Consider the following 288,358-nt stretch of genomic DNA (forward strand, 5'->3'; position numbering starts at 1 on the left):
TTGGCGTCACTTAGACCTGTTCTTCTTGCATAGCTTGATTTCTCTGAAGGAAAACCCAAACTGCTTTCATGGAGCTCCGATATTGTCAAGCTAGTTATTTCTAACCACCACCATCTGTCACTGGGGACTTACCACATCCTCATTGCCGCAGAACACACACAGTGGTGTCGTGTGAAGCTAAAGCTTCTGCTCTCTCCCAGGAGATGACACTGCCTCTGCGACAGGCACTAGGTCTTTCATTGAAGTTTTTCTTCCCATCCTTCATCCTTTTGCTGTTTATCTTCCTCCTTCCTTTCCTTTCTTCCTCGCCTCCTGCTTCCTGTCCCTTCTAACACTTGTTGTCTCCCTTCGTAAAACCATGGGACTCCATCTGCATGTTGGTATGTCCTTATCTTTTAGAAATTTGAGTACATGTATTTCATAGGATTATTACACAATATTTTACTTCTAAGTGGTTCAGTAGAAAGAAACGGATCATCTATCAGAGCTGGTTTCCTCCCAATGACCCTAGATCAAGTTACAATAGCTACTCCTAATATAAACATGCCTATTTATCCATTTACTTCCCCTTTTATCTTAAAACGAGCTCTGAAGTTACAAGACAAAGGCAAGAAAATAAATTGAAGTGACCAAAACTAGTTTCTCAATTTGGGAATAAAAACTAATGTTTTCTTTAAAAAGTTGTCTGTATCTCTTAAGAGAAAGTATCAATAGTTTTTTGTTTGTTTGTTTTTAAAATCTGGGTAAACTACCCTGATCAGAGGTATTTCTTATTTTTCAATCTTAACTGTGCTGTTTTTCTACAATGTGTAGTAATCAACTGATAAACTACAATTTTATTTCTAATGACAATACTATAGCAACTAAAGTATGTGGTGATATCTTGTTTATATAAATAAAGCCTGCCTAGGGGTCAGAGAATGGAGCTTGCCACTATCTAACCATAGAGGTCTGGAGGTCTGTACAGACAGACAGGAAGTGATGTAGGTGGGCAGTAACAGGATGTAAGCAGGGGCAAACAGGAAACCGCTCTCTTCTCCATGGAGGCACTTAGGCAGTAAGTTATGCTGTGGCTTGCTCCTTCTCTCTGGTCTCTCAGCATTTCCCTCCATATCTGACTCTGTCTTTTTATTATCTAGACCAATTAAAAGCTCCATTTACAAAAGTAAGGGTATATTGCCCCAGCTTTGAATCCTGCAACCTATGGTATATCAAAGTATGTCAAACCTACTCCTTTGTTCAATAGTGGCACTATTGTTATGAGGGTTACCGGCTGCTCTGTGGTTAGATTGGAGCTCTTCTCCAAAGGGAAGAAATCCATGCCTGATATTGTAAGCCCAATCCAAAACTCGTATGGGGAGAGAGGTCATAGAAGGAACTATATAAAGTTATTTAAGTAAATTGACAAAATGTCAAACTGCTGTCTCAATAGCTATGTTTACATCAATGGGCAAACAATATTACAAGCCTTAGCCAGAGAAGCCTGTCTTTCCAGTGAACAATGGGGAACACAGAGACTCATGGTTCTGAGCATCTCAACTTGAAATAAGGTATTTATTTATATAAGCCCCTCTGAGTCCCAGAGCACATTGTTGAAGAAGGCACGGAAAAGATATAGATGTCAGAAGACAGGGGAGAAGAGCTGAGAAACGCCATGTTCCAAGTAAGACGGCCATCACAGCCATAGAGTCACAGCAGCTGCAGATGTTGGTGTTGGCTCTATCATTAATCATCAGATCATCAGGCATTGATGGAGGAGGGACTGAGGGGGTTCTATGCCTTTATTTCTTAACTACATGCTAATGATAGATTCAGAGACAGAGGGTATCATCATCTTCAGTTGTGTACCTACCAGACTCCAATGGTTTATTCCAGTCTAATTTAGGTCCTTCTTAGACTAAGTGGATTATAAAAATAAACCCCACAAAATCATAAAGCTGAGATAGGGACTACAAAGGATCAGAAGGAGAATTAATAGGAATGGGATGAAAGTAATAAATGGTGTGACTGATACAACAATCTGAATATATTATCATACACATCTATGAAATTGTCAAAGAGGGCTGGAGAGACGACTCGAGTGATTGCTGCTCCAGAGGGTTAGAGTTCAGTTCCCAGCACTGACATTTGTTGGCTCCAACCCCATGGGAGCCAATGCCCTCTTCAGGCCTCCACAGGTACTTACACATATGGGCACACATTCACACAAATATGCAGACATAAATAAAATAAAAACAAATCTGGTTCAAGAGCAAAACCAATTACTAAAGAAGGGACTGAAAACCATGAAATCATTTTTTCTTATTCCAAGCATGCTCTCCATCTTCTGCATTCTGCAATGTTTCTTGAGAGGAGGAGGAGGAGTTGCAGATTTTATGTTTAGAATGCCAGGAGTTGTGGAGCAGATGTGACTTTCAATTTTTAAATGTGTGACGGCTGAAGTGTTGAAAACCATAAATGAGAGCTTACCCTTTGAAAGAGAAGCATGGACGTAACTGAAACATGCATGGGAGAGAGCCTGAATGAGGCAACTCTGGAAGAAGAGAAAACGTTAGGGTGGATGTCCAAACAAAGAACAAAAGCAAAAAGCAGTACTGCAAGATTGTCTAGACACCCCAAGGAAGACATTAATAATGTTAATTAAAACAGGACTTCCCATTTGTTTTAAAGGTGATGTCTGACTATTGCTTGTGTTTCTTCAAATACATCTTGAGCTAGTAATATTTCCTATCTTTAGATCAATGTTGCTCCTTTATTCATAAGAAGCTCTTTTTGTAGATTCAGTACGTGGGTAGTTGACATAGCGGGAGAGCATATGTATGGCAGATAAGGAGTGTCATTGGCATCCTTGCAGAAGTGCGGCACAGCATGTCTGGAGGGTTTTGGAGTAAGGTAACACCTTTTCTAATATAGGAAGCAGAATCTATTCAGTATTCAAAAGGTAGTTCTCTACCCAGCAAGGCTCCAACGGAGAATGCACTGGATTGTGGGATCTCAAGCCATCATGCAAGTTTCACTTTTTCACAGGTGATAGAAGAATAGTAGGAGTGAAGGTTTGAATAGGAATGGCTCCCACGATGAATGCTTGGTCATTAGGGAGTGGTGCTACTCAGAGGGATTAGGAGATGTGGCCTTCTTAGAGTAGGCGTAGCCTTACTGGAGGAAGTGTATAACTGGAGTTGGGCTTGGGGTTTCAAAAGCTTGAGCCAAGTCCATTGTTACTCTTTTCCTGCTGTCTGTGGATCCAGGTGTAGAACTTTCAGCTACTTCTCTAGCACTGTGTGTGTCTGCACGCCACTATGCTCCCTGCCATGATACCAATGGACTAACCCTCTGAAACTGTAAGCAAGCCCCAGTTTAATGTTTTCCTTTCTAAGAGTTGCAGTGATCGTGGTGTCTCTTCAGAGCAACAGAACATTAAAACAGTAGGGATCCAATACACTATATAAGGGATGTGTTTTGGATTAGACTGGTAGCTAAGACCTTCACATCACCTATATCGCTACAATGAATCGTCCTCAGACCAATTGCCAATTACCCTAATAGGACTATCATAATAAGATAGAAACTGTAATTATTGGCAGATGTATCAAATGCCTTTTTGACCTGAAGGAAAATGACTAGTTTTTACTTCTGACTATTATTTTTAAAAAAGATGCTAATAGAATTCTTAAAATTAAACCCTTTGTTCCTAAAATGAGTTCTCCTCCACAATTCTGTACTGTTCCTAGGATAGGCAGGTGAGCTGTGTTTGCTAATGTGTTACTCATTTGAGTGATACCATGTTTGACCTGTAGTTCTTTTTGTTGTTGTTGTTACAAAGATTTGTTTTTCTTTGTCTGTCATCTGAGCTATTTTAAATAATAATGTAACCTCTGGATTTCTCAAGGCTTCAACAGAATTTTCTAAGCATGAGTTGAAATATTTGCATTTTTACTATTTATAAGTTTTAATGCATTAAGCACATCGCTTCAACTTAGCAAATACTTTTATTAAGAACACAATTATGTTCTTTATAATTTAAAATACGGAGATGGAAGCAATCTTCATTTCCAAAAAGAATGCATTAAAAACATTTTTAATGCCCAGGATTAAGTAAAGTGCATCATTCTATTTTAAAAAACAAAATCTAAAAATCAGAATTCCAATTTATTAATGATTCTGAAATTTTCTATTTACCTGCCTCTTAATTATTTCTTTCTCAGCATAGCAGATACTCTGATTTGAATTAAAGCGAGATTACCTGTGGTCATTTAAATTTAAATTTTTATGATTTGATATTAAGATTTAATTACAGCCTTTCTTCCTTTGAATCCCTTCTATTTCCTGACCCTTGCCCCCTCTCAAATTTATGGTCTCTTTTCTTTGTCTCATAGGTGTTTATATATATAAATATGTAATATATAAATATGACATGCTCAGTCTGTTTAGTATTACTTGTACAAATACCAGTTAGAGTTCTCATCATTGGGACTGATTATTTCTTCCAGTCTCAGGAGCTTTTAGTTGCCTGTACTTTATTTTCTAGGGGTGGTGGTCATGAGATTTGTCTATTCAACAATAACTTACCTATTGATGTTCTACTAGTTTAGGAAGCCATATCGTTGAGGTATCATGACTGAATCTCCTTTGTTATTTCTCAGAGACATGATCCCACAGAATATTTCTAGGTCCCCTATCTCTTATTTTTCTCCTTTCTCCTGTGATATTCCCTAATCCTTAGATGCAGAAGTTGTGTGATAAACATATCAACAGGGGTTGGAAACCCCTTGACCAGTTGTTTCCTGCATTCTGACAAGTTATCATTCAATGATGGTCTCTATTTATTGTTAAACGAAGTTTCTTTGATGATGAATGAAAGCTACCCTTATCTGTGGATATAAGGGACTATAGCGCAGTTAGGATTTATGCTGGTTTAATTAAGGTGGTGGCAGAATTTCTCCAAGATCTATAACCTCACTAATTCTGAGAAGTTGGATAAGTATGGTATTAGGTATGATTTCCTCCTATTGAGCAGACCTTAAAGTCCAGTTGGACAGCTGTTGGTTGCCACCACAATGAATACCACTATTTTACCTTTAGGGACATCTTGCAATGCTGGTCATTATTGTGAATCATAGATGTCATAAAGATCAGGATGTCTATTGGTTTCTCCCCTCTCTTGGAAGCTTGCATTTCATCTTCTGGTACTATGAAAGAAAGCCCTCAGGATGAGGTATTCAGGTTATACATGGCTCCAACATCCTGAATACTGTGTCAAACGTACATGGTGTCTTCAACAGAAGGGACTTATCTTCATTCTCTGGGAGGCAACCAGAGGCAACATCAATAATCTATATTGTTTTGGGGGGGGGGTCTCTTAGTCTTCCCTGACCAACAACTCAAAGTTTCTCACAGCTAGACTTGGGTCTTTTGTTAGATAGTCTGTTGCTCTTGGGTGAGTGGGGCATTGTCAGTCCAGGTAGCACAATTTCATTTAAACTGTGTATGGATATGGATACACAGATACCTATCTGTATTATATGTAGTTTTAGGTAAATGAAAAATTATTTCTTATGGCTTCTTAAAACTTCTGAAACTATCTTCCCTTTTATAGTGACCTTAATAACTAAAGCCCTTGCTCCGTTTTACCCACTTATTTTCACCATCATATCACATGTTGATAACCATTTCCAAATGTTCAGAAGGAGCAAAACTTGAAGAATGCAAAATTTTGTTCTTTTCCATGACATAATGGGAGTTTTGACCAAGTAAGACTTTCTGCAGATTTATCTGTTGCTCTATTTTGCTGCTAAATTTGAGAATCATCTTTGAAATAAGAATATATGATAACTGAAGTGAGCACTGACTGGCATCAAAACTCAAAGCTCGTGTATATCTCTTGTTTCTTCATAAAAAGTAAGAAGGTACTTGTTCAACATATTTCATGCTTTCTGTGAGGGCTTGTGTGAGCGAAATATGAGAAAAGAAAACCAAAACAAAACAAAACAAACAAACAAACAAAAAACAAGCTCTCTTCTCCAGTGGTTTGGCAAGAGTAACAAGAATATTTAGAAAACGTAAACAATGTTTAAAAGTATTAAAATAGTAAATATAACAACAAACCTCCCACAAGAATGTAGAATGATTTCGCCAGCTATAACCAGAGGAGAAAAAATGGGACAAAATAAAAGTGCTGAAAAAACAAAATACAGTCTCCGTGTCTTCCCATCCTCACAGGTGGATAAGGCTCAAGTGGGTGGGAAGGGATCATATGTACTTTTATTTTTCCAAGTACACTCTTCAGCTAACTAGATGTTTAATAATTGCTTATTGAGTACGTATGCCTTACAGTTTGACAAAACCCTTTGTTATTTGTGTGATGAGGAGGTAGGGAAGAATAAGGATTTTTAAAGTGACTGTACTATTTGAGTAGAAAATCGACATACACATAAAATTCCTCCATATGGGCTGGTGAGATGGATCAATAATTACAAGCATTTGATGCTCTTAAAGAGAAACTGGGTTCAGTTCCCAGCACCCATATGAAAAAAACTCACAACTGCCTGTAACATAAGCATAAGGGGCTCTGATGGCTTTTTTCTGGACTCTGTGGGTTCCTGGATATGTGTGGTGGACATAAACTCAGGTACACACACACACATACACACACACACACTCATGCATGCACATGCACACACAGAGAGAGACACACACTCACACACACGCATGCACGCACATGCACACACACGCGTGTGCACACACACACACACACACTCATGCATGCACATGCACACACAGAGAGACACACACACTCACACACACGCATGCACACACATGCACACACACGCGTGTGCACACACACACACTCACACTCACCCCCTGCATCAAAATTTGTCTTCATGTTGTCCCTCACGTACTACCCACCTTCCCTCCCTGTTCCTACCTCCCTTCCTCCATCCCTCCCTTTCTTCCATCCTCCTTTCCTTCTGTTCTGTGTTCTTTTATTTAAATATAGGAACATCTACTGACCTTGAGTTCACCAGGTAGGCTACCCCGGAACTGGGGTTATGCACCAGCATGTCCAGTTTTTCTTTCTTTCCTCTAAAAAAAAAAAAAAGTGGTTTCAGAGGATTGCACTCAGGCCCCAGGCTTGCATGATTTTTATACTCATTCCACTATCATAACTGTTACCACTTTCAATGTCAAAATGCAGTTTTGAATGCTTTGCAGTTATCTGAAGCTTTTCTAGAGTTTACACACTGCTCTTGTGTCTTTCAGGGTGACTAAACTGTCTTCTCAATTTGGGAATTTTTTGGTACATTCTTTGAACATGTTATAATTGAAAAAATCATCATTTGCTAATATGACAATTTTACTTTTAGGTTATGTGTTATTTTCATGTATTTTCTCTCTAATAATATAGAATTCCATCACTTTTTAACCTGAATTGGACATCTTCAGCATCCCAATTAGTAATATTGTCAGATTCTGAGCTCACTGTTCTAGGCCATATTCTTAGAGATGCTGTTTACTTGTTATAGTCTTTGCAGTAAAACACACAGGAATTTATCAGGGATTTTCACTTTTAAAATATGTTCCACACTGTAATAACCTAATCACTGATGCATTATTATCCTAATGAATCAAGAATTTTAATAGAAAGGCAATGCCACCAACAAGCTTTTAGTCACTTGTCAGCTAGTCAGCTATCCACCACATTCCCACTGCACCCAAAGACTTCACTGATCCTAGACCTTTTTTTTTTTTTTAACATTTTCTTCTTCAAGAAGGCAAGTAGATGCTATAAATATGGATTCACAGAGACTTCTCAGAAAAATTTTTACTCATCCCTAGAGTCCAACTAGAAATAAGTTTGTTAGAAATAGCCAGACGTTCTTGCCCCTATCCTGAAATAGCTGGTCAATTTTATAAGTCATTTCTTCGCTTTTACCCCTCTACTGAGCAGAGATTCTCCTAATACTTTGTTCCTTGTGAAGTATAAAAATAGTAGTTCCTAGACAATTTCTCTTGTGTATAAGGTTTGCTGAGAAAATCTTATAAAATAAAAAATGAATAAAAAACCAATTAAGACATGAAATGACATTTCATGATCAGAAATAAACCAGGCACAAATTCAAGATATGACCACATGAGATCCCATGTGTCATATAGACTGGACAAAAACAAAAGTTTACTGCGTGCTTTGTGGGCTACTATGAAGAGGAGGAGACAGTACTTACAGTGCTGGTTGCACTGTCCAAGGTTATAACTTCGATAGAAACTAGTCTGGTCACAGCTCACACCAAAAAATAAAAATTCACTCTGTGGTGGAAAAGCTCCCACTTGTAAGAAATAATACATAGGCATTATTACAAATGTAAACGATTATGCAATTATATGCAGTAAGAGGTATCTGTCAATGAACAATTGCTTTCTACACATAGCAACTCTGATGAGAAGCAAGTATGTACGTAGATATATATACAGGATACAATGTCTTTTGAAACAAGTATGATAAGTTAGTATATAGAAGGTCTGCCTTTTTGTGTATAAAAAAAAGAACAAATTTATGTTGACTTGTGCTATTTGTATGTTTGCCTTGAAACATATTTCATACACATATGCACATATGTATGCATGCACATACACAGATACATACACAGAGAGAGAGGGAGGGAAGGAGAGGGAGAAAGAGAGAGAGGGAGGGAGAGGGAAAGAGAGAGAAATAGAGACAGACAGACAGAAGGGGAACTGTTGGACCTGGATTAATGTAGAATAAGATGAAACAATTCCTTAACAACCATTTATAAAGCTTTTTTTATCTGTTAAATCAGGTCAAAGATTTCTCTGAGTTACTCAGAAGTTTATCACATTAGCTATAAAGTTCCTCATGCTTTCTGATAACTAGATTTCCTTTCCCCAATTCCCACCTTCAAACTGAACTATGTACTTAGAACTTAGTTATTTAAAAAATATCCATAAATTATCTTGGGTGTATAGTGTGTGTGTGGGGGGGGTGAAGATTGATTGGTCTTCCAAATTGCCATAGTTTCAGGATATTTGTAGATTCTGACAACTAAAGGAATTTCTCAAAGTCAAACACTAGAAGAATTTTAACTCTGCAAAATCACACATGCAAAAGCAAACTTTATAAAGTTGACTTATGTGGGTGTGTTCACCAGTAGTCTTGGTGACATCATACATTCTTGAAGAAGGAAAAACTTTAAGCCACTATTTCTTTGAGCATATTAGGAATTTTCTGAAGAATGAGATTATGAACATTTCCCCTTGTTTGTGTAGAAATGAAAGTAGATGCAAATGTGTAGGACTTGTAATGACTGGACTGAGGATGCAGAGTCAGGAAGATCAGAGGTTTAAAGTCATCTTCAGCTGTATAGCAAATAGGAGGAGGAACTATATGAGGTCCTCTCAAAACCAAAACAGAAGAAATAAAACTTTGGATTTTCACATATTGAGTATGCTTAAATATGCCCTACATTATAAACTATACTTTCTTTTTAACAGCTTTTGGCTGTAAAATATTTTAATATTTGATTATCATTGACTACAATCATCATAACATGTATAAAGTAACTAAGCCAAGAGTAATCAGTTCTTCTGCTGTCAGAAGTGAGTCCTCTGGTGCTCTGACCAGGAGCAGGGAGGCTAACTGCCAATCTTCACCCATTCCTCGATTCCTTCTAATCCAATCTCCTAGTCTCATCCTTAGCTCTACAACACAACATCTGCTGAGATATCCCTTCCCTCCCTATCCCCATCTCCACTAAATCACACAGAACTTCCCCTCCTAACCAACCTCCCTTCACAATTGAAGGAAATCAAAGGGATGCAAATGGAAAGGAAGAAGTAAAAATATTTTTATTTGCAGATGAGTCTATACATGTGTTACCTTAAAACCTCCACCAGGAAACTCCTACAACTCATAAACACTTTCAGCAAATTAGAAGGATACAAAATTAAATCATAACAATCAGTAGCTTTCTTATATACAAATGTCCACCAGACTGATACAGTAAGGAAGAAATCAGGGAAAACTACTTTCATAATACCCTCAAGTAATATAAAGTATCTTGGGGTAACTTGAACCAAGCAAGTAAGAAACTTATGTGATAAAAACCGTGGGACACTGAAGAAATTGATTGAAGAAGATAATATAAGATGTAAAGATCTTCCATGATATAAATAGGTGGGATTATTACAATAAAATTGGTCATCCTACCAAAAGCAATCGGCAGATTCAACGCATTCCCTGTCAAAATTTCAACATAAAATTTCACAGATCTTGAAAGGACAATTATCAGCTCCATATGGAAACACAAAGACCCCAGAGAGCTAAAACAATCCTGAATAATAAAAGAACTGCTGGAGGCATCATCATCTTTATCTGAGTTTGTACTACACGATTATAGTAATAAAAAACAATGTAGTATTGGCACAAAACATGCACACTGATCAATGGAATGTAATCCCTAGCTGTAAGTCCACACACCTATGCGCATCTGATTTTTTTTTTATAAAGAAACTACAAATACACAATGGGCAAAAGATAGCACCTTCAACAAATAGTAGTGTTCAAAGCAGATGGCTGTATGTGGAAAAAAAAAATGCCAGCAGATCCATACTTACCACTCTGCACAAAACTCAACTCCAAACGGAGCAAAAATCTCAATGTAAGACTGAATACAGTGAAATTGACAGAAATGAATGTGGGGAACTCATTGACAAAGGAAAAGACCTTCTGAATATAACACCTATTGCACAGGCCCTAGAACAATATGCAAGACCTCAGGAGACTGAATAACTGTGGCAAAGGACACCATCATTTGAATAAAGTTACAGGCTAAAGATTTTTACAACTGCACACCTGATAGAGAGCTGATACCTAAAATATATAAAGAACTAAAAAATAAAAATAAAAAAGCTGGACACCAAGAAAACAAGCAAACCAATTAAAAAATTAGGTACAAATCTAAACAGATGAAAACAACTAAGGAAATGTTCAATATCTTTAGTCATCAGGGAAATGCAAATCAGAACTACTTTGAGATTTCATCTTACACCTATCAGAATGACCAAGACCAATAAAATAAATGACAACTCATGCTGGGAATGATGTGGAGTAAGGGGAGCATCCATTCTTGCTGGTGGGATTGCTAACTTGTACATCTACTATGGAAATCATTGTGGTGGTTCCTCGGAAACCTGGGGGCAGATCTACTCAATACCCAACTATACCATTGTTGGGTATAAATCCAAAGGATGCTTTGTCCTACCAGAGAGACACTTGATCAACCATGTTCAGAGCTTCTCTATTCACAAAAACTGGAAATTGGAAACAGGATAGATGTCCATAAACAGATGAATGAATAAAGAAATTGTTAGGGGTTATGCCATTTATTAGCAAGCTACTATCCATATTAACCACAGAGGTTAGGTGCAGAGGGACAGCCAAAACTAAGGGCTATTTTAAATGTTGCATGAAAACCTAATTAAGTAGAACATTTCTAAAATAAAAGTATACATGAAGGCAATCTAAATGAAATTTCCAACTAGTGGAGACAGAGCCCCAACTGAATATCGCTCACCAAATAAAGCTTCCAATAGCTAGAATGGGTTGCATCTAATTGAGCTGTTGGCCATAGGAGCTTCATGGACTTCCCAAACAACCCAGAGGTTGCCAAGGCTATTGGTTGCTCTTCACAAACTGATGGTAAGACTCTATTGCTGAATATAAAACCTACAAACTTCGTTGGACATGGAGATGTCAGGCTGGTACCTACCTAGAGCCTTTGCTCCTACCGACCTTGGTACTGGAATATGCTACCAAAGGAGAAAGGTAAACACCAAACCTACTACAAACTCCTCAATCTGCAATGATGACCTGCTTGCAAGATGTGCTCATGCAATAGTTGCACAAAGCTTGTATGAGTAAGTAACCAATATCTTATTGGATTTGAGGACCATTCGATGAGATGGAACCCATTCCTGACACTGCTCGGGTAGCCAAGAACCTGAGACCAGGTAAGTCGGGGACTTGGGAAAAACTAAATACTACTGTTCTGCTAAAAGTAACAGCAATAAAATGACTCCTAAGGACATTCTGTTATATTAATAGATCCATGCCTTGCTCAACCATCATTGCAGAAGCTTCCTCTTATAATATATGGAAACAAATACACACATGGAGCAAGAGACCTTGAAACACAGCCCTAAATGGGATGTTTCCATTAAATCCTTCTCCTCATGGCTAGGGAAACTGTGAGGAACAGGGGGTGGAAAGGTTCTAAGAGCCTGAGGGGACAGAGAACACCAAGAAAACATGGTCCTCTAAACACAGAAGGGCCACATGAACTCACATGATCGCACACATATGAACTCCCAGAGTCGGAAGCAGCATGCACAGAGCCTGCACTGATCTGTGCCTGATGTGGTCCTGATGCTAAGAAGACAAGAGGTTAAAAAGCTCATAACCCAGAAGCTATTCCTAATCGATAAGCACTTGCAAATGAAAACTTAGTGTTCTCCAATGGAGTTTCACTGGGGATACAACCACTCACAAGGGAAGGACCCATGCCCAGGAGTAGAATACCAACCCCAAATGAACTCAGTAGAATCTTTGGAGGCTCTTTGCCACATAAAGTTCAGGTATGGTATATTTTAGACCTTACAGGAACTTTGTGTATATATTATGGCTTCCGTTATTTTTTGTTTGTGACTTTTAGGATTTCTGTGTGTATGAAAGTATATGTCTTTATATGTTTATTTTTCTTTTCTTCTTTTTCTTGTTCTCCTCCTCATTTTTTTTTTTTTTTTTTTTTGAGTCTGAGTATTTGGATTAAAGGCATGTACCACACTGACCTATATTTGTTTGTTGTTCTTTTTCTTTTATTCTTTTTCTTCTGTTTCTCTCTCTCTCCCTCTCTCTCCCTCTCTCTTTCTCTCTCCATTATTCGTTAGTTGCCTGTTTGTTTTCTAAGGAGAAAGAGACAGAAAGGGTGTGGATTCAGAAAGAAAGAGAGGTAGGGAGGGCCTCGGAGGATTTAGGTGATGGAAAGCAATAGTTAGAATATCTTCTATGAGAAAAAGACTGTTTTTAATGCAAAGTGAGGGAAGGATTATTATTTATCAGAAAATTCCTGGCACTATCTGGGAGGAAAATGTTTTCTCTGGTCCTTCAAGTTCCCCAGTATGGCAGCCAAGCCCTATGGCACTAACAAACACCCATCACTGAGACCATCAGTAACACATAAGGAATATGCAATGCAACTAAAATATTAAAACAAAACAAAATCAGAATGCTGAGAAAAAATAAGCCAGAAAGAACCCATGAAAGATTACATTGTAGGAGCAAGACTGTTAATACAGCTGCTGCTGTGATCCCTACACAATCCCTTAGGACTCATCCAGTGAAATAAGCTATTTGTTTTAAAATGGAGTATATAAACATTGTCTCTCTCGATGGTGTTTCATTAGAGAGAATACACTGAAGATGAACTCTCTACTACTTGGGAATGTGCCTGAACTTTGGAGGCATCGGTTTGCAGGAGTAATCATAATGGCCATAGGGGAGACTATAGGTGGAATTTTCTGTCCCACCAAACTCCCAAATAACTATGTGGAGACTTGTTATTAACTATATATAAGTATATTAACTATAATGCCCAGCATTTAGGCTTACTGCTAACTAGCTCTTACAGCTCAAATTAACCCATATTTCTCATCTACAATCCACTATGTGGCTCAGTGCCTTTCCTCAGCACAGAATTCTCATCTTGCTTCTCCCTACATCTCTGGTGACTCCGCCCTTCTTCAACCCAGTGATTTCTCCTCGTCTGCAAGTCCTGCCTAATTCTTGCTGCCTAACTATTGACCATTTAGCTCTTTATTAAACCAACACATCTTCACAGTGCACAAACAGATTATTCCACAACAGGAAATAGAGTCCCTGCAAAGATACAGGCGATGATTGTAACAGCAGGGGTTCGGCAGAACTGAGGACAGTCTGTTAGAACACTTGAAACAGCATAGGTTTGCCACACTTGAATTTTAATACCATACTTTTCGTATCCAGCACTTGAGGAGAATGGGTATCTATCTGTTGTTGTGAAGCCACTTGTTTTGTGTTAACTTGTTTCAGCCCTAGGAATTTGGGAGAAAAAATTCAGATCAACAATTGATGAGAGATCTCCCTCTCACCCACATGTAAGAAGCTGGGAGATTAAAACAGAAGTGGGGTGTGGCTCTACACTCTCAAATCCCTCCCTCAGTGATGAACTTCCTCCAATCAGATTCCACTTCCTAAAGGTTTCATAACATCCCAAACAGTACCAACAGGGAGTGTCCAAATGCCACACCTATTTCTCTTTTATGCCACATCTGTTAAGCCATCCCAGATTAGGGTCTCTTTTCACTATTTCTCCAGGGAAAATACTCAAGTAGGAGGAGCCAATGAGTGATGTCTATCAGCATGCTCTCAATTTGACTTCCTTGTGAAGCTTACTTGAATGAGAAAGACAAAAGTTCAACCTGGTCCGTTATCATCCATCTCTTAAAATTAGGAATGAACAAAGGCAGTCCTGTATAATTCGCTTGCCTGCATGTATGTGTGTCCTGGTAACAGTGGGGCAGGGAGAGGAAGAGGTGGTACAGCCTCACCCACTCCAGGCCTTACTAACCAGAGATGCTTTACTTTTCCAGCTCTGAGCCCTTACGATGGGAAGTCAGGACTCTGATTTATCCAGCTGGCTTAAATCTGTGTCTATTTATACCAACCCTCTGTTTACTTCTTCACTGGACCCTATCCTTCTCCCCTGACCCCCTCCTTGTTCCATTTTCAGACATAATTCCTGGAATTATTCCTCTCCTCAGCTTACTTTATTCCCATACATTCTGTCTGGACCATAAATAGCCCATGTCTACTCAAGTGTCTTTGTGCTCATTGTGCCTCTGTTCCATCACAACTTCAGTTCATGTGTTACCTCCATGATAATCATACTTGACCCCTATTCTTCTCAGGCTTTATGACCGACACAACGCAGTGATCTGTCCTGCTACTCCCACTTATCCTTGGTAGCTTTTATAATTTGGATTTGCAGAGAATAATGATGGTTCTATAAACTTAATTTCCCTTAAATTGCATCTACCCAGAAGCCTCTGTTTTCCGAAAATTGTTAATAATACATTCCAGCTATCAAAACAAGTTATTTCCAAATAGTGGATTATTATATAATAAGCAGGAAATGACAGCTCAACTATTTTAATTTTTAAACAGTTTATGGCGCATTACGAGAGAGCAGAAGGATTTTCTCAAAACTACTGTGATTATTTGCTTTACCATCTTTTGCAAAGGCAAAATAAACATCTGAAAATACTGCCTTTAGTGTAGATAATTTATTATCCATAACTATATTTCCTGAAAGTTTGCCTTTTAAAAATGCATGGATCATGAACATCTGGGTGGCATTCATCTTGTTGCAGTGAAAAGCTAGTAACTAAGAAGACACCTACATCTGAAGCTGAAAGTTTAGCTTGCATGCAAACTATATGACAATGTGCGAAATGTTTTTTTACTCTTTTGGCATTTTGAGGTCTTTTGAGGGGTCCACTACCCAGCTCCCACATAAATCACACATGGAGTCTTATTCTTAGTTATGAGTTCCTAGCCTTAGTTTGGCTTGTTTCTAGCCAGCTGTTTTTTTTTTTTTTTTTTTTTTTAATCTTAAATTAAGCCATCTACCTTTTCCCTCTGGGCTTTTATCTTTCTTCTGTATATCTTACATTGCTTCTTACTTCGTGGCTGGCTGGGTGGCTGGTCCCTGATATCCTCCTGTCCTTGTTCTCTTATTTGGTCCTTCTTCCTTTCTATCCTCTCTGCCTGCCAGCCCTACCTAGCATTGTTCACTATTGGCTATTCACTATTTTTATTGGGACAATCAGGCATTTTAGTTTTAGACAGGCAAAAATTCAGTTTCACAGAGCTAAACAAATGCAGCATAAAAGACACACACCTGAAAATAATAATCTACCATGGTAGACATTGACCATTCCGGTGAAATCTTTCAGATTTCTTCTTGTCTAATCTACAGTAATGTGATTGAATACTAACCCTGTCTCAAGGACTTGAACAGGGCAAGACAGATGAGGGTACCTGCAAAATGCTGCTCAGGGTAGGGGTCCAGATTGCATTATTTACCTTTCCAACTTTTTTCAAAAGTAAAGTACACCAAGTTGAGGTAGGACCAACACCCCCTCCCCTATATCAAGGATGAGCAAGGTATCTCACTATAGGCAATGGGCTCCAAAAAGCCCACTCCTATGCCCAGGATAAGTCCTGATCCCATTGCCAGCTCCCCACAACAGATCAAGCCACGTAACTGTTATCCACATTCAGAGGGCTTAGTTTGGTTCAGTCCAGAGTTCATGAGCACCCACTAGCTCAGGTCAGTGATTTTCCCAGTCATGTTCTTAACCTGCCTTGTTCATATGATCCATCTTCCCTCTCTTCAGCTGAACCCCCAGGAGCTCAGCTTAGCACTTGGCTGTGGATCACTGCATCTGCTTTCATTAGATGTAGGTTCTACATCTGGATGTAGGTTCTATGATGACAATTAGGGTGGCCACTAATCTGATCAGAGGTGAAAGCCAGTGCAGGCACCCTCTCCACTATTCCTAGGAGTCTTAGCTGGGCTCATCCTTGTAGATTCCTGGGAATTTCCCTAGCACCCGGTTTCTCCCTAACCTCATAATGACTCCCCATCTCTTCCCCCCCTTCCATCCTTCCTGAAACTGGGGCATCCTGGGCCCTCACATTCCCATCCCCCATCCCTTGCCTTCTACTCTATCTCAAAAACAAAAACAAAAAACAAACAAACAAAAAACCAAAACAACAGAAAAGGAGGATGTAACGTGTACTGTTTTTCCGCCTGCTGCCCGGTCTTGTCCTGCTACCACGCCACCAGCCCCAAATAACACACAGAGACTCTGTATTTGAAACAATACTGTTAGCCCGGTTACTTGTTACTTATCGGCTAGCTCTGCCTTTAATTATTAACCCATTTCTATGTATCTTCACATGGCCTTCTCTTACCGGGGAGGCGGCTGGCGTCCAGCTCTCTCCAGACTTCTCCTTACTACTTCCTATTTCCTCCTTGTCTCCTAGTCCCTCCTATCTTCCTTTCCTATTGGCCAACAGTGCTTTATTATTAACCAGTATGAGAAACATATATACATAATGGCATCTCCCATCATCTCCTCTTTTCTGTTTAAATAAAAAGAAGGGTTTTAACCTTAACATAGCAAAATATATCACATAACAGTTATCAAATAAGAATCACAGTTAACAATATTTAGTCCATTAACATTTAGCAAGATTTGAAGAAAATATTCCATCATCTATCCTATCTTTTTGTGTCTAAAGTAACTTATCTTTAATACTAAGGAAAACTATAACTATAACTATCTGTCTTCAACTCCTTCAAAGACCACAGAAGGATAATATATAAGCTCTAGAAATGACAGAGACATCTTGCCTTTTCAGTCACCCGAAGTTCTTCTGTAATCTTCCATCTTCAGCCCATAGGCCATAGTATGTCTGACAGACTCTCCAGTAAAGCAGAAAACTTTAAACTGTCTTCTTTATTGGCAGTTTGTCAGTCACTTTTCTCCGTGTCCTGCATACTGTCTCGAAGACTCTTCCATGAAGCAGGATCTCTGTAGCAATGTCCATCTTGAATCAGGAGTCACTTTCCTGTGGGTCCTGCATGTCCAGTTTATACATCACAAAGTCAAACAGTCCAGACAAGAGCAGTATCTTGTCCAAATGGCTAGTCTTGCCATATTGGAAGTAAACTCCATAATGAGTTTCTTCAATGTCCATCTTCCTTTTTGACGCAGGTGTTGTTACCAGGAGCATTTATGTCTCATTGTCAAGTAAAACCCTAAATCATTTTAAATGCCATATTCTGTAGGTCTTTGAAAGGTTTGAAGAATGCCTATTCATCTCAAATACATCTCTGTATATCTAGAAAACTTAACTAACTTAACTATAATATCTGACTATCATAGGTACTTATCTATAATCTGTACTACATTATACATTACATTTCTAAATAAGCTATACAAACAAGAGGAGAAATATACATATGACAAAATTGACCTTAAATTGTATCAATAAATGAAAATCCATTCCAAAACAGGAGGAGAAGAGAAGGGGGAGAAAGACGAGAGGGGAGGAGGAAGAGGGGCAGAGGAGAAGACATAGGCTAATAATAAAGAAAAAAATTTCATCTAGACTTCTCATTTAGATAGCAATTGTTTGATTATCTCCAGTGACTTTTACCTTACTTCCAACTAAAATATTCATGAAGACAATGAGATAAAACATTGCAAAACAGTATTAAAAATTAAGGTCTACAGAACAGGTGAAGTCAGACATTGTCAAAAGTCTTTGTTAAATGTGAGTTTACATGATTAGAAAGAAATGTGTGCTGGAGATAATGTCGGGTCTCATTGTATAAGCAAACATTATTCTACATACCTGTCATACTCTGGGTTCAATGACTGAATATTTAACCTTGGTAGCTAATAGAATATTAAACAACTGTCTGATCATTTACGGATTTCATTTGGAATAACCAGAATGATATCATTTCAGTTTATTTCTTGTCTGATGGCCACATATTTTGTAATTCTATAATCAAAAGGAAAAAAAAAATCCCAGAAATTCACCTAGACTTTTAGAAATGAAATTACTCAAGAGAGTAACTTCAGCAAGTAGAACACTACAGCAAGAATTAAAGATGGAAGAAATTCCTGTGAGAATTTGTAAGAGGAATAGAATTAATTTATATAGCTTATTTTTATAATGGAGTAGAAAATTGTTATGTGGCAGAAGAATAGAAAACACAAATTGTATGAATTTTTTTTCTCTTTTGTCTCTCTAAACTCTTTTTGAGGGGCCCACTACCCAGCTCCCAAATAAATCACATATGGAATATTAATATTACTTATGAATGCCCGGACCTAATTTTGTCTTGTTTCTAAACATCTTTTGTTAATTTTCAATTATCCCATGGACCTTTTCTCTCTGGGCTTTTCCTGTTCTCTTCTGTAAATATTACTGTGTGGATTGCTGTGTAGCTGGATGGTTGGGTGGCTGGTCCTCCTCTCCTTGTTCTCTCCTTGCTACTCCTTCTTGTTTCTCTTTCTATTTACCCTCTCTGCCTACAAGCCCCGCCTATCCTTGCTCCTGCCTTGCTACTGGCTGTTCAGCTCTTTATTATGACCATTAGGCAAAGCATCACAGCTTCACAGAGTTAAACAAATGCAGCACAAACAAAAGCCACACATCTTAATATTCTACCACAACAAATGATAGATTAGCTAAAGACAAAAACACTGCAGCAAAATCCAAATGAGCAATAATAAAACATGTAAGTAAAAATCAATTTACTGAATAAAAGAGAATTCTGCATATTTTCATAGTTCACTACGTTAAAGAGGAAAAAAACAATAAGAAGAGACACAAACACACTTAGAATGATTTTCAAGTTTCTACTAGAAATCAAAACTCCTCTTCTTTTCAAAGGATAGAAAACCCAACAGACAAACAACCCATAAAGTATCACTCTTAAGACTAGAAATACTACTAGAGCTCATTAAGTGCACAATCATAAAATATAATAAGAATAGCACTTCACTTTAATTGAATTAGTGGTGCACACAACATGTTCACTGGTTTTATTTCCTCATTTAGAACAACAGTTCTGTGAAGCAGTGGACCTTGGCTCATTTGGAGAAACTGAAATCAGGATATGCTGCATGACCCAGAGGCACGAAATTGAAATGTAGCACAAGTATTATCTGATATCCAAGCATGTGCTCTTTTTACTGAAAACATACTTCACCACTTAGAGGAGATGCCTTTGACCTAAAATATGGTATGAAGCTGTTATTTTAGCAAAAAAGTGAAACAAAACCATCATCCTAGGTGCAACCACCCCAAGTGCAAATTCACACTTTCTACAGAAAAATAAATACTAGTGTAGGATTGTTTCAAGCTATGTGAAAGAATATTAAAAACTAATAAAAGTCCATATTAATTGGTAGAGACTTTTACTAATGAAAATGGTTATGATGAATCAAGTCAGATCCATAGCATCATGGATGAAAATTAGAAGCCTGATTGTGAGTTGCGGAGAGGAGGGGGTGGTGAAGTGACAGGCTAGGACAAGTCAGACGTATTGACTTCAGTAGGTAGATGAATGTGCAGAAGAATGGGAGGCAAAAAGAAGAGCAGAATTTCACAAGAGTATTTCATTTTGAGCATCAAGTGTTCATCTCCTCATGGACTTATAGACATTGAGTTAAACAAGAATGACCGGTACTTATGAAAAAGATTTGACACAGGAGGCAGTATTAAAAGATACAGGAGGCAGGAGCTAACCTCAAAGGAATGTGTTGCATATGACGAGGACAGTGGGAAATGGAGTTCAAGAACTGAGAAATAGGAAACATATGGCGAAGAGTCAGTGGCAGACACTGTTCAGAAGACAGCATCATAACACCAGCGGCTGTGCAGCATTACTTGCCGGATAAGAAAGGGAACACATCCATTGGTGAGGCATTTGAGAGACTCGGAAGACTCACTTTCAAGCAAGCTGTCAACCGAATGAGTGGAAGGAGTGGGGGGTGGGGGGGTAAAAGCAACAGGAAGACGAAGAGAATGAAGGAAAAACAGTTGAATGGGCAGGTCTGAATTTGAAGAATTAGAGACGCACTGTCATAGTTTGAATAGACCTATGAGTGAGAGAGAGAATGAGAGAGAGGGGGGAGGGAGAGGGGGGAAGGGAGAGAGAGAGAGAAAGAGAGAGAGAGAGAGAGAGAGAGAGAGAGAGAGAGAGAGAGAGCATAAGAGCCCCATCCCATGTGAACAAGAGCAAGACATTAAGACGTTAGGGACCAGTTTCGACTGATATACCAAAAACAGGCATCTAAAGAACTGTTTTACAGAGGGAGAATGGGTACCAAATTTGGATATAGATCTTTATCATCTTGTGAAGAGAAGCTGAGCTATTTCTGATACCCATTTACAAATATAATTGATTAGAGGAAAGTGATTTGAAGAGACATGAAGTTTCCAGAATAGCTCTGTCTTTTAAATATTTTGTCTCACTGATAATCATTTAATTGACTAGTACATTAAAAGAGTAATAAAGTCAAAAATGTTACATATTAAGCACTGAGAAATAAAATATAAGAGAGAACAATTGGGAAAAAATATCCTAAAGTATGATTCAAATTTTTGTTCATTTCCTAATAGATTCTGTTGACATATTTGCCTTTTGTTATCATCTTATATTTAATATAAAGGCAATACAAATATTAAAGTAGAAATGGCTCAGTTGTGTAAATTGAGTATTTTAAACAAAAGTAGCTGATTTTAATTAATTAATTGAGTGCTGTCACCATGGGAACAACTATAAGAAAAATACTAATGAAATAGTTAAATTATTGTATTTGCTACATTGGGCAGCACAGTACATATAGTGAGAGAAGAAGCTGGTGGAATGGATTAGGTGAATATGGTTTTCTTTTCTTTAGCAAGACTGTGCATTCAAGTGAAGAACATGAATAACATATTTGGTGAGAATCTACTTCACAATTTGAAAAAGACTCACAATTACACTCTGAATTGCAAAACTCATGACGATCAACCATCTGTTCACAAGATTATCTTAATAAAATAAACGACTGAAGATCAAAGAGAACAGAATTTCTCCATCAGGTTTTGTCACGGATATTCAAGTGGTTATTAATGTTTTCTATTGTGAAGTCCTTCAATACTTCGTAACACATGTGTCTATGGAACATTCTCACGTACATTTGTGCCCATCCCTGGAATCATAAGAATTTTTATTGACTATGTGATGAGCCTACAGAGGCAACTTGTGTTGAAACATCCTACATCATTTACATTAAGTTATGGTCCTAACTATGCACATGATTGGGCAAAAGTATAATGGCATGTATGTACCTTTATATTATCACTCAGGGTAATTTTCAATGGCTTAAAAATCCTCTCTGTTCCCACTTTTTCATCTTTTATTTTCTCCTAAGTCCTTGAAGATACCAGTATGTTTACTATTTCTTTTTGCCATTTTTAGAATGCCATGTAACTAAAATAAACACCTTGTAAAACTTTAAAGGCTTACTTCTTTAAGTAGTAATATTTTTTTTCCATTACTTCGATATACCACAATGTGTTTACCTAGTTGCTGAATGACAAGCTGGGAACCTCTAAAATTCTGGCAATTATGAATAAAGCACCTAAGCTTTACTCCAATTTCTCAAACCTTCCTGTGGAGAACAAACATAGGCCACATTGTTTTTCATCTCCTTTCAAGAGGCTGTCTGTTTCCTCTGTCTCTTTAATCTGAGCTGACATAGTGACTTATTTTGACCAACAATGTGTGGCAGAAATTATGTCATCCACCATCCACCAGGAAGTGTTAAGATGCTCTGATAGTTAACACTTACACTCTAAGGAGAGGTCTTGTAAGAAAACCAGTCAAAGCTATTGGAAAATGAGAGGACAAGCTGAGGAGTGCCTGAGGCCAATACCCAGCTCTAGCGCCTTCATCTGAAGGAGGCCATGTTATACTTCAGGAAACACAGTCCGTTGTCTTTTTTTGGTTCTTGTTTGCATTTGTGCTGCTCCAGCAGAACTCAGGAATTTTAACAAACAGTGTGTGACTCACAGAGCCTATTATCTATTGTTACACTCTTGTTTTTGTTTTGTTTTGAGCAGATTGTGGCCGATAAGTGCTTTAATCCATTAGATTCACTTATTTTCTTGCAGCAATATGCAACCCGTGTATCTGCAGATTTCCAGGCTTAAGTCTGTTTCTTTTGTGTTTTCCAGCTTTGGCAATGTTATTTCTATTTGCTCATTTGACTAGGTAGAAATATTAGAATGTAACAATTTCTTTATTGTCTTCCATACCTACTTTTGTCACCAAATCTTATTAAACATGTGATTTGCCTATCATGTATAGCTTTAAACAATACTCATCTTCAATATTCCATAAATTCCATCTTTCCAAGATATAACTGTCTCCTGTCTTCATCATTATTAGATAGTAGAGAGTAATAGACTAACCTAAATCATGGTAATCACTAATATAATAGTATAATGAAAGAAGATGATTGCTGATAAAGTTAATACATAAAAAATTAAAATCTCTCCTCGAAGGAACAAACCATTTCCTACAACTTAAATATATCCCAGAAAGAAACCTCCAGAAGACCAAATGCCATTGACTCAGAACTAGTACAGTAGATATGTATGATGATATTAGGATAACAAACAAAGTCAGAATTGTCTAGAGAAAGTAGAACTGAGTTGTTTAGGCCGTTAGCTTATCTGTTAGCTTTGACAACTGATTTTTATGGGGTGTGGGGTTCACTTTTCCTTTATTTTTATTACATTTGAGACAGGATCTTATGCATCCCAGGGTAGTTTATATAGCCCAAAATGCCCTTGAACTTCTGTGCCTCCTGCCTCTTACCCCCCCGCCCCGGGTTACCATGCCTCATTTAATTCAGTGCTGGGGACTGAACCCAGGGAGCTTCCTCAATACTAGGCAGACATTCTACCAACCTGGCCACCATGTTGACCATTTTCCAATGAACTAAATCGGTACTTGTCCTTTTTTTCTTTTTTTAAAACCTTGTTCTGTTTTTTAAATAGAATTATAAAATGTAATATAATAAAATATGAAGTATTGTCAAATAACAATTATGTTTCTATTTCTCTTGCTTTTTTGCTTTTGAGGGAATGGATTAGTTTAAGTACATGTCTTAATGAATGTACAATAAGTATATATATTTATGTGTGTGTGTCATTTTAATTTTTTGGTAATTTTTTAGGGGTAGACTTTCACAAAATTATCAAATTGAATGACTTCCAGGGCTCTCTTTTATTCACGCCTCCCCCACCCTACTCTATACCCAAACTTTGTACATTATTTTCCAGGGTCTAACCTGGTGCGTGCCCTCTACAACCCAGTACTTGTTTTTCTGTAAACTACCAGATGTAGCCCAGGTTCCCCAGCCAGTGCTCCAGCCTAGTACAGCAATCAGATCCTCTCAAGAGCCAACCTCTTGTCCCTTAGCCAGTATCTAGGCTTCCATGAAGACCTGCCCTCCCTTCATCTACCTACAGAAACTTTTGCACTGTTTCCAGAAACCACCATGACCATGCACAGACATCCCGCATCCTCCTTCCGGGTGAGGTACCACCTGGTGAGTACCTAAGAACTCTTCATCTGTTCCTTTTCCACAACCTACAAGATTTAGCCTGGGTCCCACAACCAATGCCCTATACTAGCCTGGCCACCTCTGTTTTCAGTGCAAGGGAGCTCTAGGCTTGGACATATAGATTCCACATACCGTGGGAATCTCTCTTCCTCACCATATAAAACCTTTCCACTCAGAACTATCTACCTCTACACTCCTATCTTGGAACAGGAAGAAGCATCTTCTGTCCATCTGCCCAGCCCCTCCGCCCACCTGTTTTCATTACATCCAACCGTCTCCAATCTTTAGCCCAAATCTGCCCCCACATCTTCTCTTCTTTCCTAACCTGCTTTATCCACAACAAACTCAAACTTAACAAAGGAAGATCACATACCTGCACGAGAAAGGTATGAGCCAGCCCTGACCCCAGTGTCCAGGCCAGCCTGCATGCGCATGCCCAGCAGGCACTTCCTCAGTGAGCCAAGCCTTGATGCCTGTGTCAATGCCCGCTGACTAAGACACATCTGACCAGAGACACCAATGAGAAATACAACACAGGAGTCAGCCGCCTGAGCCAATAGGACCCTGGGAGGGGATATAAAGGCGGGACTAACTTCCTTAGTAAACCAGTCTGCAGCACGCTCTGCTATACTGACTGCAGTGTGTGAGTCCTTGATGCCGCATCTCACCCCCTCCCTCAAGGGGTATGAGAGCAGGGTAACCTGTAACATCTGGCGCCTAGACGTGGGGCTCCTGGATCCCGTGCTGGCATGGGTCTCAGCCCGCTTGAATTAGGGTGTACTTTTTTCTTTTTTCCACCACTACGACCGGTTTATGTTTGGGCCCTGATGGTTGCCTTTTGTTACTGGTGGTGCATCGTGGGATCCTACATTGGTGCACTTTTACTTTTTCTGTCTGCACCCTTTCCGACTCCCCTCAGTCTAGCGATGCTTTTCCGCACCCCCTCTCCGGTGATGTGTTTGGTGAGTTGGCCCCTGAGAGTTTCATGTTTTGGTCTTCACGAAGGTGAGCGTGGGGACCCTCATCCTTTTCTGTTTTTTCCTTTGTATCAGTCTCGTACCCTGGTGCATTGGGTAGAAACATCTACTACACTTAGGTGTGACACACTTCCTGTGTTTGTTCTAGTCCGACTGTCTGTTTTAGACTTTGTTCTTGTCCACTTCTCCTGTCACAAAGAGAACAGGGAACTCACCCTCCCATTGTAAGGAGCCTCAGGTGAGGGCATTGAAATCAATATTAGTTACCAGCGGCCTTAAGGTCAAGACTGGCAATCTGGGGGAATTTGGGGGATGAGGCTGTGATTCTTGCCCCCTGGATTTCTCCTGAAAACATGTGGGAGCCTGATCTCTGATGTAGGTACCCTTTCTTGCCTGACAGCATGCGGGCAGCTCAGGAGTGACCCCCTTTTACCTATGCTTTGATTGGGGGCATTGTCTTATTACTAACCATGCCAAGTGTTTTCTACAGTGTATTTCCACACCCTAGGTTCTCATAGCACTTCAATACCCAGAACACGGCCCTCTTTGCGAGGCCTCTTTGACCTGGCTCACAGAACCAGGGCATGCTTCATAGAGATGCCATCCTTTGAGAGCCGGTAGTCAATGATAGGTAAGGACCTGAGAGGCAAGCCAACCTAAGACAGGCATGGTCTATCATGCTGGATGCTCTCTGAGGCAGGGACAATGAGGCTGAAGCTAGAACTTCAATTCCCACTAAGCCCCTTTAGGAAAAAACAAAACAAAAATGGTGGATGTGTAGGAGAAACTGCAGCCAACCTACTGAAGCAGTTGCCCTGTCCTCAGTGCCCAGGCCAGCCCGCATGTGCAGCAGGTACTGCCTCCATGAGTCAAGTTGCCAAGCCTTCCTCAATGCCCAGAGTTAATGATGGAGAGACTGTTGACCCAGAGATATCAATGAGGAAAGGACATACAGCAGAGTCAGCTGCCTGAGCCAATGGGACCTTGGGAAGGGGTATAAAGGCAGGCCTCACTTCCTGAATAAACCAGCCTGCAGCATGCTCTGGTTCGCTGACTCCTGGAGTCTGAGTTGTTGGTCCTGCATCTTCTCACCCCCTCCCCCAAGGGGTGTTCAAACAGGGTAACCTGCAACACATACCTAGATGGCATTACAGGGATATCAGCAATATGAAGTTCAAGCTAGTACCTTCTCCCTAAAACCTAGCAGTCCAGTAGAAATGCTTGCCAATGTGAATCACCTAGATGAACTCAAGGATACAGAAGGTAAAGAACTATTATAAACTTCCTCAAATAATTCAAGGATTTTTAAAGAAGACATAAAGAAACAATCCAATAAAAATCAAGGAGAGAAAATTTAAGAAGAATACTACTTGAGTGATGCCCAAGAAAACAAAAATGTGAGGCTGATGGAAATGATAAAGTCGATCCTGGACTTGGGAATAAAATTCAATAAAGAAATAAAACACCAAAGAGTAATGAAGATGGAATTGAAAAACCCAATAGCTGACCTAGAAACCCCAAAGAAAAGCCTTATAAGTAGACTACATCAATCTGAAGACAGAATATAAAGATAAAATTGAGGATCTGGGCTAAATGAGCAAGGAACAAAAACAAAATATAAAGCCAACGGGAAAGGAACAGATAGGCAATGTGGGGCACCATGACAAAAACCAAATTTTCAAATGATGTGATCTGTCCCAACATCAATCCGAGAGGATTTTTTTTTTTTATGGAAACTGACAAGCTAATTTTAAACTATGTAGAAAAATGTAAGAATCTAAAATATCCACCATAGTCCTATGAAAGAAAATTATTACAGTTGGAAGGCTTGTCCCATCTGACTTCTAAATTACTCTAAAACTATAAGTAATCAATGTGAACCTGGTGTGTGGATGATAAAAAGGAATTAATGGTATTATGTTCCTATGACACCAGCTATTCAGGAGAACTCTGACTCCAAGGCTAGACTCGATAATATAATGAGACCTAAATTAATCTAATTTATTTGAGGTTTGTTTTTATTTTCTTTGTGTGTTCACGTATCTGAGCTTGAGCATATGTGTTAATGTGAGTGTGGGTGCATGAGAGTGTGAGGGTACATGAGTGTGTGTGTGTGTGTGTGTGTGTGTGTGTGTGTGTGTGTGTAAGTTCAGGGCCAGTGTCATTCCTCAAGAGCCACCCACCTCGTTTTCTGAGACAGAATCACTTTATTAACCCTAGAGTCACTGAATAAGCTAAGCTGATTGACTAGCAAACCCCTTGACCCTCCTGTCTCCTCTTCCATCCCCAGTATTGAGATTGTAACTCATGTTCTTTTTACTGGGCTCTATGAGCTATCTCTGGAATAAAGATTATGTGTCTTTATAAAATAAAACAAACTAACCAATTAGTAAAGACAAAACAATTGCTGAAATATTTTATGAGCTCTTGATTTTGAATAGCTTTACAGAAACAGGTGAAAGTACAGAGAAATGCAAATCAAAACAACTTTGAGATACCATCTTACCCCTGCCAGAATGGCTAAAATTAGAAACACCAGTGATGACTTATGTTGAAGAGGATGTGGAGAAAGGGGAACACTCCTCCACTGCTGGTGGGAGTGCAAACTCATACAGCCATTTTGGAGATCAATATGGTGGTTCCTCAGAAAAATGGGAATTAGTTTACCACAGGACCCGGCAATCCCCCTCTTAGGCATATACCCAAAGGATTCACATCCATGCAACAAAGACATCTGTTCAACTATGTTCATAGCAACTATTTGTAATAGCAAGAACCTGGAAGCAACCTAGATGGCCCTCAATGGAAGAATGGTTAATGAAGATGTGGCACATCTACACAATGGAATACTACTCTGCAGAAAAAAATAATGGTATCTTGAAATTCGCAGGCAAGTGGATGGCACTTGAAGAAACCATCCTGAATGAGGTAACCCAGTCACAAAAAGAGGAACACAGTATGTACTCACTCATATATGGATTTTAGACCTAGATCAAATGATCACCAGCCTATAATTCACACCACCAGAGGAACTAGGATACAAGGTGTATTCTAAGAGAGTCATATAAAGTCCCTCACAGAACTAGACAGGGACAAGTCCCCCAGAGCTCAGGTGAAGTTGGGGGGCAGCGAATGGAGAGAGAAGTAGGAGAAAATGAGGGGGAGGAAAAGAAAACATGTGCGACCAAGAAGATTGAGCCTGGTTAGGAATAGAAGATAGGAAAGAGAGAGAGACAGAGACAGAGACAGAGAGAGAAAACATAAAAGAGGGAGCCAATATTGGTTTGAAGATAAAATTGAACACAAAGAAAGGTCTAGAGAACTACAAGACTGCTCCCAACTAACAATCTCAGCTTCCGTGGAAAGGCTATCATAAATCCCCTTCCAGGAGAGTGAGATCAACAACTAACTTCTCCATGGAGCCCTCAACTAATGCCTGTTGAAAACAGGATCAAACACCCATACATAAACACTGAGTCAAACTAGAACCCAGATGCAGATGGAGAGGACAAGACCATGCGGCAGAAACACATAGAGACAGCTTACCTGAATAAGGAGGAGCTAACGGCCACTAGACTGATAGCTGGGAAGCCAGCATGGGACTGACTCAGGCCCCCCTGAATATGGGTCTCAGCCAGAAGGACTGAGTAGTCTAAGAGACCTCAGACAGTGGAGCTAGGATGTATCCCTGGTGCACAAAAGGACTTTGCGAACATACCACCCTTGGAGGGATAACTGCCTTAATCTAGAGACAGGAGAGAAGCCCTAGTCCCTACTTCAAAGGACCTGTCAGATCTACATGACCCCAACTGGATGGCATTCCCCTACATATGGAATTGGGGTGGGGGGATGGGAGGGGAGGGTGTTTAGAGTGCATGTGAGAGGGCAGAGAGGGTAAAAGGGAGGGAAGGAGGGAGGGAGGGATGGGAGGAGGGAGGGAGGGACAGGGAACTGGGATCGACATGTAAAATAATAAATTAAATTAAAAAAATGCTTTGACTCCAAAATTTAAGTTGAAGGACAAGTTACTGGGGAAAAGGATTTCTATTTTTGTTTCCACAGAAAATGAAAAGATGTAGATTCCTTCCAGACTAATGTGGTTTGATCACGCCAGACCGCCTGAAACATAGTACAAGCTGATCCTACATTCCAAACAGCTGGACAAAACAGCCCTACAGACTACAGCCAGGATATCTGAATCTTCTTCGAATCCCCCAAGACAGCGCCCCTTACCAGCAGGAAGTAGTTTGGAAAGAACGACGCCCAAATTCCCAAATATTGTGTATAAATGTTTGTTTTCATTTAATTGGACTTTGTTATATAAAATTAAATAAAATAATAATAATAATAAAAAGGAAAGTACAGAGAATATCATAACAAATTGTATTCAAGACATCATCTAAACTTTTGAAGTGAACTATTTTAAAGAACAAACAGGTTATTTGTTGCCAGAAGTTTCTGTTCCACCCTGTCTTGTAACTGTTCAGTTTCAAATAAGCACATAGAGGCTTTTATTAATTATAAGCCTTTTGGCCGATGGCTTGGATTTCCTTTTGGCTAGCTCTTGATTAATTATTAACCAGTTTCTATTAATATATGTATCTCCACATGTTCTTGACTAACTGGAGAATGCCCTGGTGTCCAACCTTCCCAGTAGAATCATGGCATCTCCTTGACTTCACCTACTACCTTTCTCTATCCCTGTTTGGATTTCCTGCCTGGCTCAATCCTGTCTGTCCATTGGCCAAAACAACGTAATTCATCAACCAATAAGAGAAACACATATCCGAAGCATACAGGAGGACATCTCCCATCAGTTATTTGAATGTCTCTCTTTCTAAATTCATCCTCAGATTAAGAAATGCTGGTGATTTTATTATTATAATTGTAATAATTTGGGTTATGATTGTTATGACATTGGACTCAGGACATAAGATAACTCCTAGAGAAATAAACTGTCATTTGTATTTATTTTAGTTAAGGTTTCTATTGCTGTGAAGAGACACCATGACCATAGCAACTCTTATAAAGGAAAAATACTTAATTAGGGTGGCATACATTCTCAGAGGTTCAGTCTATTACCATCGTGGTGGGATATGACAGCATGCAGGCAGACAGGGTTCTGGCTACATCTTGAACAGAAGGCAACAGGAAATGGCCTGAGACACTGGGGAGTATCTTGAGCATACATGTGATCTTACAGCCCACAATGACAGATATACTTCCCCAACCACGCCACACCTACTCCAGCAAAACCACACCTGCCAATAGTTCCACTACCATTGGGGACCATTTTCTTTTCAGCCACCACAGTGTTCAAATAAACTCATCGACTCATGCTTCAATATCCTTGTGGGGAATGGTTTGGAGGTTTGAATGCATAAAAACTATTTTTTGGTGTAACTGGAAGAGTTAAGTTTCTTAGCCAATTACTTTCATGTTTTTAGGTGAAGAATGAAAAACAGAATACTCCACAAGATGGAACCCATACCTGACACCTCATGGGTGTCCAAGAACCAGAGGCTAGATAGGCCAGAGACCTGGGTAAAACTTATTACTACTGGTCTTTTAAAAATATAGTGTTAAATGACTCCTAATAATATTATGCTATACTCATAGAGCAGTGCCTTATTCAGTTAACATCAGAGAAGCTTCCTTCTGCAGTGGCTGTAGAGACCCACAACAAGACATTCACACACACACACGCACGCACGCACACGCACGCACGTACACTCATGTACATGTGTGAGAGAGAGACAGATATGAGAACACTCCATTACAAAAGGGATATATCCATCAAATCCTCTCTCTTCAGGTTTCAAGGAATTTTGTGGAAGAGGAGAGGAAAAGAATGTAAGAGGTGACTGAGGACATTTGGAGAACAAGGTCCTCTAAATCAACCGAGCCAGGATCGTAAGAACTCAGACTGGAGTAGCATGCACAGGGCCTGCAGGGGTCTGCACCAGGTTCTCTTGAGCATGTGGAGAGTGGGGGGGGCAGCAGTGAGTGCAGAGGGAACTAGGAGAAAGAGAAGGGGAGAAGAAGAAAGCACTTGGGACTAGGAAGATTGAGTCAGGGGAGGAATAGATGAGAGAAGGGGGGCATAAAAGAGGGAGCCATTATAGGTTTGAAGAGAAAACTGGCTCGAGAGAAATGCCCAGAGACCTACAATACTGACCCCCAACTAACAATTTGAGCAACAGTGGAGAGGCTACCATAAATGTCCTTCCCTGATGATGAGATTGATGACTAACTTATCCACCATCATGGAGCCCTCATCGAGTAGCTGATGGAAACAGAAGCAGGCACCACAGGTAAACACTGAGACAAACTGGAATCCAGATGCTGACCTGAACAAGGCTCCCAGACTGATAGCTGGGAATCCAGCATGGAACTGACTCAGATCCCCTGAACATGGGTCTCAGCCAGAAGGCCTAGGCAGTCTAAGGACCTCTGACAGTGGAAACAGGATGCATCCATGCTGCACAAAAGGACTTTGGGAGCACATCCCCCATGGAGGGACACTCCCTTAACCTAGAGACAGGAGGGAGGGCCTAGACCCTATTCCAAATGACTTGACAGGTTTAGATGATCCCTCCTGGAAGGCATTACCCTACATGTGGAATGAGGGGGCGTGGAAGGGGAGGGTGGCCAGGAGCATGAGAGGGTGAGAGAGAGGGAAAGAGGGAGGGAGAGGGAACTGAGATCGATATGTTAAAAAAAAAAAAAAAAAGATAACTGGAGCTGGATTCATTCAATCCACAAGTTGATGCAAAGGAGGATGAGAACAGTATAAATGCTGAGAGGCACTCACCTCAGATGCACAGGTCAAAGCACCTGGCATCTCCAGAAAGATTTTCGGGTGATACAGAGCTCTGTGTGTTTTGTAGAATAACTTCTCCCTTGGTGCACAGGGCCCTAACTTGGTTGCAGATGAGCAGTCTTAACTTTGAATGAAATGGTTGCTATCTCTTTTTGCCCTTTATCTGTAAGTTTGCTATCTTTCTGGTGACTTTCAGTGTCTCCTAGCCCTCTGCCTTTGTCCTTGATAGCTAGGGGTCAGAGGAGGCAGAGAGATACCCACAATATTTCAGTGGATCCGTCATCAACGACAGATACAAACCCCTTCACAATTTTCTTCTCCTGCGAGGGTCCCCACTCTCTTATCTTGTAGCTGATTTCAGGTCCCTTTTCAGGTGACACTTGTTTACTGCTCTAGGTGGTGGTGGGACATGGAAGAGTGGAGCTGGTAAATGAGACAGACTATAGTCTCATGCAATAGTCAGTTTTATTCTGAGCATCAATTTATACTGTAAGGGCTAAGGGGAGTCACATGAGTAGAGTACATAATCACAAGGGCACATTGTACATGTTGGGCAAGCTGTATCATATGGAAGACACAAGTTTTTCCATAGAAGCATGTAAACAAATAACAACAGCCAGTTGTCATGAATAATCTGAGGTAAATGCACTCCAATCCACTCCACCTGGGAGAAGCACAAAATCACATTCCAACAATTCCATGTTTTGAAATAAATGAGATCACAAGACGCTTGTTTTGTTTCTTGGAGTCTCCTCATAAGCACTCAGAATTCCCCACATAGCAGCATTCCTGGACCATGTTCCAATAATCAGTGTGCACATTTATGTGCATATATTTTTATATGGGTGTGGGGGAGAGCTCTGTGGACATAGCATACTGGAGTTCGGGAGTCAGAGGACAGCTCTATGTCAGCTCTCTCCCTTCACCTTAATATGAATTGCAGGCATTCAACTAAGCTTGCCAGGCATGTAAAAATGCAGTATTCCTAAACTGGCTGTTCATTTGATTTCTAAACATCCTTTTGCTGTGTGATAGGTTGTTAAGTTTTACAATTATTTAATTAATGGCTGGAGGATGATTCAGTGGGTAACAGTGCTTGCTACACAAAGCTAAGGAACTAAGCTTGAATCCCTAGTAAACGCATGCACACCGGCATACACAGACATAGACACGCGGACACACACACACACAGGCACACTGATACACACAGGCACATAGACATACTGATACACCAGACACACACACAGACACACACAGACACACCCCATACACACACACACACACACACACACACACACACACACACACACAGAGCTGGGTGTGACTCTACTAGCTACTATATCCCCAACAATAAGGGAAGTAGAGGTAAGGGGGATCACCTGGCCTTGCTGGCTGCCAGACTAGCTCCAGGCTCCTTGACCTTGATAAGGTCAAGACTGATAGAACAGGATACCTGAGCACTCAGCCTCATAAAACACACACACACACACGCACACACACACACACACACACACACACACACACACAGAGAAAGAGAGATTAAAACATCCTATTAGTTTCAGTGGGAAAATTATGTTAAATTCTTTCTCAGCCAAATGTGCTAATGATTTTAACAAATATAAAACTATGTGTATATGCAAATGAGGTATTTTATATAGGAAACCTAACAACATCAAAGTAAAGACATCATATAAAATGTAAAGTAAGTAATATTATTTACTTTATCAAGAGATGAAGAATTAATTTCACATTGCATAACAATATATTAAGGAAAGTGCCAAGAAGCAATTTGTCAAGAGACAAGGGAGAATAAATTGATCTTATTTCACTCAGGCTGTCTCTCTTAGAATTTTGCAGCATTACTGCAAGGTTTTCTTATCTACCCATGAAAAAAATAATCAGATTTGCTTATTGGTAGCAACATGGAGTGAATGGGAGAATATTATGTTAAGCGCAATATGTCTAGCAAAGAAAGACAAGTGCTACATGTTCTCAAATATTTGTATGAGTCAAAATATTCATCTCGTACCAATAGAGACTAGATCATGATTAAAGGATGCATCAAGGCTACAGCATTTGCTTCTAATATTTTATAGCAAAGTGCAGAACCATGATTGACAGAAATTATTAGCTCATGGAGACAATTTTGAATGTTTCCAATACAAAGAAATTATGAATGTCTTAGGCGATAGCTATGGTAATGACTTTGATCTTATTGTTATGTAATATACATGTACTCAAACATCACACTATACTCTCCATATATTATATACACATAATTACTGTGTCAAGTAAAATTAAATATATTTAAAATGAAGTTATAATTCTTATTCCTTAAGTGCAAATTTTTTATTGCTATTCTTTCAAATGTTTAATCTACTATTTCACGTGAACATGATATTCTATCACGTGGTGGTAACAATAATAATTAATAATACAATGTACCATTTGTAATAGTTTATATTCCTGAAGAGTTCTTAAGATACCATTGCTCATGCTGTCTTTGTACAGGATGTATATATAGCTGTAGTGTGTGTGTATATATATGTGCTGTGTAACATGAATAATACTGTTTAGTATGTGGTATAAAAGCAGTCTGAAAAGCCTCAGCAGACAAGGGATAGTGCCAGGGACAGAAAGGAAGATTCTAAGGTTCCTTTTTGAGAGCGGCCCACTCTTGGCCTATTTTATCTTTCTTCCATATTCAAAGACATCTCTCCTAGTGCTGCACTCACTTAGCCACAGGCTCTCCTGTATATGTTGAAAGATTTGATGTGTGTCAGGGGAAAGAAAAGAGTAAAAGTTACACCACATTAGCCTTTGCTTTGTTCTGAGACAAGTCTCATTCTTTGCCTCAGTGTAACACCATCCCTTATGTAGTTCAAAAGGCCCCGAGCTTGCAGCAATTCTCCTGCCTCGTCTACCTGGGTGTTAGGATTTCAGTTGAGAACCACCACACTTGACAGACGTGGCAACCTTTTCAATGCCACAGAAGGACGGAGTTATTATAAATCGTTACTTTCTATAGCATCAATATTGACTTCCAGTCCCCTGCCCCCCCCCCCACACACTGTGTTTTACACTTTCTCTTAGCCAGCAGGAGTATGTGTGAGACTGCCTTCAGAACTCCAGGCACGCTTCCACCAAAAAGTCCTTGACTAGAGCTAAAATGTGAAGCAGTTTGTTTTGCTATCTGCTTGAGTCCCTAAGGACCTCAAGCCCTGCAAAGAAACCTTGGAATAATGACCACACTGTCATTTGTTCAAAGAAAACATGCTTAAGTTCTAAATCAGCGGCAAAGAGAAAATTACAAAGATGAAAAACATTTTCAAGACTTGTTAAACTATTGCTAACTCCAACTTGACAGTGTAAGACTGTGCCTACGCATGTGTGTCTAGACATATAAATAAGTAAACATATAATAATGGGTGATACAGGTGATAGGTAATAGATGATAGATAGGTGATAGTTTTTTGTCATGGAGTTACAAATACATTTATTTTACTACCTTTTTTGCGTTGTTTGAGTGAAGAGACAGGATGAATAAATTTTCAAGCAAGCACTACTAGAAATTTCAGTGGAAGGAAAACAGTAGAGTACACATGGAAACCCAGCAAAAATAGATAATATTGCATGCCTTAAAGGTAAACACAGGCTGCACAGCTTGGTTGACAACTTCTAAGATTCTACTTCTTCCTGTGACGGCATGAGACAACCACCTCCACTGATAGCCTGAATATTTCCTCAGTGCACAGACATTCTTTATTTTAAGTCAGATTTTATTTTCCTTGGTTTTATTGAAGGTTAATTGGCAAATAAAAACTATAAATATGTGGGTCTTATAATGTGATGATATAAAGTATGCATATATTGTGAAATGATTACCACAGTTAACCTAATTGACACCTTCATTACCTCATTTAGTTACTTCTTTATGGTAAGGACAGTTTAGATTTACGCTCTTAGCAAGTTTCAATTATACATTAAATTATTATTCACTACACTCACCATGTATACATTGGATCTCTAGAATTTACTCATCTTATAACACAGTTATCATACTTTGGCCAACACCAACATCTCCCCATTTCTTTTAGCTCTCAGATCCCAAAACCTATCATTCTACTTACTCCATATTTCAACATTTTTAGATATCACATGCATATGAGATCATATGTTAATTTGTCTTTTTGTGTCAGGAATAATTCTGTTAGCAGAATGTTCTCTAGCATAATTCATGTTTTTGCCAATGGTAATATTTCCCTCATTGTAAAGGCTAAATAACATTTGTATACTTACCATGCATTCTCTAACCATTTATCTGATGTCAGACCTTAGGTTGATTCCATACTTTCATTGTTATGAATTATGCTTCAGTGAGCACTGACATGGAGATATTTCTTTGCTCATAATGATTTCAATTCTTTTGGGTATATACTCAAAAGCAGAGTTTCTGGATTGTATGACAAATCTATTTGCAATTTTTTGAATAACCCCCATATTGATTTTCATAACTACTGCAGTAATTTACATTGCCATAAACAATGTACAAGGGGCCCCTTTTCACCAGCACTTGGTTTGTTTTTTTTTAAAAAGGCCATCTTACAAGATGTTTTAGTTTTTATTGATCTGCTCCTTTGATTAATGATGCTGAACACTCATAAATCTCTTGTCCATTTCTATCCTGTCTTTTAAAACAGGTCTCTTTAGTTTCTTTGCCTGTTCTTGAATTGGATTTTTTGTATTTTGCTACTGAATTATAGGAGATCACTTGCAATGGTCACAGTTATTTATTCTTGCTTTTGCACCTTTTGCCAAGGTGCAAGGATCCAAGGATCTTCTCCCCCCCGCCAATTCTTTCTTGTAGAATATATAGGCTTTATTGCTAATACTTTAATCTATTTCAGGTTATTGCTGCATATAGTATAAGTTATAGACAAATTTCTTTTATTTTCTTCTCAGTGTTGGATGTTGAATACATGCTAGGTGATTACTCTTCCATTAAGCTACACTTCTAGCGTTAATTTCATTCTCTTGTTGGTGTATTTCCAGCTTTCCCAGGACCATTTATCGAAGACATTTTCATTCCTAATTATGTATTCTCAGTATCCTTGTCAGAGTAGTTTGACTGTGTGTGTGTGTGTGTGTGTGTGTGTGTGCGCGCGCGCGCGCGTGCGCGTGTGTGTATTTGTAAGCTCTCTATTCTGTTCCATTGGTCTGTGCATCTGGTTTTATACTGTCATCTTACTATTTTGGTTACTATGGATTTATTTTTATTATAATTTGGAGAAAGTTTGGTTTGCTCTTTCTCAAGATTGCTTTAGCTATTCAAAATCTTTTACTCACAAAATTTCCTTCTATTGAGAATAGACTTTTCCTTGTATAATATATCCTGGTTATCATTTCCCCTTCCTCTGGTCCTCCCAATTCCTTCCCATACTCTCTCTCATCTGGATCTACCCCATTTCTATGTCTCATTAGAAAAAAAAACAGGCTTCTAAAGGATAATAATAAAATAAAATATAATACAATAAAACAAAAGCTAACTCATCAGAATAGGACAATACAAATAAACAGAAAGGAAAAAAAAAAAAAGCCCAAGAGTCTGTAAGGTTAAAAAAAGAGAGAAAAAATATTAATAAAATAAGAAAGATAAAATTGAAAAAAAAATCAGTGACACAACATTATAATACAAGGAACTTTCAAAGATGATGAGTTTATTTTCAATTTCTGGCTGTTATGGATACAGCAGCAATGAACATGGATAAGCAAGTATATCTGTGGTAGGATGAAGTGTCCTTTGGGCATATGTTCAAGAGTAATATAACTGAATCTTAAAAGTAGATTGATTTCCCATCTTCCTGGAACACCACCATACTGATTGCTATAGTGAACGCAGAAGTTTGCAGTCTTACCAGCAATGGATGAGTATTCCCCTTACTCTACATCCAGGCCAGCATGAACTGTCATTTCTTTTATTGATTTCTGATATTCTAACAGGTATAAGATGAAATCTCAAAGTAGTTTTCATTTGTATTTCCCTCATGATTAAGGATATTGAGCATTTCTTTAAGTACAAGGAACATTCTTTCATCTTTTCTACAACTGGAAAAAGCAGATTTTTCTACATCATTATATTTTATAGTATATTTTCCTTGTAAGTTATTTGTTGTGATAAAATTATCAAAGGCAGTTGAAGAAAAATAACATTTTTTACATCGAATTCAGGCAAAAAAGAAAAAGATCAAATTTACGACTAAGCAATCTCTTCTCCACCCCTGAAATGAAGTGAAGGCTGATGCTCTGTAGAACATTGCATCATACTTTTAAATAGTTATATGTGGTGACATGAAAGATGGCTCAGTAGTTAAGAGAGATCTCTGCTCTTCCAGAGGACCAGAGTTCAGCTCTTATCACCCAGCACACACACACACACACACACACACACACACACACACACACACACACACACACCATTAAACAATTTATATGCAGAAATTATACCATTAAGAACAAAAGACTACAGATTTAGTGTTGCACTCAATCTAATTTTACATGTCATTCAAAAGAAAGAGTTTTGCCTACCTGTGGTCAGAAAGATGTAGGAATGGTGACAAAAGATGCTTCGAGGTGAAACACGATAAAGACCTGACCCATCATGACTAGTTTTAGTGATGGAGGAAGAAAGGAAGAGTCAAACAATGCAGGAGGCCTCTAAATGTAGGAAAGGTGAGGAAGTAAGTCCTGTCTGAGACCCTCAGAAAGGGCTGGATTACCACTAATGTCTTGAATTGTATTTCAGTACAATATTGTTTGAACGTCTGACTAATGAAATGGAAAAAAATTAATATATTTCTGCTATTTTGTATCTCCGTAGCCACTTCCAGGATTAATAAAAAACTAACACACATTTAATAAATCCTATGATCAATTCCTTAGTGCCCCGCTTGGTAAAAATCAAAGTTGTGCTGAAAATTTTTTCACAATAGAAAGGGTAAGTAAGATTTCTCCATGTTTCATGGAAGTTTATAATTCTATATGCAATAAATGGTCACTCAAAAGAAGCCAAACAATTATCTTCATAAAAAGTACTAAAATTCAACAGAAAGTTATTTTATAATATCAAAGAATAACTCTCCATGTAAAAGTCTACTAATACCATAAGGTTTTCAAAAATTATGCAAGCCTTCATGCCAAAAAAGAACTATTATTTTTATTTTTGTTCAGGTCGCAAGAGTCTTAGCCAAATTCCAAATGGTAAAATATTTTTAATAGGCTTTAAGATGTCATTTAAATAATGCTTTGATATCTGCTAAATGTATTCAGTTCCAAGACTTTGCTATATGCAAAACCTCAAGTATTAGATTCACTGACGGATGTTCAAGGAAATACATCAACATCTGGAAGGTCACATCATGGAGAGACAGCGGAAACAAAGTTTAAAAAAAATAGTCTTCTGGGAATGTTTGCTTCCTGGAAACCAAACTCCTATAAAGTGAGAAATGTAAATTAAATCTAAAACCATTACACACCAAAAGAACCCCATAGAGTCGGAAGAAAACCCACAGGACTGAGGATAAATAGAATATCTTCTATGATAATGGGACGATATTTGGTATATTCAATTGGAATTCAGAAATAAGATGCCAAAGTATGTTTATATGTTTCCTGTGCAAAGCCAACTTTAAGAAAATTTAAAAGAAAATTTAAAATTCAACAGAAAGTTATTTTATAATATCAAAGAATAACTCTCCATGTAAAAGTCTACTAATACCATAAGGTTTTCAAAAATTATGCAAGCCTTCATGCCAAAAAAGAACTATTATTTTTATTTTTGTTCAGGTCGCAAGAGTCTTAGCTTAGGAGCTTAAGAACTTAGCAGCAGCAAAGGGAAGCGAGTGAGCTGGGAGAGGTGGGCACTGCATTGCATGTTCAAGACAGACTGACTGCTACCTTAAAATAGTGTAGCAGAAAGGGAGCTATGGTACGATTAACCATGGAGCAGGAGCTGTTGGAAGGAATACCCAGAAATACCCCAGGTGGCCAGCTATATGATGCAAATGGAGACACAGTAAGAAAACCACTCCAGGAAACAGATAAATCCTTCACTACTTCTCAAAGTTGACTTACGTGTTGACCATTAACCCAACTCAACAGCTAATCACTTAACAGGAAATTATTTGCTAAATATCTCACCATTAATTTCACTAAATTACAGAAGCCTTTGTAGGTGGGAGGGTACTGGGGGGGCAGAAGAAAGGGATGAGGAAACAGGATGTGATTCTATTTAAATTAATAACACATTGAAAATAAGACACTTAAGGAAGTCTTTGACCAAAACAAAACAAAACAAAATAAAAAACAAACAAACAAAAAACAATAAAAAAACAAAACAAAACCTTTTAGGTGGTTTTCAATTATTTGTTTAATACAAGTCACAACAGTTAAAATCAACAGTTAAAATGAAAAATAAAATTTAAAGCAGCATTGGGACAAAGAGAGTAGGGGGTTCGTGAAATGACTGGAGTTTGATCATGGTGACCAACTGTCCCAGTTTTCCTTCTATTTATTTTTTTTTAAAAGATCATGACCAAAGGAGGCAGGAAAAAAAGTAGAGACCGTGGGGGAAATTCTGCTACCAGCTTGTTCTCTGGGGTCCAAATCTGTGGGCTTGCCTGTGGGGTGGCACTGTACATTGTTGCTAGATCCTACACTAACCATTGATCAAGAAAATGCTCCCACAGACTGCCTAAAGGCCAATCTGATGGGGATGCTTTCTCAGTTGATGCTTGCTCTCCCCAGATGACCCTAGTTTTTGTCAAGTTGACAAAAATCTAACAAGCAGATTAATTCTAAAAGTTCAAATGAGAGCTGGTTATAATAGAAAAGGAAGCAACTAGAATATATTTCTTTTGAAACATGACCTTGTCTGGGAAGAAAGATAAAGATCCCATGTTTGGCATGGAAGATAAAAACTCAGTATTTGCTTTGAAAATGACTGAAGCAGGACAGACAACTGGACAGTTTGGAACTCAAGGCAGACATTTAGTGACCTGCTCATACAAAGTGGATATATTCACACAGGAATGGAAATGCTTTTCCAAAGTCATGTTAAAGAGAAAAACAAAGGATCAGAAATTCGGTCCAAGGGATTCCTGAAGATTGTTAGAAAGCAGAGAAAATATTAAATGGAGAAAGCTTTTAAAACTCTTGTGTTTCTTGTGTAGCCAAGAGTTTAGGTGCAGGATGATGTAACTCAAAGTGGCCTGCCACATTCTCTTGACTCACTTGAGGATCAGGTGGGATTTGATATTAAGCAGGATGAAGGCTTCCAATTTTTCTTTTCTGGGAACTAAATAAACCAGAGCTGCCATTTTAGTGTTTATAAAAGAGGAAAATGAGCTGTCAAGACAGAGTTAATAATATGGTATACGTTTGAATTTACCACAAAGGAACTTTTAGCAAGCCCCCATGTGATGTCTTGTTTTTGCCAACACCTAGCCAAATAACGTCCCTAATTTCTGATTTTGAAAGTGGCTCGTAAGTATAGGCTTGTAGCCAGTCTGAAGCATTGGCCAAGGACATACAACTTATCTAGCTACTAGAAAAAAAAAAAATTAGTTGCTTTTTGCCTGTTCTCGAAAACAAAGAGCAATAATATAATTTTTTTTATTTAGTTGAAGTAGCTGAAGGTATTTTAATTTATCAACATGAATTTATATAGAACTTGACTACAAAGAAAAACATCACTTTGAGATGTAATCCAACAGCACAGACCCTGCATTGAAGGGACAGGAGTCAAAGGTTGAAAGAGCAAAAGAAGCATGCTTGTACAGACTTGAACCTCTTCATTCTCTTTATCTAAGTGTTATGCCCAGGGAGAACATTCACTGACACTCTTATCCCCTGCCCACTGCCAATTGTTCCCCGTCCTCCTTCCTGAATAAGGATCTGTCAAACACAGACTCTAAGTAGCTATTAGCAATTGATCATAGTTAGAATGGCAAATTAAGGGGGAAGGTTGAGTCTAGCTCACAGCTCTACCCAGTCTATCAGGGTGGAGGAGTTAAGACAGTGGCAACTTGAAGCTACTTGGATATCATATCTAAAATCAAGGATTGGTGAAGGAAGAATGCCCGTTGTTTCTCAGTTCCCTCTCTCCATTAAGGCAGTCCAACAGTCTCCCAATCAAGGAATAGTGTAACACACAGTGGACATGCCAATGGGCATATCCAGAAACCCATCTCTCAGGTGAATCTGGATTCTCAGAAGTTGGCAGTCAACACTAGCAATCATAATTAAATGAATTGCCACTTCTAATGCATTCAAAATTTTCCAGAAGAACAGTTTTGAAGGAAACTATTATACTGTGCATTCAGAATCACAGATGATCATAGTTCCACAAATGTAAAATTGGGACTATGATACATTACCTACCATCAATATTTCTCAATCTATCCACACACACACATCCATTTTTGTTTTACTTTCCCTGATCCTGAGTTTTTATGAGGTTTAAACTTAAAATGTCTTTAAATTTGTCATTGTGGATTTCCATCACACCAATAATTATAATTTGTAACTCTATGTGCAAAGAATACCTAATTATGCTTGTCATGCTTGCACACTGGCTCTCTTGTGATGCTTCACAAATCTGTCTGTATCCCCCTTGCCCTCAGCTTCTTCTATAGCCGAGTCCTTTGAGTGCCCAAACAGGGAAAGTAGAGCTCCTTCTAATGAACGCTTGCCCAGAGTAATGAAAACACATGGCTGGCTGCAGCAGGAGGTAAGAAGCAACCAGTACCCAACTGTGAGCAAAACTTAGAGAGCAGCAGCTTTCTTAGCTGAATTGATATCCTTCATGGGTGAGGTGATGGTTTCCAGAAAGTTCTTCGGCAGAGGAAAGGAAGTCTGGAATTTCCTCACAGTATCCCATGGGATGTAGAGATAATGAAGTCAACGCAGTACTTAAGACCAGATGTGAACTGACTTTAGAGTTCAAGATAAGACTTTTATATTTTTATACACAAGTAAAAATGAAACAGTGGAATTTTCTTAGGTTGAGCATTTGAGATTTGGAGTGGGGAGCAAGTATAATTTTATTCTTTGGTGAATTGTGTTTTTTTTCTTCTATTTCTTCTTCTGACTATCAGGAAGTAACATTCATATTTCAAACAATAAAATATTGAGATGTGAAGTAAAAAATGAAAATCATCTGTAATTTAATTGGTTGATATCAGCACTGGGAAACATTGGTGGCTAGTATAAAATACTATTTCCATGAATTGTAATAAATACAAATATACACATGATATACATAGACCTAATGATTATGTGGTAAAGAACCATATTTTGTGTGCATACACTTGAAAAAAAAAATCTGCCATTTCTCCCAGCAACATCCTTGCAGTATAGTAAATTCGTATCATTTTCAATTTTCAGTATTATGAATGCTGCTGAGCTGATGGTGTTCTATATTTCACTCTGTAGCTCTTTCTCTGGGTTGGATGTGACCATTCCTGCCTTGAATCATGCGTGTTCACCCATGAGCACCTAATGAAACTACAAACAGTCCTTGGCAGGACCTGAGCATTCTAGAGATCTCCTGGGAATTACACTGATCACCAGGCTCATAAGCTTTCACAGGTTCCTGCCTCTCGCGCTCACCAAGCTCCACTGCTTCTCAGGATTCACAATAGGAAAACAGTTACTGTGGGATGCACTCTTCAGTTGTCTAGCTGCCTGTCAATTACCTAAGGGACAGAGCTTTTAGGAGTCATCACCTATGATGTGATGGGATAGTTTGATGATATAACTGTTTTGGGGTCACCTATCAGCCTATAAGTTACTCCCTAAAACTCTTGGTTCCTCCCCCCCAATTGTGGCAAAACACATATACATATGTATTTACTTATAAAAATCTATGTGTAGCATAGCATATGGTGGTGCACACCTTTATTCCTGGCACTTGGGATAAGCAGCTGGTGGATGTCTGTGAGTTTGAGGCCAGCCAGCACTACTTTGTGGTTCTAGGCCAGTCAGAGCTACAGATAGAACATGTTTCAAAACGAACAAAATATGTTTATTTGCTGGCTTAGCCTGAAGCTGTCAGTTAGATGATCTATTTATTCTCCTCAATCTCTGTCCTGCATATAAATTTAGGATACTTCAGAATTCTTCCACGTAGGCATGAACAACAAATCTAGGAAGGTTTATGCAGTCTGTGCCATCAGAAAGACAGCATCTTCTCTATCCGCTGGGAAGTAGCTCTCTCATCATCATTCCCTGTGCTGCCTGCCTTGAAATGTTCTTGTGGTCCAGCTACAACATACTATCAGTTAAACATGTAGGCATGTTTAAGAGTGCCTCCTCATTTGAGCTTCATCAGCTCTGTATTCTGGATGAGACCAGCTTGGATCTTTTTATTTATATATTTTTTTTCTCACTCTGTAGTTGTCCAGTGTGGGTCTCTGTATTAGTTCCCATCTACCATAGGGAGAAGCTTGTCCGATGGCTGAGTGAAACACTGCTCTAAGGGTATAGCAGAATGTTGTTAGGAGACATTTTATTGCTATGTACTTTTAGCAGAAGGTATTTATTTTTCAGCTATGCCCATGGCCTATCTGGTCTCAGGTTCTTGGCCATGATCAGTGTCAGGCAAGGGTTCCTTCTCATGGAGTGCCTTAAATCCAATCAGCTATTGGTTGGTTACTCCCATGTTTGTGCCATTACTACTCCAGCAGTAACACGGACAGGTTGCCCTTGTAGATGGGTTGGTTTTTACCTTCCTTTTCTAGTAGTGTGCAAAATATCTTCCAGTACCATGAACATTAGTCATCACATTTCCATTATTCATTCATCTGTTGATAGACATCTAGGCTGTTTCCAACTTCAGGCTTTTTATGAATAGAGCAGCAACAGATATGGATGAGCAAGTGTCTCTAGGGCAGCAACAGATATGGATGAGCAAGTGTCTCTAGGATGTAGAGTTCTTTGGGTATATGCCCAAGAGTGGTATAGCTGGTCCTTGAGGTAAATCTATTTCCAGCTTCCTAGGGGAACTGCCATACTCTTTTCCATTTTATACTCCCACCAGCAACGGATGAGTGCTCCCCTTACTCCTCATCAACAGTAGCATGAGCTGTCATTTTTTGACTTGGCCATTCTGACAGGTGTAAAATGAACTGTCAAAAGAGTTTTGATTTGCACTTCCATGATGACTAGGGAAGCTGAATATTATTAAACTGTTTTTCAGCCATTTGTGTTTCATCTTTTGAGAACTGTTTAGCTCTGTACACCATTTTAATTGTTTTTGATAACATTTTTTACTACCTTAATACCTTTCTGATGTGTACTTGGTAAATACTTTTTCCCATTCTGCATCCTGTCAGTTTTCCAAATGCTGTCCTTTGCCATACAGAACTTTTTAGTTTTATGAGTCCCAGTTACTGTTCTTGTGCCTGTACTATCAGTGTTTTGTTCAGAAAGTCTTTTCTGATCCTGAAGAAGCAAACTTTTGTAGGTGTTTGATTTTGATTTGACTGTGCACTCTCCATTAGATTTTAGTCCTCCCATGGAATTCTGACTGCCCCGGCTTTTCTTTAAGAGTACTGGGCCAACCTAGGCTCTCTGTATGTATATGTGATAGCTGTGTAGCTTGGACTATTTGTGGGACTACTGGCAATGGGTACAGGGCTGTCCTTGGTGCCTTGGCTGGCTTTTGGGAACCCATTCCTTTTGCTGGATTGCCTTGCCCAGCCTGAATACAGGGGGAGGTGCTTGTTCTTATGGCAGCTTGATATGGCATGCTTTGCTGAAGCCCATGGGAGGCCTATCCTTTTCTGAGAATATGGAGGGGTGTATTGGGGGGGGGGGATGCAGAGGAAAGGTGTGTGGAGAGGATGTGGTTTACCTGTAAAATAAGTAAGTTATTAAGAAACAAGCATGCAAAATAAACAATTAAGCTATCAATTTTACTGCCTCTCTTGGTTTATATCTCATACCTTTGGTTGCTTTAAAGATGACTTTTATTATATTTGGTTGAAAACACATGACCTATGGTATGCTAAACATTTGCATTAATAGATTAATGGAGTTTTGGGAAATACTTGGCAATTACCTCTTCAAATATTGTTTTTGACTATTCTCTTCTTCTAGAACTCCAATTAAATGAATGTAACTTCATTTGTCTCTCTACATTCTATTCCCATCTTTCCATTTTTTTTTTCAGTCCACAATGCCAGCTGGTAAGTTTGTGCAAGTAGTCTCTGTTTACTAATTTTATCTTCTGCTCTGTCCAGTCTAAAATTAAAAGTTTCTGTCTTGCTTTTCAGTTCTAGAAGGTACATTTGATTTGTTTTTATAGTGTCCAAATTTTAGATTTTCTCTTAAACCTTTTTCTAACTCCAGTAGGAAAGAATTGTGTAGATTTTTTTATTCTATTGGTTATCTCTCCCCCTCCCCCAATGTCTTTGGATGTCTAGCTCAGAAATCAGGTAAAGGTATGTGGAAGAGATTACACTAGGCTTACGTATTTTGATGACAGCTCTCTCCCTCTCTTTAGGGCCTTATCACCAAAGCAACACTAAAACATGGGATATTTCAGTCTACTTTTCCAGCCAACTTCAATAATCCGGGGTAGTGCAGAGCTCAGACTGTATCTAATGGGAAGAATCAATCGAATTTAATCAATAATACACTAGTGACTTTGTCACTAACAGCAGATGCTCTCTGCACAGAATAAGTCAAATATGTAGCCTATATAAAACTCAAAAATGCTCCAAAGGAAAAAAAAATGTACCCCAAATTAGCTTTTGTAGGAAGCCCCCGCCACCACATTCTAATCTTTATGATTCTTACTACATGCACAGGTTTTCAATATATTTTTGAAAATTCTTCAATGTACTCAATGTACCCCTTTTATTCTGTGATAGTGAATATTATGCCTTTGTACCAAATCCACATTTTGGATATTGATTACTAATGGCATGTTATGAATGTTCAAAGAACTTATCAGCTTATAATTTAGCAGTTTCCCTTAAGATATATTATGGGTTGACATTCGCACATTCTTCATGGATATCTTTGGTTACTCAACCAATATACATGGTTTCCTTTTTCCTCATTCACTGTGGCCTTGAAATTTACTGTCATGAAAATTGTAGCTTGCTTTTTGTTCATATTTCCTGGTCATATTGATGCCTTACGTCTTATTTCCTCCAAAGTATTTTATAGGCAGATCAATGGATCATGGATCTTTATGTTTTTAATTAAATAAGTAATTATTTGAAGAGTAAATATTGTTAGAATGGAAATTAAAGCTTAATCAATTTATATATTTTGTAACTTTGTTATATTCTTTTTGTGAGCTCTTCTCTTCATTACTCATTTTTTTTTTCTGACAGATAAAAATACTTTTTTTTTTTTTTTTTTTTTTTGCAATACTTGCCTTTAACATGAGATTCCTAATGTTTATTTCAGCAGATTAACATCTTAAACTTTGTCAATGTCTTGAGTAAACCATCAGGAAGCTTTCATATCACTTTGGACTTTCACTAACCCCTGCTGATGGCTAATCTTACCTACCTGATTGAGAAGTTAGATTAGGAAAGTGTGTACATTTCCAAGAGGACATTTTAAGGAAATGATTATGAGATCACTTGAATGTCTATACTGTCTATACTGGACTGACAAAATGGGGGAAAGAAAGAGCCTATATAAAGTCGAAGCAGGCTCTCCCACTGCTCCAGGCCACCATGTGAGCCTGAGCCTTGCCATGGTGGTCTGAAACTTCTGAAATCCTAAACTAAGATCAACCCATTCTCTCGTTTTTCCTCTGGCATTTGTCCTAGTAGCAAAAAAGGGACTAGCACCCTCCTTTTCCGCTTCTCATCAATACTATATAGACTCCTTATTCTTGTATTTAGCATTCTTAAATTTACCCATTGGCCACTGGTTTGGAAGAGGGTCTGTATGTGATTACCTGTGTAAGTGATGTTCAGTAGACAACTGGATTCATGGATTGGAGACTTGAAACTCTGATTCTCTCTTAAGGTCAGCCATCTGGCCGGTCACAAGGCATCAGTATCTGCACGATGGTCAGAAATGGGTTTGTTGTAGCCAAAAATCTCTCTGAGGCATTTCTAATTTCTTAGAGAATAACAAAAGAAACTCCTGATCATCGAAATAGTTCTTTGTTGTCTGTAATGTATAAGGTAATCAGCTCTTTTGATTTTTGAGATTGCTAGCAGAGTCTACCACATCATTCATAGTTAAAGTTTTGCTGAATCACTTTTTTTGGTAACCTAAACCAAAGACATGGAAGAGATAAAGGTAAAACTCACTGAATTCTGATCGCTTTAAGTCTTTAAGAAAAGATAAAGTACAATTATTTTTGAGATCTAATTTATTCAAAGCAGAAATAGAAAGGCACCAAATCCTTATGAAACATAAATTCCATTGATGGGAAATACCTACTTCATTATAAAGACAGATATGTTTTTAATGAAGTCTGTTTTAAAGAATTTGTTTCTGATACAGTCTTGAGACATTTTCAAATATCTTTTGCTATATCCCTGGTACCAGTAAAAGAGCAAGGTAGTACAGTAGTGCAATTTTAATCTTAGTTTTCATTTTAACTTATCCCAGAATGTCATTTTCTTTAGGTTATCTCTGCATAATAAACATTAGTGTTAAATCTATTTGTTTACTGTTAGGACATCATTGATATTTATGCTGGCACGTATATAAGTTGCATTTACACAACTGAGCTGAAGTCTTTCATTTATTCTAATAACTAAATCTATTTACTAAGCACTTGAAATTTTTCTGCGCACTATAAGCATATCAATTCTTTTAAAAAAGAATTATTTTCTTAAGAAAATAATTTGCATATAAGGAGACTGAGGAAACAAGGTAAACAACTTGACCTATGAACCTAGATAGATGCATATGCAAACTTGTCTTTTGTCACCAATAGTTCAAATTTATCATTGTCAGGAATTTATAATGCATAATTTTCAAAGGTTACTTCTAACAAATTACATGTCAGCTCATTCATTCCATCTGTAAGCAGACCCGTTATATATAAAACTTTGCATTTCATTTTAACATCAAAAGGCAATCAGGTTCAAAGTTTTAAAAATTAACAATTTAATAATGAATATTTAGAAATGTGGTACACACAAACAGCATAGTAATATAAAATCATACAATATTAAACTACTTTTAAATGAACCCTTAATATGGATGGGTGACAAGTTTTGATAGTTACCAGATATTTTGAGGGCTCATTTTAAATATCATTTGGTCATGCAAATAAAAAAATAAATATGACAAATATATGGATTTTTGAAGTATAAATTGACATACAAATCTATACATTCTTAATAGTTTCCATTAAAGCATCTTTGAAGCATTCTATAACATGAAGTTGAGAACTCAAATATAAAGAAAAGACATGAGGTTTTATTAGAATTGTGTAATTCACATACCAAATACTTACATAAAATTGATAAGCAAAGTGATATTTAGTTATTTTATTGTCTAAGTCGACTTCAGAAAGTCAAACCCTAGGACTGGGCAAGGGTATGCATGCCAGTGGTGCCAGTCACATGGGGAGTTGGGGCAGCATCCCTTGAGCCTTTGAGTTCAAGACCTGACCTGTTTGGGCAATACTATAAGGCCCGGCCTCAAAGAGGAGGGCTTGGTAGTTGGGGTTACTTACTAGAAAAATTAGAAAATCCCAATTTCAAATATAACAAGGAAACAAAAAGTATAGGAGCAATTCAGAATTGAACTCTACTCTCTGAGAAGTAGTGAAGGAGTGATAGATAGGTCACTGGCCCTTGAAGATTGTCAAAGCTTTGTAGAAATTCTGCACAGTAGATTTGTAAAATATTGAAAATTAAAACTACCGTTTTCCCAGCACACAAACCTGTGGTAACTCTTGTTTTCTTGATTCAGATGTCCAAAGTGCTAAACCATAGGATAGTAAATTGGGCTTAAAAATGTTCACATTCCCACTTCTTCAAAAGACCCCTCTGAGGCAGCTGGGGAAGGGAAGGGGCAAACATTATCTTTTCCCATCTGAATAATTTAAATAAAATTCCATGCATATGAGAAATATTAATTTACCCATAAGCAAGAATAATAGACTTTACTATTTAAATTTTCATGGAAAAAAATACTACTTAGGACATATTCTTTACTGAGATTTAAGCCATTAAAACTTAATTGGGCTGCATTGCAAATTTAAATTTTCCTAACCTGATTTAGACCAGTAGCACTTAACTCAAAGTACAAATCAGAATCACCTAAAGATGTTTAGGACAAACAGAAGTCAGGTTCAGTTTCATGGAAATAATAATTGTTATGTGATGGGTGGCAAAGTTCCCATATGGTTCTGCTGTTAAATGAGGTTTGAGCATCACTTATTGATGATAATTAATTAATAATTGCTACTCAAGATAGATTTGATTAAAATAAATTAAAATTCAAGAGTACTTTTTGTGACAGACATTATTATGAGTGCTAATAAAAGAATTTTTCTGTAAAAATTATTGGATAATATTATATTTATCCTCATTACTTGGCTAGCTATATAAATTTACTAAAATAGTCCTCAAACTTCTATTATGTTTGCTATCATAAAGGTTTCCTTTTACTTTACTTAGTAAACTGTCCACTTGGAATTTTATCTGTAGTGATTAAAAGCAAAACTTTTTACTAGCAATATATAGAGCATAACAACTTCATTTTCAAGTCATAGCATATGAGGTATTCTCCACTTCATATCTGAAGTCACAAAGCTATACTTTAAGAACTGAAATGAGATATTGCTTTGATGTTTAACAAAATCTCCTGGGTCAAGAATTAACCCACGGGCATCAGTGCTGGCATTAAATTATCTTAAAAAAAAAAAAAAAAAAAAATAAAACTATGTCAGATCCTCTGGGAAACTAAAAGGAATGGGTCCTTAATGCAGAACATGTTTCTTGTGACCTATTTATAAAAGATTTCTTAGAAAACATCACAGAAGCCTGGTTTCTAAGTCATCTATAATTAGAGATTAGTTAACTCAAGGGAACTAACAACTTAAACTAAAAGCTTAAAATTTTTATGAAAGATCAGTAGTTAAAATAAATACTTAATAAAATATATACTGCAACATAATTAAGAATTTAGTGTTTAAAAACAAAAGTCACATTGTGTTCAGTTAAACAAACTGACGGTAGTGGTTTAAGATATGTAAGAGTGATTAAGGTGTGACTTGAGAAACAAAACTGATTAAGGCCAGAAGAAATGAAGATGAAAGAGATTACTATCATTACTCTAAAGCTTAGAGTTAGAATGAATGACTGGGACTTTTCAGTATGACAATATGTCACCAAGGGGAACCCTGTAGGGAGCAAAAGTCAATGAGTAGTCATGATTATGTAGCTCATGTTAGAACACTCTGTGTGAAAGAGAAAATGAGATAGAGCACTACTGAGCACCACTAGGAATATGTACAAAACTGAAGTGAAGAGCAAGTATGAAGTTATAGGAATGTATTCCTAAGCTAATTTGTCATAATGAGCGATGTATGATTATTTTAAAATGGTTTAGCCACCGTTTCTTCTAAACCTCAATTAAAGAACACATAAGCAAGTATGGATTTGAGTTACGTTGTCCCAGGGTTTAAGAAAAGAATTCCTGAAGGAAAAACAATGTCTTCAATGAATGTCAGTCCACTGCTGGATCCAAGAGGTAAAGAAAAAAATGAGAAGAGAGCTCCTAAATGGGAATTCACAAAACCCAGGACATACCGGATTAATCTCCAAAGGTTCATCCTTGACAATTCAGGTTAGTAGATAGACCTGCCCGCTCCCCCCAACTTCCACACCTCAAAAAAAAAAAAAAAAAAAAAAAAAAACCCACACCCTTTCTTTCTATCATAAATGTTTCAAATTTGTCACCTAGAATTTAAGATTTTGCTTACAGTCACCAAATTTGTGCCATCTATTATAAAACAATATATCCTGGATCAGAGAGGTCTTCAATAAAAATCTTGTTTTGATCCTATACAGAAGCTCTTACACAGTTTCTGAAAAAACCATATACATACATACATATATATATACATATAGATATCACACATATCTATATGTATATATATATACATATATATATATTTTTCTTGATATTTTTAGTTTCCAGTACAAGCAAACACATGATATAGACTGAAGTTCTTTGATACCATTGTTACATGATAAAGAATGGTATTATTCTCCATTTAAAATACGTTCAATCTCTTCTAGTCTTTTCAAAGCAGCAACTCTTTTCTTCTCAATTTCCTTGATGTCTTTTGCTGTTTTATGGGGGGCCTCTCTGTCTGCATTTTCTGTTGATTGCTTGTTGGATTTCGAGTTTTTACGATCATTTGTTTTTATGATTTGTGCTGGACTGGATTCACTTCTGATTTCTTTTACATGCTCAGAAGGGATTTCATCTCTTTCTTCTGTTATACCCGATGTCTTATCAACTTGGGACACTGGCTGCTCTAAGATACCAGAAGAGGAAATTTTATCCCTGACTATACTCAGATGGCGTTGAATATATTCCTCGTGAGGTGCTAATGCCAATGTTTCCACCAGGCATCTTTCGGCTTTTAATAAGTCCCTCTCTTCAAAGTACACCACACAAAGATTGTGCTTTCCTTGCACATTGCTTGGATCCATTTCCAGTATCTTCTCAAAACACTTTTTGGCTCCAGGTATATCCTTCTTCTGGTTCATCAGAATATCACCTTTTAAAATGAGACCCTTGGTATGGTCAGGGTAGTATCTGAGCAGCTCTTCTAAGATTGGCAATGCCTTTAACTCCTTAGCCGTCTGTGAATACAGGAGAGCCAGGTTAAACAAAGCACTTCTAAAGTCAGCTTGTAATTTGATGGCTTTCTTCATCCAAGCTTCAGCTTCAGAATCCTTCTTGTCATCCATAGCAAGCATTCCCAAATTGAAATAGCCGTTAGCATCTTGTGGCTCTTCATTTATGTAGCTCAGAAGCCGTTTTCTAGCTTCAGGTCTAAGTTTAACTTCACCTAAAAGTAATTTTTTTAAAAGGATATAAATTATCAATAAATGGGCCATTTTCAGGTGTTTTGTTATATTACAAAATACAGCAACAAAGCTACTTATTTCTGTATCTAAGTAAATAAGTATAAATCAAGCACATCTTTCCTTATAGGAAAGACAATGAGCTTGAGGTACTAAAATGATTAGCTTGTTTCCTTGTCAATCAACACACTGGAAGCCAAGAGGAGAAATTTCTTTAGTTTGGAACCTAACAGGACATTACAGAGGAAGAATAGATAAGAGTTTAAGACATGGGATTTCCAAAGATGTGCACTCAAGCACAGTTCTGTTCGTATTTTGCGTTCGCACACCAAATAAGTTCTTTAATTTCTCTTGGCTAATTTACGGAATTTCCTAAAAAGTATGTACAATTGCATGTACAAGTACATATATACTATATTTTAAAACTTAGCAGGTATTATAATAACTATAAATACAAACAAATACTGACAATAATTTTAATTAGAATGGTCTTAAAGTTATTTTCATACATTTAGATGAAAACTTGTGCTGGAAAATGAGCAATTTCACAATTATTAAGATTCTGAAATTACTAGTTTTTAAATTTGTACTTTTAAATATCAAACATAAAAACCTTTGTATTACTTTGAGTGTAATATTAATAAAGAAAATCTAAAAATAAGTCAATAGGCTCAGACGAGTTACCACTTATTAGTATCTAATGTATTTGAGGTATACATTAGGTCCTTTTGGCATCATTCTCTAGCCTATCATATGGAAGACTTGGGAAAGCAAGGTCTACTTAAGCTACAAAATATTTCTAATTTTATATTTCTTTCACTTCTGCAAAAGTTTAAAGAAATATTTTCAACATATAATAGAAAAGAAAACATTTTCAACATAAAAATTAATATTATAAATCATTTATGCTGACTTATGAAGGAAAATATTTCTAGATAAAACATAGTTCAAAGAAACAGATTTATTGTGATTGATGTTAGTTTATTTAAATGATAGGAAATGGAATTAATTATAATACTATTCAAAAAACAAACTAAATATATAGAGAGATTGTGGTTTGAAAGAAAATGGCCCCCAAAAGAAGTGGCACTATTAGGAAATATGACCTTGTTGGGCAAGTTGGGGTGGGCTTTCAGGTCTCCCATGCTCAAGCTATGCCCACTATCACAGTTTACTTCTTGTTCCCATGGATCAAGACACAGAACTCTCAGCTCCTTCTCCAGCACCATGTCTGCCTGCATGCCACCATGTTTCCTGCCATGATGACAACGGACTGAAACTTCTGAAACTGTAAGTTACCCAAATTGAGTGTTTTGCTTTAAGAAGTTACTGTGGTCACAGTGTCTCTTCACAGCAACTGAAACCCTGACTAAGCTAAAGATACACAAAGAATCAAAACTTTTATAATGCCCTGGGATCCTCAAACATGGTTACAAAATTTCCCCCACAATTGCTGCACTATTTGGACTTTATACTTACTATGTTTATATGAACAAAATGATACTGTATACTAGGTAGGTACTGGTTGCTAGAGTATATAAAAAGTTTTAACACTCTAGAAAAATGAGCATGTGATACTGTCACATACAGTCTGTTTGTGGCACTTGCAAAGACTTAATGTTAAATATTTTGATATTCTTTATTGTAAGTTGTCTTATGTACACAATTTTGTTACAAGCAGCCTTTCTAAAAAATGTCTGCTATGGGTTTGCAATATTCTAACTGACTAAATATAGACGTGTTTTTAGGAAACTTACCTGACTCCTGCATTAAAATAGCAGAATTGAATAATGCTAGCTTATGTTTGGGATTTAATTCCAAAGCCCGATTGAAGTTTTTCAGAGCTTCATTGGGTTCTTTGAGCTCGATATAAACAATTGCCAAGTTGTACCACAGGTCTGCGTTGTTTCTGTCCAGCTCTAGGGCTTTAAGATATGCTTCTTTCGCCTTGAGAGGTTTATTCATTTTTAAAAGCAACTCTCCCCTGTGGGAAGGAAGTAGACAGACAAGACTTACAGTCTTACTATGTCACTGCATGAAACCACTTTGGACTACATTTATGCCTTGCTATACAATGGCTTTCTTTTCTTCTTTTACCTGACAATTTTTAAAAGGTCTCTTTCAAAAAATCATTTGGTGAAAATAGCCTCAAATCTGAACTCTTATATATTTTCAACTAATGCATTAAAAAGTGCGTATCTGACTTTGGATGATAACCGTAGAGAAGTAATCGAGATAGGGTGACAGAAAATGTGTTCATGGATGAATGTTAGGAGACAACTGACTTCCCGGCAGCACAGCAGCTGATTAAAGGGGCAGATCAGTGCATCAAATGACGAGACAGAGTCACCTGAAAACAGTAGGGCTGTTACTGGGGATTGGGGTCTTTGAATCTGATAGAAGTCTCTGTACAAATTAGCAGACTTCAGAAATGTAACATCTCTCTTCGTGCATTAACTTGGTCTCCTCCAAAGTGTTATAAGGAAATGACTATTATAAGAAAGGGACTTAGATGGTTAGTTAGAGAGCACTTGTGCCACCTGCAGGTAGTGTTCGGGAACACACCGGAACTGACAAGCTTAAAAACCTAGCAGTCTTTCTAGCATGGTTCCATTTTGAGTTTGAGAACTTAAAAAAAGTCATGTTTGCTTAAAATTTGTGAAGTGTTTTTTGTTTGTTTGGTTGGTTTTTTTAAACTAAGATAAACACAGCAAATTCTAGGCATGAGATCAAGGTTATTATTTCAATGCAGAGATTACTGAGAGTCTTTATGGAATAATATGACACATTGAGAGCTAGATATGGACAAAACAAAAACAAAACAGTATCCAGCTTAGGAATAGATTTTAATCTTTAGACCTCAAAAAGTTAAATTCAGAATATACTTTCCTCAGAGGAACAATGCTTCATGTTTAGTATATAAAACAAAGCTTAACATGCAATGTCTCTTAAGTATACAAGTGATAACATTTATATGAGAATATACAAAAGCATTAACATGGTGTCAGACTTATTTTTCTTTACTGTCAACCAATAAGTCTGCTCTGTGGCCAAGGGGACAGCAACAGAGAGACTGGTTGAGATCGACTAATACTGTTTACAAGACACAAATGGAGCTGATATGCAGCTGCTTCTGGGAATCTCTTAGCTACCGTAATGATTCCCTTGTCAATTTCAAACTCCTCGGATTGGGCATTTTGTTGAAACACACAAGCAGTTACAGCTTCAATCCTACAGTGGTAATTCTAAGGTAGACCGTGGTACCTGCTAATGTAGGCCTGCTTGAAGTCCGGCCTCATGCTTATTGCCTGCCGGTACAGCTGATCCGCCTCCTCCAGGCGGGACTCGTTTGCTCGGATGAGGTTGGCTAGATTGATATAGACATTTAAATGATTTGGGGCAATTCTGGTTGCATATTTTTTACCAGGAATAATCTGTTTAGGAGAAAAACATGTTTGAATGTTTAACAGTACAGCAGCAAATAAAAATAACAAGAAAGTTTTCCCAGTGGCTCAATTCAAATAACACAGAACCTAGGGGTTGTTTTTTTTTTTTTTTTTTTTTTTTTTTTTTTGCTGATAGTTTTACTAATATAGCAAAATAAATCATGAAAATATGAAAATGTAAGAAGGGCATGGTTGTGCATGCGTCTAATACCAGCACTAGAGAGGGACATGGAGTTCTGTGAGTTAGAGGCCAGCTTGTCTACAGAGTCCACCCAAAATAACAAAACAACCTCCCTTGGAGGGTGGGGGGAGGGAAAAGCAAACACACTTAGAAGGCCCTGAAGACTAGATACTTTTTTTTTTTTGTTTTTTGACACTGAAAGACTTATATTGTTTTCATTCAGGCCAGCTCTGCATTTTTCTGGCTTTCTGTTTATACTTCTCTTTGTATTAAGTCAGATAAACCAAAACTTTTACAGTTCAAGGTCTCACAGTCTCCAACACAAGATAAACCTGCTTCAGCCCAGCTCTGTTGTCAAGAAAGCCATTTCTTGGCTGCAACAAAAGCAGCTAGTTTTGTTTCAGAGTAATGTTAAAACCTCACTTGTTTTGTAAAGTTGAAAAATAAAATTCAAGTATTATATGCAATACAAATATGGATCTTTTGTACTATATATCCAGTGACCTTATACCTGTGTCACTGCAACAATGGATGAGCACAGAAAAGCATCAGGGGCAGGTGTAGCTGCTGTTTTACCGCCTGCTTTAATTTCTTCAATAGGAGTAGTTCTGAACTTACTACTTAAAGTAAACAAATAAACTTCTCTTCATTTGGTCATTTATGGCAATTTAATTTATAATCAGCATCAGTATCTATGTTCTAAGACTCAGCATTTACATGTGAACTGTACAAGGCGTTTTTTAAACAATCAATTGAGCAAGAAGTTATCTCTAGTGAGGAACAGAAGACTGGGGGGGGTTTACTGTAATTTACCATCACTGAATTAAGTGACATTTGTCTACTGGGGTAATCTTACTCGTATGGACATGACACGGTAAGCAAGGCAGCTTACTTGAGGCATCAGTGATTTAGCCAACATGTACGACTCTTCTGCTTCTCTTGTTCTGTTTAAATTTTTGTAAGTTCTTCCTACATTCATGTGGGCACCGATATCATCTAAAACAAAGCAAGACATGTAATGGCAAATGTGCTAGGCAATTGTCATTGTAACTATTGAGAAGGCAGGTTCTCAAAAAAAAAGCAAAGAACGTGCGGGCGGACCGGCTCTGCTCTTTATCTCAAGTTCTCCAACAACTCACTGTAACTTACAACTGACACAACTAAAGGGACACTACAAAGCGCCTCAGAGCACCTGAGGACACAAAGTGCAGGACACAGGGGAGCCTCTTGAATGCACCACTGAAAGCTAAGGGAATAGAGTTACAGGCAAAGAACTACTAACTTCACTACACTCTGCTACAATTTGTTTCTATATCCTTAATCTCGCAATCTTGAAATTCACTAAAAACTACAGCTCAACTCTACAAGTGAAAATGATTACAGCAATTCCTATAATTAGGTCACGGGTTTAACTAACAAATATGCACCATGGTAGAATTACAGCTAAGAAAAGGAGAAACTTGTGGTTAAGAGAAAATTCTGTGAATGTGATCAGAGTGGAATGTCAGGTTGGTAGATTGACACAGGATGTCGTGGTCATTCTTTTTAAAATGATGATACATTCTATGCTACTGACAATTTAAAGTTATGTTAATACCAGAATGTCAAGAATTTCTATCTCATTTCCTGATATGGAAAATAAAATGAACAATAAATTTATTCAGGGGGTGAATAAATATGCATCTTTAAGAAAGTTGGGGGCTAATTACACAATAGTTTAAAAAAGGCATTTCTAATAATTATTTCAAAGATTTTGAATAAAGATAGAAGAAAGGGAGATCAGACACTTTTCACGCAACATCAATATCTAACAGACAAGACAGGGTTTCAATTATGATTGCTACTTGCCTGCAACACCGATGATTTTGCAATTGTGGAACAGTAGTTCTTTGAGTGCAACTCCCAGGACACATAGGGGCCAAGCATATGTATCTTGGGCATTCCCCTAGGAGGAGAGCAACAGTCCTAAGATCTTGCTGTGTGATGTTCATTGTGTTTCAACTGAGTGCACTGCATATGAACTGGCAGAGGAATACGTTTTGAGAACGGGATGTTCCTAACAGTTGTGCTGCTAATAGCCCTGAAGTGCAACTGATCCAACAGTCTGTGGATACGGAGATGGATGGACGGAGCGGCATATCTACATGGAGAAAGGCTGCTCGGCCAAACAAAAGTATTTTTATAAAATTCATGGACAACATTGGCGAGGATCAAAATAATTATACACAGCAAGAAATAGAGGAAAAAATGAGTCCTTAGAGGGTGATTTTGTCCATATACAATTTCAGAAAAAGCAAAGAAATATATAGTAATTGAAAGCAATTCTATTCTACTTCGTGGAAAAGATTCTAAAAGGATAGAAAAAATTGGGAGACTGATGGTCTTATGGGTACAAATACATGAAACTTTTAGATTTCTAAATAGTCTTTTTTTTTTTTTTTAAATAACTATTCTTTGTACAGCCAGTACTCTTCAAAATTACCTTCAGTGATTTATACTTATAAGGAATTTTAATTGCTCAAGAGCCATTGTCTCCTATTAATTCTAATTTCTATGCTTTTTATTTTTATATTTTAACTATAAATTTCAAGTATTTAAAATCTCATCAATATGCACGCATGCGCGCGTACACACACACACACACACACACACACACACACACACACACACACGTTTTGGTTGTGTATATGTATTTTTTTTTTTAACATATCTTCTATACCTTACAGCAAATATATAAATTTTTTTGGTATATTTTGAGTTGGCTAATAAAAGCACTAAGAACCCTAGTAAATCAAGAACCCTAGTAAGTCAAGAATTTTCTGGTATCTTCCTACTTGCCTAGGGATATTCTTTACAAACAGGAAGAAACTAGGAGTATGAGAGACATATGGCACAGACCAAAAAAAAAAAAAAAAAAAAAAAAAACCTCAAATAGTTGTTATTCAGGAAACTTCATTAGTAGGTAGCTGTACACATTACACATGGCTCCCTCGTCTACAACCCCTACTCTGTAGTTACACCTATACAAGATTTACTCATTGTTGAAGCTCATGTTGTACTATGACTTCCATCCTTAGGCATGTAATAAAACTTCCATTTTTCCTGTTATTTGTTGTCAGTTTACATGACTAACTGAAATTATCAAATGTTGGAAAGAATAGAACAAATTCTAAACTACATTTCCTATGGGATCCTCAAGGCAACAGTAAAAATGCTCTACTCACTGCTGGTTTCCAGCAATTAAAATAGCACCTGACACATGGTTAGACTTTCAATCTATAGGTGATGAACAAACTCTTGGCACCACCTATTATTCTCCTTTAGCCTTCCTCCCCGGTGTAAACTGCTTCTGGACTGTCAGCCAAAGATCAGGCTTTATGCTCCTGTGAAGCGTTGGGACATTTAAGAGTGAAAGAAGTTAGGTCAGTGCAGGTACGCCATGAAGGGGATATTTGAACTCAAGCCATTTCCTTTTCCTCTCATTGCCATGAGGTGAGCAACTTCTGCTGTATACTGTCATGAGTTCAAAGCAATTGATCAAGACACCTAGAACTTGCCTTGTCTTCCTCTACGTTATTACCTCAAGTATTTAACACAGTAATGGAAGTATGGATATTCACTATTTTCCACACTTGTTAAAATCTCCTTGTTTCCTAGTGGCATTGAAATAATGTATTTGTTTATGAAGCTGACATTTACCTACAATTATTATCAAGGGTCAGACACTGGCTTAATGTTTTTTATAACAAGTATTTAATCTATACAAAAAGAGACTTGAATACTTTTCAAAATGTAATATATAGAAAATTTGTGTTTGAAACTCATTTTAACATAAAACCTATCTGATACCAGATTGCAAGCATTTTTGTTTTAATGTAGCTCATTTCTAAGAAAAAAAACCAAAAAACCAAAAAAACAAAAAACCCAAAAGTTTAACACACAAGTGCCTTAATCTGCTGAGGCTTTCTGGCCCAGTCTCTTAAGTGCTAACATGAGAGGCCCATGGCATCATAAATGGTTTCAGAGTACAAGCTTTTAACCAGCAAACACTTGCTTCCTTTAGCTTACCTTGGTTATTCTGTTACTTTTGGCATTATCTAGTAATGTCATAAAACAACATGCTATTTATTCTGTCTGCCAAGAGAATATGAATATAGCCACATAGTAAGATGTCAAAGAGCATATCATAAATGTTGTATTCAGAGTGTCCAAGTCTACGTGCTTATCAAAAAGAAACTATAAAGATGTTGATCACCTATCTTCCTAGCCTATGGCTTATTAAAACTTACTTTTGAACATGTTGATGGGGAAGTCATACTTGTATGCAGTGAAAACTGAGCAGGGAGTGACTGAAGGCTGAGTGCTTACAGCTGCAACATTCTGTGATACACTACACCATTCACGTAAGAAAACTCATTACTCACAAGTACACTTCACAATGCACTAGATTTGTTACAAAAAAAGTGGAAACAAAAAAATCACTATTCCAATACAGAAGTAAGAAAGACAAAAGTGAGGAGTCTTGACTGTCTGTAATAACCTGAGCTGGCAAGGGGACTCATCTATTTTTTGTTTTGTTTTTTATTTTTAATTTTATCTTTTCCCTTCGAGACAGGGCTTCTCTGTGTAACAGCCCTGGTTGTGCTAGAACTCACTTTACAGACCAGGTTGGCCTTGAACTCACAGAGATCCATCTGTCTTTGACTCCAGAGTGCTGGGATTAAAGGCGTGCACCACCACATCCCAGCATAATGGCTCATTTGTAAAGGCACCAAGCCTGGCAATCTGAGTTCCTTCTCTTGGACAAGACTGAAGGAAAAAACTGACTCTTCTAGTTGTCTTGTGAGCACCACAAGCACGTGCGTGCGCGCGTGCGCGCACACACACACACACACACACACACACACACACACACACACTGCAATACAAGTTTTCAAAAATATAATTCTAGAATGAAAATCTAAGACGTTAAAACAAATGGATTAGAATTACTACACTTAATGAATCTTGCTTGTGTATAGGACCAGTAAGATGATGCCAGTGCAAAACATGAACCAGGTGTTTATGCTGCTATAATGCAGCTCCCCATTTTCACTCAAGTATTTCAAACAAAGTAAGAACTAAATCAGTAAATATAACACAAGAACTAAGTATGTGTACGCATCTTGCAGGAAAGATACGAAAAGAAACTTAAGGGGTCTACAAATAGGAAAAGAAGCCATACAAAACTGGTTATAAAAGACATGTAGTGTACCTAACAGAAGTATGATATGGTAGAACAGAAGGGAAGAGAAAGGGAATTCATTCTATGCTCAGAAGATACACACATCAAAGAGGAGATAGAGAACATACACCCCATACCCCAAGGAAAATAGCCTGCATTAAAAGTTAAGGAAGACAGATTAGCAAGTTACATTTCTATAACCTTTTCACCTTTTTAATTGAAATTTGTCTCTGTCTTAATGACAGTTTTTTGTACCTTTCACTGTGGTGACTATGATCTTTTCTTATCCTTTCCAACACTGGGCCTGGAGAAGAGGAGGTATTAGCATTAATCCCAGTTTTTAATGGCAGACAATTGTGAGTCCTTTTAAAAATACCTCTCAATTCTGATGATTATTGAAGTGTTTATCTACATCTGTAATTACAGCTACCAATATGACTCAGATACTGGAACTTTTGGGCTCTGTCCAATATTACAACTGTCAAAATTTTTTAATTTCAACAATCTACATACATATAACCTCTTTTTTCCCTTTGTGTGTGTTTGTGTGTGTGTGTGTGTGTGTGAGAGAGAGAGAGAGAGAGAGAGAGCGCAGGGTCTATGAAGCTCTGGTCATCCTGTAACTTACCATGTAGACCAGGCTGGCTTCAGACTCAAGAGATCTACTTGCCTTTGCCTCTCAAGTGCTGGTCTAAAGTAGTGACACACCACACCTGGCACATACCCGACATTTGCTAACACTGTGGCCTTGGTGAGCTTTCTTTCAATAAGTTTCACCTCTCTCTTATCATAACACTTAGTTCAAAGGACACAATTTTACAGAGCAGGGAAAAATAGGCAGTGCCCACCACTGCACCATTCATGGGATAGTTAGTACACAGGGATCATTCCACCTGTCTCTGAATAGAATGAAATGATGGCACCTAGTAGTATTGGTAGTTGGATACAACTTTTGGTAAAATAATTCTGCACACTTGAAATGTAAGTAGCGTTCTTTTGAAAAACACTGCTGTTCTAGTTGCATCCTACTCAGATACCAACATTTCTTCAGATACATCTGACCTTGTCACTTTTCTCCCATCCCTTTAGAATCAGTTTAGATTATAAATATCGACTCCTTAGGCGTTTCTTCTTTAGCAAAAGAAAACAATTCTAATCCTTATTAACAGAGTAATTCATGCCTACAAGTTCATCACCTTAGCTGGAAAGTAAGAGGAGAAAAAAACATTTAACTAGTTCAACTCATTTAATTTTCAGTTATTACTAACCTCAAGCAGGGTACTAATGCTGTTTGGCAACTGAAATGTTTTCCTACCTGCCTAGCTCTGCTTCTTGTTGATAAATCATATGAGAGCTTATAAGAAATGTATAACTTCAGGCTATATCTAACCCTGCAGCAGAACATCACCAGAACAAGAGCTCTAGGAGTCTGGTATGCACACTCAAGTTGTGAAGCACTGTCTTCATGACCATTTGCATTCTCTCCTGTTCATACATCTCAACAGTCCTCTCCTTTGCTGTCTACTGGTGATTTTACTTTTTCACTGAGGAAACAGAAGCAAACAGAAGGCAACTTCAGGTTACTTCGTATTATTTACTCACCTCCTATCCACTACCCACACTGTGCCTTCTTTGTCCCAGAAGTAATGTAGCCTGTACACCAGGCCCTGTCTATCTTCCCACAGCTGCATTCTTACTCTTCTCAATTACACTGGATAGACCTGACGTCTGCCTTCTTTCTCCCACGTAAACGAAGCTCTTTCATTCTGTCTTCTTTATTCTTCGGACCACAGCTCTTAGTTCGCAACACCCTTTGATTTTTTTCCCCATATGGTGTCTTCAATATTTCTCCTACTATCTTGAACTTAGCTTAATCAACTGTGTGCCCCTCGCTCCACCTAATATACACATTAGTGCCATCTAATGACTCCAATTTCAGTAAAGCCCTAGAAAATAAACTATTCATCACTTTACTAATGAACACTGCTTACCTGGCTGAACGTAGGTAGCCTGCAGGAAGTATTTCAACGCTCTCTCAAAGTTCTTCTCATTTTCCAGAGCATGACCCACATTATTCCATAATTTGGCATTGTTTTTATTCACCTTAAACACAAGTGAAAATAGAATGAGCTATACTCAGAAAACAATATGAAAAATTAAAAAAAAAAAAAACAAAAAAAAAAAACTCCAGTTCCAGTTCATAGACATTCGCTTGGTTAACTATTGGGAAAGGAATGCTTTCTGGAAATACTCCTAGAAATAAGTCAGAAATCTATACAAACTTCCTTTCCTTAACATACTGTAAAACCACAGCAGTTTGATTTCATTTATGTATCAGAAATATTCCCAGAGTTTTACTTGGCTAGAGCATAATCCTGTTTGAAAACTACTGCACTTGTATTTGTATTTTGTTTAGGAGAGAAGATACTAGAATACAAGAATGTACTTTTGGTTAGACATATTTTTAGATTGGACATATTTAAAGCTATTTACATAGGTTACTATGGAAATAGAAATGCTGAGATTAAAGTTGTGAAATCCATGTGTGTGTTTAGAGTTCACAGATGGCTATAGCATGATACATAAACAAAGGAGGAGCTGCAGTGACTGGAATCATAGGCTTTATTCGGTGTTCTGAGAATAAAGGCAAGCAAAATTCCTAATAATCATGAGATACCATTTATATACAAAAATTACGGATTAAGGACATGGTAATCATGCTTCAATTACCTACACAGCTAAGAGGGAAATAAAACTGCATGGTACAAGAATCATCATCCAGTCTTAAGTGCATTTATATAAAGATATCTCATAGGCTACCAAAAGGAAGCAAGCAATTCAGTGAAGCTAAGTATGGAGAATAAAGAAGGTATAACCAGCAGGGGCTGGAGGAGGGGCTGAGCAGTTTGCAGCATGGGCGGCACTCACAGAGGACTTGAGCTTGGTTCCTGCCACTCAGATCAGGCCGCTAGCTATTCAGCTGTGGGGGAATCAATGCCTATGGCCTCAGTGTGCACCTGAACTCACATGCACACAGCACCCCCCCCCCCAAACAGGCATCTGCACACATACACAATTTAAAAAAAAAAGAAAGTCAAAAGGAATTATGAGTTTAGAGATTTAAACAGGATAAGAGAGGAGCTTGGGAGGAAATTCCATTTTTAAATAAAATTCTGACTACCAGCCCTCTTCCCAATAGTGCTGCACCAGTGGTGACATTCCTTGGCTGACACTTCGGTTATGCACTTCATCTCACTGCATCAATGATATGTGGATTATAGAACTCATTACTTTATATACCATTAACAAATACAAAGCCACCAATTAACTGTGAGATGTCTTATTAAAACACTAGTTCATGTATCCAAAAACAAAGAAGACATGGATAAGAAAAAATTTACCATGTGACTTTCACATGAATTTAGTATATCATTCACAAAACTACTTATATATTCTTCAGACATATAATTAAGTAGTACTTAGGGAGTTGGTTATGGTGCATACTATATAGAAACAATGTATTGCTTCTTGGCTAAAATGGGATTAAATGTCTGCCTAGAAGTATAGTAAAGACAGTTTCACAAAGACACATTGTCCAGTCCTCTGAATGCAATACTTTACCTTTAATGCCGACATAAATAATGTATATTCAGACTCCCAGTCCCAATTCCTATGGAGTGTTTTCAAGGCATGGGTTAAAATCACCATGGACAGACAAATCCAAGAGAGTTTTTTCAATACACTATTCAAAAGATATAAGAAAAAACACTGTCTTTACCACCAAAAGCATTTTACATCTTAGAGGTAACAAATAATGTTAGATATTTCCAAATTATCATTTTGAATTCATTCTAATGATTTCCACATTCAGAGAGCACAACACCCCCAAGTTAAAGGCCATTATGTATATGGCCTTCCAATTGAGACATCACTTATATTTTATTCACTTTTTGGGTTTTGTAGATCTATTAGAAAATTCCCATAGGACATCAAAGGCTGAGGATGCTCAAAGCCCTCCTCTAAGGTAATAAACATTTGTATAGATCCTACATAACTTTCCCATATATTTTAATCAATAATTAACATGCAACAGTTAATATCTTATAAGGAAGAATGTAAATAAAGTCTATACAAATTTGGTACAAATGCAAATTTTTTTTCTAATAAATTGCTCTTCTAGTCTCTGAATATTTTTATTCATACTTTTAGGTCATAACTATCTATTTAAAAAAAAAAAAGAGAACAGGAAAACCTATAAAAACAGATGCAAATCCCAAAATTTTAGGCTACTTGTCAACACCTAATTCTTCATTTACACAGACAATCACTTCAACCTCTATGGTTTCCCTCAGTTAATATTCTGAGTCTGTCTGGGTCTCTAACATGTTTCAGTATTTTGCATTTCGACAGACCCCTTACGAAGAACAAGATAGTATGGATGAGATCCCATCAGTTGAAGAATTACGGTGTAAACTGTAATCAGCACTGTGTGATCTCGGGCAAGTTAGGTAACTTGTATGAGCTTTTATTTTCACATTTGTAAAGAAGGACAAGTGTGTTAAGATTAAATGAGAAAATAATTTTAAAGGTCTACCATAGATAATCCTTGGCACACTGTAGGCCCTAAAAATTAGGGGCGATTAACAAACAACTGGATACACTGGTGGAAATGACAGGAAATGTTTGGTAGACGTGGATGAAAACAGTAAGACTAAATAAGATAAAGTGTCTACTCAGTACATGTTTGTCAAAGGAGCTAGATGCAAAATGCAGAAAAAAAATGGAAACAACTCAAAAATTCTGAGACAGAACTTATGAGATAACTAGGTGGGATAAGTTTATAAAAACCATGGAAATAATTTTTAAATAAAAGTCTTGGGCAATACATAAGATATGGTAATAGTGATGTAGAGAGTCAGGTGTAAATCAAAATTTAGTGTCACCTTAATATTACTTGATTATTAGAAATTTTCTTGATTTGACAATTTTATTGATATAGTAAATGTACATAATCCCTATGATTACATCATTTCTAAGCACAGTGTTCCTTAACTGTTAAAGTCACATGGAAACCCACATTATTTCATAATGAAAATATATTGCACTATAGCTCAATATGACTGTAATAGGATGCAGTGTCTCAGTCACTGCACATGAAGGTGGAAATGGTCGTTTGTGCTTGAGTTTCAGTAACAGTGCCATTGTTCTCACCTGAGCCTGATGAGTTTGTGGCCTGGGCTGTAATATAAATTATATAGGGAACACACAGCTATCAAGATGAACAGCCTAAAAGTATAGATTATAAAAGTGACCTGCACAGACTAAAATACTAACACATTAAATTTAATCATCATCGGACAAACTAGCATTTAATTCACCTTTTATTTGAAATTTTTTGCCATCCATGAGCTACTAAAATACAGAAGCCCATGCTAGGGACATACAGCACTCGCTCAGCAACAACGAATCCAACAGGAAAGAAAAGATTTGATGCAGGAATAAACGGTAATGCCATTAAACAAAGTGCCTAAAACGAAAAAAGAAGAGAGCACATGAAATTAAAAAAAATATATATAGATGACAAACAATAAAAGCTTTTCTAATTTGAGTAAATGAGTTTGTAGAACTCTTCAGATAATACTATCATGAATAATGAACATAAAAGCAACACGGGATAGTAATAACAAACATCAGTGTGTGCATAAGCAAGATAAGAAGGAAGGTTTTTGAATTCTAGAACTTTGTGAGACTGGCTACAGACTTTATGAGTCATCATTTGAAATGAAACACTACCTTTCATAGCACTGGAGATATGAAAAACATAATTAGCCACACTCCACCTGTTCTCTGGGGAATACAACTTTTAGCAAAAGTTTACTACCAAGGGTCTCTTAGTTAAATTAAAAACTAGTTTTAAGAGGATATTTTGGAAAATAGCAAAAAAAATCCAATAAAAAAATGGACAGAGAAGACATACAGACAACCAAAAGCGATATGAAATATGTTCCACATTACTAATCATCAGAGAAATACATGTGCGTTAGAATGCTATTTTCAGAAAAGCAACAGAAAGCGAGTGCTGTGAAGAGTGTAGAGAAATGTCAGCCAATGCATACTTAATGGTGGGAACTGCATTAGTAACATCATTATGTGCAACAGCATGGGAATGCCCCAGCATACTAAAAACAAAAGTACAAACCCAGCGACCCCACTAGTATGTATCTAAAAGAAAGGAAACCCACACACTGTAGCATATCTGCATTCCCATTACTGCATCCTGATTCCAGTACCAGCAAGTGGTATTAGAGATGGGCGGATGGGTGAACACATAAAGTAGGGCATATATGGACAAGAAAATTCTTTTTAGCCTTAAAAGGAGGAAGAAACCCCTGCCATTTGCAACATGGATAAACTGATGAGCATTATGTAGTATGCCATACACCTGATACTTTCATTTGTTTACAGACTATGAAAATAGTGATAACAGAAACTGAGAACAGAATGGTGTTTACCAGAGCGAGGCAGGAAAGTTTGCGGAGATGTTGGTAAAGGGTAAAGGGATATATAAACTTTGTTACATAGGAAGAATAAAATAAAAATAAAAATAAAAAAGCCCTTACACATCTAACTTTTATTCATGTGGCAACATTAAATTGAGAAAATGTCAATAGATTTTTCAGCAAAACAAAATCTCAAAGGTTGGTAACAGACAAAGATGTTGGTTCCCAGAACATTACTTTAAGAAACCACATGATACTAGAATCTGAAAGAATGAAGTAAGGTATGTTTTAGATTAGACACCAAACTTCTGGTTCTGCAGCTTATTTAATACTATTTTGAAAAAAAAAAGTTTTTCTAAATGATGTTTTTTCTTATTTTTATCTTGCATGTGTGTATATGTCTGCTGTGCCCACAGAAGTCAGAAGAAGGCATCAGATGCCCTGAGAATGGTTTGTGAACTGCAACATGGATGCTGGGAACTGAATCTGGGTCCTCTTGAAGAGCAGCTACTGCTTTGAACTGCTGAGCCATCTCTCCAGCCCCTCCTTGTAATTCTAATGAGTCACATATTTAAGAAGAAGTTCATACTATGTATATAAAAATAAAACTATCTCTTTAAATCAGCTTATTCTTTAGAAGAATCACTAAAACATTAGCAATGCATACTGAGAAAAATGTAAGGATATTCAGGGTTCCTGTGCTTCAGAAGAAAATGGGATGAGATGCAGCTTTTTGACTATAAAGCCACCCATGGCTGAGCATATATATATATACCCTGGGCAGATTTAAGTTTGATAGCTGTGAACATTTGCTCTATATTTTGTTTCCCTTATCTTGTTTGTTTAGCTTTTTGTTTTGTTTTTGAGATAGGATCTCTTGAAGTTTAGGCTTCCCTTGGAACTGCTGTGTTGTCAAGGATGACCTTGAACTTCGATCTTCCTGCCTGCCCCTAGGGCCTCATGCTCAGGTGAGCAACATATGTAGTCAGCAACATCCCTAGGCCCCTTTGTTTTATATCACTTAGATGAATAGGCAATTCAATGTTTCAGTCTCAGAAATCTGAAACTTCCAAAAGGACTTGGGGGAAAGACTGTCTCTTAAGATGCTTCATTAATGAGATGGAGATGAAGATGTGTCACATTAATCTTGTCTGAAATGTCAGTATTTTTTTTAATGAAAGCATGAACCATTAAGTATTTTCTTTTACTTCTCATTTCTTAGATATACATGATTAAAAAAAAAAAAGAATAGCTATTTAGATACAGATAGTCCTAAATCTGTAGCTTACTGAAAAAAAAAAAAATAATCTGCATGTCCACAGGCAACTTTATTTGAAAGAATTAATAGTATCCATTCAGATACACCATAGGTTAATGACTAAATTACATAAACAAGGAAAATGACCACCCAGTTAAAGTCTACCCACTCTGTTTTTAATGATTAATTACTTAGAAATCCTAATTACTGAAGTACTAATTAATGTATACCAATCTCATTAACTATGATTAGCCTATACTTTTCTTCTACTAGTAATAGAAAGTTCTTTTAAAGGTGGGTTAAAAAAACAAACAAACAAAAACAAAACAAAACACACACACACACAAAAAAAAACCAAAGTCCTTTAAAGGGGGATGTTATAGGCTAAAGAGATAGCTCAGCAGTTAAAAGCACTTGTTCTTCAAGGAGATCTGGGTTTAGTCCTAGTACCCACAATGGCTGCTCAAATCTGTCTTTACGTAACTCCCGCCCTAGAGGATTCAATGCTCTCTTCTGCCCCTACAAGCACCAGGCACATGCACGGTGCACAGACATAGATAGACAGAAACCACTCATATGCAAAACAGAAAAGAAAAAAATCCAGGGGTGCTAGTAGCAAGAGCCAAGAGTTTAAAAATAAATGCTAAACTTAATTCTTTCATAATATAAATTATTCAATCACCTTGAGAACCCGTCCTTATAAACAAAAACGGGGATTGATAACTGTTTGCACTATGTTGTTGACGTATATTTAGTGACTATAGGTGATATAGAATCTGTCCTTGGGTACTACTTTCTTGCCCTGCTTCTCCAGACAACTTCAGAAAAGTCAACATTTAAGAAAATTAGCATGACTCAGAGTATATACAAACAGTTGTGTTCAGGTCATAATTTTTCTTTGACATATATGGAATAACGTAACATGTAAATCCACATTTATTTCATTGCTTTTATTGTGTTAGTTTATCTGCCTATCATTTTTTATTTGCCAAACTTGGATTCTCCTATATTCCCATATTCAACTGTCCTTTCAGCACAAGTCCAAAGGTAAATATATCATTTATCTATTTTGTGTGTGTCACAAGTTTCTCAGACTGCAAACTGTCTGGAAAGGACCTTAAAACTCCTCATCACAGAGCCTCAAATGTTACCAGGTAAATAGATTGCAACTGTAGGTTTATGCTGAATAAATGTGTTAATCTAGTGGTGCTAGCCAGAAATGATGTACTTGGGAAGCATTAAAATGTTTTCCACCATACAGTAAATGCTGAAGAAAATGCTAACTTCATCAATTAAAAAGGAATGAGGAAAAATAATTCTTGCAGTCAAGGCCAAAGGAGGAAATTAATAAAAATTAATAAAAACTAATGTAACTGACTGAATGCCACATTATTTGAAAAGTTAAGATTTCTTACCATTAGGACAGTCTTCGAGGAATCACCAGGATATCGGAGACTGAATATTCCCAAAGCCCCCAGAAAGCTAAAGAAAGCAAAAGTGGCAAGATTTCGAATATCTAGAAATGATTCTATAAGTGGTATTGTCCCCATTGTCCAATCACAGCACAGCTCTGAAGGATTCAATAAAAGCCAAGCATTCACAGGAAGGAGGTAGTTAAAAGTCAGCTGTCGTGTAGGGGTTGGGCTTACAGCAGCTGGATTATCAAACCTGCATAAACAACAACAATAACAAAAAAAAAACATTAAAAATGCTTTCTTCTACTGCTGAAGACTGACTGAGTAACAGGCTAGCACTCTGTACTGAGCTGCATCTCAGCTGTTAGTTTTTTGAGACAGTTATTGCTTATAGAACTCATGTTAACCTTGAACTCAGAATCCTTAGTTTTTCAAGTATGGCAATTACATATGCATGTACTAAATAAGTAGTAAGTAACAGCTCTAATTCTAAATGCTATGGGCTTTATTTATTTCAAATTAGCAGAGAGGAAGGAGGAGGAGAGTGAACATGAATGAGGGCATGAAACACATGGGGAAGTCAGAGGACAGCTCATGACTCGGTTCTCTTTCCATCATGTGGGTTCCGGGGAATTGAACTATGACTCTAAGTTCTGCTGGAAAGGGCCTTTACCCATTGAGAAAGCTCAGCAGCCCTAAGCCCCACTTTTAAAACAAATTTTACTTATTAAATATAGAGCTAACATACACAATTACTTCATATGCAATACTCAAACAAAAGAATAAATGCATTGGGGCTCTGCTGTTGGGAGTTGTTCCTGCTCTTGTAGAGACCTAAGTTCGGTTCCCAGCACCCACACTGTCAGCTTACAACCCTATCTCCAGGGTATCTAACACGTTCTTAATTTGCTCAACCACACTGCCTAACCTAAGTTAAATGTCTAGATGACAGAAATGGCATTTATGGAGAACCACTTGAAATCAGGTCAGTTCTTCTCAGTTAACATTCTGACAGCCTATAAAAGTACTTTCGTTAAAGAGTGACCTTCAGATTGAAGGTCATAAACACGTTGTATGTGATTCAGACTTAGTTGTTGTATAGAAGCCTCTAGAATATCTAGCAACGTTATCCTGTATGAATCAAAATTTAGGGCTAAATACTAATAAAAGTTATGATTCCCAGGGAAATGTATCTTTGTCCTTTCACTACAGACAAGGCTCTACTTAAAGCTATCTTCCTGTTTTGACAGAACCTTGAAAGTCATATTTCTAATACAAAGTATTTAGTATTAGCCCACTCAGAATTTTGTATTCTAATTGTAAATACTAACATCTTCATATTTAGTTTTCTCAGATTCATGATGTACTGACTATGAATTTAAATTCTACAGTCTACATTTTGTAAATTAAGTAAAATTTTTTTAAAAAAATAAGTGTATGACAAAGGAATATGTTTACATATTTGGTTTCTAGTCCAAATACTAAATTTAAATGACTATATTTATAGTTATTTGTTTAAAATGAATTAAGCATCAACCTCTTTCCTTTTTGAGTTGACTTATTTTGAAATGTATCAAAAGGTTGAGAAAAATATCAATACTGCTTGAACAGACAGTACATTTACAGCTTTTACAGTTAACTCTATGAAAAGTAACATATCTTTAGAGTCAGAGCCTGAACTGCAGGTAAACAAGCAGACTGAACTTGAAGCTTTCTCCTCTTTGAGGAAACACTATTCATTTTTAAAAATGAACAGATTAGAATACTTGATTGATGGGAGATGTCATTCTGTAAATATGTTTTTCTAATTGGTTAATGAATAAAGTACTGTTAGCAAATAGGAAGGCAAGATAGGCGGGACTAGGAGATGAGGAGGATTCTGGGAGATGTAGGAGGGAGAGTCAAGATGTAGATACTTGAGGGAAGAGGTCCGGACCCTCTTAAGATAAGATCATGTGGAACCACTTAGATTAATAGAAACGGGTTAATATTTAAGACAGAGCTAGCCAATAAGAAACGCTAGTAACAGGCCAACAGAATTATATCTAATACAGCATCTCTGTGTGTTATTTGGGGCTGGCAGGGCTGTGAGACCAGGCTGGTGGGAAAACTGCTCTAACACTTGATTTAAAGAATTCATGTTTAAACAAACCAAACCATAAATTTCTCAGGGTAATATAATTTATAAGCATATTTAAAAAGCTTTTATTTTAAAAATTGTATTTACATGTAATACATATCAAAGCACTCATATAGCACAAGCACAAATAATTCTCTAGAATGACTAATTACTGGAAAATACTACAAATGTTTTGGCCTAGATAATAATCTGAATTTTTTTTCTAATCCATGCTTATAATGCAGTATGAATCTTAATTTAAAAAAAAAAAAAAATTCCCAGCCAGAACCTACAATGCACTATTATGGGCAAAAATTTACGTGGTTGTCCCTTCCCACTCCCATCGTTCCCTTCCCAACCCAATTATTTCATGTAATACCAGTTACTTAAAATTTATGGGGGCACTAGTATAAATTACATTTTGAATTTTAAGTGTGGTTGTTAAGTAGGGGAAAAAAAATGTTACAGCAGGCAACCATGGAATGCAGATTTTCATTTAAGATAGTCACACTAGAGTAGGCATTATATCCAATGACTTAGGGCCCTTAACAAGGTGAAAACAAACAGAAGGCTATATAAAAAAGTGGAGAAAACTTGTATGAGGAAGCTACAAGATAAGGAACAAATGCCCACAAGCTGCCAGTAATACCAGCTAGGCAGTGGGTATGTTGTTTCTAGGTTGTGTTATTTGCAGTTATGTGCTATAGGTGTAACAGCAACGCTAATATTCAGGAAAGAATGTCTTGAAGAAAATCAGAGATAAAATCTATTAATAAAAACTTAGTGGTTGGGTATTTTTATAGCTTAGTTCCACAGTAGAGTAACCAGAAAGCTCTATCCTAAGGCTTACTACGGTTCCACAAATAAAATTTAAAAGCAAAACTTAAAAGATAACACAACTTTAAAGAATTGAAATATACCCCAAAACAAACCTCAAGAATATTTATGAGAATATATCAATGGAGTCTTAGTGCTTTTCATACATTCAAAAATTACCCGATAATATGACCAATAAATACAATTCATATTGACAAGAAAATGTACACAACACAAATAGACCAACAAGAATCATGCATGATAGAATATACAATTAGAGATAACAAAAGAAAGGAACATGTAGAACTATGGGAGACATAAGAGAGGCATGTCTAAGTGAACATCTGTGCAGAGGGAGCATATCTAAAAATAAAATGAAACAAAATATATTATTACTTCAAATTTTGAGACAGTCTATGAAAGCAATGCATGCCAGATGATAGTAAAGCCAACTTTGGAGCAGCTCATGGGAATAGCTGAGATAATGTTTTCTATTGAGTAAAAGTATATTTCAGAAACACAAGTGAAATAAAGGTATTTCTAGAAATAAAAGTTCAAGGAATTTGTTACTGGTAGACCAAGACATGTCAAATAATATCCTTCATGAAAAGTAATAATGACATAATAGGACAATGTTGATATAACAATGGAATAAAAAGCACTATAAATAATAGTATAATTTAATATAAAAGATTTATTTTTAAATTCTTCCAAAGATAAACATTTTAAGCAAGAATGTATGCTGTATGCAAACTGGAGAGGCTGAATCTTTGGAAGATAGACACAGAGAAGAGATGAGACAAAGAGAAAATCCTAACACTGTATGTAGATTTACATTACACATACCAACAACTATATTAAAAGCAAATGGAGAAAACACCCCAGCTACAAGATCTGAAAAGACAAAAATCACAATTTTATATATATATATATATCTTCTATAAGATACCTCCATTATGGCAGAGAGACAATAGTAATGTGCTGAAAAATATATATATTATGTCACAACAAAAAGATAGCTGGACAGTCGACATTAACAAAAAACCGTTAACGTTTGAACAGACCATTACTAGGGATTAAAAAAAAAAAAAACCCACTTCATAGTGATAAAGGGATTAATTCATCAAGATGGCAGAATTTTAAATGTTTCAGAGCTTTAAAAATACATGAATTAAAAATGACCAGAATTGCAAGAAGAAACAGACAAATTTATAGGTCTATCAGAGGCTTGAACATTTTTCTTTCAATGTTACTTGATAAAACAGACAAAAGCCACTCGGATATGAAGTCAACAACAGTGTGATCTTTGCTGTGGAGGTTTCACACCTGACTGAAATTATATATGCCAGAAATAATGTGTTGTTTACATAGTATATGTAACTTTATGAGTATATTGATATTTTAGTAAAGCTTTTGAAAAATTAAGAATAAACTAAAGACCTTCTGGAGCATTTATGATGACCCAAAATCTTAAGTAAAAAAACCAGACCAGAAAAAAGCTAAGATGAAGAACTTCATACCTTGTAAATACTGGAAGTTGAGACTGAATAACTTGGACTCTAATCACGACAAGTAACAACGTACTGAACATCAAGACAATGAGTTTTATTAGTGTCTGCAGCATGGAAAAGGGAATGCTACCCTTTCCACGGAGAAACTGGCCAGCAGCTGTACATAATAACGGCAAAGTATACTGAAAAGAAAAACACAGTTTCAGTAATAAATAATACCAGTGCATGCTTTCAATAGTGCAGTAACTGTAAATGTACAGTCAGAGCCAAGTGAGAGAAATGGTAAAGTAATGTGACGGTTTCTGGAACTGATACGGAATGGACCAATCTTGGTAACCCTGGCAAACACTGTCACAAGGTTACTGGAACTGCCACAAATTCACAAAGGTTCTAAGTCCTCAAAAAGTGAAGGTGTCCTAATATTACAATAACTTTTTGGTGGGTAAGAGGGCAAAATACACTGTTTGTTATATATTATGCCATTATTATAGTAAGCAGACTGTTTTATATGTAATGATACACATAGAGAATAAGGTTATCAAAATCTGACTTAGCTAGGACGAAAAAAGAAAATAAAAAATTTTATTTTTCCTTACCCCTTGGGCAACAAATACTTCATATACACAACAAATTCCAACAACTGTGATTCCTTGTTCTTTACACAATGTTGCAACAGCCACTAAAAGCACTGTCAATGCAATCGGGGTCCATGCTACAATTTAAAAATAGAAAATATAATCTATACAAAAGTTTCTTATTGACTGATACCTTATATTTTATGGTACATTTAAACTGTGCACTTTTTACACTGTACTGTCAAAGCAAAATATCAAGATGCAAAACATAAGTTTTGTGGAGATGAAAGTTATCTAGGGTAATACTAACTTCTAAGATAAAGGTAAATTTGGATAAATTAATAGGGCAGAACACGGTAATGAGTGCACAATCTACCAGAAAGGAAGACAAATTATCTGGAATTATGCAGGTACTAGCAAGGGTATGGAGGAAATGGAACACTTTCAGTGCTGGTGATGGAATGTAAAGAAAATGGAATTCAAATTCCTTAAAAATTAGTAAGCGGGGCGACCTGCCCCAGGCAGTGAGGGGAAAGCATGGCCCTGCCCAGTGCCATGACTGAGCTCTTCCACTCATGACCTAGGGGTCAGCTCTCCCGCTTGACACAGGTGGCGAGGGGGCAGCATCTTCCCCTCACCCACACCACCACATGGCAAATGAGGGGTATAGTGAGATATTCACTTTGTCTGCACCTGGGGCACTGACCACGCCCACTGGGGGCAGGGACAGGGGCAGAGGTTACTTGGGGGAACTAGGTCTGAGGAAGGGGCTCTAAGAGCTCGCTTGCTTGCAGCATGGGGAAAGAAGAGCATCCGGAGGCATCCTTGGGACCAGGAACCTGCTGGTGTTCATCTGTCTATGTTGTGAGTTGTTTCTCCCTGAATAAACATCTATTCAGCCTATTTGTTTCTCCTGATCCTTATTAAACATCAATGGAGGGGGCCAGGCCCAGCTCTCCCTCTCATGCCTTCAGGGCCATCTTGGCTCTACTGAGCTGCCTGGCGAGGTGTAGGGCCCACTTTTCCGAGTGCTGTGCCTGGTAAGGGGCAGGGCCGTTTCTCTCTAGCACTGCATCCAGTGAGGGGCCAAGCCCTATCCTCTCAGCCCTTGGTGCTAACAGGAGCCATGGGCATCAACACATGGGCCTTGGCAGCAGCCCAGGCCTGGACAACACCATGGCTCAGGGTGATAAGCAAGTCACCCACCCCAGCCTGCTCCTCAAACCTTCACTTCTTCATGTCGGCCTCTCTCCATAGGACATGACCCACCCTGTCTTTCTCTCTTCCATATCCTACCATATATCTGCTCACCATCACTGCCTTGCGGCTCTGGGCTGAGGAGCGTAGCTACCTGGGGCAATGCTGGAGAGCTCACCATGGTAGTGAAGAGAGGAGAGCTGGTGGGCTGACCAACCCTGCAATCACCCAGGCCCAGAACCAGGGCTGTGAGCTGGCCCACTGCAGCATCCACCCCACCTATGATCTGCTGGAGCACATGAAGGGGCCTGTCCTGCAGATCCAAAGCTACAGGATCTCCATAACAGAGGACGTCAGGATATCCAAGTCCCAGTGAAGGCCCAGTATTGATAGTGTGGCAGAAATACAGGTCCCATTAAGTTCAATTAGAGAACAAAATGTTCACATTCATAGTACCTTGGTATTCTACATTGAGATGCTACAGCCAAAAGAAAGCAGGGAAAAACTTGGGAGTTTAACATTAACCAAATATAGGTTAGGATTAATTAGGGAGCTTTTTTCTGTCCACTATGCCCATACTCTTGGGGGAAAAAAGGGAAGGTAATGTTTCAATTATATTCTACAGTAAGCTACATAGTAGAGATATATTTAACTATGATGACACATAACAAAAATAAATTCTAATAGGCTTTGAACTTGCCTAAACAGCATCATGGACCAACTACATGGTTGGGGCAATGGTTGAGTGGGTAATGCACTTGTTGTACAAGCAAGGCAACCTCAGTTCAAATCCTTGGAACCCATACATGCCAGGCACAGCTGCATGTATGTGATCCAGGCACAGCTGCATGTATGTGATTGCTTTGCTACTACAGCAAAATGCAGAGACAAGAAAATTCCCAGACGCTTGTGGCCTAGTACACAGCAGTGAACAAGTTTCAGGTGGAAAGTGAGGAACAGTATCAGAGATTGTCCCCCGATAGTCACAAGTGTATGCCTGTACTCCAACACAGCATGCAAGCACACACACACACACACACACACACACACACACACACACACACACGTGAAGAATTACTACTTGCATTTTTTTTTAATAGGAAAAAACAGATGAAATTCAGACTGACTCTGAAACTGACATTTTAGGACTATTTGATCACAGAGAGGAATCTGCTGGGTAATGATAAAATATAAATTACATGTATTTTTAAAATATAGACAATGTTACCTGTCTTATATTTTTATTCATGCTAAAGGAGAACAATAAAGGCAAACCCCAAATGTCATCGTAATTATGAAGCACTTAACTACAATAAAAAAGTTAGGTGGGTATTTACCTATGGAATTATCTGGTCCTTTTGATTTAGTATATGACAAAAATGCAGCCAGAAAAAAGACAGATGATAAAAGCTCAGCTCTTCCTACAACACCTGTTACCTAGAAAAAGAAAAACAGGACACCCATGTTAATGCAGGGTTCTGAAATTTGTTATGTATAATAGTAACAGCTTAAAACCTAAAACCTCAGCTTTTCAAGGGCATGGTTTTGTTTTGTTTTAATATGTGAGCGCCCTCATGTGGTAGATTTAGGTATCATTCATTCATGAAAACCTATCTTGTGAATAGGTCTTTATTTTAACTTGGCAAATATATTAGTTTTGTGTATTCTTTACTACCTTTCACATAATTATAACATCTTTTGCAATCACAATACAATATATAGACGATACACACACACACACACAATGTATATATAGAACTCTACATATAGAGTTCTTTAAAAATCTGTCTTCCTACATTATTTTCTTAACATGAGTATTTTCTTAGTATGAAACTATAAGTTTGCTAATTTGCAACTAAAGAAATTTCAAAATCTTTTTTAACTAAAAACACAAAATTCCCAAATCTTGCCTTTTAAAGAAATGAAACCTAATGTACAACTTAAAGCAATTTATCTCTTTTGTACATGCATGGAAAAACTCAGATGCCACATGGTTCCAGAGTGGGGAGAGGGGAGGAGGGAAAGAGAGAGAGAATCATTCTTCAAAAACAAAACAATAACAACAACAACAACAAAAAAAAAAAAAACATTTTTTTCTTAGAAGAAAAGCTTATAAAAATGCACCTAGAGTATTCTTAGTTCTTCCCTGGAAGGCATTTTTAGAGTGTCAATGTAAATAAGAACAATTATTTTGGATATATCTTCCTAAGAAGTATGTTCATTTGTATTTTTCACTAATAAAATTAAATGACTATACATGTAATATATAATAATCTGTTATATATTAATATACACATAATATTATCAATGTTGGGTGTCTTCTTCCATTGCTCTCTAGTTTTCTTCTTTGAGGATTTATTTTATCTTGTATGTACAATGCTCACATGTTAAGTGCACCGTGCATGCGTAAATGCTTGAAGAGGCCAGAGGAGGATGCTACATCTTCTGCAACTGGATTTACTGAAGGTTAAAGCTGCTATGTGGCTGCCTAGAACCAAACCTGGGTCTTCTGCACTTGCAGCCATGGCTCTTAAGCCCTGAGCCATCTTTCCAGCCCCTGTATGCTGCTTCCTGGAGAAAGGTTCTCTCAAGAAGCCCAAAACTCAGGGATCAGCTACATCGAGCCCCAGGGATCCGGTTGACTCTACCTCCACACTATGGGATCCCAGGCATCTGCTGCCACATTTGGCTTCTCACATGGGTGCTGATGATACAAACTCAAGTACACATGCTTGTGATAGATCACTCTACCTAGGTGTACATTCTAGAACGAATACTGTTTCCAAACTATTTCATTTAAAACTTTTATATAACTGGTAGGAAGGACCGTGAGAGGGGCAGAGTAAGGCTGCACTAGACCAGGGATAGCTAAGTGCTTTCACAGTTTCACTTACTGCTTCTGTGTGGATCGGGTGCACCGCAAAGAGCAGGGCAGCAATCACACTGCTCCTCTTGTCCAGAAAAAGTTTGCAGACTTTAAGAAATATCACACTAACAATGGCATGAAAAACCGTGTTTAGGAGATGGTAAGACATTGGTTTTAGTTCACTAAGTAGATAATTTAAGCGAAATGTCAACACTGTTAAGGGTCTGTATGACTTGTGGCTTCTCTCCTAAAAGGAAAAACAACCATTGATTATTAAAAGCCTTGGAACTTCAGGCTACAAAAAGCAATCATTGTTTTGCTTATTAAGATAATGATCAAACAAATGTTACACAAACAAAAAATCATGCTATCTCTGGAAGGACGGAAGCACGAAGAGGTTCCTGATTGGGGGAATGGGTACCGGTCATAAGAGACTGAGAAATAGATGCCTGGAGTATTACAAAACAAGTTTCAAAACAGTTTACTCAAAAGTGACTGACAGGCACTGTAGACAAATGCACTCATTTATTTATCCTCAAGGTATCATTTGTTTTTATAGAACAGGAAAACGCTTTACTATCTAAAAGCTGCAGTGTATTTCACACACCTAAAATGAATGAAAAATCTAAAGTAGAATCCAGTCTATAGGATCCAAAGATGAAAAGGTTTAATCCTAAATAAGTTAACACCGACTTTCAAAGTGATTTTAAGTAAACCTTTTCTTACTGCAGAGAAATAGGCAGTATGTACTTATCTTTAGAATCTAATCTATTAAATTGAATTTATCACATGTAAATGGTTAAAATTATCAATCACTTCTGTAGTAACACCCGTTGCCCTATGTATACATATTATTCTCACATCTAAATATTATTTTTAGAAAAGTGATTTAAGATGCACTGCCAATCAAACAAATCCAGTTTTTAAGATAGGGAGCCATAGGACACAGATACATTCATAGCTTTTAGGGGGAAGTATTTTTTTCAAACACTGAAAAACATCTGGAAACTGATCTTCTTAAAGCTCTTCATATTGGCATTCCCTTTTAGTGAATTTTCAAGAATTCTCAAAGATATTGAGGCTTGAGTTGGATATCATTGGTATACTGGCTAGTTAGCAATTAAATATCTATCTAAACATATTAACTTAAATGAGTATTAAACTATATTTGTTCTTTAGAGGTAAGTGAATTACACCTGTAATATGTTTAATTTTTTATTAAAAAGCTAAGTTTTATATACAAACATAATTATTTACCTCAGACATAGGTGTCCCCCAGAAATCATTCTGAAATAAAGTTTTTAAAGGCGTAGATGGATGCAGATCTTTGTTATCTAGAATTGCTGAAACATCATCGAAAACAAACCCACAGAACAGACTGTTCCAGTAGCAGGCAGCAACCACACCAACTATGATAGTCACTTCTTTGAAATTAATGTCAGCCATCTTTCCTTCAGGCATTGATAAGCAAAACTGGAAAACAAGCAAGATGGGAATGAAATAAACAAAAATTTCCTCCAAATAATTGCAATTTTAGTGTCCAATATATTTAGAATAAATAGTGCACATCAATGCTTCCAGAGATCAGCTTAAATACCATCTACTTATAAAGAAGCACTCACGCTTAACTCCATAATTTTAAGGAAGACTTCTTTCTTTCTCATATCTTAACCTTTTTAGACTTCTGTCTCTAGCTAGGTAGACACTGAAGTCCCATCTACTGTCATTGGCCAGCTCGCTGGGAAGCAGACACACAGTGCATCTTGTGGAAAACCTACACAATGAGCATCAGATTTCCATAACTAATGGAGCTTCTATTTCAAAGTGTATGTGTTTAAAAATTAATCTAAATCAGAGCTTCTGTAGCTTTGTTGAGACTACAGCCTGTAAAAGTATTTGAGTCCTTTCATTCTGGTGTATACTAGCAATTACACAATCTTATCTTATTTATGGGACTTTGTCTTTTGGATATATGAATTTATGACCTGTATGTAAATCATTTTTCTTTGCCCACTGCACTGAAGGCTTTCAGCTTAGAATTTAAGAGCCACTGCTTTGGGAAATACTGAGTTAGGGGAATGGTGCAGAGAAGAAAGGGCTCTAATAACTGGAAAATACAGAAAATCAGTCAAAGTGAAAAATGATTTAAAACTAAACGAAACTGGCCATTTTCTGAGTAGTGTCACTAGACAACTGAGTATTACATTATCACTGGTAAAAATGCAGGATTACTAGTTCCTAAAAAATGTTTTTTTTTTTTTTAAAAAAAAAAAAAAACTGTTGCTACCCAAATACCAAATCTGTGAGTAAGGTACTTAGACAGCAATTGCCTTTAAACGTATGAAGATCTTACCAGAGGAATCACCTAGATAGGCCCCATACAACCACAAAAGCTCCGAAAGAGAAGGGACACCTGAAGGGTGTGATCTCTGCTGGGAACCGTAAGCCAATAACTGGTAGCAGTCCCCACTAAGTCGCAAAGGGGGGGGGGGGGAGAAGGATTCCTTTTTAGAGCTTTAAAAACAACCATTGACACTTTGGTTTTTTATCTGGCTAGAATAATTTTGTACTTTTGATTTTCGAATTGTTAGCAAAATAAATATGAACTATATTTGTAGCACACTGTAGTAATGATGGACATTAATGTACTATTCACAGAGTCAGAAGGTTTGAGATCTGAGATTATCTGCAGGAGTTCTGACCATATCAGAAACGGAATGAGAAATAAAGTACATACACAGAAAAGGAGAACGGAGAAGTTTCAATTTCTCACTCTCAGCTACAGAATATTCCTTTACCCTGCGTGAATATATGTCACTGTGATTGGTTTAATAAAGGAGCTGACTGGCCAAAAGCCGAACAGGGTAAGGTTAGGCGAGAAAGCCAAACTGAGAATTCTGGGAAGAAGGGCAAACTCTGAGGAATCTTGCAGAGAGAAGCAGGATGGGCATGAGAAAAGGTGCCAAGCCAGTGGCAAAGCACAGGGGAGACAATTTAAATGTAATTGTTAGCTAGTTACAAGCCTGAGCTACTGGCTGAGCATTTATAATTAAGACACCTTGTTGGTTACTTGGGAGCAGCTTGCAGGACAGAAGCTTCCACCTACATCAGCCAATTGGGACAACACTAACTAAATAGTGTAACTAGTAAACAACAGATAGGGAAAGTGGAGAACAGAACCCAGTTGTGGCAGTCAAACATCCAATGGAACAATTTCAAGGAGAAGGATGCATTTTAGCTCATGGCTAAATGAATGGACACCTGGTTCACTGCTCTGGCCCTGTGGCATGGGAGAACAGCATGGAAGGAAGGTGTCAGGGAAGTAAGCTGCTAAGCCAAAGGCAGGAAAGAACAGGGAAGAGAGACACAGAATGGACGAAGGGGCAAGTCAAATCCCTTAAGTGAATGCAGACCCACATCCTCTACCAGGCTCCACCCACCAATTTTACTACTCACCCCCACTCCAACCCCCCTACCCTCCCACCCCCGCCACCCACTCTGTTGAGACAGGGCTTCTCTGTGTAACAGAGTGCACTCAGTTATGAACAGATTGCTTGTATTACAGAACTCATGATGCTCCTCTGTAAGCTGTACTTGGGGCCAAGTACTCAACCCACATCTGGAGACATTTCCTATGTTGGTTAACGATTTTCTATATGAATGAACTATAACATTGTGGAAGTTGCCAGTTTTGAGTTTAATTTACTAGCTTTATCAAAGTTAGTGGAGTTGTCATGCGATACACAGCACTATGATCAACAAAACACATGCTGAATGGTAGGCTGCTGGGATGAAACTGCCCAGTGAGTAAGATTTTTATAGCTTGTGTAAGTACACTCCAGAATGATCACACAATGACACCGGTTTAATGATACACACTTAAGAATACTTTCCCACCATTTAATGACATCTAATTACACTGTCAAAGTTTGGCTTAAATCAGGCATCTCATTTAAGTCCTAATTAAAGATGAATAGATTCAAATTATAAATTTGGTTTTGAATTAAAACTATTTAACCCGGTCTTTCCTTTTATGGGTGCTTTTTTAATTTTGTCGTCTTCCAATCGCATGTATATAATATTACTCTGACCTCCATCTCCCTTTGTCCTACCCCTTCCCTACAGATCCAATTCCCATATTCATGTCTTTTTCTTTTAAAGGATAGCAAATAGAGATTTATTCAGGCAAAGGGTGAAGCAAATACTAAGAGCAAGGAAGGCTCCAAGGAAAACTATCCCTACCTGTTAATGTTGTCAATTAAAAAAAAAAAAGAGTTCAGTCTTTTTGAGTCTTAAATGACCTTTTATCATAAACAAAGTAAGATTTTAGGTTCTAAAGATTAAAAAAAAACAAAGCAAAACAAAAAAAGATTAAAGAATACAGAGTATAAAGTGTCAGTTTAAGAAAGTGGGATAGATCCATGGCATCTATATAGTTAGGTATGATTATGGCACTTTGCCAGGCGGTGATGGCCTATGCTTGTAATTCCAGCACTCTGGAAGCAGAGACAGGTGGATCTCTGTGAGTTAGAGGCCAGCCTGATCTACAACGCAAGTTTCTAGGACAGCCAGAGCTGTTACACAGAGAAACCCAATCTTGGATGTGTGTTAGGGGGGAATATGGCACTTTTAAGCTACAGAAGTTCCATTTAGTAATCATAATGTTCAGTTCTAATGTAAGCACCAAAACTCTGAACTTAACTCTGAGAACTGTCCTCTCACCCTCCAAGCTTAGGCTCACTGCAAATGAGATATAATCTGTATGTTGATATGGTACTTCATATATTTGTTACACACACACTCGGAATATGATCTGCACTCCTTCATGTAGATATGGTAATTCATATTCTTGTTACACACACACTAATTTTAAGGTAGAATAAAGAGACAAGGAGAACAAAAAGCTGCTTACTTGACCTCTATATTCAGACTCTCATGGGTGTCTGAGGGTTTTCTGAAGACCAAAACCCCATATAAGGGCAGGGAATGTAGTTCAGTAGTAGAGTGCTTTGTTAGCATATACTATGTTTTGTTTGTGTGCGCATGTCTGTGTAGCTTGAAAGCTCTTATTATGTAACCCAGTCTATTCAACTCTTCTGCTTCAGCTTCTTGTCTGGGATTACCATTATGTCTATCTTTGTTGCTACTTAAAAGAAAAATTATTTTTTTCATCAAGTGAGATCTCGAATAAATTCAGGGTAATTACAAAGGGACTAGAACATGGGTTTTAAAGACTTCCCAGAGGTGTGTGCCATGAAAGGGAAAATTAGTCCTAGTATAGGTCCTGAGTGCAGCTGTGGCTTTGTTCAAGGTTTTCTGCAGGATAGAGCTGATGAGGAAGTGCTTACATAGTACTCCTTACTAGACAAGATTCATTGTGGCTATTAGCATATATACACATGCATGCAGCATAAGCACCCAACTTGTGTGCTTACAAAAAAATTATCAGCATACCTGCATGTAAAATCCAACTGTAATTAAAGGTCACTCATGAGCTATATTTAAATTCAATTCCTTCAACAAAATTACAAAGTTCTTCTTGGGGTAATAATCTAATGATATACTTGGGGAAAAGACAACGCTATAGGGCACACCTAATTCCTTCCAGTTGTTTCTTGGGAAATCAACAAAACCATTCAGACCTTCTCTATGGCCTCCTCTATTACCATCTTGAAGTCTACGAAGTGTGTATGCAAAGTGTGTGTTCACACTGAATCATACTTATCCTTCTGGCTACCGTTTGCTGAAGAGAGACAAGTGTCTGCTTGTTATAATACATTCCTTTACCTGAACATGAAGTTCCTTCTGGAAAATAAAAATCCTGAAAAACACCTTCACCATAAAAGGCATTAGTTAATAAATTCTGTATGGTCATGTATTATTTTACAAACTAAAGTAGTAAGTGAGCAATAGAAAGGACACAAATTTAAGTCCACTGGTACAGAAGACAGAGGTAACAATTACAGAGGGCAAGGCTTTCTCACAAAGTGATTTTGCTTAGATAAAACTGTTGATACAAGCCCAGGTTAGACAGAACACAGGTCGAGGCAAGCCCTCCTGCAACAAGGCTATTTACAAAACTCTCCCACAAAACTAGCTCTTGGAAAAATAAAGAAATACTGATGGGAAAAGTATGTTAGCTATTTAAAACTTACCTGTCAAGCTGCAAGCTCAGACCTTCAGTAAACGACCTGACTCACAGTTATGTACAATATATAAAGACCTAGATCACAAACTAATTTGTTTCCTGCTATACTCTTAAGTCAAGCACAGTGTATTAGCTCAAAATACTGTTGAGATAAATAGACAATGGAATTTAAGAAAACATACTTCAGTTATGATTGTCACTGAGATCAACAATCTTAGCTTCGTGCCAGTTACTAATTAACTACTTCTATGACCTTATTCTCACTTCTGAAGAGAATAAAATTTATCAATCGACTATGAACCTTTGAAGATATGACAAATATGAACAAGAAAGAGAGGGAAACAGGGGCAGAAAGACCAATACAAACAACCCAAAACTAGTAATGGAAAATAAAGTATGTATTAAAAATCAAGAGAAAATATCAAGGTGTTGTGATCAAAAACAAATTATTAATATATTAGTTTATGTGCTCAATAAATACTGTTTGCATCTCAATATTTTTGACAAAAAAAAACTGAACATGAAAAATACTCCATACTCTTTGAGTAAACAAAGCTATAAAATTAAAGTGTGCAAAACACAATTCAAATTTAACATTAAAGTTTAAAACAGTAAGACTGCAGTGCAACTATTTCACCTATTTCACAAACACCAGCTTCTACAGTGGCTGAGTGACGTGTCTACATTAAATGAGGAAACTTTTCCAAGTGCCAATCTCTTAGATGGAGAAGGAGGACAAGGTGTGCACTCATTCTGCTGTGCCTCTATCAAGAATAAGCCAGAAATCGAACAGTATTTGGGGGAAAAAGCAGACATGGTAATCAGTCCTACAAATCCGACGTGTTTAATATTTATTCCAAATAACAACCCCCCCCCAGCTTTTCCTTGTTTTTCTCAACCGCACAGAATTTTTTTTTCCCCCAAAAGTAAAATGTATTTGTCTACAGTTTTTCTTCTAATTACTCTGTGTGTGCGCCCGTGTAAATGAGACACACTGTTTCAAATAGCCTGGAGCTTCCTAAGTTACCTGCTGGAGTGTAGCAGCTATGAAGTGGGCAAAAGATGCCCGGGTAAGATGGCACACACCCAAGAAGGCGCCTTCACCTACGACTCCACCCCCCCCCCCCCAGTGGTACCCAGCAAAGGACAGCGGAATGCCTGAAGTTGGCGCGGGCCCCCCACTCTCCGCTCCGCAGGGCTCCCGTTCTCCGGCCTTCACTCCCACACTTTTCACAACCGAATACGCTAAATCCTGCAATGCTGCAGGGGGCAGGCGGGCGGGCCGATCACCCCACCCAGTGAACTCGGGGTGGGGTGGGGAAGCAAGCGGGGGCAGCTCCACTTCCCCAAAGCTCAGGTGAGATCCCAGGGAAGCAGGAAACTTTTCTGTTTCCACTTCCTCCCCTCGGAAGCCAGTGAGAGGGAGGGAGGCACCTGGGCAGCAGCGGGAGCCCTGCCCTCCTCTGCAGCCCCCGGCGGCCCCGCCTGCAGCCCCCGGCGGCCCCGCCTGCAGCCCCCGGCCGGGGCGTCCCGGAGCGCTGACCCCGACCTCACCTGAAGGCGGGTCCGCCGGGCGGTGGTTCAGGGACGCCTCGGGGACTCCGCGGAAAGCACTGTCATAGTGGGCCGCGCCAGCGCCCCGGGGTGGCCGCACCTCCTCCTCCTCCGCCGCCGCCGCCGCTCCTTCCCCAGCCCCGCCGCCGCGGCCGCAGCTGCCCGCACGGCACGCCGGGAACTCGCCGCTCTCCTCTCTCCCCCGCCCCACCAAAACTTCTAGTCCCAGAATGCACAGCCCCACGGCCGAACTGCACTCCGGGATGTAGAGTCCTCCGCCCTGACTCCTCCCCCTCCTGATCCCGTCATCCGCAAGAAGGCCCCGGCGGGCGGGGAAGTGCAGCCGTAAAGCGCTTCCCGTCGTCGTGAAATGTAGTCGCCCGCGGTATCCGGGGACCCTACTTCCGGCCTCGGCTGGGCGGGGCAGCGGCGTCGCCTAGCAGCGGCCGCCGCTTCGGCGTGGGGCCCGGGAGGCAGAAGCGGGTGGCGGGAGCGGGAGAGCGCGAGGACATCTCTGGGAAGGGGCGTCCCAGCGACGGCCCGAGCCGGGGCGGTGCTGCCCGCTGATGAGCGGCTGCCGCGGGTGTCAAGGCTCGGGTTAGGTCGGGTTAGGTGGGTGCACTCCCGGCGAGCCTGGAGCCGGCCAGCCTGGAGCAGCTTAGTGGCTTCCATTCCACAGCACAGGTGCCTAATCCCGTGTGTGTGCGTGTGTGTGCGTGTGTGTGTGCGTGTGCGTGTGTGTGTAGTTTGCTGTGTGCGTGCGTGTGTGTGCAGTCTGCTGTGTGTGTGCGTGTGTGTGTGCGTGTGTGTGTGTAGTTTGCTGTGTGCGTGCGTGTGTGTGCAGTCTGCCGTGTGTGTGCGTGGGTGTACAGTCAGCTGTGAGTGCGCGCGTGTGTGTGCAGTCTGCTGTGTGTGTGTGTGTGTGTGTGTGTGTGTGTGGACTCGGGATCTTGGGACTTCGTTTTAGCATAGAAGTAATAATGCAGTGTGTACATTATCGGATAATCTGCTGCCGGGTGGATTAAGTCTCAACGAGGCTTCATTGCCCGAGCAGCTGTTTTGCTGTCCAGGAGCACATAGCTCTTTGCCAGCACAGAGAGTTAGAATGATAATGTAAACACTGTAATGCCATTTTCCTTGAAAATGCTAAAAAAAATAAAATAAAATCCATCTGTCTCGTTATATTATTATAGGAGCTGAAAAACCAGTGAAAGAATTCAAGATGCCACCTAGCATAAACTGGAAAGAATTAATCAAAATTGATCCAGATGACCTACCACGCCAAGAAGAGCTGGCAGATAATTTATTGGTTTCCTTATCCAAGGTGCTTTAATAAGTAATTTGTACACAGACACAATATAACAAAGTGAAATTGCTTCCTAATGTCACAAGTGGAAGAGTGCTTGTATTTAAGCACAGGGTGTGAACTAGTCCATTTTGTGTCTCCTTAGGTAGAAGTCAATGAACTAAAAGATGAACATCAGGAAAATGTGATACATCTGTTCAGAATTACTCAGTCACTAATGAAGGTTTGTATGCAGGAGATATTTAGCAGTACAGGAAATGTAAGAATGTATCCCTGTGTAAACTAACCTTTATGGAAATGTTTGGCATGCCGGTATCACCCCTTAAAAATGTGTTAAGTGTAGATTTAAAAGCTGGGGGTTGTAGTATGCATAGCAAATATAGTTCCTATTCTAAAAGTTCTTAAAGAGTGTATGGGGGGAAGGGTGCCTTTTTAAAACATAACATAGATGTAACCCGACATTCAAGCAAAAAATGCACATAGAAGCTAATGGTGAAATGGAAAGAGGATTCTAGAGTCTTCATAAATGAATACTGAGGAAGGATATGTACTTTTTACATTAGGATGAATTCATGTAGCAAATATTTTGCATGCTGTAGATATTCCAATATTGGGTTAGTAGATATACTACTATCTGGGGCTTTGAGGCTGAATTTTTGGTTATTAGCAGTTTAGGATCAAATAAAGGTTTTTGAATCATAATTGAAGTTCCAATTATAACAAGGACTTAATAAATAAAATTATGTACCAGAAAAATAACAATTGTAATGGGAAAACAATAATGAAAAATATTTAAAATATTGGATATAAAATTTAAAGGAAAAAATCAGGGATGATTTTCAAAGTCTTGTTATTCCAGAATTTATAGGTTAAGTATTCAGCAAATATTTACTGAGTGTCTCTGCGTGCGAACTGTTGCACACACGAGAGACTGAAATAGCAAATGAAGTAGAATTTGCATTTTCACTGTTTGTATTATAAGGTAAGCAACACAGATTTTTCTCACTCATCTTCATATTTAGATGAAAGCCCAGGAAGTAGAGCTGGCGTTGGAAGAAGTAGAAAAGGCTGGAGAAGAACAAGCAAAATTTGGTATGTGTCCTAGAAAAAAAAAAAAAAACTGTCCTGATTCTATTATTTATTAATTGGTACAAAATTAATTTCATATGCTATGAAATACATATTCAATTCAGATTTAAAGATGCTGCATCCTCGCACAGTTTCAGGGGCTGACCTGACTGATGTGACAAGAGGGTGAGGAAAAAAACAGCACAAAGACAAGTTGGGTTGGGGTGGACGAGACTCTCCGATGGAGAATCTGCAGCACCCAGAGGCTGTGTCTTTGTTATATACACTTGAAGAGAGGCAGGGTTGTTGCGTGTAGCCACACGTGAAGTCAGATAAAAAGGGAGGCAGGGTTCTGGTACACAGTTGAACAAGGAGGCAGATTGAGCTAATCTCCATAGGAGTAGACTCTGCTGGGGAGTCATGAGTGTCGGGAAGAAAGCTATGGTGGACGTTTTCTGCGCACTCTCAACAACCACACTCAGGCGTGGGAAGGCTCTGTCATCTCCCATAGTTCTGAGGCTTGGGAGTTCCTGCCCACTGACTCAAGACTTCACTCACTCAGGTCAAGACATTTCTAGAATGCCTGTTTCCTGGATTTGATATATTGTACTATTTTATTGATGTTCACTTAGAATCTGATTACTGGAAATTTAACCAATTGAAACATTTTTTTTTTTTTTTAAATAGAAAATCAATTAAAGACCAAAGTAATGAAACTGGAAAATGAACTGGAGGTATGTCCTTCTGTATTTCCTTGCGTGTGACTGTTATTACTTGCATCATCTTATATTATTTTCAGATGTTTCTATTACAGGATTGGAAAAGACAGGGAAAATTTTGTGCTCGAGAGTTTGCCCATTGTACACCATGTGTTTTTATAAAAAATGACCAATGAGGTTATTATGCCCACCGCCCAGCTCCCAAGCAAATCACAATTTAGTAATGAATGCCAGGCCTTCACTTGGCTTGTTTCTAGCCGGCTTTTCCTAACTTATTCCATCTAGCTTTTCCCGCTGGGCTGTTATCTTTAGTTTTTCTGTGTATCTTACTTCCCTTCCCTAACTAACCCATGGCTGGCTGGGTGGCTGACGCCTGAAGGTCTCCTCTTCTTGTTCTCTCCTTCCTTCTCCTTCATCTCCCCTTTCTTGTTTCTATTTATCCTCTCCACCTGCCAGCCCCGCCTAGCCTTGCTCCTGCCTGGCAGTTGACCGTTCAGCTCTTTATTAGGACCACCGGGTGTTTTAGAGGGAAAGAATCACAGCATCACAGAGTTAAACATGTGCAGCATAAACAGAAGTCACACGCCTGAAAATAATATTCTACCACACACAGAGTCTATCTTGGTTTTCTTATGATGTACTAACTAGTCACAGTTCTTTACATTTGAATGTGTTAAAGTTCAGTTCTTTAGTTGCACTTGGCACAATCCAATTGTACTCTTAGGTTCTGAACTAGGCAGGGATGGACACTACAGAGAGTATTTCTGCTATGCTACAAAGTACCATCGGTTCTAAGTAGTTTGTGGTACCAGGGCAAGGGAAAATAAGAGCACCAAGGTGGTTTCTAAGACTCAGGTGCAGTCTTAATAATTCACAGCCCTTAGTCTCTAAGCCTTTAGTCTGTACCTCTGCCTGCATGACTGTAACAGAGCCTGCAGCCAGTTTTTCATGATTCTTTTGGTGGCTTAGGAAAGCGCAAGGATGTTTGACTTATAATTTTAAAGCCCAAATAAATTCAGGTTTGTTTGTTTTGTATTATATTTTTTATTATGTAAAACTTTCAAATTTAAATGTATTTTTATTTTATTCTTCCCCTCCCCCAAGGCCTTCCAAATCATTTTTACCTTGTAAAAAAGGAGGTTTCTCTTCCACCTTCCAGTTTCCAAGTAAACATTCAGAGGCTTAATATTAGCTATAATTTGTTTGGCCAATCAATGGCTCGGGCATATTACTGAGTAACTCGCACAATTAAATTAACCCATTTTTACTAATCTATGTATCACCACATGGCCATGGGTTACCTGTAATGTTCTGGCATCGAACTCCTTCAGTGGCTACCTGCTCTCTCCCCGACTCTGCCTTCTCTCCATATCTTGTTTTGGCTTCCCGCCTGGCTCTATTCTGCCTGGCCATCGACCAAAACAGCTGTATTCATTAAATGATAAAAGCAACACATACAGAAGGACATCCCACTTCACCACCGCCTCCACCCACCCAACTTTAAGTTCTTTCTAAATGGTGTTTACATGTTTATGATTTTAAATACCCTGACATTGAAGCTCAATAAAAATTTAAAGTCGAGTTCTTGTTTGTTGATTCATTTGAACCTTCATCTAAAAAAAAGGAATTGCTTATGTTTGGAAGAATTAATCCTTGGCTTATGACTTTCAGATGGCTCAACAGTCTGCAGGCGGCCGTGATACTCGGTTTTTACGTGATGAGATTCGCCAGCTTGAAAAGCAATTGGAACAAAAAGATAGAGAATTAGAGGATATGGAAAAAGAGTTGGATAAAGAAAAGAAAGTTAATGAGCAAGTAAGACATATTTATCTCAGTGAATCGTAATTGCTTAAGATAATCCTACATGGCTAATCTTTTTATAACTACCTTTGATATCGATTCTTGATTTTATGTTATAGTTGAGAAATAATGTACACTTAGCTAATTGTTGTAGCAGTGTTCATTTTGTCATCACATTTTAAAAATATAATGGAATGGTTCAACTTGGAAAGTAATTCTTTAATTTTGTGGCATGATTTTCTGAGGATATTAGAATAATAACAAAGTTACCTTTGGTCTTGAACTTTGGTGTGCAGCAGTGTATTTCATGTTCTTAAATAAGCAAGTGGTTTTTCTTACTGTCAGTTTCTTTTGATGAGCTTTATACAAATTAATGAATTTGATGTGGTAAAATTGGAAACCATGAATGCATGGTCTCTATACTTCTTCAGCTGCTAGGGTATAAATTCCTTTTTCACCTTTAACCTATGGTAATTACAGTACAACCAAAAATTTGCTGTATAGTATGAATTTCTGATTCTAAGATACTCACAATTTATAATAGGAATAACGTAGGGAAATTATCATACTTTATGGGTGCATCAGGATGGAAGATTATTTTGAGATATGCTGTGGAGGGCTATTTAAACCATTCTGGGTGTTCAGCATTTGATACATAAACTGAGTCTGGAAGTAGAGCTGAGTATGGCAACAGAAACTAAAATGAATATAGTGTCAGAGAAGAGAGCACTCTGGATAGAAGGCACATCATTTCCTAAGACCAGAAGTAAGAAATATTCAAGAACTGCAATTGCTCATTCGACTGAAATGTACAATAAGATGAGTCTTTGTCATTTGTCAGGTACTTTGTATGTATTGACTCATCATTTCTTATTTGATACTTATCGTATGTGAGATAGGAATCATTTCTGATACATGAAGAAATGAAGGGATACAGAAAGAATAAACAAGTGCCCATGCTCGAGCTATTGAATGATGAGTGAGGATTTGAGTGCCAGTCCCAGTTGAGAATGTGTTGATGACCATCCTCCCATGCCACAGTCTCAGCTCTAATACCTCTGGGAAAGGCCAGGTCCCACGCTCTTCTAAAATGTTAGAAGAGAATGTTTGAACACAGGGTAGGTCAGACCAATGCTTGTGAAGCTTACTCTGCTCTATGGAGAGTGGATTGAAGACGACATTTGTATTAATTCTGACGGGTTCTAATGGTGGCCTCATTGAGGGAATAACTGATGGGATTAAGAGGCAAAGGGTTACTTAAGAGAAAGAGATGTAATTGGATGTGGAGAATGATCAGTGATAGAGAGGAATGGATAGTCTGCCTATTTATTTTTGTTGTTGTTTTGTTTTATTTATTTATTTATTTTTGGTATGGGCATGGATAAATATCATGGTACTGTTTGCGATACAAAGTAGTTTAGGGTCTGAGACTATTATTTCTGTTTTATACACTTGAATTTAAGGTTCTTGCAGACATAGTCAAAGAAGAAATATTTGAATCTCATATTCAAAGTAGACACTGAACAGATGTGAGAATGTATTGGGTTTTAGTACAGATATTAGTGAAGCCAGAACAGTGATTGTAAGATGTATCTCTGGCAAATATTTAATAAAATGATGAAGTAGGTACTCCGAAACTCTGAAAAAAAGCCTTCAAAAGTGTGGAGTTTGAGAAGCCAAAGGAAAACAATAGAGTAACACTGAATGTTGAGCATTAAATTCCTAACTTTCTAATTCAGATTAGAAAATTAGTCTAGATAGTATTATTAGTCATCATTTAATTGGCATCAAACTTTTAAAATTTGCATCATGCCTTGCATGTTACTATAAGCTTTCTTTAAATATTTTATTTTGGAAAATATATTTTCATAAAAGTTGTTAGAAAAACAATAAATATTTATATTTTCATGTATATGCATGAGTTCAGATTTCTGTCATATCTTTGTATACATCTTCATCTCTCACGCACTCATTTTTCTTTTATTGAGCTATTTGAAACTTAATTTTAGACCTAAAATTTAAGTGTAGACCTCTACACTTAAATATGTGTCCAAAGTGAGTATTGTCTTACACAACCCAATATATAGTCTTGATGCTGAGGAAATGTAATACTGATTCAGTAGTCTTACCTAATCCATAATTAGAGTCCCTGCTAACCGAATGGAATATTTTGTTTCCTACCTGCTGCCCCCTAGCGTCATCATGTGCCTCCTTATGGTTTTCTTTTGCCTCTGGATAGTATTTTAATGGGCAAACTGGTTGCATGCTATTGTGAATGGATCTTTTTGCTTGAGGAAGGCAGAAAACAGAAAAGTAAAAGGCCATCAAAAGAATATTTTATGGAGACTAGGTATTAGAAAGCCATCATATTGGATATATATATATATATATATATATATATATATATATATATATATTTATATTTTCTGTCCAGAATAAAAAAGAAACTGCCACAAATAAACAGTCTTGGGTGAAGAAAAGATTTGACATTTTCTGCTGTTCTGTTCACTGAATATGGTGTTAAGGACTTCACGTACATCATATTTCTCGTGTCAACAGAGGGATGAAATGAATTTAAGAGATAGCAAATGGCCTGTCAAACTTAAGTAGGATTGATAATCAAAGGCTGTAAACCCAGACCAGTATGATTTCAGATTGCTTCCATTAACAAGTATTCTGCACTGTCATTTTCTAGGTATTTGAGAGTTTCTAAAGAGCAAAGAGTGTTTTTTCTTTGGCATAAAGAAAAAGGAGAATGATCTTAAACATGTAAAAGAATGGGCTGTATAACTTTAAGATGTTTCTCTTTTTTAGTCTTTCATTTGGTTTTGGTACTTACAGTTTTTATTGCTATCATAATTAATCTTTAAAATTGAGCCATTCTGTGTACCTTTTAAAATCCTTAGTTTAAAATTCTGTCTTATTTGTGTCCTAGTGTGATACGAAGTCCATAGTAGTCCTTAGTAGTTCAATGTTCTCTTCTTTATTAGAAAGGGTTTAGAATTTAAATCAGCAAGCAATTATGGGATGCAGATTGAATTAGTTTGGAGTTTTATCTTATTTTTCTTTTTTACTGTTTTAGTTGGCTCTTCGAAATGAGGAGGCAGAAAACGAAAACAGCAAACTAAGAAGAGAGGTTAGTAGAAAATTTCAGTCTATGTGGTGGGTCAAAAAAGACTTAGACCTGTTTAAAATGTTCACTTAAAATTTGTGTTTTAACCTGAATGTAATCTGTGTAACCGATAATGATACTAGCTGATTTTAGGATGCCTTTGTCTCAGGGAAGTACAAGGTCAACCAAAATAGGAGGCCGTTAGGTAGTTTATCCCTTTCTTGGGTCTCTGTGGGTCCGTCTTGTTTTCTGGTACATAGCATGCTTCCTAATCAACTAATTGAACATTTGACTCAATTTCTCTTCTTATGACTCTTTGCCTAGCACTCTCATAATTTTGTTTTTCATGAAATCTTGTAAGTAGTATTGTTATTTTTGTATATGTGCTAAATAATTTTCTGTCTTGTAACAAATATTTTAATTAAAGTGTGACCACATCATTTTACGCATCTCTCTTCTTCCTCCAACCCCCATCTACCATGCCCTCTTCTTTTAATTGCTTTATCTAAAATTTCCTTTTAACCTAGTCCAAATGTTCTTTCTTTTGACTCATACTTAATATTTTAATTTCTTTGGCTATTTAAAATAATTTATTCTATTGTCCAAAAAAGCCCTTTATTCCTGTTTTCATTTTAATTATGTGTTGCCTTTCTCATTTCTGATTCTCCTCTTCCTGTCCTCCTACTGAAGAACAAACGTCTAAAGAAAAAGGTGAGGCTGCAGGGTAGTGACACCTTGGGAACTTAGAGATGTGCTCCGGGAGCATTAGTTAAAAGAGATTTTTGTCATTGCCAGTAGTATTGTCCTGTGGTTTTCTTTTGCCTCTGGATCGTATTTTAATGGGCAATCGCTGTGTTTGCTCTAACGTCAGAACGAACAGCTTCGTCAGGACATTGTTGACTACCAGAAGCAAATAGACTCACAAAAAGAATCACTTCTGTCAAGGAGAGGAGAAGACAGCGACTACCGATCACAGTTGTCTAAAAAGAACTATGAACTTGTTCAATATCTGGATGAAATTCAGGTAAAATGAGTCAGTCAGTTCAGAGCAATGGTTTTACAAACTTGAGTGTCAGGGTGGTGAAAATCTAGTACCTACTTCTCTTGGTGACTTTTGATAGAGTGCTTCCTGCTGAAATGCTTTGGTGTGTGTGTGCACAGTGCTGTCTGTCCGTCCGTCTGTGTGTGAGTGGGTGCCTTCACATTGTGGAGCTCAGGGGATAGCCTCGGCTATCTGTTCTAGCATCCGCCCCGTTTGGGTAGGGTCTCTTTGTTCACTACCCAGTATTCCAGGCTGTCTCCGTCAGCAAATTCAGGACTCAGTTGTTTTCCCCCTCCCACCTCACAGTAGGAACTCTGGGAATAAAAACAAATAGTATTGCATTTCGCTTTATGTGCATTCCAGTGACTCAAGCTGAGTTTCGCATGTTTACACGCAAGTCTTTTACCCCGGCGCATCTCTGCCTATACTATGTACTTTTAAAGCAGGAGGTAAATTGTGTCTCTGAATTTGCAGTTACTTATTTACTCCTTACATTAGTCTGTATTAGACACCAAGAACAATCCTCTAGACATTTAATCTGACTTAATTGGCTGGTGCCACAGTAATCCCAATAGTCTATGAAGAAACATTTTTTTTTTTTTTTTTTCTCTAGAGGGCCCTATGGCTCTATTTAATTTATCTTACAATCAATTTCAGTTTCTTATAAAACTGTTTTAAAGTAATAGTATAGTTAACATTTTTAGACTTTCAGTTTCTTGTAAAAACTCTTTTAAAGTAATAGTATATTTAACATTTTTAGACCTTAACAGAAGCTAATGAGAAAATTGAAGTTCAGAACCAAGAAATGAGAAAAAATCTAGAAGAGTCTGTACAGGAAATGGAGAAGATGACTGATGAATATAACAGGATGAAGGCTGTTGTGCATCAGACAGATACTGTTATGGACCAGATAAAAAAAGAGAATGAGCATTATCGACTTCAAGTAAGAGTTCCTGTTTGAACCCAGGCTTATTCGCATATGCGTCATATGGAGTCATTGCTGATTATTTGAAACTAGAAATACTTTAATTTTCTAACGTGGGTTTTGTTTTGTTTTGTTTTGTTTTAAATATAGTAACATGTTGTCATCCTGATAATTTTGTCCCAAAGGGTTCTATAGTCCTCTTATGCCCTGTAATTCTTGACATTTAAGGAATGTAGACGATGCCTGCATGAGCTAGAAATAATTGTGGGGAATGAAGACTAGCTGCTAAAGACTTAAAAATCCAGTAGCTGTAACATTTAATTTTATGTCTTAAAACCAGTGAAAATACATTAAAGATCAATACATTGTTTATTATTTATATGGGATAAACTTATTTAAAAAGTTAAAGAATGTTTAAAAATATGATTCTCTAGTATTGAAATAAGTACTCAACAGTATGCTGAGTATAATTTATCCGAAATGCTGGGATCAGAAATTTTCCTGATTGTGAATTTATGTACATGAGCTATCTTAAGGTTTAAACACTAAATTCATGTGTGCTTCATATGTATACCATGAATACAGCGTTCATATACTTTTCTTCTGACTAAAACGGAGCACATGAAATGTGATATGTATTTTCCAGTTGTACCATAAAGAGTATCCAATTTGGGGGGCATTTCAGATGTGAGTTTTTTTCAGTATTCTACAGCCATTAAATGTCACCTTTAACTATAGGACTATGCCACTAATAAACAGCATGTGAAATATAAGGCATCTGCACGCACATGCTTGCGCATTATAAGTATGCAAGTATGATAACATTGAATTGCACTGATTTGCACATTTCTTGACCTGACCACTACTCTTAGGTACGAGAGCTCACAGATCTTCTGAAAGCAAAAGATGAAGAGGATGACCCAGTCATGATGGCTGTCAGTGCAAAAGTGGAAGAATGGAAGGTGCTTCTCGATCGATAACAACTTTTCCTCGTTTTACTTGAAATCTGATTTTTAAGGACTCAGACCAGAGAATGGCATTTATGTTGCTTTTTAAAAAGCTTATTCTGTGTTCTGGCTAGAAAAGCTTCTATATGAAGTGCTTGGACTCATTTATGTATCAGATAAGTGCTTTAAGGGCAAGATTAATCAGGAAGGGGAATAGGGAAAGGATTTATCAGAATCATTCAGGAAGCCTTTTCAGAGTACCCCTTGTGTGCCTGATTTCTACTTTCCAGTCACACCTAATCCCAGAGCTCTACCCCTATCAAGAAGCTAGGACTATGATGCTTGCTATTTGTGAGCAATCTGAGATGACTGAATTTGTAACTCTTATTGTAAAAGCTGCCACACTTCCATTGCCTCTGTTTCCAGCCATGCTTACATAAACAGTATTGGCAATTAGGAATTGTTGGTTATCTGGGTAGCTGAGATAATCTATAGTCTAATAAACAAATGCAGTTGCAGTGGGGGTGAAGTTGAATGAATTGCAGAGCGCTCAGTTAATTTGGGAAGCACTAGAAAGTAAATGTCTTAGCTATTCAGTTCTGTTGTAACCCCTCAGCTGCCCTTTGAACACGAACACAGCAACGGCCCGATGATCCTTAAGTGAATAAGCATGGCTGTTTTCCAGAGTTTTTCAACTGTTGAATCTAATTTTCCAACCTTTGGAAAGAAACAGTTGTTTGAATCACATTTAGTCATTTAATTTTTGTGTATGTAATGAATTAGTCCCCTAGTATGACATCTAGGAGGCTTCCAGTTCTTCTTTTGAAAGTATTGTTTTAATGAGAGGTAGGTAGGTAGGTAGGTAGGTAGATAGATAGATAGATAGATAGATAGATAGATAGATAGATAGATAAAAGCAGTTGCTGTAAATGTGATTGTTACTTAAATTGCAACCATGTCTACTTATCTCTGGCTCTCATGATTTTTGATGTGAAGTACTTGTTTTTTAATATTATATAATTAAATTTAGCATATGTTAATGCTTTTTGACCACTCATTATAATTAAATACTCTTAATATTGCTGGGCCAGAGGGTATATGTCTAACTCAGAAGGTTGAGGGTTCTGGATTGAAGACTGGCCTGGACTCCTGAATAATGAGACTTTACCACCATATAAATAGATAAATGAATGAATGTTTATATTGGCTAATATGCTTTACAAAAGGAAAAAAAAATTCTCCTCTTATTCCTAGTATCTTCTGGTCTTATACTTTATAAAGCATGTATATTTATTTTTTTAAAGTGTAATGGTGCCCCTGAATGACTTCTATTGAAGTAATATTTCTTGAATAGTTCATAAATCACATACTGAAATATCATCCTCTGTTTATTACATAAAAAGTTGTGTTGAATTTGAGTATTTTGTACCCCCTTTTACTCATTTGAGCCATTTTCTAGCCCCATACACTTTTCTTCTACATACACTTTTAATTGTTGCATGTCTGAAAACTTGTTCTTATTTTGGTTTTGATTTTTAGACTCTTATGAATAATTTTTTGATTTTCATGAACATCTTTATGATGATTTTGTTCCCTGTAACTAAGAACACAAAATACTCTTCTATCCATTCAAGGTATTTTGTCCTTTCTTTTCTGTGACATTTTAATGTTTACTTAATGTACAAAACATTTTGCGGTTATATAACTTTTCTTTTAGAAGTGAGGTCTGAGACCCAGAGAGTTTTCTTTAAGGGTTGAATTGCAAGTTTCAAACTGTATGTATAGTAGTTGTAGTTACTGACATTGTTCTTATTAAATGAATTTTACCCTGGGTTGGGGAGATGACAAAATTAATACAGTTTCTGCTGTGGTGGTCTCAGAACAGAAGTTTGGATCCCTGGTCCCTTGTGGGAACACGCTGGGGAGGCAGAGACAGGCAGATTCATCTGCCAGTGAGTTTCGTTAACCTGCAAGGTCTGAGCTTAGTGGAAGACTCCTTTTCAAGAGAGTGGTACCCCATGTCAACCCCTGATCAGACAGACAGACACATTATACGCCACACCTGAAAAAATTTTAAAAAGAATTTCATTTTTTGTATTGTTTTAAATGTACTAAATGTACTTAAGTTTTCTTGTTTTGTTTATAGTTAATTTTGTCTTCTAAAGATGATGAAATCATTGAATATCAGCAAATGTTACATGATCTGAGAGAGAAACTTAAAAATGTGCAACTTGATGCTGATAAAAGTAACATTATGGCTCTGAAACAGGTAAAACCATCTCAGATTCTCAGTATCAGCAAGTTATGTTAATGTCGAACCTATCCTGTCTGTTGATCACTGTGCCTAATTGGTGGCTTCCATTACTGTGTGTGTAACAAACTGAAATTTCTCGTACAATCCTGAATAGGGGGTGGTGAAGCTAGAATTAAGTTTAGAGTGAGAGCTATACTTCAGAATAGAATTATTTTGCTTTCTTATATTACTGTATATTATCAGTCAGGAATTACTTACTAAGAATCTACTAAAAACCTACAGATTTTAAAATACCTTACCATGTTCTTACTAGCATTTATTATCATATATTTCATGTCTGTACCGAGTAAAGTAAGTGTGGTTATATTGTTAGTGTGCTACCCAAAGGTTTTGTTTTTAGCAAAACAAACTCATTCAGAAAAACAACCAAAACAAGAAACAACAAAAACAAACAAACAAAATATATCCTTTCCCTCCTCTTATGCATGTTCTTTCCAGTTAAAGTCTAAAGGCAGACTAGAATTTAAGATGTATTTGATGACTGAGGATAATGATGAGGAAGTTGTTTCTAAATGGAGTGCAAAAGGCATGAAAGCTAAATTGGATGAAAATCACAGAGTACACAAACATATGAAGTGGTAAAGATAAGTAAGAGTCAATGGATGATGAGGAAAATATGTAAGAAGTTATAAAAGTCACAAATATTAGGGAGTTCTGAAATACATTTTTCCTTCCTTATAGCATGACAACAGTTGGGTAGAATTATACGTTGGGTGGAATAGATAAGAAACATACTTTTCTGGGCCTGGTGCTACTTACCAAGGTGGCACAGAGGGTAAAGACAGTTGGTGTATTGCCTGACAACCTCAGTTTAGTTCCTGGCATGGATGTCAAGAGAAAAAGAGAAATGACTCTTAAAAGTTGTCACCTGACCTCCACACTCCTGCCTACGTCCTTACACACGCAAAATAAATAAATGTAATTAAAAAAAATAATTGTTTAAATGAAACATAGTTTGGCCACAAGCAAATATATTTTCTCATTTCTTGAAAAAAAATGTGTGTTCATAACAATGAAGGTTTATTTGATACTTCAAAATATTTCCTAGGGCATCCAGGAACGAGATAGTCAAATTAAGATGCTTACTGAACAAGTAGAACAGTACACGAAAGAAATGGAAAAAAACACTTTTATTATTGAAGATTTGAAAAATGAGCTCAAGAAAGACAAAGGTAATTTAATATTTTATACGTATATGACTTTCATATGTCATTGTATCTCAAAAGTCTGCTTTTATCAAAATAGAATTGTGTTATTCCACTAAAGGATTTTAAAAATAAAATTATGAATATTATGAAAAATATTAATTATAGCACATATTCCTAGTGTTTAAACTCAAAATTCATGCTTTTCTCCCATCTTTCTCGTGAGGAAAATTATTTAGCCATTAAAATTAGATTGCATAAGAAGTTAAAATGGTAATGTAAATTGTCTTTATTTTATATCTTTTATAATTAATGAAGATGCTTTGGTGGATGTGTTACCTGTAGTCAGTTATTTTCAGAAGTAATTTTGTATGTTGACAGTTGAAATAATTCTACAGAAAATCTCTCATCTCATTCTTTGACTGTTATACTGTTTTGCCTATCACATCAAATTATATGAATTTAAACCCTTGAAATAGCAGTATTTCTATAAAACTACATCTTGTAAATATACTGAAGTATGGTACTTCCAATGGATTCACAGTTCATTCACAGGCATACTTATAATTGCTGAAGGTAAAAAACAGGGATGATGTATACATTGTAATTAAGGCAGTGAAGCAAAAGTCTCTCTGGACATGATAGAAAAAAGTCTTAAAGGCGGTGAAGGAGTAAGCAGACTGTGTGACTGAAACACTAAGAAACAACGAGTCAATGGTTTGTAAATGTTGGTAGTTGAGAGTGAACAATGAAAAATAGCAGAAAAATAAAAGTCAAAGATGATCCTAAAGGCCCTGTTATTAAATCTTTAGTTTATTGTAAAGGCTTTGATTTTTATTTTTGGTAAAAGTGATGGGAATGATTTAACCTCACCTAGACTGTGTCTGCAGTAGACTGTAGCTATTGTAAGGCAGGGCACAGGGAGAGGGAAAGGTGTGACCAGGGGATAACATCATAGACTGAGAGGGGCAGGTTTAGAGATGATGAGGTACTGATTTGAGCATGTTAAATTTGAGGTGTTTATTAGGCATCCAGCTGAAGGTGTTAAGTAGATATTTGTATATGGCTTCTAAAGTTCTTAAGCACAGTTTAGGCTGAAGATAAAAGTTTGGCATCCATCTCCATAAAGACTCAGTTTGAAGTTAAGAGAGTAGGTCATTAGGGCAAGAAGTATAGGTTATGGAAAAAAAAAAATCTCAAAATGAATCTCTGGGAACACTTCTAATTTGGAGGCTAATGAGATGAAATGAAATAACCAACAAAGACTAAAAAAGCAGTGTGTAGAGAGATGGAACACCATAAGATCCCTTCAAGATAAGCACTGAAAAGGATCATGCTTGAATACAAGAAAAACAGAAAAGAAGAGAAAAAATGTAGGAAATCTTTTCAGGCTATGTATTTATTTATTTGGTAAAAGGATAAGAAAGAAGGTATAGCCTGAGGAGAAAGGAACATTGAAAAAGTTTTTAAGTTTAGAAGAAATAACTAATTTTGTAGATTAATGGAAAGACTTTATTGATGAAGAGGAAGAGAAAGAGGAATTCTAGAGCTTGAGGTTGGCCATTTGTCCAGCTCACAAACCTATTCTGCTGTTAACGGTGGTCAAAAGAATCTTGATTACCATTTAACATCTTTTGTCATAGTAATACAATTTTTACAACCGTTCTTATAATCCACATCGTTCTACTTCGAGCAATTGTGCTCAATTCTACTTTTTACTTGGTCTCATTAATAAAATCCAAACAGTACCTGGGTCCTTGGTTATACAAATATAAATTGGAACATGTAAGAAGCTTTTGTGCTGTACAGCTTCTGCCCCTGTTTGGGAACACCTGATTCGTAGGAAGGAATCCTCAGCTGAGTTCATTTCATGATTTCTGTTTTCGCATGGTAGGTTCTACAGACTTTCATCACCAGACTCATTATATGAAAATTCACTCCAAAGTACAACTTTTAGAAGAGAAAACAAAAGAGGCCGAGAGGACAGCTGAACTGGCCGAGGCCGATGCCAGGGAGAAGGATAAAGAGCTGGTAGAGGCCCTGAAGAGATTAAAAGATTATGAGTCTGTAAGTACTTTTATCTTGTCAGCCCAAGAGCTTGAGATTGCTCTCCACACCAAGGCTGCTCTGTGGCTTGTATTGTGTTCCAAATGGAAAGCATGCTACATCTCCATTGGTTTTAAACTTCAAACTTTAGGACATTTGCTTTATGTCGAGAGAATTGTTTCCAAACATTTTCTTTTTTAAAGTGTATTTTTATTATTCTTTTCTTTTATGTTTGAGATTATAGTTAGATCATTTCTCCTCATTCCTCCCTCCAAAACCCCTCCACATATCCCTCCTTATTCTCACTGCTTCTTCTTTCATTAATTGTTGTTACACATGCACACACACACACACACACACACACATGCACATGCACACACACCTGTGTACATATACATAAATATATATGAATGTATAAATTCCTAAATATAACTTGATCAGCCTGTATAATTAATGGTATGTGTGTATTTGGTATTAGATAACCAAGTGTTGTGCTTTTCGCTGGAGAAGACTATTTTTCCTGCTCAGCACTTGTTTAATTGCTGGTAGTTCTTTGTGTAGGGTTGAGGCCTGGTGGACCTCCCTCATCTACTCTGGCATATCTCTTGTCTGTTTGGGCAGGTATGTTGATGAGACTTCATGGCTCAGCTTCTAACATTTATTAGGGTATACTATCTCATAGCAATCCTTAAAATCATGATTATGTCACTCTTAATATTATGCCCTCTTTTCTGCAATGAGCCCTGAGCCTGACTGGCCTTCCCTCCTCTGCATTTTGATTGGCTGTGGTTTTCGGTAATGGTCTCCTTCTGCAAAGAGATTGTTGTTTTGTAAAGTGGTGGTTCTGGGTTCTCCACAGAACACATGATGTTATTAGCACTGAGTAGTTCCCGTTAGGGTTACTGTGCCTTGCTGGTCGTTGTGGCTCATAAGCAGCAGAGCTGGGTAGGTCTGTTAGTTGCTTCCCACTTTTTCAAGCTCGCATGGTGCCCTTTGGTATCGTGAAAGCTAGTCCTTAGGGAAGAGGCTAAAAAAATGAGTTCCAGGTAGGGGTCTCTAGCCTGTTCCTGAAATGCATGGTGTCTTCAGTAATTGGGACATAACTTCTACCTCTGGGGGACAACCAAGGGCAATAGCAACAGGCTGTACATTTTGAGAGTCTCTTAGACAACCTTGACCAACAACTCAAAAGAAGGTATCTATCTCCTGTCTGTTGTCAGGGTTTTTGTTAGGTCATCTTTGGCTCTTCGAGAGAGTGCTATCAGCACTGATGAGAAAAACTCATTTAAACATATATGTATATTTATATACAGAATTACATTTGTTGTAGAGTTGTCTGTTTTTGTTTTTAGATAAACAGTTGATAGTATGATTCCGTGTGTGTGTGTGTGTGTGTGTGTGTGTGTGTGTGTGTGTGTGTGTGTGTGTGTTTCCAGACATCCTTATTGGTATTTTGCCCTCCCTCATCCTCCTGTATTTACCTTCCTTCCAGATTTTTTGATGAAGTGCTGTGTTTAGATAAGCAGCTCTGGTGAGGTAGCAGGATTAGATCCCTTGTTACCTGTGTCCCTTGTCCATCTTGGAGGCATGGCACTGACTAGCTTGATGAACTTGGAATGGGATGGCTTTGGTGGCTTCTGTATCAACTGAATACTTGCACTGTTCATGTTTTTAAACTTGATTTGTTATATAATTAATTATATACTCTGATTGGCATGCCTAATTTTATCTTTATGTTATTATCTGTACCTTTATATGTATTTCTATTACTCAGGGTTTCATATGTAATATTCTGAGGCAAATTGCCTAAGTGTGAGATGTTCATATTCTGCCCTCACTACCAGATTTGGTTTATAGAAGCATGGTAAAAGACCTCATTAATGTGTACTATTTTTACTTTCATGTATCAATTATAAAATATCTGCTATATAAAATACAGGTATAGGTAAGTTTACCTATCCACTTAATAGAAAAAGTAAATTCATACATTTGATTTATTTGCTCAAATAAATTAATGCTATTTTTAAGTTAGATGGGGTATTTTTCAGGGTGTGTATGGCTTAGAAGATGCCGTTATTGAAATAAAGAATTGTAAAGCCCAAATTAAAATAAGAGACGGAGAGATTGAAGTATTGACCAAAGAAATCAATAAACTTGAGATGAAGATCAATGATGTTCTTGATGAAAATGAAGCCCTTAGAGAGCGTGCTGGTAAGCTAATTTGTAAGACATTCCTTTCTCCTATACCCTACTTTTCACCTATTCCTTGTTTATCTTTGCCTTCTTGACATTTTTGTAGGAGAAATGGCCCTGTTCACCAAACCAAAGCCCTCACATTCCACACATGTTCCCCCCCCTCCCCCCGCCCTGTGCTTTGCCTCTAGCCTTTACTTTAGGTTTGTTTGCTTATTTCTCAGTAGTTGAAGGGATATTTACCCAAATAAATATTTCTGTAGAAACACTTAAACAAAAGTGGATTTGGAGGTAGCCTCACTGTGTTGGGATGGTTGACAAGGGACAAGGCTTTCGTTGGTCTGGTATGTCTTCAGTAATAACTGCTTATGGAAAGGGTTAGCGCATATATTACACTGCATACAAGAAGTCAACTGTGGCTTTGCAAATAAGAAACATCTGTGTGAAATGTTAGCTTACGAACTGATTTTATTTCAGATGAGGCCATTTAAAAGTACTTTGTAAATCTTTTAAGGATGCAGAAATAGAATTTAAATTGCTTATATTTTACTTGAGTATTTTAAAAGTCCCATTTAGTCTGTGATGTAATTTTCAAGTAGAACTTGGGAATTTATATACTTTTTAAAATAAGTGGTGAATTAGTTAGTATTGCTGATTTATATTGTAAGTTATAAATAAAGTGCACAATCTAAGTTGCTTTTTTAAAATTAATAAATATGATTTAAGTATGATTTCATTATACTTGCTGAACATCAATTGGTGCTTTCTTAGTGTTAAACTGACATTCTACAAAACATTTGTATAGAAGAAAAATTAATACTTTATATGGATTACTTATTTGTCGTGCATATCTAACTAGAATTTAGGACTGTATTAGATATGCAAGTTAGATTTCCAACTAACTTGACCAGTCAGGTCATAGCTAGGAATCTAGAAGGATGTGTGACTAACTTGTGGCCTATCTAGAGCACTGTCACAGAAGCCATGTTGTCTGTCTTTAGGACTTTAGCTTTTTCTTTTCTCCCAAAGACAGGGTTTCTCTGTGTAACCCTGGCTGTCCTGGAACTTGTGCTGCAGACCAGGCTAGCCTTGAACTCACAGATCTACCTGCTTCTGCCATCTTAGTACTGGATTTAAAGGTGTGTGCCCGCATTGCCCAGCCAGGGGTTTAGCAAGTCTGGTTTACAGTTATTTCATACTGTCACTGGATGTTAGGGGCACATGTCTTTAATCCCAGTTCTTGGGAGGCAGAGGCAGGAGGATCTCCGTGAGTTTGAGGTCAGGCTCGTCTACAGGATGAGTTCCAGGATAGCCATGGCAGTTACACAGAAAAACCCTGCCTTGCAAAAATTTTTTTTAAAAAATGGGCGGGGGGAATTATTTTACACTGTCTTGATACCTGATTTTCACGTTAGTAATGGAGGCAAATTAAGAGAGGTTAGCAGAAAAGAATAAACCAATAATGACATCATAAATATTAATAATGACTGCTACCTTCCAAGCACTGCTCTAAGCATTATGTTTAGCCTAATCATATTATACTCTGGGCAGATTAAAATAATAAGTAATGTCATCTCTGTATCTAAGCTATGAATTTAAAGTGGGAATTGAACCAAATTTACCTGTGGACGGGTCCCTTCATTAATGAATTGTAGCACCTTTGCAACCACCCCCATATGTGTTTGTCAGCATTTGCACAACGAGTTAATATTTAACATTCTTTGTGCAAGAAATTTCCCTGTTTCAGATGATGCTGGCTGGCGAATAATCCTAGCTACTTGATGTTCTATGAAGAATTTGTCATTCATTTGCAGGGTTTTAAGTTGTAATTATATTGCTGTCTGTTTCAGGCCTTGAACCAAAGACAATGATTGATTTAAGTGAATTTAGAAGCAGTAAACGCTTAAAACAGCAGCAGTACAGAGCTGAAAACCAGATTCTTCTGAAAGAGGCAAGTGAAGCTCAATTGATGGTTTTCATGTCTGAACCAAGGACAACCACTAATAATTCATACTTTGCAGATCGAAACCCTGGAGGAAGAACGACTTGATTTGAAAAGAAAAATTCGTCAAATGGCTCAAGAAAGAGGAAAAAGAAATGCGGCTTCAGGTATTCCCCATCGTCATCGTGTACCTGTAAAAGCAGCACCATTCAGGACGGACTTACTTGCATCTGGGGTGTTCTTTGTTAAACAGATGATTTTACTCTATTGCGCTCTGTTGCCCTGCATCTGGTCCAAGTAATAGGATAAAATTACTAGGTGTAATTGGTGTGATCTACCCTGAAATAGTTAAATGAAGAAACAACCAAGTTTGGGAATGGTACACCGCACACTTTTGAAAACTTCAGGTCAGGGTACAGTCTGTTGGCTTTTAGACAGCTCCACTTTGTTGTGTTAAGCTTAAAACTAATTTTTATACTACTGCATGTCACTCTTAGAATGGTACTTTGTCTTAAAAGCTGTACATTGGAAGGGTTTATTATTATTATTTACTTAATGTTTTCATTAAACTTAATTTAACATGTATTTGCTTGTTTACCTTACTTTTAGAAACCTTACTTTGTAACAGCCATTGCATTTCATTTTTTTTAAGACCATATAAACAGTGTTTCTTTGGTGCCTTGGGTTAAAGGAGAGTTATTTTTTGTTCATTTGTTTCTTACTTGTTAATTCCTTCACATTGTAGGATTAACGGTTGAGGACTTGAACCTAACTGAAAACTTTTCTCAGGAAAATAAAATGGGAGAAAGATACCTAAATTTTATGAGCCTCAAAAGTATGAATGAAACACAATCAAAGGTAAACAGTAACGCTTTGACAAAAAGAATAAAGGAAAATGCTAGCAGTACATTTTTTTCCTCACTTAATCTCATTTAGCATCTCTGCTCTTTTAGGTTATTAAATAAATACTAATTCTTGCTTGCTTAAATAACTTGGTGATCTCAAGGTGGATTAATGAGATATTATGTACTTTGAATACAGATTAAGAGTCCAGCTAAAATAGAGCTGCTTCATAGGAAACCATCATTCAGTATTCTGCAATCAGATCAGAATGAGACAGAGGAAAATATGAGTGTACGATCATTATCAAGAACGCTGTCTGGAATTCATCATAGTGTAGAAACTGCAGTGGATCCTGTTTTCTCTCTAACTAGATGGTCCTCATTTATGCAAGTAAAAGATGATGAAACAACTCCAGGAACCATTACAATAAGGGAGATTTTTAAAGCACCATGTCTACAATCTTTGAAAGATCAAGAATCGTTAGTCAGTACCTTCCGTAAGGGGAGCAATGAAGAAATGAGTGATATGCTATGCTCTCTTTCTGATGAGTGTGTGAAGAAAGTGTCAGGGAGCCATCAAGCTCTAGAGAAAACCAGATTCTTACAGAAAAGCAGTTCATCAGTTCAAGCATCACCAACAGCTTCAGAACTAATGCAGATCTTATCACGTAGGCAAAAGTCTGCAGTATTTTGTCAACAACCGTATGACCACGATATTGATAAAGTAACATCAGCAGATGAACAGGTCCATTCTCAAATAAAGTGTGCTGATAAAAGACAGAGTGAGTCACCCTCACAAACTGAGATGTTGAGAAGTGTGATCGAAGCCAATCTTCCAGATCCTGTGCCTGTAACTGCACAGTCCAAATTATCTCAGATAGATCCCCTTGAAAATCTTACAGAACAGCTACAGAGAGAGATAGTATTCCTTAGATCGCAGGTGAGCTTTCTTCAAACATACTCGTGCAATCTGTCTTATTTTTATGTACTCATTAAAACTTATAACAAATCTGTACTTAAAAAAAAAATCTAAAATTGCAATATATTTCAAAAACGTGTTTACTTGCCTAATATATTAAATGTTTCTTTAGCACGAAAACATAGCACAGGATTTATCGATCCAAGAAGAGCAGAGTAGACATGCAGAAATAAAGCTTGACCGTCAGAGAAGCCAGGCAGAACAGGTAGTGTAAAGACAGACCACCGAGTCTGCTGAGCGTCTCTGCCTCCCTGCCTGCCGTAGGGAGTAGTAGGCAGATGCTCAGCTGGGTTTTGTTCTCGGGACGTTGTTGTATAACGTCTCTGTCTCTATAACCTCTTTTCTGTTGTGCCAAGCTTGAATGTATAAAGCATTGTTTTAACTTGAAACCTATTTTTTTACGGTGATATTTTACGAAACATTTTTATTCTCTTTACTCAGAATGAATTTCTTTCAAGAGAACTAATTGAAAAGGAAAGAGATTTAGAAAGAAGCAGGGCAGTGATTGCTAAATTTCAGAGTAAATGTAAGTCACCATCATCTCTTCCTTTTTTATATACCCATTTTCCCTAACTAAAATTTAAACCTATAGGATTATAGTACATTAGTTATTTTTCATCTTTATAGTCAGTAGCTCAGTCCCCCGATATATATTTGTGGTTTACATTGCTATTTTTATTGTTACAGAACATTAAGTCCAGTTTTTCATGAAAATTCATCACATATTTCATATGCTTAAGTGAAAATAAAGTTATAAAAATTTAAAGATTTTAGTATGACAGAGCTATGCCGTGTGTGTGTGTGTGTGTGTGTGTGTGTGTGTGTGTGTGTGTGCGCGCGCGCGCGCATGACTAAAACAGGTGTGTTTAATTCAGCTGTTCTTGTTTCATCTATAGTTGAATTTTTTATTTACATTTTTATTCTCCAATTTTTTTCTATGTGAAATATCTGTCACGTATATAGAAAATGTAAGTTGATCTGTTTATTCACTGTGAAACAAACTATAATTACAGTAAAAGAATTAGTTGAAGAAAATAAGCAACTTGAAGAAGGTATGAAGGAAATTTTGCAAGCTATTAAGGACATGCAGACAGATCCTGATGTGAAAGGAAATGAAACATCTCTCATTATCCCGAGTCTTGAAAGACTGGTTAACGTAAGTTACGCTTGTGTGTTAATGTCTGCCTGCAGCCTGCCCTTCCTGCTTTAGGGTTTCTTTTTTTTGATGCTTGATAAAATGTTCCGATAAAAAAAAACAACTTAAGAAATAGGATGAATTACACGTCTCAGGCAGGAAGGTGTAAAGCATGAGGCAGCAGCAACAGCTCATCACACTGCATCCACAGCCTGGCAGAAGTAACACTTCTCCTGTGTAGATGCTGACGTGAGCGAGGATGTAAGGAACCTAAGTTACTTGCCCAGCTAACAAGAAACTGGCTCATATATGAATGCTGATTATCTTTTTACTGTTTCCTAGTTTACTAATTTCTTAATATTTACTCAATGTTATTTATCTTAGTGAAGTAGTCATCATGTATAGTAATGTAAGCCAACCTTAAATTTTATAAATATTTATAAATTTATAAAAATTTATAAAAATTGTTTCATAAATAAAAAATTTAAATAGCATCTTTATTAGCCATGCCAGTGAGTACAGAAAGATGATTAAATTACTTAAAGGCACTTTTTTTCTTGTCTATGATTTTACTGTTTTCCATTGTATTTGTAATATCTAATATAAATATACTAGGCGATAGAATCGAAGAATGCAGAAGGAATCTTTGATGCCAGTTTGCATTTGAAAGCCCAAGTTGACCAACTTACGGGAAGGAATGAAGAATTAAGGCAAGAACTCAGGGAATCTCGGAAAGAGGCTATAAATTATTCACAGCAGTTGGTAAAAGCAAACTTAAAGGTGAGAATTTTATTAAATACAAGAAAATATTAAGCCTATGACTGTATGTTCATTGGGAAACTTTAGTTTTTCTTTGTTTGCCTGAGACAGTTTCTTTATATAACAGCTCTGGCTCTGGCTGTCCTGGAACTCGCTCTGTAGACCAGGCTGGCCTTGAACTCACAGAGATAAGCCTGCTTCTGAGATATGCACCATCACCACCTGGCTAGGAAACTTTTTAAAAGACTGCTTTATTAGAAGGAAATGTCCTTTGAGTTATTTCAATGCTAAAATCAGTTTGGAGACGTGAAAAACACTTTCATTTATTCTTTCGTAATTTCTTACATTTTGATCATATCCTACCCTCACACGCTCTGTTTAGATCCTCCCTAGCAACCATACTTTGTCTTCTTTCTCCCTCTTAAACGAAAAAGAAACAAAACCATGGAGTCTGATCTGTGATAGTCAGCTAGCGACTCCTGAGCACGGAGATTCCGCTGAAGTACACTTGACACACTGTAGCTCTATGAGGAAATGGATTTCTGCCTCCCTGGGCAGTTATTACAAATGGCTTCGTGGCTAGGGGGAGGATTCTGTGAGCACTTCCTTTCCTCTGTGCTGGGATTTTGTCAGGCTCGATCTTGTGCAGGTACAGTGGGTGTTCTCCCAACAGTCTCCCTATGGGCATTTGCCCTGCTGGGGCTGAAGAATGAAATTTCCTCAGAGTGATCCCCAAGCTCCGATCTTGACCATCTATCTGCCCATCTTCCACAAATACCCTGGAACCCGATTTAGGCTGAACAATCCAAAGCCTCCAGTCCTGTGCACATTGTTGTTTTATAGATTCTTTACGAAGTTATGTAGAAAATAAGTTCCTATAAAAGAGAAGAGCCCTAAATCTTGTATAAGGCATTTCTAAGTAAAAAGTAAAGTTCAGTTTAACTAATTCTTGTCAAGTTGTTCCATCCATTTAAAAAGATAGAAAGCATGAAGTATAACTTGATGCTTTGTGGTTTTCCTAAATGTGCATATCTTTCCTGGGTTGTTTCCAGATTGATCATCTTGAGAAAGAAACTCATCTCCTACGTCAGTCTGCAGGGTCCAGTGTAGTTTACAAAGGTGTAGACTTGCCTGACGGAATAGCGCCATCTAGTGCCCACATCATCAATTCCCAGAATGAATATTTAATACATCTTTTGCAGGTACCGGTAATTTATATGTTAATGACAGACATTTTTGATAGTATGCTTCTTAATTTAGTCTATGAATTCCTTTGAGTTCTCAGAATAAACAAGTGTGCTATTAGTAGATTGTGAGTCAGCTGAGGTAATATAACTACAGGAAATTTATTCCATTTACCTACATGTAAAGCATGTTCAAGCGTGTTCATCTGTGTTCCTCATTTGAAATTTATAAGGACATTAAGAATTATAAGCAGATACTATCAAGTAGCATTGTATTGTGTCTATTGTTGGTTATAAAAGTAAGCGGATGGGATGCCAAAGCTTCTCAATGCCATTATTAGAATTAGCTCTTTTTATGCTAATCACAGAAAGCTTGCAAACACACCCGACTCACCTATTCTTTCCAATGCAAATGGTTGATCTACTGCAAACTCGGAAGGGCACTCTATTATATTATTTGCCCGTAATTCCTTTTCTGTTTGCTGTCTACATAATAGGATTAAATATAGCCTGATTAAAAATAATTTTTCAAAATTTCACTTGAAGTTTAATATCTATACCTTCACATATGCTATAATTTACATATAAAAAATCTAGTAAAAAATGGATTTCGGATTGTAGGCACCATTGCTTCCCACTGCTGGATTGCCCATTGGTGTGATATTTGAGTTATAATCATCCAATCTTGGTTTTGTATTTGAACATAACTGTACTCTTGCCTTGCTGGGCGCTGGTGGCGCACGCCTTTAATCCCAGCACTCAGGAGGCAGAGGCAAGTGGATCTCTGTGAGTTTGAGGCCAGCCTGGTCTACAGAGCGAGTTCCAGGCTCCAAAGCAATACAAGAGAAACCCTGTCTTGAAAAACCAATAAATAAATAAATAAATAAATAAATAAATAAATAAAACATTACTCTTTATTTGAATTTGTATGCTAACCAAGTCAAGTAAGGGTAACTTGACAACATATCAAAACATTTCTTTAAAATTCATCCTATATCACTACTTTTAAATTCGTGGCATTATTAGTGATTTATTTTTGTGCATTAGAGGGACCCCATCAATCAATAATGGCGACATGATTTGCTTTATCTAAGATTTGTGACTTTTTTGTTTTAATGGGGGCCCATCAAGCTGACTCAGTGGGTAAAGGCACTCGGTGCTGGCCCTGATGACCAGTGTTTGTGTTCAGTCACTGGACCCCACAGGGGAAGGAGAGAACAGACTCGCCAAGTTTTCCTCCAGCCTCCACACATGCATCGTGCACTCGCATGCATGCAAATAAATGCTTTCGTTAATTAACTGACTAGTGTAAAACTCAGTTTTCCCATATTTAAAAAGAAGTAGGCTAATTTTAGTCAAGGCACAAAATTGTATACTGGCAAGAGAATATGTGGCTAAGTAATTGGAGTTTTTAACTGCTCTGATTGGTGAACATTTACGCTTGAGGTGACTACTCGATCTGATAGTCCGTGTGCTTGCCGAAGCTACCGTATTTGAAAAGGGTAATTGTGCTTGCTATGTAGGACTTTTTATGTGTACTGCCCTCATTCTTTGTACTACATATTAAAATGCTGAGAACATGAAGTTTTAGTAATCTTTTTGGAATGTGAATCTGTACCGTTGGATTCAAAATACAGTCTACTGCTATTTAAATTCTAATTTATAAACCAAATTTCAGGAACTAGACAATAAAGAAAAGAAGTTAAAGCATGTAGAAGAGTCTCTTGAAGATTATAACAGAAAGTTTGCAGTAATTCGTCATCAACAAAGTTTATTATATAAGGAATATCTAAGGTATTTATGTTTTGAAAACTTTATAAATGTAGTTGGATATAGTGCTGTTCTGACTGTCACAAAGGGAAGTATTGATCCCCTTCACGTAATTGCTGTCAAAACCATGTTTAAATGTGTTTCTGAACTAGTTTAGTGATCTCAGCCCTCATCATGTCTGGGATTGGTAGGGTTAACGAATTTCTGTGATAGTTTTTTTTTTTTTTTTTTTTGTAAACCCCAGTAGGGTTGTAATGCAATCTAAGTGAATTTTTTCATGAAAACGTTCAAGTTAGTGCATAGAACAGTTTGGTACACTATAGGTATTTGCTGTTGTTAGCAGTATTCATAATTGTCATCACTATACAAACATGTTCACATGGAACTAACATGCCTCCCCTTATCTCTCTCGTCTCATTAATCCAATCATTTTCTTAATGGAAACTATGCTTCATAATCAAAGGTAATTTTACACATTTATGATAGCAGCTGATTGACAGGAAACCCATAGGTAGTTCGAGGATAAATCAATTTGTATGGATTTTTGTTACCTACTATTGTTATAAAATAATCCTAGAAGTTCATACATCAGAGATTGAAGAAGAATAACATGATATTCATATTTTGACACGTCACAAAATTGTCACGTGTTAATCAAAACCATTTAATGGCAAAAAAAAGTAATGATGCCACTAAAATTGGTGTATGCCAAGCATAAATTAACAGTTGTATGTCTTTCCAATTGGCAACAATGACTTATCTACCTGTAGAAATTATTAATTGGATTTCTTTCAGTCGATAAGTAAATCTATTATTTGTTTATGCGTATAAAATGTTTTTATTTGTGTAAGTCAACCTGTGTAATGGGCTCATTACTCACTCATTGTCTTGTGGTGAGAACATAATAATCTACCATTCAACAAATGTTCAAGCATAATATATATCCTGGGATCCCAATAGGTACAGTAGATCTCTTGAACCTACTTTTGCTTGAGTCCTTTACATACCTTCTTTTAAATCTAAAAGATTTTTTTTATTTAAAAATTCTTCTCATAAAATGTATTTTGACTTTGTTTCCCCTCTTCCAACTCCTCCAAGACACATTCTTTCTTAACTACCCAAGTTTGTGTCTGTGTTTGTTCTCTTTCTCTCTTTATAAACAACCCCAAAAATGAAGTGGGCACAGGGTTCCTGCATTTGACACCCAGTGGTAAAGGGAAAACCCATTTTTTCCAAAGCCGGTGATTTCCAATATTTGCATTCTAAATATTTGAGCATATCCATTGCTCATATTTGAGAGTTGGGCCAGAATTTTGAGATTTGATTTTTTTCAGAATTTGTTTAGTATATTAATTATATTTATATTCCTAATCCTTTTCTCTTTACAATATTTTTATAAATTCTATATTCTAATTGTGTAGTTACTCAATTGAAGTTATATATACATATGTATATATGCATATATAATAAAATACAAATATATGTTTTAAACAAAACTTAATCCATTGGGTGCTCTGTAAAGGTAGCTTTTATGCTATTTTAGTGCTAAAATGATGTTTCAAAGAATCCTTCTCAAATGAAAATTTAAAGCTTGGAGTTTTCTTTTTTTACTGACACAAAATATTGCAGACTTGACTTATGTGTTTCATGTCTAGATGATAATTGGGGTATTAAGTTGCAAATATTTTAGAGAAATAGGGCAAATAAAAACGGAAATAACCTGATATAATTGTGATACTACCTTTAATTTATTCAAAAAAAATTGAGTTAAAATTTAACTCTTTCACGGTACATGTTAGGTACAGTGTCTTTTTTTCTGAGAAAACTTAAAGCTTATATAATCAAAATCCATCCCTTTTGTTAAGTTAAAGTTAAGTTAAAAACTCTGTTTACTTTATTATCCTTTTAATGGTTATTGCATGATGTTATAGTGAAAAGGAGACTTGGAAAACAGAATCTGAGACAATAAAAGAGGAGAAGAGAAAACTTGAGGATCAAGCCCAGCAGGATGCTGTGAAAGTAAAAGAGTATAATGTAAGCACAACTTTAAATGTCACTCTGCCAGGCACAAATGAGGACTGCTAGAGTCACTTGGTAACGTCAGTGGTTTGTTTGTCCAGAATTTGCTCAGTGCTCTTCAGATGGATTCAAATGAAATGAAGAAAATGCTTTCAGAAGCCAGCAGGAAAATCACTGTTTTGCAAGTGAATGAAAAGTCCCTCATACGGCAGTATACCACCTTAGTGGAAATGGAGAGGCAGCTCAGAAAAGAAAATGGGAAGCACAAGAATGAGTTAATATCAATGGAAGCCGAAGTTACTGAAAAAATCGGAAGTTTGCAAAGATTTAAGGTATTTCTGCCCTTTGGGGGTGGAGGGGGGCTCAGGAACCTTTTGGGTCTAAAGACAGTAAGACTCATGCACATCCATCCCCAGGATTTATGGTTAATGCTTATTGACATTTGCTGTATTACTCCATCCATTTTTGAAGGAAGACTTAAATTGCAGACATTTTTTTCCATAAATATTTTTAACATACATCTCTACAGTAGAAAGCTGTTGTTTATATAATTTTAATAATATTATTTCCCTAATTTTCCCACTGTGCATGCTATATTAAGTCTTCTTTAGTTGCTGTAGGCTTTGATCATGAATAATGCACTTACTGGATTTGACAGTTATGTGTCCGAATTTCTGAAGGCAGCAACCTGTTTTGCTTTGATTGATTTGATTTTATCAAGTTTAGCTCTGAGGCCTTGATTTGACTCAACTTAAACAATTTTAGCCAGAATACATCTATGTTATTTTATTCCAAAAGAAAGCATATCTGTTTAGATGTTGTTTGGTGGGGAATTACATCATTTTTAATTGATGTCTACATTTTTAAGTGGTAACTGGTAAGATTTTTACCATGATATAAATAAAGGATCCTTTGCTATTTTTCCCAGTTAACTTTAGCATTTATGATGATTACCTGCTATGTGTTTTCGTGTCTGTCTCATATTATTAGTGCTGCTACATTCTTTTGAAAGTAGAGAAATTTTTGTCATTGGCCAGGGTACCAAGTTCTCCTGAAGTGTATTTCCCCCCGTAAAGACAGTAGGAGTGCTTTGATCTTTCCTTCTCATCACGAATTTGTGTGACTTCAGGAAAATAAATAGAGCTAAGATGTACGGTTCCCTTAGTTCATGGTGATTTTGTCACAGTGTCAAATGTTTAATTGATTTTAATCTTCTAAAATTTAAAATAGGCAAGCATCCAAAGATGACTTCTGAATGATTGCAGTCTATTAATACTTTCTGAAATTAATTGTATTTCATTTACTGTGACAGTTTGTAAAAGAACTCATTTAAATTGATAATTAAAATTTTTCAAATATAATTTCCTATGTGAAAGAATAACATGAGAAATATGTTTTTCAAATGGCTTTAAAATACGTCTGCTTTCAGCGAAATTATCTTTCTTAAAAGATGCTTTACCAGAAAAGAAAAATGCACAAATTTAACTCTGTGTATCTTTTGTTTCAGGAAATGGCTACCTTCAAAATTGCAGCTCTCCAGAAAGTTGTAGATAATAGTGTTTCTTTGTCTGAACTAGAACTAGCCAATAGACAATACAATGAACTAACTACTAAGTACAGGGACATATTACAGAAAGATAACATGCTTGTTCAAAGAACAAGTAACTTAGAACACCTAGAGGTGAGTGTGGATGATCTTTGAACCTTGTTAACTACCCACTGTACACTGAAGGTACCCTGGGGTCCATAGGAATTTTACTGATATCAAGTGATTAAAGTTGGCTCCTATGTTTTTAATTGTAATGGAGATATGGTAATAGGTATAATCTAATTGTGGTTTGTCCAGCATATGAATGCATATACCTGTATGTAACTTACTATCTATTTATAATTGCAAATAACTTCAAAGGTAACTTTATCTAGGTCATCCTTTTATGTATCTTTTATGATTTAGCTGAGCCAAACTTTGTTCGTGGAACACGTGTAATTAAAGGGAGAAATGCTCTTCAGCACCCATTCCTTTCTTTTCTTACCCTGATCTCAGAGCCCTAGATTTGGTGTCTTATGATGGGTTTATTTGACTGTGGATGCATTATTAATGACATTTCCTAGACATGAGCTCTCCAAATCCCCGTTCTTTTATGGTTTAGAAATACTGACAATTAGAGTGGCGATGAAGGAGGTGGTTCTGTATGTAGAATCACTTTACCTGCAAGTGATTTGGATCAGTGGGACGCATATATTTTAGTTTCTTTTCTGTTTGTGTAATAAATCACCCAACAAAAGCAAGTTTAGAAAGAAGGGTTTATCTGACTCACAGTTCATGGTAGAGTATCACGGGAGGAAAATCAGCATAGCAGGAGTGTGAGGCAATTGGTCACATGTCTACAGTCAAGGCACAGGTGAATGAATGCTTCCTGTGTCTCAGCTTGCTTTCTCCATTTTATATAGTCATCTCCCCCAGTAAGGGAAGTAATCCTGTCCACAGTCAAGATGGGCTTTCCTACATTAGTTAATACAATACCGATAGCCCCCACAGGGACCATCCCCCCTAGCTGATTATAGATTCTGTCAAGTTGATAACTGCAACATTATGGAGGGAAAAAAAGCCTCTATGAACCCATAACACCATCTCTCTTATAGCCAGGAGGGAGATAGAGAGATGAAAATTGTCTTGCCGGGAAGCTGGTGTCCAGGTAGTCTGAAATACACAGCGCAGAGACAGAAACAATAAGAAAATGTCTTGCCTGTTGCAAAGGAAATGGCAGTGACAGACTTCCAGAAATTGTTCTTGGTTCACTACATGTGTCATCACACGTGTGCCTACACTCACACACATCACACAGAGACTAGAGTGGTGGGAGGTCATAAGCGCCTTTAGACTATTCGTGTACATAGTCCAGATCTTTCATTCTTCTGTCTCCTGCTCCTTCCTTTGATTTCCTTGGTGGTGGTGGTGTGTGTGTGTGTGTGTGTGTGTGTTGGGGTGTATGTGTATGTGTTTGCATGTAAATGGAATACTGGCTTGATGTTGGAGTTCTCACTTTTTATTTAGTAAAATGGGGCCTGAAGTTTTCCAGTTCTAGCTAGTTTCCCTAGCCTGCTTGCCCTGGGGCTCCTGTCTCTGCCTCCTGAGTGCTGAGACTGTTAGGTGCTGCCGTGCTTGCCAGGCCTTTACACGGATGTTTGGAATCCCAGGTCTAGTCCTCACCCTGCACAGCTGTTACAGCCACAGAGCTGTTTCCCTGGCTCAAGAGAGTTTTAAAATTTTATGTGTATGGGTGTTTTTCTTGAATGTATATCGATGCCTGCAGAGACCAGGAAGCTTATTGGATCCTTTGGAGCTGGAGTTACTGACAATTACAGACAGTGCTCTTTACAGCCTAGCTCTCTACATTTTTTTGTTTTGTTTTGTTTTTAAATAAGCAATTTCCAGTTTTTGACATTCTCAGAAATTGGGGTATATGTCTGCAGCCTTCTCAGTAGAAACTGAGGTATATGTCTTCAGGCTTCTCAGAAATTGATATGTCTACAGGCTTCTCAGTAGAAGTTAAGTCTTTAGGCTTAATCTCCTTTAAGATCCCTTCCCACAGCATGGAATAGGAAATATTTGGTTAGTTTACAAGCTCTTACTTGCTTAGGGGAAAACACTGAGTAAATTAGATATTGCATTTCATTATGTATTAATACTGTCTAGAAATATTCATGATCCATTTACTTTTTACTGCTTTTGCTGAAAACCAAAGATGCTTATGTTACTATTTAAAGATAATTCTGCCTGTGTAGATGTAGTAATAATTTCCTTTTTCCATTCTCCATGTCCTTGTTCTATTTCTCTAGTATTAACAAAGCTCTCAATGACAAATCTGCAGTTAGCTACCAGTGAGCTGTTTTTTTCCTTATTTCATATTGCTAAAAATCAAACACAGGCAAGAACTGAATCTCTGAACTCCATCTTCAATCTTCAATACTAACTAGTTATCTAAATTTTATTTACTATTACTATTATTATTTGTGTGTGTGTGTGTGTGTGTGTGTGTGTGTGTGTGTGTGTGTATCTATGTGTGTTTGGTGTTAGTTTGCATGTGTATTTATATCAAGTAATTTGCTCTAGTCAGTTTATGGTAGGTTCTGGGATAGAACACAGATTGTCAAGCTTGCATAGCAACAACTTTTACTTGCTGAGGATATTGTTTGCCTTCAATGAATAATGTTTAGTTTAATTCTTCTGTTTTCCCAAAGAACTTTTTTTTAACCATTCCTCAAAATTAGTAAATGTATATGAGATGTGGATATACGTAGGCTAGAGTTTCAGGTGCCCTTGAGAACTTGAGTGCAGATCCCAGCATTCATGGTCAGGTATCTCACAGCTGCCTATAACTCAAGCTCCAGGGGCTACTGCTACCTCTGTCCTCGGTAGGCACCTGCACTCACATGTGTACACCACAGAATACGTGTGTGTCTGTACATTTTATTTTTAATTATATATATATATATATATATATATATATATATAAAGAAAATAACATTTTCTTTAAAAGTTCATATACCTTGTAATTTAATATCCGTGTTTTAACTTAAATAGTATAATGGATTCATCTCAAAATGCTTGTTAAATGCCCATGCTCCCAAATTGCAGTGTAACAAAGCTGCCTGCAAAATTTAGCGAATAAAATAATCATTTTATTCTTGCCATAGCTTCTGGATATCAGAACTCAAAGTCACCCTGCTACAGATGGTTCTGAGAGACTAAGAACGACAGCTGGGGGAGGGGAGACTGTGATCTAAATGTATTGTATGAAAACATGATTTTTAACAAGAGTCCATTGTGGGGAAGGAAGACTGACTGAACAGGAGGGTAGTGGGACAGAGGTTAATTTCCAAATCCTTTCACTCACATAACTGGCACCTAACAGGGATGGCCTAAGACCGTTGGAAAACACAGGCGCTTGTGTTATGATTCATAACAGTAGCAAAACTGCAGTTATAAAGTAGCAACAAAAATAATGTTATGGTTGGGAGTCACCACAACATGAGGAACTGTATTAAAGGGTCGCAGCATTATGGAGGTCAAGAACACTGCTTTAAAGCAAGACAAGAGTTTAAAGGTTCGGAGAAGGAAAATGGGGCTGAATTGGGAAAAGATTGGGTGTAGGAAGACCTCAGCAACAATAAGCAAAATTAAAAGCCTAGCACTGTAGATTTTGGAATTTAGGGACTGTAAGTCTCAGTGAAGGATTATCAACGGTGAGCTGGCCTATGGGCATGTCTGTGGGGGAATTGTTTTAACTATCTTTATTAATATGGGCATATACTGCTTACTGTGGTGTAACCGCTACCTGTGAGGTGGGTTCTACCTATGCAAGAGCAGAGACATCAAGCTGAGATGAGCAAGCAAGGATGCATGCACTTAACTTGTGTTCTTGACTGGAGGTTGTGACTTCCTGCCTTGCATTCTCCTTAATGATAGAAGGTACCCTGTAATTACATGACTTCAGTAAGCTCACCCCTAATTGTTTTTATGATGGGCCATTTTACCACAGCAAAAAGAAGTTAGCACAGGAGATTCTACCACACTTGCATTCACACGGACCATAAATGGAGAAGCCTGTGAAGTGTGGGATTTGTGCTTATTGCTTTTTACTGTTGACATCTAGCACCTGTTGCAGATGTGTAGGGATGTGCACTTTAGTGCTTGTATGAATGAGGCAAATGAGCAATAATTTGTGAAAGTATTCCTTATTAGTTAAAATGAGCAGGTGTATCTTTAGTGGCAAAGGTTAATACTTTGAAGTCTAGAGCCAGATGTATTATATACACGAGTTTGAATATTATTTGTGTGTGTTATGTGAGAAATTATAATTTCTAAGAAAATATTTTTGGATCTAGTTAATTTCAGTGTGTGATTTTTGATTTGCCTCTTATAATAAAGCTTAAAATTTTAAATTAAAAAAGTAGGTTGTGACTTTTAAGAATTAATACATAAAGTCATCCTCATTGCCATGTAGTTCATCTATAATGTCTATATTTTATTAAGTGTGAAAATGCATCTTTAAAAGAACAAATGGATGTTATAAGTAAAGAACTAGAGATTACAAAGGAAAAACTCCATACCATTGAACAAGCCTGGGAACAAGAAACTAAATTAGGTAAGTCTTAAGACTCAGATAATTTCAAGTGATTAGTGTCTAACAGTGATTCTTTTACTGAAAATTCCTTTTCTATTGTATAATTTGGTATAGCTTGATTTAAAAAGATGAACTGTATCCTGGAGTTTAATATACTGATGATGATTAATATCCTGGGTGCTTGGTTTATAGTTCTCACATGAGATTTTTTTTTTCCCTAGTAAAATTATATATTATAAATTTGTGGTTAGACACTAGTTATTTTGAAGTATTTTAACGACAAAACCAAGTGATAATTTTGAAATATGTGTTTTCCTGAGTGCAAAATTTATGTTATAATTTGATACCTGTAAATGAAAAGATCAGCATAAATTATCAAAGAAAATTTGAGAATTTTTATTGCCTACATTTGCAGTAATATATTGTCACATTTTTCTTATGTGTGTTTTATATTTTAATACTTTAAATAATAAATACTTTGTTATATACTATATCAATTTAATAAATTTTCAAAGTATTTCTGCATCTTAATCATTTATCTTATAAAAACTCATATAGTATCCTATTATTTGAATGATTATGAGTAAAGTGTTTTGATGGTATCTTGTTTATACTCTAACAAATAAAGCTTGCCTGATGATCAAATGGCAGAGTTAGCCACTAGCTAAACATTGCACTCAGGAGATCTGTACAGATAGACAGGAAGTGAGATGGCTTGAAGGAGATAGGAATTTAGGCAGATCGAGACAGGAACTCAGTCTCTTCGGTGGGAGGATTTTGTAGAGGTAGTGGCCGGATGCTTCTCTGATCTTTCAGCTTTCATCCCCTATTATCTGACTCTGGGCTTTTTTTATTAAGACCAATTGGAACTTGTGTTACAAAGTATTAGGGGTGTTTTGTTTTGTTTTTGCCATTATTTAGAATGCTACAAAGATTACCTTCATTTATATCTGACTTGCCATATTATTATATATAAAATTATTGTATAAAAATTACAGTTTGATAGTGTTTGATATTACATGTATATAAGGTCCAAAATAATGCTCCTGGTTTGAGATTATACTTGTAAAATCTATGAGTCATATAACTTCAGACTTTACTTTTGAACTTGGTGCTTGGTAACATTAAAAATCAAGTCATTGACCCTACATGTCCAAAGTGGCACTGCTATCTATCCTGTATTGCCCCCATGTAGTTAACATCCTTTCCATAACAGGCGGTTCGATCACCACTTGTTACACCCCTCCAACCAATGACAGCTCTGCTCTGCACTGACCTTCACATTGGTGTTTCAGTAATCTCATAGTTGACGTTGGACTTCCTTTTGGCTGCCAGCTCCCACATATTGACATGGATACTTCTGATTAAGTATGGAAGCTTAGCCTTAGCTTAGGCTTGTTCTACTAGCTCTTAAAACTGAATCTGTTTATATTCATCTGTGTTCTGCCATGTGTCTTGTTACCTCTCCTCAGTACCTTACACCCGACTTCCTCCGTGTTGGCTGGCAAACCTCTGGCACCTTAGATTCCTTCTCTCTCTCTCTCTCTGGAAGTCCTACCTAGCCTCTCCTGACTTTCTGTTGGCCATTCAGCTCTTCTTAAACCAATCAGGAGGTGCCTTAACAGAGACACATTTTCACAGTACATAAAAAGATTATCTGACAACATAGAGTTTCTGTTGTCATTTGTTTATTCTAGGAAGATAAATGGGTAGGCATCAGACATGTAGGAATAAATAATGAGAAGAATGCAGACATGTCTTAATACAAAAAGTTCATTCCTTGCTATAGAACTATGCTACTTTTTTTTTTAATACCTTTTCTGAATTCTCTTCTGTGTAATGTATTATCACATACAGGAAACGAATCAAACATGGATAAGGCAAGGAAATCAATGACAAATAGTGACATTGTTTCTATTTCAAAAAAAATCACTGTGTTGGAGATGAAGGAATTAAATGAAAGGCAGAGGGCTGAACACTGTCAGAAAATGTATGAACACGTAAGGACTTCATTAAAACACATGGAAGAACGTAATTTTGAATTGGAAACCAAATTCACTGAGGTTTGATATAATTTTTATCATATAACTAGACAGAATTGGTGATAGTAGATATTGGAGTATTAAGAACTTTGTCTCTGAGGTAGCATATGCATAAAGCATTTGTATTTCATGTAATGGATATACAGACAAATGTTTTAAAATCTGAATTGCTTTAGATTAAACCATTTGTTTCTATAAACAAATTCTTTCTTGCCAGTGTCATGGTATTAATTTTAATGAACAGAAGGATGTTGTTTATTAAAAAGCAAATTGTCTTCCAATCCCATCTCTTTGTTTAAAAATACTCACTGTCTTTTACACTCTAGAACTTGTTTAGGAGCAAGACTATAGTATGCGGTAAAATAGTAAAAACAAAAATCTCTGCTTTCAAAAACATTCCACGTGAGGGATACTCTCTCAGCCTAGACACATGGGGGAGGGCCTGGGCCCTGCTCTAGATGATGTGACAGACTTTGAAGACTCCTCATGGAATGCCTCACCCTCCCTGGGCAGCAGAAAGGAGATGGGATGGGGTTTGGAGGGGGGGAGGGCGGGAGGAGAGGAGGGTGAGGGAACTGGGACTGACATGTAAAACAAGCTTGTTTCAAGTGTCCTGAGGAATATTTTGTTGTTGCTTTTCCATAGCTTACCAAAATCAACCTGGATGCCCAGAAGGTGGAGCAGATGTTGAGGGATGAGTTAGCTGACAGTGTGAACAAGGCAGTGAGTGATGCTGACAGACAGCGGATTCTAGAGTTAGAGAAGAGTGAAGTGGAGCTCAGAGTCGAAGTGTCTAAGTAAGTGCACACAAACATTTCCAACATTTGATTGTTGTTAAAAGATCAATTATGGACGTATGTAGCTATATCTATACTGGTTTTTGATAAGAGGATTAATGTCAGGGCTGGTGTTTAACCAGGTGATATAATATTGACAATGTCTCCCCTACCCCCGAATGTAGGGATGCAACTGTAGAAGACATTAAAGCTGGAACAAAAACCATAGGGCCCACATCTTATTCGTTGCCTAGTTTTACTATCTTTAAAAAAGAAAGGAATTTTGCCTTTTTATAAGGTTGATGTAAACATATAATTAATTCATATTTTGATTTAATTTTCATGTCTTAGAAACTAGCTCTGTGGTAGGTTTTGTGCAAGACATTAGACATTAATTCAGGAACTCTTGCCTACTGACACTGAGGTCAAAGTTTTTTTATTTGGCCATAGGAAATATGCCCAGCCCCTTTAAATCACTAAGTGTCTACTGAGCACTCTCTATTGGAGCACTAAGTGCCTGCTGAGCACTCACTCTCTATTAGAGCACTGTGTCTGCTGAGCACTCACTCTCTATTAGAGCACTAAGCCCACGTTTTCATTGGGCTTCGCTATGGAAATCATAAGGTAAATTAACTAATTACACCTTCCATATGTAACATAACTTTCTAGTATAAAATTCTGTGTGTGAAGCACATAATGGGAAAGTTAAAATGGGAATTTTACATTGAGTTTTAAATGTGCAGTAGCAACAGGTTAGCCTAGCTAGATTGACCAACCATTCCCTAAATATAATAAAAAGTGTCTTAGGACACTAGGAGCAAGTGTTTGCTGACCACCTGCATTTGGAAAACGACATAAGCCATCTTCTCAATTTGACTTAACAGATGGCATATCTTTCAAGTGACAGACTTCCCGAGTAGGGGATGTTGTTATAGTATAGATCACTTTCTGGTCTCTTACAGAATTAGGTTTCATGAAATAGTTGAAGAGACCCTTGAACTCTTCGAACTTGATGCAAAGAAGAGACGCTATAAACCGATTGCTTTTCTAGAATGATGTCTCAAAATTAGGGCTTTTGGTGTTTGCTGAGTTGTTCCTTAAGTATTTTATCACTCTCTAGACTGAGAGAGATTTCTGATATTGCCAAAAGACAAGTCGATTTTTTGAACTCGCAACAACAGTCCAGGGAAAAGGAAGTGGAGTCCCTCAGAAAGCAGCTGCTGGACTACCAGGTATGCACTGGGCTGCCTTCTCCCTTTGCTCTGCTGTTGGCTAAGCTCACCCCAGACACTGAAGGAAGCACGCAAGGCTAAGCAGAAGTAGTTGCAGCAATAGAAACCTGTTTCTGTTAGAAAACCTCCTCATTTATTTATTTTTGCTTTTTTGAGACAGGGTTTCCTCTGTGCAACTGTCCTGGCTGTCCTGGAACTCGCATTGTAGACCAGGCTGGCTTTGAACTCATAAAGATCTTCCTGTCGCTACCTCCCGAGTGCTGGCATTAAAGGCGTTCTCCACCACCACCAGGCACTCGAAAACCTCTTTTATTTGAAATACAGATTAATTTGGCAGCTGCCAGTCACATTTAATGTACTAAGGAGAAATAACTAATGAGCCTTTAACACAGTAAGGAGGGATAATTATGAATATTTACTGACTGTATTTTCTCTTGTACATACTTGTAACTTTTTACATAATCCCATGTTGTTTTTAGAGAATTAAAAACCAGAATTGTAATGTTAACGTTGTCTGTGAACTAAAAAGCAAAACACTACCATTCCAACTATCATTTAATTCGAATTCTAAGAATGTATCATTCTGGATATATAGTTGGTGGCTATTATGTTAAAGAAAAATTGTTTGTTTAAAAAAAAAAAACTCCTTTGCAACAGTGTTTTAAATTTTTCTTTAGTAAACTTTGAGTTTGAACCCATGATGTATTTATTGAAAAACCTGAACTTAATAAATAAATGTGTATTTTTTTTACTGTTAGGCACAATCTGATGAAAAGGCACTAATTGCCAAGCTGCACCAACATGTTGTCTCTCTTCAAATTAGTGAGGCCACTGCTCTTGGTAAGTTGGAGTCAGTTACATCTAAACTGCAGAAGATGGAGGCCTACAGTTTGCGCCTAGAGCAGAAACTGGACGAAAAAGAGCAGACTCTGTACTATGCCCGCCTGGAAGGCCGAAACAGAGCAAAGCACCTACGCCAAACTATTCAGGCTCTGCGAAGACAGTTCAGTGGCGCCTTACCCTTGGCCCAGCAGGAAAAGTTCTCCAAAACAATGATTCAGCTGCAAAACGACAAACTTAAGATTATGCAAGAAATGAAAAACTCTCAACAAGAGCACAGAAATATGGAAAACAAAACACTGGAGATGGAATTAAAATTAAAAGGCTTAGAAGAGTTGATAAGCACCTTAAAGGACGCTAGGGGGGCCCAAAAGGTAAAACTTGATCTGAAACTCATCATTCCTGTGCTACGTAGTAATATCGTTCTTCACACATAGCTGTGTGAGAAATGTTCAATGTGCATTTAAAATACTAGTTGTAATTAGCTTAGATTTAATAAATCGGGAATTTGGACTTTTCCTAAGTAAGAATCTTCAGCAAAAAATACGTTTTTTTGTGTGTAATAGCACAGAATAGCAGGAAAGGTCAAATAAATATTAAGTACAATAATTTAAATGACTTAATAGTCATCAGTTGATTTCTATTCTGCACAAATATTTTCTCTTTGAATTATTTGTTTTTTTTTTGTGTGTGTGTGTTTTTATTTGTCAATCTTCCTTGTATATACTTAGGGTTTTCATAGATGTTTACATTTATTTTTTAAAGATTCATTATTACCATCATTTGGGAAGAATTAAACAGTACCTAATATCTTGACGTTAAATCCTTTTCTCTATGCTAGACTTAGATTTTCTTTTTTTTTTTTTTTTTAATTTTTATTTACTGGACAGATTTCTCAAAATGTTATTCTTTGACGGTTTTATGTGCATACCACAATAGATTCTGGTCACACTTATCTTCCCACTTTATTGTACCCTCCTCTTCCTCACCCCCACCACCTCATCCCATCTAATCCTTGTCCCGTGTTTCACGTGGTTTTGTCTTCATTTTGTTGCTGACTGAGCATGCACAGCACCGCTCCTGTGGGCATGAGTGTGAAACTGTACACAACACAGGAACATGATTGTGCCACCAGTATCTACATCGTTGTAGACAAGGGAAAGAATTCTATTTTTCAGAGCAGTACCGATGTATCAATAATAAACAAGTGACACAGCATGAAAAGCTGAAAGGAAATGTTACTGATGTCTGTGTATTTGTAAATAATTTGAAGCAGGCAGTGGTGGCTCACGCCTTATTCCAGCACTCAGGAAGCAGAGGCAGGCGGATCTCTGAGTTTGAGGCCAGGCCTGATCTTCAAGAGCTAGTTCCAGGACAGCTTCCAAAGCCACAGAGAAACCCTGTCTCAAAAAACCAAAAAAAATTAATAAATAAAATAATAATTTGAAGACTTATTTTAATATTGTACAGATTTTAGAATAATCTTTGGGAATTCTAAATAACTTTGCCATATATCTTGGCTAGGGGCCAATTTCAGTAAAACCATGATATAGCATTTATGTGTATATGTCATTTAGGTAATCAACTGGCATGTGAAAATAGAAGAACTCCGCCTTCAGGAACTTAAGCTAAATCGAGAACTAGTGAAGGGTAAAGAAGAAATCAAGTACTTGAATAATATCATCTCTGAATATGAGCAAACAATCAGCAGTCTCGAGGAAGAAATTGTTCAGCAGAACAAGGTTTCCTTTTCTGTTTACTCCTGTTCTTGTGTTAAGGCTATAAACATCAGGTCATTACCCTTTAATTGTATTATTATGATGAAATGTAGCTCCCATCATATTAAGAAACAAAATAGCCTGTTTCTTGCTTCTTAAACTCCAGTTGACTCATGTGTAACATAAGTCTTAAACTTAAAAAACAATATGTCAGCAAACGTACTAAGTGAATTTTTATTTTGATAAGTTATTTGACTTCAGGCAAGTTTCTGCTTGTTGTCATTGTTGATGTAGAACGCAGCATGGGGTAGGAAAAGCATGTGCTTGAGAGCCAGATGCCACTCAGAAAACACACACTTGCCATGGAGATTGTTCCCTGTGCTTAGGTCTTCCTTCTGTATCGTAGCTATTCATGCTCACGATTTCACTCCTGATGATCTTCACTCGCATACCTTTTCATGCCTATGCAACTGCAAAGGCTCCTTGGTATTGAATGGTCTATTGTGTCAGCAAGTCCCTACATGGGGAATCCTGCTTTCATTTTTCTAAATAGTGTTGGCCATCCCCTAGTGTCTTACGTAATTGTTATTGCCTGTTCCTTACTTCCTGGGATGTAAGCTCCTTGGGGACAGAGACTAGGTTTTGTTTATTGTTATGCTTGCATTGCCCCAAATAGTGCTTGAAAAAAAACATGTTATTAGACGGGTTTGGAATGGATGGATGGATGAGTAGATTCATGACTAGGGTGAAATTCTGACTTCACACCTGCCTGCCTCTGTGGTCTTAGGCAAATTGGCTTGACCTCCTAAGTTTGTATATCTTCCCATGTAATAAGAGTGATAGTAGTAACAGTAAAAGCTGAGGGTTAAATAAGGAAATGTGTAGATGCCTGTTATATGTTCAGTATTACTGTGCATGTGCCTAACATAAATGTCTTTTTTAGTTTCACGAAGAAAGACAAATGGCTTGGGATCAAAGAGAAGTTGAGCTAGAACGCCAACTAGACATTTTTGACCGTCAGCAAAATGAAATACTCAGTGCAGCGCAAAAGGTATAAAAAACTCACTAATTGTGTTTGCTACTTCCAGAATTAGGTATATTTTTAACTGTAAGGTGTATGCTTTGGGTGAATTGTCAGGAGTTTCTTTATTTAAAGAGAAGTGAATTTTGGCTCATGATTTTTTTCATGCATTTAAAAGATATAATATTGTTTTCTCAGTACTACACTGCTGTTTTTAAAGCATGTTATTTTTCAATAGTTTGAAGAGGCTACAGGATCAATGCCAGACCCCAGCTTGCCTCTTCCAAACCAACTTGAAATTGCTCTACAAAAAATTAAGGAGAATATTCGAACAATTCTTAAAACACAAGCCACTTGCAAGTCACTAGAAGAGGTAATTGGAAGGATTTGTATTTTGATTGGTATATTATTGGGTATGTTTATGGAATTTTCTAAATAATATGTTCAAATGGCAGTAAAGTATAAAATGGTAGATTTGTTCCTAGTTCCTCTCTTTTTCTATTCTTATATACTATTTCTAATAGCTGATAATGAATAGTCCATACAGTTAATTTGAACTTACCATTCATTTGTTTACTGTATTTTGCTTTTGGGAACACTAAACATAAAAGTAAGCATCAAGGGTAAATAAAAATTTTCTGAATTACCTTCCCTTAACTGCTGTTTTCATTATTATTTTTTACTTATTTTCTAGTTTATGTTATATACCCTTTAAGTAGTTTCTTTGTTCATTTTATTTCTGAGTAGGTAAAGTTGTAGCAAAATAAGTTATTTAATCTAGGTACAGAATTTGATTAATAGGTATCAAATCATCTCATTAAATCATTTATAAAATAATATGAACTGATTATTATTTAAATTTTAGTTTATATCCAAACATTAGTAAGTGCACTTAAGAAAATTTTATTGTGTAAAATCCTGCCTATATAATCAGTTTAGGAAAGAACTTAACATTTTTGGTTTATGGGAAGTTATTACTAACTTAATAGTTTTACAATATCTGCTATGATCTTACTGAAGATTAAAAGCTCTTCTCTGCTTTGGTGTGGCCAACAGAAGTGATTCACTTGCATGTTGAGGGAAACCCCAGCCTTGTGCTCGAGTAACTCCTCTGCATTAGTTTGCTATTGCCCTGTCGTTTCTCACATCAAACCAGTGGCTTCATTGCATTTTCCTTGTCCTAGTACTGTCACTCATTTCTAGTTCTCAATCGCAAGGTATAGGTACAGTTAATTAATTATACTTTGTGTTGAACCTAACAGTTTCTAACAAGTGATATCTTATAAGCAAATTAAAATATACATGTGAATAAATATACTGTCACATAAAAATGTAATAAATAGAATTTCATTGATGAGTGACTATTACAGGTATGTGAAGAATAAAGTGAAACTGCTTGCTTGCTTGTAATTCTAACTAAAATTCATGTGAAGCATTTTAAAGGGCAAGCTGTATGGTAATAATTTATTGTGACTTTGCTATAGAAACTAAAAGAAAAAGAATCTGCATTGCGGTCGGCAGAGCAAAACGTCCTGTCAAGAGACAAAGTAATCAATGAACTGAGGCTTCGATTGCCTGCCACAGCGGATCGAGAGAAACTTCTAGCTGAGCTAGACAGAAAAGAGCTGGAACCCAAATCTCACCACACAATGAAAATCGCCCATCAAACCATTGCTAACATGCAGGCCAGGTTAAATCAAAAGGAAGAAGTACTAAAGAAATACCAGCATCTTCTGGAAAAGGCCAGAGAGGTATTTTGTCGTTCTGTTTTTTTTTTTTGTTTGTTTGTTTGTTTTGTTTTGTTTTTCTCTTAAAGTGGTAGTTTGTTTTTGCTTTCAGATGATTCTATTTAGGAATTGTTGTTTTCACATGATTGGGTTACAGATGTGTTAGTAGAACTGACAGTTTGTATACATGTATCTCCCTCCTATGGGCTGAGGTAAACAAGATTACTGTTACACTAAATGAAGCTGGATGGTTTAAGGAACTATCAGGTGCATTCATGACTAAAAATTGAAACAAGAAGGTAAATCATGTTGCCAGAGGGGTGATCTGTGGAGACCTAATTTTCTAGAACAGTAGGAGAGAGACTTAGTATTTTAAAATGTTTCCAGAAACAAATTAAGGCTGGTGGATGCCTGTTATTTTAATGTTAAGAATAAATTGTAATGTAAGACTTGGGTAGTCAACATGAGCACATGCTAGCAGACATGTAATAATGACCTAATATACATACATATGCATGAAGAGATTGTATCTTTTTTACTTGGAGGCTTTAGAAGATTAAAGAATAACTGAAATATTTTAGAATATGAATCTACTTCAGTTGTAATTTATAGTACAGCTCCCACTTCTTATGAACAGGAGCAAAGAGAAATTGTTAAGAAGCATGAGGAAGACCTCCAGGCTCTTCATCACAAACTAGAACTACAGGCTGATAGCTCACTCAATAAATTCAAGCAGACAGCCCAGGTAAGGTTCTGAGAACTTTGCTCTATTCTCCATTGAGATTTGAGATAGCTTAATTTAAAATTTACCTCTTCATATCTCACAGTAGAACATAGCCCACCTGAGTGCTGACAAAATAATCTCATGACAACATCTCTGATCATAAAAACATGATCATTTTTCTTAAACTCAAATCTAGTCCTCAGTAATTGTCACTGCTTGTAGAATCATATTTATATCCCTTTACCACGAATTCAAAGCCTCTGTTATGAGTCCACTCTCTGTTTTCAGATTCCATCCATAAATGTATTTGTATTTATTGTTCAACTTTTGGATTAACCTACTTGCCCCCTTTTGGTCATTCTGTCCTTTATGTGTGAAAAGTGGCCCTTCTCTTAACCCGTAAGATAACATGCGGCTCCTCAAGGCTCCCCTCATCACTTCATCATCACAGCCCTCCCTCTGTACTTCCATACTGGCTAAATTTTGGTATACAGAATACAGCCTACGTCCTTTCTTCCCCTACCCTTCTTTTCCTCTTAAAGTCATGGTCTCAGATTACAGCTATTCTCTACTACTAATTCATTCATATTTCGTAGGACTTAATAAAACAGTCTCCTGTCCCAGTGCCTACCAACAAGCATTTCATTCGTCTGGCCGAGATGGAGCAGGCAGTGGCAGAACAAGATGACTCTCTGGCCTCACTTCTGACCACACTGAAGAAAGTATCCAGAGATTTGGAAAGACAAAAAGAAATCACTGAGTTAAAAGTCAGAGAATTTGAAAGTATCAAGTTACGGTAAATCTTAGAAATCATTTATAGCAGAGCAAATGGTAATTAAGCCCTGAAGAAGCCTGTGTGAACACTGTCAAAAGACCATGGTATCTATCGTCCCATTCTGTCCGCCTGCGATCCATTGCTTCCCATTAGGAATAAGGCCCCAGGAAAACTCAGTAACGAGACTGATGTGGGAAAAAGCAGTTTGTAAATAGTCGGCCTTACTCAAAAGCCGACTTTTCTTCTCTAGAATCTTATTTGTAATCACTCCCACTGAGCACTTCATCCTCTGTAAGTGAAAACGGCAGTGTTTACCTTGTCTTCTTCAGAGTGGGTAGATGAAGTCCCTATCATACCATGTTCAAAAGTAACCTGAAAGTGATAAATTCACATGTAAGCTGCTTTTGTTTAAATGCCTAAGGGTATGTGATAAAACAGAGGCTCAAGAAATGTTTGTTAAAGAAAACTACAAAAAAACTACAATGTTAGTGTCCATAACATTCTGTATATTAAATATTGTAATTTAGCTGTGCAGTGGTTGCACATGCCTTTAATCCCAGCACTCGGGAAGCAGGGGTAGGTGGATCTCTGTGAGTTCAAGGCCAGCCTGGTCTACAGAGTGAGTTCCAGGATAATTAGCTAGGGCTGTTACATGGAGAAAACCTGACTCAAAAGACAAACAACAACAAAAACTATTGTAATCATTAATGAGCCAGTTTTTAGAAATAGACCTTTAAACCTAAAATTGGCATAAGGTTGTTCCGTTTCTAATCATAGAACTGGACCTCAGTTTATCTGATGAAAGTGAGAATGTTGGCCCACTAGGATTCTGTTCCTTTTCTGATGGCCTGTTAGAACTTTGACTGTTTACTCTTAGACCCAAGATACCTCTCAAAGCTACCACGTTTGTGAATATATGAGTAGTAGCCACTTGAAAGTTTTTCTCTGGAAAATAATATATTTTGTGTTGCCTTTGTCTCGGTTTGTCTCATTCTATTGAATATACAGGAGGATTTTTTTTTGTATATTAATTAATCTCATGCCATGTACTAGATTATAAAGTTGCATTTTTTATGATCTTCTTTCATTTCTCTGTTGAGACATGTCTCAGTCTAACCCAGTCTGGCCTCGAACTCACCGGATAGTGTAAGCTACCCTCAAGTTTGTCATAGTCTTCTGTTTCAGCTGCCTCGGTGCAGAGATCATAGGCATAAACCACCATGTTGTACTGAAATTACTTAGACTTTTGCATCTAATTCCTGAATACAAAAAAAAAAATGTAATTTCTGAAAAACCTTGCATGTAGTCTTTTACTATATAAAGTACTTGTAGTCATTGGACTTATACCTTTATAAGTTGCTTTGTTTTTTGTTTTTTGTTTTTCTTTAAATCAAAATAAAATGCCCAGTCTGGCAAATACATGTGCTTGTCTCTCTCAGGCTCCAGGAAAACCATTCAGGGGAGGTAAAGAAAGTAAAGGCAGAAGTGGAGGACTTAAGGCATGCTCTCGTCCACGCACAGAAGGAGTCTCAGAGTTTGAAGTCTGAGCTCCAGGCTCAGAAAGAAGCCAACTCAAGAGCTCCGACGACCACAATGAGGAATCTGGTGGACAGGCTAAAGAGCCAACTGGCCCTGAAAGAGAAGCAGCAAAAGGTGAGTGGCAGACGGCCACTCAAGAGAAAAGACGGCCTAGAGAAGGCCTGGCATCTGCCCAGGACAGGCCAGCTCTGTCTGACACCCGTTGTAAAGGACAGTTCTTTCCCGGCAGGGCTCTGCAGTGGGAGTGCTATTTTAAAATGCAGATGAAGAACCGTTTTTTGTTTTTGTGTTTTTTTTTTTTTTTTTTTTTTTTAATGTATGGTGATTTGTTGAGCATCTGTAAGGAAGGAAATCTTAATTTCATTATTTTCTCATTTCCCATTGGATTTCCATGTAGCTGAAACAGTTTTGAACAATTTAGGGGGATTTCGGAGTGATACAGTGGTAAGGGGAAGAAGGGTTTAAGAAGGTGGCCACAATGGTGTTGAGGGCAGATTTAATCCCAGGTAGTAGTTTTGCTGTTTTTTTTTTTTTTTTTTTTTTTTTTTTTTTTATCTGATACTTGGTAAATGGTTTAGAAGATGCTACATTTTCCCACCTTAGTTCATGGATTTCATGGCAAATATTTTAAATGATGTCCTATAACATTACTCATCTGCCTACATTCAGTAAATTTCACATGAATGGATGCACAAAGTGAGTATTTTTCTAAGTGAAGGACTCATTGCTAATATATAACCTTGGGAATTTTCAAACATAACATGCTTTGTTTTATAATATGAATTGCTTGGTATAATGCTTAGTTCTGAAAATAACTGTCAGGGTTTTGAACTATTTGTGAAAAATTGAGTAAAATTACAAAGGAAATTCATTGTGAATTATATTTAATTAAATTCTTTTTGTTAAACACTTTCATTTCTTTGTTGAGATATGTCTTACTCTCACCAGGCTGGCCTAGAACTCACTAGATACAAGCTGTCCTCAAGCTCGCCATTATCATCTGTCTTAGCCACCTTGGTGCTGATGCGATCATAGGCATGGGCTACAGTGCCATACTTAAAACCACTTAGCATTTTGCATCTAATAGAAAAGTAATAGAAAGTAGTGCTGCCTATTTTGTATTTTATTTTGCTCATATACAATGTTAAATAAAAATGCTTGTGTATTGTAATTTTTAGGCACTTAGTCGAGCTCTGTTGGAACTCCGGGCAGAAATGACAGCAGCGGCTGAAGAACGTATTATTGCGGTAACTTCTCAAAGAGAGGCAAATCTCAATGTCCAACAAGTTATTGATCGACATACCAGAGAGCTAAAGGTGAGCATCAACATGGGGTTAATGTGGCCAGATGTGTGATCAGTTCAGAGAATGCTTTTTAATTGTTCTCTAATTAGACAAATAATGCACACAGTTTTAAACAGTACGTATATTTATGTTACTCATATGTTGACTATCATCTTGAGGATTCTGAAAGACAGGCCACTATGAGTTATGCTTACTAATAGAAATCATCTCATAAGCATTTTACTTAGAAAATTTAAAGCATTTTTAGTATACCTTAAGTATTCCCAGGAATCAGATCCAACATAGGCAAACACTCCATGACTGAGCTAAACTTCCAGCCCTCAGAACTCTTTTAAGGCTGCTTTGTTGGGATGATATCAGATCTCACAAATACACCAGGTGTATATAACTTCTTCCATAACTGCCATTCCCCAACCAGTATGGCACAGTATAAGACATTTTCTCTGTAGAGCTGCCTGGCTCTGAAGCCTTTTCTTCCAAATAAATTTTTTTTTCTTCCTTTTTTCTGCCAAATTAATTTTAACAACATACTTCATTGTTTTCTTATCTGGTCATTATGCTTAGTGATTTAAACTTTTTCCTAAATATATATTTCATAAAAATTCTCAATATCTCTTTTTTCCCTGAAAATTTTCTTTACAGAAAATTTCATATATATTGTGACAAAATGAAAAATCTAATATTTCTTTTAGTTTTATTTACTTTTCATTTTTTTCATATATGCCTTTTACTGCCAATAAATACTTCGGGAAGTAGATTTTTCAAAATTTTTAAAAATAGCTTATACTTTTCAATCTTGTGGTCATAGTTAATAGTTAAAAAAAGTCTATTACTAAATAAATGTATTAAAAGAAGAGTCCTTTACTGGAATAGTTGTAATATTTTTCTATTCATATGAAATGCTGTTTCTGAATGTTTCATTTTTTTAAATCTTTCTCCAAGATATATTTTTCTTTTAAACACATTATAATAATACTAATTAATATTACTAATAATTTATTCAATAAAACACTCATGCCAGGTAGTGGTGGCCCACATAAACAAGGGGATCTCTGTGAGTTCGAGGCCAGCCTGGTCCACAGAGAGAGTTCCAGAACAAAAAATCCAACAAAACAAAGAAACAAACCCACTTACTTAGTTGAATAAGCCATTACAGAGCCAATAATAACGTTTCTACCGCTGTCTTTGCTCAGGGCACCTAAGAACTCCTGTTTGTAGTCATGGCTGTTCTCAGGCTGAACCCATGTCTTCTCATCACAAAGTGCTTGAAGTCAGAGGTGTATGTTATGCTAATCTTACGTTTTAGGATCTTTAAAGCATTGCTGTATATTTGGAAGGCACTGGGTTTTTATTATTTTACCGATAACGAAATATTTTTTAAAAAATAAGTTTTGTCTTGGCTACTTGTTGAAAATGATTGCTTGATGCTTGAATTTTTTTTTTTTTTTTTTTTTTTTTTTTGGTAGTAAGTTGTTTTATTTGACATGAAGGGGAAATTATCTGCAGTTTCTAGTTTTCCCTTCTGTGCTATATTTAAAAATTTATATTGGAATTACATTTCTAATGTTTATTAATAGTATAACTTCAGTTTCCTCTTGCTTTCTCATTAATACTCGAAGATTTGTGAATAACACCTTTATCTCTTAATAGTCACAAATTGAAGATTTAAATGAAAATCTTTTAAAATTGAAAGAAGCTCTTAAAACAAGTAAAAACAAAGAAAATTCTCTAGCTGATGACTTAAATGATTTAAATAATCAACTGCAAAAAAAGCAAAAAGCTTATAATAAAATCCTTAGAGAGAAAGATGGGATTGATCAAGAAAATGAAGAACTGAGAAGACAGATTAAAAGACTGTCCAGTGGACTACAGGTAATATTGCATTTAATTCAGATAATATGTTTGATCTGTATATACAAGGCATGATTCTTACTCATTTATTGTGTGTGCTAAAACTGCCTTTCAGTTTCTTATTTCATGAGATGTCTACTCTTTTTTATTAATTTTTTTTCATTTTACATATTAACCCCAGTTCCTGCTCCCTCCCCTTCTCCTGCTCACTCCCCTTCCCATCTCCCATCTTCTCTTCACACTGGGTAAGGCCTTCCTTGGGGAGTCAACAAAGTCTGGTGTACCAAGTTGAAGCAGGACCAAGCCCCCCTCCCCCTATCAAGTCTGAGCAAGGTATCCCACCATAGGGATTGGGCTCCAAAAAGCCAGTTTATACACCTGGAATTGATCCTGGTCCCACTGTGAGTCAATCCCCCAACAAAGTCAAGTCACATAACTGTCACCCACATTCAGAACCCACATTCGGCAGGCTCCCCAGCTGTCAGTCCAAAGTCTGTGAGCTCCCACGAGCTTGGGTCAGCTGTCTCTGTGGTTTTCCCCATCATGCTCTTGACCTCCCTTGTTCATATGATCCCTCCTCCCTCTCTTTAACTGAACTCCAGGATCTCTCAGCCTAGTGACTGGCTGTTGGTCACTGCATCTGCTTCCATCAGGTACTGGATGTAGGTTCTATGATGACAATTAGAGTAGTCACTGTTTGATTAAAGGGGAAGGTCCATTCGGATACCCTCTCCACTATTGTTAGGAGTCTTAACAGAAGTCATTCTTGTAGATTCCTGAGAATTTTTCTAGCACCAGATTTCTCCCTAACCCCATAATGGCTCCCTCTGTCAAGATATCTGTCATTGTTCTCTCTCTTCATCCCTTCCCCAACTCATTCTTCATGATCTCTCGTTTCCCCTTCCTCCACCCCCTTCCAGTTTACCTAGTAGATCTTAACTATTTTCTCTTCCTGGGGCCCTCCATGTGTGTCCCCCTTAGGGTCCTCCTTTTTGCCTCGCTTCTCTGGGGGCTGTGGATTGTAGCCTGGTTATCCCTTGCTTTACGCCTAATATCCACTTATGAGTGGGTACATAGCATGTTTGTCTTTCTGTCTGGGTTACCTCACTATGTTTGTTTGTTTTGTTTTTCTAGTTTCATCCATTTGCCTGCAAATTTCAAAGTGTCATTGTTTGTTTGTTTCTTTTTGGTTTTTCAAAATAGGGTTTCCCTATGCAGACCTGGCTGTTTGAAATTCACTTTGTAGACCAGGCTGTCCTTGAACTTGAAGATCCATCCACCTGCCTCTGCCTCTTATGTTCTGGGATTAAAGGCGTGTGTCGCCACCTCCCAACTCTTTGATTAGTTCCTTGAGTGACCTCTGCTATAGTTCTTGTCTACAGTGGTAGCTTCCTTATTATACTGATAATCAGAATCATGTAGAAAACATGATTAATATTAGGCTCCCAAAATTTCTATAATTGAAATAGTTACTATGCCCTTTGATGTGTATTTGTCATGTAACATATCTTAATGTTTTCAGAACAAACCTCTGCTAGATAATAAGCAAAGTTTAATTGATGAACTTCAAAAGAAAGTTAAAAAACTTGAAAGCCAACTGGAAAGAAAGGTGGACGACATAGACATAAAACCTGTGAAGGAAAAGGTATGTGAAATGTCCTCATTAATAGTTTTAAACTAAATGAAACATGTTGATAGAGAATTTCCTCTAATAGTCTAAGGGCTTCAGGCACATTGTTTATGGCCCTAAATAAAGTCGACATGTCTAAGGCCGGTTTCTGACCTGTAGGCAGTTCACTCCACTTGAGGACACACCCGCAGTGCACCTTGGTGGCATTTCCCAATATTAGATATTATCTATCTCTTCACACACTTTGTAACCCATGAGTTTACCATTCCTCCCCATCCTCTCATCTCCTTGCTCAGTCTCGATGAAGGGTTCCATTTATGCTGCAGAATTATTTATGTACCTCATACTTCATTCTCCCACATAGTATTTATATTTCTGGAGGTCAGAGTATTGTTTGATCAGGGAAGATTTTGTAGTTTTAAAAGGATACATATTAGCTGATTTAAATAAATAAGGCTATAAACTAATTTGGAGGAAGCATATTGAAGGGTCTCTAGTATTGGATACTAGTCTATAGTATTGGAGGAGATTGTTTGAATTTGACTTCAAACCACAACTCCCGGCCTTTTTAGACAAGACATCCCATTTATAGTAAACATAATGTTTCATAATATTTCCTGTAGTATTCTAAATTAAATTTAAAGTCAATGTAAGCCTCTATAATTTTAATGTTGTAAATGTACTAAATGTAATTAGTAGAAGTATAAAAATAATTTATGAAAGAATGAACACGATAATACATTATTCATATGTCAACATGTATATGATCTACACTAGAAAAATAAGGTAACCATGTATTTGTACCTTATGCAATATCAATGTGAATTTTGAGCTCCAAATATACTCTGATGTATACCTTGTAAAATGTGTTCTAATGGCAGTGCATATTGCTGCTTGTAATTTGATTTCCAACATGATAAGTAGTTGTTGCTAGTATTGTCAGTAAAATAATATCTAGCCTTTATTTTTAAAAGGCAATTGTATTCTTAATAAATTCAATGCATAGGGAGAACATAAAAATACTTGGTGTTAATATGGTGAAATGGAATTAAATTCTTAGTTCATACAGTTGTGAGAACAGCTTTAACTATATAAGCATCCAGCAGGACTTGTTCAGAACACGGGACTATTGTGTATCACACAACTTTGTTTTGTACCTTTTATTGTAATACTAGCGACGTAACACTACCATCACTGTTACCAGATAGTGTGCTCCTGTAAGACCCGATATCCATCTTTTCCATTACTTAATAGCAATTATCACAAGTTAACTTACTCAGTATATTTATATCATTTGCTTGTGTATATTGGCACCACTCAAGTTTGTTCACAAATAAAAAGTGTCAGATTTGCAAGCGTCTACTCTTTTTTCTGGTTTACACATGCTTTCTGCTCTCCGTTTCTAGAGGAGAGGCAACACTAAATAAATACAGGTGGGATGGTAACATACTGTTCATATAGACCAGAGTGAGTTACAGTATTGGGAAGTTGTCATGCTATAACAGGACTGCAGTGGTCAGTCACACAGAATTATTTTTTAGAAGCTTAAGTAAATCATGTATCTTTCACTTAATTTCTGAAGGATATTGGCATTAGTCAGAATCTTCTCTGAGACTTATCTGTTGAGGAATGCATAAAGCCTACTTAAATTGAAGGTCTTTTTTTCCTAATAGTGTGCCATACCTAAAGATTCTAGAACTTATTTAACAGAATGAACTATTTAGTATTATCTTGGAAGTATAGCTTAAAATGTGGATCGGTATTTGAAATGAGATTACAAATATTGCTGATAGTTTTAGAATCCCTCTGTTACTGTTTACAGAGTGCTAGAGAAGAATTAATTAGGTGGGAAGAAGGGAAAAAGTGGCAAACCAAAGTAGAGGGAATGCGGAGCAAATTAAAAGAGAAAGAAGCGGAAGTCCACAGTCTGACGAAGCAACTGAATACTTTAAAGGAGCTTTTTGCCAAGTGAGTTAAATTTCATTATAAAACTAATACTATGTAAAGTTTTATCCTGAAATCATGTAGTTTATTTTACTTGATATGTGAAAAATTTGCTAGTTTATTTATGGTTCATATTGTATTGTGTTTGAAACATGGCATGATGTAACTTTAATTATGAATGGAATATCCGTGACTCTCAAATAAATTCGTACCAAGTACACTTACTGTATATGGGCATGACAACGACTGAACTGAGATTTAACAAACCAAACAGGAATTGTAAAAGATAGGTTTTTATCATTCCTTTTTAAACCCTACAGAGCTGATAAAGAGAAACTTACATTGCAGAAGAAACTGAAAACAACCGGCATGACTGTGGATCAGGTGTTAGGGGTGCGAGCTTTGGAGTCAGAGAAAGAGTTGGAAGAGTTAAAAAAGCGGAATCTGGACTTAGAAAATGACATACTATACATGAGGTAATCTGCTGCGTGGAATTAGTGTCTGAGTTGATAGAGAATGGCTGATTTGTCCACCTGGAAATAGATGTTGCTTAACCTATGGATTTTATTGGTTGTCTTTTTCATGCATATGCAGCTCATGAGTGAGCCTAGGTCATAAGGGACTCCTTGTCATTCCTACCTGGAACTTCCCATGCCAATTTTGTGATGCTTCCATTGTATCTCAACGTGGTTATTTGGATAGGACTGGGCTTTAGTTCACTTTGATGTTGAGTCCTTTAGCCACTGAACATGTGTACCTAAGCGGGCAAGAGGCAGGCAGAAAGAAGAAGTAAAGGGAATTATGCCATCCTCCAAAGTCGAGCAGTCTGAACATCTGAATTGTATTAATCAAATGCATATATTAAAGAGAGGATGGATGCGATATAGATAAATTCTTAGTAAAGATATAGAGATAAGAGTGGATTTTATTGTCTTTCCATTAAGTGTTTATTTGTTAAATGGAGAGAAATCCTAGACAATAAGGTTTCATAGATTTGTTTGTGCCAAAGTAAGGTGGGTCTTGTAGACAGGCAGTTAAGTTTTGGACTTGCTATCACAACATTTACTGAAAACAGTAGAGCCTTGGGTCCTGAAGCTGTTTGGGAATGAAATAGATGGTATGCAATTACTATGTAATGTTTTTAAAAGAGTGGGCATTTTAGCTATTCTACATAGTTCTATAAATAAATAAAGGCACTTTAAAGGTGTTAATGTGTTCCTATCAGGATACACTTTCGCTGATGGTATAAAGAAGTCTTTGGTGGATCCCTCATAGGAAAGAATTATTTTTAATATAAATTATGCCCTAATTTATTTGTCAACTTTGGAAATTTAAAATTTTTAAGTTATAGTGTTGATCACATATATATTTTTTCTTTTCTGTATTACAATATAATACATTTGAGAACAAGTACGGTTTGTATAATAGTCTGATTGCTGTTCATAGGACCCACCAAGCTCTTCCAAGAGATTCTGTTGTGGAAGACTTACATTTACAAAATAGATACCTTCAAGAGAAACTTCGTACTTTAGAAAAACAACTTTCAAAGGATGCCTATTCCCAGTCTTTGGTAAATATACATCTTTCCTTTTTTCCCCTCAGTGTTAAAGGCATAAAGGATAATACAATTTTTCCATTATCTGGACAAAAACATTACATCCTCCTAATTGATATTGACACAGCACTTATATTAAATCCTATCTGATATGGCGGTGGCTAACTTTAAATACTTAACACTTTGTCTAAACCTTCATTGCAAAGATTCCTAGCACTTCCAGCTCAAGTTAGGGATGCTGCTGTGCATCATATTTTGCTACATCCTTGTTTCCTCTCTGATGTGGTTCATCTGGTTTCCATCATTGGTGTTAATGTTCACAGATATAGAAACAATGTTTTTCATAAAAATTCAACAGCAAAAAAATACCAGCAAAACTAAGATATGAACAGACAAAATGCCACATAAAACTACTCTCAGAACCAAAACAGAAACAACAAATGTCACTGATTTACAACACTGGCTATCTACAAATACTCTGTGGTATTATAGAAATGTTATAGATCCCACAGAATTAAGTATGAAACAATACCAAATAGTAAGTCAAAAAAAATTATCTCAGCTTTATGGATTTCTTTAACTTGATATATGAAAATACATCAGTTCCTAAAAGTAAGAAAATTAATAATTTTGTGAAAATGAAAATATGAAACATAAAAAGGAGAACAAGAATAGGGCGAGTAAGGATGGGAAAATAAAAGGACATGTAGACAAAAATGTCAGTCATGTAACATTGGTCCAGGTGGACCTACAGAGGATGACGATACTGCCACCATGCTGATCAGTACACAATCTACCAGAGATAGACAAACTTCAGGAAGAGAAAATGGTTTAGAAACAGAATCAAAGATTTCCATGTTTAATGGAGACCTTAAAATCATCCAAAGTGCGAACATTGTCAGCTTTGTGAATGACACGAATTGTTTTGTCGTTGACCAATGGTAGGAGAGCCTGAATACATGCTTATGCCCATCACCAAAGACGCTATCTTTTTTCTTGCCATTGCATTTATGCATATATATCCTGTGAATAAAAAAATTGGAACAGTGCTGCCTTCCTGCCAATGTTCTGTTAACTGTCTCATGAGATTCCTAGGTCTATCCAGAATGCTTTTGCCTCCTTTTTTTATTTTTTAATATTTGGTCTGAGAAAATGTATGTTTATTTCAAATAAATATGTATCAGAAGTACAGAATAATGTTAATAATTTGAAGTATATTATAAAGGAAGGTATAAAGGTATTATTTTAAGCAAAATACCTGGGAGCTACTGTCTTGAAGTATATTATAAAGGAAGGTATAAAGGTATTATTTTAAGCAAAATACCTGGATGCTACTGTCTTCATAGCCCATTGTGTGGAGTAATGGTGAGAAACAGCCCAAAACACGATGATGACCTCCACGCATTTCACACTTCGCACACAACAGTCCTCAAATGTAGATGAGAGTCTAATTTTCTAGCCTACTTAGGATCATTTTCGAGATTCTTCTTTCAAAAATCATAAAATTTAGTAAAAAATAAGCATAACAACCCAGGATATCTTCATATGGGGAAAAAAATTAAATTCGGTGTTTAGTGTATTTCAGAAGACAAAACTGATAACTTTATTTCAAGAAATGAATGAGTATCTTCTGGAGAAAGAAATTGCAGTGGTTATAGACATATGCATTTTTAAGCCATACTTGACTTTGCTTTCTGTTTTAATTTTTAAAAATCACCTTTTCTGGAGGCTTTGTAAACCATCTTACTTGGTTTTGGTTGTATGTAATATATGCTATTTTCCCCCCAACATTCCTTTTTAAAAATTCATTTTTGGCAATGTTTCCTGGCGTATGTCTCTGTGGCTTTTGTTAAATGTTGAATATACTCTAAATTTCATTTTCCAGACTTCAGAAATAGAGTCAGATGATCATTGTCAAAAAGAAGGAGAACTTCAAAGGGAAAACTTGAAGCTGTCATCTGAAAATATTGAGCTGAAATTTCAACTTGAACAAGCAAATAAAGATTTGCCAAGACTAAAGGTAAATTTAATTTCATTATGATGCCTAAGTTCACCACACACTTAAATTTACTTATGTCATTTTCTGATATGAATATTCAGATATTATTCAGAATATTCAGATATAAGATATCTTTGTGATGTTATGTTATATACATTTCCTCATTTAAGAGGCATTTGAGTCCCTACTTATAGCAGACATGCATTTAGTTAGCAGTCATTAAAAATGCAAGCATCAATAAAACGTCTTCTGATGAGGAAGATGCCAATCAACAAACAAACAAATTAGTGTGTAAAGAGCTGATGTGAGGTGCTAAGGGAAATAGGGATCATGATTAGTAGAGAGGGGTTAGATAACGAGAGAGCTTGCATAGCAGGGCTGGTGGAGAAGTGAGGAACTGGGTCATACAGACACTAAGAATTCTACACGATAGAAGTTGTACTGATAATAAGGAGCCCAGACAAATTGTGTATAAATGTTTGTTTTCATTTAATTGGACTGTTATATAAAATTAAATAAAATTAAAAAAAAAAAAAAAGAGAATTAACTGGAAAAAAAAGAAAAAAAAAGAAGCCCAGACAATAGAAGTGTCAAGTTCATGTGATCCAAGGTAAGAAATATAAGAAATTTCTTATCTCATTAATAATTGTAATAACTTAAATGTAATTGTTTCTTAGAAGTGTTACTTCTAAATTAGTGCTAATGTTAATCTCTGGTTTCCTACATTTTCCCCTATTATGGTGATAGCTTTTTTCTTGGCTAGCAAACTGACTTATTTTCTAATCAAGAACATTAGCATTCTGTCATTCCCAATAGCAGTGATGCTATTACACTTCATGCTTCTCGTTCTGATTTATACTCTGAGAAGAGCAGTGGGGTGGCCTCAGTCCTTTTCCTGGGGAAGTATCTGTGTGTGTGCATTATGGGACAACAACTCAGAGTTTTTAAATGATTATATGCTGTCTAGTATTTAATTTATTGAACATGTACTCACATCACAGTCCCTCAAGGGAGATCAGGGCAGGAACCTGGAAGCAGCAGCTGAGGCCAAGGAGGAGAGCTGCTTCCTGCTTGCTCCTTAGAGCTTTCTCAGCCTGCTTTCTTGTAACCCTCCAGGACCACCTGCCAAGACTGACATCACCCACAGTGAGCTGGAGTCTTCCACACCCATCTTTAATCAAGAAAACACACCACAGGCCTGTAGCCTTCCTGGTGGCATTTTCTCAGTTGGGGTTCCTTCCGCTCACATGACTCCAGCTTGTGACCAGCTGGCAAAAACTAGCCAGTACATGTCTTACATCAAAAGTTCTTTTGAGGCACAACTGTTGAGTTTAGTCCTATAGTTGACGTTTTGTTTTGTTTTTTTGTTTTTTTTTTTTTTTTTAATTCAGATAGTTTTCTTCCTCTTTTTTTCAAGGGCTATTGTATTGTCATGACAAATTGCTGTTGTTTTCTTTTATCTTTTAGAATCAAGTAAGAGATTTGAAGGAAATGTGTGAATTTCTTAAGAAAGGAAAAATGGAAGTTGAACGGAAACTTGGTCAGGTCAGAGGGGTAAGTTTCCGTTTTTAGGAAGCCAGAGCCAAGGGTTTAAGCTGCTGTTGATCTTGTAGAGTGGTAAACACTGAAGCACTCGTGATACAAAAGTTCATTTGGGTAATAATATTAGGACACACATGATGCATTCTGTGTGAATACTGAGAGTATTAATTGACAGTCAACATTTGTTTTAAAGTGAACATGTGTAATCTTGTATGTACAATAAATATGTATGTAATTTTGTCATCTTTAAGGAGTATAAAAATTATAAAGAATATTTGACATTTTAAAAGTATATATTAAAGTTTTATATAAATGTTTTAGGATTTTTCTTTGCATATCATGAATGCCAACTAAAATTTTAGTACTTTTATTAATTCTTAGAAAATTTGGTACAATTTATTTGGATCATATTAACCTCCAACTCCTTTCCTTTACCTTCTCCCAGCCCACCCCTCTTTTCTCTGACCCTCCAACTTTGTATCCTTCTTTTTTTAAGTTAATAACCCACAGACTCCAATTTATGCTGTCCATATACTTCTAGGTGTGTGGTCATCCAATAAAGCATGGTCAACCTACCCAGAGCCATACCTTTAATGCAAAACAGACTCTCCCTTTGTAGAACTCATCAGTTATTTATAGCTCCTAAGTTTAGGGGTGCAGGTTTACTAACCTCTTCCCTACCCATGCTAGAATGTCAGTTGCCTTTATCTGCTGGTTTTGCATAGGCAACCACAGCTGTTGTGAGTTCATGACTGTAGCAGGCCTGTCCTGCCTAGAACCCAGTTCAGCGTATCCATTTACTCAGCTGTTGAAAATTAACTAAATAGTGAAATACCTTTGTCAATGTCTTCATTAGGTCATTTATTAACAAATTAAATTTTTATGTTAACAGAAATTGAATTTCTGTTAATATATGACCTATTAGAGAAAATCACCACTATAATGATTGCTTATGAGCTACTTAAACTCATCATTTCACTTTTGTCATTTTATTCTGTGAAAAGACACTTTTTATGTGCCAGGTTAGTGGTTCTCATCCTTCTTGATGCTGTGACCCTTTAATACAGTTCCTCATGCTGTGGTGACCACAACTATAAAATTATTTTTGTTGCTGCTTCATGATTGCAATTTTGCAACTTTTATTTATTGTAATGTAAATATCTATGTTTTGTGATGGTCATTGGAAGCCCTGGTCAAAGTTCAACCCCCAAAAGTTATGACCCATAGGTTGAGAACCACCGTACTAGGAAGAACGCTAGCCAAAAGCTATTTACTTACTTGGATCACACATCAGATAGCATGCTTAAGCTGTTACTAACTATATGATTTAAGAAGTGGGATTTAAGTAATTGAAGGAAGATTTAAATATATTTAAGCCCTGGTTTTCTTTTATATGGAGTGAGTTTATAATTCCTATATCACTTATTTTAGAAAGCACTGAATTAGCACAATCTTTAGAATCAGAGATAAGTTGTTTTTATTCTTTGCTCTTTGGGGGCCTGCCAGTCATCTCCCAAATAAATACATGGAGATTTATTATTAATTATGAATGCCTGGCCTTAGCTTGACTTGTTTCTACCCATCTTTTCTTAAATTATCCTGTCTACTTTTTGCCTCTGGGCTTTTATATTTTTCTAATTTTGTATATCTTTTCTTTCCTTACTCTGTGGCTGGCTGTGTTGCTGGATGGCTGGGCCCTGTCATTCTACTCTCTCTTCTCCATCCTCTTCATGTATTTCTCCTTCTACTTATTCTCTGCCTGCCAGCCTTGCCTATTTCTCTCTTCTGTCTAGCTATTGACCACTCAGCTCTTAATTGGGCCAATAAAGTGTTTTAGACAGGCAAAGTAACACAGCTTCACAGAGATTTTCTAGGTAAACTGGGGGTAGGAGGGTGGTAAACTCGATGAGAACATGAGGAAACAGGAAGGTTTTAGTTGGGAGAGGAATAGGGTTGGAGAGCAAGGAAAGAGATATCTCAATAGAGGGAGTCATTGTGGAGTTAGGAGAAACCTGATTCTAGGGAAATTCCCAGGAATCCATAGGATGACCCCAGCTACAACCCCCTAGCATTAGTGGAGAGGATTCCTGAGCTGGCTTTCCCCTGTAATCAGATTGGTGACTACAGTAACTGTCATCATAGAACCTTCATCAAGTAACTGATAGAAGCAAAGGCAGAGATCCATAGCCAAGCACCGGGCTGAGCTAGCTACAGGAGTCCAGTCAAGGAGGGGAAGAGAAGGAATATATGAGCAAGGGGTGTCAAGATCACGACAGGGAAACTCATACAGACAGTTGACCTGAACTGGGAGCTCATGGATTCTAGACCAACAGCTGGAGAGTTTGCAGGGGACCAAACCAGGCCTTGTGTATGTGGAGAACAGTTTTGTAGCCTGGTCTGTGTGTGGGACCCCTGGCAGTGGGACCAGCATCTACCCCCTAGTGCATGAACTGGCTTTTTGAAGGCCATTCCATATGGTGGGATGCCTTGCTCAGCCCTGATTTGGGGGTGGGGGAGCTTGGTTCTGCCTCAACTGAATGTGACAGGTTGTTGACTCCCATGGGAGGCCTTATCCTTTCTAAAGAGTAAATGGGGGTGGGTGGGGGGAAGGACAGGGGGAGAAGAGGGAGGGGAGGGAGGGGAAACTATGGTTGGTATGTAAAATGAATAAAAAAATAAAATAAGAAAAATGTAACATGAAAGGATGTAACACATCTTTGCATCATTAAACAAATATTTATAGCATTAAACAAATATTCTACAATTAAAGATATAACACAAATTTAACTAATATTCCACAACACATTAATAGATCTTTTTGACATTAGTATATTATAGTCTATAAGATACAAAGTTTGAAAAATTTGTATATTCTCTTATAGTCCGGTAGAAGTGGAAAGACAATCCCAGAGCTAGAAAAAACTATTGGGTTAATGAAGAAAGTAGTTGAAAAAGTCCAAAGAGAAAATGAACAATTGAAAAAAGTATCAGGAATACTCACTAGTGAGAAAATGGCAAATATTGAAGAAGAAAATGAAAAATTAAAGGTAATTTTTATTTGATTTTATATGAATGTTTTACTATTTTAGTTTACATTGTTTTTTAAGGGAAATGTTAAATATACAGTACACCAAATATCATTAATGAATGCAGTTGTATTTTTAAGTCAGAACAGATTTATCGGCAAGAAATCTAAAGCTAGCTAGAGTAGCCCCCTTTAGTCTTCTTTACTATTTCTGGACCAATTGTTCTTTTCTGGTGGTAGAGTAATTATGTGTATTCATTTAGATTTGTAAAGAGGGGGACTCTGTGCGGTTCCTTGTATTTCCTTTACATCTTAACCTCATTTTAATGTACAGGCAAGGCTGGATAGGAACATTGTTATAGGCAAGTTCATTTGTGAAAAGGCTTTAATTGTAATCACATCAAGTACAATATCTAAAACTACTTACCTTGAATTAAGTTTTAGGAGTTTAAGTAACAATCTTTATTTTTTACACTTAAAAGAATTAAAATATAATTGCTTCTTGTTTCCCTACCCATTTCCTTCCCCGTCACTTCCCATTCTCCCTCCATTACTTTTCTCAAATTCATGGCCTCTTTTTCTTATTGTTACATATAATGTGAATAAATCATAAATAAACTTGCAAAGTCCATTTAATGTTGCTTGTATGATTTCATCTAAATATTCATTTTATTGATTTTTGTTTCATTATATGTTGCTTTATCAATTACCAGACTGAATTAGAAAAGCTTAAAGCTCACTTTGGACGTCAGTTGAGTATACAATATGAATCCAAGAACAGAGGCACAGAGAGAATTATTGCTGAAAATGAACGGCTTCGGAAAGAACTTAAGAAAGTAAGACACTAATGATAGGTTACATTTATTTTCATTAAGTGACATACCTTGGCAAAATTAAAATTGATAGGTCCGTGATGCAATGTCTGTTCATAGTGCATCTTAAGAATTATAGAACTGCTACATTTATATGACAATTTAGAGCTAAGGTGGTTGTCAGGAAGAAACTGCTCAGTCTAGTTTCTGTTCCTAGTTCTGTTACTTATTGTTCCCAGCTGAATAATGTCTCTTTGTTCCTCATATATGGAGTTGGGAGTAGTAAATATACCTATATTTTAGCTGGGCATGGCATACGACATTGAATGCCTATTTATTCCCATACTTAGGCAGTACAAGAAAGAGAGTCCAGCCTGGACTACATTGGGAACTCAGCTCAAAAAAGAAACATACACATAACACAGATGTCACAGGGCTGTTGAGAAGTTTAAATGAGTGTATATATGTGTGTGTGTGTGTGTGTGTGTGTGTGTGTGTGTGTGTGTGTGTGTTTGTGTGTGTGTGTGTATCTTAGAGCAATGTCCAACTTATAGAGCAAAGAACATAACTGTTTTATTAAGAATCCTTTCCATTTAAATGCTTTTTATCTTTTTTATTTTAAAATAATCTTTTCTCATTTTATGTACCAATCCAAGTTCCCGTTCCTTCCCTTCCTCCTGCTCTTCCCCCTTCCCCCCACCCCAATCTACTCCTCAAACAGGGTAAGGCTTCCCATGGGGAGTCACTTTGAGGCAGGACCAAGGCCCTCCCTCCTAGATCTAGGTTGAACAAGGTATCCCTACAAAGAAAATGGGCTCCAAAAAGCCAGCAAGCAGTATATCTAGGTTGAGCAAGGTATCCCTACAAAGAAAATGGGCTCCAAAAAGCCAGCAAGCAGTAGGAATAAATCCTGGTCCCACTGCCAGTGGCCCAGGGACTGCCCAAGCTACACAACCATCACAAATATATCCCTTACTCCTGACAAATGGGTATTATTTTCAACAGACATTATCTAGTGAATGAGTTGGGATTATAATCCTAAAGACTTTTAAAACAGTAACTCATTGTATTGTAAAGCCAGAGCCGTGCCATCTTGAATCTTCATGTTCATTAGTGGAAATAACCTGTCACTTACACACTGTTTGTGTTAATAGCCAGGACTCTTTAAGTCAATAGAGTCAAAACAAGCATCTTTTAAGGTGTAGCAAGGTTAACTATCTCATTGTTCTGAACATTTTCCTGAGAAACAAATGACAAATTTAAAGTATCTACTAGATTCCTTAGGTAATATGTACTTGTAAATACATTTCACTGCCTTCATTTACTTGATCTTTTGTATTAAGTACTATGACTATATTGCTATTTTACAGGAATAAGAACATTTTTACAGCCCTAAAACAATATAGCTGCAGCTAATTTTATATTTCCCAGCTTATAGTGACAAATTTAAATACCCAATATCTATGAGAACAGTTCTGTTTCTTTATAATGTACTAATAAGCCTTCACTGATAGGAAATGGAAGCTTCAGAGAATCTGAGGATAGCTAAGAACAACTTAGAGCTGGTCAATGACAAGATGGCGCTTCAACTAGAAGAGACTGCAAAGAAATTGCAGTTTGCAGAAAGTAGAGGGCCACAGCTGGAAGGTGCGGACAGCGAGAGCTGGAAGTCAATTGTGGTTACAAGGTAGGATCAGAGAGTTTCAAACTTGTTCGAAGTGTAATCAACTGTAACTCTAGCATCATTGGCTTAAAAAAAATATGCTCAATAACCCAGTTATTTCCTGATGAACAGTTTGGTTGTTTATCCGTGCCTCTTCATTCTGTCTTAGAATGACCAAAACTGTTTCTTCCTTAAGTGTTTAGCTAGCTTTATTGGCAGGCTACAGAACAAAGCACAGCTGAAATGGGGCTAATTTCCTGGAGCTAGGTGTGCATCATGAAGCTGCTGTCAGCCATGGCGTAGGGATGCTGCCCAGCCTTCTCCTGGACAATGCGTTTCTGCAGCTGTAGCTTCAGCTTCTTGATTTTGTTCATTTATTTCTACCACAAATATTACTACACACCTGGGCTGTTTTATCCCAATCTGTGCTGCTCTGGATCTGGAATGAGCTGCATTGCTTTAAGTTAGTTGTGTAATGGTCAATTTTCTTTACAGAGAGCTCAACAGATGAACATAGCAGCATTGTTAGTGTCTTACTGGCCTCCACTTTCTTGTCATTTTGTCCCTTCCTGGGAACACTTCTATCAGGATACTGAATGTATGCCTATGGCACTAACTGTTCTGAAAGCCAACTCTATTTTACCGTATCTGCCCAGTTACTTGCATTTATACATTCCCTGTGATGTTCTCAGAGGCCACATGTGCCCTATCTGTAATGACTTGACAGGAAACATGACACACATCGTCACTCCAACTAAAAAGAGAGCTGAAGCAATGTGAGATATCTTGTTCTCTAGGGGGCCTTATATTGCATGTACTTCTGTCAGCCAATTTTAAGGAAAACAGAAAAGGCTAAGTAGGGCATATTGGAGAGCACTCAGATAGATGGCTGTAATCCTGGAGAAGAGTGCTTTTTCCTACCCTAGACTACTAAAGTAGTCAGAGTTCAGAGTTCCCTTACAGTTCTCACTTTCCTGTCTGCAGACTGGGAACAAGAGCTCTGTGTGAATGTGAACACCCAAAAGTGTGATGGTGTGAAGGGGAGAAAAGCCCCATTGTCTTGGACCCTGTGGCCTTGGGCCAGTAGCTGTCAGTTGACTTTTAAGAGCCACTATTTTCTTATGTTGTCACATATGCTGAGTTGCTCTGAGATTTACTTCTTCCACTAATAGTCACTCAGCATCTGGTCCTGTCACATTGTGTACGTCAGGTTATTTCTAAAAAGCCCAACTCACTTAGGTGCCTTACAGAAACAGCCTCTGTAAGGAAAGTCCGGCTTTTCACGGTGACATTTCATAAATTATATCCCTTCTGTGGCTCAAGATGTTTTTAACTGTGGAGATAATAGACCCTACCCTTATTTCTCTATGGCGCTATGAGGTAACAAAAATGCTTGCTTTATTGGCATAACAAATGATTCACAGTGTTAAGACAGTTGTGGGTTGATGGCACTATTTAACCATAATTGAAGGTGATTTTACATGTAAAACATTTGTGAGTTCCTATTCTGAGAACTGCATGTAGGGAAATCTTCAGTAAACCTAAGTCCAACTTGTTTTTGAAATGCTGTTTATCCAAGCTGAGCTCAAATTCTATCTTGGTCTTCCAAGGGCTGAGTGTTCCAGTACTGAATGATGCTAGGAGGAACCGGGGACTTGTACGGGCTATTTAGATGGGGCAGTCTGATCAAGAAGGTCTTTATTCTTGGGTGGTTTTCATAGTCATTCACTGTTCTATTGCTGTGAAAAGATGCCATGACCAAGACACTTCTTATAAAACAGCATTTTACTGGGGGCTCACTTACAGTTTCAGAGGTTTAGTAGTCTATTATAATCATGGCAGGAGCATGATGGCACACAGGCAGCCATGTGTAGGGCCAGAGCAGTGTATGCTGCCATATGCTGCATTATATGCTGATCTGTAGGCAGCAGGCAGAGCAAACACTGGGCCTGGTGAGGGGCTTTTGATACCTCAAAGTCCATCCCCAGTAACATACTTCCTCCAACAAGGCCATGGCTCCTAATCCTTTCTTAGTTCTACTCTCTGGTGACTAAGCATTCAAATATATAAACTTACTTGGGGGGGGGCGTGGAAGGTCATTTTCATTCAGACCACCATAGTAATGGCTTTTGAACAGAGAAGGCTTTTGAACAGAGAAATGGATGAAGGAGGAATGAGCTTCAGTTACCATTGACCTTTGATATGTCTTTCGTAGTTAGGATCTGCCAAGTAAGCGTACCCTTCTAATCTGTTCGTAAGGTCTGTCCAAAATTACTTGACAGGACTTAGGTAATCATAACTGCCCTTCCTTGTGTTGTCCTTGTCAGATAATTTTTCTGAACCAGTACCATCCTTTGTTAATTTATCTATAAGACATGATACATTATTTTCCTCTGGAAAAGTTTGAATACCATAAGCACTATCTTCCTCTAAGTATATGCCTGTAAAACTACTGGGATCAATTTTTTAAAGATTTTGCTACTGGATCTCTTTAAGGCTGTTTGTCATTTCCCTACTCGTTATAAATATGTGTAGATTTATCCATCCCAGTGTGCAGTGTCCCTCACTCCTGCTTTCTTCCTCCATCCCACAGTGTGCAGAGTTTCCCTCACTCCTGCTTTCTTCCTCCATCCCACAGTGTGCAGAGTCCCTCACTCCTGCTTTCTTCCTCCATCCCACAGTGTGCAGAGTTTCCCTCACTCCTGCTTTCTTCCTCCATCCCACAGTGTGCAGAGTTTCCCTCACTCCTGCTTTCTTCCTCCATCCCACAGGGTGGGGGTTTTACTCCCCGCTTTTTTCCCCCCCCCCCCCGGGGTGCAGTGTCCCTCACTCCTGCTTTTGAACAACTTGTTCTTGCTGTAGTGCCCCTTGGGAATGTTCTACCTTAACACCTCCAGGGGTAAGGGAGGGGACTGGATATGGGGTAATATATGATAGTCTAATGAATTAGATACTTTCCTATGCCTGAAATAAGGTATCAACCTAAGAGTTTTACAGTTGCCAAAGTCAATTTCCACCTCAGATCTTAAACTCTTTACGATCATTTTAATTTTCTATTTTAATTAGCACATGTTAATTGGGATGCTTATTCATCAACACCACTTTTTTTTTTTACTGCTAAATATGCAGCCAAAGGTTTGACTAGAGTAGTATAATGTAGTCTTGAATATTTTATTGTGACTTAGGCTGAATGATGAATTAGTGAAATTACATATTAATGCCCATAGTAATTTTTCTTTATATTTTTAGAATGTATGAGACCAAGATAAAAGAGTTTGAAAGTGATATTGCCAAAAAGAATCAAAGCATTATTGACCTTAAACAGCTTGTTCGAGAAGCAACACAGAGAGAACAAAAAGCTAAGAAACACACAGAAGATCTTGAACAACAGGCATGTACATGTAATAGTCTCTAAATGATAAAACAATGTAACTTTTCTCAAGACAAATCCCTGAATTGCCGAAGGTGAATCCCTGACCTCCTGACTAGTGTCTCTCCTAGGAGACTCAGCTCGTGAACAGTACTTAACTCATCCACGTATGTAAACCATAAAGTGGATCGTCACAACTTGATTCTCTTACTCTTCACATCCAGTGCTCAGTGTGGAAGCCACTGCTTATAGCTTAGTTACTGTAGTCATTTCCTAACTGGTCCCTGTGCTTCCCCTTGCATCATTTCACCTGTTCTATACTACTGGTCTGTTCTCTACAGCTGTTAAATAATCCTGTAACACACAGAGCAGATTATAGTAGTGTTATTCTGAGACTCTTGTAGTAGTTCCCCATCACCCTGGAATGAAACTTGCTAACAGTTCTTTTTATAGCCTGTATCTATGAACAAGGTCTGACACTTTGCATCTTCTACCAGGTGTCCCAACATTAACCCTTTCAAGCTTTTGAACAACTGAAACTCATTTAGGCTTCAGGTCTTTATACCCACTTGGTGTCTAGAACACTCGTCACTATTCCCAATATTCCTATAACCGACTCCTGAACTTCTATCTGTGCTTAAATGGAGGCCTTCAGAGACAAGACCAGCAGTCTGTTGCCCTGTTCTCCCTAGATTCTGTTCGTGGACAGCCCATGCTCCCCATCCTGCCCTGTCACATCCCATCTCATATGACAGTATTGTTTTTTTACTCTTTTTTGGGGGGCCCACCACCCAGCACCCAAATAAATCACACGTGGAGACTTATTCTTAGTTATGAATGCCCGGCCTTAGCTTGGCTGGTTTCTTGCCAGCTTTACTTAAATTATTCCATGTAACTTTTGCCTCTGGGCTTTTCCCTTTTCTTACTTCTGTGTATCTTACTTCATGCTGGCTGGGTGGCTGACCCCTGATGTTCTCCTCTCCTTGTTCTCATATTCCTCCTCTTCCTTATTTCTCCTTGAATTTATCCTTTCTGCCTGCCAGCCCTGCCTGTCCTTGCTCCTCCCTCGCTATCAGCTATTCAGCTCTTTATTAGGACCCCAGGTGTTTTAGACAGGCACAGTAATACAGCTTCGCACAGTTAAACAAACACAGCATAAACAAAAGCCACACACCTGAAGCTAGTATTCCTCCCTCAGTAAAAGTCAAAGGCCTCTCTCTGTAAGAGATCCCAGCTATTCTGTATGCTGTGTCCTCACTACCTTGGGCAGCAGTGTGCTGCTCACGCGTTGATGGCCTGACTGCATAGACCGGAACACAGAACTGTGGCTTCATGCTTCCAAAGACCCAAATGTTATACTTTATTAAAAGTTAGTCTTTTTATAATCTCTTACTTCCGTGCCAAACTTCTATCTTCTAACTAATGGTTCTTTGTGCTCAAAGATTGAGATCCTCAAAACCCTTCCTGAAGGTGTGGAGACAGATCAAGGGCTTATCCAGGAACTCCAGCTCCTTAGGTATGGGTTAATGTGTTTAGTTAACTACTTAAGTATTTTTAACATGTTTTCTCTTTTCCTTTTGTGTGTGAGTGCATGTGCATGTGTACACATATACATGCTCGGGGTGGGATTTGGTATGTGCAAGCCATCTGTGAAGGAAGGTCAGTGGACAACTTGCAAGAGTTGGTTCTTTCCTTCCAAGAACTGAAATCAGGCCATAATCCTCACCATGCACCCTTACCCACAACCAAATTTGCCACACTTAAAGACTAGAGCTTTTCAAAGTTGATTATTATTCCATGCTTCTAATATAGTCTGGACACAGGAAAGAGGGGGAGCTCAAATCTAATATTTCCAGAATGTAACTTAAATTTTTCTAGCAGCATGGAATTAAACTGTGGTATTGCAGAAGCAAATCCTAATGAAAGAGAAACAAGTAATTCTATGCTTCTAGGAGTTTCTGCAGCCTCCTCTCATTGTAAGAGAAGCACTCTTGAAAATAACATTATGACTAAGATTAGGAAAAACTGAGAATTTGTGTTTTTGGGAATGAATCCATGAACCCTACCTAGAGAGTAAATGTTTACCTTGATGACCCTGCTGCCATCTCTCCCAGAATTAGCTGTGCCCTTGGCAAAAGACTATGTTTTGAGTACTGTATATGGCTTTATAGGAAATGCCCACATAACTTACAGACTGAACCCACTGTTTATTTTTCTAACATGCTATCATTGTGTTGTAGATTAGCCAACAGTAAGCTGGATAAAGAAAAGGCAGAACTAATCCATCAGGTAGAAGTTAACAAGGACCAAACTGGGGTTGAAAGCAGCGCACCTGGTAATGTATTTTGTCAAACGTGTTGGCTATCCCAAGTTTCTGATTTAGGGCTTGTCTTTTGTGTTTCTATAGTATCAAATCCCTGATAAGAGTATTTAGAGCTGTTCGCTCTCAGGCTGTGAAAATATTCCCATTTAACACCTTGATTGCTTGATTGCTTATACTAAGTTTTTCTCTTTGTGATCCATCTAGATGTTAGTCTTAATCATAGTATATTACCAGGCACTGGATGCTGTCGTCTGCTTCCACTTTCCAAGTGTAGCTCTTTCATTCCCTATGAATGCTTTCTTCTGAATGTTACTAATTGTTGTCATTATTCTAAAACTACCATACTATTTTTCCTATTGCAAATAAAAAGGTTCCTTTTATTCTTTTCAACCCCATTCCGATATTAGCAGTCATTTCCCTGTATAACACAGTTACTTACAAAACGTGTATTTGTGTGTACAAATAAGAGTACAGTTGATCATTTTTTGCAGATCTGTATTTGCAAATGTAACTGTTCACCACCATATGCTTACAATGTCCCAAATCAACTCAATGCTTTTGCCAACAGGCACAATGACAAATTTAAAGTCCCCCATCATCCCATCCCGGAGCCAACAAGGTAGTGCTTGGCCTTCTTGTTCCAGTTTTCCTACAGAGGTGATCTAGGATGGAGTACTAGGTACCACTGTAGCCTGATAATGGGGTTTCAATTGTAACCCTGACACTTTCAGTGGGACCGCCTCAGAAAAGTGGCTGAACACTCCTGAGCATTTTCTTTTGAAACTCAATAAAATGTAACAGATCAGGGTGAATTGTTTGTAGGATCTAAGAGGAGAACTTGAGTATGTATGTTTATGCATGCATTTGCATTTCTCCTAGGAACTGTGGTTTGATATTCGCTAATTGTACCAAGTTCACAGGATAAAACTTTAACAATAGACCTTAATGTATATCGAGTTTTGTGCATTTTTTCCCTGAATTCACACTATACATTTCTAGCTTCTCTTACTGCTTTTATCTTAGTACAGAGATCTTTTAATACCTGTACATCATTATATTTTTTAATATGCTATTGAATGGATAGTGAGCAGTTTACCCCAGGATGGAATTTTAGTATAGTTCCAAAGCTTCTGGCATAATTACCCTGTATCTGCTAACCTGATCATGTCATTATCTGATAGTTTGATAGAAGTATCATGTTCTGCCATACAGGATTATACCAATTTATATCTGAATAATTCTAAACTATTTCATAGAGCTACTGTAGAGTCCTGATGCTACTTTGTATTAATGTGTGTATGATTTGTACAGGGCACTATGCTAAGGACATTACAACATTTTTTATTTTATTCTTATAATGTATTGTTTTTTCATTTTATTTTTTTTTAATAATAATAACCTATCCTCAAGATCACAACAAGTAGGAAGTGGCAATGGATGGTAAAACATGAATTCTATGCAAGTTTAGAACGCCTTGCCGTGCCAGGATCTTAACCACTGCGCTGCTGTGCTCTCTGATAACTAAAAATGGCATCTGTCCAGCTGGAATAGATGTGTGACTACTAGGGGACATCTTGGTGTCCTCGTAACACACAGTAGCAAAGACCTGTTAATTCTGCTGGCATTAGGCAAGTTCTCTAACTTGTCTACACCCAAGCCCTTATATTGTTTATGTCTTAAGAGAAGGGAGGAAAGCTACCAGCCACATTTCAGAGAGTACCTGCTTCAAAATTAACCTGTTTGGACATTCCTAAATCAACATTTAAAGATGGGGACATTTAAAAAACCTTTGGAAGACGTTGACCATATTTTCTGGCTTCACTGGTTCACTGCCAGTCTGTATATAATGTAAAGGGACTCACTGACCATAAACTAACAGATACGTGCATACTCATGCTACTGGGACACAACTCACAGGTAGGTTAAAGGGTCAGCCTATAGGGTCAACATATATAGGATCTCGATTTATGTGTATGTGACATGAAAATAGAAGGGGACTTGCCTTCTAAGATGTAATTGGTTTTTTTTGTTTTGTTTTGTTCTGGTTTTTTTATGATTTGAGATCTCCATTATGCTTGCCCTTTGTCTTTGAGTTATAGGGGACCACCCCAGAGCACTACAATACACTTCTTGTCCTTACCATGAAACTTTGTTTTCATTTTATCCTCAAACGTTAACATTAAAACAAATGCTTTACCTTTCAATGATTGCATAGTGTAACATGGCATTTTGTATTTTAACCCTTGTGCTGCATTCCATGTGTGCCACACACCTTGCCTTGGAAGTTTACACAGTGCAAAAAGACCCACATGGAAATAGTCAAAGCTATTTGAGGTAGAAGGCATAAATGGCCCGCTTAGTTCTTTACCTGTATGTTTTGTACCCAACAAATTTTGCTGGTATTAGGATTTCTCTCTCAAAAATGGGAATTTCTCTCCTATAAAGGAATAACCTACTTTTCCAATACCTAGCAGCTACCCCTCTGTTTGCTTGCTGTGGAACGACCTCACTTACTAGTGGTAGCATGCAGATATCCCTGAGAAGTGTTCCCACCTTCCAGTGCCAGATGATCAGACTGTAGGCTTCATAAATACCCTGTTTATCCCGAAATAAACCCTCTATCTTTAACTCATTCACAGTATAGAAAAATGTGAGTCTAATTTTCATGTCTATTTTTGGCAGATTCTGATCAACTAAAGGAAAAGGTAAATGACCTGGAGGCAGAACTCAGAAAGTCAGACCTAGACAAGGAACAGTTGAAGGTAATTCCTACTTATATCTGACTTCAGCATGGTCAGGGCTTTGTGTAAACAGCTGTGGGAAACAATGATTATGAATGTGCTGAATTCATGGATTTGATTCACACTTAATAGTACTAGGTATATAATTTGACTCATGACAACTTTTTATTAAATAGTAGTTAGCAATAACAAAAAAATCAGACAAATAGAAAGGACTAGAGAATATTTTTAAATTATAACAAATATACCTCTCAATAGTTTTTTCTCTTTTTTTTAATATTTTCTTAATTTGTGGGTCATGTTGGCAACAGTATTTTCTCAGTGCCTTTTGAAATTATGTTCAGGGATCTTTCCCTTAGAACACTTCTGTGCTCTACTTAAAGCAAGAAGCACAAGAGTGTGTACGGGAGCCCTGGCTCACCCCTGGGTTGTGTAAACACCATTGGCACTCACACCCCTCACCGGGTGCTTAACTTTTACACGCCCCAGGGTTTTCGTGATCACAAATACTATTATAAAAGTAAAAACAACCTTAAAGAAAATACTGACAACTCTTAAGACCTCAATGCAGTGAAGGGCAGAGTCCCTTTTGCTCACCTAACATCATATCTGACGCAGTTCAGAGAAAGACTCGATCTCATTATAATGTAAGCATGCATAATTTATTCATATGGTACAATGGAACCTTAGTTAAATATTTTTCTTTATATTTTACTGTTCAGGTTATGTGGGTTTTCATGTCTGTAATCAAATCTTCTAAAATTCCTGTACGTGACTTTTAGGAGGAAATTAAAAAGCTGAAGAAAGAACTGGAAAATTTTGATCCTTCATTTTTTGAAGAAATTGAAGACCTGAAGTATAATTATAAGGAAGAAGTGAAAAAAATATTCTATTAGAAGAGAAGTTAAAAAAACTTTCTGAACAATTTGGATTTGAATTATCTAGCCCTGTTGCTGCTTCTGAAGAGCTGGAAGATGGAGAAAGTCCTAATAATTTCCCTATTTATTAAAGACCCATTTAACTGTAGTTTAAAATTATTTTGCAAGTTAAAAAACTTTCAGCTACCTGGAAATCAAGCAGTCTCTGAACTACAGAATTCACATGTCAAAATACTGTATTTTTGCTTAAAAATAAAAAATCATATTTAGTTTTAACTTGGTAGAAAAGTATATTTTTGAAGATGTGAATACTTTATGACTATACAGTACACAATGAGCTATGATAGATATTACTATTTTCATGTCTTAAATTTTCTAAAAGCATAAAGGTAAGCTTATAACAATTTACCATTTAAAATTGAAGTTTCAGGTGTAATTATAATTATTTTTGTGTTAAGATATTCAAATCCTGTGATTTTGATACAGATACATAAATACTTAGAAGTTAGTTGTAACATATTTCACCAAATAGCTAGCAAAATTAAATAGAATCTTTAGTTATTTTCACCTCTGTAAACATAGTAGACTCTTCAATATTAGAAAACTGCCATTTTATACATCAAGCACTATATCTTTAAGCCTGTCAAATTTCTGTTTATCTATTTTCAAGAACTGATTAAACAAACACTCATTATCAAAAGCACAGTCATATTTGCTGAGGTTCATGTTAACGACAACTGGTTTGGAATTCATGTAAGTATCTGGGAGTGGCCAGCATAGACCAAGATGATGGCGATGGACCTGTAAGGAGGAAAGAGTGGCATTAGCTTTAGTGTGCAAACATGAGTTTCCCTGAAGGCAGAGAATTTGTTAACTCTGTTAGTACCTGAAAAATGCCAGGCCCATAATCAAGGGCTTCTCCAAATTTGATGACTATGTAGTCTGTTGGTGAATACAGGAAAGAAAGGGAAAGGTGAGCCAGACTCTAGTGTTAGAGTTACCAAAGGGTGTAGAATGGTATAGAATGGTGGGGTGGGCGGGACCACAGTTGGCTGCTACACAGCTGTGAGGCTGTTTCCTCCACATGAAAACATCCCCTCTAGAGAGAGGCTCTGGACTCAGGGAGTAAGCAAACCTCGCCAAGTCTCAGGACAGTCCTGAAGCTATTAAGACCCCCAAGACTCTCTGCGAGGGTACAGGAGCACTGACAATTGGAGAGAAGGCTCTCCTTCCACCAGAGAAGCTGCCAACTCTCTGCAAGATGGGCAGGGAGTCCCCAGGGTGCTGCTTTGTGAGCCTTAACTCAAGCTGAGGAGGGCTTCTTCCCTGACCCTGCTGCCTCTGGGTCCTCCATGCTCACTAAGTCCCACTTGGATGGAACCCTTTCTTTCTCTGTCCTCAGCATGTTATCTGTGCCAAGTGAAAGTTTTTCATATCTCCCCAGGACTATACAGTCACACGACAGACACAGACAATCCCGTTTTCATGGATGGTAAGGAAAAGCTGTGACGAGAGTTAAGAAGGGGCCATACCATGCAAAGGCAGCCCTATACAGGAAGTAATAATGCCATCCATTCGGGAAGAATGAGCACAATGGGAGTAGAAATGAAAGAAGGATGTTTTAGGGAGGACAATCTAGTAGCAAGTCAAGCAAGACTCTTGACCTAAATTACAATTAACACCTAGCTGAGTGTAAAAAACACAGATTGCACAGATTAGACTTTTCATGAAGTCATGGGAAGAGGGCTGAAAAACAATGAATCCAGGTTTCTCATTGCAGTAAATAATGTGAGCTGGGAGTGGTAAAAACAGAATCAGTTTTGAACATTATGAATTTCGTAGACCAGTGAGAAATCAGAGAAGTTCAGGGGGAAGGTCACAAAGTATAAGCTGCTACCTGGCACTATCACTCAACAAGCTCTGTACCTAGTAAGTTAGTATAGGAGTGCTGACTTAAAGTAGGCACAGACTGCCTCAGACAACAGAGTGCCACATGAATGCCCGGGAGGGGATGTGTTATCATGCCAGTGCCAAGCCCAATACCACCATCTGTATATAGTGCTGTCTGACACTTCCCTTAAACTCAATTCCGTGTTAGCCTATAAGAACTATAGGGGATTACACTACCTGCATGCCAGAACTAATAAAGTCTATACAGAGAGTGTGAGTATCACATCTTTAGGAACAAAACCCAACATAAGCTGTTTCTGTCCTTACCTTAATTAAGCAGCCATCACCACAATGCCATACGATTCCTTCAATTTTACCCTCTCTGCAGTCTTCAAACCAGGACAGCAAGTCGTTGTGTTTCAGTGGAGGCAGATTTCTTACTTGGAATGCTCCATGAGGTATCAGAAAGTGCAATGGATATTTCTTGCTTCCTATCCCTAAATGGTAAAATTTGCCATTAACCATTTTCAGTCATATTCTTTTCAGAAAATGTACCTCCCCAAATGTATAAGTATCTAAGCATTTAGGAGTAATGTTAACAAAAAGTTTATTTGATTTTCTGTAGAGAATAATCCAAAGTGCATTACATCCTGTTCTTACTCCACTGGGAGTTGGCACACTCTGACTGGACCGACAGATACCTATTGTAAGGAGTTTCAATGGGATGCAGCCTTATCCATTCATATAAGTACTATGATAGCCCATCTCAAAGGTACAATTGAAAGGTTAACAAAGCTTAAGCTTGAAAATATTTATTTTAAAATATTCGTTACCAAACATTTTTACAGAAAAAAATTGCTAGCATGTGCTATATCATCAGCTATATTCTGCTATTATTCAGTGTTTCCCTAACATCAGCTTTGATCATGCATATAAGCTGAACACCCATCAATCAACCTACTTCAATTTGTATGTGTATGTATGTTCACATCTATGTTGTGTGCATGTTTGTGCAACTGCATAGTGGAAACAGGAGGTCAACATTGAGTACATTGTTCAATTGTTTCCCACCTTATATTTTGAAAAAGGGTGTGTCTCACTGTACCTGAAGCTCAGTGATTAGGCTACACTGTCTGTCCTGCAAGGCCCAGATAGCCTCTTATCTATGCCTCTCTGGCTCTGGGACTGGCATGCACCACTACTGCCCAGCTTTCAACATGGGCATTGGGGACCTGAACTTTATAGACCTCCCTACACCTTCAATCTGCTTTTGATCTCTCTAGAAATACTGGTGCTGTAGAGTCCTTATGATTCTCCTTTCGATTCTGTACCCCAGAAAGCCACTGACTTACTCAGTTCATTGTGGTATACATTCTTTACACAGTACATGCTGCCAACTCTTACTTGTACCTGTGTTTATTGATGCTATAGTAATAATGACCTAACTCACCTAAAACTTATAAAGCTATGAAGAGCTACATCTCAGTAATTGCTTTTCATGCACAGTTGTTAGAGCTGGCAAGGGAAGTTATAGGATGAAGCCAGCCTTTCGCATTAATAAATCAAAATGATTACCCATACATAAATCTTCTCTTGAACATCAGAGCTGCAAAAAAGGATGTGTTCCTAGGAAACAGATGCAAATGCATGAGTCGCTGCTTCTGTATGTTTCTCAAGTTGACCACAGGACGTTCTCTTTGTAAAACATCTTCACTTACTGTATGGATTTCCATTGATATTCGTTCCTATCAGCTCCAGGGTTTGCTCTAAAAGCTCCGACAGAGGCACGGCACTAATTTCCAAAAGTCCAGGCTCATCAGGATCGTGCCTTAGTACCAGGGCAATTCCAAACTCATAATTCACGACGGAGGAATGCCAACAATACTGCCTGCTGTTCTTTTCCACTGGTACCCAACCTGTTATTTCAATAAATGTTACTTCTGTCACACTGTTCTATTAAAAGACACAGACTTTGTCATAGATATTCCTATCTTTTACATTCCCTCTCATACAGACACTTAAAATCAGTGGGAAAGTTAAGAATCTCACTATTTTTCTTAACAGTCATAAAAGATTCATTTGCTTATTCAGTTGGGGTATTACCATGAATTAAACATATTCTTCAAAAAAAAAATTATCTTGGTTCAGGAGCAACTTAGCAATATACTGAGATAGCATTAAAACTTTTGTTTCTTAGTATTTTTTTTTAAACTGCCTACCCTCCCTCCTGCCATTTTTTTTTTTTTCATTTAATAAAGCAAGTCATGTCGCATCTTTCCAGTTTCAAAGATGACAAATACGTGCAACAGGCACTCCACAGTTTACATCGTCGTTCTAATCATGCTGAACAATATCAGTTCCTTATTTGTTTTTACTTTTATTGCCAGAATAAGCTCCCTCAATAAGGAAAACTTGCTGCAAATGAGAAACACACAAGCCACTCTGACCAAACCTGAAAGGCCATTCCTTCCTATGTCTTGGATATAAACTGCTAAGAGTTTTCAATAATCTTAATTCAGAAATTTTATACTATAAATAAAATAAAAAGCTAGATTAAAACAGATTACTGATTGGACCTTTTTTTGTTTGTTTCTTATACTAAGCACAAAATGATGATGCGTTACCAGGGATGTGTCCGTTTTCATCAGGTACTGGCTTCCCATTCTGCTGTTCTATTGCCTTTGCTGGTACCCAGCACTCTGGGACAGGCTTGAAATCTTCCTCCGTGTTCCAAAGAAATGCTACAAAGAGTCAGTTCGTCTTTATGCTGTTACTTTAAGACATCAGATAGAGAACAGATGCGAAGTAGAAGTAGGAAATACAACATTGCTGTTGGATGGGAAAGGCACTCAGTTATCACTGGCACCTGCTACATCCCAGTTTAGGGTACCAACACTGTAAAACTGTCAACTCTCAGTACACTGCCACGTATGCACATTACAGGCTAAAGCAGCCAACATTCTCTGAGGGCTTATAAGTTTTTAATGTTTTTATTTTTGGGGGTGTTTCTAGAGAGGGTTTCTCTGTGTAATATTCTTTGCTATCCTGGAACTCACTCTGTAGACCAGGCTGGCCTCAAACTCTGAGATCCACCTGCCTCTGCCTCCTGAATGAGACTGTAAGTTTTCATGTATATATACATATACATATACATATGTTACATATACAAGTATAATATATATATAACAGTTATTAATGTAATAATAACTTTTTGATATTTATACTATAGCTTAGAAAATTATTTTCTTCATACAAACCAAATGAAAATGTATCTCTTATTACAATACTGTTTAATCAGAATAGATTGGTTCTAGAATGAAGTTACAGGACGACTGGGGAAATGTTTTTCATATTTTTGTGTGCATGTGCACAAGCATGCTGTGTGTGTGTGTGTGTGTGTATTATTTTCCCCAAGATTGATATATATATATATATAAAATCACAGCAATAAACCACAAATTTCAACTCTTTAAAACTGAAAAGTCTGAAGAAAAATCCACTCACCTTTTGAGCTTTCTTTTGAATGTAGAAATTTTTTAAATCTTTTGTCGGCTTGCTTGTTAGGTTTTCTGTCTAGTCGAGCCCAAAGGTATGGCTGACCTAAAAACATAATAAAAGGGGAAAATAAAATTCACCTTGCAAGACATTTGGGGGGGGAATCAATAAACAGTGGTCTGCTCTGTAAGAAAGCACCTAAAAGACAAATGGAACTCACAGTGCTCAGCACTGAGCTATCATCCCAGTGTGTGAGGATGTAAACTGTTAAATGAAGAGGGTGAGAAAATGCATGGTCCTTTTTATCAGAGAGTAGTCCTTTCCCAAATCCTCCAAGTGGGATCACAACCAGGGAGACTGTTCACACATCCCTTGAACCACACTGCACCATGGGTTTAATTCCGGCACATAAGGAATGGAGCTGACCTGTCTGGCATGGCCTAGTCATTAGATCCACTGTTGATGAGGGCCACTTGTAACCCTGGGTGTGAGTGGTCTTGGGGCACTGTGCCAATATTCTGTATTGATAAAAGTGTGACTTCTGACTCAACTCTGATTGCTTTGAGACTCCTGCTTAGCTTGCTGTTGCCACTGCTTACTTGGCAGGAAGATTCCTACAGGACGAGCAAAAGCAGGAAGTTCCGCAACCAAGACTCCATCTGGAGTCCCTGATTCTGAGGTGTTACCTGAACACTTCAGTGGTCCCTACCCTGAGGAAATTCATCCTGCTGTAACTATAAGCAGGACAAGGTACAGATCTCCCCTGGCGTCTCCTACCTATTGCTCTGTGAGAGTCTCACTTCTGAAATCCTTATTTTGTTAGTATGTATCCCTTTGTCATCGTTGGTCCTGTGAGCAATCTTGTGCAGCAAAGCTCCAACCCTCTAATTGCTCCCATCATGCACATCACACATAATGACTATCAGTTTTTACTATAAAGTCTGGTAAATCATACTCAAATATATAAATCAGAGGCTCAAAAATTGTCAATTATAATACCATTATATACTAGGTATCCCTAGTGATTTTTTTTTTTTTTTTGGTTTTTCAAGACAGGGTTTCTCTATGGTAGCCCTGGCTGTCCTGGCCCTGGCACTCACTCTGTAGCCCAGGCTGGACTCGAACTCACAGAGATCCACCAGGCTCTGCCTCCCGAGATAGCCTGGCTGCTATCCATAATTTTAACTAAATTAAAATTATACTGTTTCTGATTGTGGACTTTTTGTTCTTTATACTGGTAAACATACAACATAGATTCCTCTCTCACCCATTAAGATGGATATTGAACAAAAGTAATATTCCAAGTGGGGATATGGAAAACCTGGAACATCTAGAAGCTAAAACTTCTGTGTGATCATATGTATAATGGGTACTCAAATTTTCTCAATCAGAATTAACATATGATCCAGTAATCCCACGTACAGGTTCAAAACCCCCACAGAACTGGAGGCTAATTTAGCACTATTAATTGCATTATCTACGGTAACTGTAAAGGTCAGAACAACCAAAATGCCCATAAGTGAACAGATGAACAAAATGTGCTATGTGCAATATTGAGCAACTTAAAACAATTGTGTGCAATCAGATGTAATACAGCATGGTAAAACACTGAACTAAAAGCAAACCAGCCACAATGAGACAGTTATATGACTTACCTATAGTCAGAAAGCAGAATGGACTAAGAGGCCTGTGGGATGGGCTCTGTGGGGGTGGACGGGTGGGGGGTGGTTCCCAACAAGCAGTTTTAGTTCTAGAAGGTGACAAGAATGGTGGTGACGCCTCCACCATGTGAATGCCCTGAATGCCACTTCACACACCATTTTTTAAAGTACAATCATGATGGCAAGTTTTACCTTTTCACCGTTGAAAGATTTTAAAGTGCATTTCAGGACATTGCTAGCTCATGTCCCTATTTTTGTTACTGGAACTGAAAGTCCCTTTTTCAGTGTACCTTTTCCCCCTTAATACCATCAATTCGAACTTCTCTTATAAGCATCTGCAGCTGATGGGAGACCTGGCCAGTGGTAATGAAAGCACAAGCTCCAGGATGCTGTAATGAGGATGAGTTTCAGGGCTGAACCACCCCAGGTTCTGGTACTGTCCGGCCATTCATTAACTGAATGGTCTTAAGACAAATTACTGAACCTGATCGAGACTCAGTTTCCTCATCAGTGATGTGGAAAGGCTTATGAAAATGAGAACATGCCAGACCTGCTTCTAGCCTTTCGCTGGAATCCCAGTGAATGTTAGTCACATGTCTTTCTTTCCCCAAGGGAAGTAAATAGAACCACTGTGATTTTTTTTTTTTTTTTTTTTTTTTAACTTGACTGCTACAGTTAGGTCTTTAAGAGTTCACAGGTGTCCAGGATTTATACACTAATTAAGATAATACTTTTAGTAAACATGATAGTTGTAGTTTACCTTTGTAGTTAGTAACATAACAACACGTTCCATCCACTTTTTCTGTTGCAATTGCATTGTATACATCTGCATCTAATGCCTTTTCGCTTAGAGTTGCAGTTGCCAAAACTTTGAATGGCTTAAAAGAAAGAGAGAAAAAAAAAAACTGGTATAAGATACATAGCCTCAGTCAGGTGGTGTAATCCCAGCACTTGGGAGGCAGAGGCAGGAGGATCTCTGTGAGTTTGAAACAGCCTGGTCTACAAAGTGTAGAGAAACGCTGTCCCAACCCCCCCCCCCCAAAAAAAATAACCTCTGCCTTCACGCACAGGCTCAGCTGCACCGTGCCTAATTTCATTAGTTCCAAACAGCTGTCTCCACTCGCTCTGCCCAAGCTGGCCTTGAACCCATGACCCTCTTTTGACGTAGCCTCTACTTCCAAGGTAGCTGTCCTACCACAACAGCTCTCCCACTCGCTGTAAGGCGATCACAGAAAATTTGATTTTCCATGCAGACTGTTATTTACGTGTTCTCATCCACCACAATGAAACCAGGGGCCGTGCTCTGTGCCGTGTTGCATCCTCAGCACAGGCCCAATTTGCACAATCCTAAAGTGTGTGACTACGCACTAACCACGGTAGGCACTGTCCCTGACACTGGGAAGGCGGAGAGGCACCCACCTTTATTTAGTGAAACTTACACTTTGGAGGGCTATGACAAATAAAATGCTAACTGTATTACACTAATGAGTACTAAGGAGGGAAACAAGGCGGAATGGCATGGAGAAGGTACTCTGAGGAGGCAATGTCTGAGCAGATTTGACATGTGAGGGAAGGCCCACCGTCAGGACATTCTGTGTCTAAAGAAGGCAAGTCAGCCCCTGTGTTTGGAACAGAGTACCGGTAAAACTAGATCACAGATCACATGCTTACTTCACTCCAGAGTGTCCCTGCTGGTTCAGCACATGGCTTCACCAACCACAATTCTCCTTGCTCTTCAATGAGATCTTTACAAACTTTCTTTTTCAAATCACACTTGCTTCTTAGTCATAGGGGAGAGTCTAGTGATGCCCTCTGTCTCGGGCCACATTTTCAGAAAACAAGAAGATGAGGATGGCTCCTAGCTTTACTCTTTAAAGGGCTCTCTTGCAAAGCTGAAATCCACATGCCTGCTTTAGATGTCCTCTAAAAGTCTCTGCGGCTCCCCGCTCAGCTATGCTTGTGAATCTTCTTTATAAAATGCATTTTCCTAGCATGTAGGCCAGCTTTCAAAGACCAAGGCCCACTGCCCTTGCCTCCTGGCTGAAACTTCCAGTAACTACTATGTAAGCCTAACCCAGGCGATCAAGAGTGGCCCGCCATCTCTCCTAAGACAGAAACACCCAGCTCTCTTCCCGGCAGAATTCATACTCAACATCTGAGGTCTATTTTGGTTTCTATGTCTACTCCTCCCAAGTTCCACTGTTTAAAAACGACCAATTACCACTTGCCTACTGTTTCCCTACCGGTTTGCTGGCTTTGCCCTCCGTCCTTACCAACAATGAGCTGTTTTCAAGTTTCATTTGATTTTGCTACTATCAGGAAGAAAAGGAAGCATTCTTACACCTTCTTAGCTATAATTTTGATTCCTGCGAAAGATTACTACTTTATAGTCTAAATCTGAACATTCACTTTACAAAAGAATAAAAGAACACAAAACAAAGGGGCAATGGTAAGTCAGGCAAAATTAGGTACTAGGAAACTATACTCATTTCATTACTGATTTACTACTTTTGTGTGAGGTACATGCATGTATGTGTATGTGAACACGTGTGTGTGTGTGTGTGTGTGTGTCTGAGTGAACACATGCCCGGACACGTGCATGTGAAAGCCAGAGAAAACTGGGTGTCAGACTCTCTCACTGAGCTTAGATTCAGGCAGGTAAGCTCTAGGGCTCTCTTGCATCCCCCTCTACAACTCTGAGATTACACACATGAGGGTACTGGGTATCTGAGCTCAGGTCCTCAGGCCTGTGTAGCAGCCATCTCCCAGGTCTATGACTGATTTGTCATCCATATGTGTATGACACTGGTACCAAGAGGTATCTATTGCGGTAAATAAGGATCAGGATAAACAAATAGGCCGAATAGATGTTTATTCAGGGAGAAATAACTTACAACCTAGACAGATGAACACCAGGAAATTCAACCCGATCCTCTCCTGTCCGAGTCACGTTGTTTAACAGATAAAGACTCATGGCCAGAAAAAGATAAAGATTTACAGTAGAGACAGATTCACATTAAGAAAAGGTGCTAAAAGTTTACAGTGTGTTTAAAAAAAAAAATACATAGGCTTGGGAGAGAAAAATAAAATGGTTTTAAATAGACAAAGAGGAACTGGGTGTTGTAGCACACGCCTTTAATCCCAGCACTCAGGAGACAGAGGCAAGCAGATCTCTGTGATTTGCAAAGTAAACCTGGTATGCAGAGTAAATTCCAGGACAGATAAGAGTTACACAGTGAAACCCTATGTCAAGAAATAAAAAATAAAAGTAAAATAAACAGAGTAATAATAAAGCCACGTAAAGATGAAAAGCTCAGAGAGAATCTGGTTACTGTATGCTATTGTGTTGTCTCTACATTGTTTGACTCCTGAGAAAATAACAACTGATAAAGGAAATGCTGCTGGATTAATTCAATTTATATATTTTAAAAATGCTTTGACTCAAAAATTTAAGTTCAAGGACAAGTTACTGGGGAAAAGGATTTCTATTTTTGTTTCCACAGAAAATGAAAAGCTGTGGATTCCTTCCAGACTAATGTGGTTTGATCAAGCCAGGCCCCCTGAAACAGAGTTCCTGGCGATCCAACATTCAAAACAGCTTGGACAAAGCAGCCTTGCAGACTACAGCCAAGATTCCCATGACAGCGCCCCCTATCAGCAGGAAGTAGTTTGGAAAGAACGACGCCCAAATTCCCAAATATTGTTTATAAATGTTTGGTTTCATTTAAATGGACCTGGTTATAAATGGGTAATGATCGCAGCCAATTATTTTTAAAGGTAAAAAGGGAATTATGGTATTGATATGATTACTTTGTTTTGGAATGGATTTTCATTTATTGATACAATTTAAGGTCAATTTTATGATGTATATATTTCTCCTTTTGTTTAGGTATTGTGTTTATATAGTTCATTCAGAAACATATTGTATAATGTACTACAGATTATAGATAATTACCTATGATAGTCAAAACTTAGAGTTAAGTTAGTTAGGTTTTCAAGATACACAGAGATGTATTTGAGATAAATAGGCATTCTTCAAACCTTTCAAAGACCTACAGAATATGGCATTTAAAATGGTTTAGGGTTTTCGTGACAGTGAGACATAATTGCTCTTGGCAATACCACCTGCAACAGAAAGGAAGATGAACATTGAAGAAACTCGTTATGGAGTTTGCTTTCAATATGGCAAGACTAGCCATGTGGACAAGATACTGCTCTTGTCTGGACTGTTTGACTTGTGATGTATAAACTGGACATGCAGGACCCACAGGAAAGTGACTTCTGATTCAAGATGGACATTGCTACACAGTTCTGCTTCATGGAAGAGTCTGCCAGACAGTCTGCAGGACACAGAGAAAAGTGACTGACAAACTGCCAAGAAGACAGTTTAAAGTTTCCTTCTTTGCTGAAGAGTCTGCCAGACACACTATGGCCTATGGGCTGAAGATGGAAGATTACAAAAGAACTTCGGGTGACCAGGCAGTGAGTTGTCTCTGTCATTTCTAGAGTTTATATATTATCCTTCTGTGGTCTTTGAAGGAGTTGAAGACAGGTAGTTATGGTTATAGTTTTCATTAGTTAGGATTAAAGATTTGTTACTTAGACTTTAGACACACAAAGATGGAATAGAAGATGAAATATTTTCTTCAAATCTTGCTAAATGTTAATGGACTAAATATTGTTAACTGTGAGTCTTACTTGATAACTGTTGCATAATATATTTTGCTATGTTAAGGTTAAAACCCTTTTTTTTATTTAGACAGAAAAGAGGAGATGATGGGAGATGTCATTCTGTATATGTTTCTCATACTGGTTAATAATAAAGCACTGTTGGCCAATAGGAAAGGAAGATAGGAGGGACTAGGAGACAAGGAGGAAATAGGAAGGAGTAGGGAGGAATCAAGATGGAGAGTCTGGAGAAAGCAGTATGCTGCCGGCTCCCCGGTAAGAGAAATACATAGATCATCAGAAATGGGTTAATAATTAAGGCAGAGCTAGCCGATAAGAAACAAGTAACAGGGCCAACAGCATTGTATCAAATACAGAGTCTCTGTGCATTATTTGGGGCTGGTGCGGCAGCAGGACAAGACCAGCGGCGGCAGGCGGAAAAACCGAACTCCTTACAGGTATCATTCTAAGGCAAATACTAGCCTAACAGCAGAGGCGCGCGCGCGCGCGCGTGTGTGTGTGTGTGTGTGTGTGTGTGTGTGTGTGTGTGTGTGCATTTTTAAATTTATAAAATTTCGAGGAGGATTACTAAGCCCATGGAGTTGTTCCTGAGTGTGAGGTGTTCCCTCCACAGGGAGGGAACATTCTCTACTACCATTTGCTATGTACTCCCTTCACCTGTGACCAAACATTCCACTAGTGCAGAAGCAAGAACATTTGTGTATTCAAACAGGCCATGAGGATGGATAGGGTGGGGTGCCACTTCCGGACAGGCTTGACTAAGCCTGTCAAGTTCTATTAAGAGCTACTGAAAAACACTGAAGGTGATTCAGGCAGAGTGGAAAGCCTGAGAAAAAGTTTAATGCACAGGGGTGTGTTGATATGATGATGAAAGACGTTGCTAGAACAAGAACTCCATATTGAGATTTTAAAACAGACTGAGCCTAATTAAAAAGAGATTTTGGGTAATTATTTGGACACTGTACTGTAAACACTACTGCAAGATATATTTTTTGTTTTGTTTTGCTTTTGCTAGTACATAGTGCTTTTAAAATTATGCTCCACTCCCAATACTCAAAGCTGAGAAACACAAAATGAACCATCAAGGTGGAAAATGTGTTGCAGTACTTGGATTTGCCATGATTTTCATTCTAAATAGACAACAATACAGACACTGAGTACAAATCTTAGGGCTTCACTAGAAAATATAGGGATACTCAGTCTGGGTAGCAGATACAACCTATTATGTAGTATTGCAATGGGAAGCAAGATGAAAAAGATCGGATGTTAAAAGGTAAGAAAACATCAAGTTGATGGAAAACTGGCACGAAGACTCGGAGTCCCCTGAATCAAAATTCGACAAATATCAATTCAGGTGCCAGTTCCTAGCAACAGGGACAAAAAAACAACAGGGCATCTTGTGTTAAAGGTCATTTAATCTAAAAGGCAAGAAAAGGGGCCCCCAAAGCGGAAAACAGAGGCACTAAAAGACTGCGAGTAATGAAGCACAAAAATGAAAGAGGTAATTGTGTGTGGGGGGGGGGATGCAAACTGGAGGCTTGAGGGAGGAAGACTGTTGACTGCTGAGGTCGAGAGGGAACAACACAAATTTTGTATGGAAATGCCACAGGGAAAACTTACTGTGTACGCTAATTTAAAAAAACAAAACCAGTATAGCGTTGAGGGTGCACCCTTTAATCCCAGCACTCGGGAGGCAGAGGCAGGTGGATCTCTGTGAGTTCGAGGCCAGCGTGGGACAAGAGCTAGTTCCAGGACAGGCTCCAAAGCTACACAGAGAAGCCCTGTCACGAAAAGATACAAACAAACAAAAGAAACAACAACAACAACAAAAAGTGGTAATGTTTAAAAAAGTGGAACTGAATTCAAATGCACACACTGACTCTGTCTGTGTTGAGGGGTTAAGAACTTTTTGCTCCACATCGAAGAACCACACGCATGCAAACTATATTAATTCACCTACGTTCCCGCAAGGCTCGGTATGTGTAAAGCGCATAACAAGATGGCTAGAAACCCTTGGGACGGGAACTCAGAGTTAGAATTAAGCAAAAAAATCACACATGAGGTCTGACTTTAGGCTGTCAACACTGTCATGGGGTCCTAGGACCGGACAGGTAAGCCAAGCCTTCTCATCAGACTGACTCCAAGTACCGTGCTACCTCACTGCTCAGGCGCTGTCGTGGGAGGAAAGCCCTGAATTGCTGCATCTCCAAACCTGCCTGAGCAAGTGTGCATCACCTGCTCTGGGAGGGGGTACTTTTTAACTAACATACATACATACATACATACATACATACATACATACATAAAGGAATCCTTCCCATACAGCTAAGGAGGTGGAAGAAGCTAGAGCTCGGGGCGCACGACACAAGCGAACTTCCCCCAGACCTCCCGGAGGAACCTGCAGGACTCCGGGGCCGCAGCGCAGCGCTGGCCGAGCCCTCGCCCCGCAGCCCACGCCGCCGGCCGGGTACCTGATGCTCCCGCTTGGCCGAGGGCTCGGCTTTCACCTCCGTCACAAACACACACGGCATCTTCCGCTGCACGGAGCCCAGGCGGCTCATGGTGCCCACGTCCAGCGAGTGAGGAAAGCCTCAAACCCAGACAGAGGCCAGAGCGCTCGCTGCCTGCAGCACCGTGATGCAAACGCCGCCTCCAAGGCCCACCCCGACGAGGGGCGGGGACATACTTCCGGAAACGAGCGCCTACTCGCGGCGCATCCTGGGAGTTGTAGTGCGGCTGTGAGGCTACATACAGAGCCGGCGTGTCTGCCCTGTATGAATCCCCTATGTTTTTTGATGACCAATTTAAGAAAGGAAAAAAAAAAAAAAAAAAAAGGTCCGCTACCCCGATGTTGTGTTTCTTGGCCACAACTTTGTAACGATAATTTTTCTTTCTTTCTTTCTTTTTTTTCTTTTTCATTTTTGGAAGTTAACATCCAGTTGTAAGTGATGAATCACTTTGGGAAGCAATTTAGCACTTTTCTCTCTCTTGAAACTCACTTGTCCCCCCCTTTTTTTTTAAGAAATTAAATAGATTATAAACCCGTAGAAGTTTTGAATGAACTTCCAGACATTTCCTAATGTGCAGACAGAAATCCTAGTTTTCCAGGAAGAGCAATAGAAAAACTCTACAATGAACACAACTTTTAACTTCTGTTTGAATTAACCATCATAAGGTGTATAATTTGGTTCTTGGTGTCCTTTCCAAGGAGTGTAATTTAGACAAATCCAAAACCATGGAAATATCAACAAACAGCACTGTTGGATTTCCTGGGAATCCAACAAAGGACTTGAGTTGTAGTCAATCAACTACAGAGCTGAATACTTAAGCTTGCTTTACTTACTGTCCAAAATGACATTGCATAGTAAATAATAAAACTGATGCTTATATAAGGAATAAGTAACCCTGTGTTATAGTAGTAGATCTGTCTCACTGAAGCCTAAGACTATACAGGAGAATTTTGACCTTACCATCTTAGGTAATTGGAAAAGCCAACTTTTATTTCCATAATTGTTTTTATCACTCCAATTCATATTTCTATAACTGCTTTATCAGCATGTATCCAACTGTCCAGCGTTTTACTTAAGCTTATGGAAAAAAATTAAATAACCCTTTCTCTCGGAAGTTTCTAGATATCAAGGGACTCTCAAAGAATAAAGTATTCCTGCATTCACAATGGAGGAAGAGAGTGAGGAAGAAGTTTGCCATTTCACAATCTTTCTTTTCTTGATATATATATATAATAGGCAAGCACACCCAATTTTATACAAAACAAAAGAAACTAGGGGATTGGGGTGGAGAGAGACTACCCACATCATCTCATGGTTCTGGCTCTGTGGTGTTGAAATCAGAAATTTCTTAGCCTTTTAAAGTCAAGTTTAATAACTTCTTTGAGTCTTCAGATGAATCCTAAGCAACAGCTTGTCTCTTGGGTCTCAGACAATCAAATGACCTTTCTAACTCTTAACTGTCACTTCCCAAACTGCCACAGAATATTCTAGATCCAACATTCTGCCATTTCTTAGAAAAGATGATCTTCCAAAAACATTCTACTTGCTTTAAGCCTCTCTCTGGAAGGACCAACAGCAATATTTCGGTTCCTTCAATGCCTAGAGCAAGGCTTACCTACAGAAACAGAAGAAGCCTTACCAGGAGAACGTCAACGGGACCAGTTTACAGGTGTAAACTGTGTCCTTACTCTGAAGGATGGCAGCCATTGGCTTCCCCTAGTTCAGATACAGGCCAGGTAGTGGGACCCCTGGCCACTGACCTTGAAGTGATACGACAGGATAATCAGAAGATTTTTCTTTGATGTGTTAGTAACCAGGAACATGCCAAAAAGAAACTCCACCTGTCTGTCTTGGCCTGCACAAGCTAGGGTTTCTGGGTCTGTTCTTGAAGACAAATTTCCTATTGCTTTTTATTATAGGGAGAATCATAGGTTTCTGTAAAAGACTAAAATGAAATCCACAACAGGAAGGAAATGAGGTGAAAGTGAAAAGTAAAACTAAGGGATAAGAAGAGAAAAGAACTATGAAAGGGAATTGGAGGGTTCTGAGCATCCCAAAGACTAACAAGACACCCATTGTGTGTTACACAATGAAAGGGATTTTTGTTTTGTTTTGTTAATCCCTTTATGATTTTGAGCTGATTTTGCTATGTGAGCCACTCAGCAGCTATGGAGGTATAAGCAGTTTTCAGTCCTTTCTGTGTGAAATCACTTAATTCAGCTTTGATAGTGTTCTATACAGCATTTTATAGCTCCTAATGAAACTTCATACTCAGTCCTGAACTCATCTGAGGGGAGATGAATGCTTGAAGACACTTTAGAGGTGTGTCTCCAACTTGCCAAAAGGCAAGGCTTATGTTTATCAATAATTTGCCAAATCTTTATCTGTTCTTTTAACTATAACATTGCCTCATTACTTTTATTTTAGAGTAAAAAGCAAACTAACCTTTGCCAAATTTAGTTTATTACTCTAGACCACTGGATTCAAAAAGTTCATGGCAATTTTCCCTGTTGCACTTAAAGTGGAATTCCATGTTTGTCTTGTCTGAGATTTCAGTTAAAGGTTTGTAATAATTTAAAAACATACTTTGATCCAGTGTGCTCAGTCATCTCCAGCCAACTTCTCAGTGACCGATGATGCGTTCTCTTCATTTCTGCTAGCTTCTGATTCTGCTAGAAAGGATGCTTGGATGGAGGTTTTAAAAACTGATGATTGAAATGTCTTCCTCTGGGAATCAGAGAGCTGCACTTGGTTTTCAAAAAGTTCTACAAGTTTTCAAGCATGCTGGGACCCCTTGCTATCAGATGAAGCTTATACTCCTCTTATGATGGATGAAAATGGAATAAAATCACTGGATAAATAGGTACTGCTTATTTTCCTGTACATTTATTGCTGTTACAATCCGGTGATGATTTTTCCTAAGTTGATATATATAGAGCACCAGGCATATATTTAAATAATTGTATCTATTTTCCTGGAATATAGATAGCATATTTATGTTAGTTTCATTTCCAAACCACATATAGAAATAGCTACTTCCCCATGAAATACTTACCAATTTTAATTTTGAAAATATGAATTTGTGGTTTTTCTTTAACCATAGCACTGAAAGGTAAAATACAGTGTTAAATTTACAGATAATCTTTTTTCATTCTTTTTATATATATATATATATATGAAAATATTCCCTTAGGTTGAGTAGCCTACAGTTGCATATGAGGTCATTTATGATGAGCAAACAATGGATTGTGTAACAATGGGGAAAATTCTGGAAGTCTGAGTTTGTGTGATTACTAGTAACCACTTTCAACATTTCTGCAAAGCTAGAGAAGGTATCTTCTAATTTCAATTTATTTAAGAATTATCTATTGTGTAATATACTGTCAACAGGAGGTCAGTTTTAAAGGAATACTACTGATAGCCTGAAAGACTGTGGAAAAGAACAATTTTCCCCCCTTACACACTGATAGTTCTTATATTTGCGTTCCTGCAATTTATACATATTTATTAAAAAAAAACAATCATTGGATTAGCAGCGAGAGAGTGAAAATGGCAGAAGTTGGGAATGACTGCTATTTCTTTGTTAATTCCACATGCATGAAGGTAAATATTGTACAACTTACAGTACACATGCTTAAGCTTTTTAGTAGAATGAAGGAAGAAGCAGCAATAAAAACGATACCTTGATTCTGAAGTAAAAGCCTGTGTATTTTTGATATCCTGAATTTATGTGAGGAAATCTGGGTTAATTTGAAGTTATTATATATTGAAAAATATATATGAAATTATGTATATGAAAAACATAGCATAGCATATTATTTTGGTGAATTATTAAACATTTGAATTCAGATTACTATCAATGTTGTGGTATATGTTTCCTTATTTGAAACTCATTAAAACAGTGATTGCATTTTTCCTGCCAGAAGTCTGAATAACAGCAAATATTTAAATACCATGTAAAGGGAAATAGAATGTAGCATAAACAAATCATCCACAGTTAAAATGTTAAGTGGAAAAATTGAATTTGGATTAATTGGTATTAAAAATGAATAAATGTAGAAACTCATTTGCTGCTCATGCCCCAAATGAACCTAAAATGGTAGATGTCCTGTCTGGTCAATCACCTTTTAGCTCTGCTAGAAACCTGGACTCAAATTCTTTGGCCACGAGAATTCAACCCACTTTTCTTGTGTTACCTTTCAAAGAGTTCTTGGATGACGGACTTTTTGTTCCAGATTATCAGATTTTTGTCTCTTCCATTTTACCCACAAGTGATTGATGAATAGAACCTTGTAAGGAGATGATTAGACAGAATTTAGAAATCACTATACCTTACATCATATCATTTCTCAGATATGCTATGAGAGGTTTTCTTATGAGTGAAAACAAAGAAAATGAGAGTTCATTGTGAACACTGTGGTGGTAAAGCTGTGGTGTTTAATACCAGTGTGCCTGAATGAAAACTCATTATCCTGGTCTTTGAAAGTCCAAACTCAGTCTCTGAAAGGAAAAGAAAGTGAATGGAGAAATAGAAAGAAGATGTAGACTGTATGTCAAAGAGAAAGGAATACAGCGGAATGTTGTCGCTCGCCATTTCCCTGTCTATGAAAAAATGCCCTATAGTTTTGCCAACTGTGAATATGTGCATAAAAGAATATTAATATAGTGTTCAAAAGTAAAGCAATAGCAGGTCATTGACATAACCACATCTACTTTGGTTGCTATATAAAATACCTGTGTAAATATATTTAGTCAACTGTTTCTCTTTGTAGATCAAAGACATAAAACATGCATGTTGTGTGTGATGTGGAAATCCCTTCAGATTTCCTAATATCACATGGTTGAGGGGCCACTTAACTTTCTCGACATCAACACAGTTTGCAGCATCCCCACAGACTGCTACTCTTAGTGGTTGGTAGTGGTTGGTAGAACCTGTCTTCACATTCAGGACGTGGCAAGTGCCTTGGAGATACTTGCCAAGCTTTCTTCAGAAAGAGAAATAAAGTCTCCCTGTCGCTATATTGTAATCAAGGGAGTGTCTTCTCTCACAGCTTTCCTCTGGTGGATTCTGTGGGCTCCCTTGATTCAAAGGGCAGGATTTTGAGAGTAACTTGTGGTGAGTGGTATTGCTTGATCATGACCTTTTTTTTTTTTTTAATATCACTTTCTCACTAAAAAGAGACCGAGATGTGACAGTTTAGTCGACCATTACAAGCCTGTATTGACAGCGTATGTTTTCATGCTTCAATTTTGACAGACTCCTTTGTTTTAATTGGTTAACATTTTGTTATCAAACAGTAACATTAATATAGTGTGTCTTCTGCTCTGTCGATCTCTTAGGGTTCCCAGTGCCGATTCCGACACTGTGAAGGAGCCCTTGGCAGTGACACTGTGTGCTCATTATGGCGAGAGAGAAAATGTTTAGATCCACTTTGCAGATTTAGACACATGGAAATGCAGGTAAAAGTGACCATTTTCACTAAAAGAACCTTCCTTCCTTCCTTCCTCGTTGCATTAAACTTTTATAACCAAATAGGGAAGAAACCGTTCTTCCCCAAAACTTGTGTTTCTCACTTTGCTCAAACTGAACTGGTAGAAAAATAAAAGAACATTTTATCTCTTAAACAGAAAAGTGCTTAGAGGTGGCAAAATGTAGGGAACAGATGATTCTCTGTCAGCAGTTTAAGCTATTCTTGTCACATTGCATGTGTTCTAACAGCCTGCGTGTATTGTGAGTACCTAAACGTCCTATTTCCCCCCCCCCACTTCCTTTTTGTAGCAAAACTGCAGCATTTCATGCTTCTGGGAAACCCAACCTCTTGGTTGTGTGAAGATCAGTTGTATCTTTTACCACAGCAAACCCCGAAATATCAATGGATTATTTTTGCCACCAAGTAGCAGTGAGTATATCTGTAATAATTGCATGTCCAGTATCATCATCTGGGGCTTGGTGTCGAAGCTTAGGGAGGCACAATTGCATACAACGAGGTGAAAAGTGCAGCAATCTCATAGGCGCAGAGAGCAAAGGCATGCTCTGGGGTACATGTCACTCTTCTGTCACAGCAACTGTTTGCAGTGACAAGAAAATGACCCTTTGTGGTGAGACTTGACATAGATTCTTCCCAGAACACGGAGGACCTCGTACTTAAGGGAACCCTGTTTGAAAAATTGCAGGTTTTAAGGTCTCCCGAATGCTGTAGCAACCTTATTCTGCTACAGTCACCATTTGTGTCTGGTGGAATAATGCTAGTCATGAGCAGAATGTGATATTAGTCCTTTAGGAATTAAAATATTAGTTCCATATAATCCCAGTAAGTGGGTAGCTAAAACTTCAGCCCTTTTTATTACGTACTTTGACCTCATAAAGCACATCTCATACGCAATGCTTTTATTACTGTTTCTCTTCCTCAGTAGACTGAAATGGAGACTGGGAAACATAATTCCTTTGCCAATGCTTTGTAATATCTAGACCATAAAGAAAATAATTATGGTAAACTGGTTGCTTAGACAAATGGGTGGGGTGTGAAGAGTTGAAAACTTACAGGGATAAAAGTACTATAGCTATATAACAGATTAACTTGGCTTTGTTAGTTTACAACAATATGGTTTTTATCCAGTGAAAAACAATCCCATGACATTATTTTTTTTATCTGGCAGCTTAATCCCAGGGATTTCGCTAGCTCTTTTAAGACCAGCGGGAAACAAAGACTGCTTCCTCTCAGAGCAGAGCTGCATGGGATGCCTGTGTAAATGACAATCGTTCGTCTTCCCACTGTTGAAATAAGCTCTGGGCTAGGTGCTATAGTGCTATTGGGTGGGTTGTAACTTATGTAACTTGAGCTATTAGAAGAAGTGGACACATCTCTTTCCCCTTTCATATAATTCCTTAGCAGTTTGCAAACCTCAATACCGCCTTCATTCTGTGTCCGGTATGACTTGCCCTTGCCTCATGAATAACATCCAAGAATGTTGTTGATCCTTTTCTTCTGTCTCCTCTCTTGTAATATCATCCACTCTTTGTTTCTATTTTTAATGTTTTTTTTATCACATGTCAATTATGCATAACCATGGGTTTGTTTATATTGTCACACTTGTACATAATGGTTCTTGATCATAGTCACACCTCTTCACGATTCCGTCGCCCCTCGCCACCTTTGTCCCCTGTCCTTTTCCTCACTAATAATTCTTTTAGGTTTATTTTATGTTTATTTGTGCCCTGCCCATGTCTTTGTGAATGTATGTACATGTGTGTGTTCAAGTGCACTCACTTGAGTACACATGGAGCCCTGGAGAGAATGTCAGAAACCATAGAATTGGAGTTATAGGCCATCACAGAACTCTAGCTTGTCACATGGGTGCTAGGATTTGAACTCCAGTCCTCATGGCTGTACGGACATGATCTTAGCCTCTGAGCTGTCTTTCCCGCCTCAACTTTGTGGTTTCAATGATTCATACATCATTGACTCTGTTTATATACCATTCCAAACTGAGTCCTCTCCCCCCCCCACCCCCGCCAACACACACCATTAGATGTCTGAACTCAGCTTCTTTATCTCTTGACTTATATGACTAATGAACATTTCACACTTTACATGTTTAAGATCGGCATCATTATTTTATTAATATTCTCTTCTTCACCATCCATTGCTTTCTGACTCATTTTGATTGCAGGCCCAGCCTTGCAGTTGCTTAAGTCATCTGACTTGTCCCCCAAATTTTTGCCATATCCCACATCTAGCCCATACAGAGACATAATTCCACCATCCAGCTATATCAGAGTCAGACTTCATCATCATCTGTGTAATCTCCACATGGATCAAGCCACCATTATTGCCTCATAACTGTATTGTTACACCAGCTCCTGGCTGCTTTCTCTATGTCTATTCAAAGGACAGTACCTGCAGTCTTATGATCAAGCAGGTTTTAATCCTCTACTCAAAATCCTCCAGTGCCTTTTCATCTAATTCAGAGAGGTCAGAGTCCTAACGAGAGCTTGAATTCGGAAAGTCATTTGATCAAGTGCTCTGCTAGCTCCCTCCAAACTCAGATACTTCCCATTCTGCTCCAACTGTTCCCCTGTTTGCCTTTCCTGGAGCATGTTAGTTTACGGGGCTTTGCAGGAAGTGCCCTTTCATTAATATCTTTGTGGAGAGCTACTTTATTTCTTCAAAACTTTGCTTAAATGTTGCCTATGATGAGGTGGAGGCTTGGCGCCATAATCGAAATGTAGGCTGCTGTCCCACCTCCACAATATACATTGCCAATTCTCCTCGCCCTCTCTACTTCATGTTTGCCACCCCCCATTCATTTGTCAGATGCAGTATAATTTGTTTGCTCTGTGCACTGCTTATTGTCTAATGCTTCCTTGTAGAATAAAAACTCCATGAAACCAAAAATCTTCTACTTCATTTACCAATACCACACACTTAACAGAGGAGCATTGTATTACCTCTTACAATTCTACCCTGGGAAATCTTAGATATTAGTTAATCATGTTAAGCTGGAAATTCATTTATATTAAGTTTTCCTAGAGGGAAATCTCCAGAGATCCACAAGGATGACCCCCCCAACTAAGAACCTAAGCAATAGTGGAAAGGCTATACCTTAAATGCCCTTCCCAGATAATGAGACCAATGACTACTTTAAATGTCATCTTAGAGCCTTCACCCAGTAGTTGATGGAAGCAGATGCAAAGATTCACAGCTAAGCACTGAGCCAAACCCCTGGAATCCAGTTGTAGAGGGATAAGCAAAGGGGTCAAGACCATGCTAGGGAAACCCACAGAGACAGCTCACAGACCCCAGCCTGACAGCTGGGGAGCCAGCATAGGACCAAACCAGGCTCCCTGATCATGACCTGGCAGTGGAACCAGTATTTATCCCTGGTGCATGAATGGGCTTTGGGAGCCCGTTCCTATGGAGCAATGCTTTCTCAGCCTAGATACACAGGGGTGGAGGGGGTGGGGGGGTAGGGGGGACTAGAACCTGCCCCAAATGATGAAATGATGTGACAGACTTTGATGATCCCCCAAGGTAGGCCTCATCCTCCCTGGGGAGTGGATGGGGGATTGGTGGAGGGGATGGGAGGGAGAGGGAACTGGGATTGGTATGTAAAATGAGATTGTTTTCAACTTAAATGAAAATTAATTTAAAAAAGGAAAAAAAAAAGGGAAATTTGGGGCTTCTTTAATCCAAGAGATTAAGGACAGACAGGGCTGATCTCAGGTGCAGGCTTTCCTTCACTATTTCTTGGCTCCGAACTGTCTTTCCACAAACTACTGTTGCTTCAGAAACACCAAAGATCACTCACTACAGTTTACACGGGGTTGGAATCTCAGCTTGACTGACACACTTGTCAACGTAACCTTGGGCAACTCTCTGTGGCAGGGTCATCTCATCTGTAGGATGCAGCAATGGTGTCTGTGCCATGCGGTTGTTTCCAAACCTCAGCAGCTTCATACCTATTACTCAACATTGCTACCATCATAGTTACCATTGGAAGTCAATGCTAGGGAAAGCCTGATTTCCTGTGAATGAACTTTTAAAGGCAGTTCTAGAAAAGACTCGGAAGGAGTGAAGAACTGTAGGAGGAGACTTTAGAAACCACCTAAGTGGTCAAGATCGCGATGCTGAAAGAGACATGTGAGGTAAAGGGCATTCTGATACGATCCGGGACTCAAACAGGAAACATTGCAAAGACCCCAGCTGAACTGTAGGCATGCTCTAAGACAAAGGAAGGCAGATGATAAATTAGAATAGCCTGCAGAAGAAACAACTACATGCTCAAGGTACTTTAGGCTTCCTCTTGACTGTTTATTGTGGCGTACGAAAGGGGGAAACCAATTAAAAATGGAATTTAAAACAAAAGCGAAAGCAGAAGGCGTAAGATTGCGAAGTTTTCAGACTGGCAAAGTTATGGAAGGAGGATGGAGACATTACCAGAAAGTGACTTACTGTTGTCAAAAGTTCAGAAACGGAGGAAGCAGACATGTTCACAATTACTATCGGTGATCACCACGCTCCCTCATGCATTCGAATTCAGTTCATTCTAGCCATGGAGTCTGCCAATTTTAAAGTTAGCTGACTAGCAAACTTAATTCCTTCTCCAGGCTAGAGCTGATGAAGCCTTTGTTCTTTTGGACATGTATACAATTGCATTGCAGGCACTGCCTTATAGTGTTTCTCTTTGTAGTTGTTAAATGTGTTAGGCTGAGGATGGATCTTAGTAGAACAGTGCTTGCTATTCCTGCTCCCCCTAATTACCTATAACCCTAGCATTTGGGAGGAAGTGGAAGGAAAATGATTCGAGGTTTAAGGTGATCCTCAGCTGCATATACGTCAGCTTCAGGCCAACCCAGGCAGGACTGCATGTCTCAAAACTGAAACAAACTAGTAAAGTCACTCTCCTCTTACAGATCTCTTTCGTAGCTAAAAGTAACACTTGTGATCAGTTTGCACTTACAACTTCTCGGTTTCCACTAGGGGTATATCTCAATCAACCTGTCCTAAGCTGAAACTTGAGTACTCCCAACCCACCAGAGCACCTTCCTGTAGTTCCAAGTACACTGTAGACAGAGTCCTTTTTGCTTTTCCATTGTGTTGGTGACACAGATCTGTGCTCACAGGCACTGCCCGGTATCAAAGGGATTGTCCTGAGAATATTCTTATCCTGAGAGGAGATTAAAATCCAGAGCACCAAGTGTAGTTTCTGCTCAATGCCTGTCAGTTCACAGCACTGTAAATTTGAGCCACCCTAAGCCAAAGACCAAATGCATAGTGACATACCACACAAAATGTGTGAACTCATCATCCGGTTCATCACAATGACAGAGTATATAGCAAATGGCATTTTCCCCTTAGTTGCTGACAGAATGTTGCTATTAATTAAATTGGTCTAATCTTTCTAAAGATAAGGGAAACATTTTAATATACAATTAATTAAGAAGATGATGGTTTAAGGGGACAGGGCTCTATCACAGTCGGTAAAGTGCCTGCTAACATACAGAAAGGCCTGGCTTTAAACCCCAGCTCCTCTAAACCACAGGTGGTGTTACCCAACTGTATCCCCAGTTTTGGGGGAAGTAGAAGCAGGATAATCAAAGCCAGCCTGGCCACAGATGAATGTGAGTTTGAGGCCAAGATTGGATACAAAAGGCCTTGTTCCTCTTTTTTCTTTTTAAGAAGATGATATTTTAAAAACTGCATTTATTTTGTTAGTATAATTTTGCCTGAACTTATGTTCCTGGTGCCTGCAGAGGCCATAAGTGGGTGTTGGATCCCTTAGGGCTGGAGTTCCAGGCAAGAACTGGCATGTGAGTGCTAGGAATTAAACCTGGGTTTTCTGCAAGTGCAGTCGGTGTTCTCAGTTGCTGAGCTCCCTCCAGCTCCTTCTTCTTTTCTTATTAATTATTTTCTTTTAAATATAATATTTTGTTGTTTAAGACATTTATATAGTATATTTTGATAATATTCACCACCCACTTCCCCTAACAGCTCTTAGATCCACTCCTCACCTCCCATCTTTCCAGTCACAGTTTTTGGTTGTTGTTTTGTTTTTGTTTTTGTTTTTTGTTTTGTTAGGTTTTAAACAACCCATCGCGATCATATATATATATATATACTCATGGATCAGTGGCAATCCACTGGAGTGTGATCAACCTACCAAGGGCCACACTGATAAGGAAAAATCATGTTTCCATCTTCAGAAATCATTAACTGTCAAGCTCTTCAGTTAGGGAAGGGCCCTTGGAACCCCTACCCCTCCGTTCTGGGATGTTCACTGGCTTGATTTTGAGCAGATCTTGTTCAGATAACCATAGCTACCATGATCTGATGAGTCCAACAGTTTTATCACATCCAGAGGACATGAGACCATTTCTGTTTTTTTTTTTTTTTTTTTTAAGAAGTTAAAAAAAAAAAAAGTAACAGCAAATGATTGGTCACCAAATATATGAGTAACAGCGGTTGAAAAGACAAAAACATTGTGTTTTCTCTGCAGATACCACCTTACAGAAAGAAAGTCAGGAAGGAAATCCACCCCCAAACCAGAGTCAGGAACCTTTGAAACCCATGGAGAATGTATCGCGACCCATTCATAATCCATTAGTTTTAAAAACTAACTTCGAAGAAGAGGAGGAGGAGGAAGAAGAGGAAGAGGAACAAAATGGTTAGTACCCCCCCCCCTTTTTTTTGGATTATAGTACACATGTAAAACCCCACAGTATTTTCTACATGCTTATCAACTATTATTAGTGGCTTAGGCTGCAATATCAGATCTTGTTGAGAAAATAATAATATTATTAAAGAAATGAATTATATTTTCTAATTTATTCTCTTTCTACACATGCTTATGCTTCTTTGGACTAAGACATTTTGTCATATGGTGGCTGGGATGCATATGTCATGTTCAAGTGCATGTACTTACAGACGTACAGATAGCCTCATAACAGAACACTGTTGTGACACTGATATTCATGCATCTATCTCCCATGACATTTACTCATTTGAAGTTTAAGGACCCAGGGAACAGCTTGTAATTGATAAAGTACTATCTGCCATCTACGTCATGCATGATATTCTGTAGAGAGATATGGACAGAGTTAGGACCTGTGTGTTCTGCATCATGATCCTTCCCTTTCTTTACGCAGCCTCACAGCACAGTGGGGCCGTTCAGATCAACTTCAGATGAACACCGGAAAAAGGAAATTTCCTTTGTCTCTACCCAGCATCTTTCTGTGGGTACTGACTGCCATAGCTTCTGTGCTTAGGAAAGTACAGAGCTCTTCACTGTTTTTTTTTTTTTTTTTTTTTTTTTTTGGCCAGGTATCATCTCTTCCTCTCTCGTGCCCACATGCTCTACCATACATTATCTCAAGTCTGTGCTTTCAGCTTCTCATTTTAGAATACAGAGCACAGAATGTATAATTTCTCTTTGATGATTCTTTCAAATACTAAACATGTAGGCATTTGGAAATAGAAGTTTGTACATTTTTTTTTTTATTTCAAAGGTTAGATGAATGGTTCATCCATGAAAACAATATTTGGGGTTTTTCTTTCTGATTTATAAATTTTCAGATTATTTGGATTTGGGACAATTTAATTTTAAAAACGTATATCCTATAGATGCTTCTAGTGTATGGACAAAGACCCCTGAAGAAATTGAAGAGAAAAGAGCAATAAAGGAGATGTGTTACAAATCTGGTAAGAAAGGAAACATTTGTGAACTTTCTGTTGACTGATATGTTCCCACATGCTGACCATTCTCTTCTTGCGGAAGTTTAGGTGAATACTATAGATTCCATGCTTCTCCAGACGTGTCGTCATCAAAAAGCGTAGCTCCCACAGTGGAAAAGGAGTTAGAAAAGCCTTTGGAAAATGGCAGTGAATTGCAAGAAGGTAAGAAATGAGATGCTAATATTCAGGGTCACATGTAAGTGGTACTTCATGTGTAGACCCCGATTTATTTTGTACAGTGCCCACCAGGGCAGGATTAAATGATAAATCATGCATCTGTTTGGAGAGTGAGGAAGGAAGCTTTTTACTGGTGACCCAAATTTCCCACGAAAGGCTGCTGTTAAGAGGCACAGGCGACTCTCACTCCACACGGGGATTCTGTAAATAATTTGCCTCCCTGTGTCTGCAGTACACCTCTCTGTGTAACGGGACTCACTGTTGTGTTTTGGATGGAAAGGGTAACAACCCAGATCACGATGGACAAAAGTGAGGTGGCAAAAATGAAGTCAGCAGCAGAGTAGCAGTCTGCCGAGTGAATGTCTTTTGCGTGTCAAGCGATTTTAAGGCAGTTTTGATGGGCAAATCCTGGGCTCTTTCTTTCACGATACATTCCCTTTAAGCAGGTCTGAGTTTTGCTTCTGGTCAGCATCTTGTCCTTGAAGACAAGACAAAGAGCATCATATTGCGTTAGAAAAGCAGGACCTTGAGGTACAGTTCACAAGCATTTAAAGTTTATTTCAGAGTGAGCTTGTGCACATACAAAAGCAGTAGAAAGAGAATTTAATCGCTCCGGATCCTCTAGAGGACAGGAAGGAGGGAGGGCACACAGAAGGGCTAGCAGAGAGAAAGGAGAACAGAGGAAAGAAACTAGGAAGGCGGAGGATGATTGGACAGATACAGAACATTTCCCTCTGCATGTGGCAAGCTGCAAAATGGCTGGCAGAAGGTGGCAGCAATAGTCCATCAGAAGGTGGAGCCTGTACTAACCAGATGCCAGAAACCTAAAAACAAGCCTAAACACAACACAAAGTTACCCGTCAAATTTAAAAACGGAAGTTTATAGGACAAACCATGCATATACATTTGCAGGCAGATAAATAACGCCTTGTGGTGCTTTCAAAAAGTTAAGTACTGAATTCCCTGTTCACTTAGATCAGTGGTTCTCAACCTTTCTAATGTTGCGAACCTCTAATACAGTTCTTCATGTTGTGGTGACCCCCCTCCCCCTTCAGCCAGAAGATTACTTTTGTTGTTGCTTTGTAACTGTAATTTTGCTACTGTTATGAATTGTTTTGCAAATATCTGTGTTTTCTCATGGTATTAGGTGACCCCTGTGAAAGGTTTGTTTGACCCCAAAGGAGTAGTGACCCAGGTTGAGAACTGCTGACTTAGTCAGTCAGTCAATGCAAATATTTTACTACTTCTGGGCTTTTACTTACTATCAGAGTAAATATGAACACTGCCATTACTATTTTCTGAACTGTGGCAAATGAAGATATGATGCTTTTCACTTTTACCTAACCATAGCACAAATATTAAGACGAGGTGATTTCCTGTGGAAAAAGTGTTATTGTTTATGTCCCCCAACCCCCACCCACCTGCCAGACTTCATCAGGTATGGTCACTGATATCCACCAAGTGAATTCATTCTTTCTTGTATGCTATCCAATCCAGAAGCCCACACTGCTTTAGGCCCTGATGCCAACAGTTTATTTTCCAAGTAGATTATTTGGATATATACAATGAAAACTCAGAGAATAATTTAAGTATCAAATATCAGTAATAATGGCTTTAATACTGTTTGCTAAACTAATCATGAAGTGGCAGAAACAAAAGAAATATTTTGAATTCGTTACAATATAACACCAAATAAACTGAAGATATTACCCTCGCGCAATAGTGTAAGATTGTTTAAACCTCATATTGCCATTTAGTTATCAACCCAAATAGGATGATAAATTTCTGCTTTTTTCGTCATTTAAAAATGTGCTTATATATAGTTCACCAGATCACCATGCAAATCCTGTATATAGTAATGTTTAAGCTACTTAACCATCACTGTGAGTTCTATCACAATGTTAATTATAACATAAAGTTTGCTGGAGTGACTTTTTATTTCTCCATTGTAGGGGATGGTCTTACAGTTCCAACAAAGTTTAGCCTCTTGGAAAGGCCTGGTGAGGCAAAGACATCATTGGATAGGAAACCAAGGACTGACATTGCTGTCTTTGAAAATGGAGGTAAGTTAGATGGTTCCCAATGTGTTACTCCCAGAGCTAAGTTTTTGTCATTGATGTTTTTCTATTTCCTGTCTGATGCAAGGTTTGGAGATACATCACAAAATAAGATGTCATGAAAGGCTGACATCTTGTGGGAACCTGTCTTTGTGGGCCTTTGGTCAGAATCAGCTGACTTGCCTGGTCCGTACCAGGCAGGAAGAGTGTGGAAAAGGCAGATAAAGACGCAAAGAAGACAGAAACACAGGATAGAGTCAGAAGGGCAATCCAGCGAATAATGAATGCCCCAAGTTTAATTTTCAACATTCTTAAGTATCCCAAAAGAGGAACTTGGCAGAAGACTTCTGTTATCTTGTATAAGGAGCAAACAGACTTACTTCTCTCAATCCTCCAGGCATTTGGTAGCCACACCCGAGGGTCAAGAGCAAACACACCTGAGCCCAAGTCTGTTGTTATTTAGATAAGACATCCTCTACCAGGGCTGAAACAGTAGCTAAACCTTGGGCCTGTAGGTCTTTTGACTTATTAAGGACAGTTTTGAACTCTCTGACCTTGAGGCAAGAAGAAGGGAGCCATTTTATGGGCATCTATACCAAATGCCTTAAGAGAATTTACACTCCACATACAGGGCTGCACATTCCAGTTTCCATCTCATTATGAGAAATCTGGTGTGGTTGTGCGCATGCTCAACTTCAGATACGATTCAGATAATAAGCTCATGCAATAATATGCTAACATAGATCCAAAGTGCAGGGAAGGAGGTTAATAAAAACTTGGAGAAAGTTAAGGCAGCTATATTTGAGTATATGTACATAAAATATACTCCGAGACACACACTATCATTGTTCATCATAGCTTAAATATTTTAAGACTACTGCGTCTTAGCATATGGGAAAAATGTATCCTCTGTTAGAAATACTAATTTCTTGAGACGATGTAGACACCTTTCTGTGATGCAGAGAAAATACTGACAGGAAGAGTGTATGTCCAAGACCAAAGGAGACTGAGAAGAGCCAGCATACACCATCAAAGCTGGAGCATGTTGGAAATGCTCTCCACTAGCCTCATTTCCACCCGCTTTTAGCCTTCTCTCCACCTTCCCTGCCCCCGTATGCTAACTTCAATCTTTCCTCTTCTCTTCCCCTTCCCTCTTCTTTTCCTCCTCCTCCTCTTTCCTTCACTGCATGTGCAGTAGACCCGCAGCATCACTGGTTACTTTGAAGCAACAGGTTCCAGCTCTCGTGAGAGAAAGACTTTTATACTTTGGCAAAATATTACTAAGCCACTTGGTGTTTTGGTTAGGAAGAAGTTATTTTCAGTCATTGATACCCTAACCCTTTTAAGTAAAAATCATTGGCTTCCTTCATATGTATCTCTGGCTTGCTTGAGACTTAGGAAATGTGAGAATGACCTTGTGCTTTCATTGTTCTATTAATACTGTGAATAATTAGCTGCTTAAGGATGCTAAGCCTCTCAGTCTCCTGGGAGACTGGCTTCCTGACACAGTGATGCTTGGCGATCGTCCAGTTATTGTAATGACCTTTGCTCCGTTACAAACATCCCTGGGGTGTGTGCATGTACTAAATTGCTCATTTGAGTCTTTTAAATAGTTGATAGAACATCTTGAGAGGAAAATGGTAAATTTTACAGTTGTAGCTACTGAGTCCATATTTGATTTAAGCATATGAAGCATTGTTTTTGATTTCATCATTTTAAATGTCTTCTTGAACTTTAAATTTAGTGAAGCATTCTACTCTGACGTATATAGCTTGGGAAAGAAATTCACACTATGTAGCTATATATTTTTCATGAACTCATCAGCTACCTGTTTTGTCAAGTTCTGTTATATCCCAATATCATTTATATTAGCTTTTTATTAGCAATCACTAAGGCAAAGGTAATTGTCACCTCCCTACTTTGATCTCTGCCCCCACGGTTTAGTTTTACATTTTTTAAATTGCTATTTAAAAAAGTTTGGGCTCCTTCAGTTTGAGTATTTTAGTTTAGCATTTAAGTTGAATTGTAATAGACATAATCTACATTGTTGAATGTTGCAGTAACTCTTAGTTAGACATTGCTGTGATTGTCTTTTTTTTTTGTTTTTGTTTTTTTGTTTTGTTTTTGGTTTTTTTCAAGACAGGGTTTCTCTGTGTAGCTTTGGAGGCTGTCCTGGAACTCTCTCTGTAGACCAGGCTGGCCTCAAACTCACAGAGATCCGCCTGCCTCTGCCTCCTCAGTGCTGGGATTAAAGGCATGTGCCACCAACACCTGGCTTGGTGTGATTTTCATCCATATACATCCATATACATATACATCCATGTACATATAAGGAGATAGTGCATATGTGTATTTACATGTACCTATTCAAAAACATATTCTATATATGGATGCATTTGTTTCTGAACACACACACACACACACACACACACACACACACACATACACACACACACACACAGCCTCTGTTAGGTTTCAGATCCCTTGCAGCTTCCCCTGCATTAGATAAATAGCATGATGTTGCTTTGTCCCCCTGAAAGCACCATCCTGTGCCTTATCCCTGCATGGAAACACAAGAATGCTGAGCCTGTCACCTCGCTCGACCTCAGTAAGCAATGCATGCAGCTGAGAATTCAAATTTCTCACCACTCTGTGTGGTGTTTGTGAAAAGCACCAGAAGTGCAGAAAACAGACTTGGTTCCCAGCCTGTGGCTATCCCTCCCTTAAATTTAGATCTTCTGTTGGATAGCTGGCAATACCTCACTGCCATTTTAATTCCCATTTCCCCAGTTGTCAATGGCATTGAACACATTTTCGTGAGCTTATTGTCTACCTTGACTTCTCTTTGGTCAAGCTGTTCTATCTCAATACCACTTAGAGTTTGCTTTTTATTATGAGTTGCTCTTTGACCTTTCAAAGAATTCCCCACCTAAAATTCTGAATCTATTTTTTTTTTTTTGTTGTAATAGGCATGCTGTTATTTTTTTCTACCTTGCTGTTTTATAGTACTTAGATAATTTTCAGTTTCCTCTGGTTTTGGTAAATGTGTGTGTTTCCTAGTACCCCTTCTTAGTTTTAATTAGATGCTGGACATTGCAAATAAAATACTGCAAAATGTCTGGCTGAAGTTGTTTTCCCATCCAGAAGCAGCTTCTCCGTGGGCGGCAAGTGCACCAGCTGTATGTACCATGTGGTTTTGATGTTTTATTGAAAGGGACACCATTGTCCTTTCTTTCCAGTTACAGTGGTCATTCCAAAGACAAGGCCATCACTCCTAAGAGCTCATTGGAGTAGTCATTAAGACCTCTCCACCCTGGGAAGGTGACACTGCAGATTGTGCCTCCCAGGCATGCTGAGATTTCTGACTAGGCTACTTTTTTTCAGTGCTACTTTTTTTATTCTTTGAGGGTCCCATGCCTGCATACGATGTCTCCGTAAAATCTGCCCTGATTGGCTCCCTCCCAGTTCCTTTCTGTTTCCCCTCTTAGCTTCATGTGACATTTGTGAAAACTCAGAGTGCACTTGGTCTCCTTCTGTGTGCATGGGCATAGGGCCGTCTTTTGAATATAGGTGGCCTCTCTAGGATCACCTCTCTGAAGAAAACTCACTCCCTATACCTCAGCATCTTTCACTTTCCAATAGCTCTTCCTCTAGGGGTGGCCCCTCTGTCATCCATGCTGGGATTTTGGTTGGCCTGATCTTAATGCTGGTCTTGGGCATGAGTCATATGTTCTGTGTGTGTGTGTGTGATGGTGCTGCCTTGTCAGAGAAATACTGTTTTGCTGCAGATATCCACTACCTCTGCCTTCTTCCTGCTTTTACATGATCACTGAGCATTGGATTGAAGGAGTGTGATACAGATGTTACCTTCTGAGTTGAGCACTCTGTCATCTCTTAGTTTTCCCACACCAGCTACTTGTGAGTCTCTGTATTAATCTCCATTTACTAAAACACACACACACACACACACACACACACACACACAAATACACACACAGAGAAGCAAGATGGGAACTGTAGACAGGACAATATATGAATGTGTGCATAAACACATCTCTCTCTCTCTCTCTCTCACACACACACACACACACACTTAATTTATTTGAAATTTATTTTTATTTCATGTGCACATTTGTTTGTGTGAGGGTGTCAGATCTTGGAGTTATAGACAGTTGAGAGCTGCCATGTGGATGCTGGGAATTGAACCCAGGCCCTCTGGAAGAACAGCCGAGCAGCCAGTGCTCTTACCCACTGAGCCAGCCTGAAAAATGTTTTTTTTTTTTTTTTTTTTTTTTTTTTTTTTGCTTTTGCTCAATAGAATAAATTGCATGGTGAATGAACTATGAATCTTATTTGTAGTATTTAAAGCTAATATGTGTATTTACCTTGAAAAGAAAACCTTTAAGGAAAACATAACTGCTTTCCATATATCTGGAGATTTCAAATGAAGGGTAAGTTACATTCACTATAACTATCTCTAAAGATCGCTATGTTGGAGGGAAATTAATTTTGTTGAATGTGTGAATTCTCTTGCAATTACCTATATGTAAGCTTACATACTGGTCATTCAAATAACATAGCTAATACACATGCACTAACCTAAGCAGCTGTGATAGAACATGCAGGGACAGCGATGTGTGAATAGCATAACCTGAGACATGTGTAAACAAAAGCCACCAGGGACATTGTGAATATCATTCCTGTACTGAAAGTTAGTCACGTGTCTCTTGTCACTATTGCCACCCTTGACGGAACGTTCTATTCTAGGAGGTGACTGCTATGTTCCACAGAGGATCGTATTTCTTGGAGTTGATGAAAGTGAGGCATTAGCTAAAGTGAAAGAAATCACCTCAAAATGTTCAAATGCCAAAGGTAATGAACCACGTTATAAAACTGACCCATCTGTACTTTGGGTAGATAAATTAAATGGACATCTCAGTTGTTATGGAAACCAAACGTAATCAAAAAGGTGCTGAATAGGACACCAGAGGCCCAAGGCTCTGAACTGACTGTGCACTTAATTGTTTTCAGTTTTATAGTCGTTTCCTAGTGTGGGAAGTTCATCGGTTGGACAGTGACAATCCAAGGAGTCATCTTTCACATGTAAAATTATTGGGCCCCTTAAATGGCAATGCCGAGACCTTCCAATGTTTTATTTTTTAGCAACTTAAAACAGAATGACTGAATCTGCTTAGAAGCATTATTCACGAACATTTTGAAAAGATTCATTCTTGTGATGACATACCCGTTATTCAATAATTGCCAACAACAACCTGTGAATATTCCAGACAGATGTCTGTCTGCTCAAAAGTCTTGTGTTACTCTGCCAGTCTGCAGCTGGGCATGCTGCGGTGGACAGACAGACGAGTAGGAAAAGACATCTGTGTCAACTTAATTAGTGGAAAATTATATGTAAATCTGTCGCATATTCAGAGTTAAATTTTCCCCTAATCCATCAAATTCTTGGGGCGGGGTGGGGGGAACTCCAGTATATTAATTTGGGGGGCACTAGCTAGCTATACGTGAGTGCCTAAATTGAATTGTAATTAATAAAGTTCTAAATTCAGCTTTTCAACTGCACTAGCCCCCACTCCAAGTAGTAAATAGACACACGTGGCTACTGGCTATTAGGTGAAGTGCAACATTCTTATAATTGTGGAGATATTATTGGAGAATCCCTCTGCTGAGCACAGAGCAAATGAACATGTGTTCCTGTTGAAAGTGTCTTGAGCACCTAAATGGGCTTATTCCCGGTAGAATATACAGTTCACTTAAAAATTTCAAGGAGATGTCAAAACACAGAAGTCCCACTTGTGCATTGCAATGATAGCTACGGTTTTAGAGTTTTTAAAGTTTTATCTGTACTTGAGGGATAGTGTGGCAATTAGACAATTTTAACCATTCATTCTAGAAAATGACATACATACACAGTAGGTGTGCCCATCTGAACTGTTTCTTTTACTAATACTGACATTTTTAACGTTTTCTTCCTTTGTTTTTTAAAATCTTGTGTGTATGGGCATTTTTGCCGCCATACATGTCTTCGAACTACTAGCATGCAGGGCTCACTGAAGTCAGAAGAGGGCATCGGAACCCTGGTGCTGGAGTTTAGAGACAGTTTCGAACTGTCGTATGGGTGTTGAGACCTCTGGTAGTAGAGCATCAGGTGCTCTTAACTGCTGAGCATGTCTCCAGTGCCCTAATACTGACATTTTCCTTTCTTAATTTGCTTTAGAAGAAAGCAAGGACAGTCTACATCCAAAGCGCCCCCTAACTACTCGCCTAGTCCCGACAACGCATGTATTAAATGCTACCGAGAACATCAGCATCAAGTGCCGGGAAAGCCCCTCTTCCAGTAAGACAGTACTTCCATTGCTTTCAGATCTGGCATTTGGTTGTCATATTATTATGGGTGTAATTTTCCTATTTCCAATAAAGTCTGAAAAAGGAAAGGAAGAAGGGGGTGGTGGTTTTAAAAGTCTGGCATTTGAAGTAGTGAGTGAACAATATCTGCCTTCTAAATCCAGAGTACAGATTGTGATATAGGCCCTGGCAAATTATATCCACCAGTTTAAGGTACATATTAAAATAATAGCAAGCTGCCTGTGCAGAAGGTCATTGGCACAGCACGTTAGTTTTTGCTCACCGTGGAATGTATCTGCAGCTTTGCAATTGTTGCGGATCATTTTCCTCTTGTGTGGCTTCTCTGGGTGTTGGTGCTCAGAGCTGCTGCTCTGTTGGGATCTGCCTCGTTCCTGCCCTCCTTCCCGCTGTTTCATTTGCTGAACTCATGTTGATATTCTTGGCTCTGAAGCACTGAAGGAGACCCACAATAACTTCCCCCAGGAAACTCATGTTAATAGTACTAGTTATAACTTTGGATGTTGGAATCTGAGGTGTGGGAGTTTGGGAGTGAGGTATGGGGGTGAGGTGAAGATTCTGAGGGCTTAACACTTAAGTTTGGGAGCTAAGGCAAACACAGACTCGTTAGCCTACTGACGAGCTAAGTAGGGTGTACACTGATACGCCTTTTCCGTGTAGCCATTTGGAAATATCAAAATGCCTCTACAAAACTGGCTTAAGAATCTCTGAAAACTATTCCTTAGAAAGTTTTGAAAGCTGAGAATGCATGCAGACTTTTTAGCATGAGTATATCCACATAACATGTAAGACGTGTACGACTGGACGCTTACACTTTGTTGCCGTCAGCCTCGCCCTACCAAACTATCTGTGTATTCAAGCGGTAACACTTTAAGATGGGTGACATTCAACAAAAGTGCTTTGTGCATTAACCTAACTCATTAAGAAATAGTAGTTCGGGCTTATAAAGTACAAAAAGATTTATTTTGGAGATCACAATTACGACCTTGAAATAGCATTATGTTTGGATTTATAACTATGATTGGAGTGCACTTTTATGTTAAGGAGCCCACGCATTCCTTTGGAGAACAATAAAAAACATCTTTTAAAAGAAAGCAACTTATTGAAGGTTTTTCTTTTTTTTCTCATTAATGCATTTCCAAGAGGGAATATTTTTTTGACACTTAAAAACCAGTCACTCTTTGTTCTAAAAGCTAGTTGTAGAGTGGCACATTTTTGCTTGACATGAGAATGCACAGATGGGTAATTATTATCTCAGTCATTTTCAGATAAAAGCATCTCTTAAAAACTGTAAAAATTTGTATCTTCTCCAAGTGAATGATGTCCAGCCAGTGAGGAAGCCTCATTTTAAAGGTGTGAAGAAAAGAAAATGGATTTATGATGGACCAAAGAACTTTCCTGGCTCTGGAATGCGGAGAGGTAGAATATCCAAGTGTTTGGTGTTTCTACTTATGGTTTTCATAGAGATGAAATATTAAATATTTCCCACTCCAAGGAAAAATTATTACCATATAACTTGAAGTCTACGTTGAAGGTTAACCTAGCTTTTCTCTGAATGCCATCCTTTAGCTTAGGTTTTCTTCTCTTTTGCTACCCCGTGCTTTATGTGAGAGACTGGCTTGTTTCACCCCTCATCTCTACCTGTTTGATTTACAGCAGGACACACCCCAAATCCCAAACATAAAATGAGTTACCATCACCATAATAAGAACCGAAATGCTGAGAACGACTCCTATATGCATGTCCAAAGAGATTCAGTAAGGACTGTCACACTGAACACCCCTCCCCGAAGCAGGCCCACAAGTGGGTCCTACAACAAAGCTGATGTCAACAAGGAACCCAAACTTAACCTCTGTCCAGGTGAGGTTCTTTATTCATGTGGTTCGTTCTTGACTGCGCTTAGCCCTAGTGTGGCATTTCCCCATGGAAAGCTGATCTCCACTGGCACCATTGTAACATCTTCAATACTGAGAAGTCATGCACATGATTTAAAGGATATGGAAGAATACTCGTTCTGGGTGCAGATGAGGTGACACCATACCTCCTCAGAGATCTGCCTCCATGCATTGCACTTCGTTCGCCCTGGGTAGTTTTATTTCTCTAGGGAGGATCATTTTTATGTAGTTGACATTTTCTTGTTCCACTAAGTGCACTGTTCAATTATGGCTGTCAGATTACCGCCCTGTCTATTCTTGAGGACGTCATGATTACTTTCTGAAAGGGTTGGTTTGAGGGTTAACTGCAATATTTCTGACAATCTCTCGTCTCTCCCACCATGCCCTTCTAAATCGTTTCATCATGGAAGGGGAAAAAGGCATGGTGTATGTCAGGAAGTACACGGCCACAGGGGAGAATTTCTTTTTCTTGCTGCTTTAGCTGAATTTTGCTCTTTTGAAGTTGGGTTTCAGTTTTCTTGACTGAACAGAATGCCGTTCTGTTCTCTGTAATTCACGGTGTGGCTGTGTTTTCACAGTGCAGTTTGTGAGTTCCAGCTGTCGAGAACTTCTGGAAATGTAGGCAAAGATTCTGTCTGTCTTTAACAACTTAAGTAGATGTTTCATTTTAATTGTTTTAGGATACAGTGGTGTATGGATGTGTGTAACATGAGTATACACCTAGAAGAAACTTGTTTTAATTGTATCGTCATACTATTATGCTACTTTTTTTCTGTAATACTGTGGTAGCAATGAAAAAAAAAATGCATACTAGCACAATGTATTGCTAAGGTCTAGATCTGTGTGGACTGAATGTGCCAGCAACTATACTGGACACTGCTGTGCCTCATTCATGCAATGTCAACACACAGAAATGACACAACAAAGAAAATTCTTGATAGCGTTATGACTCAAACTCTGGGAACTATAGATGTGAGGTAATAATCCTGAGAATGCAAATCTAACAGTGTTAGGGAGTAGACAGAAGCATGTCTTTATAGACTCTCTCTCTCTCTCTCTCTGTGTGTGTGTGTACCTGCTCCAGCTTCCTGGGGCCTCAAGTTCACAATTTCTGTGGTCACTGTTTTCACAGAGGGAATTTCCTGGAAGTAAATGCAACTTGTCATTAAAATAAAGTTTAAAAAATATTTACCAAGTAGCTTATGTATTGTACAAAACATTGATTTTCTGTTCCTTTTTTAAGATTCTATAATGTAATTAAATCATCTCTCCCTTCCCTTTTGCCCCTCCAAGCCCCACCCCCCAAAGTCCTTCTTTGCTCTTTTTCAAATTCATGGCCTCTCCAAACATTCGTATGACAGCTCGTTCAGTTGCAGAAGAAAGGCCGTGAAATACTGTACCCAGATGCAGTTCTGCCTTCTACATTAGCCTCATGGGATAGAGCCTAAGTTAAGGAAATGGAGAGCAAACTGAGAGATCTAAAACTATGTGTGCTGATCACTTAAGCGGCCTTAATAAACCTACTTAGTTTTCAAATGGTAGAGGAAATGTGGAGGATAATTTTTACTGCTGATAGATATTGATGGCTTTGAAATGCTCTTGGAATACAGTTGTTGAATTCAGCCATGCTTGCTAGTAGTTGTCTTCTTCTTTTTTTTTTTTTTTATTTTCTCAGATAAACATATGTCCACATCATATAATGGTTCAGCCTGGCGTAGAAGAATTCCTTTTTCAAAAACATATTCAAAAACTGAAAAGATATATCCAGGTAGGTGCCCATGGGTGACTTGTAATGTGTCACATAGTCCTGGAAATAACTTACAAGTTCTTAGGTCAAGAAACAGATTTTAAACCATTTAAAATAAAAAGTTTCAAGACCACTTCATTGCATGTAAACCCTCTAGTACAGTGGCAAGTTAATATTGCCTTGTTTCATGGGTTCAGCTTTACTTCTTTATGTGTTATCTGAAAAGCTTTTGATACTGTTTATTTTCGGGGTCTTTTATTTATCAGGTTACACTGTTTTTTTTTCCCCTTTCCATCAGAGAGAGTATAATACTTGCGTATGTTAAACTACTCTTTGTTATAATACAATGCAGATATATAAGAGCATATTTAGCATGAATAAGATACTCTCTCTTGCTGTATTTACCATAGACAGATGTAGGCTGGTATTGGCTATCAGTCCATGAATTTGATCACCAAAGTGGTTATCAAGAGACTGTATTCTTCCCCTTGCGATACACTGAGCTCACTAAGGGACCAAGAATGTTTCAAATCTCAGGTTAGACATTTGTAGAGGTTCTGACCATGGGCGGCTTTTGCTAAATAGGATGATGTCTTTGTTTGCTTAGGAATTACAGTGAATAGAAATTATTCCTCAGAAGTGGGTCTTTCAGAAGAAATAATTAAGATAGGGAATTTGTAAATGAATATCTTAATAATTTTAAAATATGATATATCTTAATAATTTTAAAATGTTCTGGCTCCATAAGCTCTTATACCAAGGCCTTCCATAAGGTTCATATGAAGAGTATATATTTTCCTTTCTCCAAAGTAAACAGCTTATGTAACACTTTTTAAAATCTCATTTGATGCCAACTGTAAGTTGGTACCCAAGATTGGTATACATTTACATCCTGCGACAGCTCCCATTTCCCCTCATCTTGCAAACCAAACTATGCTGCAGAGATTATTTAACTGACTGTATTTTCTCTTAACTTTGGCTGGACTGTTGCATGTGATGAAACACAATTTAAAGGGAAGAGAGGAGAGAGAAGACAAAAGTGAGGGTACCATGAAAATCCTTGAAGGAGCTAGGCATTTCTAAGTTACAGCCTTTCTGGTTATGGTTTTCCTCTGGGAGGGATGTGTTTGGAATGTTAAGGATATGTGCTTTGCTCTAATACTGTCAGAGTGGTTAATTTTGTACATCAGTGGTCCCCCAAAACCAAATAGTTAGGCAACAGCAGTAGAAATATTTGTGGGATGTAAATTACTACAGAATGCGAGTACACACCATCTGTGTGTAGCACACAATTTTCCCATCTGCTCTTCAGGAGCAGAGCAGCAGGGTCTCGGGGTCATGATATTAAGGGAAAGGCAGGTACAGTCTCACAGGAGAGGCTGAAGAAGCTTCTAGAGAAGTCTACATGTCAAGGTTACACAGGCAGGCATCACACAGTCCTGTGGGGCTTCACTGGGAGACAGCCCTTGCTAGAGAGAGAGGGAGGCCAGGGAGTGAATTGGTTTCGAGGGCAGGGATGAACTTCAGGGAGACATGCTTGTTGTTGAGCTCTACTGGGGTAAGACTGGTACCTAGCTGTAATCTCAACAGATGAAAGAGACATATGTAGATCACAGCCTAGCATCCAGGGAAGCAAACCCTTGTTCCTGAGAGCATAATCTGAGGAGCAGCTGCAGTGTCATCCCCTGGAGCTCATTAGAATTATGGGATCTCTTACATTACACCTGCTGGGGCAGGAACTCATCTTAGCAACAGGGGCCAGGTGATAAGAGTGCATGTTAAAGATTGTGAAACCCTAGGCAGGTTAACTGGCTTAAGACCCAGCTACATCAGCTCTGTCAAAATTATGTGTTCTGTCTTTGGCAGCTACCATTTTTTTTTTTTTTTTTTTTGACCCATCCCAGAAATTAGAAACAGCAGCACAGAGATTAGGGGAGGAACAATGCTCCAAGAAAAACCTCTAAATGAGACTGATTTATGAAAGGGAAGTGACTAAGAAATTACTACTGAACTTCTGTACAAAGGTCTATTCACTCAGGAAGAACAGGGACTTAGATGTAAGATCTATGTATCGCGGTAAATAAGGATCAGGATAAACAAATAGGCAGAATAGATGTTTATTCAGGGAGAAATAACTTACAACCTAGACAGATGAACACCAGGAAATTCAACCCGATCCTCTCCTGTCCAAGTCACGCCAGCAAGAGAGCGCCTTTCCTGGCCCCCTCCGACCTCCTTTCACCTCCACCGGTCACTCCGCCCATGGCTCCACCCCCCAATGGGCGTGGTCAGTGCCACAGAACTATCTCACTACATCTAAGGCCTGTAAAGGCCTGTAAAGTACTTTGTAAAATGAGTAGTATTTTACATAGTGCAAATTTGTTTTTGGTTGAGAAACTGGTAACTTCCAAGTTCCACTTGTTGCTGTCATCCTCAGAAGGAAAAGAGAAAGATCACCCTCTGCTTCTTCCCACACATATTCTTGCTAGGGCGTAGAACAGCCTTTGTGACATTTCCCGGTGTGCAGATGGATCGCTTCTGGGAAGAAATAGGAAGCACCACTTGCCCATTCCTCTGAGGCTCAGCAGCCAAGACCAAGGGAATGTAAACGGACCCAGGAGTCTTTTGGGAAAATGTTGCTGGATGCTATGGTTGCAGTGGAGGAGGAGAGGAAAGGGTTGGCTGCCTAGGGGGATCTGGGATCAAAGCTAAAGGTGGTTGGCGGTATCCTCATTGCCAGCCTTCCTTTGTGGACACATGTCCATCCTGATAGGCACATACCCAGAGGGAAAATCAAAGCACCTGTCTCCATATCATAGAATGTCCATTCCATTCATTCTGGGTGTCCCCTAAATGCAGACTCATATGCTGTATTAATTCCATCTCTCCTTCCATCTAAAATGCAATGCTTCAAAAGAAATCTAGTAAGCTTTAATGGCATTTAAAAAACAATAGAACACTAAGCTCGGTTTTGTTCTTGCCTTTAGATTTCATGGTAATTAACAAAAGAAATATGAATTGATGATGCCCCAAATCGAAATGCAATGAAAACAAAATATTTTGTGTGTTTTGTTTATTATCAGAGCCGAGAAGAAATGGGAGTAAGTAAACCTGGAGGTTGAGAGAAGAGAAAGATGAGGAAAGAGAAAAGTGCCAGCCATCACCTGATTTACAATCAAAAATGAAAATTCAAAGAATGAGACATTCAAGTACTCCATAGTGTATAGTGGATAGCCAACGATGATAAGATGCAATTCTGAAAATAAGATGCAGGAAGAACATTGTGCTCTTTCAAAACTGATAAAATGCAAATTGCAAACAGCTGCCTGTTTATTTATGTATGTCTGGGATTCATTCAATACATTGCCACAAACATTTAATAAAATTTCAAAGTTTGACAATTAAAATCATTCTTTAATCTTAAACAAGTTAGATTATTGCACAGAGTGAGGGGTAGAACTGTGCTTTGATCTCTGCTGTTTCTGATAGTCTTTGTGGAAAACAATTCTCATTTTCTTTCTTTTACTACATTTTAGGCAAAGCTCTCAGCAATAACTCATACAGCAAACACAAATTCAACAAAGCCATAGTCTCACAGTTGGTGATGAATACCTTGGAGGAATTTTAATATAAATACTCTTTGATGTATTGGAGAGAGACAAAGTTAGTTTATCATGCAGGGAAGTTGCTGAACAGTATCTTTTAATTGGCGACTACAAAATCTGTCTGCTGAGGGGTGCTGCACTCAGAACTCAAAAGTGAACATTTTCCTGTCACAAAAACAAAAATTGCATGGTCATAATGAAGCTGTAGTTCACAGAGTATCACTAAAGTTTCAAAGCTTCAGTAACTCCAGAAATATAGACCCAACTGAGACACCAGGCAAGGGGTGTCTCAAGCCTTCAATCATACACTTGGTTGGCAGAGGCAGGCAGATCTCTGAGTTCGAGACCTATCTGGTGTGCAAAGTGAGTTCCATGTCAGTCAGGGCCACACAGTGAGACCCTGTCTCAAAAACAAAAACCAACCAAGTGAGACCTCACCCGGAAGCTGTTTAATTACATTTCCATTTTAAGACTGTGTATTTTGAATAGCAATTTTTTACATTAAGGTTTGAAATTTTACTCAAAATATTGCATTTTCAGCATGACTGAAACAAAAATGTGTTTAGTTTTCAATCTTAAAGAAAAATTAAGTCAACGTAAAGCTTTTAGTTTTTTAAATGAAGCACTCTAGCCTTTACACTTCTGTACTAAGATGTCTTACGTTTTCCCAAGTTTTCTGATTATGAGCTGCCTCTTACTAGTTAGAGCAAAAGCATCTTTCTTCAAAGTACTTTACTTGAGACATCATTTTACCTGACCAAGTTCCCGTTTGTGGAGTGATGAAGTCCAGGTCTTGGCCCTTCATGCTCTCACTTTCAATAACAGTGGGTTTATTCGATTTGTTTTCCCGAGTAGAGCATGGAGGAATGGAAACTATGCAGAGGTGCATATAGATGAGACACACTTGAGAAGTGTGTTAGGAAAAACAGCTCAGCTGAAAGCTGCTTAGGTGAAAGCTGATGAGGGACCATCATATACTCAAACTAAACTAACAGATCCATTTGGTTATAATCAATACATAATGACTAAATATATGCTTACTGATATATGGATATATATCAGTATATCCATATGGATATATGGATATATAAACTTATTTTCTAAATAACTAAGTCAAAGATTATTATGTTTGGTAATAGATGTTAAAATTCTGCTTACCGAATTAGTGGAATGTAGCTCTCAACAAACCCGGAAAAGAGGACTCTCTTAAGCTGATGACCGGTCTCTAAAACTGCAGCGAACATATTCATTGTCAATAAGGAGGACTTCTCCAAGCTGAAGATAAAAACAGAATTTGCTATCAGTTTACTATTGTGCTAAAATTCTTAACGAACAGAGTAAAATGGGAAAAAAAAATTCATTAGCAACTGAAATTAAGGGGAGATTTTTATTGTCCTTAGGTGATACTTCCTATCTAGAAGTGCCAAACTATTTAAAAATTATCAGGCTTATCAAGAGAGGTTAACAAATTTTGTATATTAGAGTTATATAAAAAAAGTAATTTGCCTTTTTTTTTGGTTTTGTTGTCTATTTTTGAGATTGTAATTTAATTATGCTATTTCTCTCCTTTCCTCCCTCCAAACACTCTCATAACCCTAACCCCCCATTCTTCAAATGCATTACTTGTTATGGATCACACATGTGTATTATACATATATATATCTCTAAGTAGAAGGTGTTCAGTCCATATAATGTTACTTGTGTATGGCTTCAGTGCTGACCATTTGGTACTGCATAACCAATTGGTGTACTCTCCTGGGGAAATCCAACCTTCCTGCTCCTAGCTTTTCTCAGTTGCTTGCAGCCCTTTGTGTAGTTCAAGGATTGAGGTCTTGTGGGCTTCTCCCCATCCAGTTTGGCATGTCCGTTTGTGCCATCCTTTTGTTTGGGTGGTCATGTTGTTGAGACTTGTGGGTTCAGCATTGTTATAAACTGGCACATATTTTTAAAACAATACTGGTGAAAATTAATAGATTTGTTTAGTCAACAAAGATTTAAGGAGCAAAACTAACAAATAATTGCGGAGCAATGTCATTCAGCTACTAAGACAGATGAATTAGTCATTTGTGGCATCATGGATATAGCTTTAGGACACCACGTATCATGAATAAACCAGGTACTGACCATAGGTACCATGTTTTATCATTCCTGTTTTGCGTAAGTAAAAAAACTGATCTCAATTCATGATAGCAACTATTAGAAGTTGGCAATGGGGTGGGGTTGGGTGTGTGTGTGTGAAGACATTTTGGATCAAAGGCACCAAAATCCAGATAGAAGGAACACGTTCCAGTGTCCCGAGGTAGAGAATGACAGCTAGGGTTCACAATTACGTAGTCTGTGGGGTATAAGCTGCTTGAAGCTTCCAATGTAAAGTTATGACTGTGAGCTTGCTAGTTAATTTGTCTGGTAAAGATTCTTGCCTCCAGGCCTGGTGACTTAAATTCTTACTCAGGGGCCCAAATGTTTGAGGAAGAGAATTGACTGTGTCAAGTCCTTCGTGATTTGACCAGTGGACAGTGAAAGTTCACACTCCAGTTCATTAATAATTACAGATGCAAATTATACATCTATCAAAGATTCTAACTATCGGTCCCCTGACTCATTCAGTACCATACCCATCAAAATCCTCTGGTTTTTCTCAGGAAGCCTCTACCTTCTAAAGCAAATATGAGAATCCAGAGTGTCCAGAAAGATAATTAGAAGCAAAGATGTTTAAGATTTAGGTTGGCTTCGAAGGGCAATAATGATCTTCAGACTACCTACAGTTAAGTTTTAATTTCTTACTGCATAGTGTAGGCACTGCTTCAGTACCTACCATTTTGTTGACTTGAATCAACATTAAAGCAAAATATACAAAATATCTTCCATGAACTTCCATGCCTGTAAGGTGGTACACGGCAGGCGAAGCCTTGCGGATAGTGCAGAAAGGAGTGATTGTGTATTAAATGTGAGGAGATTTGTTACCCTATTTGTGGAGAATGAAGACAATGGATTCTTGAACAATAACAACAACAAATGGGTTTTCAGATAAACCAAGTACTTAATGTAACAAACAAAACTAAAATTTATAAATGGATGTGTAACTGAGCCAGAACATGTTTATAGACGAACCCTTGAACAAAATTTTGATAAACTCAAGTTTACATTTATGTTTGCCAATATTTGAGTAGAAGGAAAATAAAACATGTCTCACTTCTTTTTTTAGTTTATTCTTTTGCCTGAATTCTCTTGTGTTCACTCAAGGGGCTCAACTAATTTGTTTTCAGCTCTAGTATTTGGATGTATTGATGCTATCGTTAAGGAAGGCTCACTACACAAGATCTTTCCTTTGAAAATAATTTTTGCCACCAGCTGTGATTTAACCTGGAAATACAAGTCCTAGGTCTACAGTTTCTTTAGATTTGTAATTATTTTGTCACAAGTCTGTGTCTCTACTGCCCATAAAAAAAAAAAAAAAAAAAAAAAAAAAGGAAAACAGCATTTGGTTTGCTCCTGGCACAAAGGCAAATGGCGAATTGATGCCATTTGTGAGGCGATTAAAACAGACCATCCCAGGAAGGCAGGAAGAACTCTCTGTTCCAGTCCCATCTGCTTGGAGCTGCTTTTGCTTGTGTGTGTGTGTGTGTGTGTGTGTGTGTGTGTGTGTGTGCGCGCGCGCACGCGCGCAGATACCTGAGCCCTTTTCAGAAATGATGCTGAAGAGTTTTCTCTCCCCAGGAAAAACATGGCCGTACAGCAAGTTATAGGAGCTTAGTGGGCTGGTTTGGAAATTGCCAATAAAGGTAGTAAATTCATACAGCATGCAGCCAGGCTGACTTGAGGCTCCTGGATTTGACCTTGAAGGTAATACTTCATCTTTCTAAACATCAATTTTCTCATTATCAATAATAATTTTCTGACAGGAATGTGCTGGGCATTAGAAATGATATAGAAAATATCATGAGTTGTGCCTGGTGGTTTTTGGTAAATAGTAAGGAACCCTTAATGAAAAATATCTCCACTTGCTTCCTGGAGTTATAGCTAGAGCTATGAGATGGAACTGAACAACAACAACAAAAAACCCTAATTTAAAAATATTAAATTTGTTTAAATACTCCAAATATAAGTAAAATAGTTAATAGAATACAAATAACTAGATATGGAGGGAAACATAGAGTAAATCTAGCGTTTTATGGTAATTTTGGCTACTGAAAATGCAAAACTTTACCTGTTATACTTCTCCATTGTGCCTATGTCCTTGAATATTTTAATTTTAAGTATAACAGTCCTATTATTTTCACATGTAAATTTTATGTTAGATATAAAGGATAAAATTTTTAAAAGGCCAAATATAGATCATGATGGTTGATCCTTTTGATATAATCTAGGAGTTTCTTAATGGCTTGGGCAGCTATTCCTTTCTTCTGAGATGGCCTTTGCTGCCCCACAACTCAACTTCAGCTACACAAGTCCCTACGAATCGTCCTTTTTAGCTTTATGGGACATCTCGATATTTAATAAATAGTATATTTAATAAATAGTATATTTAATAAATAGTATATCCACTCCAACCCCTCTGAACAAAGGGTGATACATGTTTCTACCAACATATTTGAAAAGTGCCTTGATTTATTGCCTTCTTTGTTCTATTACTATAAAAGCAAGCGAACACAAACCTTCATGACACTGCTTCCAATTTGGAATATGCATTGTGGGTAATCTAAATCTAAATCCAAATCCAGGGCCATGATCACTCGTATTTAGCTCCAGTTCTGTCTAGTGATTTTTGGTAAGTGACACCTTTCAATGAAAAATATCTGATCAATGTCAACTCTCACTGACTAATATTAGATCAGTATGGTGATGCTCTTTCAGACTTACTCGGATATTTAACTTGCATGATGTTAAACATCAATTAAATGTGGGAACTAGGGATTTATTCTAGAGCGTGGGTTAGAAGGAGCCTTAAGGTTTTAGGCAACAGATGGTTAATTCTCACACTCATTCTCCCGTTGTCTATGAGCCCCCCCTTGTCCCCCTGCAAACTGCAAATGTGCATTTTGCTTTCTTGCATTTTTATACAGAAACAAATCTATTCCTATTACTTTAGTACAATTTTTCTAAAGCATAATAAGAGAAAAATAATTCAATGAGGTATACTTCTAGAAGTTAAACAATAAAACATTTGCTGCAGAATTCCAAATGCATTTTCATTTTTCTTTTTAAAATTCTGATTTAATAATTTATACTCCATAGGCTTGCAGCCCCAGAGAATTCTAGCTCTGGGATGTAACTCTGCATATAGCCAAGTAAATGGTTTCCTTGTGATTTTCCATGGGGAAATAATTTCAGATTTTCTTCCTTTTGATACCTAGAAAATTCTTTCTCTCCCTCTGTTGCATACTTGGCTAATATATTTAAAGGTTATAAAATGGCTTAACACCATACTGAGTAATTCGCAACAGGAACAAAATGGTTTTATCCAAGATGTCTATTTTAAATTAACTCAAAAATATTTATTGGTAGGTAGTCTGGGTTATGTTTATTCATTACTGGAAGAAGCTAATTCTATTTAAATAAGGGTACATTTTGAAATCATCTTCAAGCTAACACTACACCATGTAATTGCCAACTTAGCTTTGTAAAATATATTAATGTGCTATATTAATGCACCATGCAGATATATAATATGCTAATATGAGAGTGTTTATTTCCTTCCAGAAGAGCTTAAGATTCAGATTTTGTTATTTGCCATACTTCACTAGTTTCCTGGTAAACGCTTAACTTATTTGCGGCAAAAACCATCCTTGTGTGTAGTACTGTTGGTTCCTGTGATGGAGGCAGTCCCAACATGACTGATTTAAAGCAAATAAAGTGAAATCAATGATTCCAAAGTCAGGAAAAAATGCACATCACTGGTTCTTCTGTGCTGGTAAGAGCCTGCTCCAGCTTTTTGTTTATTTTGGGGGTGAGTTGTGTTAGTCATACAATTTTAAAAAGTGAAATTAATTCATTTGGAGCGATGATTATGAACCAGTTTTTATTCAACATGTTAGAGGGTCTCTCTCCAACATTTTATTGATGTTATTTATCACCATTTTTACACCAAAATAACAGCTTTATAAAGGGAATGACTTTTTGATTTTTAGTTCTTACTGATTCTTGTTGAATCAAATGGAAAATCAAAGAATGGAAATGTAGCTCAGTGGCATGAATACTTGTCTAGTCTGTGTGATGCTGTTACATTCAAGCTTAGAGATGGTAAAATAAGGGCTAAGAAAGAAACCAGAGAAACATCACCTTTTACAACAGCCACAGACAACATAAAATATCTTGGGGTAAATCTAGCCAAACAGGCAAAAGACTTATATGACAAGAACGTTGAGTCTTTAAAGAAAGAAATTAAAGAAGATACCAGAAAATGGAATGATCTCCCGTGCTCATGGATAGATAGGATCAACACAGTAAAAATGGCAATCTTGCCAAACGCAATCTACAGATTCAATGCAATACCTATCAAAATTCCAACACAATTCTTCACAGATCTTGAAAAAACAATACTCAACTTTATATGGGAAAACAAAAGGTCCAGCATAGCCAAAACAACCCTGTACAATAAAGGAACTTCCAGAGGCATCACCATCCCTGACTTCAAGCTCTATTGGCTTGGTATTGGCACAAGAACAGGCAGGCAGACCAATGAAATTGAATCAAAGATCCTGATATTAATCCATACACCTTTAAATACCTCATTGATGGGAGATGTCATTCTGTATATGCTTCTCATACTGGTTAATGAATAAAGCACTGTTGGCCAATAGGAAAGCAAGATAGGTGGGACTAGGAGACAAGGAGGAAAGAGGAAGTAGGAAGGAGGAGTCAACATGGAGAGTCTGGAGAGAACAGAACCGCCATTCCTCCACTCTCCGTAAGACCACGTGGAAATACATAGAAATGGGTTAATAATTAAGATAGAGCTAGCTGATAAGAAACTAGTAACTGGACAACAGGATTATATCAAATACAGAGTCTCTGTGCATTATTTGGGGCTGGCGCGGCGGCGGGACAATACCAGACTGGTGGCAGGCGGAAAAACCTTACTCGTTACACCCGATTTTGACAAAGCTAAAATTATACAATGGAAAAAAAGCATCTTCAACTAATGGTGCTGGCATAACTGGATGCAGATAGATCTGTATCTATTGCCATGCACAAAACTTAAGTCCAAATGGATCAAAGACCTCAACATAAATCCAGTCACACTGAACCTCTTAGAAGAGAAAGTGGGACGTACCCTTGAATGCATAGGAGACTGCTTCCTGAACATAATACCAGTACACAAACACTGAGATTGACAATAAATGGGACTTCCTGAAACTGAGAAGCTTCTGTAAGGCAAAGGACACAGTCAATAAGAAATACATCTGAAGTTGATGCATGAGCACATGGACACACACACCCACACACCACGAGGAGAGTTGAAAGGAGCGAGCAAGAGAGACAGAGAGTGAGAGAGAGAGGGGGGGATGTGCCTGATGACAGAAATGCTTGTGAATAGAGCTTACAACAATAAAAAAAATGTATTCCCATCTTACATAAAGTGTAATCATTTATTTCTGGATATAGACCTCATAAAATCAGATGATCATAATAACAGAGCCAAACACACAGAGATAGCTTGGAAATAATAAGATTGAAATGTGAAAGATAAAGGCTACCAGACTCAAAACTGAGCTGCCTACATCAGGCCTACAACAACAAAGGGGAGAGATTACAAAGGATAACCATCTGGTCAACCTCAGACTGTCTTTATTAATCATCGTGATCAGAATGGTTTCAAAACATTTGACGTAATTCTTATTTTTGTTTGAAAACTTCGCCCTTTGCGTATTTGAGCACAGATATGGCTTACTATGACACATGTATTCCCCTTGCATTGCTATTCCCAAATTGATATCTCAAAAGTTGAAGAAAATATCCACGTCCTGAACACTAGAGGGCAGCACTGTCACAGAAACGGGGCATACATCTAGCCCGCCTTCCCAATAAGACATGTTGTTTGGACATATTTATCCCTGCCTCACTGATGGTAGCAGTAGGGGTTTTCAGAAATGGAAATAAACAAAGCATAACCTTTTCATCGAAGAGACTTTATAGAAAGAAAAAAAATACTCTGTTGTCATAAGGATTTGAAAGAGCTATAATGTAGCTTGGGGGCTTCTATACTATTTGAAAATAAAAGCATAAAGATGGATAGAGCAAGAGACACTCCGAGGCATATTTTCCTCTTGATGGCTTGGCTGAAATCAGGCTAGCAGGAATGAATTGCATTAGGTTAGAGAAGAGGACAGCTTATGGTGTCCCAGTTCAAATTTGGTATTCCTCTCCAGGGCTAGGCTACGGCTTTGGTGTATGTGCCTTAAAAAAAAAAAAGTGAAATTGTTTGTCTGTGGCCTTACTAAAGTCAGCTGTCGCTGGAGAAGCCAGCAAGTCATGAATGCTTGAGATGGGGTGAGAGTCTCCTTTCCATCAGGGAACAGAGGAGGACACAAGAAACAAAATGGCAAAAGAAATAGGGTCAGGAAGAAATTAAGTGCAGAATGGAAGCAGAGCTAATGAAAGCATGAAAATGTCAGGAAAAGGGATATTTATACAGTAACATAACTAGAACGAAAGGAGAGCAAGATTCTATAAAACCGGGGGTATGTTTTGTTGTTAGAAAGTATAAAAATTATTTATAAATAATAAAATAAGCTATCAGGAGCTAGCAAACCTTTAATTTTGAGTTGACGGGTGTTGATCAGTGGAGTGGATCAGTGGAATTGTCCATGTTGAGTTATGATATGATAGCTCAATTAAGGGGCATGTCTGTGTGTCTGTGTGTTTCAGAGAGTCACACAGAGAGAAACACATGTACACACACATACACACACACACACACACACACGGGCTCAGAGAGACTGAGAGACTATTTTTCATGTTCCACTTCAGTGTTATCCTCTGTTCAACAGTTGGCCCTGTTAATATAAACCCAAGGCATGCTTTTTGACAGCAGCATTTACAAATATGATGCTCACAAAATGGCACTGTCATGTATAAAATTCACTGCCTTCTTTTCTTGGTGGAATAGAGAAGGGTGTGAATATATTTTTATTTTCTTCTAATTTTAATTTTATAATAAAATTACATTATTTCTCCTTCCTTTCCTCCCTCCTAACCTTTCCATCTATATATGAACCTCTCACACCCATGCCTGGAATGCATGAGCTTGTAATAAACTTTTAACTCTCATTATTTCTTTTTTCTTTCTATTTCCTTCCTTAATGCTATTAGGCTTCTATTACACAGCCAAGTTCCGTGGACTGGGAATAAAATAGTAGGTCAAAACAAATTGGTCTCCCCGCTTTGAATGTCTTGGAGGTATGTAAAAGTCACAAATTACAAAATCACACTAACAAATTATAGTATAAAGGGAGCTATTTGGAGCTACATAACATACAGTCCAGGATTCCAAGAGGCCTATTTGTATGACTTTTTGCTGGAGAGACATTAATAGACATGTATTCATCCCAGATATGGCACCAACAAATGAGTTCACCCAAGTCTAGCTCAATGAACTAGTGAGTATGTTGGGACTACCTACAGAATTATAATGAGGGGTTACTTACAGAAAGAACATTGGTGACCCAAACATAAGTACGTCACCAAAATGCAGCAGGGATGATGGATGCGTCATGAAAGCTTCACCCTTGGAGGTCCCTGTGCAACCAACATGCTGGAGTGTCTCTCTCCCCACTAATTGTTGACTGCGTATAGTGGCTTGAATGAGAAACGCCCATCTCCCTTCCACTCCCGTCACCTCCATAGGAACAGACAAATGAGCATTGAGGTCCCTGTTGTTGGTATTTGGCAGGTTTAGGTGGCGCCGCCTTGTTTGAGGATGTACATCGATAGGGGCTGACTTTGAGGTTGAAACCCTTGCACCACCTCCAGTTGCCTCTTTCTGCTTCAAACCTAATGTTCAAGATGTGAGCTCTCAGCCACCTCTTCCTGCTACATGTTCGCTGCTATGTCTCCCAGCCATGATGGGCTCTTAATCTCTGGAACTGCAAGCCCAAGGCGTTCTTTCTTCTGGAACGTGCTTGGGATCACTGGATTTTGTCAGAGACACAGAAACTTAGCTGCTTGATACACTGCCTTTTAATCTTTGAGAAAGGCTTTGAGAATATTTTCAGTTTCAGGGATTTCCTGCACCTTGTAAGTTTCACTCATTTCCTGAGTCTTAAGGCTTCCACTTGGAGGAAATAGTTATACAACAAGGTCCTTGGAAAATTCCCTTATCAATGGAGAAGCTTTGAGACTTTACTCTTTTTACAGCCCCCCCCATTTCAACATTAATAAATGATCACAGCACTGGTTCATTTAAAATACAACAGTTTTCTATTTTAAACTTATATGTATATATGTGTCTGTGTGTGGGTTTCTGTGCGAGTGTAGTGGCTGTGGAGACCAGAAGAGAGGATCCGATTTCTTGCAATGGTTACAGGTAGCTGTCAACCACCAGTTAGGGCGGTGGCGACCAAACTCAGGTCTTCAAGTGCAATAAGTGTTTGGAACCATGGAGCCATATCTCTATCCCCTGAGATAATTAGAATTAAATTAAATGTGAACTTGCCCCAGGGAAGAATAACCTGGGAATAGAGGCTCACCTGAAGACGTATTTAAACCGAGCTGCCCTTGGGTATGTCTGTGGGGATTTCCCTCGGTGATACCTGACGTTGGAAAAGCTAACACACAGTGTGCAGCACCAATTTAAGGGCTGTGCCCTGGAGTAGGCGTGGCAAGAGAGAGCTAGGAGAAGCAGAAACAGCAGCAGCGTGAAAGCATTCTTTCATCTCCATCCTTGACTGTAAATGTGATGGGACCAGCTGCTTGAGCTCCTTCTTTGATTTTTCCTCTGTGATCTAACTGGGACTGTAAAGCCAAATAAACTCTTTTTCTTCAGAATGCTACCCTTTGCCAGGGCATCTGTCACGGCAACAGCAATGACATCGGACAGTCACTATCACTACTATACCGTTTCCACTGAAGGAACAGTTTTTACATGTTATGATAAAGGGAGAAAACAGCAATGAGAAATGCTGTTTTTAAGTTTCTCGTCTTTCTCTATTTAGAATTTATGTCTGCTACTTGGTGGCTTCTGTCTTTTCCTTTGGAGAATAGAAGCAACAACAACAAAATCTCATTGCCTATAAGTGTCCTGAGCATTATCAACCAGATGTTTTTCTTAGATCTTATCACCACTAATCAGACAATTTACAAAAGATTGTGTTGGACAAGGGAAGGACAAAGAATATATCTTCCGTTTGGATGCAGCTGCCAGGTAATACGAGTGGATTAGGACCACTGCTGCATACCCTTTTTATACCAAAGACAGGTTGAGGTTAGGGGGCACTGACCCTCATCAGACTCTTAAACAAATGAAGGCTAAGTCAAGCAGAGGGCTTAGTCAGTAAACGAGCATTTGGCTGGGCCTTAATATTATCTAGCACAGAAGTAAAAGAAACTTGTCAAAGGCCCCTTGCCTGACCTCTCTAATGGTTTCATTATTCGTCTTATAACTTTAGAAAAACGTTCAATCCATCTTTAGGGCCTGTGGCAAAGACTTTTAGCTGCCCTTGGAAACCCATTCTCCTCTGTTCCCCAGCATAAAGCTAAACTGCACTTAATAGCTTCCTTTGCAGTTAGGTGAGAACATGTGACCAAGCTCTAGGCCATCACTGGAGTGATGGATGTTTTTCCAGGGCCTGCACATAAAGTATGCTAAGCTGTTCTTTCGTGTTTTCTTGCTTTTAAGGCCTTGCAGGATCACAGTCTCCAGATGGAATGGAAGACTCACGCCTGGATCGTGGCAAGGCCCTCGCAATTCTGAGTCCTTATTATGTAAAACTTGCTCCGAAGTCTTACTCCAGCAGGCATCTTTTGGGGATTTTTTTTTTTCAAGAAAAAGAAATATATTTCTCACTCATCAACCATTGAAATTTGAGGGTTTCTTTTTCTTTGTTTGGTGGGTTGTTACAGGCCTGCTGTACTAATGAGGACACTGCAGGACTCAGCCGTGATTATGAAATACCGTCAAGACATTTGTCAATCCAGAGTATTCTCCAGGAGGAAAAGATGAGAGAATTGCATCGTTATTACTATAATTTCATCCTTTGTTTCCTCTCATATGTTATATCCCAGATCTCAATATCCCGTCTCTCCTCACCTCATAGTAGTCATTCCTTACTGCGCATCCCCCCTTCCCCATGCACTCCTCTTCCTTTCTCTTAAAAAAAAAAAAAAAAAAGGGCAGACCTCCTAGGGATCCCAGCCAAACAAGGCACATCAAGTTGTAATATAACTAGGCTCCTTTCCTAGGCAGGAAAGGCAGGTTGCCTTTCCTAAGGCAACCCAGTGGCAGGAAAAGGGTCCCAAAAGCAGGCAGAAGAGTCAGAGAGAGCCGCCGTTCCCACTATTAGTGAAGAGTCAGAGACAGCCCCAGTGACGGGAGAGTGTTACACCCCAGCTCCCACTATCCCTACCACAGGAAGCCCAAGCTATGCAACCATAACATACTGGCAGATGATGTAGGTCAGACGGTCAGAAGCACACAGGCCCCCTGGTTGTCAATTCAGTCTCTATGAGCCTCTCTGGGCCCTGGTCAGTTTATCCTGTGAGTCTTTTCCTTGTGGTGTCCTCGACCCCTCTGGCTCCTACATTCCCCGAGCTTTGTCTAATATTTGGCTGTGGGCCCCTGCATCTGTTTCCATCAGTTGCTGGATTAAGCATCTCTGATGACAATTATGCTGGACACTGGTCTGGTTGCATATAATTGCCAGCTCAGATTCTGTATCCTCCATTACTAGGACTCTTGGCTAGGGTCACCCTGCTGGATTCCTGGGAGTTTCCATTGCATTAGGTTTCTGCCACACTCTCAAAAGGCTCCCCAAATTCCAGTTGTCTCTCCCAGTACTCTCTCTCTCCAATTCCCTCCACCAAATACTTCCTGTTCCCATTCAAACCTGTCCCCAGTCCATCAAAGAAATCTATTCTATTTCCCCGGGAAGATCCATGCATCTACCCTTGTATTGCTACAATTTCTGCAAAACATACGGATTCTGAAATATTCCTGCATTCACACACAGGAATGGACTACAAACCAGGCAGTGGTGGCACCTGCCTTTAATGCCAGCGCTCAGGAGGCAGAGGCAGGCAGGTCTCTGTGAGTTTGAGGCCAGCCTGGTTTATAGAGTGAGTTCTAGGACAGGCTCCAAAGCTAAAGAGAGAAACTCTGTCTTGAAAAACCAAAAAAGGGAAAACAAAAAAGAATAGATTAAAAAAAGTAGGTTGATGGGAGTCAAAGATCTCACCTTATGTCTATGTTTTCTGCATGGTCATGAGAATGAGGGCCACCAAAACAATCAGACAAAAGGGAGATCGAACACATTTCTCACATCCTTTCCTCCACAGTCAGATATGCTGCACTGGGCATTTGAGCGTGTTTTGCTGGTTCCTCATACAATAATCAGTGCTAAAAGTCACACTTTTACATTTGCATTTTCAATCCATCACAAACTTTCTTCAGACCTTGGGTCTCAGGCATCACAGACTTTCCTTGTATAGGGAAGTTAGAGACACTTATGAATTGGAAGATGTTATAGAGAGGGAATCTCTTCTGCAAATCTAGGAAGAATTTTTATTTAGTTTTTCCTGAAATTGGGTTTAAACTACCCAGGACCCTTTTCTTTTCTTTGCTCATGAAGAATGTGGGTAAGCCCCATGCTGCACCCCCCTCCCCCAGCTCTTGTGTTAGTAGGTGTGTGCTTATGTATGTATGTGTCAAGGCTAGGGTCAATCTCTGGTGTCATTCCCTTTTATTTTTCCCTTTATTTGTTTTGAGACAAGGTCTCTCATTGTGACCTGGGGCTCACAGATTAAGCTAGGCTCTGCTTTCCAGCAAGATCGAGGGATCTTCCTGTCTCTACGTCTGAGGCTGAGATTGCAAACCTGTGTGTCATCAGTCATTACTTCTGGCTGGGGATTGAACTCATACCCTCAGGTGTGAACAGTAAATTGATTGAGCCTCCAGCCCATCCTTCCAATCTAGTCTTTAGCTTCTCAAGTACAATGTTAGAACTCTGTTGGAGATGAGTAGTATTTTATGGAATTTTTTTTTTTTGTGAGTGTGTGTGATATTTTGATCATGTTCTGACAAATAAATCTTGCTTGGAGTCAGAGGGCAGAACTATCCACTAGCAGACCAAAATTAACCACAGAGGTTTTGGAGGACTGAAGACAGACAGGACAGGAAACAGTAAGGCGGTGCAGAGAGGGATCTGTTTTCTTTTTGAAGGAAGGAAAGGAGCAGGTGGGAGAGGACTTGGGGCTTCTCTGCTCCTTCAGGTTTTTACCCAAATATCTGACTCCCAAATTTTTATTGATAAATAATATTTAGATTAATGCTCCAGATATTGACAAAGACTCCTTTAGATAAAGTTAAAAGAAAAATGTTTCATAATAGAGATGTGTTTATTGAATCCTTTATTTTGTGCTTGGGTGTGTAAAGCTTGGACACCAGTTCTAACTACAGGGTTCACAAAGCAAGTGAATGTGTGGTAAGAATGGGACTCCTGCATTGCAACAAGACCTACCTAGGTTTTGTGTTTCTGTGGAGTAAGTTATGGTCTCTAACTTGATTAGTTTCTGCACTCGGTGAAGTGTGGTCCCCTGGCCTCACTTCAACTACCTTGTTCTGAGATTCATTGACTTCTTTTGGTTGCAGGAATTTGAAGAAAGGTAGTGTGGTAATTAGTCAAGTAAGACGAAAAGGACTAGTTATCTACCCCATAGATTCCCAGCTTCATGTTCTCCAGAACTGACTTTGAGAAAAATAGATCGAGGACCAAAGCAGGACAGGTTCTTTGAAGAGTTGAGAAAATTATAGTAGGAATTAGGTAACATCATTCTTTTTAATGTATACACATAAGTTAATAATGTCATTCTGTTTAATGTGAATGTGCCCCTCTGTATTCCTTTCCAAACTTACCATTTCCTTACTGAATATAATGGGGTCCCTGAGATCTGAATTTGAGCAGTAAATCAAGGGGATACAGCCATGGTTTCATGATCTTTCCACCAACTTTAATAAATGAGAGAGAGAGAGAGAGAGTGTGTGTGTGTGTGTGTGTGTGTGTGTGTGTGTGTGAAGCGCTCAGTCATTAATTGACCTTCAGATCTTAGCACAATTGACACCATGTTACAGGTACCACGGCACCATTCTGACTTAAAAGCTCATCATATAGACCCCAACACCTGCCAAAATGAGAGCAAAGGCCTTATCTACCATAGTCCATTGTTCTAGGAGAGTTTCTAAAAGTACTAAACGTTCTTTTTGGTTTCTGTAGTTCCACTTATTGCTAATTGTTCTTAGTAATGAACGTGTATCAACCAAAATATGGTTTCTGTGGTAAAACCAAGAATGGTAAGACTGGTGGCTATTTGATTTGGGCAAGTTCTCTGTGTAGCCCACTGACAAACAAATGAAGACTTTCTATTGGTTTAAAAAAATCCATGTGCTCTCTGAAGGAGTTACCTTGCAACACAATATTCCAGTCAATTAAAAAACCGTGAAGAGTGGGAATGGCAATAACCAGGGTAGCATTGCACAGGAACCAAGACACTAATGCACTTGGGAATGTCTTCCAATTTTCTAACAGTGGTTTTAGAATAATGATATGTCTTATGTCCCTTATATTATTAGTACCTAGTCCAATGCCAGGATCATAACAAATATACAGAGAATTTTTGTGATATTGAAATCTTTCTCTAGCTTTTCCAGTTTACATTTGTGAGCTTTTTCTCATAATAGCAGGTACAAATCAAACAGTGGTCTAGGATGTTCCTCCAGATATAGAAATTTTATTTAGTTTCTTTCTGATGTCTTGAGTGTAAAAAGAACCTCTAAGGTTTTTTGTTGTTGTTGTTGTTGTTGTTGTTGTTGTTTTTCTTCATATTACTAAAGAAGACATTAAAAAAAACTTAGTCAAATAAATTGAATTCTTATGTTAATATAGTATGTAACAGTGTAATGGTTTTCCTCATTGGCATTCTCATTTAAATTCAAATAAAAATTTTAGTCATTACTTTAGATAAGTTGTACACCAATTAATTTCGTAGTTAAAGTTAGAATTTAAAGTTACCATTGCTTATTTAAAATTTAAGAATTATGTCAAGAACAAAATTAAAATGACCCACACTCTCACTACAGAGAGCCTGTTGACATAATTCTATCTTTCCTTCCAGTATGTTTCCCGTGCTTGTAAAATTTGGAGTTAAAATCATATTCAGTTTCATGTTTTAATAATTCCTGTACCATCCAGGTTTTGAAATCTTGAATTGGCTCTGGTCAATTATGTTTTATTACTATGTGTACTAGAATAATAATGCTGAGGATTTTCTAGGACCCTGAGAGGCAAGAAGGCTTGTCATTTCAGAACTAATTGCTATCACCATGTAGTACAGCTTAGTAATTGGCAGTCATTATTTTAAGAATTTTACATTCATTAATTCACTTAATTCCAATGCAGCTTCCAATAAGGTGGACACTGCTTCAGTAATCATTTAGCACATACAACAAAACAGGCCGAGAGAGATGAACTGTCTTTCCAAGGTCACACCAGGTAAAAGGGCTAACCACCAAATCTGAAACTGCCTGAATCTAAAGTTCATTATAACCAATAGAGCCAGTCTCTTGTTAGAATATTGATTTGCTCCCAGAATGGTGTTCTGAAGAAATGAGTAATTGTATGGAAGCTCTAGACACTTACAACCGGAAAGTTTTAAACCCTCCCACAAAGTTCACACCTGGAGGAGCTTAAACTGAAGAAAGCTTGCCAGCTGAGAAGAGGTTTTCATTAGGCAGCCTAGGAAGATGCTGGCAGGACCTGAGAAAAGCATAAGCCATCCAGGCTGTAACCAAATATTGTGCATAGCGTGGTGAGGAGGAAAAGCCTCAGTAGTGACGGCTGTAGACAAGCTGATGCTAGGATGTCTCCCAGACTACGGAAGGAAGTGTGACTCAATATACTTTTGCCTTATGAAATCCATATGGGTCTTTGGAGAGGTCGTAGACATGGGGTGAGGTGAGGCAGAAACACCCCAAGTGGGTGGTAATTTATATTTTAATGCTATGTTATGGGGAACCTTGTAATAATTCCAACATTACTAGAATTACAAATAAATATGGTAGACACAAGGAGATCTAACATGCTTTGAAATATTGGCCATATCATTGGGTATTTATTTTATTGGTCTAGAATGCTGTAGTAAACATGTTTGAAGTTTCCTATTGCAGGGCAAGGATCTTCCAAGATCATTGCATTATCACAAATAGCAGTTGTTGCCCGTTTTGGGGGGGGGTGAGTAGTACTCCTTTGCGTCACATTTCTCTTGCCATATGTCCACCACTGGACACTTAATTCCATATCTTGCTGTCAATCACATGAGACACATATCTGTTTGACACATTGGTTTCATTTACTTTGGTTGTTTAGCCAGATATTTGAAGGTGGGATATTTTAGTTAATTTTTTTATTTTGAATTTTTTTGAGGAGACTCTGTATTCCTTATCATAATAACAGACCCTCTTTCAGTGCCCAAATTATGAGTGTTTCTTTATATTTTATTTTTCACATCGTGGCTGGAGAGTCAAGTGTTGCCAAATTTTAGCCCATGTTTCTAATATTCTGCTACCTATAGATATAGGTAAAATTTTATTGGAAAACATTCATACTTCGATTTCATATACAGCTCTTTCAAATTTCCCAGGCAGAGTTAATAGTGAGATTGAGATGACAGCCCTTAAAGCGAATGGTATTCACTACCTGGTTCTTTATGGAAGGATATTTTCTGTCCCTTTGTTGAGGTGAACTTTCTATTTCCTTCTCATACTGAAATTTTATGACTGTGTAAATCTGAAGTTCAGGGCACTTTCTTCTGGAAACTTCTCCTGAAGTAATGCCAACAACACTTACAATTTATTGTTTATCAAGAGAAATAAGAGGACCACATTCCTTGTTAGTTTTTACCTTTATTCTCTATTTTATACTTCTATTCATAAAAATAAAACGATAAAGAAGGATTTAGAGAGTGTAAATATTACCAAAGTCTTTACAATTGTTGGCCTGAAATTCACACTAAGAATATAAAAGCTGGCTTGATTTTTTTTTTCTTCATCAGAAGGAAGGTCCTGAAATCCACAATAGGACATAATAAAACATTTATTTTGATCTCTCTCTCTCTCTCTCTCTCTCTCTGGTTGTAAAGGCAGAAGAAGGAAAATGCTGGAAAAGAAATCACTCTGAGAAATCTCCCACCCCTGAGGCTGCAATGTTTCAAGTGTACAAGTTGGCAAATGCTGAATATTTCTTCTGAGGCCAGTGATACCTGCTGCTTGATTTAAGGTATTAGAAAAGCGATCAGCTTGGTCTGTGATGAAATTGCTGTGGAATAAACAGCCTCATGAGCCTAGCACTTCTGAGCTTTTATTGTATTACTCAACCCTTCAGTTTCCCTCTCCCTTTGCAGGCTTCCCAGGGCTTCCCAGCATCTGCTCCAAGCCTAGGATATTAATGATGCCAACAGGCAATATCTGGAGAATGCACTTTAAGAAGGCCACACTGTAGCAATCTTTGTATAACTCTCCCAAGTTTCCTGGGGTTTTGTTTGTTTGGCTCCCCCCCCTTTCCCCTCTGTAGAAGTTCAATTTACCATTCTCACTCCTACTTACGTTTTCTCTCGGCTGACACCTTGATCATTACTCTGTCACCCTTCTTTTACTTTTGCATGTTGTAGGAGGAGCCTATTCAGCAGTCTGTGCCTGTAACACACAGGGCCCAACAATCCCTGTGTTCTGAGTTCAGGGATTTTTGAGCCGCCATCTAAACCAGATGCATCCACTCTGGGCGAGCTTATGATATTAGTCTTTGAATATGTGTTAGCTCGACAGAAAACCAACGCCATTAAAATGACTTACATGGTGCAGCGGGAGTATAACTGTCTCTAATGATGGGGTCTGAAAAGATACAATTAAGACTCTCTGAAAAATGGTTTTCCCAGCTCCACAGCCGTGAAGTGCCCCTCCCATCTGCTCTAGTCTGGTCTCATGGAAATTTGAAACTGTTTGTAATATTTGGAATCTGGTTGTTTGTTATTTATTCGTGTTCCCCCATGAACCTGCTCAGGATAATATCTAGCATGCTGTTCTTCTCTGAAGAAAGTGCGTTCCTCAGGGATGCTGGCTCAGGGCTCAGAGTAGGGGTTGCAGACATACTTTTGAAGAAGAGTGTTAGTTGCAGCTTCATAACAAACACATGGGATAGTAAACTTAGACAAGGTTTGTTTGGGCGCATAGCTTTGGGAAGTTCAATGGGAAGTCTTCCTTCTGGGTGCTGTGTCCTGGCGTTTGGCAAATTTGGACATTATACTAAGAATACATAGTTGATAAAGCTGCTCATCTAATGGTGGCCAGGAAGCAAAGAGAAAGTAGTTCCCATATTCCCTTCAAGAGCATACCCCCAAATTTTTATATATACATACAACACATATATTTTATATACTTTTATATGCATATATAATTACTTATGACTTGTATATGTATTTGTACTTACACACAAACACGCAAACACGCACATACACACACACACACACTCCTTAAAGTTTGCACGAGACCTCTCCTTTTAAATGCACTGCTATCTTCCAATATAGTGGCAGAGGCTGCAGAGATGAGGAGACCAATTCCTTAATGCGTGGAAGCCTTTAGGGACTAGGTGGTATTATTCTTAATGAAGATCATTCTGAGAGTGCTGGAAACATGGAGAAAACTGAAAACTGAGAATGGAACACACAGCTACTTTCTTCTTTGAGAACTGAGAGCATTAAGGGCTGACCAAGAAAATAAGACAGATGGTCATCTCGAAAGCATGACTGGCAAAGGAATATACTTCCTTTGGTATCTCTCAACTTCTCAGTCTCCTCTTATCAAACGGGAAGAAGCTGCCTATGCTGGGATGAAGAAGCTGATTGATTGACATGATGCTCCCAATAGTTGGGGAACTCACGAAAAGCCAGTGACAGACAGGTAATACTCATTTTTGCTTCCACCATTTTAATCCCTAGCTTTTAATCTTCCATTTTATTAACATTGTAACATGACCACAGTTTATGTTTAAGAATTTTGGTATTCAGAGCCCCATAAAAAAAGGAGAGTTGGGAAAGGCTTGTTTGGAGCAAAGGGACAATCACTTAATAAGTAGCATAAAATATAATTACTTCCCCCACAAAGTTCCAGTAAGTTTTGTGGATAGCATTGGAATGATAATAACTTCAGAGGAATGTGAAATACCTTCCCAGTGTCCTGTGGATCTTTTATCTAATCAAGAGTGACATAAAGAGAAAATAGGAGGGCTCTATAGACATGTGGTAGGCAATGTCTTTATGAATAGTCTATATTACTTCAGGCTATTTAAGCATGTTGGTACTAAATAATGAATAGAAAAAAAAGTTGCAATTTTTTTTTTTACACAACAATACACCCATTTCTAACTTTCTATGTTTATCTTTTCTTCACACTACTGTAATCCTCTGGGTAGAACGTGATACATAATAATATATAAAATATGCTAAGCACATTTGATTAAGAACTGCATAGTGAACATATGCTTGCAATCCTTCTCCACGCATGGAAGCCTCAATGTGGCTTCTGCTTATTGTATCGGCCTAAATGTTATGCGGTTGGCTGTCATCTGGAGCGTCAGGTGGTGTAGGACACAAATGGTTCTGCTGTCTCATTTCCCACAGGCAATATTTGTAATGGCATGATTATGTGTCCAGAATTCAAGATAAGCAGGAAGAGAGATGGAGGAGGGGAGTTATTGTAATAGGAGTCACCAGTTTCATTGCCAAGTGTTCTTTACTACAGATGACAACATAGAGGTGACCATGCTCTATACAAGGGGTGGAAGTAAAGGAGAGCAAGGTGTTGTATAAAATAAATAGACCAACATTATTTTACACTTTGAGAAACATAATCATCTCAGATATTTAACAGAATTAATGCACTATGGGGAGATAAAAGGCTAGGTAGACCAGTTAGCTACAAAGCACACAAAGCCCAGTTTTCCAGGGCTGCATGATGAGGTGTTGCAGCTATATGATGAGTGTGATTTTCTTTGCCGTCTATCTATGGCAATATAAAACACAGACTTTAGCCACCGAGTCTGAAATGGAGCTCTCTTCAAAGGATTTCTCCTTTGCTTCAAATAGTTTATTCAGATTATCGTTTTGACATTTGAAAATATCTTTAGGGTGAAATTGGCCACCGGTGTACCTTTAAATACTTCAAAGAAAATATCTCCTGCTTTAGACCATTATGAGTGGGAAACTTTGGATAAGACATCTGAATATTTCTGAGCTTTGCATTCTTTTGTAAAAATGAAGATGAGAAAAGCAAAGGAGAGAGGTAATTATTCGATACCCCAACTTAACCCGTGTTCCAGGGAATAGTTATTTTCATGTATCATTTTAATTCTATTATTATGTTTATGTTTATGAATTAGTAATAGAAACTATTGCTATATTTTGTTAGATATGTTCACTATTTTTTTTTTTTGTAGCCAAGTCTATACTTTTGACTAAAAGCATTACTTGTTTTTGGCCCATGTGTCTTGCCTGAAGGAGCAGAAAACTGGAAAAAAAACAGTTCTAATAAGGAAGTGAGCAGGAACCTGTTTCGCAGCTGTTCTGTGTAGTGCCAACACGCCAGTAGGCAGCATTCTGTTTTCAATTTGAACTCATTTGCTGGGCGGTGTTCGTGTGGGCCAATTTGGTTTGCATGTCTGATGTAACATATTTATGATCAAGTATACATTTAAAATTCAAATTTCCATCCCCAGGAAATGCCTATGCCAATGAAATAACCATTTGTATCATTCTACTTTAGTAATCACCTGGCAAATCATTTAAAAAAAAAATGATACTTTACCTGAATGAAGGTTGAGGAATATGCTACAATCTATTGTTGGATCAACACTTGAGAATTTGAACTTTGAGCACTGAAAAATAATGAACCATTTCCAGTTTAATCCTATTAACTCTTAGGATACTGCTTTTTGAGCTCCCTGAATAATAACACACATGGGAAATACATAGGAAAAGTAGAAAGCTGGGAACACACAACAGTGTAGCAAGGTGGAAATAATTTGGAAGAACTTCATCGGATTTTGGCTGGGTTGCTTAAACTAATTGGTGGTCTGTTTCTTGAAATGTCAAATAACTGTGACATGTTGAAGTGATGTGTTTGGCTTTGACCATTTGCAAGTGAAGTTTCAGGGCTCTCGTGTGGCTTTTGTGCCAAGACTGTGACCAATATATGTTGTTAGTGCTGCTGGGAAATGAGGTCATTCTTTGATTATCTCTTTTCAGTAATTAAAAAAGTCTTACCACTCAGTATCCACAGTGTTGAATATTCTTCTCTCATCTATTTCTGTATATATAGCAACTACATAGTTACATTTATTGCATAAAAAATTTACACAACTGATCTAAAATTCCTGAATTTGAGAAGGAATCTGATAGTTTTGGGGAGCCAAGAGTGGCTTGGCTAAATGACTAATTCATCTTAGACTCAAAATCAATGGGAATGAAATGAATGTGTGCTTTTTTTTTTTTTTAATTCATTAGAGTTGTAGCAATATTGCTATGTAATGGAAGAAAGCAAATGTAACAGGTGTCCATCAGTAAGACTGAATAACTGCCCCATATTCTAACGCGCCTCTTTGACCCTGCACAAATTCATCCTCTTCATTGTAGTTACAGCTCCTTTCCTAACACAAATAGGATTACTCCGATTTGCTGCTTAAACCTTTTTAATGAGTCTATATACTTCCTGAACACTATTCATTATCTGTTTCCATCTCTCTTGCCTTTTCCTGGTCAGTTTGCTTCTACTTGACATGTTAAAAATACATCTTCTGTCTTTTTACTATGTTCATTGTCCACTTACCTTTCAATAGACAGTTAAAAAACATCACTACAAACGACTGGATACCCCCCCCCTAATAATATTAAGTAATAAATAAATGCCTAGAGAGGTTTCCAGTGAGCTCTTTCAAAGATTAAAATATACCTCGGTATTTTCACCTGGGTACCACCAGTGCTCGCGAGACTTTCTCAAAGAAATAACCTGTAATGACATGAGAACCCAGCAAAGCTCTTAATGCTGCCTCGAGAGGCTTTGCTCTTTCATCTCCAGCATAAACTCATCCAACATGAAGGATTCTGGCTTTTGAGAACGTTCCCAGATACTGTGTACATCCACTGTCAATACTTGCCATCTGACAATTGCTTCGGAGAACTTGTCTCTATGGAGAAGAGAGTTAGAAGGAAAAAACAAGCAAATTTGATTAAGGCCTCTGCCTTGGTGGTAGAGCAAATCCACTGAAATATCCCTGGGGAACATTGATTTGCAAGTTAAAAAGAAAAGAGAGAAAAGAGGGAAATAAAGGGAAAGGAATCTTAAACCTGAACTTTGGGAGCACATTCCCCATGGAGGGATACTCCCTTAACCTAGAGGCAGGAGAGAAGGCCTAATCCCTACTCCAAATGACCTGATAGATTTAGATGACCCTTCCTGGAAGGCATCACCCTACATGTAGAGTGGAAGGGTTTGGGAGGGGAGGGTGGTCAGAGAGTATGGGAGGGTGGGAGAGAGGGAAAGAAGGAGGAAGGGAGGAAGGGAGACAGGCAGGGAGGGAGGAAAGGAGGGAGGGAGAGGGAACTTGGATCAATATGTAAAATAAAAAAGAAATCTTAAACCTGAAAACACTTGTGAAGTATTATTCACACATTTTATAAAAAAATTCTTTATAATCAGATAATCTTAACATCTTGAGGTTAAATGTCACCAACAATGTGAATTCTTGGTCCTACAACCAAGTGTCTACATGACTCCTTATCATGAGTTACATTCTGAACTTTAAAGTTATAATGTGATTTTGATACCTAATTGCATTGATGTTTTCTAAAAATATATCCAAGTAGAAAGCAGGTAAATTTCATTCTTCTATCTCTGGTGCTGGACATAAATTTGGTGAACTATCTATTATAGAGCAAAACAACTTTAAAAATCAATTAATAATAGCCAACTGATAAGGTATCTTTAGGGCTATGATGGTAGAGTACATATCGTGTGGTTGAAGAAAGGAAGTAGATGAAGCAATTACCTTTCCCTGTCCCTAATTTTTACTCTATATTCTAGTAAAGTTCTAAAAACTACAGGAACTTGTAAGGGTATCAGTCATTTCACTGATACCAAAAAGCTAAAATATTCACAATATTTTACTTCAGAAGTGGCAGGTTCTCTGGTACATTAATTAGGTCAGTTCTCACAAATGTATTTCTTCCCCCCATATAATGCCTTCATTGAAGAGGAAATTGTTCCTTTCCAAATGTATTCAAAGAATGCCCAAAAGCTAGCATTTACTAGTGATAGAAAAGTGCCTACTTTAATGTTGTGGCTCCGGGTCCAAGGAGCTCTGAAGTTTCTGCTCCCTGTGGGCACACACACATACTCGCATACTCACACAGAGCCACACATGCACACACATAATTTAAAATGAAATTCCTTACCCAAGGCTTTCTGTTGACTAAATTGTACATCCCTTAAAGGAAAATGTTATACCATATGCATCACCAACTGACTTGAGTGTTATTCCTCCGTTACTCTTAAATTCAATGTTTTCCGAGCGCTGAGAACACAGGTTCTTTGACCAAATATCACATGGCTATCCCTAGCCCTGTTTCTGATAAAGTCTGGTTACCCTCCGAAAACTCAGGAGAGAACCCTCTACTGCCTAATTTCTCGGCACTCTTACCTTCCAAGTTCCCACTGAAATGGCCCATTCAGCTCTGCTTCTAACAGTCAAGGAATTTTCTTGACCGGTGTCCCTAATTCTCCCACAGAATAGCCAAAAAAGCATAAATCACCTGATCATATGTATTCCAACACCGTATCCTCAATCATAGTCTATTGAGGGGTGCTAAACAGGAAATGAGCATTGGCAGGAACCAAGCTTTCCTTATTCTCTCCTTTTGAGGTCAGAATTCTTAATATTAGAAGTTTGTTTCACATAATGTGGGAAAGGCACACTTGCATCATTTGGGCCCAAAAGACTGAACAACTGGAATAACCCCATAGTTTAAACATTTACAGTTTTACTATTGAAATAATTGAGCATTGTTCATCAAAATCAAGGGACAAAATCAACAGCAGTTATTAATATGGCTTGATTTAAATTATGCAAATTGTCTTTTATCAATGCTGAAGTCATTTAGGCAATTTAGACGTGTTCATTTTTTTTTTTTCCCATTGAGATCAGTGCATGTCTGTAGGCTCCACATTACACAACTAGGAATTGATCGTATTTAAGCATTGTTTTTAGTGGATAAAGACATGGACAAAGACCAAATTAGTTACTTGATAAACACTAAACAGATAGCAAAAACCCAAACCAAACCAAACCAAACCAAACCAAACCAAAAACCAGTGATGTTTAAATGCTTACTTCAAAGTATTTTATGAGATACAGAATTTGTGTATGAAAAGGGTATCATTTTGTACAGAAAAAGAGATGCTTCTGAGATGCATTAAAACCTTTTTGTGTGCTGGTTATATTTTTGTGTCAAAGGTTGGAAGTATCCAATAACAGCAACACATTCATTCAGATGATTTGAAGGGTCACTTCAAAGATGGAAATAAAGTGAAGCAAAGAGTGGATATAAATGTTATAACAAAAGGTTTTCCACAAGCAAACCCAATAATTGAGGACAGCTCTTCATTCTCCAGTGAGAAATGTATGGTTTTAATTTCTTGTACATAATCACAAATTCATGATACAATCAGAGAAAGTAAATCACGCAAAAAATAAATGCATTGGATGCTAAACTTTGCAAAATCATTTATAAGATTAATTACATGACAAAGATATGAACATTTTATTAATTTAACATTTTGGTATCTGGAAAATTAATTATAAGATGAAAAGTCTGTCTTCCAAATGAATGACCCTTTTAAGATTTTTAATAATTTTCATCTCCCTGAAATATATTCTGCTGTTAGAAAAGGTGAATAATTAAACTATTAGAATGATTGGAAAACTACATATTTTTATTATTTTTCTAGAGGAGCATATAAAATTAAATGTTGCACATTTAAATATATGTCTAATAATAAGAGAAAAATTATTCTTTAGAATCCAAAATTGGTTTTCTAGCAAAAATAATCAAGTGACAGATATATTAATTTTGGTAATTGCAGGAATACATATTTTTCAGAGATGTGTTAATATTCAGCCTAAAGTAATAAAATATTAGTATAGTAAAAAGCTAAATTCTTTCATAATTAAAAAGCTCTTTACTTCTTTATTTTCAAGGGGAGACTTTGTTTTAAAGTCACAGAAACTCTGTGTTAGTTTCTCATCACTATAACAAATATCAAAGGTTGTAAGCCATCTTATAAAGTTTGTTCTGCTGTACATTTTAATTTAAACACGTTCCCATCCATGATTGAGTAGCAACATTGCTTTCAGGTTTCGAAGGAGGTGAATGTTGGCTATTGTGGAGAACAGATGTTGGAAGGGGTTATTCTCCTAATGGCCAGGAAACACATGTATGAAGGGGCTGTGATCCAACAACCTCCTTCAAAAACACCACACCAAAGTGCCCTGTAGTTTGTTCACTGGGTTCCACCCACTTCTTACACGGTTGACATCCTTCCTTTAACATGTACGTCTTTGGGGACATTTAACATCAGAGCCAGATACCGTTCTTGCTGCTGACTGTCCAGGGAGGAAGCAGCAACTGAAGAACTATGGAGAAATTTTCACCTCCAGCAAACCTGATTGCTATCCTTAACAACCCAATATGGATAGAGAGTCACTAATAATCACAATATTGTCATAAAAACAAACACTTTGTCTCTGTAGCATGACAATATAACTCAGAAACTGCCAACTCCATTTAGGAAGGCCACCCTTATTAATTGTAATATGCAACATTTTTTTGACATACTACAAACACAAAGGTAATAGTTGACAAGAAGTCATTTAACTTAGCTAGATGTGGTAGCTGCTACCTGTAAATATGACCCTTGGGAGACTGAACAAGTACCAGGATGGTCTTGGCTACTGAATGAGATCTTACCTCAAGTAGCTAAAAAGGAAAAAAAACATGCAAAAAATATATTTCTTATTTATCACAGTGACTATTTCTGAATGCCTGTTATGTTTTCAGTATTAACATTATAGTATAGAACAATTTCTGGAGATGCATCATGTTTGCCACCTATGGGGATAAATGAACATTTTTACATAAGATAATTTGCTTTTCCTAGTTCTTATTGTACTAAGGAGATAGGTACAGCTTGGCTAAATTGAGAAGCTTTGTGTTGTTTCCTTCTGTTGATTTGGTAGTTTAGTCCCCTTGCCCTTGTATTAAACATTCTCTTTCTGGAGTCATATCAGTACTTAATTACAGCTCTACACCTTCTACCACAGGTATTAGAAGAGACACCTCAACTTCTATTTACTCTTCACTTGATTTCCCCTGATGCTAGCATTTCATATATGCATGGTGCAATTTTCAAAATTAAGAAGTTGACATTGATACATTTTTATTAACTAAGGTTCTGACTTCACTAGTATGACATTCCCACCCCCAAATCATATCCACATTCTAGGATCCAACCCAGGATACAACTTTGCATTTACTGGTGCATCAATTTTGTGATTTCCTTAGTGTCAATTCATGTCTTCCAGTTGGCTAGGGATAATACAATTTTTCTCTTTTCTCCTTTCATATTCATTTCCTCTTTCTACCTCATTTCAATAAAATTACTGTGATTTTTTTCAAAGACTTTACATTTTTTTTTTCAGTAGAACAACTGAATAGAATCATAGCTTGGCAGAATTTTAGGCTCTAAATTCTTTTACTTAAATGAAAAGTCAGAGAGAAATCTTTAGGAGAGGACAATAAGATCATAGACTTTTCTAAAGTTCATAAGAGAGCTGACCATCATACGGTCCAGTAGAAGAAATTACCTTTACATTTCCAGAAAAAATCTTTTTGTACTTCAAAGTCGGAAGTAAATTGATCTGATTGCTGCCTGACCACCAATTCATAGTCTCCGCAAAGATTGAATTTCTGTTTGTAGAAAGTCAGAGTGAAATAATTTAAGAAGCACATGATCAGACTTGGAGGAAGAGCAGTGACAAAACATTTGAGAGGGCACTGGACCCTTACAGGGGGCTTGCAACGGTGTCTACATGTATGACATGAGAGTGCCATAAATATTAGCCAGATGCTGAGTGACACTTTCCAATTTTTGCAAGATTATTGAGCACCATTTAATTTCAGTAGCTTGCAAATTAATTGTTCACTTTTAATTAATTGTGGTTTTATTCGATCCATAATGAATTGTCATAAAAGCGAGTGGTCCCACAATATTTTACTCTCTCCAAGATAAATATTATATTGTCATAATTTTCACATAACTGGGCTCCATTTGTTCATTTTGTTAGCATTCATTATAAAAATAAGGCAATGCTATCTACACAAATGTATTATATAATGGAGTTGGTATGTCCCTCCTTTCTCTCTAGCTCTCTCTCCATATATATATATATATATATATATATATATATATATACATATATATATATTATATATGCATGCTATATTGGACAGTATGTCTGTAATAATTTACAAACAACTTATCTGGTTTTCTTTGGCAAGTACGGAAATGTACTCAATATCCTTCTACCTAACTCTAGTGTTAGTCTCTGTTGATCTCTCTGGTTGTGATGATAATTATTTTTTTCCAACTTACTATACCTTATACTTAGTACCTCTTCAAAGACTATACTCCTTGTTCTTTGGCTTTGGACCCTGTTTTACCCACTTATAAGATTTTTACAGCACCATTTTCTACTTAAAAAAGAAAACTATTAGCAAGGTCTGGTTTTATGTTGTTGAAGCTAGTATCACTATAATTATTTTCATAATTTATTCAGAGTTTAATATAAAACCAGCATATAGTATTTATATGTATTTACAAAGTCAGTTTTATTTCCTGTTGAACCCCGTAGGGATACAATGATTATAGTTCTATCCTTATAGAGCTGAAATGATGATCCGTATTTTTCACAAAGCTCAATTTCCTATGATTGATAGTTTAGTGCTTGTGTCTCACATTTTTATTCACAAATTGGCTTAAATGTTTATTGAATGTGCATTTTATCATAGGTACAATTTAAAGGACTGAAGTTACAGTTTTGAATAAAACAAATGGAAATCACTATCTCCATGAAATAAGTAATGGACATAGAAGGCTAGAGGAGGCTGTCTTTGTACCTTTCCTTCATCTTCTGTGTGCCTGTTTACCTTCAGGCTCTTGGCCGTTCATAAAAACAATGGAAGAACGTGTAGCCTGCTCTAAAGCAGCTAGAATATTAGTACGTTCCAGACTACTTCCTTTTCCGTTTTTTCATTTATATCTGTTACATTTGAAATTTATCTTTTTGTAATATTTTGCAATTGTTTTTTCTATTGAAGACCTTTACTGCAATTGAAACTGGAGTTGCAAACATTTGTGAGCTATCTCTGTATATACTAGGAACTGAACCGGGGTCCTCTGGAAGAGCAGCTAGTGCTCCTAATCACTGAGCTTGCTGCAATCCTGAAAAGTCATTTCTTATAAGTAACCTTAATATGATGCCTGTGGATATTACACCACAGCTCTTATAGGAGGGCACTAGTTTTGACTGTGTAATGGCAAGGGTTTTGGTGTCAACTTCCCAGACTATGTCCCTGTCTTATTTGAATGTGAACATAATTACTGCTGTGAAGGCACTTTGTAGGTGTGATAAATGTCTAGCCAGTTGATATTAAATAAAGATTATCCTTATTAATCTGGGGAGACCTCACATAGCATTGAAAGGTATTAGGAGCAGAACTAAGATCTCTTCTAAGAAGCATTTTCATGTAAGGATTGGAGCTTAAAACTTCTGCACCATTTCCATCCAGTGACCCCAGATCCTACTACCATATTAGCCAATTCCTTTCAACCAATCACTATTGAATGGCTATTTATCACCTCCTACACTTTTTCTATCTGCCTTTTCTCTATCTATGTCCTGTCCCTATTGTTACAAGTCCATTTTACTCCATGATATGACCGCATGGAAAGCTTTTTCTTTTCAAGTTTTAATGTTTATTCATTCATTTGTTCTCTACATATTTTATGGGTTTATTTGTATTATTTTATCTTGATGTAGTTGGGGTTTATCCAGGTATTCTATGAGGTAAAGCTACATATTTATTTTTCTCCAGATGACTATATAATTGCTCAACAATGCTCAATACATCTCAAAAATGAGTATGTCTGATTTTTTTGAATTTTTATTTTTTCTATTCATTCCTTTGGTGTCATATTTCATATTATTATGAATTTCAAAACTTTATAACATTTTAATATCTAGTAAGGCTCCTTTTGTCCTATGTTAAGATTTTTCTCACCACTTTTGAGTTTTGTTCTTTTAAGTGTAAATTCAAATTACACTATTTTACTAAAACACGAAAGCACATGCTTTTTATTAGACTTGCGTAGAATTTATAAACTTAAGGAAAACTATGTCATTGTGAGCTTAAATTTTCCTAATTAGAGATGTGGAAAAATTATCATTTCTTAAACCTGCTTGTGAACTTTTTCTCAAGGAAATTTTGTGCATTTCTTGTTTTATTCTTTCATGGTAGTTATTTTATCATTTCCTGATTACAATTTTAACACTTGCATTTTTGACAGGTTTTCTTATTTTGTTCTTTGTATAAATTGGATATGATTGCTCTCTAATATTAATTCGATACACAACTACCAAAATTTTTGTAGAAGGTATATGTATATTTATCCCTGTGTGGAGTTTTGAAACATATTTTTACTCTATGGCCTAGGCTGGTCTTGCATTCATAGCAATCCTCCTGCCCTAGCCTCAGTGTGGGGTTACAGGTATGAATCACTGTGTGTGGCTTCTCTTAAGTTTTCAGGTACATAATAATTGCAGCTGCAAGTAATTACTGTCTATCTCTCCTTTCCCTTATAAAACATATATCCAGCTTTCATTTATTTTTGTGCATTGTCTAATTCTCAGGCACATGCCATGTTGAATGGCATCAGTCTAAGATCCTGAAAGGTTTCTGCTTCTACTATCTCACTGTAAGGAAGCAGAAGCATCTCTCAGCTTTTGTTTTATTGAGGTTTTTGTTTTTTAAAAACTTTTCCTCAACTTTTATTCTTTCAAGAATTTCTTTCAGAACCCAGTATTAACTTTCTTTTTAATATTTATTTATTTATTCTTATAAACCAACCACAGTCCCTCCTCCCACCCCTCCTAAGGTGGCGGCAGGCTGTGAGCAGGAAATTTTTTCCTTTTAAATATTCTATTATTTATTGTTCATTTGGAGGAGCTATATTTTCTTATTTAGTTATTCATTTATTTCAAATACCTTTTTACAAAAAGTAATACTAATTTGTTACACATAAGTTAATGAATTCATTTCCTGCCTTTCCTTAAACTATTAAAATTAGTGTTTATATTGGCACAGAAAATGTGTGAATGTTTCAAAATTATCATCTAAATGGAAGACATAAACTTGTAAGAAGAAATATTTGAGTAAAAATGCAATGGTATTTTCATTGTTACACACAAGCAATACATTTTCCAAGTCCTAAAATATGCCTCCAACTATGTTAATTGTCTTAGGGGAACACTTAAGGGACTTCTTGTGTATTTTCATCCAAGTACAAGGAAGAGCTCTACCATGAAAAAAGTAGAAAACATCATTAGAAAGACGGAAGCCGGGGGTCAGAGATCAACTTGGAGCCAGGCCAGTGGTCTAAGTGATAAAGGTATATTGATTAATTGCCTACATTTTAACCGATAACATGAAGCACAATAGAAACTCTGCTACTTCATTTTGAGGCCAAGATAAAATTTCTTGAGACGTCTGATAGAATGAATGATGAAATGAAAATTCAAAATGATGGTGAGATTTCAGAGGCCTGAGACAAGATGAAACTTAGTGGGAGAAAACGGTGTTGGTGTGGAAATGGAATCGCCATAGTATAGGATGAGGCTACAAGCCTTTGTTCACAACAATAACAAACTGAGACAATAATCTCATGGTTTATGTCTTTTAAAGTGGTAACTGGAAACTTGCGGCATGTCTCAGTGGTCAAGTACTTAGAACAAACCACAGCCCTGTGTTTCAGTTGGTGTTATTATTGCTCTGATGAAACACCGTGGCTAAAGGCTACCGGAGGATAAAAGGGTTTAATTTGTCTCACATATCCCCAAGGTATCCAAGGCAGAAGGTCAAACTGAAAGGGAAACTGGAGGCCATAGTTGATACAGAGGCCATGGAGGAGTGCTTACTGGCTTGCTCTACATGGCTTGCTTGAGCTTTCTTTCTTTCTTTCTTTCTTCCTTCCTTCTTCCTTCCTTCCTTTCTTTATATTTTATTTTATGTGCATTAGTGTGAAGGTGTCAGATGCCCTGGGACTGGAGTTACAGACAATTGTGAGTGGTCATGTGGGTGCTGGGAATTGTGGGAATTGAACACCAGTGGTCTGGAAGAGCAGCCATGTATCCGGTTCCCTTAGCCTGTTTCTGATAGATCCCAGGACCATGATCACACACAGTGTCTGCACTCACAATGGACTGAGCCCTCTCCCATCAATCACTAAAGAAATGCCCTATAGGCTTGTCGACAGCCAGCTCTTATAGAGGCATTTTTTAAAAATTGAGGTTGTCTTCTCTCAGATGATTTCAGGTTGTGTCAGTTTGACATAAAACTAGCTAAAAAAACCCCCTGGGTTTAGTCCTAACCACCACTAACACACATACACACACAAACATAAACACACACAGACACATACACACATGCATACATGTACAGGTACACATACATACAGAAATATAAACAATAAAACAGTTCCTAGTAGTTATTCTGTATTAGTAAGAGTTCAACGAACATGTGCCAAGAAGGACAAAAGGTATAACTCCTACTTGACGAATTGCTTTTGGATTGTTGTTCTCAGTGTCAAATTATGTTTTAAGTAGGAAAATCCTTATTTGTCATAGAGGCATTTAGATTTTAGATTTTGGGGATGCTTAAGTCATGAAGCCATCCTTTGTACTGAAGCATCTGAAAAATTTTATGTGTGTTTCCTAAAAGGCTAAGGGAAGTTCTCTTCCAGGAAGCTTCCCAGGATTCTCTGGGGTGGTTCAGGCCTTCCTTTTGTGTCTACCCTGTGTCTTGGATGCATTCATTCCAGTGTGAATTATGGAGCATGTACATGATGTGCTAGGAGCTGTCATACCCCCCTGGGTTACAGAATGGGGAAGAGAAAAGACAAGATTCCTTGCTCTCACAGAAATGGCTATGTGGGAGTTAGTTACAGATAAACAGCTATTCAGATCACTTAGACAGAGCAAAAGGCTGTGTAGAAACACAGCGACCAAGCAGGGAAGCTGTACTGAATCGTGGCTATAGAAGGCCTCTGTGGGGAGTTGACATTTGAATAAAGTAAAATTACAGACGGAATCAGCCAAGATGCAGTGTTATGAGTAGGTTTCCCCTGCCTCTCCGGACCCACCACAGGCGCCAGCCCCAATTAACACACGGGGACTCTGTATTTGATACAACACTGTTGGCCAGTTACTAGTTTCTTATCAGCTAGCTCTGTCTTAAGTATTAACCCATTTCTGTTAATCTAAGTATTTCCACGTGGTCTCATCTTTCCGGAGAGTGGGGCTAATAACAACTTCCACTTAAAATTTAACAAAAGCTTAAAAAATGGTTTTAGAAATAAAAGAACAAAGACAAGCAAAGCTTCTTGCTAACAGCATTTTTCTGGGTTGGACTCTGTTTTGCCAGAAACAAGCAAAGATTTGCGCGGCTCCTTTAAGGGAGATTTCCTGACTCAGCATAAGCGGCAAAAAACCAGCAAGGCTTTTAAGAAACTCTGCTAACAATTTATTGGTGTGTGTCAGAGCTGGCAATGGCAGTGACCACATCTCTAAGCCAACAACATGCTTCTGGATGGCAGCATAGACCAAGACAGTGAGCACAGCTCTCAGATCTGGCGGTAAAGGTGCCTACCACCATCTTGGATAGAATGTGGCTAACACAGCTATGACTTTAATTTTAGTGATGTTGTTGTTTACTAGATAAAAACTTGTGGCCAGAAAAAGATAAAGATTTACAGTAAAGACAGATTTACATTAAGAAAAAGCGCTAAAGGTTTACAGTGTGTTCTAAAATATATGTAGGCTTGGGAGAGAAAAGGAATAAAATGGTTTTAAAAATATGGTGAGGAGCTGGGTGTAGTAGCACACGCCTTTAATCCCAGCACTCGAGAGACAGAGGCAAGCATATCTCTGTGATTGCAAAGTAAACCTGGTATGCAGAGTGAATTCCGGGACACATAAAAGTTACACAGAGAAACCCTGTCTCAAAAAATAAAAAATAGAAGTAAAAAAACCCCAGAGTAATAAAAAAGCTAGGCTGGAGAGAATCTGGATATTGTACCGTATCATATTGTCTTTGTATCTTTTGACTGCTGAGGAAATAAAAACAACTGTTAAAACAAATGCTGCTGGATCAATCCAATTTATATATTTTAAAAATGCTTTGACTTCAAAATTTAAGCCTAAGGACAAGTTACAGGGGAAAAGGATTTCTATTTTTATTTCCACAGAAAATAAAAGGCTGGTGATTCCTTCCCAACTAATGTGATTTGATCAAGCCAGAACCCCTGAAACAGCATCCCAGGTGATCCAACATTCAAAACAGCTGGGACAAGGCAGCCTTGCAGACTACAGCCAGGATTTCTGAATCTTCTTAGGATCCTCATGACAGCACCCCCTACTAGCAGGTAGCAATTTGGAAAGAACAATGCCCAAATTCCCAAATATTGTTTATAAATGTTTGTTTTCATTTAAATGGGGTTGGTTATAAATGGCTAATAACCACAACCAATCTCTTTTTAAAGGTAAAAAAGCAGATTATGATATAGATATGAATACTTTATTTTGGAATGGATTTTCATTTATTGATACAAATTTAAGGTCAATTTTGTAATATGTATATTTCTCCTCTTGTTTAGGTATTGTGTTTATATAGCTCATTTAGAAATGCAATGTATAAATTGGTACAGATTATAGATAGTTACCTATAATAGTCAAAACTTAGAGTCAAGTTACTTAGGTTTTCAAGATGTATTTGAGATGGATCGGAATTCTTCAAACCTTTCAAAGACCTACAGAATATGGCATTTAAAATGGTTTAGTGTTTTTCCTGACAGTGAGACATAAATGCTCCTGGCAACACCACCTGCATCAGAAAGGAAGATGGACATTAAAGAAACTTATAATGGAGTATACAAATGGCAAGACTAGCCATTTGGACAAGATACTGCTCTTGTCTGGACTGTTAGACTTTATGCTGTATAAACTGGACATGAAGGACCCACAGAAAAGTGACGATTCAAGATGGGAATTACTACAGAGTTCCTGCTTCATGGAAGAGTCTGCCAGACAGTCTGCAGGACACAGAGAAAAATGACTAACAAACTACCAATACAAGAAGACAGTTTAAAGTTTCCTGCTTTGCTGAAGAGTCTGCAGGACACACTATGGCCTATGGGCTGAAGATGGAAAATTACAGAAGAACTTCGGGTGATTGACCAGGCAGTGAGTTGTCTCTGTCATTTCTAGAGTTTATATATTATCCTTCTGTGGTCTTTGAGGGAGTTGAAGACAAATAGTTATGATTAAACATAAGGTACATATAGGACTTTAGACACAAAGATAGGCTAGATGATGGAATATTTTCTTAAATCTTGCTAAATGTTAATGGACTAAATATTGCTAACTGTGATTCTTATTTGATAACTGTTGTGTGACATATTTTGCTATGCTAAGGTTAAAACCCTTCTTTTTATTTAGACAAAAAAGAGGAGATGATGAGAGATGTCATTCTCTAAATATATTTCTCATACTGGTTAATGAATAAAGCACTGATGACTAATAGGAAAGCAAGATAGGCAGGACTAGGAGACAAGGAGGATTTGAGGAGTAGTAAGGAGGAGTCAACATGGAGAGACTGGGGAGAGCAGACTCTCGGTAAGATGAGACCACGTGGAAATACTTAGATTAATAGAAATGGGTTAATACTTAGCTAGCCGATAAGAAACAAGTACCTGGCCAACAGCATAATATCAAATATAGAGTCTCGGTGTGATAATTGGGGCTGGCATCTGGTGGCAGGAAAAACTACTCATAACAATGCAGAATGTTCATTTTGTAGCAGGATAATGAAAATTCTCCTACATGAAATGTGCTTGGCTTGTAGCACACAACAGTGGATAGAATGCAGGAGATGTAATCAGAAATTAAGTGAAGTTACTTTTTATAGGACATTTAAGTGGTGTCAGTGACTTTGAGAAATCTATGGGAGATTTACACTGGGCTGTTCTGTGATCATATTTGCAAGCTACAAGCTGAGTATGGGACAGATTGATTATAGAGCGATGTAAGAAACTGAAAACAATTTTGGTTTTACAAACTATATTGATTTTATTTGCTCATGCACATTTATTTGTCCCTAAACTATAGTTCCTTTAAAACAGTCACTATCTTACTTACCTTGTGCTTCAGACTCAGGGCTTGCTTAGAGGAAATGATCTGGATCTGACCTAGACACCTCCTCCCTGAGGACTAGTTCTCATATTTTGTGAAGGGGTTGTGCAAGTTGCCAAGGGAGAAAAGCAATCAATAGTCCTATCTAGTTGCAACACCCATCTGAAGCTATCTTTGTGGGGCTGCAATCAGAAATAGCCGAGTGGCCCCAAGTTTGTATCTGAGTGGGGGTATGTGGATGAGGGAAAGGCTAGCACTAGACAATAAAGAAAAGACAGAGACAAACAATAAAATCAGAAGGGCAGATACTAAATTGCCACGAGTTTATTTTTCACCATTCTTATATACCTTAATCAAAAAAGGGAACATGGTATTATGTGTACGGAACAAACAGACTTTTCTTCCTCACTTATTCTAAGGGTTCAGTAACCCCACCTTCTTGTGTCAACTTCTTGTTTCTCCAGTCTTGAGGGTCAGGAGTAGCCATACCTCAGACCATGTGTGTTGTTATTTAGAATAAGACAGCCAAACACCCTACTGTAGCCACACATTTGACCTTTAGGTCTCATGACTTGCTGAGGACAGCTTTGAACTCTCTGTCCTTGTGCCAAGATGGAGTGCAGCCATTTTTATAGGCACCCACAAACAATGTGAACCACAACAGTGGCCAGCACATCAAGATAACCTGAAAAATACAATAGTGGCATTTATATCCTGGGGGTAACCAACAGTCTCCTAATTGGATTTAAGAGACTCTCAGTAGGAGGGAGCTTATTCTTTGCATTGTATACTTGTATACTTAGCTGCTTTCCCATGGCTGGTGAGGTCATGCAACCAAGAAGAAAAAGTACCAGTGCCAGTTTCTTAAATGAGCATAATCTCTAATTATATTATAATTGTTATGTTTATATCCTTAGAAAAATGTAACTATCACCTACCCATCAAAGAAGCATGATTTTTTTTTGGGGGGGGGTTTGGTTACAATGCAACTCCTATAGCTAAAGCTCAAAGAACACCAAGGAAGAAAAGTTGGAGAGATTTTAAGAGTCAGAGGAATACCAAAATGCTTGCTTTGAGATCACCTTGTGAGTGACTGTGTGTATGTGTGTACACAAGTATTAATCTTTACTATTCATTTAATATTTCTTTTTTTTGAAGTTAATAATTTTAATCATACACCTCACATTTACCACTCTGCTCTTTTTCAAATTTATGAACACTTTTTCTTTAGTGGTTGTTGTAGATATCTAAATATATGAGTAAAATTTGCTCAGTCCATAAACTATCATGTATATTTTATGTAATATTTACATATTATACACACACACACACACACATATACATATAATGTTGGAACTGGCCTTAAAAAAATAGGAGGACATGCTGTGAAGTTTAAAGAGGAGAGGGTGGACATGGGAAGAGTTGGCAAGAGTAGTAGGGGTATGATCTATATATGCTATATGAAATTCTCAAAGAATTAAGAAAACATTGTTAAATTATTTTATGGTGTGTGTGTGTGTGTGTGTGTGTGTGTGTTCATGCACATTTGTGAGTGTGCATATAATTTTGCATTGCAGAGGCCAGGAGAAGGCATGCTATCCCTTAGAGCATGAGTCACAGGCATTAGTGGGACACGTGGCTTGTGTGGGTGAGGGGATTTGATCTCTGTTCCTTATGTTTATGCTGCAAACACTGCTACTTGCTAACCCTGTTACTCAACTGCTATATGTCCCACTTTCATTATGATTTTCATATATTATAATACCCGGTGAAAATTTATTCAGATAATGCAACTAGTGTTCCATTATCTTCTGCCCAGGTAGCCTTGATGGAGATTTGGATGGATAAAAGAAAAGCCTAGGCAAGTGGGATTCAGGGTGATTTATTTTGGGAAGAAGAAGAAAAAAAAATGAAGATAGATTGTCCTGTCCCTAGAATAATTTAAACTAATCACTCCATATTGATTGATTAAAATGACACTGAGACTAATGATTACTGCTTTGAAGTCTAGTCCAACTGTAGTCCCAGAACAGTAAGATATGCTAAGTTGACATCTGTTACCAGGTGACACCAGCTACACTTGGGACCATGATGGATCCAGCTAGCATCATGATCTGTCTTACTCCACTGAAACTTTTTCACGATCAACCTAATTACTTAATTACATTTTTTAATAATGTGACTTTGTATTTTATGCAGGTAGAATTTAAATATTATTTATTATAACATGGTAGGATTTAATGGTAATAAAGTCAACCAAAAAGCTACTGTGAAAAAAAAAATCAGATCGCGTACATTTTTTTAAATCTAGAACACTGCACTCATGACGATGTAAAATAGCCATCAACCATTATCTTCAGAACTATGGCTATTAAAATTAGATAGCTATACATATTAAATTTGGAGTATGGGAAGAGGTTGGAACAATTGGGGATAGGATGAATACAAATAGCTGAGGTGAGAATTTGCAATTCATATGTTATCCAGACTAATTGTGTGTTGGATGAATATTTGATATTTTTAACAGAAGAATTGGCTGTGGGTTTCCTCTGTTGGCATTTTTGCCCATACATATGCTCTTCCTATGCCTAGAGATAGTGTTATTTTTACCTTCCTGTCATCACATTGCTCTCTTTTATAAGAGCAAACATTTCAAAATATGAACATTTGGGATTTAGTTTATTCATCTTAAAACACTCATCTTTTTTAACTTGTATTCATTTCCCATGATATATGAAGTTGGTAGACTTTGTGCTCCTTAGGATTTGTAAAGTAATTATTAAAAGTCTTTGATATTTATAAAGGATCTGAAGCTTTCAGAGTGATTAATTATTGATTACCCAAATGAATCAACCTATCAGACTATAATAAATTTTTAATATTTTTGAGTGAAGTGATGCATTTCTTGAGGATTTTTGAAGTTATATTGTTCTTCAGTATTTTAAATACCACATTATTATTTGATACTATCTGGTAAATAGAAATTTTTGTTTCTTATATAATATTAAATTTGTTATTTGAAGTAAACCAAGCATACAATATAGTCAATGGCCTTATAACTACAATTTGAACACTGATGGTTTTATTTACATTCATATTTTATTGTGCGTCTGAAGCTTTGTATGCAAGATTTCTGTCTCCATGAAAACAGTTGATATAGCTTTGCTGTTTTGATTACATTTGCTAGTTATATGAAATTATTTGTCCATTATACAACGACCTTTTTGAAATGTAGATGTCTATGAGAAATTTGCCATTCAGTCAGAAAAGAGAACTGCTTTATTTAACAGTAAGTCGGTTATATCAAACTTACAGTGAAACTACAAAACATCTGTGCCATATCCTTTGTTTAAAAGACTTTGAGAATACAGTTTTACAGTGCTACCCATTGACTCAATAGTCTTCCAATGCTGGAGTTTGAATTTTACCATAAAAATGAAGTCATTTAAAAAGAAAAAGAGCACATGAAGTTGAGAGGGATAAATGGTAGGGAGGACAAAGGAGGAACTAAAGAGGAGGAGATGGAGGTAAATAAGATCAAAATATATGCGCATGTATGAAATTCCCATATTTTAAAAAAGAAGGCTATTGGGTATGTTTTTAAGTGTTCAGGAGTTCGAGTATTTAGCCATTCATTAACTGACACCACCAAAGGAGTGCCAGGGGACGTTTTTATAAGGCAAAGAAATTATATTTGCTGAAAGTGGAAAGTTCCTAGCTTGCTACTAGTAAATCGTTAGTAACTGGATACGCTTCAGGGGTTAGTTTACTTCCAGGAGTACTTTAGGTTCTGAAATTCTCTCTGTCCGATGGCTTCCATGTGTATTTTTAGTAATGAGAAAGAGAGGGAAGGAATTTTTTGTAAGTGTTGGTCCAGAGGAGTGTGGTTATAAAAGTCATGAGGCAGCCAGGCAGTGGCTCATACTTACATGTCAGAACTCAGGAAACTGAAGGAGGAGGATGTCCATGAGATGTATTTTATTCTATATAGTGAAATCCTGTCAATAGAAAGAAAAAGAAGGAAGAAACGGGTGGGGGGGGGCATAGGGCTAGAGTGACGGCTCAGCACTTAAGAGCAATTACTTACAAAAGACTTGGATTTAGTTACACACACACACACACACACACACACACACACACACACACACACTACACCAAAGCACAGCCATGTTTCCTTTCTCCTGGAGCTCAGAAGGGAAACAAGAAGTGTGAGATCATTTATATAAGATGCTGTGAAACTGAAAACAACTGGACCTAAAATTACACACAGTGAGTACTTCTAAATCCAAACATATGTGTGTGGAGGATTTAATGAGAGTTTGCAAAGTGAAAATGCTAGGAAAAGAGTACTGGAAACGAAAGGAAGTGTCATCGTTGGGGTTTGGAAAGGGGGAACAGTAACAGAGAAGGGATGAGGAATGAGTACTATGTATGATGGGAGATGTCATTCTGTAAATATATTTTTCATACTGGTTAATGAATAAAGCACTGTTGGCCAATAGAAAAGCAAGATAGGCGGGACTAGGAGACAAGGAGGATTCGAGAAAATAGTAGGGAGGAGTCAGCATGTAGAGACCGGGGAGAACACAACGCCAGCCCCTCTCCGGTAAGATGAGATGACATGGAAATACTTAGATTAATAAAAATGGGTTAATACTTAAGACAGAGCTAGCTGATAAGAAACTAGTGCCTGGCCAACAGCATAATATCAAACACAGAGTTTTGGTGTGTTAATACAGGGGTTGGTGCGGCTATGGAACCGGCGGCAGGGAAAAACCATAGTCATTACATACGTATTTAAAAGGCGTGTGTTAAATACAGACCAGTCTCTTAAATAAACATGGGTAGATAAATAAGTAAGATGAATTAAGTGTGAAAAAGTAAGTCAATAAAAAATACAACCGCATAGAAAAACAATTATATACCGCTGGAGAGTTGGCTCAGAGGTTAAGAGCACTTGCTGCTCTTGCAAAGGACCCAGCTTTCATCCCTAGCATCCACATGGTGGCTTACAACCACCTGTAATTCCAGTTCCAGTGTGTACCAGGTATGTATGTGGTTCATTTTCATACGTGCAGACAAAACACTAAAGAACAAGAGAAAACACTAGAGAACAAAACGTTATCATATGACAGATATGAATTACTTGAAAGGTGTGAGAACAAAATCTAGGTTTCTCATAATGTTTTTTTTCTGGATAGTATTGTATATTATCTTGAAGAAGTTTCCATTGTAGTGCAGGACTGAAAAATCGAAGAGGCCTTTACAGTGCCCTCAATAATCTAATAAACACTGAGACTCTAATAGCAAGCAATATATCACATTTCTTCCTAAGTCTGTTGGTCATAAACTTTTTTCCTACTAGTATCTTCAGAGATGATATTACTGACAAAGGGGACATATTAAGAGAGGTATATCAAGAACTGGAAGAGGAGAGGGAAATAAAAATTTAGATCAACCATTTTTTGCCTGAAGCTTTCTCACCTTGCAAACTCTTGACTGGAAGGCACTCTTATCTCTCTACCCAGTATTCAGTCTTTTGCAACATTTTATGAACAGAAACTTTATGACCTCTTAGTCATGTGCAATTTTCACATATGCCTATAGACATGAAGGAGCGTGTGCATGCATGTATAGATAAATGCATACATAACCAAATACATATATATGCATGTGTGCATACATATATGTATACATATGCATATTTATACACACACACAAACACACACATACATATGTATGCATTCGATATCTTTTTTCCTAAATATTACTTTTCTTGTATCAAAACCAAATAATATCCACTAACCTAAATCACTTGACAATTTTGATTGTGGTCACTAATAATATATGATACAAAAAGTGCCAGTGGAAATCTCTTTTGATTTAAAGTGAAAAAATATATAAAAATAAGAAAAATCTAATAATGTAGGAAGTGTTATAGAAATGCTGCCCCAGTCTGCAAATGTGTTACAGCATAGAAACTCTTTGGGGATCAATAACAACAGTGTTTATGAATGCCATATGGAAATATTTCTTCAGCAGTGTGCCTGCATTGCTATTTAAATGGAGAATAAATGTTATGTTAGCAATATTTTTATATAGCCTAGAATGTTGATTTTTTTTTATTTTCTCTTCCCTGCATCTGGATGGTAAATAAAAGATAAAACTCAGCTACTAAAATAACCATTCATATGATTTATGCATCATTATTAAATATGAACCTTTTATAATGATATCTTGAAGGGATATTTATCAGTTTTCAAAAGTACCAAGTTTAATTAGTAGGTAAATATGTACTTCATTAAACACGTTTCGGATCGCTAATCTTTAATTTGTAGTCTGATACTGGTATTGACAATGAACTGTATACATTAAACTGCTAATTAAAATGTAATTAAAATGGGGAGACTTTTGTACTTTTGGAATTTCCAAAGCTTTTCTGAATTGTGCTCCAAATGACACTGACCACTTACCATTTCCTTTCTTTCGTTCTCTCTGTGCGATAAGAATACAAATAAACTTTGTCTTAACATTTTAAGCTTTTCTGTAACCAAGCACTGCATTTTATAAAGCAGAAATTTGCAATCGTAGGAAAGTTTGAACACGTAGAAAATGACACAAAGAATACTGCAATTTGCACAGTTGTCATCTTTGTGTACATATGAGTTCTAGAAGCGTGTCTGAACTTATGAATTATGGGTTTGCACAGTTTGACTGTTCAGTGTAAGAAGAGCATTCCATGTGTGTCATGCCTTTTATTTACGGTGTCTTTTCTCCTAGCTGTACTGGAGGGAGACTTCAGGTTGCATTGCTAAGTGGTATACACAGCTTGTTTCTGGAGCTGATGGTTGTCTTTCCTAGGCTTTAACCCTCTCATTGCACTGCTGTCTCACAGGAAACCCCAATGTCTTTTCCATGGAGAAACCAGCAGAGTAGATCATTATGCAGTTCTCAAAGCATGATACCATTTTGTATTCAGGGCAGGGAGGAAGGAAAAAGCCTTTATAAATTCTAAATAATACGTGTTTACCCAAACACTAAATCTTTAGTAGTGCCTGGGCCCTAGCATATTCCTTTAGCTGAAAGAATTGGAAAAGCAGTGGTCTTGTGTTTAAAAACAAAATAAATAAGAATTCTAAGGGAGTCAGAGAGTCACACACAAAGAAATTCATGATGTCTAATGATTGGATTTAAAACCTAAGCGCACATTTATTTACCAGCCTAGGACATTTTAAAGTAATCTCAATGAGAATCCTGGATTTCCTGATTTTATCCAGATTTGTTATCCAGATCCACTCATAGCAACTCAAAACAACTTTTCAGTAGCCTACTTCTACTATTTGTCTTTTTCTAAAGCAGTTAACATAGCTTCAGTAGAAAACTTTTTGAATTCACATTTCACAGGTTTACGAAGTAGTTAATTAGATTGGGTAATTATTTTTTCTGTGAATGGGGATAAAAAGTTCTGAGCTTTTGGCTTTAGAAAGAGTACAATGGGCTCCGCTGTGAGAACAGATTGGTGTGACTCAGCTGTGTGCTCCCCTGGTTGAGGGTCTGCAGCAAGCAGAGAGGGTTTCACACAATACGTTTTACAGCACGAATAGAATTCCCACTTAATCTTCTGGATTTGTAAAGGCAATGATAATCACATTTTGCCTGTGATACAATCATCTGTGAATCCTTTGAAGAAAATGAACACTGTTTGCTTTAGTCCAGGACCGACAAAAATTAAAAAAAAAAAATCAGGTTAATCGACATGTAAATTCAAACACTCACATACATTCAAGGTAATTCTTATATGCTGTTTGAGAACCCTAGGTTACTAACTCACTTGTGCCGTATGGGCCAATTTATAAAGCTCTGTTTTATTATAATGTAGTACGTCTCCCCTCAGAGATCTTAATCTTCTAGAATCATTCTACATATTTATTTTACTAGGTCAAAGTGAAATTTTTGCTTTCATATTTGTTTGGTGAGGTGGTAGTTGAGCGCATAGCATGAAGGTCTTTGTGCTCACAGATCTCCAGAGAAACCAGGAATGTGGAGCTCAAAGTTTTGCCTTTCCAATGGGAAAGATGAAAAACCTGTTTATCCATCCAGAAAGCTATAAAGTGATTAACAGCCTGGTGATTTGTGTCATAGTTGGGCCAGGCCATGTCAAGCTCTTAACACCATGTGGCTAGTAATCTAAATGACCCTTATAGCCAGAGGCTCCCCCAAGCTCTCACAACCATGACTAGAAGTGACCAATAGTCCAAATGACCTTTGTGTTACCTGTATGACTGAAACCAGGCCATACCCTTAAGCTAGTATACAGGTAGCCTAGCTCCAGAACCCATCTCCTTAGAAGAAATGACATGTGCCCTGAGTTGAGTTTCAATGTAATTATGCTTCCTTATCCAATGGGTGTTGTATTACATCAAGAAACTTTTTCCAAATTTGAATACTTGAGAATGATCCAGGTCGACAAAGACAATCTACAAAGAGCTTTCTTGCTTCCTTCCTCCTTCTCTCCCTTCCTCCCTTCTTCCTTCCCTCCATCTGTCCTTCCCTCTTTCTTTTTTCTTCCTTTCTTCCTTCCTTCCTTTCTTCTTTTTCTCTTTCCATTTTTTAATTAATTTTTTTCACTTATTTTATATACCTACCACATTTTCCCCTCATACCCCACTAATCCTCTGGGCCCCTCCCCATCCACTCCCCCTCAGTTTTTCTTCAGAAATCAGTGGGCCTCCCATGGGTGTCAACAAAACATGACATATCAAGTTGAGGTAGCATTAAGCTCCTCCTCTTATATTAAAGCTGGGCTGGGCCACCCAGCATGAGGAATAGGTTCTCAAAAGCCAGCCCAAGCATTAGGGATAGGTCCTGATGCCGCGCTTGCATGGCCTGGGACTGAGAATCTGCGGAGGGTGTTGAGATTAACAACACAAGTCTTTTGTTTGATTTGAAGAAGGCTCTCACTTTATTTTGCTCTGGGGGTGGGGGCTGGCTTTATAGCCTGGCACCAGATAGAAGAGGAGGAAGCAGAGGAGGGCAGTTAGTCATCTCAGGTTCCAAGGACCAGTTAGGGCATTTTCAGGGGCTGTCCCAAGGTTCCGGAAACCAAAGGAACATCTTGCCTTAGTAAACATGTTTTTCTTTTCCTGTGGTTACAGCTGCCTGCCCTGAGGGCAGCAGGGGGAAGAGAATTCTTAGCCAAGGTCTTAATTCCCATACCCTGATTCCACTGCTAGGAGTCCCACAAGTAGACCAAGCTACACAACTGTCACACATATGTAGAGGGCCTACCTAGCTCCTTCCCATGTAGGCTCCCTAGCTGTGGGTCCAGAGTCTGTGAGCTCCTATGAACCTGGGTTAATTGTTTCTGTGATGACCTTGAACCCTCTGATTCATAGAAACCATCCTGTTTCTCTTCAACAAGATTTCCAGAACTCAAACTAGTGCTCAGCTGTGGATCTCTGCATGTGCTTCCATCAGTTGCTGGATGAAGGCTTTCTGATGACAGTTAGCTAGTCACCAGACTGATTACAGGGAAGGCCAGTTCAAGTACACATTCCACTCTAGTTAAGATTCTTAGCTGGGGTCATCCTTTTGGATTTCTGTGTGTTTCTGTGTGTTTTCAGGTTTCACTCTGACCCTGAAATAGCATAGCCCCCTCTCAAGGCATCTCTTTCATTACTCTCCCCCTCTGTCCTGCCCCTAACTCACCCAACTGCATCACTTAAGTTCCCTTTCCCCACTTTGCCCAAGACCTCTCTTCTATTTCGCCTTCCCAGGGAAATCCCCGTGTCCCTCTTTGGGCCCTTGTTACCTAGCCTCTCTAGGGCTGTGGATGGTTATACTTTACAAGTAATACCCACTTATGACTGAGTATGCACCATGTTTACGTTTCTGGATCTCGCTCAGGATAACTTTTTGTAATTCCATCCATTTGCAGGCATGGTACTCATCAAGTCTCTATTGGGAACTGATGACTGCAGGAGGAGAGGGTCAGTTTTCTCCAGAGAGTCAGACTTGAGAGGCTGCTCTTACTCTAGTACATGTCTTATACCTATGCGCATACAGGCAGCTCTAAGAAGACTCATTGGTTATAAAAAGTGAGAACATGAAATTGGTTGGAAAAGAAGTACAGGGGATGAGGAAGTAATTAGAGGGGAGGGCTCGGGGGATGGGGTTGATTGAAGCACATTGTGCACATGTATCAAATTTCCAAGCAATAAAAAAGGGAAAAGCTTAAATTAATGGCTTAATGGAAAAGAAAAAAGATGTTCTAATGTGCTTCAGTAAGATTTTACATATTTTTTCTCTCTAAATGTTTTAATCTGCCAATTCCACTGAGCCATTAACTTTTCTGATTCATGTTATACATGATGGAAATTTGTTGCTTTTATATTTTTGGTTTTGTGGTATTTCTTGGTTGACTTTTAGAATATTGCTTCTAATAGTTTCCTTAAAAGGTGATTCTTTGTGTTCCCAAATATTTAGTCATTTATGAGGTACATAATGCTTATTTTGCCTTTTTAAATTTTTTTTCAGTTTTATAGTTAATATAATTAAACATTTATCAACCCTCTCTTCCTCCAATCCCTTCTGTGCTCTCTCTCTCTTACTCCCTTTCATAGTGTGTGTGTGTGTGTGTGTGTGTGTGTGTGTGTGTGTGTGTGTATACTGCTTCAGTATTGCTTGTATCCATGTTTTCAGCGCTGACCACTTGGTGTAGATTCTCTGATTATCAGGCTCATACCTGGGGAAGACTGATCCCTTTCTCAGCAGAAGTGAGTCGACTGTAGGACCTTTTCTAAAGGTAAGCCCTGTGAGATTTCCATCATTCATATCATCATGTTTATTGATGCTATCTTTGTGCAGTTCTTATTTTGGAAACCATATTATTGAGATACTATGTGTGTAGCAGGAGACACAAACACAGCAAACTTCTTTAACTGCTACAATAATTTTTCACCTTTTTTCATGATATTTCCTGCATCTTTGGTTTGGAGATTGTGATGCAGATTTATCAGTCAGTAGGGGCTTAGTATCCCACAATCGGTTCACTGTGGATTTGTATAATAGTCTCCATCTGCTACAAGCTACTTCTTCTTCCCATCCTCCTTCTCCTCCTCTTTCTTCTGTTTTGTTTCTCAAGATAGGGTTTCTCTATGTAGCCTTGGCTTTCCAGGAACACACTCTGGAGACCTGTCTGGCCTCAAACTCACAGAGATCCCTCTACTTCTGCCTTCTGAGGGCTGGGATGAAAGGTTTGAGCCACCACAACCAGCTCTTGCAAGGAGAAGCTTCTTTGATAAGGATGGTAGCTACGTTGATCTGTGAGTGTAAGGGTAAGTATTTAGAATGCAGTTAGGATTTGTACTGGCTTAGTATAGTGGCAGAAGTACATTCTCGTTTAAGATTGTTCTTGACTTCTTTATTCTCTAAGCTTTATTTCTTGATTTTCTTTCCAAATGTCTGACTTGCAGAAGTATACTTTTGTATTCCGTAGTAGGAAATTGGTTCCCGTAGGGGTCCTGTATTCCTCCCATCTCTGGCTTATGCCCATAGCACTTACCAGTCTGAGGAAATCATGGCAGACTGACTTCTCAGAGCGATGCCCTTTAATTCTTGATAAATCATCCCTGAAGTGTAGAGAGTTCCATCTTCTCCCTGTTTGCTCCCAGGTGCACTGGTATTTGACAGATATTTTTCTCCATTTACATTTTACATTCACAGCTTTTATTTAATGGATGAGACTATAATTTTTGATTCTGTGTTTCATTAGAATTTCAGGTTGGATATGAACAGAAAAATGATTACTTTTCTGCAGCTAATTATTGCAACATGTCTTCTCCATCAAATTTTCAAAAGCTGAAAAAAAAAAAAGGCTTGCGAGCTTCAGTTTCTTTTCTTTAACTAAATTTCCATATCAAATATGTTGAGTTTTTTTTTTTCATGCATAGCTTGGGCTTATCAATGTCACAAAAGGTTACAGAAGGTGGGAGTGTTGAAACTGGGTAAGGGCACACAGGAATTCATAATGCTATTTGTCACTGCATTTTTACATATTTATAAATTTCTAAAGAAAAGAAATAGGTCTCTGTCAACCTTGAACTTTAGATAATTATTGCCCAAAGTTTCATTTCAGACATTTTATTTTTAATTATTACTTTCATTGATTTGGAATTAATTTTTGTGATATTGCATGAACATATCTTTTATCTACCAAAGAGATAGTTAAATTTTCTCATTCTGCTCATTACATATTTCTTCTGTCATTCTGTCCTCTGACATGTTTAGTGTACTAGTATATGGTGTTCTAAAATCATTGATAAAAATCTTTTTTGGGGGGGTAATTTATGACATTTTGTCTCTCTTTTTGTCTGTACTCGCATAGTAATCTCCTTAGGGTTTCTTCTTCTTCTCCTCCTCCTCCTCCTCCTTTTTTTTGCAGTTAATGATTTTATTACTAATCAAAGCAAATATTCTTCCTTACAAAATACTTATTTTAGTGAGGAAACTCAGATTCAAAAGATCAATGCCACAAATGTAGATATTATCTTTGATTTTTTATTTTATTTTAATAAATCCAGTATCATTAAAAATATACATTCCAAAAATTCTGTCAAATATATAGAGCTGGGAAGAATAATTCCTTAATATTTTTAATTATTTCCTCTTTTGCTGTTTTTAGCCTTGCAGTTTTATTTATTAAGTTATGTTTCCAACCTCTTTTTAGGCATCTCAGCTAAACATTCTGTGGGTACCATACAATTTCTCAAATTGGGAAATTAAACTTTCATTTTCATGCAAGTACCTTCTAAATTAATACAGACAGTCTTATGTTTTCCTCTGGACACTGTGTCTATCCCAGAGGGCATGGTGCATGCCTTCCCATTTGTTTACTGATAGTTCTTTTTAGAATTGATATTGGGTTTTGATTTCCTGTGTCTTAGAGTTGTCAAGAAAAGTATTAAGAAACTATTGTGAGAGCTGAGCTTGGTGGCACTCAGGAGGCAGGGGTAGGTAGGTCTCTGTGAGTTCAAGGCCAGTCTGATCCATATAATGAATTCCAGGACAGCCAGTGTTTCATAGTGAGGTTTTCATCTATACTGGTCATCTATGAAATATATCATTTTTTTTCTGCACTAGCATAGAATTAGCTTTAATGAATGGCCCAAGACTACTCATATATTATGAGTCGATATATTGCATACATATATAGCAAATGTGTATATATTATATACATACTGAAAATAAATACTAAGGGTGAAATATTCATGGTAGCTGTATCAATTCTTTTGCTATATAACAAATTAACACAAACTTAGTAATACAAAATAACAAGTATCCATTATTTCATAGGGGGTTTTGCTTTTTTGACGAAATAAGACATAAAAAGATAAAACAAGCACTATCACACTGGTGCTGGACAAGGCAACCCAACAGAAGTAAAAGAGCCCCAAGAGCAGGCAGAGGCTCACTACTTCACAGACTTACGAGTCCCATAAAAATACTAAGATAAGTTATAATATATATGCATAGGAGCTGGTGCAGACCCATGTAGACCTTGTGATTGTAGCTTCAGTCTCCATGAGCTCATATGTGCCTTGCTGAGGTGATTCAGAGGACCTTGATCTCCCGGTGTCCTCCATTCCCTCTGGCTCTTATTATCTCTCTGCCTCCTCTTGTGCAGGGTTCCCTGAGCTCTTAGTGGGGCATGATTTGATGGAGCCCTCCCATTGATACCTGTGTATTCTGAGGACTCTCTCTGAGTAATGTCTAGCTGTGGTCTTTGAATCTTTTCCTATCTGCTGCAGAGGAGGCTTCTCTGATGATGACCGGATAAGGCATTGATCTATGAGTATAGCAGAATATACTTTGGAGTCATTTTATTGATACTTTTTAAAACACCAGGGGTGTTTGGTTTTACTATAGATCTCGACTATTTAGTCTGTGGTCCTTGGTTACCGAAGAAGTTTCAGGTATGTTTTTTGTATTGTGGAATGGGCTTTAAGTCGAATCAGACATGGGTTGGCTACTCCAAAAGTTCTGTGTCACAGTTGCTCTAGCTTATCTTGTAGGGAGGACAGAATGTAGGTCAAGAGTTTTGTGGCTGGGTTGGTATTTATGTATCTCCTTTGGTAGTTTGTGGGGTATCTTTCCCCACCAATGACACTGGAGGATAGAGATGACAGCAGAGAGACATTTGATTCAGGAGACTATAATCTTGATTTCAAAATTTGAGTCTAAGGTTATGTTGCTTTACAGAAGAGTTTCTGCTTTTGTTTCTACAGAGGATGGAAACCCATACATCCCTTCCAGACTAATGCGGTTTGATCAAACAAGACCCCCTGAAGCAGTGGCCCAGGTGATGCAACATCCAAAACAGCTGAGATGATGCAGCATCACAGACTACTACAGCCAGGATTTGGCCAGGGTTCTGGGTTTTCTCAGGATCCCCATGGGATTCAAAGTGGCTCCAATCATCAGGAACCAGTCTAGAGAACTATGTCCAAATTATCAAATATTGTTTATAAATGGTTCGTTTTCATTTAAATGGTATTGATTATAAATGGTTAATGATCACAGTCAATCTCTTTCTAAAGATAAAAATGGATGGGTATGAAATAGAAATAAATACTTTGCATTGGTATGGATTTTGGTTTATTTGATATGTATTTAAGGTTAAATATATTATATGTATATTTCTACTCTTGTTTATACAGATCATTTAAAATGTAATGTATAATTGAAAATACAGATTTTTAGATAGTCAACTATAACAGTCAAAACTTATGGTTATATTAGTTTTTCTAGATATGCAGAGATATATATCAGATGGATAGATTCTTCAAAATGTTTCAAAGACCTACAGAATATAGGTTAGTTAACTTAGGGCTTTTCATGACAATGAGACACATCTGCTCCAGGCAGCACCAATTATATCAGAGAGAATGATAGGCATCGAAGAAACTCATTATGGAGTTTGCCTTCAATATGGCAGGGATAGGTATGTGGACAAGAAACAGCTCTTGCCTGGATTGCTTGACTATATGCTGTGTAAACTGTATATACAGAACCCACAAAACAGTGACTGCTAATTTTGCCAAGCTAAGATGGGATGATCCTTCAGGATTCCTGCTTCACAGAAGAAACTACCAGACTTAACAAACTTTTCCAGTATGAGACAAAACAGATTTTCAGATTTCCTACTTCATTAAAAAGTCTGCCACATACTATGAGCTCATGGGCTGAAGATGGATGCTCCAGTGTGGCAGAGGAACTTTGGATCACTGTCCAGTCAATATGATATCTCTGCCAGTTCTAGAATTTATATTATATTCTTCTTGTGTTTTTAATGGAGTTGAAGTCAGATAGTTATAATTGTTCTTCATAGTTTAAATAAAGGATACATTAAATATAAAAATCTAGACTCACAAAGATAGCATGGATAATAGAGTATTTTCTTTAAATTTTGCCAAATATAAGTGGACTAAATATCCTAACTATAATTCTTGCTTGATAACTGTTTTGTTATATATAGTTTTACCTTCATTTTTGTTTAGACAGAAAAGGGGAGATGATGGGGGATGTCCTTTCTGTATGCTGTGACTATGGGTTTCACTTATTGGTTGATGAATAAAGCTGCTTTGGCCAATGGATACACAGAATTTAGCTAGGTTGGAATTCCAAAGAGGCAGGGAGAAGGAAGACAGAAGAGAAATGCCATGTAGTCGCTGGGGAGTCAAGATACCAGGGCATCACTGGTAAGCCAAGGCCATGTGATGATACACAGATTAATAGAAATAGGTTAATAATTAGGAGAGAGCTAGCCAGTAAAAACTCTAAGCCATTGGCTATACAATTGTAACAGATATTAAGACCCAGAGTGGTTATTTCACTAAGCAGCTGCAGGGACCCGGTGGGTGGAGAGAAACCAGTCCAGTGGGGCAAAGATAGATGGAGAAAGTCTCCTACAGGAGTCAATTCTGTGGGCTCCCATAAGAGGCTTGCTCTGTCGGGGGACTGCAAGCCTTGTACTACAAACCTGGTTGAAAATCAATTTGTGGGTGAGGCCACAGGTTGTGAGATAGACTCAAGTACTGAGCAGAGATAGTGCCAAGCTGCTTACAATTCCCACCCACACTCCATGGACTCTATCTGACCTCAGCCTTGGTCAGAAAAGGTTTTTGTTCCCTTTTCTCTATGGTACGCAATAACTCTTAACTGGTCTAAGTGGTGATAATAAATATTGCTGTTGAGTTATTTATTGTCGCCTAAAGAGGATGTCTATATCTCTCTATGGCCTAGGTCATGTAATGAAAGAGGGGACAGAGACTGTAGGAAAGGAGTGGTATGGAACTCTATTCTCTGGATATGCCATGCCCATCACAGTCATGAACATGTTGCAGCTATGGCTACCTGGAAAAAAAACCCATATACAAGACAAAACAAAACGTGGAAGTGAGAGGGGACTATTTAGGAGGAAGCGTTAGCACTAGTGGGAGGGAGAGAATATGATTGCTATACACTGTGTGTGTGTATAAAATTGTCAGAAAGTATTTTACATTTAGTGTGGTATTGGTGTTATAATGCTTCACATATGTTTCACTAAAAACATTGGATTGTGTGAGTGGGCAATTTGTATGCTACACAAAGTACTAAATAAATGCAATTTTATTCGAGCAGGGCTTTCTTGGATATTTTATTTCACTCATTCTTCTTGATAAAGTTGTTAATTCTAAGGCAATCACTTGGGTGTATGATTTAAATACTGCCAAAGCTCCTTAGAGGTCCAGGTCAGTGTTCCCTACACAGTGAGCCTCTGTCACTACTGCTTAGATGTCTTTGGCTCTTCTGTCATTCCTACAGGCCAGGAGAAGATGCCTGGTTCACAGGGTACTGTTATAAGAGATCAAACAATTATGCAATTAACTCTAATATTAAATGTTTGATGTTATGTTTTTTTCTCTTTGGGTCTTTTTCAGCAGTGTTGTAAGTATAAGAGGGTCAGTTTGCAGTCCAGTTAGCTACCTACTAAAATCAGATTGTAACATACATCCTAGGTTGTAGTAATTTGAATGTTGTATATGGTTTAGCAGGGAAATTACTTAAAAATGAATTCCTGAACCCTATCTGAAGTGATGAATGTTAATGCGCATGCTCAGGTATAGAACAGATGCAGTATTTGCTTAAATGTAATTAGAATGGAGTCCGAGTTTTCATGCCATTTTGAGCTTTGCCTCACTACCAAGTTAAGTTCTTCATATTACTCAAGGATGGTAACAGAACAATCTAGGAGGTTTCTGTGCTTCTAAAAGTATGTGAAACATATTTGATGGACAAGTCTTTGGAATCGTTTTGTTCTTCTTCCCATTCCCCCAAAGCAGCAGGGAATTTAATCCACAGGAAACCCTACTCTGTGATGGGTTGCATTGTTCACAAGCACATGTGAGAAACTGTTTCTCAGGATGCTCGTATTTGGATACATCAAATTAATGCTGGTCAAAGCAGATACATGTGACAATAAGGAAGCTAAGGGAGAAGTGTGAGCACTATACTTGGAAGGGAATGTTTATGAGAGATGCCTTCTGTGATGCTGCTGAGGACCTCCTTACACTTTTCTTTTCTCATTCATGTGAAGACGCTCTTCAACTGTTCTGTCTTAATCCCTAGTACATAGACCAACTGCACCATGCACAATTAATCAACTAACAATGGTAAAGCAACTCCTGGAAGACAAGCAGATTTCCTACCCACTGCTACTATTTTTAAATTTGTGATTATATTATAATTGTGTCTTTTCTCCATTTCTTTCCTCCCTTCAAACTCTCCCATGTACTCCTTGCTCTCTTTCAAATAATGACATCATGGTCTTTAATTGTTTTACACACACACACACACACACACACACACACACACACACACACACACACACACACACAAACATACATACCTTGCCCAGGCTCTATGCTATTTTTGTCTCTTTAACAGCTGGATTAAGTTAGGTTTATGCATTTCCTTTTTCTCATCAAACAGTATTGGAAGAGTTATGTAAAGCCTTATACTCAGTTGATCTTTTCAGGCTCTCATTCACTTCACTTAGGTCAAGTAATCCCTATACAAATTATGCCATTACTAGTTGCTTTATTTTTATCCAACCTTTACCTTTCAAAAGTTGGTAAATGCTAATTCTAATTATAATTTATGGGAAGATTTTCCCTTTATGGTTGCTAAAAGTGAAGATTCCTGATAGTCAGGGCTGATCTTGGCATTACCAACATGATGGGAACTGGGGTAATGTGATTTGATTATTATTATTGTTGAAAGCTGAGGAAGATGGCAAACATATTTTCATACATGTGGTATCTGCTCGAGGTTGCCTTCTCGATCTTCAGAGTGATAACCTCTAAATTAGTGACAGTAAATACTAGAGCCAGCCATTGCAGCCACACCATCAAACAGTGCTGGAGCTTTATCACTCAGTTTCTAAGATCTTTGCATTTTCTATTTACAATGCTGTGGCACTCAGGGAAAAAAATCTTCCATGATTTGGAAAGAAATCGAAGCACTCACACCAGGCATTGAAAACCGAAGAGACTCCAGCGAGAAGGCCACATCATTACAGTGAGGCAATGTTGTTTGAAAGTAAGACTCTATCCCATAACTGAGTGACCACAAAAGGCTTTGGTCAATCATGCCAAATGTCCCTGGGATGCACGCTTATCCATTGTTTTATTTCTGCGAAAGCATTTATGGGACAAAATTCACAGAGTTCACAGAAAAATTCCAGGAGGTTAATGACAAAGAGATGGACTTTGGAACATCTTCAGAACATTGCTTCTCTGGTAAAATTCATGTCATATGTGACTCAAGTGTGGACATCAACGTTCACTGACTCAACATGCATTATGCATGTCATAAATGTGGGGTTTCATGTGATTAATGTTCACTTAATGAAAACAGGAAATCTATAATGAGAAAAATGAAAGAATCAAATGACTTTAGGATCTACAGTACACCCGTTCTGGGAACCATGACATTTTTGTGTTTTTCTTTGGAAAAAAAATGAACAAAGATATATTGTTACTTATAAAATATTACACTATACCACTATAAAGTCATTATAATAGTTTTATAGAGGTAAATAAGATTCCAATATATAATGCTACAATGAAATGCAGTAAGGCATGCAAGATTTCTGTTACCAAGGTTTGGTTTCATATGGAGTCATCATTAATTCACGTCTGTCTCTCCTGTGTTTGGGGGAAAGTATGTAAACAAGAGGAGTCTTCATTGCTAACTGCTCTGCTGCCACACTCCAAATGAAATGAAACCAGAGGAAGCACCTCACAAATTTGAGTCAAAGGAAACTTCAGACACTACAGCTATTACCTACATATTTCTTAAATAAGAAATGAGTTGTCTGTAAGCTGTCTCGACACGACCTGCAAAGGCTCACTGCATAAAACACCAGTTCAGTAGATTGTCAAGAGAACTGAGATAAACAAAATACAAAATCCAAATCAAGCTGCTCCCTTCCTGCCTTTTTAGCTCAGCTTCATTTTGACATGTAAAAAAAAAAAAATGTTCCTTTACTGTAAGAAAAGCCATGACTATCTCTGTATGACATTTATATGGTGCCTTTTGATTTCCTAATAAACTGAAAAAAAAAAAACCCGTGAAGGCATGCATACATTGTATGTAAAAGGCACACAATTAACGATACATTGGGAGTTTTAAAATGAATCAATCTTTTGTATATGAACTTCTGGTAATTACAACCCATATTCTGAAAGGTTTTAATGTAATTGTAGTTGTAAAAAGTAAATACTTAGGATCTGTACTTCATAACTATGCACAATTACTATACATCAGGTAAAATAATTCAAACAAAATAACTGCTAACATAGATATCTACATTAAAGAACTGTGCTAATTAGCAATCAGCATTTGCTTGAAATATTTCTTTTTTTGTCTGAAGGCCCGTGTTACTAACAATGTCCAAAAATTGTTTGAACTGGTGCTCTATTCTCTGTCTTTTCTTTCATCTCTAGTCAGTGCTGTTAAATTGCTTATTTGAAATACAAGTTTGGTTCATTTGAAAAATAAGACTCAGTAGAAATACATACATATATTGATTATATATATATAAATATATAATATTACATATTGCATCTTATGTATTATATATCATACATAGGATATATATATATATATATATATATATATATATATATATATATGTAAGTTTTAAAATATCATTCCAGTATTTCTTATTTTGTACTCCTTGTCTTTTACAACAGAGGAGTAATGACTTTTCTTGGAGATTGTGTCTCCTAGGAATGTCAGAAGCTATATGCATAAAGTCTCACCGACAGGAATGCCTAAACCCGAGGTTCTCAACACATGGGTCACGACTCCTTTGGGGGTTGCATAACAGGTATCCTACACATCAGATATTTACATTGCAATTCATAACAGTAGCAAAATTGCAGTTGTGAAGTATCAACATACTTCAATAATGTTATGGTTGGGGTCACCACAGCACTAAGAACTGTATTAAAGGGTTCCAGCATTAGGAAGTCTGAGAACCACTGGGCTAAAATGAACTGAACAAGGATGAAAATGATATTAAACACGCTAAGGGGAAATCTCGTGAGGTCTCAACCACACACCACGAGCTATGAACAACCAAGGATGCTGAGAGTGGGAGAAATTGTCTTCCCCAGAGAAGAGCTCACCAGTTGGTCACCCAACTTTAAGAAACAGTTTCTCCTCCCTCTCCACATCCCCCTACCTCCCCACCTCTCCCTTATATGCCCCATCCACTCCCCAGAGAGGGTAAGGCCTCCAATGAGGAGTCAACAAAGTCTGGCATATCAAACTGAGGCATGAGCTCCTCCACCCTCCTCATCAAGAGTGAGCCAGGTATCCCACCATAGGGAGTGGGCTCCAGAAAGCCAGTTCATGGACCAGGGATAAACGCTGCTCCCACTGCCAGGGACCCAACAAGCAGACCAAGCCACAAAACTGTCACTCACATTCAGAAGGCCTCCTTTGGTTCCATGCAGCCTAGCTGCTGTCAGTGCAGAGTCCATGAGTTCCTAGAAGGTCTGGTCAACTGTGGTTTTGTATACTAAACTTGTTACTTAAATTAATTCGGTTTCAGTTTTGAGACCCATTAGGGTTACTTTCCAAAATGATTTATTTATTTTCATGTGCATTGGTATTTTGCATGCATGCATGTATGAATATCTGTGTGAGGGTGTCAGATCCACTGGAGGTAGAATTACAGGCACCTGTAAAATGCCATGTGGTTACTGGGAATTGAACCCAGGTCCTCTGGAAGAACAGCCAATTCCTCTTAACTGTGGAGCCATCTCTCTGGTTCCTTTCTAAACCATAGTGCTTCAGCATGTTCACCTCCAGGAAATGCCTTAGATCAATCATTGTTAGAGCACTGTATTTTCATTCTGGCGCTTAGAGGCTTATTCTATGTTGGGAAAAGGGAAAGACCTGGCCAGTGCTTATATATTTTATGATGAGTTTGTCTTAACTTGTTCTACATTTCCCAATTCAAATTTTGCCATCTTTTAGATGACCAGTGATATTTATTTATTTGAACGTAATTTGTTTTATTGGTTCTTTGGTAATTTCCTATCATGTACACAATTCTGCTCACTTCCCAGGCCCTCCATATCCGCCCTTTGCCCTGTGCGGTCCTCACCAAAGGAAATTTAAAGAACATTACTAACAACAAAACCAAGCAAGAAAACAAAAACATGCCTTTGCTCCTCCTGAACTCCCACCTCCCCAACACCTTTCACTTGTCTTCGTGGTACCTGTGGTGTGCCACACGGTACCATTGTCCACCGACTGAGCTTTACTTGCAGACATTCATTGTGTAACGAAGGCCTCTGGCTTCCGATACACAATCAATGTGGGAACCTCTCCGAGACTCCTCTCAGATACCCCGCTGGTGCCTGGAGTCATGGAGTCACAGCTGTGGTTCCACAGCATGGGTCATTAAGAAAAAAAAAAAAGACAATATTGCTGTCAAGTTGAGTTGAAAAAACACTGTTGAGGTTGGTCAGCCAATTGGCTAAAAGAGTAAGCTCCACATTCAGTTCTATGTTGGTTTCAAACATACAGTGGAGAATAGAGGAACACACTCAATGTCAATCTCTAATCTCTATGTGAGAATGTATAGATATGTGCACCACACATACATGAACACATACACACACACACACACACACACACAGAGAAGGGGGGAGAGAGAGAATGAGGATAATTTTCATAAAACTAATAAATGGGAGCTAACTGGACCTACTCAAGGGGAGAATGGAAAATGGGCAAGTAGCTCTTAGCATAGCCCCAGTGTAGCTGGCTGCTTATTCTATGGGCTGTTTTGAGGGCTCACAGTAGGCTAACAGCCTAAATCAAATCTAGATCACAGGACTCTCTATAGGCTGTTAGTGAAACCGTAGCTATCAGTCTTTTCTCTAAATGAGAAGCTGGAATGACGGAGGCTGCACTGAACTAAAACATCTCCAACCAGTCAGTAGTTGGTGATGCAGAGGCAGAAAAGCCACAGCGACTTTCATCTGTAGCTCAGCAGCTCTGCCAAATGTGTGCTATGCTGGGGAAATGACATCTATTAAATGCTCTCGCTTCCCTATGGGGTCTGTAAGAATGCTAATTCACTTTCATTTTATTCATGAACACCACTGCTCCGAGCTTGACTTAAGTAGAGATAAGTTGTCCCTATATCCGGGTACCCCCTGGAAATCTCTTCGGTTTTCTTTTTATAATTCTTCCCAGAATATTTAAAGGCACTAGATATTTTAATTGAATGAAGCAAGTATAGCAACTAACTAGCCTTTGGTGCTTCCTCAAATTACAGTTTCCAAGGTTTACATGTTTCTGTAATTCTGAAGTCCTGGGTGGGACTGTGTTGCTGCTGCTGACTTCTCTGACTGAGAACGCTAGAATTTTCATCTGTCTCATGACGCACTTTAGATAACTATTTTCTACCAACGTAGTCCGGCCTCATGATTGATCCCAGATGCTTGAAAGTTGAAGCCCTATTTCCCTTTCATGCTCTTGAATGCGTTCTCAGGTTACACAAGAGACCAGAAAATAGAAATGCATTGTTCTTCAGCCTTTCTTTTCATCTTTATTTACCCATTTTCTTTTTCTTTCTACCAGCTTTATTAAAAATGAGCATTGGAATATTGACGGCTTGGGAGAAAGTTATAGTGTGATCACAAAGAGGTACATGATGGATGTGGGGAGTATGTAAACACAGGGATGGCACTGATGCAAGGAGATTTTCCCCCAGTTATAAACGCGCTTCTAGAAGTTTTTCTGGCATTTGAAAAATGCCCGATTGAGGTTGGTAGTTAAGAAAAAGGAAGCAGTAAGACAGGAATAGCCAAGAAAAATACTCCTGTCTAAACGTTGTGAGCCCTCATCTCCAATGTTAAAAAGAGATAAATTGGATGCAAGAATCAAGTATTTTCAAACTGAGAGAGAATGAGAATGCATGGGTCAATGATAAATTTTCTTGGGATGAATGGAAATGTATGAAGATATCTTAGATATCAGAATTGGGAGAGCACACTTGGAAGTGGCTGGTGTTTGGGCTTATGCAGCAATTTCAGTACGTGAGATTATCTCAGTATATGAGATTAAGGGGACACTAATCTGCATAAACAGAAGAATAGAAAGGGTCTGTATACCCATTCATGCACACTCTACCACTGTTGCAGAGCACTAAGTACTTGGTATTTACTCTGAAACGAAGTGAGACTAGTTGTGAAATAATCCCTACCTTTCACAAAACACTTTGGGCTTTTTAAATATCCACACATTTCCTGAACCTTCCAAAATGCTGAAAGGACAAACATTGCAGACAGGTGCAGATGTTCCCACATCAGAGAGACAGACTTCCAAGAACCAATAACCTACTCCAAACAAATTATGATTGTGTTGGAAAGATACAGTCAGAGGAAAGTGCCAAAGAAACACTTGGAGTTAAAGGGCTGAAAATATGGGCCAATAACTCAGGCATGTGTGAGCTCTGAGCCAACACACACCAGATGGGAACATACGGCACCTCGGAGTTTCTGTTATTTTCATAAAGGAGAGCCAGATTCCTAGACTCCAGCAACAGTCATTTCCTTTCATCCTATTTCATCTGCTCTATTAATTGTGACACAAGGAAGAGGAATGATGATCATGCATTTCAGCTTTCTTTAAGGCAAAAGTAACATAGAGAGTGTCTCTAAGCGTGGCTTTATAAACTCCACATGCAAGTCAATAAGAGCAGGCACAGTTAGTAATAACCAGTACAATCACAGAGTAATAAGAGCGTTGAAGCTATGGGACGTTAGAAATTATGCTGAAATCAGTACATAAATACAAAAGTTTTATACTTTAGAACACAATGCTGCATGGAGACCCAGTCAGAACCTGGGCGGAAAATAGGGAAGGTAAACAGATGCAAGATTGAGAAGCATTGGTAAAATTAGACACATTGAGTCAACACTCTGGCTCTAGAAAGACTGAGGACAGCCCAGAGACTGTGCTGGTCTCACGGCTGGCTATTGGGAAGGGAAAAGGTGATTTTCTTTCAATCGAAAGTGCATAGAATGACAGGTGATAGTTTCAGAAAAGGCACTTGCTGAAATACATCAAAGAGATGGGGGCAGGAAACCTCCTCTGGAGGATTCTGGGTGAAGAAAGTGATTGCAAAGCAAGGTAAGCTCCCCACAGAAGAGATCTGGGGAGAAAGGCAACATTGTTAAAGTGATACCCCACAAGGACAAGGGGCCCCATTTCAGATCCCCAGAGTTCTTGTAAAAGGATTGACACTGCAATTTGTACTTGTATGTTCAGGTTCGGGATGCAGCATCAGGAAGCTCCTCAAGGTTTGCCTGCCAGGCTATCCATTGGAAGGAGTGAGCTACAGGTTCAGTGGGAGATTGTGTTTCAGATTATAAGGTTGAGACGTGTAGGGGAAGGTCCCGGAATCAATATCTGGCCTTTACATTCATACACACTCATTTTTACTCACCCACATACATTAGTACATACGTATACAAGCAATACATATACAAGCATGCACATACACACAAGCACAGGAACATACATATGTGTAACACATGTGCATGCATAGATACACAAAAGATCCTACAGCAGTAAAGAAAAGCAAAACCAGTGAAAATGTCTTGATCTACCCCAAAAATATATGTCTCCCTCCACATCATACTTCATATACTAACATTAACACAGGAAGGTGATCTAAAGCAAAAGCCTTAGTAATCAGCCAAGATGCCCAGCATAGGAACCTAACATCACCTAGGAAAAATGTCAAAAGAACATAACCAAATAATATAAAAAACCTGAATAGAAAAGCAAGACCTAGTTTTTAAGAGGAGAAAAAGAAACAGAAATATGGAACTCAGAAATGAAATAAACAAAACTATACAGTTTTGCCATGCTGCACAAGCTTCATAAATAGCTGTAAGCAAGCATTTACAGAGTAGAAAAACCACTTTATGCATACAAAGATCTTGACATAGGAATAGACTGTAGAATAGGGAATAATGAACATAGAGCTCATTCACTCAGGAAAGTGGTAAAACATAAAAGACAAACTATTTTATAAATTAAAATAAACCACAACCAATCCCAGAGTAATTTAGGAAAAACTCAAGGGAAATTCATTTGATTAAAATATTGATGATGTTCAATGGGGAAATAAAAGTTGGAAAATTAAAATTAAAAATGAAATACAAGAATTCGCAGAAGAACTCAACAGACCATTGGGCTCATAGAATGTTTGAAGTAGAAAATAGACAACAGAGTAGGCAATGAGCTAATATTTAGGGAAACAAGGAAACAATTCAGGAAATAAAAGATTTGAACTTAAAATTAAAAGGGGATAATGTATCTGTAACAATAAACTAAAAGTAGCATATTAACTGGACATGAGACTGAGAGGCAGCAAGATTCAGGCCACCCTGGATTAAGTAGTGAGTGCATACCTCAAAATACTAAAAACAAATGAGGCAGGAGCATACCTGTGTAACAGGCAGGGTACACTTTCATTATCCCATTCTTTTGGAATCAGGCAGATACATAGCAAAAGAAATGAAAGATTTAATTCTGATGTTGGAAAGATAAATTTCAGAACAAACATTACAAAATGACGACAAAGAAGGCTGCTAAACAATACTGAGGGACAAAGCTGATAGTGTAGATACAATGGTAACGGACATATGGCAGTTAATATATAATGCTTACCTTTAAATTATACACAAAATAGTCACAGAAAGTTTTACTAAAACATTTGTATGTTTACATCTACTTTTTTGGTCTGTGTGTATGTACAGAGGCCAGAGGTCCATCTTAGTTATCATTCTTCAGGAACAATCCAGTTTGATTTTTTACTCAGGGTGTCTTTGGTCAAAAACACAGAGATAAGGGCAGACTATCAAGCTCCAGAAATATATTTGTCACCATCTTCCAAGCATCAGGATTTCAAACACATGTCACCACACCCACATTTTTTTTTTGTTGTTGTTGGTTCTGGGAATTCAAACTCAGGTCCTAATTCTTATAGTCAAGCACTTCACTGACTGGAGTAACCTTCCTGCTCTCTAGACCATGAGGGTAATAAAGCTCGGTGTAAACAGTAATATATGAGATACTGATTTTCATTTTTCATCTTATAGTTTGCAAATAGGCAAAAATGTGAGCATTTATTTGCAAAAAAAAAAAAAGAAAAAAAAGAAAAAGAAAGAAATCAATAGGAATGGATAATGAGAAGAATAAAGGTGAAAGCAATTCATGATGGGTACTATGAGCCAAGGAAATATGACATTCTGGAAGCTATAGGAGGGAGGAAATGGCTTCTTCAGTAGAATCTAAGTCAGAATGGTGTACCACAACAAAACATCAGTGATTTGATTGTGGGGAGCGGAAACACTGCAAGTTAGTTTCTCATCATTTAGGAGGCTGAGAAGTTTACCATGTTGGTGCCAGGATGGTTGCCTGGGGCAGCAGGGCCTCCTCCTAACTTCCAGATGGTGCCTTCCTGTGTGTTCACATGATTTCTGTGTGCATGTGTTTGAAGGGACAGTTATCTAATGTTTCATACACATCTCCCCTCCCATTAAGGCAGAATTACCCCCTTTACATCATTAAACTCTCTCCCAAAGATGCAGCTCCATATACCGCGTCAATGAAGACTATGCATGTTTTTAGGTAAATGTACATGCATATACCCCCTTAATATGTAAAAAAATGCTTTGTGGTTGTTTAAAATGAAAATGTCCTCCATTGGCACAAATGTTCTAATGCTTGGTCTCCAGTTGTTGGAACTGTTTGGGGAGGATTAGGAGGTGCGGTCTTATTGGAGGAGGCATGCCACTGGTGGTGGGCTTGAGCTTTCAAAAGCACATGGCATTTCCAGTTAGTGCGGTCTGCGTTCTCATTATGATCTCATCTACATACTCTCAAATGCTTCTCCAATGTCCTGCCCACCTGCCCACCATGTTCATGGGCTCTTCTCTCCTCCAGAGCTATGTGTCTCAAATTAAACTCGGTCTTTTATAAATTTCCTCTACCGCGGTGTCTGTGTCATTGCAATAGAGAAGTTACTATAGCATATATGTACAGTTTGTGCCATGGTTTATGCATCACCTTTGTTTTGCAAAGTAAAGAAGCCAAGGCTGATACATTTAAATATCTTGATCAAATTAGAGGAAGAGCCAGGTTTCCATTTCTGTTTTGGAACCTACTTCATGTTTTATCACAACATGTTGTCAGTCATTTTCAATCTTATGGAAACTTTCAAAAAACAAAATAAAATTTATTTTCATAAAGCAAGATTATGTTCACATGAGTTACTAGAAGAAAACGCTTGAAAGGCATTTAGAAACTACAGTAGACAAAAGCATGGCTGTGAAATTACCCCATCTTAATTCTTTAATCTGAGTGTGTTAAGTTGCATGGCAAAGGCAAATTGGAATTGCAGAAGGAATTAAGGTTTCCAGTTACTGTACCTCAAAGTAAGAAGTAGCTCTGTATTTTACCAGTAGGCTCAATAAACTGACGAGAGTCCTCAAAAGGGGGAGAAAGGGACGGGCTGGGGAGATGGCTCATCTGTTAGAGCCACTCGATGCCTGATGACCTGAGATAGAAACCCTGGAATTCATAGCGGAAGAAGAGAATCTACTCCTAAAGGTTGTCCCTGCTTTTCACACATCCACTGAGGTGCACAGATGTGCACAAACACAGTAAGGCATCCATGGTAGTGTTCACTTGTAACTCAAGTGTTGTAGAGCTTCGAGACTAGTTTACTTTGTGTGCTTTGGGAAAGTGGCCGATATTGTCTAAAGAATTAAATAAATGAAAAATACAAGAGGTTGAAACTGCATCTGGGCATCTATGGCGGAATGAGACGGTGAGTTAAGGGCTTTGTGGCTCTGGTGACTAGAAGAGGAAGGGAGTGGTCTCTCCTCTAGAGTTTTCAGGATAGCAGCTGTGCAGAGCGCTGACTGTAGTAGACACAAAAGCCCAGAATTCGAAGATGGTCCCAATCCCATGCGGTTTACATCCACAGGTCCTGTGTCATGCACTATAACAACAAATGAAAGTGATTCAGAGACAAAGGCTTGCATTGGGAGAGAGGAAGAGGCTTCTTTGGAGTCAGTCTCCAAGAGTTAGAAGCGGATGAAAATGCTGATGCCATCAATTCGGAGAAAGTTAAACCATCTTTGAGCTTAGCAGTTATGATGTGTGACTTTGGGATAAGAAATATATATATATATATGAATATATATATATATGTATATGTATATATGTATATTCATATATATATATATATGTGTGTGTGTGTGTGTGTATATGTATGTATGTATGAAAGCTGGGTTTTATAATTTGATCAAATTCGATCATAACTCTTCCTCTGTTTCAGTAACTTTCTCATTTGCTCTTTCATCTCTTGGAAAAGAATCAAAACCTTTGTAAAGAAATATTATTGTGCTGAGAAAAGAGCCGAGGAGAAAAAAGTCCCATTTAAATTAAAATGAATTGAGAGAGAAAAAAATTAAAAGGTGAATAGAAGAGCAAGGGGCGTCTTCTGATCTCACTTTCCTTCTCAGTCCCTCAAGCCCGCTGTGCCAACAGGGTCACAGAGAACTGTTTAGCACCCTCTTTTGTCACAATCCCCTTGAAAGGGCTCAAGAACAAAAAAGTCATACTGTGTCCAAAATTTCACTGAGTTCTTTTAGAAAACTTCAGAGACATGCACAAGAGAAATGGAGGATATTTAAGAGTATTCATTTGTCCTGATTGCCGGAGAAGATTTTACTGGGTTGACCCACATGACTTCAATATAACTAAAAGGCCTGCTGGGGGACTGAAGCGGTTCCCATTTCCTGTGTGGAGTATATGCTTGCTTCCATTCCTCGGTTGTAACCCTTCGCATTAAGCGTCTCTAGGACTAAGGGAATACTAACATTTTGGATCTGAACATTTTTCCCATTGTCATAGAAGTGGTAACGTATTTCTATCTTCAGAGGTACTTGTGAAAATATGATCTTTTTCTAAAGGTACAATTACAGCATCTGTGGCACACCTTCATCCAGGCATTATTTTCCTTTGGAAATGTAACTGGTTGATAAAGCTTGTATTATATAGTGGCTTAATTTTTCATTGGTATTGGCTCCATGCAGATGTAATAGAGACATTCAAGTCATCATAATGGAAACAGAACTATCACTCCAAACTAATTAGGGTGTGCCAAAAAAAAAAAAAGGTTTTAATTTGCCAGCTACATAAAGTTCTCGTAGGTGGTTTTATATTTTCACTTCTTTCATTGCACAGTTCAGACTTCACTGTGGATATTCTTGAATGGTAGATATAAGTTGCATCATTTCTGGGGAGTAGTGATAAGCACTTAGATTTGGGGGAGCCTGAAGGCTCTAGCAAAACCTTCAATGAATTTGTTCACAGCTATTGCAAATGCCCATTTAGTTTTTGGAATCATGTTGCTGCCAGAGTTTAGCAAAGTCACACAAAGCTGCAATCCAAGAAATTTTCTTTGAGGTTACACTTGGATCCAGCAAATGAGCTTGAGCAAAAATAAATTTTAGCTTCAAGGGAAAGATACGTTATGTATCAAGAAATATTATTTGGCAAATCTGTGAAATGGGTTACTTGTGCTATAGTGGAAACTTAGTTTATAAACTCTGGTTTTGCAGAGGCATGGATCCTTGAGCCTTTTGTAAGAAGACACTTTAAAATATCAAAGGGTTAACCATTGGGAACAATATCGCTTTTAGCTAAATTTGAAGCATGCATAATTTTTATTGGGGTGCACCAAAGAGCTGGCCAGTGACTGCCTCCTAAGTCAGGTAATTCTTCATGAGCACAAAACCTGAGGTGTACTTGAATTCCTACAAGCTATTTCTTGAAATTGAAAATATTGGGGATTTTATTAAACTTCAGACTTTTGATCTGAATAGAGCTAAAACGGAGCATTAGCGATTGCGTAAAGTGCCTCCAATTCAATAATACTCAGCGTTATGGTCTTACAAGGTCATGATGTGTGCAGTTATGCTCTCCAAGAATCTCTCCCACCCAAGGCCTATGTTTCCATCCTTGTTCTAAACCACATCACTTCCTATAAGTGGGCATAGAAATAGTCCAAACACATACCTCTTATACACACACACACACACACATACATACATACATACATATTTTTTACAAACAAAAGTAATTCTTTTTAAGACAAGGTCTTGCTGTGTACCTATGAGTGACCTCAAACCACTTCTTTTGGAGCCTAGTTATTCCCAGCTTTATAAAATAAAAGTCAAAGGTTTCACTGCATACAACAACCCTGTATAGTTGTTCTTTATAAGTTTGTACCCAAATAACATAGTTAAAGGCCCCAGACAGAGAGCAGGCTAAAAATGGGCGAGAGAGGTATAAATAGTTAAGAGAGGGTAGGCACTGGGAAATATTAATCTGTGCCCCTTATTCATGCCATGGCTGATATCTAGCATATAAAAACTCATATCCAGTTACCAGAACTTATTTTGTTTTTAATGGGACATTAACATCTGGATTATAACTAAGATATCTTAAAATGCTACTTTCTGCTGATGAATGGCAGTGAAGAAAACAAACACATATCTATTGAGGAATCTTGGGAGAGAACCCTTTGGGTAAGGTGCTTCCCACCTAGGTATGATCATCTTGAAACTCAAGCACCTACATAAAGACCAGGCTCGGCGAACCCAGCCCTATGGAGGGGAGGGTAGAGACAGGCATATCCTGGGAGCATACTGGTCAGATAGTCAATCATTGTGTTCTCCGATCAGGTTCACTGAGAGACCACCTCAGAAACATAGGTGGACAGGTACTGAAGAACTCATATCAGATTAGTCTCTGATTTCCACAGGTATAGGGATGGGTACAATCACTCCACACAGACGACAGGCACACATGCATGACCACACACACCAATTAAAAAGAGGAGCTCTGTAGACCCAATTCAGTTTGTCATCTGGTTGATACAATGCCAAACAAAAATCAGCTTCGATTAGTTCCACTAGTTACAGGGATATTGCCATTATCAGGTTTTCTTCCCAATTCTTAAAACGATCATAACAGAGCTCCCTACTCCCCCGACAATCTGAATTGTTGCTGCTAAATTCATTTATGGTCTAAATACTCAATGAAATGGGCAGCATTCAATATTCCAGGTCCCTCCTTTTGTGCTGGTGTGATCATGGGCTCTGATGTCATAGTCATTCACAATGCCCCCTTCCTACTCTCCTTCTACAGTTCCTTAGAAACCAATACTTATTCTGACTCCTAGCACCAGTCCTTACGTTCCTGTTCTCTCCTCCTTGCCTTCCTCCTGTTCTTACTCTCCCTCTTCCTACTTCTCATCTCCTCTCCCTTCTCCTCCTCCTCCCTCGTTACTCTTACTGTTATTTCATGAAATAAATTCTGATGGATGTCATAAAATCATTACTTCACCGTCTACCCATATAATAGTGACTTCTAAATGTATTTCAGGCTCATTTTTTTTCTTAGTTTCTAAATTTACAACTGCCTATTCCATGTCTATATTTAGATATTCTGCAAGCGGGACTGTATGACTACATCCATTTTCTGTTATAAATCTGAATTACTAACTGTCCAGTTTATTCAGGGTTGAGGGATTTCCAAGGTCAGAGAACTTTTAGTATTGATATTGGTATAGGAAATTTAAAAAAGGAAAAGAAACAACCAATAACAGTAGCAGCAGCAACAACAGCAACAGAAATAACAGCTAGTTACTTTAACCCCTTTTAATTCTATTCTTTTTCTGATTTTAGGTTAATGGAATTACCAAGTTAGTTCTTCAAGTCAGAAAACAGGGAATCATCTTCAACCTTTGAGAACTGTGGTCCTTTAGAACCTTTGGGTGCTAATTGAAAATTAAGATTCTAAACACACCGCTCATTTTACACTAATTAAAAAACATCTGAGGATGGGGCATTTAAATTTGCATTTTAATAAGTTTCTCAGGAAATCATTAAATCACCTTTGGTTTAAAATCCTTGCTTTATTCCTCTTGTTCTGCCCAAACAATCAATTAATTAAAATTACCATTGCTTCCATCTCCTTCCTGCTATTCTTATCCATACCCTCTGGAGCAGGATTTCATCATTTAAAATTTATATTAGGAGAGTTGTTTTCTTAGTCCTTGACCAAATTCCAGAGTGACACTTTTTGAAACTGTGTAAGTCTAGAATGTGTGAACCTGACTTGTATTCAAAGTACCTCACTCATTCTCTATAGCCTCCATATTTGAAGATAAACGTTTTCCTGTCAAATTCATTTATTTGGAGTTAGATTATCATCTACACTCATCACAATGCTTTCATACAATCCTGTGCATAATTGGGACCTGCTGTTAGTTCATACGTCTTGTGTAGCACAGGATAGTCTCAGAGCTAATGTAAAACCCAGGTCCTGGCAATTCAGTTCTAACTTGAGGGAAGCTAAGTGGCTGGAAAGGTGTTCTATATGTTCCAATTCACTTTCCTTTACCCATACGCAATCCTTAAGTACTGTGTTCCCGTACACTATAGGAGGCATTGTATCCAGTGGACCTGAGGGTTGGAGCAACTGTGAAGTTCATAGTTGCTAACAAAACCCACATGGAAGAGAAGCCAGGTAAACAATTGTCACTGATAATATCCTTGGAAACCTTAGGTTAATTCTGCCCACTGAACCTGCTGAATTTAGCTAATATACCTAAATTCTAAATCTTTACTTCTAAATTTATCTGCGATTTTGAAAACTAAGATCGCCATCCATCTTAACTGGAATTTCACATGAACATCTGCACCTGGAAGGTATTAGAGCCAAGAGAAGGGATCAGGAGATCATTCTCTTTCCTCTTAACTCCATGTAGCATGGCTCGAAGAACTGGAGATGGCTCACATCTAGTCCTCAGTTTGTTTATTTATTATTTACTATTAGTTTGGGTTTTTGAGACAGGGTTTCTTCATGTGGTAGCTCTGGCTGTTCTGGAACTCACTCTGTAGACCAGGCTGGGATTAGAGGCATGAGCCACCAGTTTATTTTTATAATATACTTTTAAAAGGACACTTTTTTTCTTTTAGCTATGCTTAGAGTCACAGAAAAGTTGAGAATAAGGCATGCAGATTTTCCACTTTACCCTCACCATCACTCACCCACATACATGACCTCTTCTATGATCATCATTAAAAGACAAATTTTTATTGTTATCTAATGTACTTTACATAGAATTTAACATTTAAATGTAGTATTCAAAAGATTTTTATGAGTTTTATATTTATAGAAAAGTTTAGAAGATAGCACACTACAATGATATCATTCACACCTCATATTGCAGTGATACATTTAATATAATTAGTTAACTAACGTAGATATTGTTTTAGCCACTTTTCTCATCATTGTTATGACATACATGGCAACAGCAGCTTAGCGAAGGAAGGGAATATTTTGGCTCACAGTATAGAAGGACAGAGTTCATTACTGTGGAGAAGGCAGAGCTGCAAGAATGTAAGGTAGCCAATCACATCAAATCCCTGACCAGAGATGGGGCCACTGGTGCTGAGGATGCCTAGTCCTTCCCCTTTCTTCTTTCTTCCAGTCCATGGTATAGTTCCAGGGGCGTATCTCCCTTCTTCATATAAACATCTCTAGAAAACACCTAGATACACCTAGAGGTATAGCCCCAAGATGATTACAAATCCAGTTAAATTGACAGGGTAGATTAACCATCACAAATACATCATGACTAATTAAAATATCCAGGGATTAGGGAGATAGCTCATTGGGTAGGAATGTATTATGTGCATGAATGGGCCTCCAAATCTGGATCTCCAGAAGCCACACAAAACATCCAGGAGTGGGCATGCCTGCTGGTATCCTCATATTGGGGCATGGGATAGGCATATTCTAGAAGCTCATTGGCAGGCAAGCCTGGCAAAAATGCAAACCTAGGTTTAACGTGAGACCCAGACCCAGACTCAAGGTAATAAGGCAGAGAGCTAGAGAGTGCACCCAAGTAGTGACTCTTGCCTCCTGAAATGTGGACACACACACAGACACAGATACACACACACACACACACACACAGACATACACACAGAGACACACACACAGACACACACACACACAGACATACACACAGAGACACACACACAGACACACACACAGAGACACACACAGAGACACACACACAGAGACACACACACAGACACAGAGACACACACACACAGAGACACACACACAGACACAGAGACATACACACAGACATACACACACAGACACACACACAGAGACACACACAGACACAGACACTCACACACACACTCACACACACACACACAGACATACACACACACAGACATACACACAGAGACACACATACACAGACACACACACAGAGACACACACACACAGACCTACACACACAGAGACACACACATGTGCACACACACAGACACAGACACACACTCACAGACACACATACATGTGCACACACACACAGACACACAGACACACACACACACTCAGACACATACACACAGACACAGACACTCACACACACACTCATACACACACAGACACACACACAGAGACACACACACAGACACACACACACACACACACAGCCCACACACAAGAACACACACAGCCACACACACACACACACACACACACACACACACACACACAGACACACACAGACACACACACACACACGCCTCTAGTTATTCGTTTTATTTATGTACCATGTTGACCAGTGTCTTCTCTGTTTCATGATTCCTTCCACGACACAGTGTATATCTTCGTGGACTTCCTGGACTTCTCTCATCTAGAACATTGCCTTACATTTTTACTACTTGTTTTGATGCCCTTGAAAATTTTGGGAAGTGCTTGAACAAACATTCTATTTGCTCTTTATTGTAATTACTCTGATTTATTTCTCATAATTAAATTATAGATACAGGTTTTAAGGGGGAAGACCACAAAGAGAACATGTCTTTCCAAATACCTTATCTGACCTGTCATTGTTTATGTTAATCTTAACCATCCCCTAATGATAGTACCTGTCAGATTTATTCACTATAAATATATTCTCCTTGCATTTCTCCATCCAATATGTGTTTAACTGCATCCTTTGTACATAGTCACTACATGTAGCCTATACTTACATAACCAGAGGAGTTGATTCCTTTGTGATGACAGATTGAATAGAAAAAGCATTCAGAATATCTCTGAAAGAAATCTGTCTTTTTTTCATTGACTCATCCACCATCTGCCCATTCATCCATCCATCATCCAACTATTCAGTATTTCCTCACGTCCATTGAAGTCATGGGTACTTTTCTTTTCTCCTTTTCTCCTTTTCCTTATAAGATGAGGTGTATTATTTCATATTTTTAGTGGGCACAAGAGAATTAAACAATATGCAACATTAATTTTACTTCCTGGGATATTCTTGCTCTCTGTACTCACAGGGAATATTATCAGCAATTCTCTGATTCTCAGTAGACATGAGATGCTTTCTGCATCCTACCCCATCTCTGCCTGTCCCAGGCATGCTTCAAGCCAATAGTATCCCTCCAGTGAAAGCTATTAATTCCTTCTCTGTCTCCTTAGGATGTCTTCTGAATATTGAATTTTTCTCTCATGAAAATGCATCAGTTTTATTAAATGGATATTATAGTGATTTACAAAACCTCTCTAAAATCTCTCAGTGACTTTAAATTATTGATATTCTAAAAAGGCCAAGAGAGCCACCTCATTCATGCATTTGCTTAGTAATGATGTGATTCTCTGAACATACATTTCACTGAAAATATGTGACTTATTGTCTAATTGTAGTGAATGTTTCTAGTTGTCCCTCTCCATCTAAACATGGTGCACTGTCTCAAAATTCACACTGAATTTTCTTTCACGTTTGGAATATTGTGTTATTAGTGCTTTATTCTTCCTTCCTTCCTTTCTAAATTTCAGCTTATTTCATTTTCTCAGGTACTTCTAAATAAATACAATCATGAAACTGCAGACCGTGTGTGTGTATGTGATTTGACTCCCTGTGACTCATGCCCTATACTAGAATTCATGTGGTTTTCACTTGCAGTTTCTTTTAATGGGCATCAAACCTTTCATAAGTTTGTTGTGTATGTTTCCCTTTGGGAAAAAATAATCCAATGAAAGTAATTCCTTTTCATGTGAGCTCTCAACCACTCTACTTCCTAGCTTGGCTCTTAAAGATGCTGGGGTTGAGGAGATGAATTTTATATTATTAAAACCGTGATCATAGATGGTTTTTTTCATATCTTTCAGAAGACCTACAGAGATAAATAAGACCTATTGGCAAGTGCGTGCTTTTCACACAGTCATAAAAAGTGCTAGTGTATGTCTTGAACTATTTATATATGACAAAAATCGGACCTATCCAATATCATCATAATACATTCTCTGTGGTTTGGAATTTTCATGCTCTTTTAGTGTAGTCCTTTTTTCTCCCTTTATACTAGCATGCTAACATAGGACTTGCAGATTTATACATTTCATGGTTCAGTAAAATTAAAGAAAAAAATGGAGAATTGGTTTGATAGTCTAAGTTTTGACTGAGACAGCCATGAACAGTGTCTACCATTTATTCCCATAATGCTTCACAATAAAAATATCCTAAACTCAAGGCATGGCTTTGCATTTAATAAGACAGAAAAACATGCTCTATGAAAAAGAAAACCCAGATTATCCCAATTTCCCTCATTTATTTGCAATTTGAAGAGCTCTGTGTCCTTCATGTGACGTGAGTGTTGAAGTCAGAATGTTGGAGTCTGCAGGTGTATTCCATTTATGCCATGCTCCAGTTGCATAAGCTTGGTTGATATTTTTAACTTTTCTGATGTCTTTTTATCCTATAACAATTGAGTAATTATTTTCTTTGCTTCAAGTACAAGATTCTGGAAAACACCACGATGCACCAAAATGTATTGGCTAATAAATTGCCTAAGAATTTTAAAAATTAAATTAGGAGTCCTATATAAAACTCAAAGCATTTCTTTTTGCTTTTAGAAAATGAAAGGGAGGAAGGAAGCCAGTGTTTGCTGAGTAGCACCTGCAAGACTACAGGAAGCAGCCTTTTCATTCCCCTTGTTATAATAAACCTCAAGCTTCAACGTTTTTTATCAACATTTTACTGATTAAAAAAATGCGCATGAAGTTCAGAGAATTAAACAAGCAAGCTCCCCAATCACACAGCCACTGCAAGGTGGGATTAGGAATTCAGCCCCAAACCTGTTCACCCTTCATTATCTAATGCCCTTCTCCAAAGCTAAAATCAGCATCCTTTGCTCTGTCAAAAATATATATTCATTATTTTATTTAGCCCTCAAAAGTTGGAGATGTTAATTTCTGGGTTAGCAGATAGAAATGAGGTCACAGTCAAGGACAAATTCTGTCAGTGAAGTTTATTTTTTTTAAGGAATTAAAATCCTGAATTATGTTTTTTTAAAACCTTTCTTATAATTAACTGTCAAATTAACTTCTGTGGTGAATAATTTAATACAGTTATTCACATGGACTTCAACAGGATTCTTATTAAGAAAAATTGGACAATGCAGTGACATTTAAAAATAAGGTTATTTTCAGGCTAAAATGAAGGGATAATATTCTCTAATATACTATTATCATACTAATTGTGTGATATTTGGGCTTGAGAACCATATTTTAAAATGACACTCTATTACTGAGTAAAAGAATGATACAAGAAACTTACTGAATAGTTTAACTGCATCCATGTATTATTTTTTCACATTTCTAATAGTAAAAATAATATATTTCAGGTCAGGTTCAAAGAGCCTAGTAATCCCATGAAATAAGTTTTCACTTTGCAGTACAAAAGTAACTTTTAATTACAAAACAAGTGTTTCTAGTCCTGTGGAAGAAATACAATGTTTTGTGTAAATTCTATATGAGAAATTCATTTTATACAGTTTCCTAATTTAAAAAAATTTAAATCAGGTATACAATGAAATGTGTTCACATCTAACACCCATTTCTCTCTTCAGTTTTCCCTCTATCTCCCATCAGGGAGTGTCGCCATGAATGCATGCCTGTGGGACTGTCCACCGGATCCAGGGAAACCTGGCAGTTGCCACACCCTCACTGAAGAATGGTTCTCCCACGCCAGTAGTTATCAAGCACCAAGGGCTCCTCAGTATAGAGTGGGGGTTGGAGAGCATCGACTTCACCTGCAGTGTCGCTTTGGTTGGCTCCTTCTCTAGTAGGTCCTTCTCCAGTAGGTTCTCATGTCCGAAACCAGAGCTGCTGTGAGTTAATGATGACTGTGATAACCATGCCATGTTGCCATGTCCAGAATACAGCACTTCACAGCCTTCTTTCTCTGTCTTCCGGCTTTTAACTTCTGATGTATTTTGTGAAGTTCCTTGTTTGTGATCTAACAAGTAAAGCTTGCCCGAAGGATCAGAGTGCAAAGCTAGCCACACCAGTTAGCCATAGAGGCCAGGCAGTGGTGGCACACCTTTAATCCCAGGACTCAGGAGATAGAGACAGACCGGTCTCTGTGAGTTCAAAGCCACGATGGGCTACGCGAGACTGAATCTGTCTGAAAGAGAAACAAAGTTCACACAAAGGTTATCTCAGCACTTGGGATCCAACGCCTTTAATCCCAGTACTAGAGCTCAGTGCAGTCTGAGGCTTGGTGGAAGACAGATGCAGTCTGGAGATGCAGTCTGAGGACAGGATCATCCCTTCCTTCTGAGCACTGGTAGAGATGAAAATTCTCTAGTGGCTGGCCGCTTTGCTTGTCTGATCTTCAGCTTTAACCCAATATCTGTCCCTGAGTTTTTGTTATTAAGAACAATTAGGATTCATGGGTTCATGGTTTAAGTACAAACATTTAGAAGGCACTGTCACAGGGATTCTCATTTAGCAAAACAATAATAAATAGGTTCTACCAGAGTCTATGATCTCCATAGTCATGGAATTTCGTTAGGATTACAGTGCCAGGTACAAAATTGCCTCCTGTGGAACAAGCCTCAAATCCAATCAGAGAGCCGCTATTTTAGAAACCTCTCCTAGCAGGGTCCTGAACTTGATTGATAGGACAATTTTGGTGTCTTTTTTTCCATATCAGCAGGCACTACCCTTTGAGGAACTGTGAAATTTAAGCCTAAAGGAATTAAGTTTCTACATCAATTTGACATTTATGTCTTCTTGTCCTTCAGACATCACATGTGGTATCTTCATCAATGTGGATTTACCATTAATACCAATCATTAAAAAAAAAAAAAAAAAAAAAAAAAAAGAATTGCTTCAGTGCCACGCAGTCCTTTAGATCTTACATACTCCGGATGGAACTCGGGATTTCAGGATGTGTTCAGACTCTGCTATGCTGAAACAGTGCATAGAAAGTGGGTGAAAACTCTGGTGGTTTGATCGAGAATGGCCCGCATATGCTCGTATGTTAGAATGCTTGGTTCCTAGTCCGTAGACTGAGAAGGACTAGGAGGTGTGGCCTTGTGGGGGTGGGCATGCCACTGGGCTTTGAGATTTTAATGTCTTTTTTTTTTTTTTTATTAGTTGCCTTGGTCACAGTGTCTCTTCCCAGTAATTGAACAGTAACTAAGACAGGAAGTAAGGATAGAAACCATGTTCCCTCTGTAAGACACAAAGGGTTTTTGGACATTCTCCCTTGTGTACTTCCAGGAAGCACCAGATAGAGAAAATCCCTCATATATCTTGTACATTCGCTGTTTGAACATTTAATGCATCTGAACATAATGCATTTAATACAGAGCAAATGCTAGCTGTATCACGAAGTATTTACGACTAATTTGAATTTCCATTTTGTAAGAGCTGAACTTTTTTTCCCCCAAAAGTCAGCTATAAGAGTTGACAAAACAAACAAACAAAAAAGAGCATCTCATGAGTGAAATGGCGATTTTTCAGTGTTATGCCTTTTGGCCATAGGCAGTCCCTATACTTTGGTGTTAAGAGAGAACAATCAGATGTGTAGTAGTTATTAAACTAGGTATCTTATTAGATCTCCATCCTTTCCTCTGGACCATCACTAGCCACATTATTCTGAGATACAAACCTTGTATCAATTGTTGGAGTGCAACCTTTATTTTGTGACAATGACAAATATCAATATGTTCCTTTTCTTTCTGCCTTAGCCTTCATGTGTCGATTTGGAAAAATCATTACTAAGCTATATTTGCTCCCCTTTCACAGTTTCTCAGAAATCTAGACATAGGATCTGGAGATAAGTAGGAAGTAATTTCATTCTTTACTTCCCACTGAGCTTTGCTATTGCTGCTGAAATGGTATGTGACCTCTGGACTGCCAGTCACAGCAGGATAACTTCAAAGGACAAGGAATTTGGCTAGAGTTAACACTTCAACCCTTCAACATCCAGGTTACTTGTGATATGAGAGCAAGTATACACAAGTGTTATTATTGGCAGAGTGGTTTTTTTCCCCCTCTCTTTGTCTTTTTTTTCTTTTTCAGTTCAAATATAAAATTTATTTGACATCCAGGAACACTATCTTCAAGAGGCATTGTCTCAGTGTATCCATCTTTTCCTGGACATTATTTGTTCTTAGAGTCACCGAACACTGTCACCTCTAGTAGATGTAGTTGGCTTAGGTCTTACCTCATGGGGTCTGCGGTAGGTGAGAACCATAAGCTCTTTGTTACAAACTTACAGAGACTTCTTTTAGCCTCTACTCTAGAGGTAACTAAAATATCAGAGAGATAGTTGTTTTTTATATGTCTATACAAACTCTCAAATATTTCTTGTGTCAAGGAGTGATGCTTACATATTGTGAGCAATAAAATAGTTCCCAACTGTTTGCTCTGTGCCAAGCATCATATTTGTGTGACTTGACTTAACTGAGGTTTTATTGAATACAGATTATTATTTAGTAAGTCTGAGAAGGACAGAGAACACACATTTCCAATCAGTGTTGGGGTGATGCTGCTGTTAAGTAAAGGTTGCTTTTTGCATGAGGACATTGGAACTTAGAGGGATGAAGTAACTTATCCAATACCATACAAGTAAATGCATAAATATCTGTCTAGAGCTGATGACAATTAGGGTTGATGTTGGTACCTGTTGGGAGTGTAGTCAGATCCCTGTGTCTGGGAACAACAACCACAAAAACAAAACAAAACAAAAAAACCTGAAAAGGACTTTATAGTTACAGAAGGTGCAGCGATGTATTCTCAGGTTAAGATCTCCTCCCAACAGAGGAAACACTTTCATATTCTTGGTACATAGTATGGACTCTTCTATTTGCATAATCCAGTATTATTGCATATGTTTTATCTGCTACATACAGTTCTATGGTGTTATGAGCACTTTCCCCCTAGCCTGGTCTGAGAGCCACATTAGCCCCAAATAACACGCAGAAACAGTGTATTAATTATGAAGCTGTTGGCCGGTTACTAGCTTTTCTTATTGGCTAGCTTTGTCTTAGCTATTAACTCATTTCTATCAATCTAAGTGTTTCCATGTGTCTTACTAGAGAGAGAGAGTCCTAGGGACCACTTATTCCTCTCACGGCCTATATCTTGCCTCCTCTCTACTACATCTCCCAGAATCCTCCTTTTCTCCTAGAATTAATAAAATGGCTCTGTGTTATTTTGGGACTGAAGTGGCTCTGGGACCAGGCTGGAAGGAAACTGCTCATAACAAAATGGCTCCTACAATTTGGGTACTAAGAACTTCCACTTAAAACGTGACAAAAGCTTAAAAAGGAATTTTAGAGACAACAGAGATAAGCAAGACTTCTTGGTAGCAGCATTTTCCTTGGTTGGGCTCTGTTTTGCTAGAAACAAGCAGAGACTCACAGTTTTCCTGACTCGGCATAAGCAGAAGAAACCATAGAGCTCTTTTAAGAGGCCCTGCTAACAATTGAATGGTGTGTAGGAGAGCTGGCAGTGGCAGTGACCACATCTCCAAGCCAGCAGCATGCTGCATGATGGCAGCGAAGACCAAGGCAGTAAGCACAGCTCTCAGTGCTAGCGGTAATTTGGAAAACCAGACGCCAAAACAGCTACATGTTCAGCAATGCTGTTTAGCAGATATAAGACTTGTGGCCAGAAAAAAAAAAAAAAAAAAAAAAAAAAAAAGTAGAGTATACAGTAAAGACAGATTCAGATAAAGTAAAGCCTAAAAGGATTTTACAGTGAGTGGGAAAGAAAATAAAAAGGATATTTGGTTAAAAAAGAAAAAAAAAAATAGTGGCCAGGCAGTGGTAGTGGCACACGCCTTTAATCCCAGCACTCAGGGGGCAGAGGCACACAAATCACTGTGATTTCAAAGCAAACCTGGTATACAGAGTGAATCTAGGACAGGCTAACCTTACACAGAGACAGAGATACCCTGTCTCAAAAAACAAAAAAAGTAGAAGCAATACAGTATAAAAAAAAGCCACGTAATAATGGAAAATACACAGAGAGTCTGGGAGTCTGGATACTGTATGCTATTGTGTTGTCTTTAAGTTGCTCAATTGCTAAGGAAGAAACAACAACTGCTAAAACAAACTTGATTATTAATGCTGCTGAATTAATCCAACTCATATATTTTAAAATGCTTTGTCAAAATTTACATTTAAGAACAGGTTTCTGGGGAAAATAATTTCTATTTTTGTTTCCACAGAAAATGAAAAGCTGTAAATTCCTTCCATACTAACATGGTTTGATCAAGCAAGACCTCCTGAAGTTGTGTCCCAGGTGATCCAACATTGAGAACAGCTGGGAAAAGGCAGCCTTGCAGACTACAGCCTGGATTTCTGTGTCTTCTTAGGATTCCCATGGTATTACAGCATCCCCAACCAGCAGGAAGCAGTTTGGAAAGAACAATGCCCACATTCCCAAATATTGTCTATAAAATGTTTGTTTTCATCTAAATGTGGTTGTTATAAGTGGTTAATGTTCACAACCAATCTCATTTTAAAGGTAAAAAGGGAATTATGGTATATAAATGAATGTTTTGGAATGGATTTTCATTTATTAACAAAAATTTGTGGTATGTATATTTCTCCTCTTGTTTAGGTATTGTGTTTATATAGCCCATTTAGAAATGTATTGTATAAATTAGTACCTATGATAGTTACCTATGATAGTCAAAACTTAGAGTTAAGTTACTTAGGTTTTCAAGATGTATTTGAGATGAATAGGCATTCTTCAAACCTTTCAAAGACCTACTGAATATGGCACTTAAAATGGTTTAGGGTTTTTCTTGACAGTGAGGCATAACTGCTCCTGGCAACACCACCTGTGTCAGAAAGGAAGATGGACATCGAAAAATCTTGTTATGGACTTTACTTCCAATATGGCAAGACTAGGCATTTGGGTAAGAAATGACTCTTGTCTGTTTGACTTTACGCTGTATAAACTGGATTTGCAGATCCCACAGGAAAATGACTGCTGATACAAGATGGACATTTGCAACAGGGTTCCTGCTTCATGGAAGATTCTGCCAGACAGTCTGCAGGACACAGAGAAAAGTGACTGACAAACTGCCAATGCAGGTGGACAGTTTAGAATTTCCTGCTTTGCTGAGGTGTCTGCCAGACACACTATGGCCTATGGGCTGAAGATGGAAGATTACAGAAGAACTTTGGGTGACTGACCAGGTGAGTTGTCTCTGTCATTTCTAGAATGTATATATTGTCCTTATGTGTTTTTTGATGGAGTTGAAGACAGATAGTTATGGTTATAGTTTTCCTTAGTTATGATTAAAGATAAGTTACCTATTAGACTTTAATTCCTTATAATGTTAATGGATTAAATATTGTTAACTATAGTTCTTATTTCATAACTGTTTTGTTATATATTTAACTATGTTAAAGTTAAAACCTCTCTTTTAATTTTAGACAGAAAAAAGAAGGTGATGGGAGATGTCATTCTGTAAATATGTTCCTCTTAGGTTAATGAATAATTAACCTAAGGCAAATAGGAAGGCAAGATAGGCGGGACTAGGAGAGTTGGAGGACTCTAGGAAAGGTAGTGGAGTCTTGATGTGATCTCAGGAAGAGAGGACTGGAGTCTGGCATTCTCAGTAAGATAAGACCATATAGAAATACCTATGTTAGTGACTATGGGTTAATATTTAAGACAGAGCTAGCCAATAAGAAACACTAGTAACCGGCCACCAATTTCATAATTAATACAGTGGTTTTGTGTGTTATTTTGGGACCGATGAAACTCTGGGACCAGGATGGTGGGAAAGTGCTTGTAACACTAGCTTTCCTGTTGGCGTGTATTATTTTCATATTCAGTCTCCACGAAGAGGTGTGTGCTTTAGTAGTATAACTTACAGTAGTCACCTTCAAATATTTTGCATGCCTCTGTGCAGGCAAAGAATGGTTGATTGAACCCATCTTGTCACTGGGTGTCAAGAATTGTGCAAAAATGGTGTTGTTTTGTGTGTGTGTGTGTGTGTGTGTGTGTGTGTGTGTGTGTGTGTCCATGTGTGTTGTTGGGCAGGAATGGTCTCTAGCATGTGTGTGGAGGTTGGAAGACAACTCATGTGAATTGGTTTTCACTTTCCACCTTATTTACCCCAGGAATAGAACTCAGGTAAGAAGTCTCCAAGTGCCTTAACCTGTTGAGCCAGCTCACTGACCCAGGAAATTAGCATGTCTAATGAATGTGAGAAATGTATTGGTAATTTGTGAGCAAAAACTACAAACTTATTTATGTAAAATAAATGAACTTGGCATGAAAATTAAAAGAGAATGCCAGGAAGAGAAACTGTAAAGCCTCTCATGAATTTTTAAATCAAATCTTTCTGATGATTCTTCAGAATATGAGATGTTGGCATTAACAGACAATATGCATTGATTAGTTTGCCTTGTGCCTAGTTATTTAGTTAAAAATCATTGCTGCTTTTTTTTTTTTTTTTTTAGAGGTTTTGCTATTTACTTCTTAATTCCATTGAATGTTTATATCTTCTATTTTCTTTATAGCGTGTAGTGACATAATAGATCTCATGTTTGGGACTGACTGGAACATGAGGCAGATATTGAGTCAATATATTTTATACTACTTCCTAAGGCAAATTATACTTTGTGCTATGTATTGATTGCAAACAACCCTGTCTTCCATAATTGTCAGAGGAAAGCACAGAATA

At 37.9% G+C, this 288,358-nt stretch overlaps 4 protein-coding genes across 6 annotated transcripts; 2 read left to right on the forward strand and 2 right to left on the reverse strand.

Moving 5' to 3' along the window:
* Positions 1-52,290: 52,290 nt before the first annotated feature.
* On the reverse strand, positions 52,291-88,087 carry Tmtc3 (transmembrane O-mannosyltransferase targeting cadherins 3). The gene is made up of 14 exons (XM_051206272.1): positions 88,030-88,087; positions 81,585-81,800; positions 80,356-80,574; positions 78,799-78,898; positions 76,286-76,401; positions 75,699-75,871; positions 71,244-71,496; positions 67,449-67,597; positions 65,692-65,812; positions 64,062-64,173; positions 57,739-57,842; positions 56,484-56,653; positions 54,977-55,203; positions 52,291-53,203 (listed from the first exon to the last, which is right to left on the reverse strand). Exons 2-14 carry the CDS (start codon positions 81,786-81,788, stop codon positions 52,386-52,388), a joined length of 2,766 nt encoding a protein of 921 aa, XP_051062229.1. The 5' UTR covers positions 81,789-81,800; positions 88,030-88,087; the 3' UTR covers positions 52,291-52,385.
* A 604-nt stretch (positions 88,088-88,691) lies between these two features.
* Cep290 (centrosomal protein 290) lies at positions 88,692-162,912 on the forward strand. Its single transcript, XM_051206363.1, is given in 56 exon segments — positions 88,692-88,713; positions 89,223-89,353; positions 89,481-89,558; positions 90,358-90,427; positions 91,091-91,137; positions 92,794-92,937; positions 96,005-96,058; positions 96,906-97,058; positions 97,837-98,019; positions 98,874-98,963; positions 101,095-101,217; positions 102,311-102,434; positions 104,302-104,474; positions 106,502-106,664; positions 108,497-108,597; positions 108,668-108,755; positions 109,334-109,446; positions 109,630-110,370; positions 110,522-110,614; positions 110,851-110,935; positions 111,423-111,565; positions 112,160-112,324; positions 113,356-113,505; positions 115,166-115,281; positions 117,189-117,291; positions 117,378-117,608; positions 118,784-118,957; positions 123,314-123,425; positions 125,262-125,467; positions 126,092-126,243; positions 127,343-127,454; positions 128,213-128,668; positions 129,872-130,036; positions 130,956-131,063; positions 131,272-131,406; positions 132,518-132,784; positions 133,398-133,505; positions 134,081-134,280; positions 135,699-135,912; positions 136,977-137,114; positions 138,753-138,974; positions 140,476-140,598; positions 142,406-142,551; positions 142,848-143,003; positions 143,974-144,097; positions 145,968-146,102; positions 147,549-147,635; positions 150,506-150,670; positions 151,362-151,484; positions 152,975-153,147; positions 156,373-156,514; positions 157,936-158,009; positions 158,734-158,828; positions 161,499-161,578; positions 162,340-162,433; positions 162,436-162,912. Coding segments are annotated over 55 exon segments (8,250 nt in total). The 5' UTR covers positions 88,692-88,713; positions 89,223-89,251; the 3' UTR covers positions 162,567-162,912.
* Positions 162,913-163,042: 130 nt separating this feature from the next.
* Positions 163,043-176,755, reverse strand: CUNH12orf29 (chromosome unknown C12orf29 homolog). The gene is made up of 7 exons (XM_051206362.1): positions 176,642-176,755; positions 170,242-170,359; positions 167,830-167,925; positions 166,950-167,066; positions 166,044-166,241; positions 164,653-164,822; positions 163,043-163,236 (listed from the first exon to the last, which is right to left on the reverse strand). Exons 1-7 carry the CDS (start codon positions 176,729-176,731, stop codon positions 163,048-163,050), a joined length of 978 nt encoding a protein of 325 aa, XP_051062319.1. The 5' UTR covers positions 176,732-176,755; the 3' UTR covers positions 163,043-163,047.
* A 3,191-nt stretch (positions 176,756-179,946) lies between these two features.
* CUNH12orf50 (chromosome unknown C12orf50 homolog) lies at positions 179,947-205,606 on the forward strand. Of its 3 annotated transcripts, none has more exons than XM_051206292.1 (13): positions 179,947-180,012; positions 182,021-182,140; positions 182,460-182,580; positions 188,678-188,845; positions 189,802-189,879; positions 189,961-190,074; positions 192,042-192,152; positions 196,914-197,018; positions 198,382-198,501; positions 199,842-199,946; positions 200,187-200,387; positions 202,098-202,190; positions 205,253-205,606. In XM_051206292.1, exons 2-13 carry the CDS (start codon positions 182,129-182,131, stop codon positions 205,276-205,278), a joined length of 1,254 nt encoding a protein of 417 aa, XP_051062249.1. In that variant the 5' UTR covers positions 179,947-180,012; positions 182,021-182,128; the 3' UTR covers positions 205,279-205,606. The 3 variants fall into 3 exon arrangements, with proteins under 3 accessions (XP_051062249.1, XP_051062248.1, XP_051062250.1); XM_051206291.1 differs by having other exon boundaries at positions 200,184-200,387; positions 205,253-205,605; XM_051206293.1 differs by lacking the exon at positions 182,021-182,140 and having other exon boundaries at positions 200,184-200,387.
* Positions 205,607-288,358: the final 82,752 nt, after the last annotated feature.

Source organism: Phodopus roborovskii, unplaced genomic scaffold (assembly GCF_943737965.1).
Source record: "Phodopus roborovskii unplaced genomic scaffold, PHOROB, whole genome shotgun sequence".
Classification (NCBI taxonomy): domain Eukaryota; kingdom Metazoa; phylum Chordata; class Mammalia; order Rodentia; family Cricetidae; genus Phodopus; species Phodopus roborovskii.

What these genes read in the sequence shown, in the direction of transcription:
- Tmtc3 (XM_051206272.1), bottom strand. Translation starts at nt 81,788, where the DNA reads ATGCCTGAAGGAAAGATGGCTGACATTAATTTCAAAGAAGTGACTATC. An exon ending in TATTTATGTCGGCATTAAAG is followed by an intron (nt 64,174 to 65,691) that starts GTAAAGTATTGC and finishes CTTGTGTTTAAG; the next exon opens with GTGAATAAAAACAATGCCAA. An exon ending in GGCTACCTACGTTCAGCCAG is followed by an intron (nt 57,843 to 64,061) that starts GTAAGCAGTGTT and finishes GCTTTGTTTTAG; the next exon opens with ATGATATCGGTGCCCACATG.
- CUNH12orf29 (XM_051206362.1), bottom strand. Translation starts at nt 176,731, where the DNA reads ATGAGCCGCCTGGGCTCCGTGCAGCGGAAGATGCCGTGTGTGTTTGTG. An exon ending in CGGCCAAGCGGGAGCATCAG is followed by an intron (nt 170,360 to 176,641) that starts GTACCCGGCCGG and finishes CTTTCTTTTAAG; the next exon opens with CCATTCAAAGTTTTGGCAAC. An exon ending in TTATGTTACTAACTACAAAG is followed by an intron (nt 167,926 to 170,241) that starts GTAAACTACAAC and finishes TTATGTTTTTAG; the next exon opens with GTCAGCCATACCTTTGGGCT.
- CUNH12orf50 (XM_051206291.1), top strand. An exon ending in AGAGGAAGAGGAACAAAATG is followed by an intron (nt 188,846 to 189,801) that starts GTTAGTACCCCC and finishes TATATCCTATAG; the next exon opens with ATGCTTCTAGTGTATGGACA. An exon ending in GGAGATGTGTTACAAATCTG is followed by an intron (nt 189,880 to 189,960) that starts GTAAGAAAGGAA and finishes GCGGAAGTTTAG; the next exon opens with GTGAATACTATAGATTCCAT.